At 40.8% G+C, this 288,358-nt stretch overlaps 1 protein-coding gene and 1 long non-coding RNA gene across 11 annotated transcripts; one reads left to right on the top strand and one right to left on the bottom strand.

Moving 5' to 3' along the window:
- Window positions 1-95,847: 95,847 nt before the first annotated feature.
- PCDH17 (protocadherin 17) lies at window positions 95,848-198,145 on the bottom strand. Of its 10 annotated transcripts, none has more exons than XR_005584672.1 (6): window positions 195,508-198,145; window positions 166,120-166,178; window positions 165,815-165,987; window positions 109,423-109,497; window positions 106,872-106,933; window positions 97,792-97,920 (listed from the first exon to the last, which is right to left on the bottom strand). XR_005584672.1 is itself a non-coding variant. In XM_039488450.1 (5 exons), exons 1-5 carry the CDS (start codon window positions 198,106-198,108, stop codon window positions 97,238-97,240), a joined length of 3,600 nt encoding a protein of 1,199 aa, XP_039344384.1. In that variant the 5' UTR covers window positions 198,109-198,145; the 3' UTR covers window positions 95,848-97,237. The 10 variants fall into 10 exon arrangements, 8 of the variants coding, with proteins under 8 accessions (XP_039344384.1, XP_039344403.1, XP_039344393.1 ...); XR_005584673.1 differs by having other exon boundaries at window positions 109,423-109,492; XM_039488450.1 differs by lacking the exons at window positions 106,872-106,933; window positions 109,423-109,497 and adding an exon at window positions 125,034-125,117 and having other exon boundaries at window positions 95,848-97,920.
- Window positions 198,146-201,292: 3,147 nt separating this feature from the next.
- On the top strand, window positions 201,293-287,042 carry LOC120397362. The gene is made up of 4 exons (XR_005593751.1): window positions 201,293-201,704; window positions 284,728-284,945; window positions 286,448-286,541; window positions 286,919-287,042. It is a non-coding gene; the product is annotated as an uncharacterized LOC120397362 (long non-coding RNA).
- The last annotated feature ends 1,316 nt before the right edge of the window (window positions 287,043-288,358 follow it).

Raw genomic sequence — 288,358 nt, 5'->3', positions numbered from 1 at the left:
GCACTCAGAATCCAGGATTAAGGCTTTAAACCAGATGAAATATATATATGGATTCCCAACAAGTTTTCTTTCTTTCTATAATGCAAATGTGTTCATCTTCTGATCTCAAAATGGAAACACCAAAGACAAGATGGCTATCAATAATCTGCCAAAGTACAGTTCATCTAGATCAGGCACTGAGAAAAAACTGGACACCCCCCCCCCACCACACACAAAGATAACAAAGAGAGAAATCAAAGGGTTATGTCTTCTCAATAAGTTTTTTTTTTAAATCCCTTTCATTCTAATCACAATTTGATATAATACAGTATTGTACTACTTTTAGCATTATGCCTGTTATTGACCCTATTCTGCAAAATACACTATTTATGAAACCTGCAAATAGTTGAAAGAAAATATGTTTACAATATGGTGATGAATATTGAAAAATGCTGCAGCATTTATCTGAGCTGCTAGCTGTTTATACTAAATAAATAAATTAATTAAATTAAATAGAAGCTTTCTATTCCTATCATGCTTTTCATCTATAGTTCTCAAAGTGTTTCACAAACTTGGGTACAAGTTATTCTCTGTTTCACCAAGGGGGTAACCAAAGCACAGAAACATTAAGTGACACGCTCAAAGTCAGTTACAGAGTACACTGAACAGAATTCAGGATTAAGGACTCTCAAATCTGAGTGAAGCACAGCTCGTATGACCACACACATTACTGCTATTAGATAGACCAATAATCAGGGCTGACTCCAGGCACCAGCTGAGCAAGCCTGTGCTTGGGGCAGCAGATTCTTCGGGGCGGCATTCTGCCCAATCCTAGGGCAGCACAGCCGCTTTTTTTTCTTTTTTCTTTTGTTTTGTTTTGTTCGCCAATCCAGCTGCCCTGTAGGGGGAGGTGGCGCGGAGGTGGGGAGCGCCCTGCACCCTCTGTCTGCCCCAGCCGGTGCCAGGTCTGTGGCAAGCCCGGCAGGGCAGCCCATGTCCTTCCCTGCCCGCCGACCGGAGCAGTGCGGTGGTTGGGGCTGCGTGGCGAGCGTCCCGCTGAAGCCCTGGTTGCCCCCCTTCTCTCTTTTCCCCGGCTCCCTCTCCCTTTCCCCCACTAGCTGAGGCACATCTGCAGTGCAGGGAGTCCCCCTGCACCCTGGCTCCGGCTGCCCCTGCAGCGACGAACCACAACCAGTGGGCGCCACGATCGGCCAAACCTGCAGACACGGCAGGTAAACAAACTTGCCTGGCCCGTCAGGATGCATACCCTGGTGAGCCGCATGCCAGAGGTTGCCGACCCCTATACTAGACAATAATCAGATTCAAAATTTTTGAAGCCTAAGCAAACTGTAAAAACTTGCTATCCAGATTGTACCATGCAGCCAGATGTATGTCTATAAAGATATGGGCAATTTTTTTCTCGTAATCTTGCCACTAAGAAAAAAAAAGCACTATCAGAATTTAACGTGCTGTATGATATTTGAGAATAACCCTTCAAGCTGTCAGTCTTGTTGCCAGTACCACTGTGCAAAGCATTAACCAACAGGAGCATGGACTGATTTCAAGTCCAGGTGCTGAGCAATTTGAAATGCATGAGCTCCTTGTTGAGAAACAATCATTCCCTCTGAGGCTCTTATTGTCCTCATCACTTCATGAACGGTGCACACGGTGAATGTGCATTTACTTTCTTTGCTGCTAACATTCAACATGCAAATTTCCAAGGAGAGAGAACATTTCTATCTCCTCCGTTCTTCGCAGAATGCTCTCCTTATAAAAATACAAAGTATTGTATGGCAGAGCTGCTCTGGAGGGTTCAGCAGATATGGCAGCAATGGTAAATAATAGCTAGACAACAATTAGCCTTTGACCCACAGAGTGACTGTGTCCTAGTACTCTATGAAAAATGTCATATATGCAAAGAAACACCCAATATTGACATGTTTATACTTAAAGTACTTTGGAAGTTATATTTAGGCTCATTGGAAAAAGGGATTTCTTAAACCTCACATTAGGGCTATGTTCTTTTCTCTAGGTCTTCCCCCCAGTATATATACATGAAAAATCATTACTCAGAAATAATCCCAGGCCAGTTGTTTGCCAAACATTTTTATATATAAGCTCACAAGCATTTTTAACAGCATAGTCTTTATAGGTATAGTTCCTCATATCTATGAGTCTAAAAAATTTGCAACCATTCACTTCACAACTTAAATCGTGAGAACATACCTCTGCTTTATATACATTATAATATCCTCTTTCGCATCTGGGTTAACTAAGGTCCAAGTGTTTAAACAAGATCAAACCAGCAAGTCAATGGCAAAGCCAGGAATAAAACTCCCTGCTCTAACCATTGGACAGCATACTTCCTTCTTTTGTAGAAATGGAATCATTAACAATGTAACATTGACTTCTCAGGTACTTGCAATAATAGCTTCTTATGTTTATAACAGTAGATACCAAAGTAACACAATTAATGCAGAGTGGTGAATATTGAATGTTTGATGGGACCTACTGCGAATGAAACATTTTCAGTTGGGAATTTTCAAACCTTTCCATTGGTTGGACCACATCTGCCAAAAAAGCTTGTCTCATGTACCAGAACCCAACATATTCCTGATCATACATCATCCTTGTTGCCTTTACAGCAATTGATTACATAGAAAATATGTTAGGAAAACATTTTAAAGGACACATTAATTTGAAAATTATACTTTCTCTGATTTTTTTTAAACCTACTCTATTTAGAAGTAGGGCTGATCAAAAAAATTCCATCAAACTTTCTTTTTAAGTGGAAAATTGGATTTTCATCTGCACCTGCTTCCCTCAAAAAAAATTCTATTTTTCATTGCAAAAATGTTTCAGTTTTTGATTGCTGTTGAAAAACTGAAACAAAGAAACAAGCAAAATTCTATGGAAAAACATACAAAACAAGACAAACCACACCAAACCAAGCCAATGATTTCCTGACCACCTCTAGTTCAAAGGAACACCAGACTTCAGATTGCTAAAACTGGAAGTAGTTAATAAACCCCCCAACTCTGCAAAAAAACAACAACAGGATTTTCTGGTTTATTTGCATTGGACATTTGACATCACTTTGTACATTATTATTATGGTAGTGCCTAGGGACCAGCTGAGAACACCTATTGTGCTATGCACTGTAGACAATTTCATGACCCCTTATAAACATGACCCCTTATAAACATTCACAAGGGATCATGGAAAACATCTTAAGGTATTTAACATTTTATTATATAAAGGTGAGCATGTGCATAAGTCTTGGCAAGATTGAGCCTTTGGTCACAAACCTCGAAGGGAGCAAATTTTTATTTGGAAGAATATTTGCAGAAAGCAGAAGCTTGTAGCCAATTCTCATGGTTTGATCAAGAATCTAAAACTATTTACTGTTTTTCTTAAAGCCACAAAGCTAGATTCACAAGCGGACACAGACACCGAACTTCCACTTTAGGCACCTAAGTCCAACATTTAGGCTCAGTGTCACTCACAAAACCACCACTCAGCTGCCACCAAATAATTCCCATGGTGCCTACATTTCTGCCAATATGCATGTGCAAAGCTGCCTAAGTCCTGACACCGACAAATTAATGAAAATTTCAGCCTATTATTTGCAGATAATTTGTGAAGAGAAAAAAAGGCTGAGTTCATTGGATAAATTATTCATAATGAATAATTTGACTAGCTTCAATAGGCAATCTACAGCAGATAAGAGCAATTTTAAAAATTCCAGTCCTTAGGTGGTTCAAGATAGGAGGGAAATATTTTTAGTCTCAGTGCAGGGCAACAGGAAAGATTAATCCATCACTGCTGAGACCCTTTAAGACACAACTTATCCTGGAGTGAATGTTTATGGATAATTTATAAATCCTTTAATTATAACAGCATGATTAGTGCTGCTATTATTATTACAGTCAACATGTCTTTAAGGCAAACCCAAAATGAAAAAAAAAAGTCTTTACTTTTTTTCTAAATAAGACAGTATTAGTAAAAGAATACAAAAAGACATTTTCAGTGCAAATTAGAGTTCTAGTCCTGCAGCTCTTACTCAGATCTGCCATCCCAGTGAAATTAATGGAATGACTCAACTAACTATCTAGTTAGGTACTTTGGCCTTGATCCAAAGCCCACTGAAGTCAATAAGAATTGGTTTTGGATTGAGCCATTATATTGGCCCTGTTACTGTAATATCAGAATGTCTATTGTAGTCACATGAGTAAGGAGAGTGGCACTGGGTCCCAGAGGCCACATTTTTAAAAGTGTTTAGTCACCTGAAGATACAGATAGACGCCTAATGAGATTTTCAAAAGCTCTTGAACATAAAAAGGTATTGAAATACTTTTTATAAACAAAATTCAAAATGTAACAATTAGCTTTTGTCTTCATTGCTAATGTTTTACTGAATTCTGATGCCATCAGGCCACTCCAGTCCAATTTTGCAAGGGAAAACACCTGTAAATTGTGCTGATACCATGGCGTTTGGAATAGGAGGGATTCAGAGGCCACTCGAGACAATCTGCTACCCTAAGCATGACTTCATCATGCCAACCCCCTATTCACAGGCCTGGGGCAGCAAATTTGGCCCTTCCACCCCTCTATTGTGATGGAGGGCAGCTGGGCCAAATTTCACTGAGTGGCATTGCAACCCAGTGCACTGGTTCATACCACCACTCAGATCTGGCTTAGCGTCTCTCTATCACAGGGGTTCCCAAACTTGGTTCGCGGCTTGTTCAGGGTAAGCCCCTGGTGAGCCGTGAGACGCTTTGTTTACCTGAGCATCTGCAAGTATGGCCATTTGCAGCTCCTAGTGGCGCGGTTCACCGTTCCCGGCCAATGGGAGCTGCGGGAAGTGGTGGCCTGGCCAGCGCTGGGAATGGCTGCAAATGGCGAACCACAGCCACTAGGAACTGCGAGCGTCTGTACCTGCAGATGCTTAGGTAAATAAAGCATCTCGCGGCCCACCAGGAGCTTACCCTGAACAAGCCCCAATCCAAGTTTGGGAACCCCTGCGCTATCATGATGGAGGGATGGCTGGGCCAAATCTGCCACTCAAAGCAGCTGCCAAGAAATCTACCACCCCTGGGCAGCTGCCTAATTCATTGCTAAAGTGGCCTCTGGAAGGATTTGAGTTTCTTTCCTTTCAATACTTCAGTTTTTCAAGACTCCCTGCTTTTTTCTAAGCTCCGAATGCCATCAATACTCAGCTCTTTTAGTGTCAAGATAAAGCCATGATCTGTAAAACAGTGGAGCAATGGTTGGGCCAGTTAGATCAGCCATAATATTTATGTGGCAGAACAAATATTAATAAAATGCCCAAAGAAAGGGAAATCTTTTTTTTTTAAATTCTTGTTATTTGAGTGAATACCTAGGTCTGGAGTCTGAAAAATATTCCTTTCCCTTGAGTCTAACTCAGTCTGCTAAACAGGCAGAGGCTTCCACGCCCCCGAAAGAAGTGAACCCAGTAATGAAAGTACAATATAAAGAGAAACTACACCTACACATTATATCCACTGACCAGCTGTAAGGGAAATTGATCAAACACAAATATGCATGTAATGTCAGGAGATGTATAAGGGAATTGTTAAAGGGGTTGCCATGACAATAGCTTGAAGCATCCAAAAAAACACAAATGTAAACGATTAATCATAGTAGAAAAGAAGACATAAAAAGTAGGCTGTTAGTGAAAGACTAGTAAATAAAGATTTTCAGGCTGGCAATTCCTTCCAGGCAGCACAAAGAAAACTATCAAACACAGAACATAAGATGTTAAAAAGAATCTTTCACTATAAAAGCCAAGTTCTAATCTCAAACATGTAAAGTGCATTTCAGTCTATGTTGAGAAAAAAAAAATCCCTTGCAATATTGACAGAAAAGAGGCAACATATTCTTGGTTCTGCCACAAACTTCCTGATTCATTGTTATCTTCAGTTACAGCTGTGTATTCGTCACCTTTGAAAATCAGACCCTGAATTTTAGCACCCCCAAACTAAGGCATACAAAACTACTCAGTATCAGTTTCTCCAACTACAATACAGGGAGGATATTACTTTCTTACCCCATGAGGGTTTGTGAGAGTTAATTAATTGTTGTTTGTGATGTCATGTAATGTCTATAATGTACTGACGTCCTCAGATGACAGGTACTTTACCATAGTGTTCCTAGATAGTGGAGAATCAAGCCCAAAATTCTAGGGCACTTTCACAAGAGCCCCCTATTATACCTTTATTGGTGTATTATTTAGAAAAGGTGTAGTCTGTAGGCTAATATAGGCATCCACGCAACATCTTGTGCTAGAAAGCTCTACCGTGATCCAAACACACCCTCTCTGGTAGTGTGGATCAGCCTCGGAATACCCCACTATGTCTGGGATTTAAAACTTTTGGTGCACCATCACAATCACTGTGACACCTTGCAGGGGGTTGCTTATATTACTCTTCCATTTCTAAGACCCACAAAGTAAACCTATGCAGATAACTTACTCATCCTTACACTGTAAAGTATCATTTATCTGTTTCATCCACCTGTTGTTTCCAGTCTGACCTGTGGATTGTGAGTTCTCTAGGATGGGGACTGACTTCTTCATCTTTTGTTATCTGTCAAGTGCCTACCACAATGCTTGACAGGATTCCTCCAACAACAAAATAAAAACAATAATAATTAATAATGATGTCATGATATGAAAATTGTCACTGGGAGTTGGGCACGTGTGTCTGAATGAAAAATGTGGGCTACATCCTTGTTAGAAAAGTAACTCTGCATTTATATAATATGTTTTTTTCCTCAGTATAGGTAAGTATGGCCTCTGTGTGTTTAACCCTTTCTACTGCTTATCAGCATCCACAATTAGCTTTGTGTCATTGCTTTTTAGTCTTGTTCCTCTGAGAGGTCCTAAAACCAAAGACAATTCTATTCTTACTGATCAGTTGCCCCTGACATCTTGCCTCCTCAGCTGTGTAAGCTCAGTGGTGATGGAATAGCTCAGCAACAGTTTGATGCCAAAGACGCCAATCTGGTCGTAAACCTAGGTATGGGGTGGAGGCTATCTTCATGCAATTTGTTGATGGTCTTCAGTAATGAAGCTAGACACATTCCCCAGGCTGGTGTTATTAGACCTAATAGAATTGACCATGGAACACTGCCGACTTGCCCGTGGGAGCTTTGGAGCTGAAAGCACAGGGGCTCTTTCCTTCGTCTCAGAGCTAGTGGTTAAAGTAGATCAGAATCAGACTAGGAGACAATTTTGGTGTCTGTCATTAGAGGTCTTGATGTTATGTGAAGATGGGACACAGAAAGGGGAAGAGAACAGGGAATAGGTATGTGTCTATTTTATTATACCAATCCACCACCCTCTTTCTGACAGGAGAAACAAGAAAAAAAATGTATCTGAAAAAATGTCCTGTCCCCATGCAAGCCAGTGAAACCAATGTGTGTGTGTGCATTGTATGGATGTATTTGCACACAGCCTGTAGAGCTAGGTAGTGGGCACATTCCTGGTGCTCTTCACCCCCATTCTTATAAATGCTGTTATTTAGGCTCAATGGGGAACATAAAGTAATGAAAAAAACAAAGAAAACATGTATGAGTAGCCAGGTCAAATACTCCGGTCAAATTTTCAGGAGATTTAAAGACATTCCAAATACAGCCTCAATGGAAAATCTGGTTGCACAGCTCTGGTCTTCCCCCCATCCCCCTCCCGCAACAAAAGAGGAAAGCTGGTATTGTGGTTTCTGTCACCCAAGAGCGGGAGAGGAGGAGTTAATAGATTAACATATCCTCCCTCAAAGGCAGATGAGAACCCCGAGCTTATTCATCTCTTCTCTGATCAGCTGCTGCTGCTTCTCAGTCTATGGGTGGGAAGATTAGAAGGGCCAGAAACTTCCCAGTCAGGCACAAGATTTTGATGCTACTCACATATCAGATTCCCCTGCAGGGCAAGTCCTTTCCTCCCAAGCAAGGGAGGGGGAGCTTTCCCTCTGGCTTTTAGCAGAGAAAGTGGAGCTACTCTCTTCCATATTCTTATTACTTTCCCCCTCTGTTCAGAGGCATCCCAGAGGGTAGTGTAGGACAACTGATTATCTAAGCCGAGAAGTCTTACTCGCAGGGTCTAGCAGCTTTCCATCTTGTCACCTGTCGTGTTTAATATGTGTGTGAGATTGAGAGATGCTGGGCACTACAGTATCATCAGCATGCTGAGATACTCAGCCTCTGCATTTTCTTTTCAACATATTCCAATTCTAGTGTTTCATTATGTTCACAGTATCTGGGTGAGACAGTAACCTGGACGAAAGCAAACTGGATTTGACTTACTGACAAGACAGAGTGTTGCTTGTTGATTGAGGAGAGTGTTGATCTGGAACTATGTGACTACACACATTTCTCTCAAGGTATATGTTCATCTTTAGCTAAAAGTTCCTGGAGCTCCTATTGGATCTACTGGTACTCCTAGATTATACCATAGCAGAGGTAGTTCATAATGCTTCTTAACACTTCCAGGAAGCCAACACTCATCTTTTGCTTAGGGCTACATCAGAAATGTCAGCAGTTGTCCATTTCCTGAGTGCAACAGACAACCATTAACACATACCATGCCTGGGTACATAAACCTCTGTACTGTCTTTCTACTAATTTCTGGGTGCAGTTCAGCTGCTTGTTGTTGGGTGTTTTTAAAGCACCAAATGGTCTGGGACCCACATCGATGCTTGTTATAGAACTTGAGAGTAACTGGAATGCTCTTGTTCTCAATTCCCAAGGTAAAACTCTGTGAGGCAAGGCAGGGAACTCTCTAAGGTAAGACTGGGAGCAGGACTTTTCCTCTGAGGCCTTTGAAATTTGTTCACCTTGGTGCCTCTATCACAGCCCAAGTTAGTGACACATCACGGGACAGGCCAAGACATTTATTTTGTTCAGCATTTGGTCAAGTTTTGTTAAAATTTAATTTTGCTTTTAGTTGATGCTTTTTTGGCTTTTGGGGAGGGTTAGTGTTTGGTCTACATATACACCAGACAGATGAATGTGGCTTATACCATTTATATTTTCATATTTATTGTCTTAAGCTGCCATGGTAACTCTCTCTCTCTCTCTCTCTTTCTCTCTAAACACTTATGCAATCTGCTAATCTAAATCTCCAAAGGAATTTTAGCGAATAAATTTTATGTATCAATTAGTCATGAGTTTCAGTCATCGACAGTTGCATGACCGGAATCATGCTCTGTGGAGTGTGTGCATGTGTGTAAAATTTCCTTTCAGTATTTCATTTAAATAGCTAGAGCTTAGCCTCACTCATATTTTGAGGCCCCAAACGAGTCATGCATTGCTTTATAGGTCAGATCCTGCTCTCACTAAAATCAAAAGCAACACAGCAACACACCCAGTTGATTTCAGTGTATCAGGATCACGACCTTTATGGAGACAATCTGCATTTCTATCCTTGCACAGGAACTACAATCTAGACATGAGTACACAACTGCCACTATTCCCCATCTGGCTGCTATGTTTTAAGGTTAACGGTCAAGGGGAGCAAATGTTGCCAGAGGGCTTGTCTACAATGATTTTTTTTAATGGTATAGTGGCACCAATGTACTGTACACACTGCTCTGGTTTTAAAAACTGCTTGCACCAGCCCCTGCAAACCATCTTGCCTTAGTGTGAAACTTGCGTAATCTTCACCAGTCTCATTTCATACTGCAGTGCTTCCTCATCAGAATCTAGAAATGGTGCAGCTACACTGTTATAAATAGGTCAGTGGCAAAATATCTACCATCGATAAGGCCCGACTGACAGAAATTAACCTCAACCCCATATAGAAAGGACTGTAGCTGGATTTCATATCTGAACATTGCCAAACCCTGAGAAAGCTTGGATCAATAATCTGAATCCAGATCTGAACTCTGCAGGTTGGGCCAATCACTAGACTCATAGTTAAGAAGCTGAAAGTAAAGTAGTAAGTAGGTGAAGACACTAAAAAATCACAAACTAAGCTTTATTTCTTTTCTTATTGACTCTACTGCCTCTGGCATTCCCCCTCTTAGATCAGCTTCTCTGTCGTGTATTTTATCAGAGTTGGACGACCCCAAATTATCTAAGAATGACCAGACAACTGGAGTATGAATAAAACAACACCAATGGAGAGTGTGACCATGAAGCTGAATTATACTTTAAATCATTCTGATGCTTAGTGTTTGCACCAGAGCATCCTAGAGAGATGAAAGGTGGAATTGTGTTGTCATTTGTGATACAGCATGGCCAGAGGGCAGCAGGAGAGGGTTAGAAGGGAGCCTTATTCCCTGTAAGGGGAAGAAAGTTTGCTATAGATTAACTAGAGCACCTGACGCCAATTAGAGCACCTGAAGCCAATTAGAGCACCTGAAGTCCGTCACATGATAAAAACCCATGCTTCAATCAGACAGTGTGGGAGTTGGAGCAGAGAGGAATTGGTGTTGGAGCAGAAAGAATTGGTGTTGGAGCAGAGAACAGTTTGAAGGGAAGCAGAGGACAGTTTGGAGGAGAAGTGCTGCAGTGGGCTAAGAAGTCCTAGACCCTAGGTAAAGGGCACCTGGCTTGTGCAGAGGGAGGGCAGCAAGCCCCCCACAAGCTGAAGGGCAGGAGAGGGAAGTAGCCCAGGAGAAGGAACCGTCAGTTCAAGTGGTTCACCACTATCCTCAGGGCCCCTGGGCTAGGACCTGGAGTAGAGGGCGGGCCCAGGTCCCTCCCTCTCCACTTCCCTCCTCTAGGACACTAGTGGGGCAATTAATATTCCAATTTAGGGGCAAGAAATGGTGCCCTGAACCCCCCCCCCCAAGAAGAGAAAGCGCGAGACCCATCATAATAGTTCCGGCAATTTGCCACACATTATACAGAGACTCTGTTTGCACCCATATAGTTAAGAAACTATCCAGCTTTATTATACATCTTTTTTTTTCAGATGTTCGATTCTCAGCCAGAAAAATTTACTGTGGCATACAAGAATTCAGCCAAGGATAGTTTTTCAATCTATTCCAGGTGGGCAGAACATTCGTTATGAGTATTTGCTCAAAATTTTCAATACATTTGCCTTGGCAATACTCATAATCCTTTGTGTTTTCATTTTCTGTGAACATGCATGTGATTAGATTATACTAACATTAATGCTCATTAAAAGAAATATCAAAAACTCATATACAAACATTTGTGGACATGACATTTTAAGACCACAATCCTGAAACTGGATCCATGGAACAGATCCCCTACACCCCAGCAGAGCCCCATTGAAGTAGACGTCAATGTATGCAGATCTAGTTTCCGGATCTAAACGAGCACAAATGAGTATTTATTTTGGAAGTTCTTGCATAAGCACAAGTAAAGGAAGAAATACTATGTGAGTTGTCAGTCAAATCAGGATTAGACAACATAATGTGAATGCTGAAAATAAACCAACAGTTATAGTCAACTATAACATCATGTGACACCAACTGTCACACAAAAATATAAAAAATAATTTAAAAATTTTCAAAAAATAAACAAGCACAAAGAAATCATAATAATCTGTTCATGGATATTCCACATGCAGAAAAATAAATTGGTTAAAGCATTCAATGTCAGTGTTCATTCAACTCTATATCAACTGTAGGAATCTAATAATCTAGAGATACATTAGTAAGGTTTATTTAAAAACAAACAAACCAAAAAGAAAAAGAAAAAAAAAACATTTGGATGGGATAGTGGCCTTTATGCTTGAGGGCATAAAAAAACTGACTAATCGGTGTTAGAAAGAAATTTCCTCCTATGCAGGTTATTCCATAACTGTAGGAGATGGGATACTGGACTGGGTAGCCCAATGGATGGTATGGATATTCCTATGTTTCTAATCTAATCCCGTTTAATCTAATCTGCAATTAGACAATAGTGAGATGTGTCCACAAGAGGTAGCCCCATTTTTCTCCTAGTCGGTCTCTGTTTTTAAATTAGAGGAGGGAGGGGAAAAAATGTTGGTTTTAGATGGTTTTCGCAGTCTAGTAAAACAAAAACAGTTTTAAGTGAAAATGTGACCGTTGTATCCGTCCCTAGTTCATAGTAATCACTTTGGCATTTATAAATAAAATGAACAGTGCATGCAGAATGGTTGTTTACCATCAAAAACTTCATGAGGATTTTTAATATGTAGAGTTACCCTACATGCTTGGATCAGTGTATTAAAGTCAGCCTCAGCAGGCATTGATACAACACACCATAGAAGCACTCCGAAAGCCATTGTAGTCCATCATGTCAATGATCTGTGCATGAAGGATTTCCTTAGTAGTATGTATTGGCACAATACAGCATGATGACTTTAGAACCTATGATTATGATTACAGTGAAAGAACCATAATGGTTCCATTAAGATCTCAGTGAAATTAAATGGCAGTGTCTCATGAACTACGACCAAGATCATAATAGCTCTGCAGGGTCTCTTATGATCACCATGGAAGACCTGAAGAATGATTGTCATTGAAATCAGATCAGGGCCTTTCAGTATCAGATTTTCTTTATTCTTTTTTGTGGGGTTTTCCCCGCCTCTTTTTCCACTCATGTTAAAAATAATGGGAAGGGCATTGTTAAAAATTGTAACAGGTTCTCATTTAAACCTATAAAAAAGTCAGGAAACTGAGAGATGCAGCTTTTCAGTCCATCCTTAACTCATTTTGTTGCACCTCTAGATATTACAGGGGTCTGAAAAGACTGTGTGATCTTATTGACCATATGTGCTATAATCCTCTTTAAACACAAAAGCTGTATAAAAATAATCCAACAAAAGCCAGGAACTACAGAGTTAAGGCTTCTTATTCTATCCTTAACACAATCTCACGTGTCTAGGGATTGTGTTTAATATTCTTTGGTTCTGAGCAGTCTGTTCACAAAAGTACTGAGCTAGCTCAGAACCATGGTACTTGTGATGGTTTTTCTTTTTTGTAAATGTATTATATGGACAGGTGAAATCAGCATATATACTTTCCAATGTAACTTTCATCACTGATCAGTTGTTAATTACTAAATCACAAAAAGGCCTGGATTTTCAAAGTCATTAATGACTTGAGGTGATACTGTTTTGTGTGTGCCCAACTCAAGGCATTTTTAAAGGATTCGGGTTTTCAGAAAATGCTAAACATTCACCCTCTGAAAATCAGGCCCCTTTGTGGCATCTCCTGTTGGGCACCCACAAATTAAGACACCCAAAATCACTAGTCACTTTGAAAATCTTGGCCATATATAGTTTATGGGAAGCAATAACCACCACATCAGACGTTTTTTACAGTAAACAACATATCATCCCCATCACATTCAGAACAAACACCACTACATATAATCTCTCTGTAACAATTTATGAACCTTCATACTCAGCGTTCTTCCACAGAAATTAAATTCCACAGGAATTCCACAGTTTTCCAATGACCTTTATAGGAATGCTGAATTGCATTCAGTGAGCCTGAACAAAGGAAGATGCATAGGTTACCTATGAAGTCAGTTTAGTGAAGTGTGCAGAAGCAGCAAATGAAAATCTAATGTAAACAATAGGATCATAGGTAGTGGTACGGTTTTTGTCAATGCATAAGCTGATTCCATTCAGGAATGAAATTTCATGATGTTTTATTCAGTAAAACATTAAATAGTTACCATTTTCCTTCCACTCACATAGCCTTTTCTTAGGAAATGGTTGTTTCCAAATGGTTCTCCAAGTTTCCTTTGTATGCATAGCTCATCTTTTCTCAAAATGCATAACTCTAGTTCCTTTTAGGCTTAAAGGGCCTTATTTTCTACCATCTTCTGCTTTCAGAGGTAATTTACATCTGTGCAAAGTGGGTCAAGATGTCTTCCATTTTTCTTTGGTAGCATTTCACACCCACTTTGCACAACTGTAAATGACACCCGAGGTGCAAGGCAATGGAGAATCAGGACCACAGTATTTTAAAATGCCATTTTGTTAATAGAAAATGGTAAACTTAAGCATCACAACACTGGTAAAGGCAGTGTAGCTAAGCAGAAGTATACTGTGCATACTGTGCCAGATTCCCCCATGGTGTAACTCCATTAACTTCAGTAGTTACTCTAAGGATGAATTAGGCCCAACAGTTGATACAATGGGCCATATATCTCTTGCCTCCAGACAACATGGAAGTTCCTCGGCATAACATACAGGGGACTGAAAGTTTGTTTCTACAGATTTTTGTGTGGCAGGGGGCAGTCAAGGTAGAACATCTGGATGTGAGATGTTCCCTTTTACAAAACTGTGGCTTTCCCAGAGGCAGTCCCACAGTCACCTACTCCACCTCATGATCTAGCCCATTGTGTTTTGACAACAGTGATAATTTATTTTGGATCTAACGTCTGGTTTGATCACAAGCCTTCCAAACCAATATGAAGCTGAACTTTTCAATTAAATCCTTTTGAGCGTCATCAGGCTGTATATAATTTATAGTGTTACAATCAAAATAGCATCCAGCATTTGAAAAGGTTAACCATAATCCCACAACTCAAATAAAAAGAAAGCCAATCTTTTGGTGGTGGCCTTCCCTGCTTTTTCCTAATTATAGACCCTAAATGGACCTTTCAAAGGCTGGCAATAATCTGATATAACACCCTTTGTAGAGCATTAAAAGGGATCAAAATATTATATTAAAGAATGAAAAAGATAAAAGTAGCAATTACAGTTTAATCTCCCCAGTTACAGACCTTGTATTTGCTTATTTCCACATACAGCACATATTGTCCACAACAACGCTGTTCCCCATGCTGTCAAGCTAACGATAAATAAAAAATGCATGCAGATGGCATATGGAAGTGGTTTTAAAAGACTTAAGTCTTTCAAATCTTTCATAAAAGATCTAGGGGAGAAAATGGCTCTGCACTGTTTGTGGCTCCTTAAAGAGTCCTTGACGGAAATGTAATGCAAATTTTATTCCATTTTCTGTGTCACATACTGTGCTCATAATAAGTGAACAAATTATTGATTTTCAATAGGGAAATTATTTAAAACACTTATCTTATGCTTTCTGGATCAGTATTAGCTATAAGCATGTAGAGATGACATTTATTTAAATCCTGCAGCCTGTTATGTCAGAGAAGCAACTGCTGAGTGTGCAGTACCAGCGTAGTGTCATTTAATACAGCTGCCCAAGTACATTTCCTTAATACAATCAAAGAGAAATACACCATTTTTTAATAAAAGGATATATTCATGTAGTTTTAAAATGGGTCTTTATTGTTTTTCAGGCCATTAAGTAGAGATTGTATCGCATTGAGCTGTTGTGCCTTCCTGAAGGCAGTCTTGGATCACAGTTTCACACTTTGCTGTAGTCTCCATGATCACGACCTCCCACAATAGATACATTTGTATGGAAAAACAGAGCTTTCAAACCACAAAAGAGAGGCTCATGAGCACATCAGAAAGAGCTTCCTCAATGGCTGGCTCCTAGCTCTGGAACTCATTGCTGCAATCTAGAGTGACCACAAACCTCACCACCTTCAGAATTACATATACAACTCACTCCTTCAGCCACAGTATTTATTAAAACAAACAAACAAAAAAAGTACCAACGAGAGAGAGATCCATTATTTCTAGAATCTGTAAGATGCTCATCTACCACAACTGATAAATATCATACAAATGTCTATCTTATGTAACATACTACTGACTTGTGTCCCTATTACTGCCCTCTACTGGATATGAAATGTCAAGCCTTCACATATATGCATATCCAATTTCCTTCTGATGCCTAGCCATTTAGTATCTCAGGCTATGTCTACAGTACCATGGTAAGTTGACCTATGCTACGCAACTTCAGCTCTATGTGAATAATGTCGCTGGAGTCGATGTTCCTTAGGTCAAGTTACCGTGGGGTCTACATTGCGGGGGGTCGACGGGAGAAACTCTCCCATCAACTTACCTTACTCTTCTCGTCAGGGATAGAGTACAGGAGTTGATTGGAGAGTGATCTGCTGTCAATTTAGTGGGTCTTCACTAGACCCACTAAATCGACCGCAAGTGGCTCGATCTCAGAGCGTCGATCCTGGCTGAAGTGTAGATGTAGCCTCAGGGCTACAAGCATCACCTCAGTGGCAAGTCAAAATAGAATGGAGAGATGTCTTTCACGCACACAAAGAAGTGTTTATTCTTTCTTTATTGTAGTACAGGAGCACCTAGAGGCCCCATCAGGATGAGGCCGCCATTTCCTGTGCTCTGTATGCACACATATTCATACCCAGACAGTTTACAATCTAATCCATTTATTCATTCTACCAAAAAGCCTTCAAACCTGTGGGTTTAAGACAAAGTGGTATATAACGAGGTAGACACCGTTCCTCAGTCCATTGTCCAGCCCAATACATTCCACACATGAACTATGGGACTACTCACATACTTAAAGTGAGAGACAGGGTGAATGAGGTAATATTTTTTATTGGACTAAATTCTGTTTTTGTGTGAGACAAGCTTTCAAGCTTACACAGAGCTCGTCCTCAGCTCTGGGAAAGTGAGGCAGGTGCTAAAGTATCTTGATAAAAAGGGACCAAGAATTACTTGACAGATGGGATTCCTAAAAGTACAGTCACTAGAAATAGTCCTTTGGGGATAATCTGACATTATAATTTAGCCCCAAATTAACTTGCTCCTGAAACATCACTGCTTCTGACACTTCTAAATGTACCGGTACCTGGCGTAATCATTATTTCTCTAAATTTGCTATTTGAGGTGTCTCTCTGACAAGCCAGACAGTTTGGGATTTCATTAGTTGCCACTATCTATCTTAAACTGCTTTGTGTCAATGCTACCTAATCTTTATTAAAAGGAAGTCAGGGGAATAGAAAGATATAAAGATGAAGGTAAGATACAAATGTTCAAAATAGTGGGAAGAGCAATTTTTTCCCCCCTGCTGATAATTCTTTTATTTGTTTCTGGTCCAAGTTAGTTTTTATTAAATGGAAGGAATGAGTGGAATTCGCATGTCTTTGCTTTTTTAAAAGTAGATTTTTTTTAAAGTATGCTTGCTTAAAAAACAAAACCCAACATCACACTTACAGAAGTCCCCTACTGGTGTAATAAATAAGGCATAGTGGAGTTTTCCTGGACACAATAGAATTTCTTCCTAATGATTGAATTATCATCTGTATTTCATGTTTTAAGAAATAACTTTTGTTCTTTGTTGAGTGCTCAATGTCATCTTCCCTTTTGTCAAAAAGTAAATTAAATAGCTCAAAGGGGCTTTGTGAAGAAGTGTTTGCTCCTTTATTCTGTCCCAGAATGCTGAGAATACAGATAGCCTCCTTTCTTTGCAACAGCAAGTGTTATAGCTCTAACAAGAACATAAGGCTAGTTGTGAGCAAAGACAAAATGCAAATAATATGGCTAAGGGCCCGGCTGGGAATAACTAGCACAAGTGTGATCTATTATTACCATGCATTCAAAGCTTTGTTGAAGTGATTTCAGATTCCAAGATATTTATTTTTGGGGTTGATGTGATGAAGTTGAAAAAATAAAACAAATTTTTGCTCCCTGTTTGCTACTGCAGTATTGAGCAAGTGACATATAAGCCAGCTCCTTCCTGCATTTCTCAAAGACTAATTTAAGCTGTTTATCAATAGAAACTACAAAAGAAGGGTTTATACTAATTGGATAAGACATTAATATCTTCTAACTCCACAAATAACAGGATCCTTAATTATGAAACAATTATTCATTGCGGTCTTTCTGTGTTCTCCATTTGAGAAACATGACAAGATGTAAACTCTGAAATATAAATGGGAAAGAATGCAATTTTGTGCTTCTCTACTGTTTGTTTACGATGGATCTTTGTTTTTATGTAATGACGATGGATACAATTTTTAAAAAATCTTAAGTACCATTTTCAAAGCTGTTTTGCACACTAGGGGCCAGATTTTCCAAGGCATGTAGGCACCTAGAGATAGAATTTGGCACATAGTGGTATTTTCAAAAAGCACCTAAATACCTTTGAGGATCTGGACCTTAGTGAAGCTGCTCTGTAGCTACTACCACATCTTCAGAACTGCAGTAGCTGCTCAATCCTTTACCCATGGGGATCTGGCACATGGATTTGGGGAGCTTTGAATTCACTGACTACATTTCTCACCTCCTCTCAGCCTCCCATCTCACCACTAAGGGGAATGGAATTCCTGGAGCAGCACAAAGTGGAAACGACTTCCCATAGAGGTTTTCTGCACCCTGCATTCAGCCCTGCTCAGCAGAACCAACAGATTCTGCTACCTTTCCAGCTGCATAGACTTGTGGGTGCAGCAGGTTGAAGGGAAGAAATAGTCCAATAATACCTAAATAAATATTACTCTGTAAAATATTATAGTATGAGCAATTCTAGCAGTAGCCCCACTTGCCTTAATGATATTATGAGCTGAGGGAAAAGTCATCGCTTTTGTAGGAAAAACTCTTGAAGGGAACATGGAACTGCATATTTTGACTTTCCCTAACAAACTCCCAAAGAACTGACAGAGAGCATGGCCATTCCAATGCACAAATATGCTAAGAGCCACAGATGCCTTTGCCCTATTCCCAAGACCTCCTGCTCTCCAAGGATGGCTCCCAAGCCAACTGGTCTGTGTCAATTCTTTCTTGCCCCCCATAGGCAAAAACCTTTTCTGAGCAGGGTCACTGTTGTTGTACTTGATATTGGAAGGATGGAAGGCATATAGAATAGTGTAGACAGGGTGTGCTTGGCTACGATATTTCCTCAATGAGAAATACCTGGTGTGTCACATTGATAAGTGTTTCTTCCTGTAACACTTCCAGATTTACTGAATTATGCTGACTATTATACAAACATGGCCTGGAGGACAATTAACAATGTCTAAGGGGACACATTTTAAACAAAACTATCGGAAAGAGTGTGACAAACATGGCATGACAGAACTCTGTATGGTGTCATACGGCCACTGGATGGAGAATCCACAGAATTCAGTCAAGCCTGGCTACCTTTCAGGACTAAAAAAGGTCTGATAGGTACCATCCAGTACAGTAAAGCCCTTTACTGCAATCATGGTTTAGTGAGGATGCTACATTCTGTGATCCAACCCCTCAGAACCAGTGCTATTATATATTAAGTGATGATCTAAATTATGACTGCTACCGTGATTGCTTCAAACTCTGATTACAGGTTGCACTATCAAAAATCAGTGATACAGGTGCTAAATTATCATTATAATGGGCTCTCAGTGCAGAGAGAGATAGCTCAAAATATCTTTCAGTAACTGCTGCATTTTCATAAAATTTCTGGAGATCCTTTAGTATGAATGTGTGAGATTTTTCCACCTTCACAAAAATCAGAGGCAACTGGTGACCTCCTCTCTGCATTATTCTACAGCATACCAGATATTGTTGAGATTAACCAAATAATTACCATAATAATTATAGAAATACAGAGCTGCTCACACCTTCTTCTTTTTGGAAGAAGACCATATTTAAAAAAATAAACACAGACTTACTATTGCATATTTTCCCTCTATAATTAATTAGCTGGTCCCTCAAATTCACTTAAAATATTTGTTAAATGTTGCAGAATTCTGGAATAAAATTTTGTGGAAGTTTAACAGTGCAGTCTTAGTTTCCTCTCCCCACTTACTTAAGCAGCTACCTAGAGGGATTGTTATTCACCAGGGGTTTTGATCAGAAAATGTAAGTCACAAACTCTGTTTACTCATGATAACAAACTGAGACAACAAAATAAGATGCCACATCCCCTTTTCTCTTTTGCATACTTTGATCACCAGTTAAACACATAATGATATTTACATGGCAATCATTAGGCTTCAGAGTTAACATTTCATTGCGGTAAATGGGAACAGTTTACCCCAACAAAGTTTTTGTTTTAGATTTAGGCAGACCTTACCAAATTGGCTACACCTAGTTCAAGTCTGGAAGGTTTTGTCTGCAACCATAAGGGCTACAGATTTATGTTTTTTAACTCAGTGCTTAGATTGTGAAACACAAGACGGCAGACACTGACGAAGAGTGCCACTTTATTAGGTTGCAGGAATCTGACCCAATTTAAGCCATGACAATCACTTTTGAAATATTATTTCAAACTAAACCATCAAGCTGGTTTGCTTACTGTAGCCTGAGCAGACACATAATAAGGACACTGGTAAAACTCCCATGGACTTTAACAAGACCAGGATTGGACCCCTATTTCCTATTGACTGACACTGATATTTTATCAGAGCACATATAAAATTAATATTTTCTCTTTACGTATTAGTGCTTTGCACAAATAAATCATTTAGATTTTTCAGCAAATAGAAATCAGCATGGAAACTCGATTGAAACACCTGTGCCATGGTGCTGAGGGGCCTTCACTGTAATAGTTCTTTCGTGCTAACCATGAAGCCATTTTTCTCTACTTTGTTCTCATGTAGTAGGCAATGTACAAATTGGACAGAAGCAAGCATAATAGGTTTTAATAATATTATAATAAATTTGCATGCTTGCACTGAAAGTTGCCCCGCTGCTTATTTTTAGTGGTGAAATGACAAGTCCTTGTATTAGCCCCGTGACAAGGTGGTATGAGAATGCCTCTTTCATTTTGCAGTGGGGGGCAGAAAAAATGAGGATGTTGCTCTCTGTGGAAATGTTTATCCCATTTAAGCTTGTTTTCAATGAGGTCATTTCAATTTGTTGAAATAGCTCATAATACGCAAAGCAAGACAGACTCAACAAGGGAAAGAAAGAAGATTAAGAAGAAAGAGAAGAAACGGATTACTTAAAGAGGATATTCTGTGGTGAGGAGGAAGCTTTGAGCCTTGTAAAATCTGCAGCTTGATTTACAACATTACACAGTACACTGATGTACAGCACTTGCTGATGTGAGAATATTGGCACCGTCGAGGTTATTGGCCATTGGTACTTTCTAGACCTCACAGGATGAAAACCAGTAACATTTCTCATTCGGCTCTTTTCAGAATACTAACCAAAGTAATTGAAACTTTAATTAAAGAACATTAAAATACATCTTTCCTTCTAATAGGCAGCACCTGCAACACATGAAAATGATTTGTTTGGATTGCTAGATTTTCTAATGTTACAGAAGCAATTGACTGCACCCATATGCCCATTAAACACATCTCCTGATGAACAAATACATAGGATTTGCAAGATGATTCATTCATGAAAAAGGATGAAAAATGAGTCATCCCTTGAAAAAGAAAATTGTTTGTAATATCCAACAGAGCATTATAAACACAATTTAACCATCTCTTTTGAGATATACATCATGGCTGGACAAGATAATTAGGAATGGGGATTTCATATTTTTGGCTCTTGGAATATTTAGCATAAAATTATTTTGTAAAAATTACCTTAATGACATATCTAGATTGTACTTTATCTTGAATTGAATACCATAAATCGCATTCTTCCATTTCTGTAAGGATATGGCTATGCCACAAATATCTAAAATTATTACAGCCAGCTTCTCACACCTGCAGAAATAAAATACAACGTTCACTGTTCTTATTCTGTTATAAAGAAAACTGTGGGGTGTATTCCAGGAATATAGATCTAAATCTATCTAGTGACATAAAAAATATAGCCCTTGGAAACAAGTGTTACAGTATATGCCTAAGACTGCTTCAAACATAAGGGCATGGTTAATGTTAAGGACAACATAAGACTTCAAAAAGAGAGACAAACAGAAATAATACTATGTTGCAATTTATAGAGCAACTATTATCCAAGGAGCTCAAAATGCATTACAAACAATAATTAAGCCATCCAAAACAGCTCTGTGAAGTAAAGAATTACAATTATGCCGGTTTTACAGATGAGTAAACTGAGGCACGGAGACATTAATTAATTTGCCCAAGGTCTTGCAGCAGATTAGTGGTAGATCCAGGGTAGGAATCCAGGAAATCTGACTCCCAGGCCCAGGCTCTACCAGATAATCACACTGCTTGTGAGGATTTCTGATTCCTTTCATTAAATTATGCATTGCTGGTTACAAGGTTAGTATCTTTTCTCAATTAGATTTTAAAAAAAAAATCTTCAAAGACAATTACTGTAAAATTCTATTTTTAAAAAGTTAGAGAACTATAAAACCTATTTCTAAAAAGAAATTCCACCTTACTGCTGTGCTCCCCCTGTAATAAATGACACACAATGATAAGAGTCAGAGTCTCTCACATAATTTCCATTTTTAAAAATATTTTTGTAGGTCATCCAGATACCTGATGATATCTAAGATGGCAATTTCAGTGTGTCAGTATGGTGTTGGAGAAAGATAGAAAAGGGGAGGAAAAAAAAACTATTCAGAGGAACTGACTTCTCATTGTTCACCCCCCAGCTAAGAGGCTGGTTCTCAGAATCACTGCTCAAAGAAGAGGTGTTTGTCTTTGTTCCACACAATGTTCCCTGAATGCAGGTTCGCTGTCTGTTCACAGCAAGTGGGAAAGATTAGAAACTGATCCTGTAGATCAACAACTGGTAGTCAGTTGTTGCAATAATCCCTTCAGTCTGCTGCTTTCTATGATCAGCTGGCTCACTCTTCCAAGGATAGTCATTGGACTTAGGCTGAAATGTCAGAAGGAACAGCACAGGCTAAAGTCAGATATAATGCAAGCAGGCACTGTGTAAGCTCCCAACACAAGCCTGCCAATGTGACTTACTTCTGATTTGTAAAATACCTTCAATTCCAGCTCCTCTTCTCTTGAGCAGAGATTTTCAGTCACGCTGGATTACACCACAGAAGAATCTCAACATCAAGCATAAAAATCTGTATTCAGTTTCTCGCCAATGACCTCCTGTTCCTATGAGGGTCTTAGTACTGATGTCCTTTTTGCTCACCATGATAACTTCATCACCAATGAATCTATTGCTTGTAATGGATGCTCTTGTTTGGGCTCAGGTTGAAGGACCTGATACAGTGAAGATAGAGATGTTCTTTGCCACAATCACTTCTGCTAACTAAGAACTGAACCCTGGGTAGCTTATTTATGCAGGTAGTCCAGGAGGATTATTTGTGTAAAGGCAGCAGAATCAGAGACTAAATGGGCATCAATACCAGAATATCAATGACAGTCATAACAAGCTGATATGATTACTATGCTATCTTGGTGAAATCTATCCCGGGGCCTGTATGGACACTCCACAGAAGGCGGTAATACAAGACTAATGTAGGTTGGAAGGGATGTTTAGAGCTTTTCATGGGCTCTGGGCACTTGCATGAATTTCACTGATATACGATAAGTGCAATATTTGTACATACCATGAAGAGCAAGAGCAGACTAATCTAGCTGAACATAAGTTTTGGCTTCATAAAATCAAAACGCTGCGGTTTTCCGTCTCTTGCTGGAGAGCTTGTGGATTTACAGAGCACGACATATGGTTCAAGAAATTCCATCAGCCACTGTAGCTTGCAAGTAAAAAGCACTGAAATTAATAAGAGATGTAAGGCTAGTAACAGAGCAGCCAACCTATATACTGTGCCCAGTCTTAAACTCTGGTATTGTCTGAACCCCTGTTATAAGAGAAATACATTAAAAGGAATTAATATATATGTGAAACACAAATACAGCACTGGATTTACAGGGCTGGACTCCACCCTTGGGTGCCTATGTGCAATTCTCTGTTGACTTTCATGGGGATCTGTACAGGTATAATTGAAAGAAGAATTTGGCCAAAGTACAAAAGGCCTGATCCTACATCTCTGAAGTTTTGCCGTTGACATGAATGGGTGCAGCAGCAAGTCCTAAATGGATTAACCAGAGTTATGTAAAGACTACAAAATCAACACAGCTATTGTGAATCCATTTGTACTATGCATCTAGTGAGACATCCATCTTGACTCTCACCCTGACTGCTATCTGTGTTTAAATACTACCTGTTTTCTATAAATAGGTGATTAAGTCTTTTTCTGTGATGAGCCACTCTCCCTTGACATCCATCTAATTTCATATAATCCCCACCCTCCACTTTAAAATCCTTATATTCTTTCTTTTCCAAAGATTTTTTTTCAGTATCACTACAGTTCACCCCATATTATTACCTTTCTTCTACCCCATTTCCTTTTATTATTGCACTCCTCCATCTAAACTTGTTTTATTTGTTTGCATTTTACTTTTTATTATAACATTCTTATATTTTATATTGTTTTTATGCGGACGAACAGTGTCTAAGGGCTTGGCCCAGGGGAAGGTTGCTTTCCAATGATCACTAATTAATTAATTATTACCTGCTAAAGAAATACTTTATCAGTGCACTAATGCCAGAAGCACGTAAGGTCTCTTACTGTGTCTATTGGAGAAAATGTTCCAGTTTGTCTCTCTGTACTGCTGATACTTTGTATTTCTGCAGCCAGTTTACACAGTTTTACTCTATATGAAAAATATTAATATTGCATGATTTCTAGCTCTCCACCTGCAGGAAAAATGTTACACAACAAATAGTCTGCGTCCCTCTAACAATGATATACTAGTTTACAACCCATGTCAACAAACAGCACCTAAATCCAGCACTAATGTATTCCTAAGGGCTGAATGTCAGAGCTGGAATGGAGGCCTGGTCTTCCATTCCACAAAACAAGTGTATTTAAAGCATTTCTTGCATTCTTTTTTATATATTATTTTTGTAAATAAAAGCCTGAATATTTTGTAATATTAATTAACAGTAATAGACAAGATAGCAATCCAATGATTAAAGACTGTGGTCATACTTTTGACTGGTTGATATTGTCCCTCCAATTAATACTGTGTCATGTTTCCATGCTTCATGTATCCAACTGCTGTGCAGGGTAGCCTTCATCCATTCCCCCAGTGTCTCAAATGGATTAATGATTTTGGTTTCAGTCCATTTTGGATGATAGTTTTCTAAAGTCAAAGGGCATTTTCTTCTTGGTACATTAAGTATTATTTCAGCTCTGTGTTAAGCAAGGCATGAGGGCATCTGTCATTTGACTGAAATAATATGACATTTTTGGGGGGAGGGGTGCAATTCAACAGGCAGAAAAGTCTTAAACAGATTGGAGAAATCATCAGTCTAACTTCATTTGGAGATTAGCAGGTGCACGATGTCAGGTATTGTCACCTACACATTGGTAGCTGTTTTAGTACATCTGTTAACAGTAAGTAATACTGGCTAGTGCTGATTGCCCGAGAGGGTATCACCATCTTTTGGAGCTAGAGAATTGGGGATTTGCATTAAAATATGACACCTGTCTCTCTGCCCGAGAAGTGCAGCATGCCAAAGAGTACATGGGACATTAGCGACTAGGGAATGAATTCCTACTGTGACAGGGAATGGGCTTACCGGTGGCATTACCTAGTGGTTAGGTCACTGGGCCTCTGCTCTCCCTCCCATCTCTGGTACCTCTTGCCAGCAATTCCTCCAACACCATGAAGCCCACCTCTTTGTAGTCAGCAACTTGGCCCTCCAGCTGGGTCACCAACTCAATTCACCCCCCTTCTGGGGTAACAGAGTTCAAAGACAAATATAAAGTCCCATGTCTTCACAACAGGGAAGGCCTTAAGTCTACCTCCGGACCTTTGTAGACAGATTGCCCTTGCCTCGGGGCTTTCAGTGTCTCTAATCTCTCCTTACTTCTGAGATGAGGATTGTGGAAAAGAGGTTTATGCCTCCTCTGTAACAAGGGTGGTTGGTAGGGGAGTCTGGGCCCTCGCACTCCACTGGGCTCTGACCCATGGCCCTATGAGAGGCAACAATATCAAGCACCCTGAAGTGCCTCAAGACTGCTTCCCTGGGCCATTTCCCATCATTCACCTCCCCCCAGAGTCTCACAGTCCAACATAAGAGGGCAAAATAAAAACTGAACCTTCAAACCAGCTGGGCTCAACTGGTAGCCTCTCCCTGGCAGCAAAGGCCTCTGCAGTAACCTTGTTCATGAGCTCTCAGGATAGGTCTGTCCTCCTACCCTGTCTGCCTCCTTTTGAGCTGCCTGGTTCCCTTTAAAACTCCTCCTCTGTCTAGAGCAGGCTTTGAAAGAGTGTGGGGAGCAAAGTCACCTGGGTCCAGAACTGCTCCTTAAGCCATTCAGTTCCAGTGTAGGTTTATACACCCCCTCACGAATAATAAACACTGAATTTTACAAATGTCAAAGGTATCCAGGTTCTTACACTGCCTCTCCTTGCTCTCCTTCAGACTCCTGCTTGGGTTTCCTGTCATCTCTCAGGTCTTTTACAACCTTCTGTTGATCTTCCTCATGTCTTCTCCATGACTGCTGACAATCTTGTTCCCTATCTTCATCTTGGCTCCCTCCCTACAAACCACTTGTAGTTTATAGCTCCCTCCCATCCACCCTGATGCTATTCCAGTCAAATATGTTCTCTTCAAGGAGTGAGCAACATAAGATTTGAGAAGCACCAGGGATCTCTTCACAAATACTTTCAGAAGCAAGATCCTTCCCAGCACCCTACTCTAACTGTAGAGAAGGCCACAGTGTGGTAAAGGAATAGAGGCATATGGACATCTCAGAGGCATTACAGGAATGGAGGATGAAAATCTCAGGCCTGGTTTACACTAGAAAATTAAGTCAGCTTAACTACATTGCTAAGGGGTGTGAAAAATCCACACCCCTGATTGTTGTAATTAAGATGACCTAACCCCCAGTGTAGGCAGTGCTAGGTCGACAGAAGACCTAACTACTGTTTGTCCAGGAGGTGGATTACCGACACCAACTGGCGAACCTCTCCCATCAGCGTAGATAATGTCTACATTGAAGTGTTTCAGTGGTGAAGACAAGTCATTAGGAAAGGAGTGTTGTAGTCATCAGCCAACATGAAACTAAAACTGAAGCCTTGGACTAAAACTGAATACAACCCCAAATATGAGGGCCTATATACGTCACTCTTAGCAGCCAGTAAGGAGAACACTTTTCTGGAAATGGTTTACATGGTAGCTTCCAAGGCTTAAATTCAGCCAGAGCTGTCCGGAACGGAGCTCCAGTAAATATTTTTAAACTAGTGGGGCTGAAGCCTGGAGACCTGGTGTGCTCTGCGGGGCTGAAGTCCGAGACCTCCTGCCTCGTAGCTGAAGCTTGGAGCCCCATATCAAGCAGAGGGTGTGGGGGGATTTAAACCCTGGTGCAATATAACAGTGTAATATTTTCAGTGTGTCAACTTATAATAAAATATAATCCTTTCTCAGCTGCATGAACTTTATTTAAGAAAGATAAAATGAGCACATGTTCGTTTAGTCAATCTTGCACCTATAATTGGGTTTAACATATGAATAACAGCTTAAACATATGTGCGTCTCTATTTATCATAAACTACAGTACCAGCAGTCAGAACTAGCTCAGACTGCTATACAGCAGTGAAAGATATCTTTGCATACATATATGCAAATGAACACAGCACTTACACAAATGCACTCACACTTCTATCTGCAGTGTTGTCAACTCTCACAATTTCATTGCAAGTCTTGCTACATTCCCTGGGTTTTTTATACCCACGATGCCTGGAGTATTACATTTACAAGGGATTCCCAGCTTCCATATAAAATACAAAAACATTATAGCATTCCTGGATGGAGAAAAATATCTGGAAAATGTGATCCAAGTACATCCTAAAGGCTCAGAAACCAAAAAGAAAAGAAAAGAACCCCAAATATATTATTTTTTTTAAAAAAACCTTCATGATTCCTAAGGCAATCTAATGATTTTGGGGGGCCTGACATGAATTGTGAATGTTTGGGGTTGGCAATACCATGTCTGCTTCTAGTAACTATAATATCATGCAGTTAAAAAGAAAGTTATATATTGCTTTGTTGATTTAACAGAAGAAATGGAACAGACAATAGAGTGAGCATTATCAAATGGAGGAACAACATATTTTGTCTTGCTGCAGTTCAGAAAATTCACAATAAAGGAGAAAGGCACCTGGAGGAAGGGGACAAGCAGGGGTACAGGAAGAAGAAAGACATCCGAGGGGAAAGAAACAGTGGAACAAAAACACCCAGAGGGAGAGTCTGGTCCACACAATTCTAGCCATCTCACCAAAATGAAATATCAAAGTAGACTTCTCTTTATATACTTTTGCAGCATGCACCCGACATTGCCACCTCTTAAGGTGGCACTGTCAGGATGGAAATAAAATCAGTGTATTTACATACACACACACACACACACACACACACACACACACACACACACACACACACGTTTGCTCCTGTTACCTCTTCCTGTAGCACCAGTCAGCAAACAAAGCGATCTCAGACTTTTGACTCTGGCCAACAGGGCCGTCCTTAGGATTTATGGTGCCCTAGGCGAGATTATTAAACTGGTGCCCCTGTGCCTGATCTGCTCTTAGCAACACAATATAAGCATACAGTATTGGAAAACTTGCCACATTCATGTTATTAAAACCAGTTTAACTTAATTAAGCACACTGTAATGCCGATGCACTAGCACTAAAGAAGTAGCCCTATAGAAAAAATTCTGATTTGACAGAATGATGCAAATAATATAATTTTTTTAATTTGTCAAAATTTTATTGGAAATTTATATGAAGTTATTGAAACAAAGATTTGTTTTTAATTAAAAGCAATCTTTCTGGCTTTTTTGGCTGCAAAATCAGTTTAATAAGCTGGGTTTCCAAACAGTGGGAAAATATAACCCTAGTTTTACTGCTAGGTAAAGCACAAAGTGACCAAAATGAAGTCAGCACAGAATCATCTCATCTAGATTAAGGTAGCACAGAAATGTTACAGAAGTCCTATTGTGCCTTATTTTTGTTTGGAAAGACATTGGCAATAGCAGCACATTCACATGATAAAATACATGATAAATCACTGTCTCTAAAGTTCCATCAAAAACTGACATTTTCACAGCTCTAGCATGATCTGCTGTACAGATTCTTCACAAGGAAGTGTCCCTGGCCTTTTTAACTCATATTAACTATGTATTTACTTTATGAAAGTTGGAGAAAACATTGTGAAAATGTAAAACATTGGCTGCCCAACTTCTGGGCTGGCAAAAGCTATACTGACTCACAGGAAAAAAAAAAAGCAGGAGAATCTTAGTACAACATATGGTCAGTCTATACCAGGGGTCGGCAACCTTTCAGAAGTGGTGTGCCAAGTTCACTGTAATTTAAGGTTTCTCGTGCCAGTAATACGTTTTAATGTTGTAGAAGGTCTCTCTCTATGTCTATATTATATAAATAAACTATTGTTATTATCTGAGGTCCTGCTCAGGCCACTGCCAGCTGAGTAAATGAAACCCCAGACTGGCAGCGGGCTGAGCGGGACTGGTGACTGGAACCCTAGACAAGGATCCCAGGCCCTGCTCAGCCTGCTGCTGGTCTGGGGTTCTGACCACCAACTCCTGCCACCCAGGATCCCGGCTGCCAACCCCCCTCAGCCTGCTACCAGCCTGGGATTCTGCTCACCCAGGCTGGCAGGAGGCAGAGTGGGGCCAGCAGCTGGGCTCCTGACTGGCAAGGGGCCGGCAGCCAGAACCCCGGAGTAGCAGTAGGCTGAGTGCTGCCGGCACCCCAGACTGGCAGCAGACTGAGCCACTCAACCCCCCAGCCCGCTGCCAGCTGAATGTATGGAACCCCAGGCTGACAGCAGGTTGAGTGGTTCAGCTGACCTGCTCAGCCCTCTGCCAGTCTGGGGTTCCTTGGGGGTCCCCAGGCCAGCAGCAGGTGCTGAGTGGGGCCGGCGGCTGGTATCCCAGCTGGCAATAGGGCAGCAGCTGGAACCCTAGAGCAGTGATGGGCTGAGCCGCTCAGCCTGCCACTGCATACCATCAAAAATCAGCTCAGCTGCCACCTTTGGCACGTGTGCCGTAGGTTGCCGACCCCTGCTTTATACACTAGTAAGGAAATGAGCATATTACAGTTGTTGGAGGGCTCTTATCAGGAGTAACAGGCTATAGGAAAGTCAGTCAACATTTTTTGTTTCTCTGATTAAAACTGGCCCACTCCCTGCCTCAAACCAAACCTGTCACTAATAATTGTCAACAACTTAATTTTCTGGTTTTGGCTAAGATATTAATTTTAAAAAAATATTGAAATTGGATTCAGGATTGTTAGCAAGAATTTTTGGCAAACAACGTTGTTAAATGACAATCTAAATGGCAACACAGTACTGCTTTCATGCTTGGCTCACCCCTCAGCCTGCTGGTCCAACAGCTGCAGTAGACCCCAAAATCCACCTCTTGGGGTGCAGAGTGGCAACAGCAGCAGCAAACCCTCAGGTCCAATCACATGCCAATGGGCACCACCACCAGCCTTACGGACCATGGGGAAGTTAGCACAGCATCTGATCTCAGGGACGGGGCATCCATGGAGCCACAGCAGCTCATCCTGCCCAGTGCAGCTCCCCCCGGATGAGGTGGATCCCCCCGGATGAGATGCCAGCCCGGGGGAGAGAGAGGCGCTCCCCAGCTAGGGTGACCAGATCCAGATGTCCTGATTTTATAGGGCCAGTCCCGATATTTGGGGCTTTGTCTTATATAGGCACCAATTACCCCCACCTAGAGTGACCAGACAGCAAGTGTGAAAAATCAGGACAGGGGGTGGGGGTGGGGGGTAAAAGGAGCCTATATAAGAAAAAGACCCCAAAATTGGGACTGGCCCTATAAAATAGGGATATCTGCTCATCCTACCCCAACCCCCTGTCCTGATTTTTCACACATCTGGCTAACCCCAGCCCAGCCCTGTGTGACATTCCAATCCTGGCAGAGGAAGTGAGTTACTTTCACTTTCATTCCTCAGCAGGCAGGCAGCCAGCCTCCTCCCCCCACCTATCCCCCAGCACCTCACCCAACCCAGCCCTGATGGAGGGGAGGGAGGAGAGAGAGAGGGATGCTCCTGGGGAGGAGGGAGAAAGGAGGGGGTGCTCCATGGGGCAGGGGGGGGAGAAGAATGGATGTTATGGGGGACAAGGATACTGGTTCCAGAGCCGCAGAGCCTGCCTCACCTCACTTCAGCCAGGGAGAAAGAGTCACACTCACAGGTGAGCTCCTTCCCCAACCCCAACCCCCTCCCCTTCCCAGAGACCCCAGCAGCCAATCCCCTCCCTCAGAATGTGCTGCATTCGGCTCTCTCTAGGACCCAGAAGCCTGCTCTTACATGCTCCACTGCTTCCCGTCTGTCCTGGCTCCCGGCAGAGTGGTGCCCCCAGACCTAGTGGTGCCCTAGGCGGCTGCCTATTCTGCCTATGCCTAAGGACGGCCCTGCTGGCCAAGATCAGCAATATACATATGTATTATATATATTTAGTGGTCTATAAAAGTATGGTTCTGAATCTCTTCTTACTTACACAGATGTAAAGAAAGAGTTACTCTATTTACTTCAATGGAGTTACGCTGGAGTAAAATATCAATGTGAGAGGAGAATCTGGACTTTTGTGTTTACTTTCCCCAGCCCTAATTTACAAACACAATTATCTTTCTTTATTGAAAAAATAAGCAATTGGTGGCAAGGTTTTGTTCTCTGGGATTGGATTCTGGTACGTCATTTTCCCCCATATATTTGGTAATGGAGCACATTCCTTTATATATTTATATTTCTGAACATAATAAAAACCATCTGGCAGCATTTCTTTTGAAATCAATATCAAAAGTGATCCTGCAAAAAGTCAATATATCCTAGGGAGAGGCATAAAATATGGTTGAAACTGGACTGTTATAATGCTGCTACTAACTCTTCCACATGACACAGTGCTACTGAAGTGATGGCTCCATTAGAAATCAGTAGATAAATAATATAAATTTCCTAATATGGGAACAAACACATTATACAGTATTTAAAAAAAAAGAAACAGAAAAAAGGAAATTGAGCAGGGAGCATGAGGTAAACTTTTTAGCTTGAACTGGAGGTTGTTACTATCTATATGAAAAAAAATAATGGCCCATAGCAGGGATCTTTTCTCCTCTCTTTTTATCAACTCCATTTTAGGCATCTTTGTATGGGAGTTCTATAGAGAGCAGTGCTCTTTCGTGGACTCTGAGAAGGATGAAAGGAAACTGAGGTTTTTACTGGCTTGACACAGAGACCTCGAAGAACTCAGAATAATGACAGAAATGTTGCCCACCACCAGACATAGATTTACAAAGGGCAGAATGTGATATAAATTTTGCCTCTCTGCTCACATGCAGAGGCCTGATAAAAATCTGAGTTAAAAAAATGTTGCAGCATTTACAAAACAACAAAAGCTTCCAGCTCTTAGAAATCGCTGAAACCACTATCACCTTTGCCCCTAAAGTTACGCTAGGTCTCCTCTCTGCTCCATATGTACACATCAATCCCATCACACTTGTAGAGATGTCGCTAGGTCACCTCAACCGACTCTAGGGGCATGTCTACACTACAGGGTTAAGTTGACCTAAGTTACGTCGAGTCCAGCTTTGTTATTCACGTAGCTGGAGTTGACATAGCTAAGGTCGACCTATTGTGCTGTCTACACTGTGTTGGGTCAACGGGAGAAACTCTCCCATTGCTCCCTACTTCTTGTTCCAGTGGAATACCGAAGTCGATGGGAGAGTGATCTGTGGTTGATTTAGCAAGTCTTCGCTAGACCCACTAAATCAGGGGTCGGCAACCTCTGGCAGCGTCGGCAGGTTTGGCTGATCGCGGCTCCCACTTGCCGCGGTTAACTGTGCCAGGCCAATGGGGGCTGTGAAAAGCCACGGCCAGCACATCCCTCACCCGCGCCACTTCCCGCCTCTCCCATTGGCCTGGGACAACGAACTGCGGCCGGTGGGAGCCGCGATCAGCCGAACCTGCGGATGCGGCAGGTAAACAAACTGGCCCAGGCCACCAGGGTGCTTACCCTGGCAAGCCGCATGCCAGAGGTTGCCAACCCCTGCACTAAATCGACCCCCTGTGGATCGATTGCTGCAGCATCGATCCACAGTAAGTGTAGACATACCCTAGGCTCATGCTCACCAGTGCCACCGTTTCCCCTCTTGAACTCCTCAATAATCCACAAAAGCTTTCTTGTGTTTAATAATACCCCTTCTTGTGGCCTGGTTTACATGAAGTGGAAAAGGAAACACAAAACTTCCAGATGAGGCTTTTCTTTCCACTGACTTGTTCTTTGCACTCGAGCCTTTCTAGCTGGTATAGGCTCTCTGAACTCAACAGGCATTCTCCTCTCACCTGGCTCCACAGGCCTCTGTTCCAGACCCCTGTGGCCTGATTTTAACCACATAGTCTGCCTGTCATGTGGCATTACTCATTCTCTCCACCTAGGAGGTGAGTTAAACTTGTCACAGATGGGGCTGGGACACATCTCCCTTTCAAGAGGCCAGCCACTCTTACTGGAGACAAAAATAGACTGATTGTTTTCTTCTTCTGTTCTCTTATTTTGCTTTCTCCCTATTTATTCTTTCCTGCCTCAGATGAAGGCATGACTGCAACATGACGCATGAGACTGAAACCCGCAACTCAAGAAATTTTGAGTTAAAGCTCCCACCACAACTTTAATTTTATCCTCTCAAGTGTATTAACTGGACTTTCATCACAAGATCATGTAATACTGGATAACGTAACACATTAGGATACAAACTTGTAAAGATGTATGCCTGTGCTTAGCTATGCACTGTGAGCAGCTCTATTGTTGCTAGTGGGGGAGGGGTAGCTCAGTGGTTTGAGCATTAGCCTGCTAAACCCAGGGTTGTGAATTCAATCCTTGATGGGGCTACTTAGGAATCTGGGGTAAAATCAGTACTTGGTCCTGCTAGTGAAGGGAGGGAGCTGAACTTGATAACCTTTCAGGGTCCCTTCCAGTTTTATGGGATAGGTATATCTCCATATATTATTATTATTGCAGCACCAGGGGTCTAAGGTTGCAATCTTGCAGTCGATAGCACACAAGTGGACTACTTGCACCCACCGAGTCCTGTTGACTTCAGCTAGAGCATCAGAACCTTCATTGGCAAATGCTGATTTTATAAACATGAATTAAGTATGTGGAATGATAGAAATATTTCACACTGCAGTATATTACCACCTTATACAGCAAATTGACATATGTGCACTTCCCAGAATGCTAGAAAATGAGTTGTCACATTTCACATCTATTCCAAATTGTAACTGTACATTTAATGCATCTTTCCATTTTTACTGAAGAAATTAACAAAGTCACATGAATAAGTAAACATCATCAATGCTACTTACAAATTAAAGATTTAAACATACCAGTACACTCACTAAAGCAAAAGAAAAATCAATTTAAGCTATGAATATTGGTAAACACTTAGGAAAATAAAGAATGTGGCAAATGTATTATGTAATTGAGATGAAAGTACTAAAAATCCTTATGCATTTTTCTGAAAAAGAAAAAAAATGGCTCAGATTCTCTGGTGTGCCCCATTTCTATTAGCTGCAGAAGGCCATCAGGTAGTCAACTGCAGTTCCCTTATTCTCTGATTTAGTTCTACACCAGTTGGGTGTCTGGCAGACTTTAGAGCAACCACAAGACTGCTTTAAATTTTGTCAGCTGTAATGGTCCCAAAGGGTCATATTTTTCTTAGGCCGCATCTTCTTCCTGCTATTTTCTGGCCCCAACATCACCCCAGAGCCAGGGACGTCTCTAGCTTTTTTGCCACCCCAAGCACAGCAGGCAGGCTGCCTTCAGCGGCTTGCCTGCGGGAGGTCCCTGGTCCTGCGGATTCGGTGGCTTGCCTGTGGGAGGTCCACCAGTCCCGCGGCTTTGGCATACCTCCCGCAGGCAAGCCGTCAAAGGCTGCCTGACTCCTGTCCTAGCAGGGACTGGCAGGGCACCCCCCTCCGCAGCTTGCCGTCCCAGGCACGCACTTAGAGCGCTGGTGCCTGGAGCCGTTGCTACCCACAGCTGCAATGAGGAAGGTGGTGTAGGTACTACACCAACACTATACCTGCTTGAGATCAGCAGACACCAGGAGAATCTCCAGCCAAGAAGATATTTGTGGCTTCTGCTCCATTTCTGCTACTCGAGAATCTCAAAAAGGAAGGGAATCTTGCTTTGTGCTAATAAGCATCCAAGTATTTTTTTAAAATACCTCCATTAAAAAATATTTTGTTTATTTTTAACAAGCTTTTTAGAATTTTGGAGGTCAAATCTTTTTATTTAGGTCCAAACCATCCCTTCTGCCTATGCCTTGTGGATTCCAGTTTGGAGGAGATGTGGAAGTACAGAGTGATTCCTATTCCATAATTCAGGGATTGGCAACCTTTGGCATGCAGCTCACCAGAGTAAGCACCCTGGTGGGCCGGACCAGTTTGTTTACCTGCCGCGTCTGCAGGTTCAGCCAATTGCGGCTCCCACTGGCCGCTCCAGGCCAGTGGGGGCGGCGGGAAGTGGCGGACAGCACATCCCATGCCGCTTCCCAAAGGTTGCCAATTCTTTCCTTCTCCAGACCTTATAGAAATCCTTTTCGGGATGGGGGAGCCATGTAGATGGAGGGAAGAGGCAGCATCCCTATGTTGTCCTCACACCATCCCTATATACACCACAGCCAATATTGCAGGAATCAGAATTAAGTCAGGCATGTGTGCATGCGTACACACACACACAGGCCATGTTCTAGAATCTCTACCTTCCCCAACACTCCAAGAGTTGGTTCTAATGAAGGCTTTTGCAAAGGCATTTGGGGTGGTGCAATTCCAATAAATGCTTCTGCCATGGAGCCAACAGGACACAGAGACAGCTGGAGCATGAACATTCTGTGACTTTTGGCAGATACCCCAAACTAACACGGCTACCCCTCTGATACGTTACAGGTTTTGTGAGTCAAGCCTTGGTCAGTTTTTTTCCCCTTTGGGGGAGTTGGGAGGAGCTAAAAGGGGAGATGGATAAAGACAATCTAGCCCATCCTCATAACAGATTGATTCAGAGGAAACCCCACAAGGGGAATATTGCTGTTTCCTATCTCCAACACAGGCCATCTGTGCCTTTATTTATTTATGACCATTTCTGTAGCATTCACCACTCTCTAGTATCTGAATGAATTGTTTTATGTATAGCAACAGTTCTCAAAATTTCCCATAACATAGACCACATGGTAACAGAGAGATTGTCTAAAGGACTTTTCCCCTCTCATTTTTGATTGGATAACATCTTGGGGCATCTACAGCAATTGTTTACACAGAAAAGTCACATTAGGAAAGTATTTATGTATATTTAGCTCTCTTTTGTGTAATAAGTGTGTTGTCCTTATGGAAAAAAGTTAACCATACTGACTGGTTTTGCTCATCATTTCATCTCTTCTTTCCTTCTGTTCTTTTCCTCTCACTTCCTTTGTGCCCCCTGCTCTACCTGGTCCCATTTCTTCCCTCTAATTCCTTAAACAGCTTTCTTCTCTCACCTTCTTTAGGCAGCACCCTCTAGTGGAGGAAGTAAGGCTGGCCTGCCTCCTCCTCCTCCTCCTTGAAAAGTTATCCAACAATCCAGGCACTTCTTTGCAATGAACAGCCTGGATGCCTGTATTTGAGGTAGGGAGTGACTGGGCAGCTCTCTGTGCAAATACTTTATGGACCACAGTTTCTAGACCAGTGCTCGGTAGTGTTTATGGTGCTCATCCTCATATTATCAGAGAAATGAGGGCATTGGAGGACCAAACCTGCCATCTTCACTCAAGGAAAACTCATTTTCAATGGGAATTTTAGATGTGGAGGCAGTGCAGGACCTGGCTGATGAGGAGTCAGTTTCTGCATTCAGGCACAGAGCCTATTGCGCGTGTACCAGTAGCATTGTCAACCCCCCTGAAAATGAAGAGATTAGCTTGAAAATCAGGAGATTTTAAAATAACACCTTTTCATTTTGTCTTTTTATTTCCCTTTTGGTGCTGAAGTGAGTAGGTTTTATGCTTTCAAGCTCTTCTCCACAACCTTGGAGGCAAGAAATTTAATATTTTATTTAGATAAAAGCTGAGATTCTAATGTAATAACCTGATTCCAGAAGCTAGGGCTTAAAAATATGCATCCTAACTATAACGAGAATCACAATAAAATTATGTGAGCTGGTAGAACTGTTATGTGTGAGGGTAGAACTGGGCCCTAAAAAAGAAATGTAGGGTGGTACAAAAGAATTCCTGCAACTTTGCGTCACTTAAAAGGAGTTAACATACATGTAACAAGCGGCAAGTACTATAGGAGCAGTATATAATTTTACTTAAGAACCAGAGTCTGGTATTTCTTATTCAGGCAAACTGCCCAATGACTTCAGTGGCAATTTTGCCAAATGACTGCAGGATAGGTCTTACTAACAGAGATTTAGTACCAACAGAAGAGGTCCCAGGAACTCAGGAAAAAACCCCATAAAGGAATAATAAATACATTTCACAGCTAATTAAAGAAACAAACAAACAAAAAATATGTTATAGCAGCTATTATGCAGAGATCAATATTTGCAGAATCCCTCTATTGAATGCTCACAAAGGCTGTATTTATGACTACAGATGTGCTCATAACAGCAAACCTCTATTCAAAGATTACATTTGTATTTGTATATGCTGAAAGACCTCCAGTATTCACATGGCTCTTCTCTGTTTAATTTAATTATATAAGGGGAGCCAGGGAACAATAAATTGTTGATCATTTTCATTCAAAGAGGAGCGCTTTTCCATAGTCACTGTATACCAGACTCATTTGTAGTCCTTCCCATTCATTTGGCAGAGTAATGTATTCCCATGTTCTGCAAATTGTCTATTTAGTGGCTATGATCATAGGATTGCATATGTCAGGCTGAAGTTAATGGGCCAAAATCTGTCCTCAGTTACAGTCTTGCATCTCCACTGAAGTCAAGGAGGATTCAACGATGTAAGTAAGAGAAGATTTTGATCTAATGTGTTTGTCATATTGGTCAATAACATTAAGAACTCCCTCCCACCAGCCATTTCTATTGCTTATTTCAATGTGTATAGTCTCCAGGTCAGATACTGATGCCCCTGCTGCATGTGAGTGAAGTAGGGAGGTGAGAAAGGGTACAGACAGGCTCTTTCCCCCTCTCCCTCCAGCACACCTGCTCAGGAGCCAGACACAATCCAAACCTACTTGTCACTTTAGTGATTGTCATGAGGCCTGGTTAGTACATCTGGCAGGGCTCCAGAGCCACAAGAGGGTCAGTCAGTTAGGCTTCAAATATGGCCAGGGTTTCCTTGGTGTTCCATTTGGCAGTAGGCACTGGGGACATGGATGTTATAAAATTCCAGACCAGCAATGAAGACTACTGCTTCCTGCATTGCTCCACATGAAGCTACAATCTTGCTCACCAAATGCAGTACTGTAACACACAGATAGTTCCACAAATAGCATGCATGGAGTTACAAGCCACATATGTCCTACGCACACACCATCTTGGAGTACAGACATGTAAAACAAGAAGACATCACTTGTATGGTGTATTGCAACATCAGTATTCTCTGCAACACAGGTAACTATGCTTCTTTCCCATAGGAAGAACAGAAATGGAGACTGATTATTATGATTCATTCATTCAGTCACAGATTTTAAGGCCAAAAGTCATCATCTAGTCTGACCTGCTATGTGACATAGCCTATCAAATTTCACCCAGTTACAGCCATGTTGAGCCCAATAACTTGTGTTTGGCTAAAGTCTCTCTTCCGGGAAGGTGCCAAGTATCAGAGGGGTAGCCGTGTTAGTCTGTACCCACAAAAACAACAAGGAGTCCAGTGGCACCTTAAAGACTAACAGATTTATTTGAGCATAAGCTTTTGTGGGTAAAAACCCCACTTCTTCAGATGCATGGAGTGAAAATTACAGATACGGGCATAATTATACTGACACATGAAGAGAAGGGAGTTACCTTACAAGTGGAGAACCAGTGTTAACAAAGCCAATTCAGTCAGGGTGGATGACATCTCTTCTCTTCATGTGTCAGTATGTTTATGCCCGTATCTGTAATTTTCACTCCATGCATCTGAAGAAGTGGGGTTTTTACCCACAAAAGCTTATGCCCAAATAAATCTGTTAGTTTTTAAGGTGCCATTGGACTCCTCGTCATTTTTCTTCCAGGATGGCATGCAGTGTTTATCTGACAATATTAAAAAATAAACAACTTTTAAAAAAGAGTGCACAGTATTCTCCTGAAGCCTGTGATGTGCTGACAATGGAGGAGCTGCACCAGGGATTGCCCTGTCTAGGGTGACCAGATGTCCTGATTTTATAGGGACTGTCCTGATATTTGGGGTTTGTTTTATATAGGAACCTATTACTCCCCAACCCCATCCCGATTTTTCACATTTTCTGTCTGGCCACCCTAGCCCTGTCTGACTGGTGAGGAACAGCGGGGCCTGGACACCCTGCTGTCACTGCAGGAGCTCTCTGTTACAGTACAGTAGCTCCCTACAGGCAAGGCCCCAGGTATCAACGGGTTGCCATCTGAATTCTACAAGCATTTCTGGCATCTTATTAGTCCTGACTTTTTTCTAGTGATGCTGGAATGTATCCAGAAGAAAGAGCTGGCCCTCAGTTGCTGCAGGGCAGTAATCACCCTGCTGCACAGGAAAGAAGATCTCCATGACTTATGGAATTGGAGACCTATTTCCCTTCTCTGCTCCGATAATAAGATTTTATCCAGAGCCTTAGCCAATTGGCTGAAGGACATCTGGACTCTCTGATACATCCTGAACAAACACTGTATTCCTAACTGCTGTATGATAGATCATTTGGTTTTAATTTGCAATCTTTTTACTGTTAGCAAATTTTGTAATCTGGATGTAGAGCTTGTTTCAATGGACCAGGAAGGCCGTCGATAGAGTTAACCATAGTTAACTTTTGGAACTGGAACAGTGTTCTCTTCTTCTATTTCTCTATTGGACCATAACATTTTTAGTATCCTAAAGATTAATGGAGATCTTCGCTGCTGCTTCCCAGTTCGCAGAGGCATTCATCAGGGGTGTCCCTTGTCTGGGATGCTGTATGCTTTTAGTTTAGAGTCATTCCTGCACATTCTCAGAAGCCATCTGACTGGCCTTTCTGTGCAAGGGTTGTCAGATGCTTTCCCATGTCATCTGTCGGCCTATGCAGATGATATCTCAGTTTTGATGATATCTGACAGTGATGTGTAGGCACTTTTTGCTTTTTTTCAAGTGTATTAACAGGCATTAACTGGGCTAAGCGCAATGCGATCTTACTTGGCTTTTGGGAGTGCAATGGTCCCCCTTTCTTGCCCCAGAATAATAATGCCTATAATAGGGCATTTCTGGAATTAAGGTGTTGAGGGTCTTTTTCAGATGTGAACAATATAGGTTAAAGAACTAGGAGGAGGCTGAGGAGACAGTGCAAGGCTGGCGCTGGCTCCTTCCGGGACTGTTTTCGGAGATGGGTTTTGATTGCCAATAATCCTGTGACATCAGCTCAATGGCGTGGCACCAGCTTGTGTATCATTCTGGGCCTTTTGGACAGGAGTCAGAATCATATTAACCATTTTTTAAAATAGCTAACACTGGTTGCACCCTTCTTTGCTGTTCCTGCCATTAGATGAAGGGTGACATGGCCACAATTTAGTCAGCAGAGTGTTGAACTTTCACCTCCAGTCTGTTCTGCAATTGCTGTTTTCTGACTTCCCACTGACTTGGAAATACATTGCTTTTTCTCTCCTCTGTGATGTTGCGGGGGTGAAGGGGATAAGATTTGACTTCCCTATTTTTGTTGGCACCTGATCTATTACCTCCATTCTGTAATGGTCTTTCTGATGCCTGGTGACTTCTGTGAAGTATGGGGCCAGATCAGGTGTTTTCTTGGAAGAGTCACTGTTTTTAATCCACTTTCCCTCACTGAAGCTCTCTTGTCCAGGATACTGTTTTCTGCCTTTACTAAGGCTAGGTTGACCAGGCTGTTCCACCTGATTATTCCTAACTGAAAATCATTGATTGCTCTTCAGACCAGAATCCAATCTGTGTGGTTTTTGGATAAGACCCTCGCTGAATTCCAGGCAGAGCTCTCTCAGCAGGCGGTTCAGTATTTGCAGAGATTGCTCTTCCACGGGAGACTCCTGTGTTCCCCTCACTAGCCATCTCTTCTTCTATGGCTCAGATCCTGGTGCAACCAGGTGTCCAGGAAGGGTTTGGTAAATGTTCCTTTTGAAACCATGAACAAGAAGCAGCTGTATGGTATGTATGCCAAGGTACAGCATTATGCCATCCTCTCTGATACAGCCTGGACAATGCCTCTGTCCCTTGATGACTCTGGAATCATAGAAAACAAGGGTTGGAAGGGACCTCAGGAGGACCAATCCTCAGACAGATTTTTGCCCCAGATCCCTAAATGGCCCCCTCAAGGATTGAACTCACAACCCTGTGTTTAGCAGGCCAATGTGAGGACAGAGTAAACACCTCCTTTTCCTACGGTGACTTGCAGTGAAGGGTCCTGCACAGCATCATAGCAACCAATCGTTTTGTGCACCATATTACCCTGAGGTGTGTGCTCAGTGCCTCTTCAGTTCAGTATCAGGCACAGTATTTCATTTTTTCCTACATTGCTCCCACTTGATTCCTTTTTCTGATTTTTTGCAGAATTTTTCAGTAGTTTAGGATTGGTTTTCTCCAAGCCCCTATTTGTTTTTGGAGCGAGATACGGTGCTTGCATTTGGCCAGTTTCCCGCCAGGCTCACTTTTTGCTGGGTCAAGCAAAACTAATTGTTTAGAATTGTTTTCACCATAATAGAATGGCCGGGGATAAAGAGAGTTGATGATCTAGGGCTGCTTCACACACTGATTGTGGCCTGGCTGCAGCTTGATTACTCCTTTTATAAATTGACCTGTAACCTGGACACTTTTCAGTTGACTTGGTGTGTTAACAATATTTTGAGTGAACCTGGTGATGACTGTGCTTTAGTGATCCATGCTTAATGTTCACTTAAGATGGATTTTACATGCCAAGTCTGTAGGCGTCAACTAAGCACTGATAAATTCATAGCTGGAAGCCAGACCAGCTCACCTATGTATTAGTATTGTTTAAAATAGGTGTTAGAATTTTAAGAATGTGTTAGTGTTTAGACTCTACAAAATACTTGTAAGTTGCTGCCTGCATTAACCTTATTTCTAGTGTCTGTATCCCATGATACAAGGTACATGTACGTTTGCTTTATACTTGTGAACCTAGGTTCCTCCCCCTCATCAAGAACTATCAAACCTAAATGGGCCATTTTGGGACACTTTGTTCATTGCCCCATCCACCAAAGAAGTAGTTACATGCAAGAGTGCTGGTCCCATCTGTTTGAACTCTGAGGGATGGGCACAAAGATGCTCATAAGAAGCAAAGAGATAACTATTTCTGTTTGGACTCTCACAAGGACTGAAGCTAAGAAATAAAAGTAGATATCTCCAGGGTCAATCTGGGTTAGCCCTAGAAGACATTCAGTGGACAGATTACTGTATCTCAGTCACCTTTTGGAACCATAGACTGTAACTCATTTGTGCATATACATTACCCGCTTTAACCTGTAAATAACTTATTTCTTTTCTTAGTCAATAAATCCATAGTTAGTTTTCTATAGGATTGGCTACCGGCGTTGTCTTTGGTGTGAGATGTAAGGCACAAATTGATCTGGGGTAAGTAACTGGCCTCTTGGGACTGGGAGAAACCTGAGTATTTTGTGATCTTTCATATAAGTGACCATTCATCACTAAATTCAGCGCTTGCCTAGGTGGCAAGATAGGCTAAAGGAGGACTGTCTGTGACTCCATGATAAGACTGTTACAGTGCTTCAGTTCACATTTGTTACTGGGTTGGTGAAATCTAATTACAAAACATATCACCAGTTTGGGGTGTGTGCCCTGCTTTTTTATGGTCTGCGCCGATGCTGGCACTCAGAGTTGTGAGCCACACCAGACAGTGTGACACAGATTGGAATTTTATAACATTTTAAATAGTTTTAATGTGAATAAAGGTGTTTTCATGTCATGTCTCTCTCTAATGACTTTTCAAGTATTTATCCAGTGTGCAAAAGTTTCAACAGCAGAAACTTAAAAAGCCCCACATCAGAATATCCCATGCCAAGCACTCATTTGAGAAGTGCAGATATACTTGTTCCACTCCCTTGTTTTTTCCCCTAAGGTAGAGGAGGGACTTGAACCCAGTGTCTTTCATATCCCAGGTGAGTACTCTAACCACTGTAGTAAAAATTAGGTGGGAGGTGGTCTGCCTCTGCTGGCTTTTTGGAAGAAGACCATAGGGGGCTAATTCCAGAAGAAGGTTCACAGATGAGTATTGCTAGCAGAACTAGGCATCCTCCTGCAGCTTAGATTTAGGTGCCTAGCTCTGTGAGGGGGTGGGGCTTAGTAGCCCCCTCTGGTCAGCATCTTCTATTGTCTAGCTTAGGCAGCTCCTTACCGAGCATACTAGTTTTTGTGAATCTCAATTTAAGGGACCTGTCTCTCCCCATTCACTGTTTAGGACTATACGTGCACCACTCAGGCTTTACAAACTTCAGTGGTTTCATAGAAGTTAGGTGTTGTGATGCTCAGTGTACCATACCTAAGTCCTTTTGTGCATCCAGGACTAAGCTCTTTAGGGTGGGAGCCATGTTTTCCTCTGTATGAGGGCATCACAAAACATATCACTTGCTCTATCATAATGCAAATAGAAAACAATAGTAACATGCATGCTCATTGGGAGAACTTCTTGCACTCCCCATTCACTCTGCCTTTCCAGTTATGTCAGCCTTAGTTCCTATCCTTCTTTCACACCTGTTAGTGCCTCTTTACACATTGCTCCCCATGCATGTCCCATCAATTCTAGATCACCAAGCCACCAATCCCTCTGCATTCAAGCCCTCCTGAAATTTCACCTATTCCATGATAGAATCATAGAATATCAGTGTTAGAAGGGACCTCAGGAGATCATGTAATCCAACCCCCTGCTCAAAGCAGGACCAATCTCCAGACAGATTTTTGCTCCAGACCCCTAAATGGCTCCCTCAAGGATTGAATTCACAACCCTGAGCTTAGCAGGCCAATGCTCAAACCACTGAGGTACCCCTTCCCTCTCTGCCCCCTTATGATGCTCATATGAAGTGAGAAAAACCCATAACTCAAAATGAGGTTTTTTTTCTGGGCTTCTCAATGGGTTTCTTCTTTGATTCATGTTTAAGACTGTAAGACCTCTGGGGAAGGGACTCTCCTTTCTGTCTCTTGTGCAGGGCCGCCCTGGGGGCGGGGAGGAGGGCGGGTGGGGCAATTTGCCCCAGGCCCCACAGGGGCCCCCACGATAATATAGTATACTATAGTATTGCAACTTTTTTTTATGGAAGGGGCCCCTGAAATTGCTTTGCACCAGGCCCCCTGAATCCTCTGGGCGGCCCTGCTTGTGTGGAGTGGTGAGTACATTATTGATGCATCATGTTCACCATCATAGTGTTACCAGTAAAGTATTCCCCAGTGACATGTTCAAGCACTGTTAATGGGCACTTATTGTAATCTCTGTCCTGCTTAATTCTGGCCACACCCTCCTATTACTCGAGGGGAGGGAGTCCCAGGCAGCTGATACGTGCTACATGTTCTGTCTGTCATCAGGAAGCACTGAGTAAGATTAGCGAATTTAGCGTTTGTCAGAAAATTCTGTATCTTGATGGTGAACTCAAGGGGTGCAGTTATTCAAATGCAATCATAAGGCAGTAGGTTATAACACTTCCAATGAACATTACATTGTGGAAGACAAACTGAGGGCTAATTATTAACCCTGAAATGCATTTAACCTCTCTTCATTATAACACCCGACATATTGTCTCTTCAAAATCACTCAAGGTAAGCTAAATTGCCCAGTGATTGATCACGTAATACAAGACTGTATCTAAAAGGGCAGCAGGAAAGTGGCTGTGAGCCATCCACTTTGATTTTCCAGAGCTTAAATATCAGCTTCCATTTTCTACCAACAACATATGATTTCCTTTTTTTGCACACTGGTTTATTGTCCAATTTATTTAATCATGAAAAAGATAGGGTATGTTGTTGCTTCTACCTTTCCCTTTTATGGCTCTATTAGATAGCGTTTCCTTATTGTTTCCCAACAAGAACCAGTCAGATGGCTTTACTAGACAGCACAACAGGTGTCTGGCATTTTCTCCTAGTGTAACTAGAAAACAAATGAGACAGAGGACGTTGGCAGAAGTATATCTAGATTTAAAGTAATATAATTGTAACTGAAGATAACAAAGGAAGCAAACTGATGTTAAAAATTTGCTACTGATTATCCTGGCAAAGCATTATGTGAAACTCTGAATGAAGGCAACAGCATAAGAATAAATAGATTTACTGTACCGTAGAATAGATCAACTAATCAGACAGGTCAGCATGTTAAAATGATGAAATGATAGAACGCAAAAATGTTTATAGAAAAGAAGAACATGGGAGTAATGGTTAGGTCCAGCCACCTGAACATTAATTGGAATCCATGTTAAAGCTCCAATCCAGACTTTCACATGTGCTTAACTTTCATTATGTGAATGGGCTTATTGAACTCAATGGGACTACAAACACATTTAAAGTTAAGCATGCATGTAAGTCTTTGTAGGATCAGGATGTAAGTGTAAATGTGTGGTGTGGTCCAGCAACTAGGATGCTGACTTGGGAGACTGGGGTTCAATCCCTTACTCCACTATAGACATCCTGTCCTACACTGAGCAAGTTTCTTAAGGCCAGACTTCAATGGGGATTTTAGGTGTTGCTTGGCTGAACGGAAGACCACCTAAATTCCTAGGTGGCCTGAAGCCTCGTGGAATTTTCAGCCCTGTGTTAGGCAGTTCTGGGCCACCTCAGATCCCTTATGAGTTCCTGGGGATAGTTAAGAAGCTAAACAAGGGACTTTCAGAAGCCAGCCGGGTGAGCAGTGCCAGGAAGAGGAGAGGGGTTTAGGTTGCTGACCTAACAGGCCAGAGATATACAGTTCCTTCTGTTTAGGATCCTTAGATATGAACCCTGTCCTGGAGTTAGGACTTGTCTACACAGCATGGCAATGTGCACTAGTAGGGTATGATTTCGCACACTCATGGGCCAATGTAGATGTACTGGCACATACTAAAAGGTTAACACGCAACAAGGAAATTTTAGTGCACACTAGACAGAGTTTACATGGGCCAGTTAGTGAACAACACATTGGCGTGCTTTAGAAATCTGTAAAATGGGTACAGTAATACTTCTCTACTTCTCAGGGACATTGTGAGGATAAATGTTATTATAACTCTGCTGGCTCTTTAGCTGGAATGGTGTTAATCCCCAGTGTGACATCCAGCCAACAGAGACCTCTGTAATCCCTCCAGCACAGGAAAGAGAACTGCTAATGGGAATCTGACTCAGGAGGGAGCCTGTGGGAGCAACAGCATGAGGCCAGGGGCAGCCGCTTGGGGCTGGCTGTGGAGAGGTGACTGGACTGCTTAGGAAACACTAACAGCCAGGCAGGAAAGCAGCTTGTTGCTCTCAAGGGGGCTAGTGCAGATTCTTGAAGGTGGCCGCAAACAAGGGACAGATCTGAACAAAATGACTGACTTTTGGCCATGGGATATTCTGGCCATTGTCACAGGGTGACACTGGCCCTTTAAGGAGGAAATGCATCTGTGATTCATCAGCTGCTTCCCAATTAGGGCCAAGAAAAAACACCTGGGGCATATAAATGGGAGAGCCTGGCAACAGAGAAAGAATAGGTGGGAGTTACCAGAGACCAGGATACTGTGGATAGCCACTGAGCAACAGTGCTGAAACCAAGGCTGGGGGCGGGGAGATGGCCAGCAGTCCATGCCCCCCACTTTTTATCATAGGTGTAGTTTGGGCAACAGAGAGCAACGTTGGCCCTCCCAAACTGAAAGCCTTGAGCAGGCACAGAGCGGCACCAGCAGGGGCTGCGCTTCGTGGCAGGGGAACTATCAGCTGGCACCACTACGTGCTTGCCCAAGGCTTGCAATTTGGCTGGGGCAGCGCTGCCTCCTGTCCCCCAAACTACACCCATGTTAAAAAGTGGGAGGCAGGGGCATGGCCCCCTGGCTCTCCCAGTTCTGGCACCAGTGCCCCTCCTCCCCTTTTACAAAAGTTCTCATGCCCTTGCCCTTGAGGAAAGCTGTAGGCCACTGGTTCCCAAACTTGTTCCACTGCTTGTGCAGGGAAAGCCCCTGATGGGCCGGGCCAGGTTGTTTACCTGCCGCGTATACAGGTTCAGCTAATCGCAGCTCCCAGTGGCCGCGGTTCACTGCTCCAGGCCAATGGGAGCTACTGGAAGCGGTGACCAGCACATCTCTCGGCCCGTGCTGCTTCCAAAACAGAGACCGAGGCTGAAGGCCAGAGAGCAGCAGAAAGAGTTGCTTGTGTCACCCTAAGACAGTCTTAGGGTGACCAGATGTCCTGTTTTTAAAGGGACAGTCCCATTTTTGGGGACTTTTTCTTATATAGGCACCTATTACCCACCACCCCCATTCCCTTTTTTCACAGTTGCTATCTGGTAACCCTACCCTAAGTGCCCTTCACTGCCTACTGATAAAGGGTTCTCTGTCATAACAGCAATTCCTGTCAGGTTGGACAAGTTGATTACACTTAACACACTGGTGTCCTGGTATTTATCTATAAAGAATAGGTGTAAGGTTTCAGGTTAAAACTTCGAACACACTGGTCATTAACATCATTTTGAAATGTAGGTATTAACACTGTATGAGGAATTATGGGTACTTGCTGCTATTATGCTTTAAAATCTGTAACAAAACAAAGGGAGAAATACGTGGTTTTCCAGACAGGAGGGAAAAAGTAGTTCTCCCTGTCTCTAATGTAAATTAAGCGGGTTTAGCCAAAGACATATTAAGTCAATGGGAAAAGTAAATTAACAGAGGGATGTGAAATCAGCATGGGAAAACACGGGAGTCCGAAACCCTAGGGTTCATCCTGTTTTTGGAAACAAACCCAAAAGACTTTGGAAAATACAAGGAAAAGAAAAAGAACATTTTGTTATCAATTTCACTGAGGAACATTCCTGGAGGAGGGAAATGATTCATGAAAAATTTGGATCCTTATTTAACTGAAAGTTAGCAAGCTCTGCAGACTTTGAGAATGAGAAAACTGCTTTGGCCAAAAGATTGTAGCTTGTCAAGTTTTAGTCACTAGAAAATGTGTTATACGCTTGTCTTATGTGTAACTATTTTCTGTTTCTATCGCCTTGCTTAGTATCACTTAACCCTTTTGTCTTATTATAAATTCATCTCAGGACTGTTAGATTAGATTGAGGTGTGCATCCTCAGCTGAGTCAACAGGCCGGTGTGTATATGGTCTCTTTGGAGAGAGCAAACTTAGTAATATCTGAGTGATCATTGCTTAGGGCTGGATACTGAAGGGGAATGCTCTTCAAAGTGGGCTGGAAACTGAAGAGCACCAACGTTCCTTGTAAGGCAAAGTAAGGGCTGATAGGGTCTTGAGGAGGGTCTTTGCTCGGCTGGCTAACAGAGAGCTGACACGGCAACGAATCTCTCTCGCGCGCTGAGGCAGAGGGGTAACAGAGTGACTTACAGTTCTGAATGCCCAGAGAAAACATCACAACCTGCTGACTTGAATCTGGAGAGCTGATTTTAACCTGAGAATTGGACAGTACTGAAGGCAGGGAAGCAGCAGAAGGGTTTTTGCTGGACAGCTGGATCCAAAGGGTTGGAGAGGGCTGAGGGCAAGGGAGAGTGAGGGGTGCTCTCCTGATGACATGCACTCCCAGCAGAGAGGCCCTGGGAACAGTAGGTTTGCACTCTAGGTGAATGCATTGAGGTGGCTGCCTGGCGAAAGGACAGGGGGACTGAAGAAGAGCTGGAGGGTGGAAGATGCCAGGAAGTAATAATTTGGTTGCTGGACTAAAGGATGTGGGATTTTAAGGACTATATGCATTGGGTACTAGAAATGGACTATGTTTTGGGACTTCTGTTATGGATTATATGAACTATGTTTTTGTAAAAACCTGGCCCCAAGGAGGGGTATTTTTAGGCAAAGAGTATTGTTGTTATTTGGGACTCTGAGGCAGGGAAACTGAGGCAGGCATGCCTGTTCTGCCACTGGAGGGTGCTCCAAATGGGTCACCTTATCACAAAGCTTTTCTGGGAGATGGGTGGTCTGGAGTCAGTATTCCTGGCAGTAGGCTAGAGGAGCCCTACCAATGGGCTGAATTAGGAACTGTTGATTCATGTTTTGTTTGTAACTTGCAATTCTTATTCCTAACAACCCTAATAAAGGAAGCCTTTGTTATTCATCAGACTCTGGGAGACTTTATGGGAATTCACCAAGAGCTAAAGCCAGAAAAACCTACTGCTGGAAGTGTTTACCTCAGAGTGTGGTACACTCATCTAGGGGAGTGGTGTACCACAGTATTCACAGCAACTCCCTGCAGTGGGGGAAATTACAAAACATTAAAAACTATGAGGTGCTCAGATACTACAGTAATGGGGAAGGATATCTAAATACCTTAGATTCTGCATAGGCAAGATTGTAAGTGGAGTTTGGGATGACTAATAACAAGGCAGAGCTTTAATATACAATCTAATTTAATTTTGAATTCTGCAGCATATTTTATTGTAGATGAAGTAATGTTTAGATAGTAAATGAAAGGCAAATCACTGAAATCAAAACAGTGATTTTTCTTAACATTTTACACTTCCCCGGTGCTTTTCTTCTCAGTCTGAAAGCATTTTACAAACACACATTAATTAATACACGCAAGTAAAGCTAGTTTGAAAATGTTTTGTCGATGGAAAATCTTGACTCTTTAGCAAAAACCTGAAATTTTAGCTGACAACTTTTTGGTTTAAAACAAAAATTTGATTCAGAAATATGGTGCCTCATGGGAATTTTAGTTCAGGTACCTCATTCCCCTCCATTCTCCTCTATGAGTTGGACTCTGGTCGGACTCCATCACCCATGATGCACCAGAGTTTCTCCTTTTGGAGAAACATTGTGGTGCATCCCTGGATGCAATGCATCATGGGAGATGTAATCTGGCTGGGCAACCCATATTTCCCATTTCCTGCCTATTTGCTGCTTTTACCCAGTAACATATGTACAGTTATATTGTGAGATCTCTGGGACATGGACCATGTCTCTTTTATGTGTCTATAAATTGCCTAAATGCCCTGCCAAACAATTATTAGAACGTTGTATGTTTTTACAACTAAAGTCCATGACAGATCCTTGCAGTATTAGGGCTGACTAACCCTAAGTACCTTCAGGAGAGCTTGGAATGACATTCCAGAACAATAGCTTTGACAAAGGGGGCTGTGTTTACTCCCTCTCTGCTATCACAGTTCCTTTGGCTGGTATAGCTAGCAAGAAGCAGTGCATGGCCTGCCCCCTACTGCGGAGTTCACTGCCACTGTGTATGCTAAACACCCCAGGCTCTTGTGTAACAGAAGCTCAAGGAGCAAGACTGTAGTGGCCCTTTGCCACTCATTTCAGGCTAGCCACAATCTAAAGTAATTTTCTCAAGGTCAGACAGTGTGACACAGTGTGCCAGTGACAGAGCTGGGAATAGGACACAGGAGTCCTGACTCTTAGTCTAACTACTAGAGCACACACATATTGCTACTTTCATAGTGCAAACTTTAGGACTGCTAGAATGTTTTCATTAAATTACCTGGGACAAAGCAATGGAGGGAAACAATATCAGGCAGTTGGAAAACCTTAAAATATGAATGAATGAATTAATGAATGAATGAATGCACCACCATTCTTAACATCGACTGACCAAAAATATGCTAACAGAAACCAAAAAAAGTCAATGTGGAGGACCCAGAAAGAACAAAAAGGTAATCAAGATCACACAGAGGCTAATGCAAGGTATTAAAAAAAAACAGGATAACTGAAAAGATTTTAGAATGCAGCTGAAGAACGTATAGCTTTCTGCTAAGAACAGTGAAGGTGAAAAATTAAAGGAAAATTGCAGAAGAGGGTAAGATAAATAAGATATTTTCTCAAGTACATAAGGAATGAAAGGTCATTGAAGGAGACAGTGGAATTTCTAAGAGATGGCCAAGGTAATTTACTGACTGAAGAGACAGACATTGCTAAAACACAATCAAATGAATTCTTTGCCTCTGTGCTCACATAGAAGGCTCGGGGACAGATGTCAGAAACAGACATAAATTTCCCAGGAGAGCAAGAAAAAAATATAGAAGGAAGCAAGCTTCATGCCAGAACAGGTGATCAAGAAATTAGAACATCTGAAGACTACCAAAACTCTAGGGCCAAAAGGAACCCCCCAGGAATTCTAAAGAAAGTGGCAAAAAGGGACAGGAAACATTTCCAGATGGATCTTTGGAAACAGGGAAAATCTGAATAAACTCATGGATCTATTGAATAAGGAGTAAATCCTGCCACATTCCACTCTTGTGAGTGCAAAAGGCACAACTATCAGTTGAATTAGCCTGGTTCGACTGTGCAAAGCTGGAGGCAGAATGTAAGAAGCCCTTCAGAGACTCTACATCCCCCCAGTGGGGCCACTGAAGAAAAGAACATTGAACGGGAAGACAGGAAAGAGGTGTGGCTAGTGAACTGTAACCATGAAGATCCAATGGCTGAATGCATTTTGGGGGGAAGAGAGGATACAGGACTAGGTGGGCTTCAGTTGCAATTATAGAGCTGCTCTTCTACCACTCTGAGGAACAGCCCATCATCAGCCTGCCAGTCTATTCACCTGGGATTGGTGCAAGAACCAAAAGTTGGTCTAAGAAAATTCTGCAAACTTGTAATCATTCCATTTCTATTTCTTTTTTACTAAGAGAACATGCAGTTGGAGGATTAATAAGCATTGCAAAGTATTCAGACTTGAATGTCTAAGGTTAGGGACCTAAATGTGTATGTAGGATACTTAAATAAATAGCCTGATTCAGAGACACTGTACCTTCCAGCTTCCATTGAAGTCAATTGGCCTTACTGCTTTGTGCTGTGTTTTGCATACATAAAAGGGCTATACGGCTGAAATCCACTTCAACCACATAAAGCCAGGGGTCAAATTCACCTCTTAACCTGGTGCGTAGGTGCTGGCGTGCAATTTAATGCTCCTGGCCTGGAAGTTGCTGATTATCTAATCTCTGAGCTGCAATAGTGGACACAGCCCATCTGTGACAAGAGGCTTCCAGCTAAGAAAGGTACTTCCTGTATCAGCCCAGAATTATCTGAAGCGGAATAAGCAGCTACAAAGATACACAAAAATGAGAAATTAAAGTTGGCCAAACTTGTTTAAACTTCAAACAATGTAATATTCTGGCTTGTTATGAGGGATGAGTGCAGGTTTAGCATGGTTCTTATTTTATCTGAACTAGTTCACCCATCGTTAGAGAGTCTTCTTAGAATACAACAATCAGAACAAATCCTTTGATTATGTGGTTCAAGTTAGTGTCTCTGCTCTGCTTGCAAACTCTAAAAAGACTCCTTCTGCCACACAGTAAGAGGCCCACTATCACCCCATCTAATATATGCTGGTGACCTCTAAAGGGCTTCTGCACTCCATGTCTTATCAATAGGACCCTTACCTGTGCACCCCAAACAGAACAAAACAAAACAGAATACAACAGTATTTGTTTAATGATCTCCTCTTTGACACTAGGCTGGGGAGACAATGCAAGTTTTGCCTGTCTCAGAGGAGCAACCCTGATGCAGTGTGTCAAACAGCAAGACAACTGCAGGTTGTGCATGTATTTTTTATGTCCGTACACACTACAGTATACACATTTGATTTTACCTGATGTGCCCCCAGCTGAAAGATAAATAAAAGGACAGAATCTCATACTCATATTTCACATAATATCATATGATCCTTCATATTATTTGTCTTCACTCCCACACTTAGTCTTTGCACATTTTCAGGAACACAAAATAATTGCTTATTGTTTTTTTTTTAAATTGTTCCCCTTATTTCCCTTTTCATTCCTTCTCTCAGGCAGCTGCACAGCTAGGCTTTCCTCTCTCAATATCTCCCTTCCAAAAATACCAATAAGTACAAATAAAAGCAAAAAAACCCATCCACTTTAATGTGTCCCAGTAAAATGCCACAAGAATTCAGGGACAGACTGAAATGCCCATCTTGGTCATGCAGATAAAAGTGGGAGCAGTTTCTGAACAAGCGCACCTCCTTACCACATTGAGAGCACCTTCCCCGTCAGTTACTAGTGTTCACCTTCAGAAACAAGTAGTACTGTTTTATTGCTTTTTGCTAGATGCAGAAAGGCAAATTCCTGCCCTAGGCATTGTGAAGTTTGTATGTCAGAAGGAATGAGGTAGTGCTGTAAGCCTAGGTTTTAACATATTTAGACTTCCTCAACGTCATGGTTCAAATCCTTAAAAGGTCAATATCATCCTTCTCAAGGATGGTAGATTAATGAAATTTCAAAGGTGGGAATCTTTCAGGTGAGCTCTTAAAATCCAAACTTCTGACTGCTCTGCATGGCCATTAAAGATTCCATGTAAGGTTTCACAGTGGTAGGGTCCTGATGGGTGTTCTTGGTCAAATTTCTGCTCTGGCCAATCAGCTGTGGTTTGTTGGTTGCCTGCTATCTTTCACCCTAAAAGCATGTCAGTGACGTTCTGTGTAACTAGGACCCAATCCTTTCTCATGTGGGTAATTCTTATGAATGCCATCATGTTCACAGTTTGTAAAGTGCTTCAAAGTGACAGCCATTACATAAAAAAAGTAAATTATTAAAATATCACCCCCCTTGGTACCCTGATATTCTGAGTGAAATCCTGGCTCCATTGAAGTCAATGGCACAACTTCTGTGTTGAGAGAGAAAGTCTGGAGATCATTTGACACCTCTAGTATCCGTCTCCCAAACCTCTCTGATTTAAGCATTAATTGTGATTATATATGACTGTTCTTCTATCCTTTCCTGCTTTAGAAAATGGTTCCATATCCCCTGTTGTTGACCTTATTCAATGGCCATCCTTACCTAGGCACAGCAACTAATCAGAGTCAGGTGTTCTGCACATCAAAGAGAACACATTTCTGGGTAAATGCAATAAATAAAGGTAATGGTGCAAACCTGTGAGAAAGGTCCTAACATTAGTCTTGAGGAATGCACACAGGAAAACATACTTTTAAAAATCAATACCAGGGTCTCGGCTCTCATCAGACATCTAAGAGAGCAATGCTTTAGAGAAAAAGGACATAACTTGGAAAAGTCAAAGACAGTCCCTTGGCTCTTTCAAGTGGGGGAATAATAAAAAAAACACTTTGTTTTGCTGTAAATTGTTCAAAATCCAAAGGTCTTTTTTGTTTGCAAAGCCAGGTTTACCTACTTACAGAAAATATTCACTGTATTTGGCACTCAGAAGGAGCTAGTCTGCCATCACTTTCTGTATTTTTAGCAAAGTAAGTAAATTTGAGTGATAGATTGTGCATAAAATAGACAAGAATCTTGCTGCTCTCTTGAAACATCCCTGGCCTCCTACCACCTTTGCTCTCTACTCAGTTTTGTTTTCTTCCTTGGGTTTCTTTCAGATTTTTAAAATGGTCTTTAGGTTTTACAGTCTATCAGAGCTTTACTCCCAAAGCTATTGCACCCTAGCGTTTTGCTTGAATGTCATAGCTGTATCACATATATTCTCCTTTCTGGGGTGTTTCTTTTAAGATTTAGATTTTATGTAGTTCTCTTCAGAAATACTACACAGGTTATAACATCCAAGCAGGACCAGCCCTAGACCAAATGGTGCTCCAGGCGAGGAGCATCTTCAACCGCTCCCCTCTCCCCATTTGTTAAACTTTTGAATACCTTGTTTTTTATTGCTTTTGTAGCCAAATTCACAACTCTGATGCATGATTTGCAGCATGATTTATTTCTGTCATATAAGACAATAAAATTGTATGCAAAGGTTCATTCTAGGAGGTTAGTGAAAACTGAATCCAGATATGGAGTACCTGAAACATTGTACTTCAAACATTCTATTTTCCCTTTTGTCACTAACAACATAAACAGCACCCAGAGCCCTGTGCCCGCCCCCAAGCCTGCAACTACAAACGGACATCTGGGTCGCCTGCCCCTAAATCCGGCCCTGCATTCAAGCCACTAATTGCATAGGGGTTGATCCTGCAAAGTGCTTGGCAATCGTGTGAACTTGTACTGATCGAATTGGGAAGTGCTAGCAGGAAGAGTGCCCAGCATATTGCAGAATCCATAAACAACAAGCCCTTAACAAAATTGACAGGAAACCTGCAAATTAATGAAGATGAGAAAAAGAATGATGATTTCCAAATCTATTTCATATGTGCTTATCTTAAACCATATATGAGATCATATGGCCCCCATTCCTATACCAACTGAATGCCTTACGTGTTTAATGTATTCACCCTTAACACTGATGTGAGATAGGACAGTGTTATTATACCCACTATACAGATGAAGAACTGAGGTGCAGATTCACAGTTACTTAGACACCATTTGCCACTGGCCTTCACAAAACCACTGTTTAGCTGCTGCCTAACATTACAAATGCCTAAGTCCCTAGGCACCTAAATTCGTGACAAAACAGCCCATAGGTGCCTATGTTTCCACCAGCGGGCATGCACAAAACTACCAAGGTGCTAATGCTGCCAAGGTATTCTGTGCCTTAGTTCATGGCTAAGCCCCAGGCAGTATTCTCAAACTAGGCATTTTTCACCTATCACACCTGTGGGGCCTGATCCAATAGGCATGCTTTAACCCACACAAAACACAGCTAGGCTGAGCAAGCATGTGTCCAGAATACTCAACAGCCCAGAGATTAGGGTACTCACCTGGGAGCCAGGTCTGCATCCCCCCCTCAGCCTAACTTGAACCCAGGTTTCAACTTCCAGCGGAGTGCCCTAACCACCCGACTGTTGGGTACATTGGGTAATATTCTCTCCTGGTGGAACTGTTCTACTTTGAATAAATAATTAAATATTCACTGAAACAGAGACTTGAATCTTGCTCTTCCATATCTCTGCAGTGTCCCATAACCACAGGCTGTTGGCTATAGAGGGAGAGTGTACCTGCCTATCTGATGTTGTTTTTTGTAAGATGAGGTTCATGGCTATAACTTCCAACCAGAGACAGGTGTCTCCCTTCAGCCTGTGCCTAAGTGCCGTTGTGAATCTGAGCCCTAAGCATGTATACAGGAATTATAAAATATGACTCTTACTTTTTAGAGGTGGCCCAGCCCGTGCTGCTTCCCACAGCTCTCATGGGCCGGGAACAGTGAACTGTGGCCACTGGGAGCTGTGAGTGGCTGTACCAGTGGATGCTCAGGTAAACAAAGCATCTCGCGGCCCGCCAGGGGCTTACCCTGAACAAGGCGCGAACCACGTTTGGAAACCCCTGGCTTAATTTATACCTTTCTCTGCTAGACTAAAGAGCCCATTGTTAAACGTTTGTTCCCCATGTAGGTACTTGCTGACTAATCAAGTTACCCCCTTAACCTCTTTGTTAAGCTAAATAGGTGGAGCTCTTTGAGTCTATCACTAGAAGACATGTTTTCTAATCCTTTAATCAGTCTTATGCCGCTTCTCTGAACCATGTCCAATTTATCAATATCCTTCTTGAACTGTGGACACCAGACCTGGACACAGTATTCCAGCAGCAGTTACACCATTACCAAATACAGAAGTAAAATAACCTCTATCTTCATACTCAAGATTCTCCCATTTATGCATCCCAGGATCACATTAGCACTTTAGGTCTCAGCATCAAACTGGGAGCTCATATGCGTCCGAAGAAGTGAGCTGCAGCTCAAGAAAGCTCATGCTAAAATAAATTTGTTAGTCTTTAAGGTGCCACAAGTACTCCTGTTCTTTTTGCAGATACAGACTAACACGGCTGCTACTCTGAAACCCATATTTAGCCAGTTATCCATGAAGATCCCCCAAATCCTTTTTTTCTCCAGAGTCACTATTTCCCAGGATAGAGTCTCCTCCATCATGTAAGTATGACTTAACTATATTTACATTTACAAATGTATATATGTATAATGTACATATACACATTTCCGTTTAGCCATATTAAAATGCATTTTTTGCTTGTGCACAGTTTACCAATCAATTCAGATTGCTCAATAACATGTTCACTTCATTATTTAACACTCCCACAATGTTTAGGTCATCTGCAAACTTTATTAAATGATTATTTTTTTTCCAGGTCATTGATAAAGATGCTAACTAGCATAGGGCCAAAACTGATTCCTGCAAGACCCCACTGGAATCAGACTTGCTCAGTGATGATTCACCATTTACAGTTACATTTTGAGACCTACCAGTTAGCCACTTTTTAATCTAGTCAATGTGTGTCATATTAATTTTATATTATTCTAATTTTTAAATCAAAATATTGCTTGGTACCAAATAAAACACCTTACAGAAGTCTCTCACTGCACCACTATTAACTGTATTCACTAAATTTGTAAGCTGATCAAAATATATCTAGTTTGGCAGGATCTATTTTCCATAAACCCCATGTTGATTTGCATTAATTACGTTACCTTCATTTAATCCTTTATTAATAGAGTCCTGTATCAGCCATTCCATTATCTTGCCCGGGATTGATGTCAGGCTGACCGGTTTATAATTATCTGGGTCATCCCATTTCCCCTTTTCAAAAATTGGCACATTAGCCTTCTTCCAGCCTTCTGGAACTTCCCCAGTACTCCATGTCAACTCCAAGTCAACGTTAATGGTCCAGAGAGCTCCTCTGCCATCACATTTAAAACTTTTGGATGCAAGTTATCTGATTTAAAAATGTCCAACTTCAGTAACTTCTATTTAACATCCTCTAGAGATACTACAGGAATGGAGAGAGTGTTATCACCATATGATGAGACTGTATCATCTGTTTTTCCCCCCAATACAGAACATAAATATTTATTTAACACTTCTTCCTTTTCTGCATTGTTATTGATAATTCTACCATTTCCACATAGTAATGGACCAATACCATTGTTAGGATTACTTTTGTTCCTAATACTTTTAAAATACTCCTTCTTATTGTCCTTACTTCTGCTGGCTATAGAGTCCGCCTTGTGTCCTTCAATTTATCAATTTCCTACAGTTTCATGCTCTTGAGTCCCTTGGATACTTGCACCTGCTCTGGCCCTACATTCTTTCAAGTAGACATGATCCAATTAATACCTTAAACTTCACCTGAAAATTGACTGAAAGACAATGCAGCTCATGTAACAGATGCGTAATGTGCTGAAATACCACTGAAAAGTGGACCACCGTACTTGCGTCTTGTTGCAGCTGAGGAGATCCTTCCCAGCCTCATGGCATTGTCCTTCACTTAGCTCTGAAACTTGGATTCTGGATTTCTTTCCTCATTTGCTGTATTGCCATTGGCTGCTAGTTCCCCTTCAACCTGCTCATCTCCTACTCATCTCTTTGTCATTATGCTTTTCATCCTTCTTCTCTTCCCGCGGCACTACCACCCTCCCCCTCAATTTCTCTCTTTACCTACTAAACTCCTACTTCAACAATCCCTTCTCTTTCTCCACTTCAACCCCAAATGCCCCCCCCAAAACAAACTACTGCACTCAAATACATTTGTAATAAAGAACATGAAACTAACACAATTTGTGCCTACCATCTGACCGCTTCATGTGTGTGTTGGATCACTTTCATTCATACTTCTTTGATTTGTTGACTTTTTAGATTGTACACATACATGTTTATACAATTCTTGCACAATGGCATCTTGATCCTGCAGAATGAACTTCAGAGGGGCTCTATGCAGTTCTCTTTGTTGGTTCATGATCTTGGACACTACTCCAATAAATAAAATAAAATTATAATAAAACTAGCTATCCTGGGATATTGGAGATTAGGAGCCAAATAGACCACAAAGCTGAGAATTTTAAAATAAGTGGTGTAAGTATTTTCCCCAGTCCAACAGTTAATATTGCTAATATAATTTCCACAGTTTTGGTTCTTTTCTCCAACCTTTGATCATTATCTCAATCTTATCTGGGTTGAGCCTCAGCCAACTAGCAAAGAAATCTTAAGTGAATTATCCTTGACAGATAAAACAGAATAAGAGAATACTCTCCTCTACCATAGGGTCAATTTCTGAGGTCCTTACTCAATCTTCACTCATTGAAATTTATGAGTTTAATTTCTGAGTTATGCATAGGCAGGGATTAAGTCAAAACTGAGTATTGCCAGCTGGATTAAGCACATGTGATCGGGGAAGTATATTTGACATGTCTTCTTAGTTCCAAGCAGTGTTTTTAGCTACATTTTAAAAGTATAATTCTTAATTGTAAAGTGAGCTAATTTCAAGAAACATGATGTGAGGTATGAGTATAGGGAACAGCAAGTATTGGTGGAAGTCTAATGAAATAAATTAGTTTCTAAGAGGGATCTGTACTTGATGAGGGAGCACTACTGTAATATCTTGATATTTAAGTCTGTTATAATACAGTAATCCCTGCTTTACCAATTATGCCTTTGGAAGGTGAACATGCTCTTCTGAAAAGTTCATTGTGTTTCTTACTGCTGTTAATGCACAACTACATAGGCAATAGTAATGCTATCTAAATTTTATTCAGTAGCTTAATACTTGTGTGGTGTTTAGATGTTGCTTGTATTTATTAGAACTGGGAGCACTGGCTGTTGGGAGTCTGAAAGGACAGGAAACAGGAAGGAGGGGGGAGGAGTTGAGGAGGCAGAGTGAGACTTAGAGAGGGTGCAGCAGCAGCTTTGTAAGGAGGTTTCCACTTTAAAAATAAAGTCCTGTTGAAGTTTGTTAGCATCTTGCCTGGTTGATACAACAACTTGAACAGACCTTATGCCTTAATAAGGCTGCACAAAAAAGTTTCAGGAAAGCTGAATCTGTGCTAGTTCAGGGTCTGATCCTACTCCTGTTGAATTCTATAGAAGTTTAGCCATTGACATCAATAGTAACAAGCCTGGGGCCTAAATGGGACTAAAACATTCTTTTAGCCAGTACATCTTAACTGGTCCATAATAACCTGTTGGGGTTGAAAAAGTTCAAGCCAAAAGCTGTTGATTTCCCTGGAGCCAATCAAAATGATAGATACACTGGTGCAAGATCACAGCTGACTGGGTTCAATCCTTTCTTCACTAGCTACAGATGGCATGTAATTTAGGGATGCCCATTTGGTGAAATTTACCAGTTTCTCTAGAGATCGCACATATGGGTTTGCATTTAAAAGACAATTGCACCACAAATAGCATTTTAAGCAAGAGTTGAAAGCATTGCCAGTAAAACGGTGTCCAAAAAAAGCAGAATATATCCACATAAGAAAAAGGAAAAGAGCTTGTGTTATGCTTTACAGCACTCCATGTGGCCTTTTAACTTTACAAAAAGGACAGAAAATAACTATAAAATCAATGTATACAGCACTTGCCAAACCTCCGAAATTAGATATGAGAGTCTGTCTTAACAGTTTATGGCTTTCCGGCATTTAACTTCTTTTTTCCAACTTCATATATCACAGCCACAATCTTAAATCTCCAAAGAGCACAGAAGTGAGGTTAGAAGAATTAGTAGCTGAATTGAGCTCTTTGCTTGCTTTAGAAGCTAGGTGTTGCTGGAAGAAAGCATGCAATGAGATGATTTGATAAAAATCTACCTTTAATTCAGAGAGGGTTTTTTCGCTAGTTATTAAAGATGGTTATAGTTATCAGCTATGCAGATTTCCAGCTGGATGCATGTGTAAAATAAAAAAGGAATTAATTGTGTGAAATTGCCTTATTGGTAAAGCAGATGTCAGGGTGAAATAGCAATATTGACCTAAACTAGCAATAAACAGGCAATCACATTCTCAATTACTAGCCATAGAAAACTGTGATTTGTGTAAAATACAGCACTAAAGTTTCCCAGGCAAAACAAGTATCTGATTTCCATTTTTCTATTCAAGCATAGTTATGTACATTTCTTATAGCGAAGGTGTCATCACCAATTTTTTATTCAGCAATGTAGTCGTAAATTTCTTTTCTTCACTATAACATCACATATGAAAGGGAAATATAATTAAGAGGTTAGGCTTGGACATGAGGCTTTTCAGACTGATTGCATGAAGTTCCATGCTACTGCCCCCTCCCCCTTCTGATGTAAATAGCTTGGATTGCAGCTAGACACGCAAATTGTGACATTAAAAAGCAAGATTCAGTTTTTCTGGCTGCTTATGAATGGCATCAGCTGAAAAATTGCTAGGGATGGCACTGCTTTTGTTTGTGAAGTGGAAAGCTGGGCAACTGGTGCTGTTCTAGAAAGTTGTAGAATACAAAACTGGCTCTACAAAGCAAAGGACAGATTGATATTAGTTCTGAAATATTTATAACATCATTGTGCATCTGTAGTGAGGAACTAGGGGTAAGCCATTCCATATTCTACAGTATATGTTCAAATCAGAACCAGCAGCTGTCATACATCTTCCTCCACGTTCCTATATATATTTTTACCTAGAGCGTTTCTATTTTAAGCTAGTATACTGCAAACTTGTAGCAACTTTAGAGTACTCTATTAGACAAGTTCACATGACTCCTATACTTTCCCACATAAGTTTAAAGTGTGAATACAGTTTTTATGTTGTAAGAAGAGTTTATATGGGCTCAGGGGCTTCAATAAATGTTGTTTATGACTTTACCTTGTCAGTTAAGTATTGAGTCAAAGCAGGTGTTAAGGCTACATTATATGGCTGGAAAAGATCTTGGAAAAGATATAAACTGAGGTCAGGATCACCTCCAGTCATTAGAGATGTCATGAGTAAGGTGATAGATTTAATGTTCTGAGCAACCTCTGATGTCAGTATTTCTCCTACAGTTTCATTTGGGGGGGGAGTCACTTTTCAAAAAAAGTTCTACTGAAGAAGAATGGTGTCTGTGCTCCACCCCACAGATGTCTGTCTCAATGTAGACAGAAATTATCCCTATATATAGGCCATATGTTCAGCTAGTGTGAATTGGCATAGCTCCATTTGCTTTAAGGGAAATTAATCAATCCACATGAGCTGAAGATCTGGCCTGTAGCCTCTAAAACAATTTTGGACCCTTCTAGCTCAAAAGGTTTGTATGGGGCAGGCCTATCATACCCTCGAGGGGCATAGTTTTTTGGGTGGCTAGATAATGAATAAACACTACTGGGTCATTTCTTTAGATCAGGTTTTCTTTCTGGGACTCAGAGGAGTCAGGCAAGAAGGCCACAGGGTTTCCCACTGATGACGGGATAATTATTTTCTGTTAGAATTCTTGTTCTTGTGAGTGAGGAAGTGAGCAGAAGGGTGATACCTGGGAAAGGTGTTCCATTTCTTTCTCCAGATAAGGTAGTAGCTTGAAAATCAAATTACCACAGGGCAGGTCACTAGGAACATGGGAATTTCCATATGGGATCAGATCAGTGAGCCATCTAGTCTGGATATTTCACAGGTGTCACAGAACTAGTAGAGCTCCTTCTCTGGCTGGAAACTGAGGCTGTTGTGTTTGGAGCCCACCTCAGTGGGGCCCATGTGGCCTTTAAACCTCCCAAGTCTGAACAGAGTCCAGGCACGGCCCCAGCTTGGGGTCTCTGGCCCAGATTCTCAAAGGCATTTAGGCACCTTACTCCCACTGCTTTCAACCTTTGAGGATCTGGGCATCCAGGCAATTCTTTGGGGTGCAGATCTTCTGTCTAGCATCCCTTTCTGAAAGCTGCTTAACCCCCAGGACTAGTGCTGGCCCCTCAGACTTTCCCATAGTTTAAGCACACCCTTTGGCAGAATTCAGAGGTATTTAGGATTTACAGTTTAAATTTTCAGGGGCACATGATAGGGAAAGCAAATGTACACAGAGATAGACTTTGCACAGGATCCTAACCATTGATCTTTATTTAGGACAAGAGAGATATGGATCTAGACAAAATAATAAGCACACCTATATGCATTTCCCTGCCTCAGGTTCCTCACCACTTGGGAGAGTCCTTAGGACTTGGGAGGAGTCCTCTGGGGTGTCCAGATCCTTCTCAAAATCATGGAGTCTTTTTGCCTCTGTAGGTAAGTTAGCTTTCCTTTGCCCTTGCTGCTAACAAAATTACACAGGACACCCTGGCTTCAAAAGCATGCTCCTCCCTCCTGCCCAAAGTTTCCTGTCTATCTCTTTGTATCCCTCAAGTTTATATGTCCCACACTTGGATCCTTTGTTCTGCTCCTAGAGATTTTCCATTTCCCCCTCCCTGCAGAGAACTAGCTTTTCCCATGTTCAGTTAGCCTTCTGTCCCAATGTGTTACCTCCTGTATAGGCGACCATTTAAAGTCCAACAACCAACAATTGTACGTGGTCTGGGAAGGATGGGTTACAGCCCTGGCTGACTCCATATCCACAGAGGCACTCCATGATATAACAATTTCATAATAACTTCATAGAATCAACCAGAACTCATAAATTGCACAAGAAACACTCTCTCTACAGTACTGTAGGCTGGGAATGTGCTGCTTTACTCAACGCCATAATAAATAGAGTGGGGGAAAACAGGAAATAATGGAGAGATGGAGCATAGCACCAATCCATAATACTCTGAATAACCCGGCTAACCCCTTGATGAGTACTTTACTACAGATTCCCCAAATCATCGCAACAGGATATAATAAAACCCCTTTGATGGAAAATTTTCTTACTAACACCAGGTAAATAGAGGCTGTTTTAATAAATGCCCTGAATCATAAGGGTCGATACCCTTATAAGTATTTCTTTTAGCTGTTGCAACTTTGGATATTCTTATGAAGGTTTAATCCTTTTTTGTTGTACTAAGCTCTAAGCCTCAATAATATCTTGCGACTGTGCACTCCACAGGTTAATTATTTGTTGTGTAAAGCTGTCTTTCCATTTACTATTATTATTCTGTGTTTCCAGAAGAAAACACTTTGTGTTACGAACTGAGGCCCAGATTGTTAAAGGTATTCAGACGTTGCTCTTCTCAGCATTGCAGGACATAAGGGGCCAGATTCATATGAGTATTTAGGTGCCTACTCTTGCAGATAGGCCCCTAATGGGATTTTTGAAAATTCCAGTTTATATCAGTGGGAGGTAGGTGCTTTTGAAAATACCACTAGGAGCATATCGTCATATTAGGCACCTAGATACCTTTAAAAATCTGGGCCAAAAGAAAGCAAAAAGGCAGCACTCAATTTAAAGAGTTGACAGTCTAAAAAAGACAAAACAGACAAAGACGTGGAGGGTGGGGGAAAGGAGAACAATGGGAATACTTGCAGAGCAGGAAACTATTTAGCATGAGTAGGACTGCTGGTTTGTCCCAGAGGAAAAAGAGTCACAGATACCATGATATTTTTGATTGTTTGTGACCTCTTTTCCTGTCCATGATTTTCCCAGAGGCTGTGTCACCAGTCTGGCGTGGAGGAAGGGACAGTGACCCTGCCCTGCTCTCACCCCACAGCGGTGGCTCCTGTCCCGTGGGGCTGGGCCTGAATCCCTGCTCTGGGCATTGAGTCTAATGCACTGCCACTCAGGTTTCACTCCCCTTTCTCGCTGGCATGAGGAGGGCAGCGAGGGATGTGTGTGATGAATTCCTATCAGCACTGCAATCCTGCAAAGCAGGGCACAACACCCGGAGCAGGGTGAGCCTAGCCCAGCCTGAGATAAAAGAGCTGCCACCTGCGGTAAGTGCAGGTTGGGCTTGCTCTCCAACCCTCCCCCACTCCTGGGGCCTTCCTTCCTCCCAGGCAGAATTACGGTTGTGGACGCAGGGTGCTGCTGGGGGTGGTCAGTAGCCCTTAAGCAAGGTGAGGAGGAGAGCTTTTTTAATCAAAAATAAGGGAGCAGTCATGGTAAGTGTGGTAACTCATGACTTTTACTACGTTTGCTGTGATGGCTATGTGATTTTTGAAACAATCTGCAGCTCTAAGCATGAGTAAAGTTGGCAAAATCTGGTCTACTGTATTTTAGGGAATTCTAGTCTTTCTTAGACTACACTGCCAACTCATTCAACACTGTTCCTGTGCTGTTCCCTGTCTGTTTTGAACCATAGTCCAATCTGATTGCACTCAGGCATTCTGATTAATAAATGAAGGATTATAGATGGTATTTTATTTCACTTGCACTTATGCTACCCCTTTTCATGTCATCAGCAGGGTGGGTCTTCTTAGCTTGATTTTTTTTTATTAAAATCAATATCTACCTCTAAGTGTTATCTGGCAATTATAGAGCCTTACATCTGTACCTGCTAAATTGATTGAAATGATCAGTAAAAACAGAAGAGCAAAACATGCAAGATCATGCAATGGAGCCTAATCAGGATGGTTTCTGTAGTATATTGAGGACTGTGTTGGAACTGCAAGCTATTGCTTTAAGTGTGGGGGTGGAGAGATTGCTGGTCCTGCTTGGGGGCTCTGTGGGAAAGTATGCAATCAGAGTCAGTTATGGAAATAGCCATCTTAAAACAAGAGGGGGATGAGTTGTGCCCTTCTGCCTTAGGGAGCAGCCTGTTTTCAGGTTCTTGTGTGTAATCATTCTGAATTCTACAAAATAAAGTAGTGATACACTGCAAGAATATTTATGCTTTTATCCAACTTCTCTCTGTGTGTGGCATGAACTTAATAGTTTCTGGAAAAGAAAATTGTGTCTCACTCTTCTATAAGAATTCTTTGAATAGGTCAGTAAAGTAGTGGGGAAAGGAGAACTGGTTGACCTAATTTATTTACACTTCCAAAAGGCCTTTGACAAGGTCATAGAATTCAAAGCCAAAGGAACCAGCAGATCACCTAGAAAGGTCTTACACAAAAGACTAATAAACAAGCTAAGTAGTCATGGGGTGTGTAAGCACTAGGGTTTGCCTTGCGGTTAGCACCAGGTACAAGCAGAGGGCCAGAAGCCAATTACCAAGAATCAGGATAGGTTGGAAAATCAGATCAGAATCAAGAGACAAACCAGAGGGTGGGATCAAGATTCAGTTACCAAAAGTCAGGATACCTGGAGGTCAGGATCAGAAGGCAGGAATAGGTAAACACCAGACCAGCAGTCCATGACAGGATGAAGCCCAGTTGGTCTGACAACTTCCTGTTTCCTCTTCTGGCTTAAATAGGGCTGAGGCCCAATGTGTAGTGTTGAAGCTCTCTCAGTCAGAGTGCAGGGGTGGGGCTTGTGCCTCAGTTAGGTTTCATGCTGGGATCCCAGCAGCTGTCTGTGAGCTGCCAGGTGGAGGATTGGAGTGAGCTGACTCCCACAATTCCTACAGGTTTAAGACATTGGGGCCTGATGTGAGCCTCTCCCCCAGGGGCACCCTCAAGGCACTGTGAGTCCAGGCTTGTTGAGGTGGTTCTCATGGAAGGCTTATATTAGAGTGGGAGCATGACCATTTTCCACTGGCTCCCACTTACTATCCTCAGATGATCTTGTATAAAAGTTTACCCCACCTGCATTTAGAATCCACTGTCTCATGCACGGCATATTCCTCAGTGTCTTGTACATGCACTGGCAGGGGAGGTGGTTGTGTCCTGTTTGGAAATGAATTCTTGCTATAGGGTTTCAAAAGATACATTCCAGGTGGGTCTTGAGAGAGGTGTAGTTCAATAGTGACCAGGTTAACATGTTGACAGATTTGATAAGATCCAAGGAACTGAAAATCTAACTTACATGAGGGTCTGTTTATATGGAGATGCTCCATCAGGAGCCACACTTTTTGTTCCACTGAGTACATGCAGCAGAGTTGACTGTTGGTCTACGTCAGGGGTCAGCAACCTTTGGCACGCGGCTCCCCAGGGTAAGCACCTTGGTGGGCCGAGCCGGTTTGTTCACCTCCCGCATCTGCAGGTTTGGCTGATCGCGGCTCCCACTGGCCACGGTTCACCGCTCCAGGCCAATGTGGGCTGCGAGAAGCCACGGCCAGCACATCCCTCGGACTGTGCCGCTTTCCGCCACCCCCATTGCTCTGGAGCGGCGAACCGCGGCCAGTGGGAGCCACAATTGGCCGAACCTGTGGATGCAGCGGGTAAACAAACCAGCCCGGCCCGCCAGAGTGCTTACCCTGGCGAGCCGCATGCCAGAGGTTGCTGACCCCTGGTCTACGTGTTGCTTTAAGTCAGCCTTCATTTTTTTTCAGGTGGCCCCTTACTTCTTCCTGGATTTGATGAATCCTCTGCACCAAATCTGAGGCAGTTGGATTAGGATAGGTCATCGGTGACTGTGGGTGGAATCAGGGGCAGTACTCATAGTTGGAAAAGAAGGGACCTTTTCCCCATGGAAGCATAATCTGCATTATTGTACACAAACTCCATGTAGGTTAAAAGCAAGGACCAACCATCTTGATCGTGGTTAATATAACATTATAGGTGTCACTGTAAAATCTGATTGACCATTTCCATCTGGCCATTGAACTGAGGGTGGTAGGTACAGGAGAGGAATAGCTGGACACCCAGGAGATGTGGGGCCTCGCACCAGAATCGGGCTGTAAATTGTGACCCTCAATCAGAGATGATGAGATCTCGTAGGACATGGAGATGAACCATATAGATAATCTACACCTGAGCTGACTCTTCAGCAGAAGGTAGCCCAATGCAGGGCATGAACTGGGCTATTTTAGTGAAGTGGTCTACCACCATCAAGGTAGTCACAAAGCCATTGTACTCCGAGAGCTCCACCATAAAATCAATGCAATAACTTCCCAGGATGGAGTGTCTATAGGTTGGAGTAGGTCACAGGGTTTGTAGCTCGGCATTTTGGCTCGAGCACACACATCACAGGATGCTATTAAGGCCTTTATTATTTGGCACATTTGGGGCCATCAAAAAAGATGGAACGTCAGTTGCTGAGTCTTAATGAGACCTAGTTGTCCCACCAGGTGGAAGTCCTGTCATAGCTGGAAGTTTGCTCTTGCCTTGCCTGGAGGGACATAAATGCAGTTATTCACAAACATGACCCTCTCCCCAGTGTCATGCGGTTCCCTGTTGATGGCAACTAGTTAGTCAAGTGGCATCTCCAAGGCAGAGGCAGAACACCTAGTCAGTGTGATTAGGTCCCAGCAGCATTCAGGAAGTTGCGGGGCTTGAGGATGTGGGCTGGTTCCTGGCCAGGTCCATAGGGTTCAGTGTTAAAGCTGCAGGACAGAGACATAGTTTGAGACCTGCACAGCCTGTCAGAGTGAGAGGCAAAATACTGTCATGGATCAAAAACTGGGTGGGCAAAAAAAAAACCCAAAAAACAGAGTAGGATTAAATGGTCAATTTTCATTAGAGCAAAAGATTAACAGCAGAGTTCCTCAAGGTTCTGTACTATGTCCCATATTGTTTAATATATTTATTAATTATCTGGAAAGGGGGGGCAAATAGTGAGGAAGCAAAATTTGCGGATGAAATACACTGTACAGCAGGGGTCGGCAGCCTCTGGCATGCAGCTCACCAGGGTAAGCACCCTGGTGGGCCGGGCCAGTTTGTTTACCTGCTGCATCCGCAGGTTCAGCCAATCTCAGCTCCCACTGGCCGCGGTTCACCGCTCCAGGCCAATGGGGGCTGCAGGAAGAGGCACGAGCCGAGGGATGTGCTGGCCACGGCTTCCTGCAACCCCCATTGGCCTGGAGCAGCGAACCGTGGCCAGTGGGAGCTGCGGTCGGCCAAACCTGCAGACCCGGCAGGTAAACAAACTGACCCGGCCAGGTGCTTACCCTGGCAAGCTGTGTGCCAGAGGTTGCCAACCCCTGCTGTACAGCATTCTAAATTAACCATAGCCACTCAGGCCAGGGGCCTGGGCATCATTGTGGACAGTTTAACATAAACCTCTGCTTAATATGCAGCTGCAATCAAAAAAGCTAACTAAATATTTGGTTGCATAAACAATGGTGAATAATATAAAGATGATAATACCTTTAAATAAGTCAGTGGTGTGGCCTCATCTAGAATACTGCTCACCCCCTCTCAAAAAGGATATTGCAGAACTAGAGGGGGCTCAGAGAAGGGACATGAAAAAGTCTCATATGAAGCAAGATTGAAAAGATTAGGATTGTTTGCTTAGAAAGGAGATGAATAAGATAAACTATAGAAAATAATGAATGATCTTGGAAAGGTAGACCAGGAACTTCTGTTCTCCCTCATAATCCAAGAACAAGGGAACATTCAATGAAAATTTAAAAACAACTAAAAAAATACTGTACTGTTTTCACACAATGTGTGATTAAACTGTGGAACTCAGTGCCACAGGAAGTCATTGAAGTCAAGAGTTTAAGATTAAAAAGATTGTATGGATATTAAGAATATCCAGAGTTTTCATAATTAGTGATAACAGAAATTCTGGAAGGGGTAGTAAATTTCAGGCGTCAAGGATGAAGCCAATTTCTAACTATTAGAGATCAGATTGAGACCTAATGTGAGGATCCTACATCTGCTTACTGTGTGGTTCTTACATCTCCCTCTGAAGCACTGGTGTTGGTCACTGTCTAAGTGAAAGGATATGTGACTACGTGTACCTTGGGTCTGATTCAGTACAGCAGTTCCTATGTTTTCATGTCCTAATTATAGGCGAAGTCTAGTGCAATGCCTATTATTAAGATTGCCCAAAATTTCCTTTTATAAGACATTTTTTCAGTAGTTTATAACTTTACCAAACTGTAACCACTTGGGTTGAAATTTTCCATGCCTCAGGCTGACTTATTTTGGAAAATTTCAGCCCAAATGGTTCAGCCATTTGTGAGAGTGAGGCTAGAGCAATATACATTGTTTGCCCATGTTAAGAATTTCTGATGACCTTTTCTTACCCTGGCAAGCTGCGTGCCAAAGGTTGCTGACCCCTGCTCTAGTGTGACATGCATTGGAGCAGGGATTTATAATTCAGCAATGGGGTGGGCCGTGTGTCAGGAATATGCCTTTTGCCATCCCTGTGAAAATCTGGCCAAATCTGGTGAATTTACAAGTCTTTGAAAAATCACAATTCAGGAGAACCATCAGCTTTTAGCAGCTTATTTCCTCCAAGATTCCGTCCACACTGGGCATGCTCCAGCCCAGAGCTGAGCAGAACTTTCCTTTTGATTTCAACTCTGGCTGCTGTAGGATATTCGGGGTCCAGGAACATGACTGTCTCTCTTGTGCCCTCAGTGATCTCCACCTCCATGCAGGGCCCAACCAGCATGGAGGGGGAAGCTGCCTAATTTGAATGCAAAGTGGACAAGTGCCAGCCCTGCTGAGGAGAAGGGGGTGAGAGGAATAGATTGGTACAAGAAGCCTGGGGTTAATGGGGAGAGGGAAACAGATTGGAATTGGAGTGGGAGGGAGACTGGGGCTGACTGGGCAAAGACACTTGTTCAAGAAGCCAGGGAGAAACCATGAAATTGGACAAAGAGCCCAGGGAGGGAGATTTGGACTGCGAGCCAGTGGGGATGGGGAACATGGGCGGGGGTGGAGGGTCATCTGGAGGCCAGAGTGTGGGGGGCATGACAGATTGGATTAGGAATTGGGAGATGGGGAACTCAGACTGTCTGGGCCAGGAGACTGGGACTGGAAGTGGGTATGAGACTGGGAGTCCAGAGACATAAGACTGGGATTTGCTGGGCAAGGAGACTGGGAAATCAATGGGAATGGAACACCTAAATAAGGTTGTGGATTGGGCCTCTGTTCCCCATCTGTTCCCCTATCACACCCTCACCTCACAGGGGTGTTCTGAAGATAAATTCTTTAATGTTTGTAAAGCACTCAGATACTTTAGTGATGAATTCCCTGAAATACGAGGAAATTAATAGTTCTGTCTTCAGAGCAGGGTTTGAATAATGTGCAGTAAATGAGACCTGAGGCCACCTGTTGAATGAGGAGACAACAAAATATCAGCTCCATACTGTGTACTGCATGACGCAAGGATCCTGTGGGAAAAAATAGTGAGGGATCATGAAATTTAAGGCTATATCATAATGCATATACCCAAGGGGGCAGAAATTCTGGTATTACCTAATGTTTATTTTGCAACATTCAAAATGTTATTTTAATATACCGGTAGTTTTTGTGTGTAATATAAAAGATATACTTTTGATCCAATGTCTAATATGATTTTGAATTGTATTTCCCCCACAGGGGGTATAAACCAGTTGGCATTTTATATCCTTTCCTTTCATGCTATGGTGTGGCAAAAATGCTCTGACATGTGAATCACAGCCATTGCCAATATCTGTCACACAATGCATTGGGGTGCCTTTCTTCTTTTCAATGCTTATCCCTAGGTGCTGAACAAAACATCCGGCAAATACGACCCTTATGGTTGCTGTTTCTGAACTGCTTATATTTAAAGCAAGGCATTCATATGTATGGAATTATAATGCTAAAAACAAGCCATACCTTGTTTGCTGATCGCTTTTCCTTTTGCTTTTATGGCTAGCTTATGTGTCTGACATTCTAGACCTTGTTTATTTTGCAACTCTGTTGCATCTTTCACAGCTGTCTCCGTGGAAACCACAGTCTTAATTGCACACTTTAAGGTTAAGTCTGTTTCTGTTAAAAGCTGCATCTGTGTGGGCTCATTAGTGTGCAGGATGTGCAATGAATCTCTCAAGTATCAGGGGGTAGCTGTGTTAATCTGTATCCACAAAAAACAACAAGGAGTCCGGTGGCATCTTAAAGACTAACAGATTTATTTGGGCATAAGCTTTCGTGGGTAAAAACCCTCACTTCTTCAGACGCATGGAGTGAAAGTTACAGATGCAGACATTATATAATGACACATGAAGAGAAGGGAGTACCTCACAAGTGAATCTCTCAGTGCATCACCAAACTGGCAGTGTTCAACTAGTTTCCTTAACTTTGCTATGTAGGCTGCACTGGATTCACTTTTCTGTTGACACTAGTTGTGAAAAACAGGAACAATCTGCTACACATTTTGCAGTGGTGGAATAAAGAGAGGTTTATGTTATCTCCCAGACTGGACGAACTGTTCAACTTACGACAGCGCATAGTGATTACATTTTTATTTACAGATCCACATTCTGTAGAAGTAAAAACTATGAAATAATAACATAGGACAGGAAGGGACCTCCTGGGTCATTCAGCATCATCCCCTGCTATCACAGAGAACACTGTCAGATAATCCTGTTCATAATCTTATCATCTTAAAACCAGTTAGATTTCTTGCTCCCACAAATGCAGTGTCTTGTCTGGAAACGTGGTTCTGTACAGGAGTTTTCCACACACGCACACACATGTACACACTGTTGTGGTTAAATTATTACAATTTTTTTGCAGACTCTAAAGGAAAAATAAGTGATTGAATTGAAATTCTTGCAACATTTAGGGCCAAATCCTGCTTCCAGAGGCAGAGCTGGTGAAGTCAGAAGCCAATATATGGGCAAACAGAACCAGAGTTCAGTTTTATGGGGGCTCCATGTGTAGATTTCTAGTGCAGGAGCAGGGTTAGGTTGTAGATCCACTCCTCTGTAGATCCACTGGCCATTATCCCCAGCAAAGCAGGTGCATTAGAGTTTTTGAGACCATTGCAGCTCAGATGTTGGAGAAGTGAGCCAAAGATTCATAAATTCCAAGGCCAGAAGGGACCATTTTGATCATGTAATCTGATCTCTTGTATAACTCAGGCCATAGAACTTCCCCACAATAATTCCTAGAGCAGATCTTTTAGAAAAGCATCCAGTCTTGATTTAATAATTGTCAGTGATGGAGAAGCCACCATGACCCTTGGTAAATTGTTTCAGTGGTTAATTACTCTTGCCATTTTAAATTTATGCCTTATTTCAAGTCTGAACTTGCTGGTCTTTAGCTTCCATCCACTGGCTCATTTTACACCTTTCTCTGCTACACTGAAAAACCCATTATTAAATATTTGTTCCCCAAACACTATTTATATATACCCAAGTACAGATACAGCTGTTCTGCATCCTGGAGAGAAAGCTCCTTCCTTCTCATTTTTGTTTGGATCCCTAAACCAAGTAACTGGTTTAACCCAGTTATTTTGGGCTGTGCATGGGGTCAGTGAGTGTTCATTATTATCCTTTGGAACCTGCTGCATTATGCTGAGACAACTGTAGATGAAAATTACATGACATCTTCTTTCTCAGGTAAAGAAAGACATGGACAAGAATCACCACACTACATGCTCAATGGAGTTCAGGATGTCTGAGCTTGGTCTGGTGTAATGCAGATAGCTACACATCTTCAAAAATTAAGATAACCATAGTACAGTACATTTAAAGATTGTCAGTACATCACATGAAATATGGCAGTACAAAAGCCAAGCTGGCTTTATTCAAACATTCCATATGAGCTCTGTGGGAGAGTAGGTGACTCAGCTGATTAGCAATGGTATAATTAGCCTTTCCTCTGTACAAGCTGCTGCATCAAATTTGGCTCAAATTGGGAGTGACCTAAAGTTGTTACCATCTACAGGCTACATGGTGACCTATGTAAAATGAACTGATGGTTTTAGTCAGGTTCTTCTGGACCCGTGACCACAGCATAAAAACCATTATCACAGTTGGAACTATGGAGCAGACACAGTTCCAGATGAGAGGCCAAGGACTGAACAGGCATGGACACTGAACATCCTTTTCACCTCCTAAAATGTACCCTCTAGAATGGGTTTGAGGAATACTGGTTGAGCTGTGAGGGGCAACACCTGGTGCCATCACTCTTTAAAGATACGATTCTGGCAGCCTTACTCCGGCTGAGTAGTACGATGCTCCACAAGGAGTGCCACAGGATAAGGTACTATACAACATGACTAAAAGTATAATAGAGTTCTTCAGCCTCCAAAGCTGTTTGTCTGTCAAGCCACAGAAAAACAGTTTTTGCCTCCTGGGGTAAAACTTGCAGGTGTTTACCAGAGGCTCTGTGCTAGGTACCCTGCAACTCTTTCTATTTCCCTTTCAGCACAGCTCCAAAGACACCATGTTGTCAGGACTTCATGAAATGGAGGCTGTTCCTGGGCCTCCATAAAAGAGATGGGATTCCACTGCACATCAAGGGGCCACTGGAAGGGTGACACAGCATGGAGTTGAACTGCCTCTTCAATAGTGTTGCTGCTGGCTGTTTGGAGGAGGGGACAAGATACAACTCTGGCCCATCTGTCCTATTCCCAGAAGGACTCTATGTAGTCTGAGGCAGGGAACTATGAGGGAATGGTCTGCAGAGGCAATGTGGTAGGGATGATATCCACAGGTGGAAAGGTCCTTCACCCTGGATATGTAGGGGAACAATCTCCCCCACCGTATTAAATGGCAGTAGCCCCAAATGCTTTACCCGTGTCCTCGCAAGCTACAGTATGCTCAAGGAGAATACAGCAGTAGTTTTTTGTTTTTTAATGTGAACTTTTACAAGCACTAAAATGAAGCAAATAAGCAAACTCTATGCAGGTGTTTAAATATTTTCCTTGATATCTGAGTATTTACACACACTTTGTACAACCTTAACCTGTAGAAGACAAGTATTCAAAAAACAAAATAATGCAAAAAACATGGTCCTATAAAAAAGCACACTCAATGCAAACTAATCCCCAAGGATTAATATTTTAATACTGATGCATTTGTGTTGTTTAAGCAAATATAATTAGAGAATATTTATTAACAGACTAAAAGAAATTCCATGTGGAACCTTTGTTAGAAACAAAATGACTTTAGGAAAAATGTAATCTAGCATCCTGAATATATTCACACAGGAACATGGGAATTGCCAGATCAGATCAGTGGTCTGTCTACACTGATACCTTGTCCTGACATGTCCAGGATCAGATGCTGCAGCAAAAGTTGCAATAAACCCCAAAGTAGAGAATTCTGGAGTAACCTGCCCTTAGGGGAAGTTTCTTCCTAACTCCCATCATTAGAAGCAGTCTCCACCCTGAAGTAGGAGAATTTCATAGATTTTAAGGCCAGATGGTATGACTGTGATCTAGTCTGAACTCCTGCATAGCACAGGCCACAAAATTTTACCCAGTGATTCCTGTCTCGCTCTCATAAATATGCTTTCCTGACCATTAATGTAATCCTGGGGTGGAGTAGAAAGATTATTTTAGCTCTATATTTGGCACTGGTATGAAGTCTACTGGAGTACTGTGTCCAGTTCAAGTTCCACAATTCAAGAAGGATGTTGATAAATTGGAGACGGTTCAGAGAAGAGTCACAAGATTTATTAAAAGATTATTAAACATGCCTTATAATGATAGACAGTAGTGCTGGCACATTTTTAATAGTGGGAGTGCTGAAAGCCAACCCCCTTACCCGTTCACTCCCTTCCCCCAGAGCTGAGGCCAGGACCAAAGCCCCGGGTGCAGGCCGGCAGCCAATATCCCAGGCACGGTGCGGCATCTGGGACCCAAGGGGTGGAGCGGCAGCAGAGCCCTGAGCATGCGCCTGGCAGCCGGGAGCCTGGGGATGGTGAAGCATCCTCCGTACTCCTAGTTCCCGCACCTACGATGATAGACTCAAGGAACTCAACCTATTCAATTTAACAAAGAGAAGGTTAAGGGGTAACTTGATTACAGTCTATAAGTATCTACTTGGGGAATAAATATTTAATAATTGGCTCTTCAGTCTAGCAGAGAAAATTATAACATGATCTAATGGCTGGAATTCATAGCTAGACAAATTCAGACTGGAAATAAGGCACACATTTTTAATGGTGAAAGCAACTGACCACTGGAACAATTTACCAAGGGTTGTGGTGGATTCTCGATTGGATGTTTTAAAGAAAGATATGCTCTAAGAATTATTTTGGGGGAGTTCTATGTTATACAGGTCAGACAAGATGATCACAATGGTCCCTTTGGAATCTATGAATCTGTATATAAGATGTCTCAAATTGAGCACTCAAAAATTAAGCCACCCAAATCATTAGCTATTTTTTTAAATCTTTGTGATCCCTCTGTCACAAAAGCCTTACAATCTAAAGGACCAATCCTGCAGTCAGATCTGCCTGGGTGGGTCTTCCCATGGGCATGAGGTGCAGTCATGAATCCAATTGGAGGATCAGAGTCAAAGAGCCTGCTTCAGTTCTCATTGAAGCCTGTGATAAATTCTATTTACTTCAATGAAAGCAGGACTAGGCCCCCAAACCATCAGGTGAAATAATATAAAAATATCTAACACTCCCACTAGCTAGCTGGAGGTCCAGATTGAAAACGGATGTAAATTTGGTGGTTGTATCTGGGTTACTGTTTTGTTTGCAGTGAATTTGTTTCTATGGTGGATTATCACAGAAAGGAAGGGTGCAATTCACCTCAGTGCAGAGAGGTCATACAGATTGTATGCACTACTTAAGCTTCATGTGAAGTGGTCCAAAGGGTCTTGTATGGGCCCCTTTCAGTGGGATGAATTTCAGCTTGTGTGAGGTTGTTGAGCCTTGTAGGAGGTATATTCTGTGTCCAGTCCCCAGTCTGGAGGTGGCTTAGTCAAGGGCGGCTCTAGGAATTTGGCCGCCCCAAGCAGGGCGGCATGCAGCAAGGGGTGCGCTGCTGGTCCTGCGGCTCCGGGGGACCTCTTGCAGACGCGCCTGCGGAGGGTGCGCTGGGAGGGCAGCAGGCGGCTCCGGTGGACCTTCCGCAGTCATGCCTGCAGGAGGACCACCCGAGCCGCGGGACCAGTGAACCCTCCGCAGTCATGCCTGCGGTAGATCCGCTGGTCCCGCGGCTCCAGTGGACCTCCCGCAGGCATGACTGCAGAAGATCCGCCGGAGCCGCCTGCCGCCCTGCCGGCAAAATGCCGCCCCAAGCGCATCGCTTGGTGCACTGGGGTCTGGAGCCGGCCCTGGGCTTAGTAAGCTGCAAAGAAGAAAAGTTTTATCCCATGGGGATGAGGAAGTGGACATTTTATTTCATGATGGCTACTCTGCTTCCTGCCACAGCCAAATCAACAAAACCTTCCTTTTAAGAGCAAAATACAAGATTAAAAAAAAATCCAGCAAAAAATCTGAAAGGCTGAGGACAAGTTGCTGAAGGTTCTTTGTGACTTATGTCTAGAGAAAAAAGAAATTATATGCAAATGAAGCAAACAGACTGTAGTTGTTATCCTCCTAAGAACTTCAACCCATTGCTTGGGTTCTAGATGGGAGCTTAACTGCACAACTGAATAGGGCCTTCTTCATAATTAATATAAAGATGTATTTGTGAAAAAAGTCCTTTCCTTTTCTCTTTTTTGAAAGAAATAACTTATTCTCTGGAAAAAGTCTGTCATCCTGGAGCATTTCTTTCAATGTAGTGCTAGCACATCTTCTTGACAGTTTATTAAAGTTTCAAACAGGACTCATGCAGATTAGTATAAATATCTTATTTTGCCTTAGCACCAGATTTCTGTTGAAACAGAACAAATCACTATATTCATTCATCATCATTTGGCTGTGAGGTTGCAGCATGCCAAAAATAGTAAACACTTGTGGAATCTACAGTAATTGAGAGCAACAGTAAATTACATTTTAAGTGCTCATCAAGGTGAGAATGAGGCACTTCAATGCCTCTTCTTACATCCTTGTTAGGAATTTTGCCAAACTAGAAGAACATGCAGGTTCATAGAAGATGCCATCTCTAACCCTTCTTTGTTTCCTTTGTAGTTCAAATAAGACAAAATGTTGTTTTTAACTGTGGTTTGCTAGATGTATCATCATAGTGTGATCTGCTTAGTTCACAGCATCTCTTCCCCATCAGTCCCCCTCCTCCCCCCACCAACATTCACACACAATTCAAGGAGCTGAAAAAGTTTGTTTTTCCATTAACAAGATGTAAACAGTTCTTTATCATACAATAGTTGCATTGCAAACAATATAATTTATGTTATTACATGATTACTATATTTTATAGCTGCCTTTCAAAATTGCCATTAACATTTACCATTGTAGGTACAAAAGCCACTCGTTTTACCTTTGACATGATAACTGATGATGAAAAAAACCTAATAATATTTTACTCATCCATCACAACAATAGCAAAATTGCATACCTAGGATGAGCAAGGAAATCAAATTTCACAATGCTACATATTTTATTATATTATTTCCATCACCATGGTATCTGGAAACACCTTTCATCCCAAAATATAGAGACAGTGTTTCACCATCCCAATATTTATGCCACAGGATACAATACACCATACAATAGTTTCAGACAGAGGCTTTGTCTATACTAGAGTATTCTGTATCTCTTTTTCCATCACAGCAGATGTACTAAAAATGGTGACAGTACTTGGGTACATAAGCATTTTCATCATTGCTTCATGACCCTGTGCTGGAAGTATCTGACCCCTATCTACACTAGCACTTACACTGTTATTAGCACCAGTGCAACTGTACCATTGCTGGAAAAGAGCCTTGTTTTTTTTTTTTTACTGCAGATGTACAGGGAATATAGCAAAAATAATTTAATTTCCCAAACTGAAATTTGGTCAGAATAACAGAGTTAAAACCCATCATCTTACAGAAAGTGCCATGGAGTCATTAATGATACCATGTATTTAGTAGCTCAGTTTTACAACTCATCCAAACCCAGTACTTCTGACAACACACAGGGCCGGCTCCAGGTTTTTTGCTGCCCCAAGCAGCGAAAAAAAAAAAGATAAAGCCACGATCGGTGGCACTTCGGCGGCAGCTCTACCACACCGCTTCATTCTTCAGCGGCAATTCAGCAGCTGGTCCTTCCCTCTGAGAGGGACTGAGGGACCTGCCGCTGAAGACCTGGGCGTGCCGCCCTTTCCATTGGCCGCCCCAAGCACCTGCTTCCTGCGCGGTGCCTGGATCCGGCCCTGACAGCACATTATCTCTATTTCCCCTATCACCAGGCTGGCCTTTGGTTAACTGACATTTGGTTTACTTAGGAAGAAGAGTACAGTACCATCTGGTAAATAATCAAGCTCATTTACTAGAACACTTTATGTTTTTCTTAGAGGTCTCTCTTCCAAGAGTTCATAGAATCATGGAAAATAGGGCTGGAAGGGACCTTGAGAAGTCATCAAGTCCAGGCCCCTGCACTGGGACAGGACCAAATAAACCAAGATCATCCCTGACAGGTGTTTGTCCAACCTGTTTTTAAAAACTTTCAGTGATGGGAATTCTACAACTTCCCTTGGAATTCCAGAGCTTAATTACCATTATGGTTAGAAAACTTCTCTTAATATCTTCCTGGTTACAGATTAAGTCATTTACTTCTTTTCCTACCTCTCACTGTTACTTCTCAGTCTTCTTTTCTCAAGACTAAACGTGCCCAGGTTTTTTAACCTTTCCTCATAAGACAGGGTTTTTTTTTTCTTTTCTCTGGAGTCTCTCCAGTTAATCCATGTTTTTCTTAAAATGTGGCACCCAACTCTGGACACCGTAGTGCTGAGTAGAGCAGGATAATTACCTCCCGTGTCTTACATATAACAACCCTGGTAATGCACATCAGACTGATATTAGCCTTTGTTACAGCTGCATCACATTGTTGATGCAAATCCTTTTCAGCAGTATGACTGTCTAGTCAGTTAGTCCCCATTTTGTATTTGTGCATTTGTTTTTCCTTCCTAAATGAAGTACTTTCACTTGTCTTTATTGAATTTCATTTTGTTACATTCAGACCAATTTTCAATTTGTCAAGGTCATATTGAATTCTAAACCTATCCTCCGTAGTGCTTGCAATCCTTCCCAGCTTGGTTGCATCTGCAAAGTTTATAAGCATACTCTCCACTCCATTATCCAAATCATTAATGAAAATACTGATTAGTACCAGACCATGACTGACCCTGGACCCCACTAGATACACCAGTTTGACAGCGAACCCTGGATAACTACTCTTTCAACCAGTTGTGCACCCACCTTATAGTAATTTCATCTAGACCACATTTCTCCAGTTTGCTTGACTAGGGCGACCTCTGCTTATCTTATTGAATCTGCCACAAAAACATGCTGTGGTAATATGGCTGCAGTAAAATGGCCGTTCTATCTCATGAAATGTGAGGACATATCAAGGGTGTCAGGACACCGAGGCCATGCATAGTTTCTAAACTTTTGATACTGAGCACCAAAGAAGTTACAATGGCTTAAAACTTGTATTTCACAAACCTTTGGAAAATGGCAGGGACGTTATTGACAAAGGCCTAGATCAGGGATCGGCAGCCTTTCAGAAGTGCTGTGCCGAATCTTCATTTATTCACTCTAATTTAAGGTTTCGCGTGCCAGTAATACATTTTAATGTTTTTAGAAGGTCTCTTTCTATAAGTCTATAATATATAACTAAACTAGTGTTGTATGTAAAGTATATAAGGCTTTTAAAATGTTTAAGAAGCTTCATTTAAAATTAAATTAAAATGCAGAGCCCCCCGGACTGGTGGCCAGGAGCTGGGCAGCGTTAGTGCCACTGAAAATCAGCTCGTGTATCACCTTCGGCACCCGTGCCATAGGTTGCCTACCCCTGGCCTAGATCCACAAAGGCACTTGGGCAGAAAGTTAGTCTCTAGTGAACTCTTTCAGTGAAAATTTAGGCAGCAAGTGAGTTTAGGCACCTAGAGGGTTAGGCAGTGGCTGAGCAGGGATTTTGTGGATTGCAACAGTGACTAAAACTGGGACTTGGGCACCTAAACATGGGCTTTAGATGCCTGCATCCCTTTGTGGACCTGGGCCAAAGTAACTTGTGATTAAGTGAAATATGTAATGTGAAAAATGAATTGTCATGGAGCAATGCTGGTTTAAATCAAAATTTTAGATTTGGTTCAGATGAGCACATACTATTTGAATGCTTATCCAGACTCTAAAGGAACCTCTTGAATTTCAAAAAATTTTGCAAGAAATACCACAAGAAACGTTTTTCTAATGTTATTTCAACATTTCCTCTTTTAATGGGACCAGCCAGAAATAGAAATGGCAGAGGTACATGAAAATGAAAAAAAATGTTTCAGTAGCCACCTTTGTGGTAAAATAGTATTATTCCTTAGCTTCAAACTTATACATTTGAATCAGATGATAGTTTATCTGAACCGGTTGGTTCATTTTTAATACATTTACTTTCCCATGATTTTTTCCCTGGTGGTTTTTAAAAAATTCATTTTAACATTCCACTAGAGAACATTCAATATAGTTTGCTAACGATAGCCCTTTTCTCTTTTGCATAGACCTTGAGAGAGAGAAAAGGGACCATATATCTCTACTATTATTTTAAAGTGCTTAAAAAGAACTTGGCTAAGTCCTTCTATCTTCTCAGAAATAATTGCACCGTCACACTCATTCACATTTTGCTATAACTGTCAGGTGCTGGTTTTGATATGTAGCACAAAGCAGAAATCAAGCATAATCAAGTGCTTATTGCAGCTTTTTCTGTACAACACAATTATAAATGATTTTGAGTATCATCTGAGGAAAGGTCAATTCATTATCTTAAATCAGGTCTAGTGGTTGGGGTGATATAGTAAGCATTTATCTAAAATTCCATTAAAACAATATTCTTTCTGCCAGATGATTTGACTTTGAAAAATCCATAGTTTAAACGACTATCTGAATCACATAACAAGACTCAATTACACCAGGTGGTATTGACTGATGTATTTAATAATGCAATAAAGATGCCATCTCTGACAGAATTTGTTAGTTTGAAAATAGGGCAAAATGCCATTTTACTACAAAGTTGGCTAATGAAAAATATTGCTTACAAAGTGATGAGACCTGTCAAGCAAATTTACAGAATGCAATATTTATAAGCTCTCATATATTTCAACAGAGTCTGGCGGCAGGGGCATACAATAGCAGACAATATGATTATGGTCACTGTGCAGAATAAACAAGCTAAAAAGGTGCAATAGGTGAAGTTCAGATTGCTAAACAGTCCACAGTAATCAATGAATGAAAAACTTCAGGGTTGGAAAATAGCTCCCAGCTTCCTAAACTGAGTTTGCTATTCCTTGTGCTTATACAGGCAATGCCACAATTTTACTGCCACCTGGATGTTTCACAGGCCCCACAATTCAAACAGATTCTGCTTGTGAGGGATTAAAGGTTGTGAGTTGGATTTAGTGAATCCAAATCCCAGAAGTTTGGCAGAGGACTCAGTTGGTTCCTGGGATGCCAGCATTAATGGCTGAGGGCCAGATTCTAATCTCAGATGCATGGCACGCGTCACCTCCCATCTCGATTAAGCCACGTCTGCGGCGAGCACAAGTCATGCACAGCAGCAGTTTTTATGAAACACTTGGTGATACCACTGCTGAGCATCTGAGATTAAAATCTGATCCTGAAGATATAAAGATGCATTAAATACACGAGCTTTAATAATTTTGAAGGAGTTGGGGAAAAATGTCTGCCTTTACTTCATTTTACCTTTAACCTTCCACATGCCTTACCCCCAAATGGGGATCTAGTGATTCAAAAAATATATCACAGTAGAGAGAAAAGAGCAAGTTAGGCTGACATGTAAAGAAATCAAATTAGTAGTAGAGGCATCACAGGAAGATTATTTCCCTCACCCTCTAACTTTCTCAGATATATGTTGGCCATAAAAGGATTTCATAAACTCACAAGTATTTATTCTTTAAGTAATTCCACAGTGTTGTAAAACAACATGCAAACTGCAGGCTAGAGAGAAATAAGAGTGTCAGCATAGCAAAACTTGATTAGAAAGTTTGATTTGATTATCTGTACCTTTTTTGCATCACAGTGCTGCTTTACTCAGAAGTACCTGACTAGAATATTTTCATTGCAGCCTGAGCAGGGAAGCTGGGGTTCTTGACAGAATACTAGGCAGCAGGAAGCATGACATTTTATGCTGGAACTTTCCAGCATACTAATTGCTGCTTTGGAAATTATACTCGCTTGATCTTGTCTATCGGTTCAAATGGAAGATATCCAGAAAAATGTGGTTGATATTGGAGATAAAAAAACCCAGGGGTTTGAGGAGCTGAAAGGTACTGAACAAGTAGATTGATGCAATGTCTTAATGTACTGGCCTTGAACTACAGGAACTTGATGGTGAATCCAGCCAGATTACGGAGACTGAGAATCAATCAGTTTCTGATGGTTGTAAAAGTCACAATAAAACAGAAGATGATTGTATATTTATTGTCAGAGAGCTACACACCAGACTCTCTTCTGCAGTAATAATTAAAAAAAAGTCAACTAAAGAGGTTAGCTTGAAAAGCAAGGAACAAAAACGCCTGACCTTTTTGTTCTGAGAAGAAAGCCCATTAGTTGAATGATTGATTTTGTGCTTAACTTCTTTTTTCTTCTCAGCATTTATTTCCCCCCTTGTTCTCATTCTGTATGTTACATGAAATACCACAAAGCATTTAGTAGCCACTGGATACTTGTCCCCCCCCCATACACACACACCCACTTTGCTCCTCCCCCACAAAAAATAGGATACTAAATTAAAAGCTCTTGTAGTATTGGATTTCATTCTTGCTGAGCAACTTTAACCTTCAGTTCTAACAGGTTAGTCATGAGAAATCATACAGTATTTTTTTCAAGGAAAAGGAGGATCTGTGCAAATTGTGTGCCTTCTTTTTATCCTATCGTTTCATTTGTCTTTCACCTGTGTTCACTAAAAAGTATTAAAAGGTGCAGCAAAATTAAGCCTCCTGCTTCGAAATGCAGTAAAGGAGGATTCTGTTTACATTCACTATTGGTTTGACTTTGAGTGGACTGAGCCTACATTGTGCGCACTAGGTTCATATATAATGTAGATGAGGTTGGTAAGGCCAGAAATCTTAATTTATTCATTGTACTAGAGTAATGCCAGCCACCTCCTGTTTTCATTATACCAATCGAATGCCAGCCATTTCCTGTTTTCATTAGACCATTGTAATGCTAGCCTCCTACTGTTCTCATTAGTGCAGGACTGTGAAATGGCAGCCACCTCATGTTTTCATTATAACAGAACTATATGGTGCCAGCTGCCACTTGTCTTACTTTACAGAATAGCATTTGACCACGGAATGTATTGTTTCCATGAGATGGGACACAGACAAGTCAGAGGCCTTAGAAATTCCTGTTGAGATACTGGAAACTCAGTGCAGTAGGACTAAGTTGATGCCACAATGATGAAAGGAAAAGCACGTAAAAGAGATAAGCACTCGGAAAAGTGGTAAACACTCATGGAATACAGATATATTCTAGTAAACATATCAGAACCCTATTTTTTGCCCCATAATCTATCTCACCCTCTGAGGGTAAGCAGAAGGATGGTGTTATGGTTAAGGTATAGAACTAAGCCCCTCGAGAGCTATGCCCATCTCCATCCCAGATTTCCTGTGTGAGCTACGGAAAGCAACAGTTTCTCTGTGCCTCAATTCTCCATCTGTGAAATGGAGATAATAATACTTCATTTCTCCCACCCTCTGTCTACATTTCTTCTGTGATCTTGTGAAGGCAGGGAATGTCTTCTACTGTGTTTGTACCATGCCTAACGCAATGTAGCCCTGGTCTTGGTTGGGTGCTACTGTAATACTACTATTAGAACTAATAAGGGTCTGATCCTGCAAAGACTTACACAAGTAAGCCTGTAGAAGGCAATAGGAGATGTACAGTTTATAATACTAGATGCTGCAATTATATCTAACCCCTGTAGTTACCTTCTCGTTATGGGACTTTTGTGCTAGGCACTGGAATCAAAAAGTATAATGTTCAAAGTAATTGAAGTGTGATGCATTCACTATGAAAATAAGTGGGTATTAATAAGTATTTTACCTAAGCACTTAACTTGCTGGTGATATTAGTTAGTGGTAATAACAGATATCAAACCAAAGCATAATTGCTCTTTGCACATTGAATGATTTCAGTATATTTATTATAAAATGTCATTGCAATGAAACTAGTAGTCTGAGGAGGGGGTTGCAGGCTCAGGCCCTAATATAACAAGGAGCTGGGTTTGGGGCATGAGGCAGACCAAGAGCATATATTGGTATGTATATTCCTGGTATCTTGGCCTCCAAAGTCCTAGGCCTGTGAAATATTCAACATCAGGACTTGAAAAAGTGCCATAGTGGAAACCTCTCTTCAGCACCTGGGCAAAATTATCAGTTCTAAACAATGACTTCGTTTTTAATTATTCATGTGGTTCTATCTTGTCATGTTTTATCTGCTCTACTTTTTAATGATTTATGGTTTTAATGTTGGTTGTGAGGCGCCAAAGAAGGCTACGCAGACAGATCCCTTAAAAATAAAATTCACTGCTATTACAAATAGTGGCACTTCTCATCATTGCTTGGGAGGAAAAGAACTCTTCCGAAGAATTTTTGTTCTGCTTTCTATGGAAAAGCTGTAGTTTCATGAAAAAAAAAATAAAAAAAATCTTTTGTCATCCTCAGCTTGCTGTGTTATTAACATTACTAAATAATTGACAGATGTATATAAGTTTTGTTCAAATGATTAAAAGCTCATGAAAATCTTAACCTGTTAGTGTTCCCTGGGAAACAAAGACCTACCCATCTGTTAAAGGATTCTGTAAAATCTGTAACGAGTTATCTTTAAAATGACAGCTGTCACCCCAGGTTTTGAGCCTTGAAGAAAGAGTAAAAATACAATGAAGTAAATATGCACTGTTAACCAAAACCAAAGCAACAAAAACCCTCTTAACTTGTTGTTATTGTGATCACCCTACAGTGGGCTGAGGAATCCCTTGTAATGTACCTGTGATCTGCAGTGTTTAGACAGGGTCCAAGTCAATAACAGGGTAGTTATCCTAGAGTGATGTTACGGCTTGATAATACAATGTATGTCTGCATATATCTTCACACTTGTCTGACACATTCTTCAAAATGAATAACATTTTACAGGGATGGTGGCGTGTGATAGCATCACATGAAAATTACTTCTTCTGAATTACAGAAGGCAAAGAAATCTGAGAATGAGGGCATGAACACATTCCCTTTTTATTTTTGGTACATAGGTTGTGCCTTTATCCCCCTTGTTCTCCTCCCCCTTCCCCTTTTACCTCAGTTGTGGGAGACTTTGATAAAGGTAGCAAATTTCTAACTTCTTTTCTGGTGCCTTTCCATCTCCCCATTCTGGTATGTTGTCTGAAGTAGGGCAGGTGGAGTCATAACATTATTTGTGAAATAAAATGCAAATTCTGCTATGCAAATGGACCATTAAGAAGTAAATTAGATTGAACAGCAGTGGTAAATCAGCAATTATATTGTTTTTTATATAGCAAGATTCCAGCACAAATAAAATCCAACAAGTTTGCAACACATGTTGTGGATGGTAATGCGAGTCACCACTGGAACAGCAACCCTAAGGCTGATGATGTGCTTTACTAAATCTGGTGCACATTTTACTGCCACTTTGATGCAGTCTTTAAAGCAGTGAATGCTGAGCAAAGTGCTTTTAGTCTGCTGGTAATACAGTGTATTAATTACTGTTTATAATAACTTCCATTTTTACATAACTGTTGCATATTTGTGCATGTTATGCCAACTAAAATCCTCAGTGTGGACTACTGATTATGATTAATATTTATATTGTAGTTAAATTGTGCCTGTTTTAGCAAAAGAAGCCTGTCATCCTAGATTCTTTTTTGAAACACCTCCCCGAATCCAGGCAAACAAAAAAACAGGTGGTTTTTCAAATACAAGCCAATGTGAATTTTAACTGACTGCCGCATTCAGAAACTGTGTCTGCTGCATAAAACAATATGCACATGTCCAAAAGGCTGGTCTTTCTTTGGTCCACCCTGTAAGCTTAGAAATGTAGCTTAGTACTCGCTGGTATTCCTTCAAAATAATTAGGATGGATTAAACAAAGAATCATGAATGAGGACGGCTGTAAAACACTTCAGAAGGAGCTGTGAGTTAGTTTCAAGATTTAGTTGCAGCCTCTGGTGGCTCCTTGCTGCCTAGATTTGTCATTGCCTGTAAATGCTTGGATTTCATCCAGGCAAGAGGTGATGTGAACACCACCTTGGACTAAAAGAATCACTAGTTATCAACAGAGCTGTCTCAGCTTTACATTCCTGATCCCACATTAAGCTTGGCCAGGCTCCAGCAAAGTTCTTCAAGCATGAGAGCCTAATTCAGATGTCCTAGAGCCTTCCTGTCTCTCCTCCAACTGCAATGGTATGGCATGTCCCTGGCACTTCACTTCCTTTCCAGAGGTGTTAAGGAACTAACACCTTCTCCACCTCCAAACCATCTGTTTCTCTCTTCCTCCACCTGCTCTACCTCCACCATCACCACACATACCCGTCCCAAAGAGTTTTAGCCTTTTAGTTGTTTTAAAATTCACCAGTTTGGTAGATATTGCTTTTAAGCTTAAGGGTCAAGGAACAGGTCTTTTAAGAAAGGTGATTCAACTGGAAACCAAATGATATATAAAATCTTCAGCACAATATTGTAGGTCTTTTGTTTGCTTTATAGCCAAGTTCCTTGATCTTATATTCCCCTCTTCTCTTTTAGCTAAAGTGGAGCTGCTGTATTCATAGGTGCTGAAACTAGGGTGATGTGGGTGTTGCAGCCCCTAGCTTGAAGTGTTTTCCATCATATAAGGGTTTACAGTTTGGTTCAATGACTCTCAGCACTCCCACTATAAAAATTGTTCCAGCACCACTTGCTATCATTAGAAGAAGTCAGGGCTGTCCTCATAATCAGCATCCGTGCTAGTCATCTGTGGTAGATAGCTGTGGACAGTGATGTGGTTTCCATTTCTTTTTTGCTTTACCTCAGAGATATGATTACCGTGTGCTTTTATTGCTCTGGGATCTCTATAGGTTAATTTTTTAACCCTTTTAGGCTTCCATAAACTAATGTTCTTTTTTGAACTACTTCCACAATGGTGTATGTGTATGTATACATACATATATATATATATATATATATATATATATATATATATATATATATATATATATATATATAAACTGTAACCAAGACATCATTAGTTGGGGGCGGTAAGACAGCATTACACAATAAGGTAGAAGGCATTCAAAACATATTAGAGGCTTGATTCATCCATGCTGATGCATGTTACAGGGTATGGTGGGAGTGTAATATATGACCATACACTGGAAGGCTGCCTGGCTCTTCTCTCAAGCCAAGGTCAAGAAACCAGTCAGGAGGGGCAAGGAGGGATTGGGGGGCAGGTATAAAACACAAATAAATGCCTGACCCTGACAGTAGCACAACCTCACTCCTCACCCCTACTATCAGATACAAAAGAGGTGGGATAAAGACCCTAGACTCATGACCCTCCAAAATCTAACTTGATCATAAATTGGGACCGAGAGTGTGCATTACAGATATATTTGGGGCCTGCTAAGGAGGAAGTGGGAAATGGGAATGGGAATGGGGAGGGAGGAATGGAGAACGGGGACAGAGGCAAGGCAAGAGCTGGGAAGAGGGGAGATGGGGTAAACTCTCTGCAGCATCAGAGCTGGGAATGGGATGCTGGGAAATGAGGCTCTGTGGCATCAGAGTTATGGAATACATGCTTGCTGGAAACTAACCCCAATAAACATCGCATTGTCTGCACTTTGGACTTCTGGTTTTCTGCTTTCTGTCTGCGTGACAAGAACCCGGGGAGAGAGTGAAGGGAAAGACCTCTCACAGTGCATGGAGGTGCAAACTGCATCATGGAGGTATTCCCCAACTTCTGGGCATTTTGCCTGGGGTGATGGCAATCTCCAGGGTTCCATAAGGCCCTCTGCCAAAGTCTAAGATGTTTTCCACTGGCACAGAATCTGGAGTAAGTGAAAGCTTAGATGTTTTTCAGAAGCCTATCTTGTGGCCAAAGATAAAGGTATATTATCAGTTGTTTATCTACCTTCTAAACACCTAATAAAACAGTTTGTTAAAATAATAATACGAGTTATTCAAATAATTTCACATTTGGACTATTCTTGTTCTATACCCTTATATTCTTTTCTTGATGTACTATAGTGAGTCCTTATCAAATGATATGGGGCCTGATTCTCAACACCCTAGCAACTTGTGCCAAGTGGATGCTAAATGCTACCAAATCAGAATAGTAGTGGTTTACACACACTGTGCACTTGGCTGGCACAAGATGTAAGGCAGTAAAGAATCAGTCCTGTTGGGGAATGTCTATTTTTAAGGCCCAAAACTCGACACCCCTCAAAATGCAACACAAGGAAAATTAACAAGTGTTACTTTTTTGGGGTAATGATTCACAAATATAAGTGGACTTTGAGTGGAAAAAGGTCTTTGAAAACCCATGTATAATACACACATACAGCATTATGATACTGGAATATAAAAGTGAAGAATTGCAAAATAGTAAGATTAAGAGCTTTGTTAGTTATACCATGATAATTTTTAATAACAATGAATGAGTTTAGATATGGTCACTCTTAGGTCAGTGCCTTGCTAGCATGATTGTGGTTTTGTCAATTCTTCTCCCTTTACATAGATTTGTTGATTTGCTTAAAATAATGTTGTTGCTGATAGGACAACGGTGATGTGCTGGAGGATTTTAGGTAAAAAGTACACAAACCTGTAATGACAAGAAGTCACAGGAGCAGGGTGACACAGAAACAGAATGACATGGAAATTGTATAAACAGAAAAAGTTGTGTAAATTGAAGCTTGTGCATGCATATTGTATGGGTCACATAAAACAAATGCATAATATGCTAAACACTGATTAGAAAAATGTTAATTAATATGTAAAGTGGAAATGAATAAAAACACCCAAGTGAATAAGGCCCAAATCAGAGAAAACCTGGACCACAAACTGAAGGAACGAGTCTGAAGGATTAGACCAGGAATCAGAAGCAATGATGACCATCATGACATACAGGAGAACTTCCCTGTGCCTGGGAATGTGGTAACTTGTGCCCCGTACTAATTCCATCTTATGTTTATCGTCTGTCACAAACTTATGTTCAAACACTATAAGAGACAATACTTCTGTCTGATATTGTATAAATAAAGGCAAAAATTGATTAAGCCTAAATTGGGTGGACTTGTGACTCAGTTTCCCACCTTACACTCCCAACAGTCCCCTTGGTAAATATTAATTTAAGTCATTTTAAACTCAAATAGGACTTCAGAGATATTGTAATTTATCACTGTGTCAGTATTCATTATATAGCCATGAACGATAATACATTAAATATATATTAAAGAAATATATTAACTATACAAAACATGCACACTAAATAGTTTGACTATTTCCCATGTTTTTTAATAGAAAACACTAAAAAGGTATAATCTAGGTTATGGATGAACTATATACATAATTTCTTGTTAAAGCAATATCTCTATTTAGAGCTGTCTTATCAACTAAGACAAGAGCACAATTCTGCTTTTGTTCTGTATCAGGAGCTCCCATCAGACCCCGTAGCAGTTTTCAGTAACAAAGAATGTAGGATTTGGCTGTAAAAGGGCAAAAAAAAGTGTTTGAAATTGGTGAAGTGCAATATTTTTTTATAATCTAGGATCTTAAAAAATTTATAATGGATATGACCATAAATCTTCTATTTTATTAAATAAAAGTATTTTAAGTGTATCCTTTGTTTTACATTTTTAAGTAAAATTTTATAATAAAGAGAAACACTATGGGGCTGCTAAAGAGTAGCTGGAGAGCAAATGAGTATGTGATGTAGAAGTTATCTTCTGTAAAACTGTTTCCTTATACTATATGAACATTAAATGAAAACTTACACTGAAAACCATTGTTACAAATAATAGTGGCTACTTGCAACTCTGCTGAGGACCCTAGTAGCAGGCGTGGGCAAAAGGCCTTTTTACATGAGGCGAAAGGGGTGATGTTTTCTTTTGGATGCAGATCTCAGCCTGGTTGGATCAGCAGATCCATGTCTATGTCACCTTCAGACTGGACTGCTGCAAAGAATTCTACACGTGACTATTTCTTAAGACCACTTAGGGCTTGTCTACATGGTTCATTAGTCCACAAAAGAGGGTTATAAATTCTAGTGTGTTAGCACTAACTTGCTCCTGTGGATCCTGCTGATGTGCAATAAAAGTTCCCTAGTGTGCTAATGTAGTTCCATTTCAAACAGGACTACATTAATGCACACTATGGATGCGTTCCACTAGGGTCCACGTAGGCCAGTTAGTACGCAACATGCTAGTGCATCCTAGAAGTTACACCCTTCTGGTGCAGACTAATACAACATGTAGATAAGCCTTTAGAAACTGCAGCTAGCACAGAATGTGACAGGATTCGTTAAGGAATGTTTCTTCTTGAAAGCATGTTAAAAACATGCTTCATCTGCACTGGCTTCCAATTAATTTCCAGGTGCAAATTATGCTGCTGGTTTTAACCTAGAAAGCTTGGATAAGTCAGAGATTGCCTCTCTCCTTGTGATACAGTGGCAGCAGGTTTCAGAGGGGTAGCCATGTTAGTCTGGATCAGTAAAAACAACGAGGAGTCCTTGTGGCACCTTAGAGCCTAACACATTTATTTGGGCATAAGCTTTTGTGGGATATAACCCACTTCATCAGATGCCTGAGTGGCAACAGAGGCACTTTAGCTGATAATCTCCTTGTTAAATAGTGAGGGTCCTTGACTGCTCCCTTTCTCCACAGGTTAGCAAGAGCCCAAATTTGTTGACTGCCAGGCCGTGCTGTAAGATCTACCTGTGGTTCGTGTCCTTATCAGGGAAAATAGAAAAGTCTTTGTGGACATATTACATTTTTGTGTGAATAAAAAAAAAACACCCAATCATATCTGCTCTAAAATACCTGTAGAAAAGATGCATCCCTATAAGCAGTATTTTTATTTTAAAACTAAAACAGACTTCACAGATTGATTCCAGCATCTATTAAGAAAGAAAGCAAACACTATCTCCTAACCATTAAGGGAAACATTTCTCTTAATCTTGAATTTAACATATAGTGAGCGGGGTCATGTTAGTAAACAGAAGCAATGAACAAAGGGCAATATTGTGCTCCCTATGTATCCCTCTGACACCACAAGCATCCTGGAAAATGTGACTCAAAAGGCTTAAAGATGGCTCATTAACTTCCTGATCCATTTCTGTGTGCACTACTGATACTAAGCTGACCTTTTACAAGTCAGGCTACACATGTACTGCATAGGGCCATCTCCCCATTACTGTCAGTGAAATTCTGCCTGTAGGGACATATAACTAAGTGAAGAAATATACTTTCAGCTGCTTTCTTGTCTCAGACATATAAGGGTTGAGAACAGGATATTTGTCCCATGAGTGAACACCTGGAAGCAGCTATATGTGATTGGCCTAGTGGAGATCTAACAATTTTTATGCAACAGACTGGCCACTTTCCAAATGAGAAATCAATGACACTGTATTCTGGGGTAAAGGGAAGCTAGGATGGTTTATTCCTCTTTGTTCTATATACAGTGTGTACCCAGCCAAGCTCTGAATTACGCAGACAGAGTTCATGACAGCAAGACAGCAAACATCCCCATGTCAAACAAGGACTTCAGGAGCATAAGGTACATTCTGGCATAAGGTACATTCTGCATAGACAGGGCTTGCTGGATTTTGGAATGTAGCCTGTGGGAAGACAAACATATGCAGCAGAAAGCAGAGAAGAAAACAATAGGGGTTTTCTGTGTCCAGGGTAGTCAGCTAATTAGATGCAGGATGGTTTTGTTTCTGCGTAATAGAGTTATAGAAGATATGGAATGAGTGAATAGCCATCTTGCCTGTAGGACTGTAAAGATCAGCCTCTGGTAATACAGAACCGAAAAGGACAAAAGACCATGCTAGAATAACCATGAGCTAGAAGTCGAGGATTTACAAATATCTCCCTAATACCTGCAGTATCCTGAATGATCTAAATATGAATCTGTCAAAAACAAACACTATTCTCTTGTTGGTTGAAAATTCGTGGAAGAAACTCCCCCAGAGCTCCACATATATCAACCTATTATCATTATGCCACATGGGTAACCACAGAAGACATCAAATTAGAGCACTTAAAAAAAGCCCTTTGGCATATCATGTGGTGAATTCATCTTGATGCAAAAACTGAATAAGTTACAGGCTAGTTAGGATTGTATATTTTGTCAACAACTCAGGCAGCCAGATTTAATACTTAGTAACATTTTCCCCCATTGCTTTGTCATGTTGCTTACAGCAGAATATGAACAGAGATTACTTACCTCTGTTACCCAGGACATTGAGAAAGATTAACCCTCCCACACTTCTCCAAACCCCACATCTTTTGGATTATTTTCCACATGTACACTTGAGCAGTGATTTGATCTTTCTCGCGAGGCTGACAGCCTTTGAGAACTGAGACCCTCATTTATAATACTTCTGGTGAGTTCACTTCAGTATAGTAAACCAGTATAGTAAAGTCCTATTACTGAAGCTCTATACTGTTGTAATAATAGCCTGTAGGGCTTCATCACATCAGCTGCTTAAAAGATAACCCTACTCAGCTTGATGAAAAGTCTTCACCACTTTCCTGTTGAGAGAAAACGGTTACACATTTCTAATAAATGAAGCAGGAACTGTCATTTTTTTGGCAAACTGTTAACTAGCTGTAACAGCCACATTGCCACAAGTTGCTTTTCCAAAGTAATTACCATCAGGCTCCCTGTGGTATGCAGTGTTTAACACATTTCTTTTCTATTAATGAATGCAAGAGCAGGCAACACCACTATTAGTAATTGCTTTTTATTCGTAGTCCTCATTTTCCAGATAGGTCACATTAAACACAGCCATTAAACAATAGCGGTTGAGATAATCCATACAATGTATGCTGCTTTTGTTTGTTTTTTTTTAGTGTTGTTCACCAGTCACTTGGTGCAGCTCTTAGCCATATGGGGAGACAAGGGTTGATAAATGTGAACTGCCAACCTGTGGAACAATGGGGCCAGAGAAGTCAAGACCTTAATCAGATTTCATTCAATTACACTTCAAATCAACAAATCTTGATAGCCAAAACTCCCATTTGAATTAATGCACTGATAAATGCTGCCTGATGTCAAAAGAATGTAATTAGACAATAATGAGTGGGTGTATAATATGCCAGACTTCAGACTACATGTTGACCTCAGCATTTCTACTCCATTAGGCAACAAACAGCTGGAAAGCTAGTTTGAATAAAGCATTGAGCTCCATCACTAGCATCTGCATGACTTTTTAATGGTCATATTTCTAAATGGACAATCTCATGTGTGCACTAATGGCAAATCACATTTCAAGAGAAGTTCTCTTCTGCTGGACAGGCCTAAAAAAAGTAAATTTTCTAACTGATTTTGAATTCAGCTGTTTATGATTTGGTTGGTCAACATTTTCTGAAATCACAGGAAATGTTACTCTATTATTTGCTTAGGTTAATATACAAGTGGCATAGACAGCCATTCCTCTCCACTCATATTTCATGCATCTTTATTAGTTGTTTAATGGATTTCCCCTTGTAACAATAATTATTTTACAACTGTCTGGTGGAAGTTTTCATTTAGTATTAAAAGTCACTTTTAAAATCTGCCTTATGTATGCAAAAAATGCAAGAAATAATCCCTAGGCTTTAGTTTTAATTGCTGGGTTGTTTCCAGTTGTTTGCAGGGAGGTTGAGGGATAGACAGTTATATTTTACTTCTCCCATGTGTGGTATTTCCTTCACTTAATCACACAGATGCTAACTTAACCCTCAAAACCTCCCCCCATATAAACTTTATCAGTTGATCATGATGTATCAAGAGCAGTGGCAGGTGACTCCTAAATTATGAAGCAGATATTATATTCCGGGATAGCCTCATTGGAAGCAATATGCTAGAGTTCTGCAACACAAGGCAGTAGTTGCTGGACAAATTAAATAAAAGCAAGATTTGCTAAAGTCAGCTATAAAGCTGTGAGTCATGAATTCCGAATTACCTCAGACTGGTAAATAAATAATCACTACTAAATACAGATAATGTGTTAAACAGCTCAAGCTAGTAAATCACCAGTGACAGAGAGCCTTAAGGTAAATTTCTTTTACACTGGCACGGCCCTTTCTCAGAATGTTGTGTTTTTATGTCTTCAGACACATACAATGAATTGTACAATTGGTTTCTGAATGTTAAAATTGTTTATAAAATACAGAAGCCTCCGTCACTTGACTACATTTACATACTGATTTAGGTTTAGCTGAATAATGGATCTCACTGGCTAAACTAAAAACTTGGTGCTCATAAACTTAAGTGATGGGCACCATGGAAATAAGGATAAAACACAGACAAAACAAAAAGGGATCCTCTCTGGAATTTTAGCTATCAAGCAAAATCAACTTTGAATCTCCTGGCAAAATAATACTGTAGAACACAGACAACAACACATTTTAGATACACAAATTGTCCAAAATATGGAGAGTAGCTTGATAAAACATGTACAATATCTTTTGTTTACATATGATTGTAGACTTTCTGTACAATGGAAGCTGAGAGCAAACTTTTGGATTGGCTGGTTTTCAAGAACCAAAGACAATTCATTGTAGGACTGACTAGATGAGAACACCTTTTTCACGGAATACACAACATCACAGCCAGGTGTTGGTCAACTTTGTTTCTTGAACTGATTAATATTGTTTAAGTATGGCCTTGTGGGATCTGAAATGGCCAATCTGAATTAAATTCACTCTTTTAAATACATGTAAAGATATGACAGTTTAAGTGTAATCCAGATCCACAGTTTTCTGTAACTGTGTTTCATGGTGCTATGTCATAGAGAGTATTTAAAATACCCAGAGGAAAATGTTAGTCTAAACTTTTCCTCTGCTGCTTCTTGTGCTTGTTTCATTTTAAGCAATTATTTAAATGTGTATTTTTTTCAACTTTCATCTAGAAGCAATTTTGAAGTTTGCCAAACACTGTAAAAAAGGTTGAAGTTAAATACAGGAATGGGGGTTGGGGGGGGAGAGAGAGAGCGAGAGAGATTCTCTTGCAAATTATTCCAACAAGACGATAACAAAGCAACTTAAAATAATAGTTAAAAAAACAAATAAAAAATAAGCAGTCCGCACCCTGAACCTTTGTAAACCATAGCACTTTCCAAGAAACCAGAAAAAACAGTGCTTGTACCACACAGGCTCTGACACATTTTTATACTCTATGAACTTAACAGTAGCATAAAACATTAAATATTAGGATCAGTTGTGATTTCAACCAAGAATGTGTTACCTAAACAGACTGTCTGCATATGTGCTTGGAAAAAAACAAGGAGGTTTCAGGTGTTGGTTCAAGTGTAATTTTTGTTATTAAACATGGGTTTGCAATAGAAGGACTTGCACATAACCATGACTGATAGTTGTATTTGTAGGCCGTTCAGTTAGCTCCATCAGCTCACTCAAACACATTCTGAACAGATTATGTACTGAAGTACTTTGTAGACCATACATTAAACAAGAGACTTTGCTCTGAGGCACTGCTTCCCACACTCCATGGGGAAAAGGAAGCAGGAGAAAACAAAACTCATAGAGTTCGACAGCTACTGAGGCAACACTTGCCATTTACAATATAAGCCCAAATATTTTTGCAACACAACTATATATTAATTTAATAAAATACACAATATAGCTCTTATACACTCAACAATTTGGCTCATATGCACTGAATCTGCAATAAATCAATAAAAAATATGTCATTTGATGTAAACACATTGAATCTTCTTACATTTGCACATTTAAATGGTCATGTAATTTGTGTAGATGTCTAAGACATTTTCACTTTCCTGAGCTATTTTAGTGTCCACAAATTAATAAAAAAGTGTTAATAATGTTATTTTGTTTCATGTATTACCCTTCAAAGGTAACTATTTTTGCAAACTTATATTATACCACAGGTTTGTTTCTAACTTAGTGCTAACTATTTATATTTTTGTTGGACACTAAAATGCTAAATAGGCATTAAAACCTTTTTTTTTCTTTTTATCAAGTGAATTAGCTTATGTGTGTGCAGGACAAAATGGACTATAACATTTTACATTTAACTTTAATATGATATGAGTTGTGTTACTAATGACCAGGATATGTTTTGTTGAATAATGATCTGGAATGATTTTTGTTTGTGTTTTTGTTTCATTTTTTGTGGCAGATAACTTTATACAGAAATGTTTACCACAAATGAATGTTAATGTTTGGTGTAGCTTGGACTACTACAAAATCTTTTTTAGGACTTTCAGTAGAAGTCTGTGGTGACTGCTGGAAATCCACCACAGATCAGAATGATTCAACCCTGCTTTTCATGGGGTTTATAGGTAAACAGTAAAGTCAGCATCAACTATTGAGGACAGTCTTAAAATATCAGACATAGTTCTAGTCCTCATTTCTCATACCTTCCTATCAGATTGTCAAAATGGCACTGTCTTTCCTTCTTTCTCTTGGTTCTTAATGTACTTCACACTGTCCTAATGAAAGTTTGGTCAAAATGAAACCAGTATTTTATGTGAAAAAGAAAGAGCAGTGAAAAGAACATACTTGTGGGCACTTCAGACGTTCACTAAAAGCCTTAAAGCAGCATTGGTCTTCCTTCATCCCTGTAAAACTGTTATAACCAGGGGCGATCTTTTATTTTTCTCCAAATAAGCAGAAGAGGCAAGTAAGTGCCAGCCTACACTTTTTTTTCACTTCCTCACAGCTACAGGGTCATTTCCACGACAGTCCTGTAAAAGCTTGTCAATTTCTCTCACAACTTCCTCTGCATCCACTGACTCTCTCCCTAAATCCCGATTTGAACGGTCTAACTGCTCCAGAACAGAGTCCATCTCACTTGAGTCTCGGCTCACTCGGGAATGTACATCTGCAAAGACCCTAGCCATCTGATCTGATGCAATGAATGGAGCGTCTCTTGACTGTTTACTAGGTGATAGATACTGACTGTCAGTTGACAAGTACTGGCTGCTTGGTTCAGCCAAGGCTCCTGATTTCACTTCACAACCATCCAGTGGTCCTTTTGTTGAGGTGCAAGGCTCAATGCATGTCTTGGTTGGGCTGCTCGATGCTGAGGGAACCTCCTGAAGAAGAGGACTCAGGGCACGTTTGGCTTTTAAATAAGGTTTAACATTGGCAATGAGAATAGTGTGCTCTCGCTTGTCTTTCCCAAATGTACAAAAAGTCTTTTTCCCGGTGGGATTCACAGTTTCGTAAGTCTCAGTCTCAACGTTAGCTTCAACTGTGGGTACAAAGAGATTTGTGCGATAATCTGCATTTTCAGCCTGATTGGTTGTAGGGAACTGTGGCATCCAACACCTGTCAGAATGACCGAGCACTCTGCATTCATCTGTGCAATTAACACACTCTTCTTGTTCTGTAAAGCAAATGAGAAAAACAACAACTCATGTTATTAGGGGTTCCTTTAAACTAATACAGAGGCTATGATCAGCTCTCAGTTTGGCTTGCCTGACCTCTGATTTCTTAATTATGGAAAAAAAAGGAATAATTAAAACATTTCAGGAGGACTGCATAAACTAACTGGTTGAGACAATATATTTACTTAACTCTATTTCTCTCACTATTAAAGCATTCACATAGCCCAAAGGAAATAAAAAGGGGTCATTAGAGAATCATTCTCAGTAGAATTGAGCTTCATCTGTAAACTAATCTGCTGTAGAAATCTTTTAGTCTTTGTTCTGTAGAACTCATCCTAGAAAAATAGTGAACAGTACTTAAGGAACTCAAAAGGCATTATCAGGATTAATTTTTCAAATCAAATAACTGAGCAATGACTGGCTCTCTGGAAGTACAAACACTTCATAGAAATCAGCTAGCTGAGTTTTCATTTTTGTCACCTCCATTTTGTTTGTAATTGCTATGCTGGGTGACAGTCATGAAATAAAAAGATTTTCTTAAAAAGCCAGCTTTTCCTGCTGAGAATAGAGAACTGGAATTTTCCATCTGTATGGTTCAGTATAAGCTTGTCAAAAATGCATACTGCTATTTTATTAGACATGAGAATGGATCATGTAATCAGTTTCCTCCTTTTTTGTTTTGGTGAAAGTATGTGAAAATGGATTTGCTCAATACATACAATTTGGAAGAATGATAAGCCTTGACACACTATTTGAATTGATAATGCTTTCAGTCAGGATTTTTATATTTCTATTTTATCAAAGAGATAATGGAATATAGCTAAATAAAGCATTTTTGTTCACTGCATCTTTAAAGACTAAATGTGGAAATTTCTGGTCCTACAATTCAATTCAAAGGGATACATAAGAACTTTGAGCTAGATTAATGGAGGGACTAACATGTTACCACACCTAACTTTTAGGCACCTTACTGCTCAGAGGAATCCACAGTCCCAAGTTAGGCACCTAGGCTCCCTGTACAGTGCATAGGTAAAAGAGAAATAGGTGCTGGTTCTGGTCCCCTTATATCTTTCAGCCCACTGGTTAGAGCACTTAACCAGGATGTGAGAGACCCACATTCAATTTTCCCCACTGCCTGATGCAAATAAGGAACTTGGATCTTCCCCATCTCAGGAGATTACCTTAACCATTGGATTTATTCTGGGGCAGGTTTCCTTCAGTCTCTCCTGTTGAGCTGTGTATAATTACTTAAATATACATTGGGAGAGACAGTGAGAGAGAGAGAATGACTCTATAGTCCAGTGGTTATGGCACTCACCTAGGAGGTAGGAGACCCAGTCCCTGTTCTCCAATGCCTAGTTAATTATACCAAGCAGCACAGATCCAACAGGACAGACTGAGAGAAGCCTACCTCAGACTACACCCTAACGCAATGGCTAGGGCACTCTATTGGAAGATGGAAGAACTATGTTGAGATCCCTTCTCCATATAAGGCAGAATGAAGAAATGAATTGGATCTACCACATCCCAGTTGAATGTTCTAACCAGTGGGCTAAAAGTTAAAGGGCACCACCAGCAGCTGTTGTGTGTGGGTTTAGGTGTTCTCTGAGAATGCCTACTGGATTGGATTCCACAGGCAAGATAAGCAGGGGAACACCTAGTTTGAGCATCCTGCTGGGGCTTCGGCATGAAATAGGTGTCTAGAATGGGACAGCTGTGTGCAAGCTCCCTGGCAGAAATGTAGGTGTCCTAGGGGACTGTAATGATGGAAATTCAGTGGGCGGCAGGTGAGCGGTAGTTTTGAGTATCTCAATGGTGACTAAATGTCAGACTTAGACCCAAGCTGCGGCCTGCATGCGGTCCAAAATTGGCACACTGCTACGGGCCAGGTGTGTGCTAAACGCTGCCGGGCCCATGCGACAAGATCTGGGGATCTTGCTCCGCTCCTGGCCCCACTCTGTGGAGAGGTCTCTAGGTGGGAGGCACTGGGTTTGTAGGGGGGCGTTGAGGTGGAGGGAGAGCGCTGTGGTTCTCAACCTGTGGCCCAGGTAACACATTGTGGGCCGCATGAAAAATAGGTTGAAAACCACTGCCCTAAATCCTCTGGAGAACCTATCCCATTCTGCTTAAAAAAAGGTATTTTGGCTGGTCATCTTGAGTCAAACCAATTATTTCTGGACTGTAGTTCTTCATCCCCGAACTCCACTGTGTGAATGACTCCAGCTCTATGTCAGGAGGCTAGAAAATTTCAGAAATACCCTTTGAATCCCTTATTAAGGGGTTCTTGATTGTAAGGGGAACTACTGCCCATATTCTCAGTACTCTCCAGCTAGTACTGAGAGAGTAAATCTCAGATGTCTTGAGTCCCGGGTTTTCTGTACACTGTTCCTCAGCTGCTAAGAATTTCCACCCACTAAAGTAGCAGACAGGCCTCCAAATCATTATGTTTTTTTTAAAGAATATGGTAGCCATATAAATGTTTAGACCTGGAATTCCAGCTGAACTAAAAAGATTGAGATCCTGATATATGTATGCGCGCGCACACACACGTATTCCACACACACACACACACACACACACGGTCTTGATCCTGAAAAATGCTGAGCACCTGTAACTCTTACTGACTTAATGTCAAAGTGTATTGCAGGTGAACTGCACCTATCAGGATCAGACAATAACTATTTAATAATCTTAGAACACACATCTCTATGTATTAAATATATACACACAAACTACACAAATCCACGCACAGATAAAAACACAGAGAGGCATCTAGCAGAATCGAATACTATAAAACAGCATTAATCATTTTCACTTCAAAAAAAATCAGACATATGACTGAAGCTTGAGCTAAGTTTAATTAATGCTGTGCTAAATCACTTTATAGTGAAGTAATTTAATTCATGGTGAGAGAGTTAACCTAGATATATTATTAATAATCATTTACAGAGTACTGCGAATTCATGCAGTGCTCTACACATGTTCCTGACCCCAAAGAGCTTAAAATCTAAGACTGACAAAAGAAACAAAAGAAACAAATATGAGACAGAGTAAACTGCTATAGGGGGAAAAGAGTGTGGAGAAATTCTTGAGGAACAGAACATAGCAGGAAGGATTTATGGAAAAAATTAGTAGAGGATCTCTGGAGAACAAGAAGTTGGACACTCTTCTTAGTGTATGGGGAATGGCGTAAAGTAAAGATGGTTAAAAGCAGGGAGTTTAAGAAGAAAATGAAGAGAGCATACCAAGAAAGGGCTGGGAAGAGCTTAAAGACTGGGGTTGAAGTTTGTGATGCCTGTTTTTACCATGTATTAATGAGATGGCACTAGTGCCCATATGTGGTGACAATTGCTTGGTGATAACAATGCGGAGCCACACAGATAAATTATATTTCTCTTACACCTGCATTTCACCAATTAGTCTATCTCTATCAGAACTGCTTGAAAATTTCAACCCCCTTAGCAGCTTCAAAAGAACCAAATGAAAAATAAATGGCTGGCCAAAAAAAGAGAAAAAATCCCAAAACAAACCAAACAAAATAAAACTTCCATCAACCTGCTAGAGCATCGTTTCTCAAACTGGGGTCCGCGGACCCATGGGGATCAGCAAGGGTCCTCCAGAGGGTCCGCCAGCCCCACTGATCAACACCTCCCCCTCCCTCCCTCAATTCTTCCCCTTCCAGCTGTTCAATGTCATGTAGGAGGTGCTGGGAAGGAGCAGAGATGGGGCACGCTGGGGGAAGGGGCGGAATTATGTCTGGGGCTGCCAGCCTCACTGATCAACTCCTCCTCCTCCCTCTCTCAATTTGTCTCCACCCTCCCAGTGCTTCCTGTACGCCTCAGAACAGCTGTTCAGCAGTGTGTAGGAGGCGCTGGGAAGGAGGTGGAGGAGCGGGGACGGGGTGCGCTCAGGGGAGGAGGCGGAATCATGTCCAGGGCCTGCCCCTGCTGATCAACTCCTCCTCCACCCTCCCAGTGCCTCCTGCATGCCAGGGAACAGCTGTTCAGCAGCGTACAGGAGGCTCTGGGAAGGAGGGGGAGAAGCAGGGACCGGGTGCGCTAGGGGGTGGTGAAGAAGAGGGGTAGGGGTGGAGTGGGGGTGGGAAAAGGTGGAGCAGGGGTGAGGCTTTGGGAGAAGGAGTGGAATGGGGGGGTCAAGCCTGAGATGAGCAGGGGTCATGGGATCTGCAAAAAAAAAATCAAAATAGGGGTTTCGGGTTGCTAAAGTCTGAGAACCACTGTGCTAGAGAATATTCTTTTATTTTTCATCCCAAACAATGGCATATGCCTCTCCAAATGATGCCAGTCAGGGTTAGACCAGTAACAGATAGAATGACATGTGTGAATCATCAATATTTTTGGTTTGCTGGCCAAACTGAAAACAAAAACAAAAAACATGTTTCAAGTTGAAACAAAAGCTATTTGGTTTTCGGGTGAAACAAAAAACCCTGAAAACAAAATAAAAAAAATCATTTTGTGTTGAATTAAATGTTTTGTTCAAAGTCAAAGAAAAATCTGAGCTGTGGGAAACCTTGCTTCAAGTCTTTACTCTGTCCCATCTGGTAGGGATTTGAACTTGTTAGACTGTCCCTTCCCCAATTACAGGTGAATGCTCCAATTACCAGGATATTCTAGAGTTGGCCTCCCTTATTCTCTTCTATTAGCACTGTTTTATTTTGTATAAAAAAAAATAAATATTTAGTAGAGGAGGGAGTGAAACCCAAGTATCCAACCCACCCCCCATCACAGCTGAATCAGCTAATCACAAGGTTAGGGTATGTCTACACTACGGGATTATTCCGATTTTACAGAAACCGGTTTTTTAAAATAGATTGTATAAAGTCGAGTGAACGCGGCCACACTAAGCACATTAATTTGGCGGTGTGCGTCCATGTACCGAGGCTAGCTACGGGGGGAGTGGAAGAGTGTAAATTGACGACATACACCCTGAAACACCCGGGAAAATGTTTTTGACCCTTCAGGCATTTGGAGCTCAGCCAAGAATGCAAACGCTTTTCGGAGACTGCGGGGCTGTGGGATAGCTGGAGTCCTCGGTACCCCCTCCCTCCCTCCGTGAGTGTACGCTTCTCACGCAGCACTGTGCTGAATCCCTGCTGTGGCCTCTGTCTATCATAGTCTGGAGATTTTTTCAAATGCTTTGTCATTTCGTCTTCTGTAACGGAGCTCTGATACAACAGATTTGTCTCCCCATACAGCGATCAGATCCAGTATCTCCCGTACGGTCCATGCTGGAGCTCTTTTTGGATTTGGGACTGCATCGCCACCCGTGCTGATCAGAGCTCCACGCTGGGCAAACAGGAAATGAAATTCAAAACTTAGCGGGGCTTTTCCTGTCTACCTGGCCAGTGCATCCGAGTTCAGATTGCTTTCCAGAGCGGTCACAATGGTGCACTGTGGGATACCGCCCGGAGGCCAATACCATCGATTTGCGGCCACACTAACCCTAATCCAACACCGCAATACCGATTTCAGCGCTACTCCTCTCGTCGGGGAGGAGTACAGAAATCGGTTTAAAGAGCCCTTTATATCGATATAAAGGGCCTCATTGTGTGGATGGGTGGAGGGTTAAATCAGTTTAACGCTGCTAAATTCGGTTTAAACGCGTAGTGTAGACCAGGCCTTAGAGTCATTCTAACTCTCTTTCTGGCTTTAAAGGCAGAGCACTATGAAAAGTATAATAGCTTTCTTTTTAAAATCTATCTAAAACATTTCTAAATTTTTCTTGCTAAATATGTGGAATACACAGATGCATGACAGTGTGGTACAGAGGTTTTTATGGCCATTTTAAGGGATTTCCTGCACAAGTCATTCATTTCATGACTTCTCAGTGTTTCACACTGCAACCTTAATATTCTTTTAATGTAGTTTCTCATCTTAAAAAAGCCTGGCAAATTCCATACAAAAAATCACCATCCTATGCAATATTTGCTAGGCAGCTAGGGCAGAATGCTCTCTACCACACAATCAAAGATGCAGGAGTTCTTTACACTTTCCTATGTACCTTCAATCATTCTATCAAAGCAGGTAGGTCCTATGTCCCTTCTTACACACTTTCACTCATATGGAAAAAGGCAGCTCTCCCTCTGAACTTCTTAACATATGAACATGTGCACAGAGACCATAGAAGACTGGCAGACACTGATAGTAGGTCATATTTTAAAAATCAGTGCATATTTGCCAACTATTTTAAGACACTTATAACTTTAACATATCACAGCCAACTTTTGTGAAACCACTAAAATGCATATCTACAAAGAAGAAATTATATTCCTGCTAAATTTCAAGTTTTTAACAACTAAAATGCTCACAGCAAGACCTAAAGTTAAGGCTATGTTTTAGTCACGGGTATTTTTAGTAAAAATCATGGACAGGTCATGGGCAGTAAACAAAAATTCACAGCCTGTGACCTGTCCACGACTTGTACTATATACCTCTTACTAAATCTTGCTGTGTGGAGGGGCAGCCTGGGACCCCCGCTGGTGCTGGAGAGAGTGGCCTGGGACCCCCACTGGTGTGGGGGGTAGGCGATGGCACGCAGCCCGGGACCCCCACTGGTGCTGGGAGGCGCAGTTGGAAGGGACAGTTGACAGGGCTCGCAGGCTCTATACCTGGCTCCATGCCTCCCTGGAAGCAGCGACATCCCCTCCCTCATCTCCTAGGTGGAGGCATGGCTAGGCAGCTCTACACGCTGCCTCCACCGAGAGTGCCAGCTCCACATCTCCCATTGGCTGGGAACAGTGGCCAATGTGAGCTGCGGGGGTGGTACCTGCAGGCAGAGATAGTGTGCAGAGTCCCTTGGCCACGCCTCCACTTAGGAGCCAAGACAGGGGGATGTTGCCACTTCCGGGAAGCCCACAGGTAAGCACTGCCCAGAGCCCTCACCCCATACCGCACCCCAAATTCCAGCCCTGAGCACCTTCCCACACTCAAACTCTTGCTGCTGCTGGAAGGCGTGGAGGCCCTAGATTTCCCCAGCAGCAGTTGGTGAGGCTGGCCTTGGGGCAGCCTCAGCTGCTTGGGCAGCCCTGGGGTCAGCCACACCAGCCGCTGGAGAAGTCACGGAGGTCACGGAAAGTCACGGAATCCATGACTTCTGTGATCTCGATGACAACCTCACAGCCTTATCTATAATTAATATAGATAATTAATTCATTAAACAATATTTTCAATCTTCTTATTTTTTTGCTCTTTTAACTCTTGGGCTGAAATCTGGCTGTTTTGTTCTGTCTAGGGATTACTTTTTTTTAAAAAAAAAAGCAATAATATTTCAGTCATTTTTGAGAATGAGAATTGATAATTTTCATATATGGAAGTTGTATTTTTTTCTCATTGCCTTCCATTTTCAAAAATGGCTGAACCAGTTGTACTTATTTTTTTAAAAACAGTAGTCCTTGGACTAAGAACAATCCATTCAAAGATAAAAGACCAAATATATAATAAGACTGAAAATAAAATGGAACACTTATGAAATGTTAACTATAGGTCTTGCTGTGCATTCTGTTAACTATAGGTCCCACTGTACACTCTGTCTGTAACTAGAGCCCTGCAAATTCATGGATATGCACTTTATATCTGCAGATATTCGCATCCGCAGACGCGAACCATTTTTGCTGATTAGGGATGGATGCGGATCCAAATTTTATATCTAAATCCCTACAAATTTTGTATCCATACAGGGCTCTATCTATAACGTATAGAAAAGAACCCTGTGGTTGAGATTTTCAAAGCCGACTAGTGGACTTTACATAACTCCCATTAACTTCAATATGAGTTATGTGGCTAAGATCCCTAGTCAACTTTGAAATTGTCAATCTTTATGAATATATGTGTGTGCATACATATAAGTGTTTACATACATATATGTGTAACTATTACACACTATTTGTCCCTCATCAATAACTTCAGAAAGAAAAATCTATGATCCATTAGACTTGGCGATTCCTTTAACTAAAATGAATACTTATCTTTATATATCATATTTATCTTTCCCCTCTAGTTTCCTGAATTGGCTAAAGCTGTTTTTATACTTGCATTCATATTTGCAGTATTGACTAACCTTCCATTTCTGTTCCCTGGACATCCTAGCACTGACTGAATTAAATATGAAGCAAAAAAAGGAGAGAACAGTTTTGTGAGGAAAAAAATACAAGTTGACCTTGAAGGGAAAACCACCAGCAGTGCATGAGCTTTTGCATTACATTGCTGAAAATCTGTAGCTTTTTACTTCACTCTTTTATGTCACATCATAGGAAGCAGATTTGGACTATTGATTATCATACATTATAAGCTGCTCACCTCACCATTAGCCTGTAATTTTGACTGCTGTTGCTAGCAGACAGTGAAGAAAATCGAACAGCCACTTTTGTACTAGCAGCAGAAACTATAAACACAAAGTGAACTATCACCACCAAGGGCCAAATTAGTATTTATGAGAAAACAGAATCAATTTAAAGGTAAAAATAAATATATAAAATAGGTCATATGCAGCATTGTACAGCAAGATGCACTGGAAGGGGGATATGCACCATTGGTCTTTATCTCTACTCGTCTACCTCCTGTTGAAAATAAACCCTTAACAGTCCAAGTGTGTACAATAAACAGCAGCAGCCTGGAGACTTTCCTCAATCTCTGGAGCTTTAAGGGTAAACAATCAGAAGTGCTGTATGCACTTTAGGGAGAACAAATCCTAAAATAACCCGCTAAATTATCAACCATAGAAAGAAAAGGAAACAAGCTACCTGGCAAATGATAGTCACCTAGATTGGAAATCTGTAGTAGAAAGAGAGCTAAGATAGCCCAGGATGAAGTCATGCTGTCAAAATGTAGACTGTACAATACTAGATATATATTTGAGCAAAAATATGCTACATCTGATATACTGTTTTAAGCTACAGCAAAAGCCAATGCAAAAAATGGTCATTTGAGCTAACCTTAAAATGAAAGATGAACTTCTGTGGTTCTTTCTCTAATTCCTTACTCTTTCCTCACAGTCCTTATAAAAGAGAATAAAATAAAAACAGTGCCATAGTTCTCTTTACATCACAAATACACTGCACTACAATGATAACTAATTAGTGGGTTCATATTGCTGACTTCTTTCATACGGCTAAAAAATGGGAAATTATAATTTGACTCATTAATTCTTAAGTGTCTTCTTTATTATCTGAAGGTGAATTTAATATAATTAAAGTTTTTTGCTTCTAACAATGATTCAGTATAGCTAACCTAACTTCACAAATACTGTTTCACTTTAATTGGCTCTTACGTGTCTATTTTAAATTACTTTAAAAATAAAAGACCAAACATAAAAAAAAACAACTGCCAAGAAACATCTTATATGCTATGTTTATAATCTCCAGGTCACTACAGTTTGTGTCAAATTACTGAACATAATGTAATAGTGTATGCTCATGTTTGTGTGTTTGTGTGTGTACGCTGACTTCACTTACATATGAGAAATTATAGAAAACCAAACAAAACAAAACCACAATACCCAAAACCACACTTGAGTGAGGCAAACAGGGTTTGGCCCATTATGCCTTATATTGGCTGACTTGGTAAATGATAGCTCATGTGCATTCTTTGCCTAAAATTTCACTCTCGTGGCATTTAGCATGTGTAGCTATGCATCACCGTATAGGCATGTAGCAGGACTACAAAATAGATAAATATATTTTGTAACACTACATATTACATTTACATATTGGATAAGTAAAGGAAGAACACTTACTTTTCTACCATTTATGGGCAGTGAATTAAGATGTCAATAATTTTGTTATATATATGTTTTTACAGTCTTGGTGGATACTAGCATATGCTCATCAGTCTTACATATTAATATGCTTTATTCTTTTTCTTCTTCTTTCAAATAACAGTTGATCTCCTGGATAGCTGGAGGGAAAACCTGGCTCCATGAAAATCAATGAAAGTTTTGCCATTGACTTTCATAGAGGCAAAATTTCACCCGTTTCCTATCCTCTCTGGATACTGCCACACTCTAATCTACCTGTTTTACCTTGTTTACCTTTATAATGCTAAAGGTAAAAAAAAGATCCAATCCTACAAATCCTTAATGGTATGCACAGTCCAGCTGAAGTCAATGATACTGCTCTTGTGAGCAGGGTTATTCAAATGAAAAAGGGTTTACAGGACTGGGCCCAAAAGTTTATATCTACCTGTTCTTAAAGCATGATAATGCTATTACAGTCCACCTCTTGCTCGTGAAATGTTCTCTTTTCTACTGCATTACATAGTGAACAACAAGAATGTGTTTTCTGAGCTTTATTACATATTAAGGGGGGAAAAGATTTGCCCTTTGGGTGCATGCACAAAGTTCACATTGACTTTCCTGGAAGCTGAACTCATTTGACCCTTGGTTTTGCATATTCATTACTGAAAATAGTTATATATAGAACTCAAAAATGAAATAACTACAGGACTCTTGAAATCACACATATTTTCAGTCTAGTTGCATACAAAATTATGCAAAGTGAAAAATCAGCATTTACTTTAGACCAATAGAACGCAATAACTTTTATATACTATTTTAATATTTTGATTAAAATATTAAACATTGAATGCCTATATTTATGTATACATATGTATAAATGGCTGTACACTTAACTGTATATATTTTCCAAAAAGAGATATCAGTAACTCTCTCTTAAGAACTACAGCTAGTAATTCCTGTAATCTGATCAGAAAACCTTCTAGAATTAATATGAAATTGTGTCCCACTTTTAATTTGAGGGAAACAATTACCTTTACTCAAAAATGTTGTCACCTGAAAGAACTATTTATCAATAGGCATCTATTAGAGACAAAAAATAATGGCTTCTGTGACATGCCCTAAACATTAGGGTTATATGACACTTCTGATGAGAACAATCAACTAAAGTACTACTTCTGAGGTTGGATTCCTGTTTAATTACAATTGCTTTTGACATAAATAAGCAGAGGTAAACAAATAGTTCTCTGCACATGCTTGCATTTATTAAACAGAGCTGTTTGCAATCTGCATATTTATATTGGCTTGTCTGTTTAAAGGCTTCTTTCAGTTAGGCAAAGCAATTTGCTTAGATTAGAATGATGATTGACAGTAGAACCAAAATGGATTCCCATTTTTTAAACCTCTTAACTCTTGTGGGCTTTTCTTCTGATATTACAACTATCAACACCTGAGGATTATTACCCTTATACAGAGTTTCCCTCGAGTTTTCAAGGAAACAGGGTAAGGGAAGGATATTTCTAACACTGATATGGCATAAAATATTAGAAAGACAATTAAAAGGTGATGGGCCAGTAGATTTAGTCCTACTTTATCACTGCTGTGTTAGTCCATAAACATTTCAAAAATATTGCAGGGCTGAGAGGATTATTATATACAGTACATTAAAATATGCTTTGAAATCTATGAAAGAGTTAGTGTCAGTCTTACATATTTTTAGAGGCAGTGCAAAAATAAGAAAATGTACTTGTTACCTGAAAATTTTCCTTCCTCACAGCGGGCTGGTCCACAGATCCCAACAATGGGTCTTTGGCCTCTGCCTTGCTGTTCTGGAGGCAAACCAGATCTGTGAGTCACAGACAGAGATAGGCTCCACTTCCCCAAAGCCCACCAATGTGAACACTTCCTCAGTAGAAAAATACTATCTAAACCTGAGGGGGGTAAAACATGTGGTCCTGGCACCACTTGTGGCCCCTGAGACTCTAAACTGTGCTCCCTTGAGGGTGACGGCATTAATAAGAATATTTATAGTTGACTGTGAATTGATAATGTGTTCCCTGAGACATATCCTGTGTAATTTGTCAGTTGACGAGCTTAAATCAGCCCTCCCACTCTGCAGTGGGGGCAAGGGGATCAGTTTCTCATATAGCCCCAGGAACAGCTCTGATAGCTGGCCACCTGCTGCATCAGAGGGAAGGGAAGAGAGAGTCTTTTTGGATGCTCCATGGTACCTGCTTCCCTACCAGGGTTTGGGAGCCCCAAGTGAGCAGGATAGGAGGTCAAGTGGTTCTGTCTCTTTCACACAGGACAGCTGAAGAAAGGGAAAAAAAGAAGTAGAAAACCAGCAACCAATTTTTGCTCCCTAGTTCGCTGCCCCTGTACCAACCCTGAGAGGGGCTAGAATCTGCTTTAATTTGCTCACCAAGGGACCAAATGCCAGCTGCGGATAGACAGAGCACACTCTGGCTCTCCCCAATCCCACCACCAAAATACTCCCTGAGCCAGGGCTGCAGGGAGGAAGACATAAGAGCCAGCTATGCCAGCTCTATGCTTGCTGAGGAATTGCCCACGCTAAGGAAATCCCCAGCAGGAGACTTGCTGGTGGTTTACATTGCCTAAACAATTGGCCTAAACTGATAAACTATTAGCATTTAAACTGTGAATATAGTGACTCCTTGTTGTAAAGCCCAAGAGCTGTTTCCTGGAAAAGAAGAGAAATATGACTGCAGTAATTAATAGGACAGATCTGTGGATCTGTTAGAAAGGACATTTTCAGACTAACACATTTTCCTATTCTTTGTCAAAGAATACAATGGGATTTTATCAACATTATTCCAATGAGATGGGATTGCTCTAGTTCAGAAATTTAATTGAATTTGTATAATTATTTACCAATAATTCATAAAATTCAAATGATCTTTTATGTTGTGTTCATATCTATTGTGGTAGTCTTTAGGAGCCCAGTCAAGATCAAGGCCCCATTGTGCTGGACACCATACAAACAAATAGTAAAAGCCAGTCCCTGATCCAAAGAATTTACAACTTAGTTAGAGTGAAGAGGCAACAAGTGACTATGAGAAATAAAAGCAAAGAATGAGGGAGGACAGACAAAGGTAATGAAAACATGATCATCCTTCCCAAACTAATATTTTTTTAAAATAAATAAACATTGCTATCTCTGACTGACATACAACCAAGCACCAGTGGTTAGCTTTATATTACTACATTAACTATTTTTCATAAACTATCAATTAACTTAATATACAGTCTTTACAGTGATAGCCAGAAGAGGAGCCTTTTGCTTTGTAAGCTGAGATACACCATCTTAAAAGTTTGGGGATGGCAGATATTTTTAAAGGACATGTCTGACTGCTATGTGGCGTTGCTGACACGGTGGCTTTCTGAAGGATTCTCTCTTGTTTATATACCTGTTTCAACAGCCCTGCTGTCATTCAGAGTATGTCATCACTTCTCTTCAATTGTGATAGACTGAAGTCAGTAGGGTTCTGTGAGGGAGAATGGGTTTGCCTATTGCAGGATCAATGCATTAAAGTTTATCAATAGGTACTCAATCTTTTATACATGGTAGACTATGACAAGGAGGCGTGGCCTCCCTGAGAGATTGACAAGGAGGGACCACAACCCGCCCCTTGGGTTGCAGAGCCAGGAAGGTCATGCCTGCCCTGCCAGAAGCTGAGGGGTGGGACAAGAAGCGGAAGTATAAAAGGCAGGTCCTGCAGCTCAGTTGGGCTGGAGCCACTGAGGGAGGCAGATATGTGCATTCCGCTTCCTGCTGGAGCCTGAAGAGGACCCTGGCCATAACAAAGACTTTCCAGAGCTGCCAGTTGACCAATATGAAGAGGAGCTGCTGGGAATGCTGCTGGCCACCTACTGCAGGGAGATGGAGAACACCCATAGAATGGAGGTACACATCAAGGGGAATGTAGGAAGTAGCCCATGAGAAATAGATGACAGTCTGGTTGGGCTTTGGCCTGATACTAGGTCAGCATGTTGCGGGAAGAGACCCACTGACCTAGTGGTGGACCACTTCACCACTGTTAGGGCCCTGGGCTGGGACCCGGGCCCCCCATCCCCTGCTAACCCAACCCTGGGGCAGCAGCCTCCACACTGTAGGCCACATGGCCTGCATTTGTCTGAAGTCTGCCAAAGTCAGGATGCCTGACTGTTGCTGCTCTGCCCTGACTGCAGGCCAGAGCCCCTCACTTGGTGGTGCCCCACCCTGACAAAGGGCTTGGGCACCTAGACTCGGTGCTGCTTGGCCCAGCTCAGGTGGCCTTAGTTTTAAAGACACCTAATTCCCCTCTGAGTGAGTGCTGCAACAAGGGCATGACTGTGAGGAGGCATGGCCTCCCTCAGAGATTGACAAAGAGGGTTTGCCACGCACCCTTACATAGACACAAGTACAAGCTGAATCCAGGACATATATCCTAATTTTGGCCACCTTTGGACCACCATCCTACCAAATGTGAAAAAAATTACCATTTCTCTCACACTTTTGCCATCAAGCACTAATGTTACATTTAAAAACTCTTTCCCTGCTAGGGCAAGATCATGTCTGTTCTCTACTGATAGGGGAAACCCCCTGAATATCACTTTCTGTTTCCAAAGGTTGATATTATGCTATGGTCATACACCTTAATCCTTGTGGGAGGCAGAATGTTTTCCCATTCCTTCTGAAGGCCATCATTACTACTTTCGCTTGCCAAGATTCAGCTATCAGATCACCACAAACCTCTCTCTTGCCACATAGTAGGCTGGAGATCTCTGAGGAAATCTAACTTTGTATATGGGTTTAGAGATGTTTTTGTAGGAAGGTGGGAAAAAAAGGAAATGCCTCATGTGAGATCTGCCCTAGGTCAGGATAACCAGCAGGGGACATTACTGTTTGACTAAATGGCACCAAGGACTATGATTTTGCCAATTGCTGACTTTATGTTTTATTTGTATTATTAGTGCCTTCAAGTCAGAGATTTCCTGGATGGAGTTTTCACTTATCCCAATTTATGAGGAATCCACATTCTTCTATGATTTTGAGTGTCACAAGAATATCATCCTTGCCTTTCTGCCTGGATGATGCTCCATTACAAGTTAATTCAAGAGAGAATACATAAAGATGCCCCTTTGTCTGAAAGCTGCCGCTCTAACTATGAGAACTTTGGCATAGACTATTGGGAACACAGAGAGATGCAGTTAGATTTTTTTCAGGTTCACAGTCAATAATAATTAAAAAAAAATCTCTAAGATATTCTGTTTGAAGATGACTTTTAGAGTCTTCATGCTGAACTTTAATTTCTCCAGATGCCTAATCAGGAGTTTCAAGTTCCAGATTGTGCTGTTGTTTTTTAATACTTTGAGGATCATAATTAGAATAGAATATAGACATTAACAATTCTCTGTTGGAGGAACTTTCTCTGTTCCTCTGATTTGCATGTGTTGAAATAAGCAGCTGAGTCACCTTGGTATCCATTACCTTTGAACTTGTTGCATCCTCATCTTGTACAGAGATCTGTTTGAGTACTATGCCATAACACAGAGGTCGGCAACCTCTGGCATGCGGCTCGCCAGCGTAAGCACATTGGCGGACCGGGCCAGTTTGTTTATCTGCTGCGTCGGCAAGTTTGGCAGACCGTGGCTCCCACTGGCCACGGTTCGCCGTCCCAGGCCAATGGGGGCAGCAGGAAGCTGCAGCCAATACGTCCCTCGGCGCTTCCCGTAGCCCCCATTGGCCTGGGACGGCAAACTGCGGCCAGTGGGAACCACGGTCTGCTGAACCTGCTGACGCGGCAGATAAACAAACTGGCCCAGACCGCCAGGGTGCTTACTCTGGCGAGCTGCATGCCAGAGGTTGCCGACCCCTGCCATAACAAAATGTCTGTCTGTTCTATAGCATGACCTGTAGTCTCTTTGGGTTTTTTCCCCAAATATTTTGCCATTACTTTTCCACAGGTTTCCTAAATAACCTCCCTGCATATAGTTAGAAGTTACTTTGCCTGGCCATTAGCTTCCCACAATCTGAATCATATTCCTTTGAGAAACTGCACTACATACTACAGAACTGGACAAGAAGCCAAAGGGCATCCACAGGCACAATCAAAATGGAAGATGCTGTTAGTGCAAACTTTCTGAGAGATGCTCTCTATTACTTTATCTTCATGTTTTATTAAGGAGGAGCTACAGTAAGACATTCCACAGTCTAAAAAAACAGCTCAGGCAAAGCAGGTAGATGCTACTGCTGCCCTTAAGACTACTGAGGAAGCCTCATCATTTCTCTTAAAGATAAATCATACAATATGTCTGTCCATGGATTCCTTGGGAGAAAATCTCCATTCTGTAAATGATAGAGCCTTTCATTAAGGCAGACATGGGTGCAGATATTTAGAAAGATGACTAATCTTGTTGTAGACATATAAACATTATGAACTATCTTGGGCTATTCAGAGAGCCATTTTGGTTTCCTGAAGCCTTTCACTCTGATATAATTAATACAGAACTTCATATATGCTTTCTACTAAACCTTGATTTGCTTTTGTTTTATATTAGACATCTGCTCTTAGTCTTTCTGTGTGCATGGAAAGAAAAGGTAAAGGACTTCTGTGAGGGTTTTTGGCTTGGCTGTCTGAATGAAAAATAACAGGGATCTGAAACAACGGATCCCCAAAGGTTGTCTGATGGTCCCAAAAGTGACCAGTGGACTTCTGAATAAGACATTGATTTGCTTTATTTTTCTTGTAAAGAAAAATGTTGCTTTGACCATTAAGGGGTCAAAATGGATAAGTAGCACCACATGTAACTGCACCGTTTGTTGTTCTTTAGGAAAAACTGCATAAGGAGTTAAGGATATAAAAAATTGTTCTTAAGAGAAAGAGAACTCAATTTTTTTTTCTTCGTGCTACCTGCTACTGTACAGGTACATTACACACCATGTTTTGTAGGTTTCAGACATGTAATTTAGCTAAAATGATACAATGGCAGAGCTTTAAACTTATTTGTCAGGGTCTCAAGTGACTCTGTGTAGTTCCAGCTGAAGATGTATTCCCTCCCTTAGCTCAAAATTGTCTAGTGTCTGAGGAGCCCAAATATTTGTAAAGCTGATATCATGCATATGCTTCCAGTGTAACTGCTACACATATACGCTTGGCATCCACCTCTATGTAAAAACAGACTTAATTGTCCCTGGTATGATTATGTGAAAATCTCTGTTTTTGGATATTTAATACAAAATAAATAAGTAAAAGGACAAATGTGATGTTGGAGAATTACTGTTATATTACTGGCAAGGTTTGCAGACAGAATGTGCACTGCATCATGGCTATCAACAAAATAGTTTATTTCTGCCTTCTAAATATCTCTAAATAGAAACAGTGGTCTTTTTGTAGTATGACATTTGGTACTTCTCACAGACGTTTAATCAAATTCAGAGCTGTTTCCATTAGGAAATGCTTGAACTGGAACTTCATTTCCCATTTGTTCTCATTTTTCTTTTTCGATTGCCATTCCTCCCTTCTTCATCCATATTAACTTTCCTAGAACCTAATCGACTGGCATGGCAGGTGAGCAGTCATTTTTGAAGCTATGCCCATTAATGTTTTTGGGTGAGCTGCAGTGGTACTCTACAGTTTAGTGTAATTTTCAGTTCGCTAATGGCAAAAAAGTGCATTACCTAGGCAAAGCACCTGATCTCACATTTTTCAACATTTTGAAAAATTCCAAGCCTATGGCCTCTGGTCTGGCAGTTCATGCAGAATAGCGGTCCATTAAAATACCGATACAATTGCACAAAACTAAAGCAAACGAACAAACAAGAGGAATGCCTAATCTGAAATTATCTGAATCTCCGTGCTAATGTTTGCATCAGAGGAAATGGTGACATTAGCAATTATCTTAATTCCAGATGAAAAATTTGTGTATAACTTTAATAAAAATGAATTCTTCTTGCGAAGGAGCACAACAATCTGTAACATGCTAGAAATCTGACATCCCTCATGAATTATAACAACAAACATTATAACTGCTCAAGGTCTTTATTTTTGTAATGCTTATGATTATCCATTTTCCTCCACACGTTTATAGGCTCAAGTGTTCCTTCTGGTGGAAAAAAAGTCACTTTGTAAAATGACACCTTGGTGGTACATATACATATTCACAATATGACTTCTGTGTCATATTTACGCAGCATACTAATCAAAACAAGATTTCACCTATTCTTCCACATAGTTATTTCCATACAAAAATAAAGGTGCATTTCTCCTTCTTCTCTATCTACCTACAGAACTGTGGTAGACACTATCAGAAGTATACAATTTAACTTTTGTTTTCTATAGAGTAAGTCTTAACCCATATTTATTTACAGGTTTTTCCATGACTGTCTGCCTGTCCTGGTATTGTATAATCACTGGCTTTGGATTTTGAACTTCGACTTTAAGTAAGCCAGGCTCACCACCAGTAAATAATAGCTGGGCCGGAGAGAGATATGTTATATGAAGCTTTTCTATTTTCTAACAGAAAAATACAGAAGAAAGTTTACTTGACTAAAACAATGTACCTGTAATATTCATTGTGATATATCACTGTTCCCCTCTTGGTATTGCTAGAAATGCATTCTGAGCCAGAAATTCCTATTTCAAAGCCTCAAGAGGCCTGACCTCTTTCTTTCCATTAGGTCTGTGGCTTCTGAACACTAACTCAAAATATCATTTATGTAAATACATTAGCAGTTTAACTATTTGATTCAATAAGAGTACTTCTTAGGGAGCCAGAGTGGGGTGATAAACAAAGGTTTCCATATTGTCAATAAACCTCATTGTAATATATAAGCCTCTGCCCTTCTGACAAATTGACATCACATATTTATCAGCTAATTTCTTAAAACACAATCAAGTGGAAAACAGTGACAGCAATCCTGTAGAGTGCACCTGGATTACAAAATACTCCTATGATATATTATTACGGATACTTTCGTACACTAGAACCTACTGGTTTTACATCATGTTCAAGTGAATTCAGTGGCAGCTAGATGCTCCGATCTGCCTCCAACATTTGCAGCCACAGTTCAATGCACCTGCACACCTTCAGGGAATGTTTCAGAGGCTTACTGACCCTCTGGACAGAGTACTGAGACTAACATCTACAGTATCTTCGGGGCTATGTATTGGCAGTCTGTAGAATGAGAAATCGGAAGGAAAATTAAAAAAAGATAAGCACTGAAGTAAAAGGACATAAGAAAAGAAATATGAAAATAGCCAGTAGAAATGAATAAAGAAAAGGTAACTCTTTAACCAATTAACTGTTCTCCAGTAAAAAAGTGACTTTAGGTATTCTGAACTTCAAAGTGGAAAACAGAGCGGGGAGAGGAAATTATATATGAAATCTAAAATGTCTTCTCTAATATTTAATAGAAATAGGCAATCGAAACTCATTTCCTATAGACTGTTCATATTCAGTCTCTTTTTCCAAGAAAATCTGAGCTGTAGCATCTAATAAGTGAAAGATATACAAAATCATGTTTCATTTTATTTTTCTCATTGGTAGCATATCTTTTATAAAACAATCAGCAAATGTTGCATTTGAGTATAGTGGGCTCTTCAATCCCAAACTACAAATCTAATGAGGACAAAAGCGGAGAATAAAGTATTTCAGACAGAGAGGATTATTAACTACACTATGTGTATTTCTGTTGCTTTGTATTTTCTGATTTTAAAGGGGAAAAGCACAGTTTTCTAAATGCTTTCAGTGTCACTGCTAGCCAACTCTAGCTCTGATGATAACATGCATCTTTGATGACATGGATGAACACATCTAAAATTCAAGTCTTCCTTCTAGCAAAGCTGTAATCCTGTACAGAAGGTCAAGGAAAATACGCCTATTAAACCCAACCAGTTATAAGCTGTAAGCAACATCTTCCTATTAGGATTTCTCTCTCTGCTTTGCTATCTGATTTCTACAGGGATATGCACCTGTTTACCATGCTAAATCCTGTTGTTCATATTTTGCTTCTAACATATTTCCTTTGTTAATTTCCTAGTGGTAGACAAACAGAATTGGTGTTATTGGTAGCATTCTCCAAAGCCACAGTCAGTGCAGTTGCAGCTAATCCTCTACTGCTTATTATTCAACAATCAGTGCCTGCCAGTAGGATTTGGGAGTCCCAAAAGACTGTGTTAAAAGGAAAGGGTTAAATTCAGCTTGCTTAATGACATTCTCTGCTCTTGAGACTATTCATCATATTCATGGAACCAATTCCATGGAGGGAGCTAAAGTTGCCAGTTAAGTTAAATTAAGCTAGATGGATAGGAATCCAAGTGAAGGAGATCACTGTCAGGATCTAAAGAAGTGTTCTTTTAAGGGTGGAAAGCAATTTGAGCAAATATGGTTCTTTTAATCAGATTTCTAGTCCCAGATATGCCTTGTAAAAAGTTCCATTTAGTAGATATCACCTGTAGAGCTACACTACCTAAAAAAATTATCATATGAAAAGTAACGTTCTGGGTTACGTAAGTCAAAACATTAAAGTGACCTTATTCACTTTCTCTGTCCCTCCCTCCAAAACACCCAAAAATTAAAATAAAAAACCCCCCCACAACTATTAAGTGACAATTTTTGAGAGACAAATTGAATCATGAAGGGCTACAGTGGGGAACCTGAGGTCTTTGAGGATATATTTATACATAGAGTTAAAATCCTTCTGAAATGCCAAATGAAGATCTTCAAACACAGTAATGGGCTAGGAGCTGAAATGCCCGATTTGTCAACCTAGGATTTAGAATTTTTTTTGGTCAGCCCAATACCTAGGCCCATCCACCAAAATCACAGAAAGGATCAAGAGTTTGGGACAGAGCAAAGAAAGACAATAAACATCTTTAGCTGATTATTGTGTATTCTTTCAGTGCTCACAAGCCATGCTGGGAGCTCTCTGAGCAATTCCCTTCGACTTTGTTGTACAGCTACACATGAAGCTTACTTTTGTCTTTCCTCATTTACGGCTTTCTAAAAGGGAAGCAAATTTCTATCTTGACTTCATTGAGAATACTTATATGCTTAAAAGAAGGCATGTGATTAAGTACCTTGCTGAATTGGGGCCTATAATAGTGACATTTTACATACAGAAAAGCTGTTACTGGTACAGAGCTGAATCTTGCCTATCACAGTTTGGGCAAAGGTGAGTTTTGGGAAGGAGGAAATTTCTGTTTGACGGGTTGACTTAAAATAATGATGGCTGTTAGAAAGGCTTGCAGGGCTGGACTGTTAGAATAAGTCCTCGGGAAAGGGACTAGTTGCAGAGGGTAGGTCAGGCAGGCAAAGGTAAAAGATAAAGTCAATTTATCACATCTCCTTGCAATTTATCATATTGAGATCAGCTTCACATATGTATATGTTAAACTCACAAGGATATTAGGGATATATATTATGGGGACAAAACTGTCATCCTACAAATGGATGAAAAAGATTTAATTATGCTATTACTATACTGTAATTCTAAAATCACAAAAAAGCCATATCAATATTGGGAGTATGGGAATAAAGCTCACAACACTTGCATGACAGAACATAAGATACAAGGCTTGCTTTGACCCTGTATGCCTCCCACGCTGCAATCAAGTGCACTGACAACAAGCCAGAGGTGTTCACTGCATGAGCAGGTGAAAAAGGTGATTGTAAGAAGTGTGAAGATAATTCTGTATCCATAATACATTCATCCCAATGTGCAAGGACATCTGTTAAAATGCTTTCTCTTAACAAGCACCTTTAGAGATCCCTATGACAGCAGCTGAAGAAACATAAACAGAGGATAAATTAACAAGGAGCTATGAGGTGGCACAATGAAAGTGGAGAACATCTATTGTGAGAACCACAGACCATGAATAAAAGTGGTGATAATTATAAGTAGCAAATAAATACTTTGAAGACCAGCTGTTACTCTTTGTTACATAGAACAAAATCTGCTTGAAGAGTTTCCAAACCTCTGATAGGATTTGCTGTGTTTTCCTTCTGCCTTAAGGGAGGCCTCTTAGTGGAATGTAGGAGCCATGGCTCTGTGGGGTGCAGGTAGGAGCAGAGAAGGTAATGAGCAGAAGAGGGTAATGAGTATGCAGCCCTTTCTCTCTAGCATGGTCCTCTCAGTGCAAATCTACCTGGGAGTCACCCACCAAAATCACAGAAAGGGCCAAGAGTTTGGGACAGGAAAAAAAGTACCCCTCCGCACCATTTATTTCACATACTCTTTCAATGCTCACAAACCAAAATTTTAATTCAGGCCCTCATATTCTGCAGGTACTAGTTGTCTTGTTTGCAATTTGATTTGATCGCCTCACTACTCCCTTCAAATCTTGACCACACCTTTGTCAGCTTCTTGCACAAATGCCTCTGCCTTCTTCTATGCCCCCCTCCCATGACCTCCTTGAACTCATCTGAAAGACCACTACTCTGTTCACATTTAATTCTCTCTTGAAGACCTACATCTACTATACTGTCTACATTTCTTAGTTGACTATATATATAGATCTATATCTATATCTATATATCCCTCTTGCATATATAAATACAAATAAATCAGCGGTGTATTATTGCCTAGGCCAACAAAGCCTAGGCCTAGGGCGGCAAATTTGAAGGGGCGGCAAATTTGAGCACCCACAGAGAAGCTCTCCTGCTCCAGCTCGCCTCCTCTGCGAGCGTGCCCCAACGTCCTGTTCTGTGGATCTGACAGCAAACAAACCAGAGTATACACATAAGGCCCAATCCTACAATCTTGACTGGGGCAACAGTACCATTGACAGTAATGGGAGCTTTGTCTGAATCGGGACTGAAATTCCAACTCCTCATTCTCTAGAATGCAAGACCCACTGGTTCATAAACCTTGACTCACCAGTAATTTAGGTGCTATTTTTAAAATATAATTTTAAGTGACAAAAAGGATTTGTTTATAAAAGGAAAGCACACTCATGAATGGAGCCCTTTAGGTAAGAACTTCAATGTGGGACAAATGTCAAGGAAAGGCAAACTTTATACTTAACCTTGATTATGCTTTTTTTTTTACATAAATAGTAAACACCGTTCACTAAAAAAGTTATTTATTCAGAGGTCATTCTGAAAAAATAAAGGCAAAAACCCTAACAAAAAACATTTACACATGCACACACAGTATACACGAACACACGGAGGCAGTAAATAGGATGTCTGACATACACCTGCCTTACTTAAGGGCAAAATTTAAAAAAAAAAAAACTAAACACAACTCTGCCCAAACATTTAGTGGTTATAGAAAACGCCAAATCCACCATTTGAGTAAGTAGCTGCCTTTCCCGCCGTTCAATCACAAATCCCTGCAAGATCAGCTTATTGCTTTGATAAATGTCTGTGGTTAAGCACAGGTGGATTTTTAAAACTGACATGAAGCAAAAATAAAAGAAAATCCTATGCAGTGCAAAGGCTAACTGTAAGGGTGTGGACCTGCTGCCTTTGCCTACCCCGGCCGCCCTCTGCAACCCCCAGTACCTATTTGCCTTCTGCTAGGCTGCAGCCTGGGGCTTTCCAGGCTGGAGCGCCCCAGCTCCTCTGCCTTTCCCCAGCCCTGCTTCACTCAGGTACCCCGTCTCTAGCTCCCTGCAGCCAGGCCCATCTCCCTCTACAAACAGAGAGCGACTCTTGAGCTCCTGGCTCCCAGCCTCTTATATAGGGTCAGCTGAGGCCTGATTGGGGAAGAAGCGGCAGCTGGACCACGCCCCAATCAGCCTAGCAGCTTTTTCCCCTGCCACAGCCCTCTCCCAGGGCTGTCTTTAAACCTCGCAGCGCCTCCTGGCCTGGCCCAGTCGCGCATGCGCCTCTAGAACCGCCCGCTTCTTTTCTGACCTCTCCAGCCAGTTCTGTAAGCGTGTCCCGTCCTCAACAACAGCTGCACATTCATTCACGAGGTCCAAGTCCCTCACTTTGGCATTGCAGCGGGCCCGCTCTGCAGCCTCCAGCTGTGCGTGTAGGCCAGACTCCCCCGGGCCCTCTTCCCTGAGGGTCTGGGTCCCCACTGTTACATGGGTTCCCCCCACTTGAGTCTCGGCCTCCCGCTGGGCCCATGTGGTCTGGGTCTCGTAGTCGGTGACTGACCCCCTTGACGGACTGGGTTCCTACCTCCTGCAGGGATCCCTCCATCCCAGTTGCTCCCTCTGTCTGTTTTGGCCCTTTCGGGCTGCACAGGCACCTCCTCCGGCCTCTCCTCAGTTCCCCTGAGGGGGCAGTGCCTCTTTATATGCCCGAGTGCCTGGCAGCCCCAGCAGGCATTCCGCCTCCGTGCTGACCCAGGACTCAGCAGCTTTCTTTCATCCTTCTCTGGGCCAACCCTCCCTGGGTTGCCCTGGGCTGTGTTCCTGGGGCGGGGCACTCCCGCTCTAAGTGTCCTCGTTGCCCACAGGCCCAACACGCCCACAGCTGCCTGGGTCCCCTCACCCAGCAGCCTTCTTGAGGGATTGGGTGTTGTCCCGTTTCAGGGTGAGGTACCCTGCCTCCAGCCCCGTAGGGACAGTCCCGTCTTATGTGTCCTGTCCGACCACAGGCGTAGCAAGCCCTTGCCAAGGGCCTCCTGGCCCTGGCGCTCCGCAGCCCACGCCCTCCATGGTCCCTTTTAAACTCCCACCCAAGGAGTCCCTGCAGGGCCCGCTGCTCCCTCACCAGATGATCAACCTGCTCTTGGAGGGCCCACAGCATCTCCCACAGTCCCTGTTGGGTCCCCCAGAGTCCCTGCAGTTCTTCTATCCCTTTCTGCTGGGCGGCTGTCCCTGGGGCCCACCCAGGGATGACACCTGAGGCCTCCGCATAGTATACCCCAGTGTACCCAGGATCCATCATCCACTGTATCACTCCCTTCAGTGTCCGGGCAATAGTCCCGCTGTCCTTGCTCTGGCCCCTTGTGTCAGGGGTGGACCTGCCCACATTCTCCACCACTTGTAAGGGTGTGGACCTGCTGCCTTTGCCTACCCCTGGGCTGCCCTCTGCAACCCCCAGTAACTATTGGCCTTCTGCTAGGCCGCAGCCTGGGGCTTTCCAGGCTGGACCTCCCCACCTCTTCTGCCTTTCCCCAGCCCTGTTTCACTCAGGTACCCTGTCTCTAGCTCCCTGCAGCCAGGCCTATCTCCCTCTAAAAACAGAGAGAGACTCTCGAGCTCCTGGCTCCCAGCCTCTTATATAGGTCCAGCTGAGGCCTGAGGACTTCTCCAGTCAGCCTAGCAGCATTTTCCCCTGCCACAGCCCTCTCCCAGGGCTGTCTTTAAACTCTGCAGGGCAGGAGCGGGTGACCACCCCGCTACACTAACAAAGAATGTTTCATTTCCAATAAAAGCTAAACAACAATGCATATCAGCACAACTTCCCCCACATTTAGCTTTATCAAAAAAAACAAGCAGGTATTTTTTCTCCATGTAGCTTCATCAATAATAAATATTTAAAGCAAATACCGCATGTTAAATTCTGTCTCATAAAACTGGGAGTAAATCTACCTTGAGAAAATGAATGGGCTGAATTTTCAGAGGTACTGAGGAACTACAATTCTCTTAGACCCCCTCAAAGTTGTAGTTGCTCTGAACCTCTCAAGAACTGGCTCAATGGGAGTTTTGCATGGGTAAAGAGAGCAGGATTTGGCTTCTATTGTCCAGGGCATCTGCACGCCTAGAAAAAATTATAAATGAGGAACATGGAAAACAACTACAAAAGAGAAGGTAGTTTCTACTAGGTATAAGCTGATGATGACAAATGCTGTTATTTGTTAAAAATAATTTACTTTGTTTTCTTTTTCATTCCACTGTTTTACAACCTATTTTCAGATTCAGAAAAAAAAATGATGTGATGTGCTTTTGTTAGATGACATAGGTATAATAACAAAATGATATACTGATTTCTATAGAGGTAACCCTTTTAATTAATTACTGGAAACCCCCAAACCAGAAGAATATTCATCAAACATGGCAAAACCTGAACAGTTATTCTTTAGTTATGTTACTCTGCATGTGATCATCACTTCCACTCTTTTCTTCTTTAATAACATTTAATAAATCAAAATTATTTCTAACCACCATAATGTGACATCAGGTGTGACAGTGAGTTGGTATATACATGTCAATCTCTTTCTCTCTCTCTCTCACACACACTAAATGGAAGAATAATGTTTCAAGCCCAATAGTTTTGGTCAGATGCAGAAATCTCCACAGACAGACAGTGATTTGAGTGACTATCTTAGGTAATAATAATAAAGGTAATAATTGGAGACATACCAATCTCCTAGAACTGGAAGGGACCTTGAAAGGTCATTGAGTCCAGCCCCCTGCCTTCACTAGCAGGACCAATTTTTGCCCCAGATCCCTAAGTGGCCCCCTCAAGGATTGAACTCACAACCCTAGGTTTAGCAGGCCAATGCTCAAACCACTGAGCTATCCCTCCCCCCTTTTTTCTCTGAGCTGCTGGAGAAGCCTCTCCAGCTGATTTCTGGGTCTTGCAGTAAAGCAGATAATGACTAGATAAAGTATTTGATGTACTTTAGCAAAAACTGCCTTTTCAATAAATTTACACTAGGCAGTAATGAGCTATATTGTGTGGTGGTTAATCTGCTCTAAAAAAAGTAGGAAGAAATTCTTCTGCCCGGCTCTCAGGTATTAAGTCCGTACATCTTTTATGTTGACAGTTCAGCTCCAGGCTATAAAACAGAAGAACCTGTTCTACATCTACTGTTTAAAACAAGTGCAGAAAACCCAAACCCCCATCAATCTGCTGTCTTAGTTTTACGACTTATCTGTGGCAAAAATGAATCATAAGAAAGATTTGTCCTGATTCCACAGACAGATCCATCAACCTGTTGGTGCTTGTGAACCATACGATTCCTTCAGAGATTGGTGGTAGTGGTAGACTTGCAGTATAAAATGTGTTAAAGTGTTGAACTACGGATATTCACGTCTGATAAATTTCAGTGAAAGTCTGCAGTAGGAGCATGCCCAGAAAACGTACACACACACAGAGAGAAAAAATTTCATTTCTTTCATACCTCTACAATCTCTGCATTGCATACCATCTTTTATAAAGCTCTGTCAGGACTAATGCAAATATAATAAGGCAGGGTGATTTAACTTTGAATATTAGTCAGATGAAATTTTGCTTCAACTCTTCTGGAATATAAAATGCATACAAATCTGCAGTCTCCCGCTTCATCATGTTACTTGTAAGCCCTTTAAGAAATAATACAGTCTTATCAAGTTCTGAGCCATAGCCTTAAAAAAAACAAAAAACAAAACAAAAAAAAACCTAGGAAGATTTATAATCTTACATGTAAAATTCTGATCACAAGAGAAGACAGCTAGCAGATGAAGTATTTGCTCACCTGGCAGAAGCAGATCAACAGACTGAAGTCTACTTGTGATGGTGTGTAGGGTGAGGATAGCAAAGGAAAGCAAAGTCGGGAATGCTTGAAAAATAAAATATTTTTAGTTAACAAGTAGAAAAATAAAATGTTGGGAAAAGGGTCCGTTTCAATTCTGAATCCCTCTTCCCAAATGGTCTCTGCTTTTGTATAAAACAACCTTTTTGAATGACCATCTCTAAGAGTAGGGCAGCAGCGTCACAGAAATGCATGAGGACTAATGGCCAATCCTGTGTAGGACCTACTCAGGAAAAACTCCTATTGAAGTCAATGGGTAAATTATTCTATGTGCTAATGATAGTGGGAATGTCATAGTGGTGATGCAAATAGTTTCAGATAATACTGTGTTGGCTTTGTATGTGTCTTTCAGCACTCCATTTTGGCTATACCATGGCTCACTATTGACAGTAACTTCAAAGTAGTAATCTACTAATAGTCAAAGCCAGAAATTATCCGCTAATGAGAGGAAAAAAATGGGTCCCACTCTCTCAAGTAAAAGGTGGTTTATTGCCTTTGCTCTAATGTCTGAGGCGTGTGGGGGATGTCTGAAAGGTGACATTAAGAAAAAAAAAAACTTTGAGTATAGTTTAATGGCATTTATCCCACAAAGATTGGGAACAACTGTCCAATCTATTGATTATTTAAATATTTGTACAGAAAGTAAAAACAATTAATTATATAAGCTAATAGAAAAAAAACTCATGCAAAGTAATTGCAGTTTTTTTGACCTGATATCAAATTCATTTAATCTACTTTATGAAATTGCTTGAGGAAACATTCAGCTGTTTTCTGAAAGATTGACTTGGGGATTACTGAAGCTGTATAATTGTTCAAATGATCAGACTCAAAAAGAAACACTTTGTTTTACATTAATCTTACTGAAATGGGCCATGAATTTGAGAAATAGATTGCTGTCTAAAATCTTGCCAAAAAATGTCTAGCTGAGAGCAACTGTAGCTCCTTTTTAATTTTTTTTATTTTAAACAATCTCATTTTCTTACTTTCAATCTTTATTCAACATCTGTTGTTTCCCCCTCCTCTGTAACATAATTATGCAGAATTCCAGCGTAAAACAGGTTGAGTAGTTAATAACAGCCAGCTTAAACATTTTTTTGCACTGTTGCCCTGCAGATGTTTCCTTCGTTTTTTAGTTTGTTTCTTTCCTTTTTTTTTTTTTTTGGCTTCATGTTTAATTTGTGTCTGTTTCTGTCCTGCTCTTAAAGTGTGCTCTCACAACATATGGACGTACCTGAAAGTAAGTCTGGGATATGCACATGTTTATAAGGCTACTATTATGATATTCAGCACATCAAAGAGCAGAGTGAAAGGCATGTTATTTGTTTTGTTCAAGCAAAAGCAATTAATCTATGAGTCATCTTGTTACCACACTCAAATTGATACTCCAGTGAGTTTTCCAGAGCTTTTAAAGAGATTCTTTATGTAGGTCCACAGTCTTTCAGTATTCATAAATGGTCTCTTTTCTCCAAACAGGCTTATTTTTGCCTTCCTAAATTTGACATAAAACCACTATATATCTTAAAAGTAGTCATGCTCCTATGATAAATACTTCTCATTTTGTAATACTTCATTTCAGTAAGTAGCACTTGACATTCAACCTAAAAAAAAAGTGGAAAATGTTACACTGACAAATGTATGCTCTGTCTAAAAAGGCCCTCTGAAACACACAGCTCCTCCATGCAAACAGAGAGTGCTGTAACATGCTCCGTTTTCCATGAATTTTCTAAGCAATCATTTATTAGGATGAATAAGGGGTCCTAATTCCAATGCACAAGTGAAAAATATGTTGTGACAAGTACGAGCTAACGAAGAAAAACAACAAAATGGTCTAATTAATCTTCACTTTATCCATATTAGAATAAAAGGGAAAAACAATGAAGGAGTGATTGAAGTCATATTCAAAAGAAGATACTAGATAGAAATAGTTAAGGGATCTCATCTTACATATGATGGATCACAAGTGAATAAAACGCAGCAGATTCTGGGAAAATGTGTGCTAGAGCATACTCCTATCTTCAGTTCTTAGTAAATATCTCAACTGAGGTTATCCAGTGAATACTAAATTATTGTAAACAAGATGGATCCAAATCATTCTTAATAATTTAAAATAGAATATTTTAGCCACAGGGTTATGAATTAATAGTTCATCAAGTTTGTGTTCTCAGGACTGAGAAAGGCTTTTTATGTTGTAATAGGTTGGTTTTTTTTAAATATTATCACAGTTTGTTATACAGTATGTGTGGACACCTTTGTGTATTCTCTCCATATTTCTTGGCAGGCTGTTATACAAAATGTTGATTTTAATCTTTTTTCCAGTTTGCTCTGCAGTGTGCAATTTTTATTCCTATGTTGAGTTCCACTGACCGTTTATGTTACAGTGGGAAGAGATACTATCCTTTATTAATAGAACAGAATATCATTTGCAGGCCCCTTTCTGTTTTTTCACAGAAGATTGCCTTATAATTTTTAGTGCTGAAGACAAAACTTAATTTCCTAGTATTCCTAGTTAGCATCTGCTCTTTAAAGAAGGTCATAAAATAGTGTGCAGCTCCTAACCTTCAGGCTTTTCAGTAAAAGAGAAATCATGATATTCCACTAGCAGAGTCAGATGCAGATGAATAAAAGAATGCTTTTGAACTAAATATGAACAGAAAATGTTTCAGAAAGCTTAATATCTTTTCTTTGGGCAAAATTACATTTAGGAGACAGAGTTACAGATTATCAGATTATTCTCCCCTCCCCCCTTTTTTTTGTTCTCCTGAAAGACGTCTGTTTTTTTTTCCCCAAGCAGAAGGTTAAAAATTATTTTTAAATGAAACACTTCAGATTTTAAATCTCTTTTTGTGATAAGGTAAGGAGATGCATTTGATTTTTTTTTAAATGGCACCTAGTTCTAGAAGCTGCTCTAATAATGAAAGATGATGTGTGTAGTTTTTGTAAATGTGGCCTGTAAAGTTAGTCATAAATATGTGCATGTTTAACATGAAATTTCTTTTGTAATGTAAAATTTTACTTTGGAAAAAATACTATTTCTGTGCAGAGGTTCTTCTGCATATGCTTGAGATAAATCTCTTTACAGTTTTGCTTTTAATTTTTGTAGTTACAAAAAACCCGTTTGTTCCACACCATCCTCACCTGCTCTCAACAAAAGAATCAAAGCAGAAGAGGCAGTTTAGAAACGGAGAGAAAATGCCACAAAATGTTAAAAGAAACTAAAAGACAACACCCCACATCTGGCACATCCTGCAACTACCTGAGAAGACTGTGAAGGAAGACTAGTTTGTACTAACTGCCACATATCAGTGTATTGTTAGTTATTGTGCACTCATGTGTGCATAGAAAATTGGGACTCTTGAACTGATCCAGCCAGGTTGTAAGTTGCAGCAAGACTTTTTAACCTAACAGTGTGTAAAAAACGACAGCAACATTTTCAATACTAATACAAGAAACTATTTTATATGAGATTGCTACAACTGTGATATTGTTTATAGGAAAATCTTTCTGCCACATTATTACAGTTTCCTTGGATGAAAAAGAAATGCATACTATGCTGTAGCACTGCAAATTACACCCTGCGCACTTAGCTTCAAACAACCTTTTCACCAAACCATACAAACATCTTAGGTTTCAGTGTTTCCTGGTGGGAATTCTACAGAACTAAACAGATTTCTACAGGGAATTATGTTGTGATTTAATTAAATTTTTCATAACATTTAGCCCATAACCTACTATGTTGATCTGAAAAAAGATGCAGAATTATATTTTAAATTATTATTATCAGAATCATGATCAAAGAAAAGAAGAATGATATACAATAGCATTATGGACACATTATCTGCTGCACATTTGAGCAGATTATGTCATTTCTTTAAAAAAAAAATACATAAAAAAGCCATATATATAATCATCATTATCTTTGAATATGGCTACAAAAAAGGGGGAAAATAATTTAAACCTTTTCCTTTCAGTGTTAAAATAAAATGGCACACTGACAGTACACGCTGGATTGTGATTAATCACCTTGTCTTCTCAGATTTTATATATGAATTCAGAGGACAGTTATTTCTGAGTTATAGAAGAAAATCTTACATATAAATTTAATCCAAGGATTTGTGTTTTTTTTTTTCTTTCACCAAAAAATACAGACCTTGTAAGTGCCACTCATGTCTGCGCATTCCCGCCACATGCACTACAGTGCAACGTCACCTTCTGAGTTCTACCAAGATATGATAGCTGTCAGATGAAAGTACCACACATTCTTTTGCAGGGAATGAATTTGCTGGGTTTTTTAAAATGACATCACCAAGCTGATAAGCCTGAAATCAGACCTACCAGCATTTGTGAGTATGTATGCACATTGCCAACCTGCCGATCTGTTCTATTCTTGTGAGAAGTTGAAGAAGATCTAAGATAGTGGTTTCCATCCTTTTTTGCTGAAGCCTCTATTTGTTGTGGATTAGTAGATGGCCACTCAACAGTCCCTCACACTATTTCCTCCTGCCACAGATACCACTGACAGACCTCAGACAGAGACCAGCACCTACAAGATTTTCACCAAGCATTCTCAAAACTACAATACCCGCACGAGGAAACAAGGAAACAAATCAACAGAGCCAGACTTGTACCCAGAAGCCTCCTGCTGCAAGACAAACCCAAGAAAGAAACCAACAGAACTCCACTGGCCATCATCTACAGTCCTCAGCTTAAACCTCTCCAACACATCATCAGTGATCTACAACCCATACTGGACAATGATCCCTCGCTTTCACAGACCTTGGGAGGCAGGCCAGTCCTCGCCCACAGACAACCCACTAACCTGAAGCATATTCTCACCAGCAACCACACACTGCACCATAGCAACTCTAACTCAGGAACCAATCCATGCAACAAACCTTGATGCCAACTCTGTCCACATATCTACACCAGCAACACCATCACAGGACCTAACCAGATCAGCTACAACATCACCGGTTCATTCACCTGCATATCCACTAATGTTATATACACCATCATATGCCAGCAATGCCCCTCTGCTATGTATATTGGGCAAACTGGACAGTCCCTACGTAAAAGGATAAATGGACACAAGTCAGATATTAGGAATGGCAATATTCAAAAACCTGTAGGAGAACACTTCAACCTTCCTGGCCACACAATAGCAGATTTTAAGGTAGCCATCCTACAGCAAAAAAACTTCAGGACCAGACTTCAAAGAGAAACTGCTAAGCTTCAGTTCGTTTGCAAATTTGACACCATCAGCTCAGGATTAAACAAAGACTGTGAATGGCTAGCCAACTACAAAAGCAGTTTCTCCTCCCTTGGTGTTCATACTTCAACTGCTAGAAGAGGGCCTCATCCTCCCTGATTGAACTAACTTCGTTATTACCAGACTGATTCTTGCCTGCATATTTATACCTGCCTCTGGAAATTTCCATTACATGCATCTGACGAAGTGAGTATCCCCCCTCGAAAGCTTATGCTCCAATACATCTGTTAGTCTATAAGGTGCCACAGGACGCTTTGTTGCTTTTTACAGATCCAGACTAATACAGCTACCCCTCTGATACAAGATAGCACTAACTTTCTTTTCTCTCTCTCCTCTCTCTTCTCCTTTTCTGTCTTCTCTTTTCCTGCTTGCCATTCTCTTCCTTCCACCATTTTATTTTCTTAGGGCTTGTTTGCACTTACCAGGGGTTCAATGCTTGGTGACAGATGCATCGGATGGCGATTTAGCAGGTCTAGTGAAGACCCGCTAATCGACCACTGATTGCTCTTCCGTCGATTCCTGTACTCCACCTGAACAAGAAGCGCAAGGGGAGTCAACGGGAGAGTGTCTTCATTCGACGTCACATAGTGTGAACCCCATGATAAGTAGATCTAAGTAAATTGACTTCAGCTATATTATTCACGTAGCTGAAGTTGCCTAACTTAGATCAATTTCCTCCCATAGTGTAGACAAGGCCTCAGTCTTTACAACATTTCTACATGTTTTGTCTGATTCACCTGCCGTTGCTAATCTCCTGCTGTCTGGGAGGTGTGAGCCCTCTCTCAATTCCTTCACTCACACATAGACTATATGCTGCTGGAAGAGCATTATCTATTTGTGCAACAGGGGCAAAAAAAAAAGTTTGACTTGTGGGATGCTGCCTGAGCCTGCAATCTTGTATACATGCTATTGCATCAGCTATTGCAATCAACTACATTAAGGATCACAAGGAACAGGCGCAGAGAAGGAGGATTCTGGCTTTCAGAGAGCCACCTGCTTCTTTTACCACAGACACAGCAGCATGTTTGCAATGTGTGCATGTGAATTTGCAAACCTATGGCTTTTCTGATCCAAAGTGATCATACTTATCTAGTCCTTTATCTTGGACCCACATAACTAGTCTGGTTCCCAAAAGACGGACATGCCCCTCACCCCCAGGTATTAAAGCTTGTTGTAAAACTGGGGTTCTTGTAGGTTTCAATACTTTGCCTCCCTAAGTGAACAAAAAGAGAGCACTAAGCAAAAGGATGAGGTAACATCTGCATATGATTAAAATTATCAAAAACGGAGTTTGTTTTGTTTGATGGTAGTGGATCAGATACCATGAGGATGAGTGCAGTATAAAGACTAATATATAACAGAGAGATTGAGAGAAAGATCACATTGTGGAGAAGCTGATATTTTGTTCTGTATTAGCATAGGATAATAGGCCAATGGAGGCTAAGATTCCCCTGGTACAGTGGCTGCCAACCCGCCGCCAGATGCCTGGGCCATAGTGGCCCCATCTGCACTCTGCCTCTTCCTGTCCCTGCTCCACCCCTTCCCTGAGGCCCCCACCCAACTCTGCCTGGCTGAGTTCCTCCTCTCCTCCACTCCACCCCTTCCCCTTTCTGGAGGTCCCCGCCACTTGGCACATCCTCTCCTCCACCCCCCACCCCACAAGGTCCCTACTGCCCACTGCATCCCTCCTCTCCTCCACAGTCCCTCTTCCCCCGCAGAGACTTAGTGAACTGTGGGCAGAGGCCTTGAGGGGGGATGGAGAAGAGGAGGGACGTGGTGAGTGTAAGCAGAGGGGGCCTTGGGGGAAGGTGGTGTGTGGAAAAGAGGAGGGACAGAGGGAATGGTGGGTGGTGGTGGCCTTGTGAGAGAGGGGGTGGAGAGGAGGGATGTGGGGAGTGGTGGGGGAGGGGACCAAGCGGGATAGGGAGATGGAGGTGAGGAGGGATGCGGCGAGTGGCCGTGGTGGTGGGAGGGCAAGAGCGGACCATGGGTGGGGTCTGGGGCATAGTGTGGGTGGAGTATTGGAGGGGCCCTGGGAGGAATGGGTGGGGCCAAAGCAGAAAGAGGCAGGACAGGGACCCGTGAATATCAGACTGTTTTTTTTTCGAAAAGTACATTTCAAAAAATCAGGAATTTTTTTAGAGTAGGCACAATTTGGGCTCATCAACCTTGACACTGCTTTCTTTGCTCTAAGCAAATTGTGAACCAGTAAGCCACCAGTGTTCGCTGAGGGTTGAGAAGAAAATATGAAATGTGTTTCGCTTATGAACCTATCTTTTTGTTAAATGCACCCACTTCATCACTGACATATGCTCTTTTCCAGTGGTCATTAAGAGTAAATGCAATCACTCAAATGTGAAAACTCCATATTAAAGTTTTTCTCAGTTATTTATTCCAGTAATTGTAGAATGTGCCCAACATGATCAGGTAAACTTCTTTTAAACACAGTGCCCTAATCTATTAAATATTGCCTAGAAGTTGCCATTTACGTTAAGTCTTTTAAAAGAAAGACTACATAGGATATCAAAGCTATAAACAAAGACAAAATAGTGTATACAATTCATGTTAAAAACAGAAAATAAGATTAGAGATATTGTTTCTGATCAGAGACAAAGTAACAGAACAAGATTAGCTAAAAAAAGAGAAACTGGGGACCCAGCATGTGGGGAAAAGTGGGGGAAAGATTAAAAAGACAGACTTTATGTACAATAGGCAGAAAGTGATCAAAAGGTAAAAAGTCAATGATAAGATCAGAGTAAGAAGCAATGTCATAATTAATGGGTATTAAGAGGCAGTCAGAAAAAGAATGAAATGAGAAAGTACAAAACAGCATGTGATTAGCAGGGATGATCATAAAGAACTAAACAAGAAACATAAGAAGGGTAGTAGTGCAAGAAAAAAATATGCAAGAACATTGAAAAAGATTGAGAGAGAGAGAGAGCATTAAAAGTAAAAATGCCAGAGCCTGAGGAGAAATGTAATGTAATGATTGGATCAAAGGTGTGTGGTGGAATCACATGAGCGTTACTAAAAATGATTAAGAGTAATAATAATGATGAAGATGACTGAGCCTTTAAAAGAAAAAATCTGGAGCCTGAGAACCTTTTCATTCTTTTATATGGAAACTAAAGCAGTTCACATAAAAGAGCAGTTTGAACCACTTGAAAACGCCACTGACATCAGTGCAATCTGACTAAATGTATACTTCCTAATGCATATTTTAGTGCCTATCAACAGTACATAAGGTATTACACAGAAATGCACGCATAATAATAATACAAGCCTAAACCATTCAGCTGTATCACAAATAATAATTATCTGGGACACTAAAAGATCATGGCAAAAGCTAATCTAATAAGTCTTCCATTATCCTTTAATACTTTAAATCTGTGCCGTGAGCTAAACAGTTGTCAAAATTGAGTTCAGTTTACAGCGAGCTGAATAACAGTGAAATAAACAGAGATCACTGCTGAGCTCTAATTACAAAAACAAATTGTTCTCTCTGTAATCGAGCTGAAAAGGTTAGCTCCTTCCCACCCACCCCCACCCCACCTTACTTTATGCGTGCAGTAGGTATAAAGGCAGATGAAAAATCATAGGTCATCAGTTGTGGAGACAGGAATTGTAAGAGACAATATATAATAGAAAGACCCACCAGATATCCCCTATTAGCAGCTGGCTTGCAGGGATGAGGTCACAGAGAACACAGTGGCTATTTTATACCAGATATGGTATTTCAATATAACTCAGTTAATGGCATACTCTTCTCTCTCCAGAGCAGGGTGACTGAAGTGATGCCTACCAGCTGTCTTCATCATGAATAGAAATTACATATGCAAACATGCAGTGAAGCCTTCCGCTCAGCTCACGATGGAACACTGTAAACTACACTCTCTAGTCTCCATGATCCATACATCCATGTTCAAAATTATGGCTGCATCTTCTCCATTTAATGCAAATTAGGTGCAGCCTATTGGCTACCTGAAAGTTGACAACGTAGTCAGGAGGAGGTAAAGTTTTGGTAATCAGGACTTATACCTTATGCTGTAAGTGTCCAACATTAGGGAGGCTCTGTTGGATGGTTGGACAGTTCCTTGTACTCAATATTATCTTATGTTCTGATTTTTTTATTTATGGTTCTTGATGAAAGATCACATGGCATTTATTGAACACAATAAAGACAATCAAGTCTAGACATTGAGAAGAGAACCTTGCCATTCTAAACATCCCAACCTTGCCAACATTCTCTCTTATATCACAACCACAGGTTAATTCACATCTGGCACCAATACAAATGTTCACAGCTGAAGACAAAATGTTATTGAGTGCATAATAAGAGCCATGGTTGCATGCAAACAATCACTACTCTACGGGTATATAATTCATTTCTTCAGAGAAATGTTATTATAATGCAACTAAATTTAACAGTTCCTCAGCAGGTACCACTGGGGTGAGAATAGCCCACCACAGTCAGACTGTAAAAAACTGTTTTACACAAACCAGTCTCTGCTTGTTCACTACCAGAGATAGTTCATTTTGTATCATCATGTAAGCTATTCTCCTTATGTGGCATCATATTTACAATCTATATTTCTCAGCTCTGCACCCCAGGGACCAAAACTATTGAAGTAAAAGTAAAGCAAGTAGTCTGAAAAAGGGTAGTTCCAATTCATTGTGTGAAGAGACAACTAGAGTCACCTTAGATTTCCAACACTCTTATACTCTTATATAAGAAGGCCTCTAAATTACTATTCTAAACACTACCAGTCTACGTACACAATTTTTATTTTATGAATAACTGGTACAACATGCATATGCTCATTATAGAACTAGTGGAAAGGTACTACCTCAGTATAAATAGTACACAGTTATTCATTTAAAGAAAACAAATGTATGCTGTTCAAATCAGGGGAAAAGGACCACTGAAAATCCAGACTAAGTGCTACAATGGCCTAGAGTATTGTTTCTGTGAATAGTGAATAAAAATACCCAACAGGCAATTAAACTTACTTAATTTCCAGTTCTTACAAATCTACATCAGAAATCCTAAAAATTTAAGGCTCATTTAAAACACACCAAGTGGGCAATTAACAGCTTGTTGAGTATGTCAATCAACTGGAGATGTGGAAGGAATTTAAGCAGATATAAGTACTGCCAGTCCTGATGTTTGATGCCTTTATTTTTCTTCTACTAAATGAGAAAAACTTCAGTCAATTTACTTCCCTAACAGAACTAAAAGCTTTCTTAGACTGTAGAATTTCTATTAATAATTCTTTGGCAAGGCATCGTTTTTAACACCAGAGATGTGAAAAAGTCTTACACTTTGGAAGCGGAATGACTACCTTCTTTATCCAGGGTAATTGATAAAACATAAATTTAAACCTCACTACTTACTGCCATGAAATTTCTAATATATTTATCTAGATACAATGTATATGCACTTACATGAGGTTTGCAAAGTCTGATTTCTATAAATGTTAGGATCTTAACATCGTGTTCAACAATACTTTAAATGCTTTTAAGTTGCTTTGTTTGTCTACAGTACAACTCTTGAGCTTTTTACTAGGAAAGTAATCACTTCACAGCACCCATTCATGATTTGAAAAGAGAGCTATTATCCCTGGATATCCTTTTCTATAATTTTTCTCTTTAAGATGGAAGGGCATAAAGTCATTATTCTAAACATAAACAATATCTGAAAAGAAGACTACACCTATTGTCCTCAGTTTAGCATTATGAAAGTTCACATTTGTTTGCACAGTTTCTTGTACAATGGGCAATTCATCTGATTAAGACTGTGACAGAAACATAAAGTAATTAATAAATAATAGCAACACATTTTCCAAGGTCTTACCTGTAAAAAATACTTTAAATTTTCAAATTTACAATATAATCCTACTTCACTGCATACAGACATATCAGTTCAATATCTGATGTCTCATATCACATACAGGAACAATTTTGATCCTACTTTAATTCTGGTTTAACAATCAGGAAAATTTGTCTACTGCTTAAACATTAAGGGCCAATTTTTCAGTAGAACAAAACAGAAGCAACTCTTAAAATGTGTCTGCACTCACTGAACACAAACCGAGTAGTTCAGGTAACTGCACAATTTTGCAGGCACACTCATTATGCCCTGCTTAGAAATTGTGGCCCTAAATTCAAACATTCATAGTGGAAACATGCCAGCTCCGTACAGGCTATGAAAAAAAACCCAAATTTTTTTCTGCTCCAGCAGTGTTGAAATCACAGTTAATAGAACTGTTCAGTGCAGTCAACTGCCTAATCACCCCGGACAGTATAACCTAAACATCTGGCCAAAGCACTGATCACTGCAAAATTTGTCAATAATTAAATTTTAACAAAAAAAATTAAACAAAAATATTGCCAATTTTTTCCATTTTTCAGCCAGTTTACTAAGCAGGTCCTTATCCTCCAGGATAGCAAACAAAAGCAAAGAGCAATTAGGCCTACCACTGAATGCAATTATCAATGCCTCCTTCACCAAAGACAGTTTACCAGCCTTCTTGAAGATTGTGACAGTCCACTTTCTCCTTAAGAAACCAACATTTGATATGGATAGTCTCTCCCACTATTACCCTGTCCCCCACCATCTCTTCAAATTTCAGCAGCATGTGGCATCTTCCAACATCCCAAATCCCACACACATTCAAGCTTCAGGCCAAGGCTGGACATGGAGATGACTCTGATCCACTGATGGATGACTTCCCAAAGGGAAAATGACTGATATCAAACCTCAGTGCTTATAGCATTCAACCTATTTTAAGCAATAGCCATAGTGAGTCACAAGCTGTTGCTGACCTACTTATGAGACCTAGCCAGAGAGGACTGTGCAGCACTATGGTGACTCAATTATTTCTTTCAAATAGTATACAACATGTAATGTGCAGCTGCTCTAACATTAAGTTCTGTAGATATCAGTACTGTTCCCCCTCCTCTTCAATTTCTATTGGAGACTGCTTCGAAATGATGAGACATAAAGGAGCCCCACTGCTGATGGACCCTGTTTTATATCACCTTCTAAACAGATGTCATCACCAAGATGCCATATTACCGACAAGAGATTAGTATCTGGATGAAAAGCAGCCGGCTTCAACTGAAACAAAGCAAAACTGAAGTGATGATGGTGGAAAAAGAATAGTTTGAGAAAATAATCAGGACACTAACTTTTCTCACCACCTGAGACATATGCACTATGTTTATCTAGGAAGTACAAAGTCTCAAGATCTTACTATATTCATCACCAATCCTGAATAATAGGTAGAAACAATAGTGAGAAATGCCTTATTTAACTTCCATCTTTAGAACATAAGAATGGCCATACTGGGTCAGAATAAATGTCCATCTAGCCCAGTATCGTGTCTTCCGACAATGACCAATGCCGGTGCCCCAGAGGGGATGAACAGAACAGGTAATCATCAAATGATCCATCCCCTGTTGCCCATCTTTCCAGAAAATTATAACCATTTCTTTTGGTCCTGGTTCTGACCACAGTAATCAATGCATTAGTCACTTCTAAACAGGGACTGATCACTGTGGCCAGATGCAGGAGCAAAAGACATTTCTCACTATTATTGCTACTGCTATTGTTGGCATTGGAAGTAAATGGGGAGCCAATGGGGCATGTGGACAATGTTGCTTCCACCCTCAATGACACATAAACACTCCAACTTGTACAGAATGCTGACGCTTGGTTCTTCAGAAGGAAAAACTATCAATAACATATCACATCCATTTCTGCATTCTCCACTGGCTCCCATTTTACTTCCAATACCAATGCAAGACCCTGATCAAAATATTTAAAGCCTTTAATAGATAGAATATATCTGAGAACACTTCTCCATTCATTAGACACTGAGACAGCAATTGTTTTCTATGCCAATATATATAACAGTATTCCATGTGAAACTCTAAAGAACAGAGACAAAATGCTCTTAGTTGATGGCTGACATCTGTGGAAAAACCTACCAGAGACATAAGGAGGGATCAAGCCAGAACTTTTCAGACCACATTGCAATCTTAATAGCACACAAAAATCAAAGTCCAAAAATTACAAAAACATAAAACAAACCAGAGTAAGCAAAATCAGCCAAACCTGTGAAAGGTGAAGAACAGACTCAATAATGTGTATCTGAATTGCTAGGTTTAGCAACACGATACTATATAGACCAGGGATCAGCAACCTTTGGCATGCGTCTTGCCAGGGTAAGCACCCTGGCGGGCCGGGCTGATTTGTTTACCTGCTGCGTCCCCAGGTTTGGCCAATCGCGGCTCCCACTGGCTGTGGTTTGCCGCTCCAGGCCAATGGGGGCGGCGGGAAGCGGTGGCCAGCACATCCCTCGGCCCACGCCACTTCCCGCCGCCCCCATTGGCCTGGGACATCAAATCGCAGCCAGTAGGAGCTGAGATTGGCCGAACCTGTGGACGCGGCAGGTAAACAAACCGGCCTGGCCCGAAAGGGTGCTTACCCTGGCGAGCCGCGTGCCAAAGGTTGCCGATCCCTGCTATAGACAGACAGACAGGCCAGCAGCATATGAACTTTCAAAGCTCATATGTACAAGGAAGGCTAATGACACATGGGAAAAGGAGATTGTAAAAGATTTATCTGACTTTAATTTGTTTTTAGAAGGCAACAATGGACTCTTTATTTTTGTTTCTCTTCATATTCCATCACTGTCCATTTTTATATTAATTTGTCCACAATACCCCAAAGTCACCATTTTGGCATTCTAATTCTTCACAAGAGGTGGAGAGAGCAACTTTGGGACCAATATCAGTTCTACTGCATAGAACAAATGGCAGGATATCATCTAAGAATTACATGGTTGACAGTCACAGCAGAGAATAAGTCATGTTAGTTCTCAGCGTGCATCAGAGTGGAACTCAAGCTTAGTTACACAGAGTTTCAAGTATCCTTGTCCACTTTTGAGCCGATCAGTCTGACAGTGTAGTGTACCATGGCTTTGAATTCAAACCTGAATTGTTCTTTTTAGATTTGGAAACCCCTGAATATGGGATTGATGGAACTGCTTGACTGAATCAACCAATCTAGTAGGGGGACACTGTCAGGCCAAATATGACACAAATTTCAGGCTTTGTAAAAAACGTATTTTAGCTATAGTTATAGGAATAGAAATATTTCAATTTTTAAGGTTCTAATAGAATATTTTAAAATAAATATAAATTGCAAACCAAACATTACATTAGTGAATGAGAACCTATAAGTGAAACAGATTAGGAACTGGCCACTCCCTCACAAAGCAACTGCCATAAAACAACCACTCCAAGACACAAATTTGGTCTGGTGGGACAAATTCTGGAACTGATACTGGACTTATTCAATGCCAGCTTAGTCGAGTGGGCCTGATGTGCCACCTCTATCAGGAGGTGTATCTGAGCCAGCCCAACCAACTCCTGCAGGTCCCAATAGAGCCCAGGCAGTACAGGTATCTCATTTTTTCTTTTTAAAGAAAAATGTGAGTAACTGAAAAACTAACTATCAACAAAAAATTGCTTCAAATAGGCATAAGAAGAAAGAGAGAAAGCTAAAGAACCAACAAGGAAAGTATTAAGGACACTGTGCAATCCAAGTTAAGAAATAATTTAAAAATATGGGGTGATTGGGGCCATTCCCTGTTTTATACCCTCAGAATCATCCAAAAGGGGGAGGGAGAAAGGGGAGAGGCATGTGGCCCTAATGGACACTGCTTTCCAGAAGGTTGCAGAAGCTCATGGTTCAGGTGCTTTGATTCTACAAATGGGAATATGCGGATGCTACTCAAAGAAAAAAACGGTCATTCCCCCACAGAGCAACTACCGCATTCCTACCCCCCTTTGATATGCTGCGTAGCGAGGCACTGTGAAGCAGATCTCAAGTTGGATACGTAGATTCTTCGTCTGTGGCTTCTCCATAGCCTTGTCCTCCCCTGGAGTAGGGCATGGTGATTTCACTACTTTTGAGCTCTGAGCATCTGTGGGTGTCATGACTCATCCCTGATCTAAACCCTTTACATGCTCTGTCTTTTCCTGAGTCCTGCCACCTCCCTTAAGCTAGGATGCAGCAGGCAGTGTGAAACAACATCAGTTTGTGTTAGGTGGCAGAGTAACTGGCATGGAGCCCCAAATAGCTCCATACAAGAACCTGTAACAGCAGTGGATGTAAAGTGGGCTGGTAGCTTAAAGTGTTGTTCTAACAGAATATTATTTTAACACAATACAGTATGTGAAATCTAGAATATCAAATGTTGAGATTTTATACATTTGGTTACAAAACACTATGTAAAAGAAAAAAAATCCAATAATCTTCAAACAAAATAATGAGATTACAAAACATTACTTACTTCATTTAACAAAAAATGACAAAGGAAAGGCTCTTTGAAAAATAAAAGAAGATACTTCATAAAAATACTTCATAAGCATTTGACTTAGGTCAAATTACAAAGGATGAATATAAACAAATAACACAAGTATGTAGGGACAAAATTAGAAAGGCCAAGGCACAAAACAAGATCAAACTAGCTGGAGACATAAAGGGTGACAAGAAAACATTCTACTGATACATTAGAAGCCAGAGGAAGACCAAAGACAGGGTAGGCCTGTTACTCAATGAGTGGTGGGGGGGAGAGAAACAGTAACAGAAAATGTAGAAATGACAAAGGTGCTTAATGACTTCTTTGTTTCCGTTTTCACCAAGAAGATTAGTGGTGATCAGAAGTCTAACATTGTGAATGCCAGTAAAAATGAGGTAGGATCAGAGGCTAAATTAGGGAACGAACAAGTTAAAAATTACGTGGACAAGTTAGATGTCTTCAAGTCACCAGGGACCGATGAAATAGATCCTAGAATACACAAGGAGATGACTGAGGAGATATCTGAGCCATTAGTGATTATCTTTGAAAGCCATAGAAGACGGGAGAGATTCCAGGAGACCGGAAAAGGGAAAATATAGTGCCAATCTATAAAAAGGGAAATAAGGACAACCCAGGAATTACAGACCAGTCAGTTTACCTTCTGTACCCAGAAAGATATTTGTCCGGGTTCCCTCCACAGTCTGAACTCTGGGGTACAGATGTGGGGATCCACATGAAAGACCTCCTAAAATTATTCCTACCAGCTTAGGTTAAAAACTTCCCCAAGGCCAAATCCTTTCCTTATCCTTGGACGGTACTGTTGCCACCACCAAGTGATTTAGACAAACATTCAGGAAAAGGGTCACTTGGAGTCCCTATTCCCCAAAAATATTCCCCCAAGCCCCATCACCCCCTTTCCTGGGGTGGCTTGAGAATAATATATGAACCAATTGCCTTTAATGCAAGTACAAACCAGACCCTTTATCTTTAGGACACTACAATCAATCAGGTTCTTAAAAGAAGAACTTTATTATAAAGAAAAAGTAAGAGAATCACACCTGAAGAATCAGGATGGAAGGTAACTTTATAGGGTAATAAAAAGATTTAAAACACAGAAAATTCCCCTCTAGGCTCAGCTTCAAAGTTACAAAAAAACTGGAATAAAACTCCCTCTTAGCACAGGGAAAATTCACAAGCGAAAACAAAAGATAATCTAATGCATTTCCTTGCCTTACTTACAACTTTGGTAATCTTATATTAATCATGTCATGTATGTTTTCAGGAGATGTTGTACCTGCCTGATCTCTCTCTCCGTCCAGAGAGGGAACAAACAAAGAGAGCACAAACAAAACCTTCACAAACCCCTCCCCTCAGATTTGAAAGTATCTTCTTTCCTTATTGGTTCTTTTGGTCAGGTGCCAACCAGGTTATCTGAGCTTCTAAACCCTTTACAGGTAAAGATTCAGTACAGTTACCCAGGAATGATTTTATGCTACCCTTATCCGTATGTATATGACAATATTGGAGCAAATAATTAAGCAATCAATTTGCAAACATCTAGAAGATAATGAGGTGATAAGTAACAGTCAGCATAGATTTGTAAAGAACAAATCCCGTCAAACCAATCTCATAGCTTTCTTTGACAGGATAACAAGCCTTGTGGATGGGGGGGGGAAGTGGTAGACATGGTATATCTTGACTTTAGTAAAGCTTTTGATACTGTCTTGCATGATCTTCTCATAAACAAACTAGGGAAATACAACCAAGATGGAGCTACTATAAGATGGGTGCATAACTGGTTGGAAAACTCTTCCCACAGAGTAGTTATCAGTGGTTCAAAGTCATGCTAGAAGGGCATAACAAGTGGGGTCCAGTGGGGATCAGTTCTGTTCAATATCTTCATCAGTGATTTAGATAATGGCATAGAGAGTAAACTTACAAAGTTTGCAGATGATACCTAGCTGGGAGGGGTTGCAAGTGCTTTGGAGGATAGGATTATAATTCAAAATTATCTGGACAAACTGGAGAAATGGTCTGAAGTAAATAGGATGAAATTCAGTAAGGACAAATAAAAGGTACTCCACTTAGGAAGGAACAATCAGTTACACACATACAAAATAGGGAATGACTGCCTAGGAAGGAGTACCGCAGAAAGGGATCTGGGGTTTATAGTAGACCACAAGCTAAATATGAGTCAACAGTGTAACACTGTGGCAAAAAAAGCAAACATCATTCTGGAACGTATTACCAGGAATGTTGTAAGCAAGACATGAGAATTAATTCTTGTGCTCTACTCCGGGCTAATTAGGCCTCAACTGGAGTATTGTGTCCAGTTCTGGGCACCACATTTCAGGAAAGATGTGGACAAATTGGAGAAAGTCCAGAGAAGAGCAACAAAAATGAATAAAGGTCTAGAAAACATGATCTATGAGGGAAGATTGAAAAAATTGTGTTTGTTTAGTCTGGAAAAGAGTAGACTGTAGGGGACGTGATAACAGTTTTCAATTATGTAAAAGGTTGTTACAAGGAGGAGGGAGAAAAAAAATTATTCTTAACTGCTGAGGATAGGACAAGAAGCAATGAGCCTAAATTGAAGCAAGGGAGGTTTAGGTTAGACATCAACAAAAACTTCCTAACTGTCAGGGTGGCTAAACACTGGAATAAATTGCCTAGGGAGATTGTGGAATCTTCATCACTGGAGATTTTTAAGAGCAGGTTAGACAAAGACCTGTCAAGGATGGTCTAGATAATACTTAGTCTTGCCAGGAAAGCAGGAGACTGGACTAGATGACTTCTCGAGGTCCCTCCAGTCCTATGATTCTATGAAATTATAAAGGAAACTAGATGCACATTTTGTGGCAATCTGAATTGCAAACCAAATTGGAACGGTAGCTGATGTATTTGGAAGCATATGTGCTGTATCCATCATGGGAAATGCAGCTGTATGTGTGTCAAAGTCACAGAGAGGTGTCTTGGTTTGAGAAAAAATATTAACTGCTGAAAGTTATATTCCTGAGTGGAGATTTGCAAAGATAATCCCTGGAAGAGCTCTCTGAAATAACCAAGCAGGCCAATGGTGATGTAGGAGGCAAAAACATGGCACAGCACAAAGAACAGAACTAATGTATGTATTTAGAAACTTGTATAATAAATGAACCAATAATAATCTTATTCAAAAGTACTTTCATTGAGATGTACCTTTGTCTATACACTAATCAAAAGCAGATATAATCACTAAATATAACTTATGATAATTTTCCACTCTTGAAGGCAAAGCTCCCAAGAAGGATAAACACAAGCAAGGAATTGGTAGCTTTTACTGAGGGTATGTCTACACTACGGGATTATTCCGATTTTACATAAACCAGTTTTGTAAAACAGATTGTATAAAGTCGAGTGCACGCAGCCACACTAAGCACATTAATTCGGCAGTGTGCGTCCATGTACTGAGGCTAGCGTCGATTTCCGGAGCGTTGCACTGTGGGTAGCTATCCCGTAGCTATCCCATAGTTCCCGCAGTCTCCCCTGCCCATTGGAATTCTGGGTTGAGATCCCAATGCAAAAACAGTGTCGCGGGTGATTCTGGGTAAATGTCATCACTCAATCCTTCCTCCGTGAAAGCAACGGCAGACAATCATTTCACGCCCTTTTTCTCTGGATTGCCCTGGCAGACGCCATAGCATGGCAATCATGGAGCCCATTTTGCCTTTTGTCACTGTCACCATATGTGTACTGGATGCTGCTGACAGACGCAGTACTGCACTGCTACACAGCAGCATTCATTTGCCTTTGCAAGATAGCAGAGATGGTTACCAGTCATATTGTGCCGTCTACCGTGCCATTGTAAATTGGCGATGAGATGACGGTTATCAGTCATTCTGTACCGTCTGCTGCTATCACGGGTGCTCCTGGCTGGCCTCGCTGAGGTCGGCCGGGGGCGCATAGGCAAAAATGTTTTGTTTTGTCTAAAAATAGAGTCAGTCCTGCCTAGAATATGGGGCAAGTGTACAAGAGAACCAGAGAGCACAGCCGCTCCGTGTCAGAGCCCCAGAGATCCCGCAGAAATGATGAGCTGCATGCCATTCTAGGGGGTGCCCCTGCAACAACCCCACCCGTTGCTTCCCTCCTCCCCCAACCCTTCTGGGCTACCGTGGCAGTGTCCCTCCATTTGTGTGATGAAGTAATAAAGAATGCAGGAATAAGAAACACTGACTTTTTAGTGAGATAAAATGAGGGGGAGGAAGCCTCCAGCTGCTATGATAGCCCAGGCAGGACATTAAAGGGTAGGGGGGGAGAGGAGACCAGCCTTCTGCTGCTATGATAGTCCAGGCAGTACAGAATCTTTTCTTTAGACATGACGGGGGGGGGAGCTGATGGAGCTCAGCCCCCAGTTGCTATGATGAGGACGGTTACCAGCCGTTCTGTACCATCTGCTGGGAATGACCAGGAGTCATTCCTATTTTTACCCAGGCGCCCCCGGCCGACCTCACCGAGGCCAGCCAGGAGCACTCACGGGCTGATGACGAGAACAGATACCAGTCCTTCTGTACTGTACCGTCTCCACTGGGGAGGGGAGGGGAGAGGATGCTGCTGTTTAGCTCTCCAGCACCCCGTCTACCAGCAGCATGCAGTAGACATAGGGTGACATTGAAAAAAGGCGAGAAACAATTTTTTTCCCTTTTCTTTCGGGGGGGGGGGGGTGAAGGGTGTAAATTGACGACATACACCCGAAACACCCGGGAAAATGTTTTTGACCCTTCAGGCACTTGGAGCCCAGCCAAGAATGCAAATGTTTTTCGGAGACTGCAGGGACTGTGGGATAAGCTGGAGTCCTCAGTACCCCCTCCCTCCCTCCATGAGCGTTCATTTGATTCTCTGGCTTTCCGTTACGCTTCTCACGCAGCACTGTGCTGAGTCCCTGCTATGGCCTCTGTCTATCATAGTCTGGAGATTTTTTCAAATGCTTTGTCATTTCGTCTTCTGGAACGGAGCTCTGATAGAACAGATTTGTCTCCCCATACAGCGATCAGATCCAGTATCTCCCGTACAGTCCATGCTGGAGCTCTTTTTGGATTTGGGACTGCATCGCCACCCGTGCTGATCGGAGCTCCACGCTGGGCAAACAGGAAATGAAATTCAAAAGTTAGCGGGGCTTTTCCTGTCTACCTGGCCAGTGCATCCGAGTTCAGATGGCTTTCCAGAGCGGTCACAATGGTGCACTGTGGGATAGCTCCCGGAGGCCAATACCGTCGATTTGCGGCCACACTAACCCTAATCCGACACGGCAATACCGATTTCAGCGCTACTCCTCTTGTCGGGGAGGAGTACAGAAACTGGTTTAAAGAGCCCTTTATATCGATATAAAGGGCCTCGTCTGGACGGGTGCAGGGTTAAATCGGTATAATGCTGCTAAATTCGGTTTAAACGCGTAGTGTAGACCAGGCCTGAGTACTAACACTATTAGGATATTCCAGAGAGAACAAAACTAAATATCAGACCTTTCATAAGGCATATAGTAGAGACAGACACATCTGCCTGACCCTTCAGTAACAGACATGACAATGGGAGATCATTTTCATAAAGAGGTGCTGATAAAGTCAGTTGGGTCACAAGGAAGGCTAAAATCTGAGAAAATGACACACTGATTATTATTCAACTAATTTTAGATAACAGTTTTGCTGCCATGCTCTTCTGTACTAAGCAGGATTTGAAGATGACATCACGCTTCAGATTTCCTCATAGCTTCAACCACTATTGCCTGATTTAGACACACTTTATAGACAGCCTGTGTGTACATACACTTTTTAATTCACACAGATGTAGATTTTACATGCTAAATTTTTGAATTAGTGTCATCGTTACTGAATCAGTGTTCACATGCACCTTGATGACAATTTTTATTACACTTGCTTTCATACCATTATTCTAAATGTGAGTGAGCTATTTTAAGTACCAGCTTAGTTCTGCTTAAAACAGGTTTTAAAATATCTACATTAGAAAAAAATTAAAGCAGTTTAGCTTAATTTATGTTGGTGAAACCAGATGCTTACCCACCCGACTGCTTATCAACATTCAACAAAAAATGTCTGAAAGATATTGATACAATATGTCCCTTTAAGAAAAACACGGTGCAGTCTTCTTTACTACAGTGCCAAACAAAATATGGGCATGCCCTCGATGATGAGGAATCATGTCAGAAACAGGCTTAAAAATCCCATAAGTCCAGAGAAAATAAGATTCTAGATATCCTTTCAATAGCTTCACATGACAATTATTATTATATATCACACGATATAATAATTTAAACCTAAAACTCCTTTTCTTTTTATTAATTTGATTGATAGTGCTGCTTCCTACCCTTACTGATAATGACAATACTTAGGTCTTATGTTTATTAAAATGTAATTTTACAATGTATTTTCTGTAAAAATGAATGAATAATTTAATGAATTTTCAAAATACAAGAGATCTGGGGCCAAGTTCAGAAGGGACTGATAAGTTAGTCTCCCTAACAACCACTGGACACATTCTAACTGATGTAGAAGAGAGTCTAAGAGAGCATAGAGAAGCCATGTGAAGCTGTACAGTGTGGTAAATTTAAATACGGTGGAGCAGGGGTCGGCTACCTCTGGCACGTGACTCGCCAAGGTAAGCACCCTAGCGGGCCGGGCCAGTTTGTTTACCTGCCACGTCGGCAGGTTCGGCTGATCGCAGCTCCCACAGGCTGCGGTTCGCCGCTCCAGGCCAATGGGGGCTGCAGGAAGCGGCGCATGCTGAGGGACGTGCTGACCCGTAGCTTCCCGCTGCTCTCATTGGCCTGGAGCGGCGAACCGTGGCCAGTGGGAGCCGCGATTGGCCAAACCTGCGGACGGGGCAGGTAAACAAACTGGCCCAGCCCACCAGGGTGCTTACCCTGGCGAGCTGCATGCCAGAGGTTGACGACCCCTGGGGTAGAGACTACTTTAACTTACACCTGGTTCTGATTCCTTTGTGTGTAAGTTATACACACATGGAATCTTTTATTCATCAGCAGAGTGAATTGAAGTGTGTGTAAGGGAACCTAAATTAGTGTAATGGGATCTAACTTACAAAATTATAACAAAAGAAAACTAATGTTAACATCTCCAGGTCAAGAGGTTTTGACTGGTGTACAACACAGCCAGATTTGTTCTGTAGGAAGTTTTTTGATGTACACCCAGAGGGCTAAACATTTGATAATGAGGCAACTTTGAAGATGGGAATTTATGCAACATGATTTTTTTCTTGGGAAGTCTTGTTCTATTTGCCAAATGTTCAGCCCCCTAGTGTATCCTTACATATGTGGGCCTTTTTAGAAGGCAGGATGTTCACTGTTAATAATGTTGATGGTGAGCAGTATTTTGTGATTCTAGTGCAAATAATGATACATGATGAGCTATGATAAATATAATAGGGCAGGATAGGGCCCCAAGTGTCTTAAATACATATTTATTTAGATTTAATAAGACTGTTTCTGTATGTTTATTAAATGCTGACTGATTCTTAAACATATTTGTCAAGGATTAACAGCTGTTTAAGAATTTAATGAACATACAAGAACTGTCTTAGATTTAATAAGGTTAGATTTAATATTATTGTGAATTATTTCAAACCTCCAAATGATACATTAATTACTAAAGATTAACGCTATGTAAAATATAGATATCATACACTGAAGTTAATCCCTAAATTAATGTTTGTAATCATTCATTGGTATTTAATTAACATAACTTTTAACAGCTCAAGTGGTCAGATAAACATGCTAATGATTTTGACTTTTAGTTTGAGTCCCATATACGCTTGGCTACTAGTGAACATTTTCTGTCAATCACTTGAGCAGAGTATTTCAGTACAATCTGGGTTTTTAGAGCAAAGCTACAACTTGACCTCAGATTCTAATTTTAAATATTAAATGCACTATTTTTATAGCTTTTGGCACCAGAGATACAAGCCCAGAAGGATTCCAGAGCTAAACAGATGAATATTTAACTATAGCATCAAGAATTAAGGGCCCTATGCTGGTCTCCACTTTTGCAAGTGAAGAATAGAAGAACTTAAGTGTGGGAGCATGGAATTAGGGGAGCAGGCTCTGTTACAGGATGCCTCTTCTCCATAACCTTGTAGAGGCCCTTCCATGGGTAGGTATGCCACAGGTATTACAATTCTTATGTGGAGCAAACAATCACTGTCTCTGGCATCATCCCCCCACTAATTTAGAAAAGATCTGAAGAATAAATTAATGCTTCCACTTCCAACAACAATTTCTGCCAGACCCCTGAATGGCCAGTGTGCAAGTCTATGGTAACATAACTCTTGAAGAAACTTTGCTTCTATATTTAGGGGACTGGAAGGCAGAGGACCTCCAGGGCCACTGGCAGATGCTGGGGCAAACTGCAAATTTTGGAGGCTGAATGTGATTTAGAAGAGCAAACCAAGGAAACTCTCTGAGTCTTAACTCTTTCAATTTCCATGTCTCTACAGATGAATAACCCACCTAGGGGAGAATCTGGGCCTAAGTTTTCATTAGCTTAATTAGTGGAAAAGTTTAACTTTATTCAACTAAACATTCTTTTAAAATTGATCTCTTTCTTGGGTAACTTAAATTTCCCGGATTTCATTAACAATGTGATGGATATTTTTCTCTCCCTTTTAAAATTAATAATAAATGTTTATTAAGATCTGGACATACTGACAAATAAGTTATTTTACTTTCTTCTCCAATTTTTCATTATGTTTACTTATCAACTTCTTCCAATAATTTCTACTAAATGTAAATATTAAACAGTTGCATAACCCACACACACAAAAATGCTGCTATGCCTCTTTTACTAATCTGTTTCCCTTTTAACACATAAAATCTCACACAAACAGAGGAGACATCTGGCAGAGAAAACAAAGTTAAATTATGCTAAATCGATTTACAGCAGTAAGTAAGGATTATATTGTATTGATCCAAAACAGGAAAGGGCGGGTCTGCTCTGCCTACCCTGATTAGTCTCTACAGCACACAACAAAGTGCACTTACACCATGGTAAACCTCACTACAACTTAAGTTTATTTAACTGCTCCCAATCTTCAGGATGACTAAATAGATTTCTGCTTTCTTCTTAATTCTTAACAGGAAATTAAAAAATACCACATTCACCAGAAGACCACACTATGCTGCTTTATGCGTAGGGCAGCCTCTGGTTATTTTTAAGGAATCTAAATGTGTCATGGTTATTTGCCTTTTTCTCTTTGGTATTACATACTATATTCCTACTAAGAACAGGAGTACCTGTGGCACCTTCGTGGCTGCAGCCCACGAAAGCTTATGCTCAAATAAATTTGTTAGTCTCTAAGGTGCCACAAGTACTCCTGTTCTTTTTACGGTTACAGACTAACACGGCTGCTACTCTGAAACCTACATTCCTACCCAGTAGGAGTCGCGATCGGCCAGACCTGTGGACAGGGCAAGTAAACACACCCTGGTTTAGGGAGACTTTGCATCATCACAGCAGTGCAAAATATAGTGTATACACCAGTTTCCGCCTCCAAAATCTCATTCATTCCTATACACCCATGCACCCTCTCCCTAAATTTTACCCTCCTTTCTTAACCACCTACATTCCTCCATACATGCAAACACCCGTCTTCCTCCACCCACCTACTCTTCTGCACCCCTACATTCCTCCAAACACATCTTCCCTAGTTTGCACCCTACCCAGTTGCCTGTCCTCCTTGTTGAGTAGGCTTGATAGTTTTAAAAAAAGAAATACTTAGGAGTATGTACAATAGAACAAACACTATCTTTCATTACTGAAAATGTGTCTGTCAGTGGAAGCTGAAGAATAAAATCTCTTTCAGAGAACCCAAAAATCATTGTTTTTTTTCAAAATGGCCACCATCTTCCACTGTTCTCAATGAGGCTATGGCCAGAGGCTTGCCCTCAGTGAGGATGTCCTCTTACAAAATAGCCATTGTTTCTCAAAAGGGAATAAAGCCAACATGCCTTCAGGGAAGATGGTAACCCTCTATGTCTGTCAGAGGTGAATGGAGACAGTGTCCGTCTCTGCTCAGGGCATCCTCTGGCCTCAATCCTATTGAGAACAATGGGAGATGGCAGCCAACTGAACCCAGTTTTTCCTGGAATTCTCTGAAATAGAATATTATTCTTCTGCCTCTGCTGAAGAAGAAACATTCAGGTATGAAGAATAACACCAAAACATGACAATTATTCCTAAATAAACAATTTTCAAATTAGACTGAACTATTGCAATGTTAAGGGTTTTAGATCAAGAATTCAAAAGCTAAGAAATTCTAAAAGTTAATGTTGCAACATTAACTCTGCCATGTTGCACATATAATATGGAACAATTTTCATTAATAATAAATACAGTAGAACCTCAAGAGTTATGAACACCAGAGTTATGAACTTATCAGTCACCCACACACCTCATTTGGAACCAGAAGTACACAATCAGGCAGCAGTAGAGACAAAAACAATAAAATAAGAAAGCAAATACAGTAAGTACAGTACTATGTTAAATGCAAACTACTAGAAAAATAAAGGGAAAGTTTAAAAAAAGATTTGCAAAGATAAGGAAACTGCTTCTGTGCTTGTTTCATTTAAATTAAGATGGTTAAAAGTATCATTTTTCTTCTGCATAGCAAAGTTTCAAAGCTGTATTAAGTCAATGTTCAGTTGTAAACTTTTGAAAGAACAACCATAACATTTTGTTCAGAGTTACAAACATTTCTGAGTTATCAAAAACTTCCATTCCCAAGGTGTTTGGAACTCTGAGGTTCTACTGTGGCAATGTTTTGCACCAAAAAACTGAGAGAGCAGAAAAAAATGATGTATGCAATGTTGCCAATTGACGGTGCTCAAAGCAATTTTAACTTTTCTTTGCTAGAGGTCACAATCTCAAAGCCTTGCCTAAAGAAGTTTAGCCAGAATTTTTTTTTAATGGAAAAAGCATTTTTTTCACCCCTTTCAGAATCAAAACAGCTGAAGGGAATTAGTTAAAACTTTCTGAACTTTCTTTGGACAGATAGCAAGTATTTAAAAAAATCAGTCCAAAGCATAGGAATTTAACCAAAATTGTTTTGCAACTATTCTCATAGCCAATCCTCTCTAAAACTGTTAGAACCATATCCTAAGAATATACTGTTAATCACGCATGCAGATTTTACACTATCAATGGAATATTGCTGGAAAAGAGATGGGAGGCTGGCATTTTATGACATAATTATTGCAAAGATGCAGCAGACAATTTTCAAAGTTACACAGCAAATAAAAAGATATTCCTTCTTCAGATTAGAAAAAAATATTGATAATATTATAAATTTACAGACCAAAGGCCAAATTCTAGAAATGGAGCCTTTAATGTGGGCTTTGCTCACATCAACAAAAAAGTCACAGGGCTAAAGGTCAGAATCCTCAACATCAACAGCCCACAGACCCTAGGAATGGAGCAGTAGAAACAACACATGCTTTTCCTATATGTGGGGTTTAGGAACAGTGGATTTGTATAGTGCAGGGGTTGGCAAACTCTGGCACGTGGCTCACCAGGGTAAGCACCCTGGCGGGCTGGGCCAGTTTGTTTACGTGCCGCGGTTCGCCATCCCAGGCCAATGGGGGCAGCAGGAAGCGGCGCAGGCGAGGGATTTACTTACCCTGGCGAGCCGTCTGCCAGAGGTTGCGACCCCTGGTATAGTGGCCACTTTTTGTGGCCACTCACATTGCAGAGATTGTCACAGAGATTTTCTTCACAGTATGAAAGGCGATGCTGTCCTTCTGCTGCACCTGGCCTGCACAGCTTTTAAGAATGTTTGAACCTTATTTGGGCAGGTGAGGCATCCAAGGATTTGGCCCAATGAGACTGCCAAACTTCAGTTTTTACATAAAAACTGGTTTGAGTTATGCAAGCTCACAATAACCCACAAGGAGGAGGGCTGAAGTTAAATATTCTGTTAAAACAGCCAAGTCTTCCTATATTAGGTTTTTCTAAGGTGCCCATTAATGCACAATTTAAAAAAAACAACTAACATTTTAAATCTTTCCTCTTATAAAACACTCTCTCACTTTGGTAGGGTAGAGATACTGTACACTAAGTTTTAGCCAGCAGCAGTTTTTCCCCTAGAATTATTAAACTTCACAAACACGAAGGTTAACTAACTGCCCTGGCATAAGAGCACACTTGCAAACTGCATTCACTTTTAGAGTCTGGGAACAGGTATAAGAAATGTACAAGTTTGAATTTTTCACACTGCTCCTATACTTCAAAATAAACTGGGATTTTTTAAATAATCAACTTTCAGAAACTGTTCGTTAATAACATACTATTAAAGAAAAAGTTAACATCTGAAATATTAGGAGTTGTGGGTTATATGTTGCTTGACTGCCTTGATTTCAATGCGACTATTCATGTGATTAAGGCTAGCAGAATTTGGTCCTAAATTTGTACAACACATTTACAGATTTAAATAAAGATTTTCTGATGTCACAGCATAACTTTGTTACATTGGGCATATGCTCCCCTCCATTCTGTGTAGCACAGGGGAGCAGATGGAATTAAATGTAGATTGGCATGCTGCACAGGGGCTGCTATTCAGGATCACCCCCTAGTAACATGTAGCCACTATCAGCTCCTTTAGAGAAAACAGACAGCAGAGCAGCAACATAAAAAAAGGGCATGTCACCTTCAGGAAAGGGTAGTAGTCAGGGAACATCTGTTATACATGGAGTGTTCTCAGTGTAAAGAACTGTAACATGATGAAATATGCACCAGAAGTTTCTGCTGCTCTCAGGAGCAATAAGTCTCTTTCACAACATATGAAGCCCACTCGGGGCAGGGAGGTTATATCAGTACAGCTGCTGGGATGAAGGGGAAGTGGTAGCAGGACATGGAAGCCAGCTCAGCTGCCATTTTGGATTTTGGGGTAGCTGATAAGTGCATTGAGTACATATACATACACATTGAGTACATATACATCAGCATCTCTGGGGTGTAAACCCAACTTGTAATTAGTATTAATCAGTTAATGTTGTTACAGCACTGTGTCTAAGCAAAGCCCTTTATAAATGCTAAGTATTATTATTATATTCCATGGATTCTTGCCTCGGAGCACTCAGCAGTCCACACCTCCTGCCAGTTCTGCACCACAGCCAGCCATGTGTCATAGAGGAGAGGATGCTCACTGACAAAAAGCCTTGGGATTATTCAATGCAAATTTTCCCCTTCTGTGCATTTTAATGAAGGAAGGGAGGATATGGCCATCATCACATTTAATTATGTATATGCTCTAATTATGTAATTTAAATAACTGGATACATACACAGACATAGACATGTACTTTTAAATAAAACTGAATTCCATACAAGAAACTATAATAAAGTAAGGGAAAGTTATAATATAAGCCCACCAAACCAAGAACTTTCTCAGAAAAAGAGTAAAGGGTACAATCATGTCACAAGAATATGGGTTTTATAAAGTCACCATGAATTTACGTGTGTATGCCTAAAATTTCTATTCACAAAAGTAAGCACAACAGAATAGCTGTTTACTACACAGAAAAATATATAAAACCTAAAACAATAAGAACTGTCTCTTTTTTGGTTGCCTTGTTCCAAAGTTGTTGATCTCTCAATGCCCCCACTTTTCTTTCCATTTACAGAAAGAATCTGAAAGAACATTGTTAGCTCAAGATAATAATTTTGACACAGAAGTGCTTCATCTTACTGAGCACTGTGAGCCTTTTCTCTGCTTTTCTTGCAGTAAAAAAGCACAAAGCTCTACTATGTGAAATACTTATGAATTCCAAGACTTCGAAGAACAAATCACAGTACTATGACTTTGTTCCTGACTACAGCTAAGGTGGTTTCAAAATAAGGATTACAGAAAAAGGTATAGAGGCTTCTGGGGGTGAGGGTATTAAGGAGTGAGTGGAGGGGGGGGAAGGGAGATGACTTCTGCATTTCTAGCTTTCAGAAATACATACAGAAATGAGCATCTACAGTATAGTTCCCAAACCTTACCCTTTACACCCAGAGTTCAAACACAAGACCTGTTGTTAAACAGTTGTGAGCTTGAAAAATATCCTAGGTACTGATGTGCAAACAAGCACACCAAGCAAACAGCATTTGAAATGGAGTAATATTTATCCAGGTCAGGTTTCAATCCCTTTCCCTTTAAGAATTCATCAGCATCATATAGCAAATTAATCTGGTGCTGAAACTTTGTCTATAAAATAAAAACATAAAGATATAGAAGCAAAAATATGGAAATCATTTCACAACTGACCCTTCAAATATCAGGGCTGGGAGCCAGTCCCACAGGACAAGTCTTATTTCCCACAGTCAATTGGGAGAAAGTCCCTAGAGGAGAGGAGCAGACTGGCAGGCTTGGAGTAGAACTGGGAAAGTACAGCTGTCTGGCCTGGCTTACCTCCAGTTAAAAAGAAAGGTGAATTGTTGGGAGAAAAAACAAAGTGGCCTGTAAAATGCTGTCTGACAAAGTGGCATAACATAGCAAACGGTGCACATACAGTGCCCTGCTGTCTGATTATCCCCTTTGTATTGCAAAGACACATTTCTATTTCCAGACAGATACACAAATACTTTTTGGTATGTTTTGAAAGTCAGTCATAGAGAGTGACTTTATTTAGTTTATTTAGTTTCTCCCATATACTTAAGTACACTGCCAATACACCAGGATATCCTAGTGGTGATCCCAAACAAAATGAAACATGCCCTTGGTTGAAAATCTGGTCTGGATGAACCCAACTTCAACTAAAATGCAGCTTGTGGTAATAGTAGATAAAGGTATTCTCATGCAAAGTGTGCTGCTCACTGACTCTTCAACTCCTGTAACATCTGCCTAAATTTATCTGTTTTATATATAAGGGCAGTAAATAGATAGAGACGCTAACCTGACCCCTTCTCCCATCAGAGGGTCAACACTTCATATAATTTTTCTGCCCATTTTTAGTATAGCATCCTTTTCCTCATCCCACTCCCCCTTTATTCTCACTGCTAGAACTCCCAAAAGCTTCAAAGACTCGAGGGGAGCATATTGGTGGAGGGAGGCAGCATGCGGGAATTCTCTTTTCTTTATGGCAGAAACCCAGCATAGTGGCTTGGACCCTGCTTCTCAGCAGCTGTTATTATCTCCTGGCCTGACATCACAAAATGCCATCCGAAAAACTACACTCAATACGGAATTGAGATTGAAAATGAAGAATTTCAATCTAAAAATTAACTGGTAGACTCGAGTTTAAAACAAAACATGCAAACAAAAAGGGGATTCATTATTAAAGGACTTTTAAAGGGATGGCACAAAAAACCAAAAACAAACCTTTCCTCTTGCAATATAATAAACACACTGTACATCCTCCAGTTCAGTAAATACAAGCTGGATGTCAGACGGGCTCAGGCTTAGTTTTGTTCAAAATATAATTTGGGGGTAGGTTCTCCCATCATATAACATACAGAAATAGATACTTCTCAGAATCATACATTTTAGATGTTACGATCATCTGGTCTGACCTCCTGCATAACAAAGGCCACACAGTTTCATCCAATAATTCTTGCATCTAGCCCAACAACTTGTAGCTGAACTTTGCTAAAGCATATCTTTTATGCTCATTGGCCTTACAGGAGAGGCCACTATGAAATATTAGTGGGGCAGTACATTTACAGAGACTAGTTCAGATCTATATTTTTGGTCAGAAAGTCTTGGTTTTGGCTTGTGCTACCTTTCAAATCCTTGAACAAGTATTTAGTGCTATAAGCATTCAAAATGGATAGCTTAAAAGATTCAACAGGAGAACTTTTTAAGCAAAAGTGGACTTCAGCAAAGCCATTTGAGTATTATTATTACCAAAAATGCTAGATGATTGTCTCAAAAGCAGTATTACACCAATTGAAAGTCACAATGTTCAGTCTGTTCATTGCACCTAGGACTTTCATGAGGAGGACACGGCCAGTGGTACAGTTGATCAGACTTGCAAGCTTAGAAGTGCTGTTTTCTTGAACAATCTACTTATAAGAACATAAGAATGGCCATACTGGGTCAGACCAATGATCCATCTAGACCAGTATCCTGTCTTCTTACAGTGGCCAATGACAGATATTTCAGAGGGAATGAACAGAACAGGAAATCATCAAATTATCTATCCCCTATCTCCCACTCTCAGCTTCTGGCAAACAGAGGCTAGGGACACTTCAGAGCATGGTTTTGCATCTGTGTCCATCCTGGATAATGGCCATTGATGGACCTACCCTCCATAAACCTATCTAGTTCTTTTTTGAATCCTGTTATAGTCTTGGCCTTCACAAAATCCCCTGGAAAGGAATCCCACAGGTTGACTGTGCATTGTGTGAATAAATACTTCCTTTTATTTGTTTTAAACCTGCTGCCTATTAATTTCATTTGGTGACCCCTAGTTCTTGTGTTATGAGGAGTAAATAACACTTTCTTATTTATTTTCTCCACACCAGTCATGATTTTATAGACCTCTATCATATTCCTCCTAAGTCATCTCTTTTCCAAGCTAAAAAGTCCTCGACTTATCTCTTCTCATATGGAACGTGACCCATACCCCTAATAATTTTTTTTGCCCTTTTCTGTACCTTTTCCAATTCCAATATATCTTTTTTGAGATGGGGAGACCACATCTGCACACAGTATTCAAGATGTGGACATACCATGGGTTTATATAGAGGCAATATGATATATGCTGTCTTATTATCTATCCCTTTCTTAATAATTTCCAACATTTTGTTAGCTTTTTTAACTGTTGCTGCACACTGAGTGTATGTTGTCAGAGAACTATCCACAATGACTGAAAGATCTCTTTCTTGAGTGGTAACAGCTAATTAAGACCCCATCATTTTATAAAAGCAGCAAAGAGTCCTGTGGCACCTTATAGACTAACAGACGTATTGGAGCATGAGCTTTCGTGGGTGAATACCCACTTTGTCGGTGGGTATGCTTTTACAGATCCAGACTTACACGGCTACCCCTCTGATACTTGACATCATTTTATATGTATCATTGGGATTATGTTTTCCAATGTGCATTACTTTGCATTTATCAACACTGAATTTCATCTGCCATTTTGTTGCCCAGTCATCCAGTTTTGTGAGATCCCTTTGTAATTCTTCATAGTCTGCTTTGGACTCAACTATCTTGAGTAGTTCTGTATCATCTGCAAATTTTGCCACCTTACTTTTTACCCCTTTTTCCAGATCGTGGATGAATATGTTGGACAGTACTGGTCCCAGTACAGACCTTTGGGGGACATCAATATTTGACGCTCTCCATTCTGAAAACTGACAATTTATTCCTATCCTTTGTTTCCTATCGTTTAACCAGTTAATGATCCATGAGAGGACCTTCCCATGACAGCTTACTTTGCTTAAGAGCCTTTGGTGAGGGACCTTGTCAAAGGCTTTATGAAAATCTAAGTACACTATATCCACTGGATCACCCTTGTCCATATGCTTGTTGACCCCCTCAAAGAATTCTAGTAGATTGGTGAGTCATGATTTCTCTTTACAAAAACCATGTTTACTTCCCCAATAAATCATGTTAATCTATGTGGCTGATAATTCTGTTCTTTACTATAGTTTCAACCAATTTGCCTGGTACTGAAGTTAGGCTTACCAGCCTGTATTTGTCAGAATTGCCTCTGGAGCCTTTTTTCAAAATTGGTATCACATTAGCTACCCTCCAGTCATCTTGTACAGAAGCTGATTTAAACGATAGGTTATATACTACAGTTAGTAGTGCTGAAATTTCACATTTGAGTTCCTTCAGAATTCTTGGGTGAATACCATTATTACTGTTTAATTTATCAATTTGTTCCAAAACCCTCCTCTAATGGCACATCAATCGGGACAGTTCCTCAGATTTGTCATCTAAAAAGAATGACTCAGGTTTGGAAATCTCCCTCACATCCTCAGCCATGAAGACCTTATCTTCTTTGAGTGCTCCTTTAGCATCTCGATCATCCAGTGGCCCCACTGGTTGTTTAGCAGGCTTCCTGCTTCTGATGTACTTTTTTTCTGTTATTTTTTGAGTCTTTGTCTAGCTTTTCTTCCAAATTCTTTTTCAGCCTTCCTAGGTATATTTTTATACTTCACTTGCCAGAGTTTATGCTCCTTTATATTTTCTCAATGGGATTTAAGTTCCACTTTTTAAAGGATTCCTTTTTGTCTCTATCTGCTTCTTTTACTTCATTGTTTAGCCATGTTGGCATTTATTTGGTCCTCTTACTATGTTTTTTTAATTTGGGGTATACATTTAAATTGAGCCTCTATTATGGTATCTTTAAAAAGTTTCCTTGCAGCTTGCAGGGATTTCAGTTTTGGCACTGTACCTTTTAATTTCTGTTTAATTAACTTCCTCATTTTTGTGTAGCTGCCCTTTCTGAAATTAAATGGTACCAGGCTGGGCTGCTTTGGTTTTTCTCCCTCCCCCACACAGGGATGTTAAATTTTATTATGCTATGGTCACTATCACCAAGCGGTTCAGCTATGTTAACCTCTTGGACAAGATCCTGTGCTCCACTTAAGACTAAATCAAGAATTGCCTCTCCTCTTGTGGGTTCCAAGTCATTAAGGTGTCAAGAAACTGTATCTCTGCCTCCCATCCTGATGTGACATGTATCCACTCAGATAATTGAAACCCCCATTATTACTGAGTTTTTTAAAAAAATGTATAACCTTTCTAATCTCCCTGAGCACTTCACAGTCACTATCACCATCCTGGTCAGATGGTCAGTAGTATATCCCTACTGCTATATTCTTATTATTCAAGTATGGACTTACTATCCATAGAGATTCTATGGTACAGTTTGGTTCATTTAAGATTTTTACTTCATTTGACTCTATGCTTTCTTTCCTATATAGCACCATTCCCCCACCAGTACGACCTATTCTGTCCTTCTGATATATTTTGCACCCTGGTATTACTGTGTTACATTAGTTATGCTCATTCCATCAAGTTTCTGTGATGCCTATTATGTCAATACCCTCATTTAGTAAGAGCCCTCAAGTTCACCCACCTTAGACTTCTAGTATTTGTATATAAGTGCTTTAAAAAAATCACTTTTTAGCTGTGTGCCATTATGTAATGTAATTGAATGGGACTTTCATTTGACTGTTTCTCATCAGATCCTACTCACTGCAGAAAATTAAGAAACCTTTGGAGCTGATCATAAAAGCCATAAATAAATAATAAAAGTCACAATGGGTTCTGAGTCTTAAACTAAAATCCCCATTGTTAAAATGATACTGCATTACCCAAATATCTCATGGGGTGTTGGTAACTGATTTGGTCAGAGACAGCTGGCTAGATAGGTCATTTCATTGATACAGCAGCTTTGTTGCTAGCATTTCCCATGGTAAATGCTTACATAAAACTACAGATGTGCTTGCTTAAAACACAGAAGTCAGAAAAGGAGTGGGAATACCAGGGAATGTATGGTAAGGAACAAATCTGATAGGGATACAACCCCATTTCTTTTGGGCACTATCAAATAGTTTTTATACTCTATAGTTCTAGAAACTGATACTTCTAAATCAGAATGAGAAAAGTCTCTGGGACATCAAAAGGTAAGAGACTCTATGTATAAACAAGCTGGCATTGCTCTGGGTCTGGATAACACTGAATCTGATGAAAGTGAAGAATGGGTATTGCGTGCAAGTCCTGACATACAACAGCAAGGTAGTCTCTTACCTGACCATGTTAGGGGTAACCAAGTTGGAGTGGATGATACTCTTGGACATAAAGATTCTTAGGTGGCGTCAGAACAAGTAGTGCAGTCTGACAGCTATTCACATTCTGGGCACAGAGAGAATGTGATAGAAGATGTTCTGTCCGGGGGGAAAAACCTATGGGAGGAAGCAATGTTGAACAAAATATTTCACAGGTTGTGTCAGTTTTTGGGGGACTCCCAACCTGAATTAGTTTCTCAGCAGAGGCAATCATCAAACTGTGAAAAGGAATTTCTCCACAATCTTCTTGTTTGGATATCTCATTAAATTAACGCACTTGTACAACAACCCATCATTCCAAATGGCACAAAAAGCATTGGTGATGGTGTCAGAGAGCAGAACAGAATTGGGCCTGATCTTTCCTCACTGACCATCAAGGGCTGATTTTCAGTCAATTAAATAGATCCCAATGGCTTTTAATTATCCTGGGGACCTCAGGAATCGTGACAAGGCTGTCAAGGGGGAGATCAGAAAAATTCTTGGTTAAAAATTCTTATAATCTCATGCTTACTATTGGGGAATCAATGCAAAGTACTGGATTTTAAGAACAAATTATCACACTCTTGCTCAAAGAGTGGAAAAAATCAACAAACAAGCTGCAACAGACTTTAAGGGACTTTGTTCTATGGACAAACTCAAGAGTTCAGAATATTCTTTCAGATGTTAAAACACTGATAATGTTTTTGTTATAAGATTGTTGCAGGTAGGCCTACTTCAGTTAAGATGCATATGTATTTTTGTTGTAAGAAGAAAGAAGTATTATATTTTGCAGTTGATGCTTTAGTATCTCTTATTTTTCTTGGGTGTTCATTTTGCCCCTTTTATACTGGTTAGCTGTGTTGTGTAAAACTGTACCCTCTTGCAGAGAAACCTGGTAAACAGATTATTGGGTTTAAAGGAGTCTCTGACATGAATCTTGAAGAATTTCCTTCTAATCTTCCTCTCAGGAGGCTCCTCTGTCCTTTCTTTTCTCTCAAGAATAAAGTTATTGTTAACTAGGCAACAGCATTTATGCAAACTCTTCCTGTGAAGTGTGGATGAAAAGCAAACTTTGATACCATATATTTGAAATTCTGATACCACACTTTGTGTCACAGCAAATATTGAACAAGACTATCAGATTCAGAGAGACTTGATCTCAAAAGTAATTTTGACAATACGATAAAAAAATAGTTTTATGTAGGAAAAAGTAGGGAAAACAGAGGATGTAAACCAAAATAGAAATGAAATAGAAATCCTGCAGCATTCTAACCAGGAAAAGGATTTAGGGGTTATTAGAAAAAAATCCAGCTTTGTGGATAGCTGAAAGAAATGGAAAATAGATTTCTAGGATGCACTAACAGAAGGATGGAATACAAATTATTTTGCTATTGTACTAGCCATTTTCTAGATACCATTTAGAATATGATTTTCAGTTCTGGTCACCTTTTCCAGGAAAATATATTATTGCCCTTATGTTTAAACCATAGGCATCCAAAAGGATGATTCCAGTATTTAAAAAATACTATTGAAAACAAAAATACTATGAGCTATTTCAGTTGGAGCAGCAAAAAGAGTTTCAAGGTAACTTAACAGGAACTATCCAAAACTGTTAAAAGTGTTTAACAAAGGGAATGAGTTCAAACTGTCCTGAAAGGGTTTAAATAACTCAGGGATACAACCTAAAAATGAGGCATAAACAAAAAATTCTGGCAAAACCATAAGCATATTGAATAAGTTGCTTAGTAAGAATAGTGAATCAGATAGTGTAAATAAGTTTAAAAGACAGCTAGACATTTTTATAGAAAGAGAGGACTGAAGTATACAGCAGGATGGTTTCACTGGAATAACTGAATGGAGACATGCTTGTTTGGTACACAAGACTTATTGTTCCAGTGACTTTTTAAAAAGTGTGTGGGTTTTTTTTTCCATTGAGGCTAAATATCTAGTTTTGATAAAAATTCCCTCATTTGCAGTTTCTCCCATATTTAATAGTATTTAGGCCAGCGCAAAACAAAAAGTGCCATCTGTAGACTTCCCCTTCAAAATCAAACTTTCTCAACAGCAGACGTATTGGAGCTTTGCTTGCCACTGTTTCTTTCCTTTGGTGGAAGCTGAAAAGTGAGCTGGGTTGCACAGATCCCCATATCCAGCCAGAAGCTATTTCTACCCTAGACATTTTTTTCATAAAATTTCCCATTTTGCTACCACTGTGTGGCTGTACAGGTGGTAGCATAAGTGTAAATCAACCAGTGACATTTAACCGCCCTATCATTTAGACCTGCTCTGAGCCAGGTTAGATGACACAGTTGTTAACATATCAGTAACCAGTTCACACTAAGCAACAGAGAGTCCTGTGGCACCTTTAAGACTAACAGATCTGGGGCAAAAATTGGTCCTGCTAGTGAAGGCAGGGGGCTGGACTCAATGACCTTTCAAGGTCCCTTCCAGTTCTAGGAGATTGGTATATCTCCAATTATTACCTTTTATTACCTTTTATATGTATTGGAGCATAAGCTTTCGTGGGTGAATAGCTTATACTCCAATAAATCTGTTAGTCTTAAAGGTGCCACAGGACTCTCTGTTGCTTTTTACAGATCCAGACTAACATGGCTACCCCTCTGATATTCAGTTCACACTAGTGTTCCCGCTGCTGTTACCATGGCTGGGCCTGGAGCTACACTTCAGACAGGAATGCTTGGAAATTATATACAAAAGTTTGCAGACACAAACTCAGGCCAAGAGTTTCAAAACCCTAACATTAGGTTCCTGAATCCATTAAAGCACTATCTGATATTAAAAAGTGCTGAACACCTAATAATTCTAATTGACCTCAGATCAACAAAAGCAACAGCATTTTAAATCTATTTAAACAAACACCACCAGGCTAAAATTTTTGTTACAAATTGATGGTTTTCCATCCTTCAATGCAAACTAGAATGATGACAGAGCCAGTAATTCTGCTACCACTTGGAGTTCTGGTTTCTACAGCTGGTTTTTGGTCACTCTTCCATTTCCTTTACCCTGGAAGTCAATTTTTCTTTATGGAAAACAAGACCATTTTCTTTCACTATCTTACTTGTCATATGTCGTCCTCCCACAAACTAGCCTTTTCATTCAAAAAACAAAACCTATTTTGTGAAGAGAAAGAATACACTGGTGCAGGTACAATTACTGAGCCCAATACTGCTTGCATTAAAATCAACAGTAAAACAATCACTGACTCGGTAGGAACAGAATTGGGCTTCTGGGCTTCATTCCTGCAACGATCTCTGCATGGATGAACCTCTGTGTCCATATGAAGTTCAGTGAAGGTTTGGCACCTTAGTCTACATAACTCTACCATCCATTTTGTGACTGAAGAACTCACAGGAAACAACAAATGAATAGCATTACCCTTTTAAATTACATTTGAAAAATAGCTCCCTTTGCCATCTCTATGTTTACATTTAATTTGTTGTGCAACCCTCCCCCCCCCCCAAAAAAAACAGATTTACCTAAATGTTTTCTGATGATATTCAGCAACAGATTGCACTTAACATTCATAGTTCAATTTCTGGATAAAAAGAAACTGAGGAAGTAATATGAGCCAACTGCATGAGTAGTTTTTTGATTAATAGGACCCCTCATCCAGATATGATGACAAATGCAAACTTCTGAATAGCTCTTTGCATGATTACAAAAATAAGCAATACGAATGGTTGAATAAATTTGCTTACTAGTCTTTTTGTAATCTGACCTGTACCTGGGTTGATGTGTATAACATGTTGCTGCACAAAATGCAATAATACAAACTCTGTCTTTTAACCCTTTTCTAAAAATGCACCTGTTTTGTTTAGATTATTAAAACATAACTTTCCTAATTCCACTTTTTTTTTAGTCTTTTGGAATTCCATTGTACTTTCAGGTTACCTGTTATGTTGAAGCCTGGAGACCCTGTCCTCTGTTTTCTATACAAAAACTGAGAAACTTAGATCCATGTTCAAACAATTTCTTTTTTTTTTTTTAAAGTCCAGCACTGCATCTTTATACAGATCAATGTCCAATTATAAGCAGAGTCACTGTGGTAAAAGGTCAGGAAAAAAAATAATCTTTCTGGCATTTATTACTTGGAAAACAAGGCCTTGTATGAGGTCAACCCTCCAATACACACAGAATAAATTATACTGCAGCATTATAAATATTGTACACAACAAAAATTATATTGCAATCTCAACATGATCAGAAAAATGAAGTAGAGTGTGTATTTGCTGATGAATGTGCTACAAATCAGACTGTGCTAGAGGCAAAAATCTAGTTCCAATTAATAAAAAGCTTATAATGTATTTCTGCTTAATTATAAATATAGCTTCTCATTAAGAATGACTTAATTAATCAATTTTTAAATATCCTTAACACTGTGAATCACTTTCCACACAACAGACTAAAATGACTAACAGATATGTGACAGTAAATTCAAAAGAATTCATTTGTTCATTTCCTCATTACTTTTGAGACTACAAACAAAACACACAAACACACATGATGCTGGAGCATTCAGTTTGGCTGACATTGTTAGGAAATGTCATATTTCTTTTGAAATAGAAGATATAATTAGTGAAAAGGCATAAAAAAATGAATTGGACACAGACTTTTAGGCAATAAACATGCTTATTTATCAGAATGCATACTTATAGAGCATTGCCGCTGTCCTAGTATAAATCATTGTAGCAGCTTCACAGACACTTATCTGCGTCTTTCTTAGGGTGTGAATGAAATGATTATACTGAAAATCATATGATGCCATTATTTGACACTTCGCTTCTTATATTGAAATGAATAGTGAAGTCAACGTTACAAATAGGAAAATATAGCCATGAACTGAAAATTTCTTCTGATCCAGTTTTTTTTTTCCCTGATATCCCAGGTCTTTTCTTAAACCTCACTCCAAACTATGTAAAGAATGGAAATAACTCGATGTTATTTTGTCTGTTGTTGTAATCATATCTAATTTCAATTTTCAAGGCATGCCTAGGCAGAAAGAGTGTACACTATACATTTATGGAAATGTCCATGCAAACAAAGTATACTCTAATAGTTTTGGAAAAATACTAATTTTTAATTATTTTTTTAAATCTTCTTTGGAATAAAAAAAAGGCTATTGCAGTTTCATGTTTATACTTAAAGATATTGAACATTCTTTGCTCTCGGCCAAGATTTACTGTTTCAGCTGATAGTATTATCAATGGGCTATTCCACCATGATAAACTCCAACTGTAGCACTAATAGGTTTATAATGATTGCTTAAGCTTTACACTTTGTAGGCATTGGAAGATTCACTCACCTTGCTCAAGTGGCTGGCTTTTAGTTGAAGTAGTTTTCATCTTGAGTGCCTCCCTAACAGACATGTCACAGCAGGAGCCTTTGTTAGTGTCTTGGTCACTGTCAGCCTGATCACTGTCCCCATGCCCGCTGTCCCTCAAGCTGGCTCTTTCTGGGTCCTTGAACGTGGAGCTACTGAAATACATATTTTAAAAAAAGGAGAGAGAGTTGTATTTACTTGTTCCAATTTGAATTGTACTCTCTGGCAAAGCAATTTTGACAAGAATGCAAATGGGGAAGCCGAGAAAGTTATTTAATAGGCCTTACCTTTGAACAAACTGCTGCCTGCTGCCCATGTAATTGGGCTCTGCGGGAAAATTGTCTGTCTGTGAAAGAGAAGGAAAAAAATACGTATAGTTGTACACTGGACAAATCTCCTGCAGAGTAACAAGATTTCCTAGAGGAGAAATGATTAATAATTCAAAAAAATCCCTTAATCTTCAGATTTGTACATTTTAATTAAATTGGAAAATGCTGGCATGTAATTATGTACTCAGAACAATTAAATGATTCCGGTCCACAAATTACCTGCTAAAGTAAACAATGAGGCTCCAATAAGTGGTATTCTCTGTCAGTAACCTGACAGATGACACTGTTTATGTTTTTTTCATTAGTTAGATATTAAGACTGATGGTTATTAGAGAGGAAAGAAAAAAATTACCCAATTTGCATATTACAAAAGTGAATTATTCAATAATACTCATTTTTAACATAGTTACATCATTCTGATGCCTTTATTGCTGAATACAATTTCATTTAAACTAGCACATTGCTTTTGAATTGCAAAAAAAATAGTTTAAGAATCTTTGTGTTTGTGGTTTATGGGTCTTTTCTTTTAAATATTACTAGAAACAAATGCAAGCATTATGCATATATTTGATTTTGTCTCTCTAATTAATTCTCATCAGTATTAATAGCTGTTTCTGAACAATCGGGAATGCATGCACACAATAACATTAAATGATTGTTGTTGCAAAACATTTTTTAAAAAGAAGATATTTTATAAAGTCCGTGACTAGTGTATTTTTAGCAGTATGAGCTAAGTAACTGTAGAACAGGAGTATTTACAGCATCCAGACTGACATGGAGTTCTGCCAAAGGGAACTGAATTCCCCTTGTATCATCAGCTAGAGTTCTTTGGGAGAAAGAGAGAGAAAGAGACTATATCTTTCATAAAACACCATATACTATACATTCATACATGTCACTTCTACTTGCAGCTGACTTAGCGACAAAGCTTCCACTGTTTTCTGAAACACTTCATATCACGCCATTATGCTCCGCAGCAATGAGTTCTGGAACAGCATCTAGCGCATAAGTATCAGTAACACAGGGAGCACTCAATTAACGAAGCAGAAGGCCCAAGGTAAGGTTTAATGTTGCGGGACAAGTGTTTACATAAATGACTAGTCTCTTAAATATTTGTTTTCCCTATTCACTCCCAACTTAATTTCTTAGGTTTGTTTATTGTTATATGCAACTGATGAAGATCCACTGTAATAAGAATGATTTGCTGCCATTTGTAGGTTGCATGGGAAGTTTGGGAGAATGTGACCCTGCATCTGAAATCTACTCTTCTAAGTTGCTTGCTGCAACCAACTATCAAACATCCATCAGTCTCCCAGTATATGCAAAATAAACTTAGCTATATAACTTGTGGTGGGTATTTTTAAACTACAGATTATTTTGGGGGAAAACTACATTCTCTCACCCACTAGTTAAAGAAGAGTATTTATTCTGTGGTCCCCCCCCCACCCTCTTACTGCTTATTAACTCTTTGGCACAGACAGCTGGTACAGTATTACCAGGCATTTTGTATTAACATTTGAAGCAGTTTCAAATTTCAGATTTGAAATGCACCACACTGTGTATGTTGATTTAAAAATAATCTGATTTTGCACATGTGAGAGTTTTCTTTTAAGAGGCGTAGCAATGCAAATCATATGTCTGACAACAGAATCAGACTTTTACTCCTCTTTTTTCAAAACAAAATGTTTTAGATTTATGGCTTCAATTCATTGTTGTAGCCTCAAATCTTCACAGTGCTTTTCAAATATAGGGGTTTATATATGCATATAGCAACTGATTTTATTGAGATGTTAGAAGGTAAAAGGGAACTCTGTTGTGGGAAACATCATATTCTTAGGTATAACCTAAGAAAACGTAGTCTAGTGAAATGGAACTTTGGAGTTACGGGTTCTAATCCCAGCTCTTTCATTGGCTTTTTATGTGACCTTAGGCAAGTCTCTTAGAACCAGATTTTCAGAAGTGCTCAATTCTCACTATTGAGGCTAGATTTTGAAAAGTGCTCACAGTAGGAGCTGTAGGGAGCTGAGCACTTTTGAAAATCCAGCCACTTCATTTAGATGCCTAAACAGAAGCAGTTTGGTGCTTGGCCCTTTTGAAACCTGATCCTTAATATCTACTATAATAAAAAAAGCCTCTGTTAGCTTTCTATTTATATTAAGCTTGCTACTTAACATGTAGGCTGTAATGTACATATATCAATGAATATTACAGTTTTAAAAATTAGTTATTTAAAGGAATTAAAATAACAATAATGGAATGGGAGAAGGAAGATAACTGTAAGAACAGACTCATAGACTTCAAGGTCAGAAGGGACCATTATGATCATCTAGTCTGACCTCCGGCACAACGCAGGCCATAGAATCTCACCCACCCACTCCTGTAACAAACCCCTAACCTATGTCTGAGTTACTGAAGTCCTCAAACCATGGTTTAAAGACCTCAAGGTGCAGAGAGGTCCTCCAGCAAATGACCTGTGCACCTTGCTGCAGAGGAAGGCAAAAAACCTCCAGGGCCTCTGCCAATCTGCCCTGGAGGAAAATTCCTTCCTGATCCCAAATATGGCAATCAGTTAAACCCTGAGCATGTGAGCAAGACTCACCATCCAGCACCCAGGAAAGAATTCTCTGTAGTAACTCAGATCCCACCCCATCTAACATCCCATCACAGACCATTGGGCATATTTACCTGCTAATAACACTGGTCTACAATTTTTGAGAAGTCGTCTGCTTCAGAGAGAAAATGTGCTATTTATTATGTATTTTGATGTGCTGAATTCAAATATGACAATTAAAACAACTGATTGGCTACTGTTTCTAAGTTATTTAAGTTTTTACATTTTATGTCTATGTATATTGTGTAGATAGTAGAGTTTTAATCATAAATTGTAAACCTAGGTCTTTTCATGTGTTTATGGTTGCTTTACATGATAATATTTCACCTGTCCTGTTTATGTAACACTTTAAAAATCAGCAAAAGGGTTATATAAATAAAATTTATTATGAAACAAAAGGCAAAAAACTATTATGTACATAGTTTAGTCCTATTCAGTGTCTACTCGGCGCTTCTTGGCTTGTCTCTTGTATTCATTAAATGGAGCATCTCTTGCCACTGTCCAGCAATAGTCTGCAAGCATTGATGGGCTCCATTTGCCCTGATAGCGTTTCTCCATTGTTGCAATGTCCTGGTGAAATCGCTCGCCGTGCTCGTCGCTCACTGCTCCGCAATTCGGTGGAAAAAAATCTAGATGAGAGTGCAAAAAAATGTATCTTTAGTGACATGTTGCAACCAAGGCTTTTGTATGCCTTGAGGAGGTTTTCCACCAACAACCTGTAGTTGTCTGCCTTGTTGTTGCCGAGAAAATGTATTGCCACCAACTGGAAGGCTTTCCATGCCGTCTTTTCCTTGCCACGCAGTACATGGTCAAATGCATCATCTCGAAGAAGTTCACGAATCTGAGGACCAACAAAGACACCTTCCTTTATCTTAGCTTCACTTAACCTTGGAAATTTTCCACGGAGGTACTTGAAAGCTGCTTGTGTTTTGTCATTGGCCTTGACAAAGTTCTTCATCAGAGCCAGCTTGATGTGTAAGGGTGGTAACAAAATCTTCCTTGATTCAACAAGTGGTGGATGCTGTACACTTTTCCTCCCAGGCTCCAATGACTGTCGGAGTGGACAATCTTTCTTGATGTAGTGGGAATCTCTTGCACGACTATCCCATTCACAGAGAAAACAGCAGTACTTTGTGTATCCAGTCTGCAGACCAAGCAAGAGAGCAACAACCTTCAAATCGCCACAAAGCTGCCACTGATGTTGGTCATAGTTTATGCACCTCAAAAGTTGTTTCATGTTGTCATAGGTTTCCTTCATATGGACTGCATGACCAACTGGAATTGATGGCAAAACATTGCCATTATGCAGTAAAACAGCTTTAAGACTCATCTTCGATGAATCAATGAACAGTCTCCACTCATCTGGATCGTGAACAATGTTGAGGGCTGCCATCACACCATCGATGTTGTTGCAGGCTACAAGATCACCTTCCATGAAGAAGAATGGGACAAGATCCTTTTGATGGTCACGGAACATGGAAACCCTAACATCACCTGCCAGGAGATTCCACTGGTGTAGTCTGGAGCCCAACAGCTCTGCCTTACTCTTGGGTAGCTCCAAATCCCTGACAAGGTCATTCAGTTCACCTTGTGTTCTGAGGTGTGGTTCAGAGGAGGATGATGGGAGAAAATGTGGGTCCTGTGACATTGATGGTTCAGGACCAGAAGTTTCATCCTCTTCCTCTTCCTCGTCTGACTCAAGTGAGAATGATTCTGGTGCATCAGGAACCGGCAGTCCTTCGCCGTGGGGTACTGGGTGTATAGCTGATGGAATGTTTGGATAATGCACAGTCCACTTTTTCTTCTTTGACACATCTTTCCCAACTGGAGGCACCATGCAGAAGTAACAATTGCTGGTATGATCTGTTGGCTCTCTCCAAATCATTGTCACTGCAAAAGGCATAGATTTCCTTTTCCTGTTCAACCACTGGCGAAGATTTGTTGCACAAGTGTTGCAGCATATGTGTGGGGCCCACCTCTTGTCCTGATCTCCAATTTTGCAGCCAAAATAAAGGTGATAGGCTTTCTTAACCATAGCAGTTATACTGCGCTTTTGTGATGCAAAAGTCACTTCACCACAAACATAGCAGAAGTTATCTGCACTGTTCACACAAGTACGAGGCATCTCTGCTCACTTTGGCTAAACAGAAATGTGTCCCTTTGCAAAATCAAACACTGACAAATAAGAGAGCACGACACTGTATGATTTCTAGAGCTGATATAGGGCAATTTGTTCAGCAGAGTGATGTAAGCTTCGTTATGATTGCATCATCCATGACTTCTAGGAATAACATGATGCAATTCATATCATGTATGACGCAATACCAGCTTCAGATTGCATCATTCATTGTTTTGCCTAAAAAGCAAGTACTGTCCAAACCCAGTCATAGATTTATTCATAGATCCTGTCAAAGATGTATTTTAGTCATTTCTGGTTTAAATTGAGATCCCTTTCCTTTATAACTCACTTATCCTCCGCTATTCCCAAGTCAAGGGTCGTATATACTGACCCAATAGCATAACTTGAAAACTAGAGCCAATCAACAATTTTAAGCATCATTTTCATTCTCAGTGACCCAGAATTAGTAAAGTTTGACTACATTTATTTCAGAAGCATTTTGGCTGTAGAGCAGTGATCAAAGATCAATTAATTGCCAAAATTAGGCTATCCCATCATACCAGCCCCACCATAAACTTATCAAGCTTAGTCTTGAAGTCAGATATGTCTTTTGCCCCCACTACTCCGCTTGGAAGGCTGTTCCAGAACTTCACTCCTCTAATGGTTAGAAACCTTCATCTAATTTCAAGTCTAAACTTCCTAGTTTCCAGTTTATATTTATTTGCTTGTGTCCACATTGGTACTAAGCTTAAATAATTCCTCTCTTTCCCTGATATTTCTCCCTCTGATATATTTATAAAGAGGAATCATATCTCCCCTCAGCCTTCTTTTGGTTAGGCTATGTTCTCTCTTAAATGTTTACATGTTAAATATCACATAACATATCCCCAAAACAACCTTAACTCTGCCCCTGTATTCTGTTCAATCTCAGCCTATAGACCAGAAATGCTCTTATAATCACCCAACCTACACTATATATATTCTGAAAACAGTCTACCATTGCTCACAAATCACAGATCATCCCACCCAGCATACTGGTTATAGCCAATAGAACCAACCACAGACCATTTTCCAGATCCCATTCATCTTAACTATTATTGGCCAGAGATACCAACCTCTTGCTCTTATCTTCATTAATCAGACATTCACCTCTTCCTAATCCCAATGATGTGTTATGTTCAAGAGACCACCCAGAATCAACACTGTTCCCATCTATCATTCTACTATGAGGCAAAAAGCCAAAGTTACCTCATCCGGTATATTTATATAGACTGGATAGCTCAATATAATTTCCTTTTTTATCTTCCTACAGTCAAAGATGCTATCTTACAGATACAGGCCAGATATTAAATTTAGCTCAATCCACCTTACATCTATGCCCATGCCTTGTAATACTCTGTTCAAACTTTCTATCTAGATTCTTGGAACTGCACCAATCATCATACCATCTGTATCATACATCATACCTATCCTCCCAAGGAATAATAACCAAATCATAACAGGCCATTTCTGCAAACTTCTCACCCTCTTTCCTCCGAGGCACACAGGGTTATGATGTTTAAAAATAATAAATAATAATAATTATTTCCTTTCCTTCACCAAGGCTTGCACATTACTTACTTATATAAAGGAAGAGAGATAGAGTAGGTCTAGAATATATTATTACACTTTCATTTGTAATCCATGGGCCAGTGCCAATAGTATACCTGGGGAAAGGGTGTAGATGGCTTTTCTCCATCTTTCCCTTCCAATCTTGGGATCATCTCAATGTATTTGATCACTGGTGCAAGAAAGAGCAAGCCATGTTACACTGTTTTGTACTTGCCCCATAGCAGTACTGTATTGCCAGTATTCTCGGAGCAATGTGTGTTGTGGCCACACCCCCTTCAGTCTCCAGTACCAAGGGGGATAGGAACAAGGTGCATACAGTAGGCTATACCAGATTTGTATCACCTGGGGATTTGCCTACTTAAGGGGAAACCCAGTTGACTGAGTGAGCAAGCTGTCTGCTTTCCACTGCCAGAGAAGCACAGAGGAGCTGGGGGGGAGGGTGGCGAAAAGATTTAGAACTAAGAGTTATAAAATGTCTAATGATGTAGGTGTTATGGTGTAAGCATAACCCTGCTAGATGGATGACAGTTTGGTATACGGCAGCAGAGTTAAAGTTGTTTTTTGAATATTAGATGTGACATTTTATGAACAAACATTTATTCAAGAGGTTGTATGGAATGAGTATTTGATTATTTACTTCCCATTTCCATTATTTTAAATTTTTTTTGTATAAACTAACATTCTTTGGCATACATACATTTTAATTTAAATGTTAAAGTGAATTTTAGCTGAAAATACTTTTTCTATGCCAAGTTACAAGAGATAAAAAAAACAGGGTTCATAATGGAACCCTAATTGCAATCTTAACTATGGAGCTGCTACCATGAAGCTCCATATTCAAAGTAAAGGTTAATGACCTGTAACTCAATAATAATTTGACTGATTTTCTTCATATTATACTTAGCAGAAAAACAAACAGTTGGGTGCCATCCTACAATAAGTCCATTGTTACAAAAGAACACACACAATTACTAGATAATCTATGTATTGTTGCAGAACTAAGTGTAAAATCCTACTCCTTCAACTCCAGAAACATAGACTTTTTACCACTTAAGCTTGGAGACTCCCTACTAATGATGAGCTACAGCAGGGCTCTCTAAGCGAGAGGACAAAATCCTTACATATACTATCCTTACATACACTGTAGCCACTGATAATAAATACTAAACATTAAGCTTTGAGGCGGAGATTTTCAAAGGTGCTTAAGGGAGTCAGGTTCACAACTCACACTGATTTAAATTATTTGGGTGCCTAACTCGCATGGGTTGTATTGACAATCCCAGCCTAAATGAGCAGACATTAAAAAACAATTTTTAAATGTAATACTGATGAAAGTTGATACAAAACATTTTCATCAAACTTCATCTTAAATATTTTCAGCAGACGTATTAGTCGTACCGCTTTATACCACACAGCTGCAATTCTAAGCAATGTATGGCTTTTGAAAAACCTAGCACCAGCAAAAAGCATTTTGTTGCACTCTGACTACCAAAAACCTTTCCATGTTATTAGCTGCAGATATTGTTAGTGGTACACTGTATGCCCATATTCCTTGCTAACTTTTGAACTCATTTACATGTAACACAATCATTTATAGGAGTTTTATTGACTGTAATGGGATTTTAATTACTTGAGTAAGGACTATAGGATAAGACCTCAAGTACCACTGGTATCACACAACCAAAGTAACAGAGTCAAACTTTAAGACTTAGTGGCATTACAACAGCAGAGAATTCAGTCTTTTGTGTTTGGAGGAGAAGGAAGATAAAAGGGCATGCAAATTACACCTCTATTAAACACTATTTATTATTGTAAATGTTGCAATCTAAGCAGTTCTCTTAATAATTTTAATTTTTAGGAAATAATTAATTGGTCAGCTTTTGTCTGAACTAGATGTTGAATGGGTATTCAAGAATCAGAACTGAACTGCCATTTATAATTATTAGAACTGTCCACAGAACCATTGCATAGTAGGGCCTAGCTGGGGCAGCCACGCTGGCTGCTAGGCAGGTGTTTTCTACACCAGATTCAAATATATTTGGGCAGAGAGGTGACGGCACTTTACATGTATTCAGTGATCAGGAATCCCCATATAAGGGGTGCAGGGCAACAGCTACTAATCTGAAGCCTGGAGCAGCCCATCCAAGGGGCTACACTAATGCACCCTGGTCTGCTTCCCAATTGAACAGGCAGATAGCATTACCTACCTTCCCACCAAAACCCCAGAAAGGACAGCTTTTATAGCATCAGATTTTGGAGATTTTATTTGGAATTCAAGATGTTCACTGAGTAAAATTAACTAACACAGTGCATTAGACAGGGATCAAGCATGGTGATAATAAAGTACTGATGAAGAACACACATACAAATACTGCTATTAGTCATAAGAAATGCTGGCCGGATGGAATTTGAAATTGCATGCTGTGGTACACACCTACCTATCCACATTCTGTGATACCAGCTGGGATCTGTGAACTCAGAAGAAATACATTTCAGTACACAAACACTGTAGTTGCTTATTCCTTACACATGGGGAACTTAGAATTCTCAATTTCCAAATTCACAACCATGTGACCCAGAAATTTGCATGTCCACTGGTTAGGCTCTACTATTTAATTTTACAATAGTTACTACTTGCAAAAAAATTAATTTAAGAGAAAGGAAAGGAGGAAATTGAGATAAAAATAGGCTGAATATTAGGAACAGCTTCCTAATGAGATCCACTAGAATGGGATAGTCTCCTATAGAAAGATATGAAAGCCCCACCATTTGAAACATTTTAAACAAGACTGGATACAGCACTAGATGATGTTGTATTACAGTGAACATTCCTCTAGTGGCAGGGGAGGATAGCCTGGCAGAGCTAACAGGTCTCTCCTATTTCTAATTTCTGTGAATCCATGCAAGGGAGGAATGTGGGCACTGATCTATATTGGTTGAAATGAAATGTTTTTGATGTTTTGTAAATTAAGATTATTTCCACAATGGCTCTAGAGGTTTTGTTCTTTTGGGAAGATTCTCAGGAGAACGGTACACTCTCTGGGATCCACCAAGTTTGCACACATGCCACTATTTCCCAATGGGACAACATAGGGCAACTTCATGATACCTGTGGAGATTTTCTCCTCCAGAGTCATCTCCCTTGGGTATTATGACAGAAGAATATGATCTGGATCCATGTTGGAAACATAAGTACGTCCCTTACATGAGTATTTAATTTCCAAAGGGGCCTGAACCTTGCCTCTTAATATTTGTGTACACAAAATCCCACAATGGTGAATGCAAAGGTTTTTACTGGCACAAATTTGGGTGTTTGTGCATGTGTAGAGCTTCCAAAATCATAGGTGCAAATTTAAAAGCTGTTTTACAAAATTAGGCCACTATTACACTGTAATTCTCCAGACTGAAATCCACTATTGGTACATTTCTAATTAGCTTGTATAAAATTATTAGAAAATAAGACAGAAAATTCAAGATTGCAACTTAACAGCTCCCTCCCTTGTAAAAATAAACGTCTAAAAACAACACAAATCCAGAAAATTTTAGAGAAACATGGTATTCAAGTATTCTTGACAAATTGTACCCAGAAATAACTGTCATATTAGAAGAAGATTTATTCTAATATCTACAAAAGAAGACAAACATTAATCAGATTTATGAATATTAGGCAACTAGAATATTCATAATCTTTCTCAGAATTACAAGAACAAGCATGACATCTGCAAAATGTGTGATTCAATGCAAGTCTATTTTATGTAGATGTTCATACCTGAAACTACAATAAAGCAAAATATCTTTGCTGACTCTAACATCTTTTTAATTAAACATTAGCAGAAAATGAAATGGAACATCACTCCCCTTTATCAGACTGCCACTTAATATCTAATTCAAGCATCTTCCAATTCTTTTCTTGAAAACCTTAATTCCAAGTATTTTCCTCCCAGTGAAACAGAGCTCTTACATACTGGCAATCACTTCGCAAGACAAAAGAACTGTTTTCTGCCAAATCTAGTTTTGAGAGAACAGACAATTGTCTTGATTTTGTTAGAAACTGTGTATGTTCTACATGGTACAATTTTCCACAAAGAGAAAGAATAATTTCTTGGTAAATCTGCTGCTGAGTGTGTTTACTTGGCCGGAAGACTTAGTTTTTTATTTCGGTATAAAAACCTTAAACCTCAGACCTTTACCATTAACAAAAGGTATTGTCCCAATAGCGAACAAGGAGTTGTACATAAATCAGCAATGAAGAATTTTAGCTATTTGGAGGATAGAATTAAAAAGTGAAACCATTCTAGAGAAATCTAGGAACAACTGTCCTCTTATGTGCTGTGCTCTCATTTCCTTCTGGAATTGCACCATTGAGGCATATTTTATATTACATATATATATGGCTGGGAAGCTTCACACTTGTAAACTGTGGGTTTCCATATTAGAAAATGTTTAGTGTACTTATATGATTTTTCCAATATGATAACATATGATATTGTGCAAAAACACATTTTCATTAAGAAAACACATGACACCAAAAATAAACAAGGGCACGTGTGAAGATGTGTACCACTGGCCTCTGCTGTAGGGATACTGATCGCAGGTTGCTGGTAGCATGCATTTATTTTGCCCAAAGGAAGTAGGATTCTTGTGGGAAGGCCATGGATTGCACATTCAAGCCCATATACACACCTACCCCGGAAAGCAGAGAACAAAAGAATCAGCGATATTCACCACTCTCTCCATCTGATATAATAAACTGGAGCATCTCAGATTATCCTAGCCAAATCAGTCCCCAATCCATGTATTATTATTTATTTGCCAAGTTCTGCCAATGGTGTACTTGGCAATTCATCAGACACAAAAGACGCAAGAATACTTTCCAAATTTTCCCCTAGCCCTTGTAAAAAGGAAAAGTGAAAGATAGATGGGAAAGGGGATGGACAGATCCTGGCCAAATTTGCATCTGAAATAAAAGACGTAAGAGAGAATGCAATCTCTTCATGATCAATTCTTCCCCTCCTCAGAGGGAAAACTCTTTCAGACTAACACATCCCTTTTTCTCTCCATCACTTCAAGAGGAGATGCAAGAGACACCTAGCAGCCAAATCTCTCTCTGTGAAAATGAGGAGAACTGGGGAAGGGGTGACAGCCTCATTCAGTCCATGACTCCTCTCCTACTAAAATGGGAATCAGAGAGAAGGCTTTGAAGGCCCAACTCTTACTTCCTTTGCTGCATAATGGATTTTTTTTTCACTAGGAGATCTTTGAGCCTCATTCATATGAGATGTGAACACCTGATGAGAACATAAACAAGGTGAAGGAAAAGTAGTAAAAAAATATGTTTAATGGTAATATGACTTTTTAAAACAAACTATTTTTTGGAGAAGGCACAAGAAATTCATATAGAAAGATGTGCCAAATACCACACTGTATAAAGAGCTCTGGCTGAAAATACAATAGCTCTGCCTCTGCTATCACAGAGCAGAATCAATAAATAAACATAATGAAATTCATGACACATTATTACATTACTCTGTATTGCCTCTATTCATTTAAAAAAAAAGATGAGCACATTTAAAATAATTCACAACATGTCAAATGCCTGTGAGCATTGCAGCTGAGACTGATGCTTTAAGAGGTATTTGTGAAGTTCTTATGAGGGGACTTGATATGACTTATATCAAAGTTAAGATGGCAGTATGGGAAACCAGAACAATAACTACTTCACTCTAGCCTACTAGTATAGTTGTATCCAATATATTTTCACTGTTGACCAACGATATGTACTTACTAGAGCCGCACTGTCAATAAAAACCACATTAAGAACCTTTTGAAAGAGCTTCCCTGTCAATTAGGCTGCAGATGCATCCTATCGTTCTAGTTTTCCTGACAATTTAATATACTGGATCATATTAACAGCACTGACTTGTCAATAATGTAGACCTGAATCCTATTAATGGAGTTATGCTACCAATATAATCGGCTTTCTATTTATCGAGCTCCCCAGTATTTGGAAAAGCTGTGAAATGGGATTACAAGGTTATGTTATGTACATCTGTCTCTACACTATATAAAATATTTCAGGAATTTGATCCCACCAGCTGAAGAAACACCTGTCTAATCATTTTCTTCCATCACATGAACTTCAGACAACAGAATAGCATACCATCACTGAGAGGACATTAAATCACGCTCACTTATCACAACATGTTTCCTGCTTGTTCTAAGTAACCCTGTAATTTTACAAGAAACTCTACCTGTGTGCCACACATGTAGGAGAAGTGCTAGGGGACTGTGTGTACTATCCCCCCTGTATGAGACAGCATCTGTGCCAGGAAAAATACAAGGAAGGCTATGAAACTAAGCATGCTTTCGGAATGAATACCTGAAGTGCTATGTAATTTCAGTTCTTATTTAGCCTCTGTGTCATGCTGTGTCATGGTGTGATTGGAGCTTGTAAGTATAATTTTAGTGTAACATGGACCCCTGGAAATAATTAATAAGAGGTAGTAGTTCGTGAATAAAATAACAGTAAAAAGTTCAGCAAGCCTCCTATTTAACAGAAGCCTTAATGAAGTTGAACATTAGTTGCTTTTAAGCACATAAAGTATTAAATAACTACTTTGGATTAGCAGAATATACAACAGACCATTAAAACCTGATTATATTTTTTGTTAAAATTGCGCAAAAAATAATTGCATTAAAATGTAGTGGGCATTGCTCTTACCAAATTAACTCTGACTTGAAAATATGGATTTTAAAACCATACTCCAAAATGACAGTTAAAGGTCAATGAATCAAGTTTCCAATTATATTTTCTGGTAGCAGATGGGTGCAATGAAACCTAATGATTGAATCTGAAATGCTTTAATGCATCTTTTATCTATGGTTCTCACCGTGTTGAATCTACCTTAGTATTCCAAACAAGATGTTATGTTTACTACAATTAACTGACTCAACTACAATTAAATGACTAGATGATATCTCCACCACCTTATCACTGTATCAGCTTGCTCTAGGACTTGTGAATCACAAGCAAAAAGAGATAATACATCTTTGATATCAACTTTGATACCAATGTCATCCTGATTTACTTATTAAATGTTAATACTGAAAGTTAAACCAATTAAAATTACATACAAGCTGACAAAAGCAAGGATATTAAAAGTTAAGGAGACAGTCCAAGTATTTTTGCATAATTAAAAAAAATATTCTCCTTCCTCTCCTTCTGTTTGCAACTCTCCCTTGAAAGTATGAAAACAATCTCTTTATCTTCTTACATTTTTCTTTCTATCATGCACATTGGTTTTACAATGCTCGTGAATGCTGATCTGCGGGCATTTTATTTTTAATTTTGAATGAAATCCAAAAGTTCTTACTCAAACTTCCACTCAAGCAAGTAAATACTTCAGGATTTGTCCTATTCTTACTACTATTGTTTTCCATTTTTTAAGAGCACTGAAACATGTTTTCTAGGGGAAAAATATAAAAGTAACAATATATGGTAGGGAGGTAGATCAAAATGTGTCCTTTTATTGGTATACTATCCTGAACTCACAGTATACTGATGAGAGACATTCTGTGTTGAATGTCTTAGCTTTATTTAGTTTGTATCAACACCTTAATATACTGTTTATATAGTCTGGGGCTGCTCCCTCTCCCTCTAAAGAAAATGGCGAAACTCACACCAAGCCTTATCCAAAGCCCAGTGAAATAAACTGATGCTTTTTTCCACTGTCTTCAATATGCTTTGGATCAGCCCTTTACTTCAGCTGGAGCAGAACTGAGTCCTTACATAGGGGTTTATATTCCCACATACATATACACTGAATGCTGCAGAAAGCTGCAAAGGTGCAGGAAAAAGATTACAATGGGCTCTTAACAGGTGAAATGATGGGTGAAGGAATTCATGTACAGTACGTTCCACCTCCCCATACACACTTGCAGATGCCCTTCTACACAGACACATGGTTGGGGTTCAGTAGGTTTTTGAGGGTGATGATAGGGAATGGTGAATGACCAAGAGAGCAGACCCTGTATGTGACATGTTCTACTCCAAACCCAGCAGATTTCCAAATGTAAATCTGCACAGATGTTAGTACTCTGACTCCATGCTCTTGTCTCCAGGGAAAATCTAAGATATAGTACAGTTTTAGAGGAGGGGTTGGCAACCTCTGGCACGCGGCTCGCCCGGATAAGCACCCTGGCGGGCCGGGCCAGTTTGTTTACCTGCTGCGTCCGCAGGTGCGGCCGATTGCGGCTCCCACTGGCTGCAGTTCGCGCTCCAGACCAATGAGGGCTGCGGGAAGCAGCATGGGATGAGGGATTTGCTGGCCGCGGCTTCCTGCTGCCCCCATTGGCCTAGAGTGGCGAACCTTGGCCATTGGGAGCTGCAATCGACCGAACCTGCAGACACGGCAGGTAAACAAACTGGCTCAGCCCGCCAGGGTGCTTACCCTGGCGAGTCGCATGCCAGAGGTTGCTGACCCGTTTTAGAGCTATCCTGCTAGGGACAGAGGACACAAATGAGCAGGGCATTGGACCTGCCTGTCAGTGCGTACTTATGAAATATACAGAGGCAGATCTGCATTTTCCCACTGTTTTTTTCAGTTGCCCTTTTCTTTAAATTGGTGCCCTTCACCTGCTTCTGGTACTTTAGGAATTGTAAAGGAGCATTCAGAATATTTTCCTCCCTTGAAGATTTTCTCAGAGCCAGTCAGAAATTAAGCCTTTCATTTTATTTAATTCTTCACTGAAGGCCATCTACATGATTTACATCTACATTATTTACTTCTGTCCAGGTTACTATTTATTTAGGTTCATGTAACTATTTATTTCAACATTTTAAAGTTGTTATTCATGTACTTTGGTTCATGGATATGATGGTCTATTCTAACGTAGATATAATAACCATGAACTAGCACTAGTTAGAGTCACATCCTCTGTATATGGAAACACCTGCAGAACTGAAAACTGAACCCACAATGAAGGAACACCAAATTATCGAATCTGATGGCATCACATGCCTGTGTGACGTACATCTGCAGTTGTAAAATTTTGTGATGTTGCTTTATCATCTATGACATAAGATAAATAATTTAGGCCTGCACAAACTTAACAAGAGGTTATTTCCTTAAATAAATGTTAGAACCATAACAGTTATGTATCTTCACATAAGCACTTTGTAAAATATAAGGTTTGGATCCAATGTATCATTAATATAGTAGTGGTGGTAAAGAAGGCATTTCACCATCTATGCCTGCCCAGAAAAGTATGGCCTTAATTTCTGGATGCAGATCTTTCCTCCATAATAAATGCCTTTATGACTTCAAGATTAACCTATTGCAGTACACTGATAAGAACAGATAGTAGATAATGTTTTCACCCCTCTTAGCCAGAAGGCCGAGAGGAGCTGTACATGAAACTGGAACTAGCACCAGGCAGCAACTAGCTTGATAAATGGTGTATTTATACATAAGACATCTTATGACACCTATGTTCTGGAACCTGCACTGGTTTTCTGTGAGCTTCCATAGATTTTAAGGTGATGGATTGGACCTGTAAAACCCTAAATAGTTTGGGATCAGCCCACCTCAGACTGCCTCTCTCCTGTGATAGATTACCATAGTTGTGGAGGCTTTGAAGCTAGAGCCGCTTGGTAAAGTAGAGAGAGGACAGCTGGAAAGGTATTCTCTGTAAGGAGCCTGGGATTCTGGAATTCCCTCCTGCCCCATTCCAAAAGAGCATAGATTTTTGTCAACTTTCAGGGCAGAGCTGCTGGGCCCATTTTTTTCACCTGGGGATGGGAGACTGATGTATAGGCCAATATACGTGATTGTTAACATTTGATTATAAGCAGCTGCTTGGTAGGAGGGTGAGTTGACTGAATTGGTGGTTTGATTTTATAATCTTATTTAAATGGCAAGGCACTCAGAGCTATCATACGGATGCTTTAATCAAGAATAAATAAATCAATTGATATTGTGGTGTGATGTATAAACCTATTTTTTCCCATGGATTTTCAATTAATGGGCTGTAAAGGCTCTAAGGAAGCCATTCCAACCTGCTGTGTTTGTGACAATGCCCAAGTCAGAAAAATGCCATAAAACCAGTTGAGTGTAGTGAAACAAATAATTCTTCTGACTTTAAAAAAAATCCCAAATCACAACAGCAATAAAAAAAAATTACACACACACAACAGGTGAATGTAAAGAAAATGGACACATTAAGGTTCCTTAAATTGCTTTCTTTGAACACTCATAAGGCACTAATCCCTAACACAGGCTAATGCTGCTCCCTGCAGGTGGACTCATGAGCCCATGTGCAGCCACACTGACTTCAACAAGGGCTCCATTTGGAGGCAGGAGTTCATCTGCGCAAAGCTGTTTACAGGCTATGAGCCTAAGCACACAATCTTGAAAATACCTATGCACACAAGTAACTTTGCTCAGGTAAGTAAAATTCATTAGGACTTAAATAAAACTACCCCACATGAGTAATTCAAGTGGATGTTTCAGGATCTGGGCTTGATGGCCCACGGACATTCCATTCTAAAGAAACATGGTAGTCCATGTGCCATTGTGGACAAAACAAAAGATCCTAAAGGCAATATGTGGCCCTTCAGTTCACGCACTATTTCATCAGTGTCACTATATGACCCTAAGAACGATCCAGTTATTGTACTAAACTTTTTTTTTTTTAAATCTGGTCAGGGATAAAATAACAACATATATCCCAATTCTCTTTCTACTGAAGTAAACTCTACTGGCAAAACTCCTATCAGTTTCCCATGCAAGCAGAGCTGAATTCTCACTCCTTGCCTGAGACCTTGTGTGTCAAGTTTCAGTTTGGAGAGAATTTTTATGGCAGTGCTATAGAACCTTATTTCTAGAGACTTACAATGGAAGTGCTGACTTAACTTTAGCCACAACATTACAAACAGTACCAGTGTAAATAGACTAAACCAAACCACTAGCAACCCTAAAAATTCACAAGGAACAGACAGACCCTGGCAGGAATTAATCTGCCATTTTCACATATCTGCCCAAGGGAGGTATTGTAATTGCAAAAATTTACTCTTAGACTGCTGAGACTCATAGTAATTATGTTTCTTTTTTTTAATAGAAATAGCCACAGGTGGTAACAAATTGGGTTTTGAGATAGGGAACTGGGCATGTATTCTAACCTAAATTACTATGTAATTGTCTTGATTATAAAATACCGTAGAAAACCTATTGCTCAAAATTTAAATCAGAACAAAAAGTCTCCTTTAAATGTATTCTCTCCTCCTCTTGCTACTCAGCATGGATACCCATTTCTTCATTTATTGGTATCAGCAAGACTAACGCAACTACAAGCAATCCATAAAAGATCTTTGCCAATACCAGCCAAAATTCCTGCAGCTTGCATTTGTTTAACCGTAGCAGTTTCCTCTTGTTTTAACTTCATTCAAGGATAAACAGTAGCCTCACAGAGCAGGTCAAGATCTGGAAAGCTAGACACTAATTATTAGGACTGTTCTGCCAAAAATCAAAATGCAGGGGATGCGGGGAAGATGGTGGTGTATAATTTTGAAATGAGCTGAGCTTAAAAGTTCTATCCAAGATTCAGGAAGCAGAAACACACAGGCATTTAAAATTGCTTACTTTACTTCTGAAGAAATCTTTATTTCATGACAATCACATTATTGTGTTAATTAGATGTATACTCTTGAAGAGACTTCATATATAATGGTGGTCAATGAATAAATAATAAAACAAATCCATCAAGTTAATTTTATCACTATTCAATATTCTATTCTGCCAGGCCTGAAAAGAAGTTACAGGTGGCTTAAACAGATAGAATACATTTATGGACTTACATAAAGAAAGGACTATACTTCAAAAGAAACATCATAAAACATTTTGTTTTCCCCCTTTTCTACCCACTGCCTACATAGTTGACTGATTTGTTCCTTACCTTGAAGCTACAGGGATGCAAATTATCGTGTGTTTTTAATACCTAATACTGTTAATAAAACTGATTGAGTGCTGATTATTTCACATTCACATGATTTATACCGCCTCTTCATCATTATTCTCGGTATTGAAGGTTGATAGTTGAATACACTGTTTTAAGCAGGATGTTTAACTGCAACTATGCAGTAGAAAGGGAGGCCATTCCTTCACTACACTTTTGCCCCAGGAAAACATGACAACAGAATCTGCCTCTAAACCTGATGCTTTCTCATTTGTTGCAAGAGGGTACAGACTGACAACATCTTCTCCAGGACAGCTTAACAGTTCTTTACAGGTCATGTAATACATACAAAAAAGCCATTAAAGGTGCATTGTTAACTCACATTCTTTTCCATTCAACCTGTAGATATCTCTTTTTGAAACACATTGCATCCTCTTCTCCACCACACACACACACATTTTGTTTGAAGTGTGGGTTAGATATTGAAACAGTTTCTAGGGTTTTCTTGATTGCCATTTTTAAAGCTTTTAAATCCACTATTTCCCAAGCACTCTAAAATCCACTATATTCTTATTGTCATCTGATCCAGTGAAATGATGATGAGATCAGTAAAGAACACACTGGGTACTTTACAGCTGTGGCTGGATAATCTTGCTCATGATCATCAAAGCAAGATTGTTTTTATGATCTTCAAATCTGCATATCAAATTGCACAAGTGTATGCAAAATAGCAAAAACTATCAAATATTCAGTCATCAGGATCATCTCAATAGAGTATTACAGAATGCAGTTTGAGGGTAAGTGAAATGAACAGCTTTTGCAGCTTGGATTCAATTTTGGGAGATGCCACAGGGAGGGATGCTGATAATAAAGAATCACAAATTCTGGGCCCAATTCTACAAATATTTACACATGAGCAATTTCACTCACAAGTGATCCCATTTAATTCAATGGATCTATTGCAATGGTGGGAAACCTGCGGCCCACAGGCCACACGCAGCCCATCAGGGTAATCCGCTGGTGGGCTGCCAGACAGTTTGTTTATATTTGCACGGCCTCCTGCAGCTCCAAGGGGCTGTGGTTCGCCATTCCCGGCCAATGGGAGCTGCGGGAAGTGGTGCAGGCCACAGGGACGTGTTGGCCGCCGCTTCCCGCAGCTCCCATTGGCCGGGAACGGCGAACCACGGCCACTGGGAGCTGGGGGCAGCTGTGCAAATGTAAACAAACTACCTGGCGGCCCACCAGCAGATTACCCTGACGGGCTGCATGCGATCAGCGGGCCGCAGGTTGCCCATCACTGATCTATTCTCATAAGTTAAAACACTTTGCTGAATAAGTATTTGCAGAAACAGGCCTTTTGACCTGTAATGCCAGTGAAGTTCTATCTAAGGAGTTGTTATATCTAAGGAGGTTAGTTTTCACAGGTCTTAGAGTTAATCATAAACAGATTAAGGGCATGATCCTGATCCACTAAATTAATAAAAAAACTCTCATAACGTTGTGCAAGTAAGATCCAAGTGCTGTATTTGGGGTGCAGTAAGAAAGCTATAAAAGACCATTTAAGTTAAGAATCTTTGTGTTTTAGAGTTCTATAGCAACTCTCTTCCAAATTAAATGACCTTTGCAGTTTTATACAATTAAACTTCTGGCAGTTATGACAGTTCCTAATGCAATTTTGTGTACTCTTGCTCAGTTTTTATTGAATTGTAGCCACAACAATTCTATCCATAAGTGGTTGCTTAGCAATCAGTAATGATCCAGGCAGAAATTCAGTAAGTAAAGATATTGACTGACATTCTCTGTGCTTGAGTCATGATGTTCATTAAAACACAAAAAACACCACGAATGAAAGATGAAAACTAAATGTATAAATAAAAGTAAGTATTATTGTCTTTAGGAACAAATTATTCATTTAAAAACTACAAATTGTGATTCACGTCAGTTATATATAAAGATCCTTAGCTATTATTAAAAATACATTAAAATCCTTCAAAATTTTGATGAAGCCATTATTTACCTTTTGTTTTTAATTCAATTGTCAAGTGTACTCTGAATGGTTTTAAAAACAGTATATATCTACAAAGCAAGGAAGAGTTTATAGCTTTGAAGACTTGAAATTGATTTTTAATGCACCAGCTTTCAAACACTACAAAGGCTGCTCTTCGCTGATAAAGACAGTAAACAAGAAATACTCCTTTAAATGTTCCCTTTAATGTTTTTCTTTAATTAAAAATCAATCAAAAACATTGCAAGTTTTTAAAAATGCTTCAGGTTTTTGACACACAATGTGTTCAAAATAAAATGGAAACTTATGATTTGTTACTTTTGTTTACCTGTGCTATTTTATATTTTCTTTGCATTGTAAGCATTGGTGATCAAGAAATTTAAAAAAAAACACATAAAAGTAGTTTATCACTGAACACAGCTATTTTTATTGAATAGAAACATAACAAAAATAAGATAAAATAAAACTAGATGTTATAAAGCTACTGAAGCAAAATACTTTTTAATACCTTTAAATTATTTTAATGTATTCCTTTCCTCTAATCAGACCAAAGACTATTTATGTAGATTAGTTACATCTAGAGTCTCATTTATCCAACCTGTATTTATCCTTTGATCACAAAGCTTGTTAACTTAAATGGTCTTTTATTGTTATGATTCGTTTTCCCATAATTATGCAGTTTAACTGCCTGATTTTTTTCGAATAAATATATGCAAACGCGCCAATCATATTCAGCAGTGTTATGCTAGATGCTCAATGAACTGTAAGAGTCATTTCAATACAATAAAACTGTCTGGAAGTGTTCCAGGACAAGGATTGCAAATACCAGTAATCATAGTGTCACTAGGATTAGAACAAGCAAATGTAAGTGTGTCATACATATATCAATACATTGTCTAAAACACTGTCTGAAACTAATTTCACATGTCTATCACTGAAAGAACTTACAATGAATCGATAAGTTGTGCCATCCACACAGCTGAAATTCTGCATTTATATTTTCTAACAATTCTCTCTTTTTACACTTAGAAGTCTGCTGTCCCATGCATTGGAGACTGTAGCACTCAGTCACACAGCACACTGATGTCATTAAAGCCTTTTTTATTAAAGCTAATTTATTTTAAGTAATCAAAGGACATCTCCTTTACTGCAATAAGCTGACAGTACATCAGCATAGGACTGATTAACTTTAGAGCTGTAAAAAAAGACATCCTGAAAGTAACTGAGAGATGAACTGATCTTTATACTGTCCTTCTGCATAGCACCACTAACTGGTTGAAGCAATTCAGTAACAGAATTAGATGCTTCTGTTGTGACCTTAATAAAGCATGAACTGTATGCTGCAGCCTCTGGGATTTATCTATAAAATATATTAGTGTTTGGGAAGGTTATATAAAGCAATAGCTAATATCTAATTAACAGGTGTATATGTACAAATTTGCTTACTCTTCAGTGTAGTACTTAACAGTGGAAATTGTATACAAAATGCTTAATACTGTCAGAATGTGTGCAATACTGAGTTCCATCATTTCAGAACCATCAGAAAGCCAGACCTACTAGCTTCTCCCTCTTCCCCAATAAAAAACAAAATGTTCCTTACTCTCAAAAAATATATTTTCCCCAAAAAAGATGTTGCCAGGCTCTCTCTGGAGCATTTTCATCTCCATGTAAGAATCTGCATTCCCATGAGAGGCAGATTTCACTCATTCCCTACCTTTTGGTACCCTCTCATCATGAATTTTGCACTTCTGTTTGTACAATGTAAGCACTGATATGACTGAAAATAAAAGTCCTCAAGCTACTTTCTGAAAAAAAAAATATGTCCAAAATATTTTCTTCTGACCTCCTGACACCAAAATACTGCTTCTCTGCTAGTAGAGATAAAAAATGAGCTGTGTTTCTGCTCTGGTCAACAAATCATTGTTTAAAGATCCTTTCACTGAAATTCTTAACTGTTGCACAATATTTTTTTCCTTTCATCTAATATAGACAGACACTCCTCAAACTTGAAGAGTTTGTTACCTCCAAATAGCAACACTGCTACAGGTATTCTTTTGTTTATTTTAAAGCCTTCTGACAAGTGAAATACACTGACATGGATTTGTGTAATACTGACTGAAAGGAGAGAAAGTGGCTGTAAAGAGAAACTGGAGCTTCTTCATATTAAAAAAAAACACTCAAGAACTGATTTAGGGTCCACTTTTGCAATCCTTAATCAGGTAAAACTCCATTCATTTTCATGAACTTTTTGCGTGAGTAGCAACTGCAATATTTGGTCTATACTTGATTATTTGTAAGTAAGAGCTGCAAATACTTTAAATTTACATAGTGACAATTTTCCACAAAGCTATATTTGCCATGTTTTTTATATAATAGTACATTGTATATATGGTTTTAAACAAATACAAATATTTGTTTTGATAATATAAAAGCAAAAAATGTTCTTTATGAATAGTTGAAAGGAGTCTTAGATATCTCTGACCTTTATATCACTATAATTATTAAATAATAATTATGTTATTATATTATTTCAAACTCTAAACATAAATTTGGACACTTAAATTATATAAAAAAAAAAAGATTGAATCTCCCCAATTCTTCATTAGAAAAAGATTCTGCACCATCGTGCACAGGCTGTTCCCATTATATATATATGAGCAACTTTCCACATCTGCTATGACAGACGATTTTTATGGCTGAGTTCTAAATATAAAGACCAGATTCTGTCACCTTTACTCACATTCCATAGAAACCTTAGTAGGAGGCTTGATCTTGCATCACTGAAGTCAATGGGAGTTATATTATTGACTAAAATGGGAAATAGATCCCTTGTTGTGAGGTTTGACTGAATTCAATAGGATTATTTGTAGAGTAAGACAGTACTTAATGTAAGGGTGGCAGAATCTGGGCCAAAGTTATTGCTAAACCAAAAGTTAACTCTTCAAGGGCTCAGTTGTACAAACCTTATTCATACTGGTAATCACTTATACACCTGAGTACTTCCACTGAAATCAAAGAGACTACTCGTATAAGTGGTCACCAACATGAGTAAAGCTTCAACAACTGTGCAGCACATAACAGTCAATGGGCATTTTACCCAAATAAGGATTGCAGGATCTGTCCCTTAGTCACTTATTTTAACTGCACTAACTTTTTTCAGCTCTTATATGTCTCTTTTAACAGAAAATAAGTCATACAGGGCCCTTCATCGTCTTAACCATGTGGTTAGTGAGGATTTTTATTTTGGAGGCATTGTTCTTTTTCCCTACTCCCGATATCTGCGTTTTCTCCTCCTTACTCTTAATTTGTCTCTCCCTTTGCTATTTTGTATTGTTTAACTCTGTAATGTTTAACCCCACAAACCATTTTGGAATATAGGGCCTTAGATTAATCTCACTTACACCTGCATAGATCAGGTTTAACTACAGTGAAATCAATGGAGTAACACTTTTGTAAAATGTAGGCAGAAGAAAGATCAGAATCAGGCCCAAAGGGTCTATGATAGACATGGTACAAAAGAGGAGGAGCCTGATCCTGCAGCCATTACCCACATTAGTAATCCCAGTGGATACTACTGTGGGATATGGTTGCAAGATCAGGCCATAAAGTACATGTGCTTTATGTAACAGTGTTATATTCAAACAGAGTAGCAGTTGGGCAATATTTATTGTTGTGCAAATATAAAGAAAACGTTCAATCCTGCAGGTCTTACGCTGGCAATACTTGCATTGACTTTAACACACAATGAAAAATAGGCCTAGAACAGGGGTCGGCAACCTCTGGCACGCGGCTCACCAGGGTAAGCACCCTGGCAGGCCAGGCCAGTTTGTTTACCTATCGCGTCCACAGGTTCGGCCGATTGCAGCTCCCAGTGGCCGCGGTTCGCCACTCCAAGCCAATGGGGGTGGCGGGAAGCTGCGGCCAGCACATCCCTTGGCCTGCGCCACTTCCCGCAGCCCCCATTAGCCTGGAGCAGCGAACCGCAGCCTGTGGGAGCCGCGATCGACCGAACCTGTGGACGTGGCAGGTAAACAAACTGGCCCAGCCCGCCAGGGTGCTTACCCTGGCGAGTCGCGTGTCAGAGGTTGCCGATCCCTGGCCTAGAAGCTATAGAAATGTGTATAGTGTAATTATACCCAGTGCAATATATATTTATAAATCTCAAACATTTAATAGAGCTATTTTGCATTACATCTAATCTAAACATACACATTATAAAAACTATCATAATAACTCTCAGCCAGATAGCTCTGACATGAGATCAGATGTTAGTCTGGTAGTTTTTTATCTGAGCTTAGAAAATACTGTTGGTAAATCCAAATGCCTGGGAGATATAATGTCCAAACTGCAAGCCTGCAATTGTGCAGAATTTCCACTGACTTCCATATTTTCCTCTCAATACATGTCCTAAACTTCCACTAGCTCTATTAGAAAAATTAGCTTCTGCATCAGAAGAAGAATATTCCCCCTTTGCAAAGGATATAAAAACAAACATAATGTGAGTCTTCTGAGATTGGAGTTCTGAATTCTGGGAATGAATGCAATTTGTTTTTTAATTATTTCAGTTCTCCTGATATTGCAGTGTCAGCACGTTTCATTCTGCAACACTGCACTCTGAAGTTTCTTAAAGAAAACAATAATATATTTGAACACATAACAGCATGAATACAGCTTATGGGGTTTTTTCCCCCTTGAAGTCTATATCTTCTGAGATACTACTAGACACCTGGTGATGAGGCTGCATTGAGACTTAACAGTAATCTGTTGACACATCGTAAACATCAGGTGCCTGGAAGTATTAAGAATGATCTGCACTTTATCTTAAAATGTTACAGGACTGCCTACTGCAGCAACTGTGGTGACTCTCAGCTTGATAGTTCCTTGTAAAATGGTCTCTTTCTTTTCTTCTTCTTTTTTTTTTCTATTCAATAAAATCTGTGACCACAGTTTCCCCATTCTGTCTCACTTGATATATTTACAAATCTCTCCACACTGCATCACAAGTATAATAATAAATATTCTCTATGATCATCAACACTCCTTGCATATGTAGATAGTTTTCTACACTACTGTCATGTCACTTTAAAGAACCTATTTCTGCTGGTTTCCCTTTATCCATCCACTCTTTCATCTACTGGAAACTTGAAGAAAAAGAAATTGTGGCTTGTTTGCCAGCAGAACTATTTGCCTGTTTCCTGTTAGCATGAATTGCTTACACACTTAACTATAGAAGTTTTTGATAGGGCTGAATATGAATGCATGTACTTGTAGAATACAGAGCAAAGTCCCGTTTGTTACAAGATTAAGGGTTTGGATGCAAGTTCGATTTAATCTGGCCATGAAATTAATACCTTTTGTCCTCTCTGTGAGCCATTTAAAATTTTGGTTTGTAAATAAATTTTGTTTGTGTATATAAACACATAATAGTACATTTATGTCTAAACATATTTATGCTAAATTATTCTTTAAAACCATTATTCTTAGAGGATGTATACAATGTGCTGGTTGAATTGTTAAATAACAGTAAGATGTGTTTGTCCACAGTAGGTGTCCTAACTATGTATGACTAGTAAAGTAATAGTCTTTATATGTCATCCTATCAACTGATTAATAAACGTGGCCTGATTTTCAGAGTTGCTGAACACCTGCAACTCTCATAGAAATCAATGAGTGCTGAGTTCTCAGTGCTGCTGAATATCCATCCAACATTTTACACATACATAATACAGGAAATTTGAAGATGTTCATAATTATGGTACAAAACCCCACTAATTCACATCAGTTACTTATAAACCTGCAAATACTGAAATTTACTCACAAATTAGTGAGTAAATGAACAGTTAAAATATAAAGCTAATGCACTGCAAAATGTACTTAATTCGGAAGAAAATTATGCCACCTCATTCATACTGAGCAGTACTTTACTTGGCAAGTATTCTCATTGGGCCAGATTCTAAGTAGCACCTTTTTCCACCTATCCATTAACTATAGGTGAGATACGATGCTATGCACATGGATAAGGATATCACAGTCTTACCTATTGACTTTAGTCTGGGAGTAACTCCAGAGTAAAAAGGGTAAGAATGGGAAAATCTGGCCCTTATTGATTACAAAACTGTAGTCTTGATTTAATTATTTATAAATTTTTGGTAGTGTACTAGTTAATGTGGTGTAATGCAATGTAGTATATAGTCTGTAAATATAAAAAATCTTAGTAGAACCTCACTAGAGAACTCTACCATTAAATCCTTGCTAAGAAACAGGAAGAGAAAGAAATAGAGAGCCTGATCCTGCACTCTTTGGTCATGAAAAACTCCCACTGACTCCAATGAGAGCTTCAATGAAGTGCAGAATCGGACTCAAAGTCGCATGTGCTTTCTGATTTTAAGTGCAGAGTTTATATATAATATCTAATTTGGGGATGGGGAGAGAAAGAAGGCAAGAAAATATAAAATTTCATTTCATGTAGCCTGTGGTGAAGATATGCAATTTTTCCACATAGTTCTCCTAATACAAACTCCTGATACTATAAACGTGGACCTATCCTGAACAGGGCCCAACAACTATGTCAATCTGCGTATTTGTTTTATGATTATGTTGTGACAATTAAATTCAGGTCCACTTGTCACCTAAACTAAATTTGATCCAGCTTTCCATAAATGAAAGATGAGTGTTTCTTAACTCACTAATTGCACCACCTTGCTCCAAAACACTGTGTGCAGATATTCAGGAAAACTGAAAGTTAAATATTAGGTATACAGGTTCATGTTATCAGGAATTACGGTTAAATTTTTTCACAGTCATCGCAGCAAAACTTTCACAGAAACCACAACACACCTTTTTTTAAGGGAGGAAATTCCTCTTTCAGTTTTATATAAATTTCAAAAAAAATCATGACTGATATGATACAGTGAACACTGTAAAAAAGGAATAATATTTACGACTGAGATTTTACACTACAGTTGAATCTTTACTATTTAGTAGTATCAATACATGTATTAATTGCTTTATATAGACATTACATGGTTGCAAGAGAATATAATTTTCTATGTTTTAGTAACTATTACACTTATCACTTGGGAAAAAAAAGTATTTTTGTATTCTGACAACTTCACTTTATATTAAAAATATTACATGACTTAAACAAGAGTCACTGAAAGTTGTTTGTCTTTTAAAGCATGAATTATAAATTGAATTATTTTCGGTATTGCCCTAACCTAATATTCTTCCTGAAGTGTCACTTTTTGTTAAAATCAATTTCTGATTTTGAATATTGCTCAACCACCTAATTGATAGCAAGTATAAAATGACACAACTCAATAGTGGGTTGAGGAATAGTTTGCAGTGACCTTGTACACAGGGCATTTTTTCTGCAGTTATTAAAATATACAGCTATAGTAGATCAATTATTGGCCACATCTCTTGAGAATATTAGATGCCACTGGAAACTAAGTAAATTTGGTGTTCACAAAACTGCATCATATGAAGCCTCAAATGCATTACGAATTTCCTTTTGATACATCAAGTGTCTACAGTGCAACTTTTTCTCATTAGCTGGCAACACAAAATGAGCCTGTGTCACTTTTGATACACTCAGCTCATTCCCTTATGACTCAGAACAGCATATTAGGAGAACCACAGGACAAAACAGATATGACACTTCAGATATATTTAATAATCATTACCCAGAGCCTGCATTTGATGAAAGCTCTAAAAATTGCTTTGGAGCATACCTGTAACATTAAGCCACAGTAATTAAGGAATACTTTAAATTAGAGCAATTAGGGCCAGATTCTGCCCTCAGTTTTATGGTATGAGCCCACTGCTTCAGAACACATCTTCTGTGTTTGAACTTCAAATTACACACTATGTATTAAGTTGTTATTTTAATTAAATATTAAACTCAATCCAATGGCCCAAATTCTGCCATCACTGACATACATGAAAGTCAATTGGTGATGGGTGTTACTGAAGGGAGAATGTGGCCCCACTACTGTATTTTTCAAAAATAAGCTTTAATCAAAAAAAAAAAAAACAGCATGTAAGTCTTTCACTATAAAACAATAGTCAATATTGATTCAGGCTACTGGAAATCTGGCTAGTCATTCTGTCGATTTACAATAGGATTTGAGTTTTGTTAACATGGGAGGGAGGCTATCGCATACATTTTAATCTAGTTAACTAAGCAAACTTTCCAAGACTGAAAGTTTTATTGTTTTCAGGGAAGAAAAGGAAGTAATGGGGCCCCAAATTATACTGTTCTGTGTCAAAGATAAAAAATATATGTATATATGTTATAAAAAGGAAATTAAAATTAAAAGCATACATCTTGGAAATAGCTCATATTACATACATACAGGATTGGAAGGCTATAAACACTGTTGCAATAGATTTCCTCTGGGGGAAAAAAAAGTGTGTCCTTAGTGTGTACAGTTTCTGCAATGTCCTGTTGGTTACAGAAGCAGACATAACTTCTTCAAATATCCCCACCCCCTGTCCACCACAAACAAAAGTACAGTGAAACCTGTGGAAGAGACCACCTTTTGTTTGTTTGCAGTGTTGTTGTAGCCATGTTGGTCCCAGATTATGAGAGAGACAAGGTGGGTGAGTTTGCCTTTCCCAGACTTGAAGAAGAGCTTTGTGTAGCTTGAAAGATTGTCTTCTTCACCCACAGAAGCTGGTCCAATATAAGATATTACCTCACCTACCTGGTCTCTCTCACCTTTCTTAGGCAATTCCCATTTTAGGAGACTACCCCAAAGTATCCCAAACATATTAGGCTTGACTGTGTTCTCACATACACCAGCTTTACACTGGTGTAACTCCATTTATGTCAGTGGAATAACTTTTGATTTAAAACTGGTGACACCAGCATGAGAACAGAATCAGATCCCTCAAGTATGATCTGCATACCTTTATTTTAATAAGTCCACCTCCCTGAGGTGACTGATTTTTGTTGGTGCCTTACAACAGGTTTCACTGCAGACAAAATGTAACATTTAAACCAGCGTCTAAAGTGAGGTCCAGGTTATTCTAAAAGTCTCCTACCTGAATAATGGACATCCGGCTCGGGGGAGCCTCGCTGGCGTTAGTCCCTTGCCCTGTGAAGCTGGTGTGGCAGCCCACATGTCCCTGGGGCACAGTCAGGTTGTTGGAGGCGGGTTTCAGATACATCACCTCGGACCTGGGTGAGCTGAGGGGCAGACGGGTCTGATAGTCAAAGTACATGGGTGAGGTGGCCAAGGATGGGCTGCTCACTACGTTCATGACATTGAGGGGGCCCCTGCTGTCCTCGCCCTCACTGGGCACCAGCATGATGTCATTCTTGCTGATCTTCTTCTTCTTGCCCTTGCCCCCGCCACTGCCACCTCCTCCTCCTCCCCCGCTGCTGCTGCCTCCTCCTCCCAGCTGGGGATGGCTGTACTCTGCGATGCGGCAATTGTAGGTTCGGATCTCCTTGTTCTCCCGCTTGCACTTCACGGCAATGGTGATCATGGCAGCTAGTAGGATGATGGAGACAGTACTCAAGGTCACAATCAAGGGCAGCGACAGGTCCCAATGTGGTCGCCGATGCTGCTCACCATTCACCTGTGGCTCGCCGGCTTCAGGCAGTGGTCCCGCCAAGGCCCTGACAATCAGCTTGGCCACGGCTGAGAGGCTGGGCTTGCCGTGGTCACTGACTTTGACCACCAATTCAGCCACGGGACTGAGTTCTTCCCAGTATGGGTGCAAAGTGCGTATCTCGCCACTGGTGGGGTCCATCTCAAAGAGGTGCTCCTCATTGCCTTCAACGATCTCATACGTGAGGCGCCCGCTCTCCCCAAAATCACTGTCCAGGGCATGCACGGTGCCCACGGGGTAGCCCACACCAGCGTTGCGTGGCACCTGGAGCTCTGCAGTGTCATTGATGAGGGCAGGCAGAACGATGAGGGGTGCGTTGTCATTGACGTCGAGCACCGTGACACGCACAGTGGCGTTGCTCTCGCGGTGGGGCGAGCCCGAGTCCTTGGCCAGCACGCGGAACTCAAAGTGCTTGGTTTGCTCGTAGTTGAAGCTCCGCAGGGCGTAGATGGCGCCATTGGTGGGGTTGACGGAGACGTAGGTGTAGATGGAGACGTCGCCCACGTGCCCGGGCAAGATGGAGTAGGACACTGTCCCATTCTGGCCCAGGTCTGGGTCCTGGGCCAGCACGGAGCCTAGGTACTCGCCAGGGATGTTGTTCTCAGGCACCTGCAGCACGTAGAGGCTCTTGCTGAAGCGGGGCGGGTTGTCGTTCTCGTCCAGGATCCGCACGGAGAAGGACTTGGTGGAGTTGAGCGGGGGGCTGCCCCCGTCCCGGGCCAGGATGGTCACGTTGTACTCGTCCTGCGCCTCGCGGTCCAGCGGCCGGTCGGTCACCACCGTGTAGAAGTTGTCGTAGTTCTCCTCCAGGGCGAAGGGCACCGCGCCCGCCCCGCCGCCGCCCAGCACCCGGCACTGCAGCTGCCCGTTCTTGCCGGAGTCGCGGTCGGTGACCCGCACCAGGGCGATGACGGTGCCCGGCGGGGCGGCCTCGCTGAGCGCCCCCTGGCGGACGGAGACGAAGCCGATGGCGGGCGCGTTGTCGTTGCGGTCGATGAGGCGCACGGTCACCTTGCAGTGGGCCGGGATGGGGTTGGGCCCCAGGTCGCGGGCCTGCACGTCGATCTCGATGAGGCCGCTCTCCTCGTAGTCCAGGTTGCTCTTGACGCGGATGAGGCCGCTCTGCGGGTCGATGCTGAAGAGGTCGCGGACGCGCTCGGGCGCGTAGCCGCTGAAGGAGTACAGCACCTCGCCGTTGGTGCCCTCGTCCGCGTCGGTGGCGTTCAGGTCGATGACGGCGGTGCCCAGCGGCGCGTTCTCCGGCAGCTCCACCACGTACGAGGCCGCCTCGAAGACGGGGCTGTTGTCGTTGGAGTCGATGAGGCGCACGTTGAGCTGCACCGTGCCCGAGCGGGGCGGGTCGCCGCCGTCCAGCGCCGTCAGCACCAGCGTGTGGTGGCTCTGCTCCTCGCGGTCCAGCGGCTTCTGGATCACCAGCTCCGGGAACTTGGTGCCGTCGCCCCGCGACTTGACGTCGAGCGAGAAGAGGCCGTAGTCGTCGCGGGTGAGGAGGTAAGTGCGCAGCCCGTTGTCGCCGGCGTCCGGGTCGTGGGCGCTGGTGAGGGGGAAGCGGGTGCCCGGCGCCGCGTTCTCCGAGATGTCCATGTCCACCTGGTCGGAGGGGAAGGCGGGCGCGTTGTCGTTCAGGTCCTGGATCTCCACCTTGATCATGCAGATCTCCTGGTCGTTGGCGAAGACCTCGAGCGAGAGCTGGCACTTGGCGCTGCGCCGGCACAGCGCCTCGCGGTCGATGCGCTGCTTGGTGTAGAGCAGCCCGCTCTCGCCGTCCACGTCCAGCAGGTGCGGCGCCGAGTTCTCCAGCACGCGGAAAGTGGATTTGGTCCCCCGGCCGCCTCCCCGCTCCGCCGGCGGCGGCGGCCCGCCCGCCCCCGCCTGCAGCCGGGCATCCCTGCCGATGTTCCCGATCACCGTGCCCGCCCCCTGCTCCTCCGGCACCGAGTAATTCAGGTTCTTCAGAGTCAGGGCAGGAGCCCAGCAGAAGAAGAAGCAACAAATGGAAAGGTACATCCCCGAGCCGGGGGGGGTGGCAGCTGCGGCAGCACCAGGGTGGCCCCTGCCCCCTCTTCCTCCTCCGCGGCCGCCTTATTCCCTCTCCCTTCTTCTGTCCCCGCGCCCTACCCCTGTGTTTTAAGTTGCTGAACCTGTTGCTCTAAAACATCTGCAGAGACACAGGATGCGGGGCAGCAAATGGAGCATGTAGCTCGCAGGGAGGGGCGAGAGGGCGAGAGAAAAGCCGCCTCAAATCAAGCGCTTCTGCTGCCACACAATCCCCGCACAGTTATTTAGGCTGTCCAACTTCAGCTGGAGGAAGAGGAGGAGAATAAAAAATATAGCTTCTTCTTTAAACAACCATTCGGAATCCGTCTAATTTTTTTTCTTTAATATCCGCCGATTTACAAAGAATATAAAAAATGATCGGTGGTGGTGGTGGTTTTCCAGATCAGTCCAAGAAATTTAAAATAGATATATAGAAAAGGGAGCTGGCTGTTGGGAAGCAGGACCGTAAACAGAAAACGCTTATTTGCTACTCATTGCTTGTGATGCGACTAATGGAGTGGAGGGCGGTTAGGAGGGGGAGACAGCGGAGGAGGGAGGTAAAAAGAGTCTCTCGCCTGTGTAGAAGCCCGCTCCGTGTGCAGTGAGAGGCAGTGAAATGTCTGATTGCACCGCGGGGTTGTTGGTTTTCAGGGAGTGTTTTGCTGCATTTAGAGATCTAATCTTGCATTGCTTGCGGCGGCGAACTGCATCTCGCTGCCATCGGTATTTCCCCCTCGCCGGCTCCTCCACGCTCACTCTTTCCTTTCCAAACAACAAAAAGAAGGGAGGGAAATTGCAGTGTGAAAACTAGTGTCCGGATTTGTAGTTTCCTTTCTCTCCCGCGCCACCAGCCTCCCTCTCTTCCTTTTCTTGGGGGGTGGGAGGGGGGATTAAGAAACCCACCAGCTGCTCGTCATCACTAGCGATAGATGTGTGTTAAAAAAAAAAATCACAGGCTGTGCTCAATCAAATGCACACTTGGGTTTCTTTAAGACAGGCCAGTAGCCGCCGCCACCACCACATCCTCTCTCACAAACAGTGTGTGTGTGCGTGTGTGTGTCTGTGGAGCAGCACTTTTCTCGATGCAGTTTAATTCCAGTTTGCTTTTCTCTCTAGTCGAGAGGAAATCAACAGGCAACCCATGGCTGGACGCACAGATTAAAAAAAGAGAGCGAGAGAGAGAAAAAAAAGCAACCCACCACACACACTCTCTCTTAGTCTCTCGCTAAAAGGGAAACAGTCTCTGCATTCACAAGGCTGGGCTGTCAAGTGCCTCTCTTTTCTTTCTATTCAGCATCTCCTTCCAATGACACTGCCTCCTAGTCCTCTTCATTTAGGGGAGGGGGAATCTTGGCGATGAATAAAAAGAGGCAAATATTTTGATCGACAATTCTTTTAGAATAAAAACAAATACAATTCAGTGTTTGGTGTGATGCATTTTGCAGTCTTTTCAAGCTGTAATAGTCTTTCTGGGCATCTTGATGTATGGGGAAAGAGCGGCTGCAATGCCAGATGCGTTCACCCGGGATGATTTACCTCCCCAGTGATATTATGTATAGGTATATATGGGGGGGGTGTTAAATTTTATTTCAGGTTCTTTTAACAGCCGAAAAGAAATGATTGACACATCCAGAAATGCAGGTGTTTCAATCTGCTGGATGAGTCAGATCCAGCGGAACAAATCACATTCACTATCGCCTCATGTTCCTCCCTTCACAGACATTAGTTGCAGCTTCTTCCTAACGCTTTTCTGACTCACGCTATAGACACAAAAATCAGATTCATGTTTTGGAGGAAAAAAAGAGAGAGGGGAAGAAAGAGGAGGGTGTCGGATCCAGCTGCACTTTTACTATACCTCTTTCTCCGGGAGACTGGGAATCAGGAAAACAAGGCTGTTATCCACTCACGGGCACAGAGGCGCGTCTGTCTCCTGCTTTGCTGAGTGTTTTTAGCCACCTTTCCTCAGAGTTATGTGTGAAGACCCAGAGATCTTGCACATTAACGGGGGGGAAAAGCACAGGTTCCCATTGAAATGCTCACAGCTCTAGTTCCAAGTCTCAGTTCTGTGTTGTTTTTTTAGTCCTTTATTTGAGTCCGGAGCCACCGTACATAGTTAATTCTGCAGTCTGTTGTAGAGGGATTTTTAAAAATTCTTCTCCCGGTCTCATTGATGGGTGGCACCTCTCAAACAGGCATTAGCCAACGTTAACTAGACCATATGCAAAAGAGATGTCGATTTCAGAGGAAACAGATCCACAGTATAAGCCGTCCGTAGGTAAGTGGAGATTTGCGAAAATTCAACAGTTGGAGCACTGTCTCTTATAGCTCCCCCTCCCTTACTGCAGCATTTGCTGGGTTCCCAGCCCCATCGCTCTCTCCCAGTGCCTCTTGCCGACTGACTCTATTCACCTCACGCCGCTGCTTAAACATTGATACTGATTCCCTGCCAGCCAATCCGTGCTGAGGAAAGGAACCTGCCTCCGAACCTAGCCTCCAATGAGAATCAGCGGAAAGGCTTGGGGAGGCGGTGCTAGAATCCCCAGTGCTTTGGTGTCATTGATTAGATCAGTTAGATTGGAGACTAACAATGTGAGAAGGGCTTGTTGCTTGTAAATTGCAGTCTCTCATTTCTACACACTGCAGCGTCTCTCTGGCATTTTTTTTTGGTAGAAATAATAAGGAGTCTTCGGTGATCGCTGAAAATAGAGAAAAATTAGGATCAATACTTCCCATATGTCAGACATTAAACAAACTGTAGTAGCCGCGTATGACGGGATACAATTTGCATACATGACATAGATCCCAGATTCCCAACAGGTTCTCCACGTAAATCCCTGAGTACGGTTAGAATGCTTCTCTGTGGGAATGGGAGAATGTGCCTCCGTGTGATCCAGCTGCCGGTCCTATATGTCATCTGTGATACCGGTGGGTAGGCAGCGATCTTCACCCAGTTCCCCCTGCCTTCGGTAAAATATTTGAGTTGCCACTCGATAAACAATTATTTGAAACGCACTAATATAGTAATGCAGTAATGCATGACAGATACCCCGAATATTATAATTTTTCCAGCACATACTGATCAATAAGTGTCTCAAGAGGGGATAATCAAATATCTCCGCCCTCTCCTCAAGTCCGTTAAACATTTCATTAGAAATTGGGCCCCACCCTAACCACAGTTTGCAGGTTTCACAAGATGACCAAAATATAAATCTTATCAAACACAAAGAAACCTTTGTCCGAATGCTGTGTGGTACCTATGGAAGCAACTCCGGTGGTAAACAACTTGAATAGGCAATTTCAGCACTTTTGCAAACGATTCTGGTCCACAAGAAGCTTTTTTGCATCCAAGTATTACCAATATTTAGAAGCACCTGGCGTGCTCTCTCACCTCTTTCTTTTCCTGGATTAATGTTTTAGTACCGAAACTATGACTACTATCTCTACACATGTATTCCCTCATAAAGCAGCCACTGGGAGAGCGCTATAAACTTCGACTGCTGTTCAGACATCCCAGGCGAAAGTTGGGGAAGGAGGAGGGGAGAAGCATGATGTATTGAAATAGAAAGGTGAGTGTTTTGATTGCTAATGTATTGATCTCAATTCATAAATACTAAAGTTAAGTTGCCATTTATAAATTGTGAATGACGAATGTGTAAGTGAGTAACATAAATCATTTAGGAAGTAAAGAAAATAAAATCTAGAGCAATTACAAGATGCTTCTGGAAATTATTTTAGAGCAGGTTGTTAAAAAATCAGGTGAGAGAGGATTTTTTTTTGCCTGAGTCAATGAAAATTACAGTCAGGCTTTTTTTAGTTATGTCCATCAATATCATTCAACTAGGAGTACATCTTTTACATTTATATATTCAAATCAGTGTTCTTGCTAGAGCTTCCCAATCCTAAAATCCCTTTGTAACTTTAAAATGGATAGTTTGCCATGCAGAATGATTCTGCTTCTAACCATTATGAAACTAATGCTGTGTAAAATCTTATCTATCTATCTATCTATTGTTAGTTACAGTGTGGAATCACTAAACTGAAATGTACACATAGTCTGTGTGCCAAAGAGAGACCTATAATGGGATATTTATAAAATGGGCTTTCTGAAAGGAGGATTCTGACTGGCTGATGAAAGCTCAGTGTGTGTGGCTGTCTGCTACAACTCCTCTGTTTTTATTTACCAAAATAAGACATGAACCAACAACACATTTTATAATATGGAACATTGATACAAAGATACTCTGTTCTCTCAGCAGGTTTGTATTACCCATCCTTGGGTCTTATGTTATTATTATATAGTTAAGCAACTGTTGCCAAATTAAATACCGCATGATATCTAAATATGTGACATAAATGCTCTGTGAATATGAAAAAATGTCTCATTGCATTTATGTACTAGCTCCCTCTAGTGTACTGAGCCATTACTACTGCATTTGGGGCATCTTGTGGGTGAGTGGGTGGGTACCCGTTTGTGTACATATGTTGTCTCTAGTTTGCCTTTCTGTTAGAGATCAGTGGAGTTCCAACATGCCAAAATAGTCACTTCACTTTTAGTATGGAACATGATGAGTAATATGCATCAAAGGATTTCTTTCTAATTTTTATGTTCAGTTGAAATAAGATGCATTTGGGGATTTGTTCTCTCTTTTTTTCCCCCAATTCAGCAGTTGCCTCTTTCCATTTGATATAATTAAGTATTCAACTTTATATGCTAAACAGTTCTCAACACACCCTGAAGTCAATGAAGGTGAGAGCACTCAGCATCTCATAGGATACGCCTCCAGGGCCTTGAAACAAGGGGCAAACTATATAGCACATACTCAGTCAAATCTTCTATTCAAATCAGTGGAAGTTTTGCCTGCAAAATTTGCTGGGAAGATTTGTCTAAAAGCACCAAAGAGCTACATACCATTTACACTAAGTACACATGTAGAATATTTGGAAAAGAAATATCAAAATGTGAGTGCCTAAAGTTAGGCCCCTAAATCCATATCTGAACACTGACATAAGTGGTGTGAGGTGAAATCCATCTCACTTCAAGGTGTGTGTGTGTGTGTGTAGTATTTCACCCCTTGTTTTCAGAAACATTGACTGTATGTGGTTCCTATTGATTTCATAGACTTAGGTGCTCAGCATCTCTAAAACATATGTCTCCCTTTCTGGTGTTTGTTTTGCCAGGCAATTTATAGCCATGAAAAGCCATTTATCGATTTCAATCCACATGTGCACATAGTACCATTTTTGTTTGTTTAACAACTCTCAGATATTTCTAAAATATTTATTTCTGTCACATATGTAGCATATATTAAATGATGGTGTAGAGTGTTATAAAGGTTTTATCTGCATTAATTTGTAATAGGTACATTACTCATGTGTGGAAAAGCCACAAGAGAGTTGTGAAGGTCATTGCAAATGAGTGCCAATAACACCTTTGTAGTGCACCACACCATCATGTATTCTGCATATGCCACATGTTTAGTGGGGGGAAAAAAACGATTAGAAATATTTTGTGAGATAAAATTTCTAAATAGAGAGGACTATACAAAGATAAACTATATGCATATAACTCTCAGGACATAAGAATACAAATATACTAGGAGGATTATACTAACCAGCCTCCTGATCCAAAAAAATATATTGAGTGTTGAGGATGATCAACAAGAGAACTGAGTCCAATAAAATAGCAATAATAAATTATTTCAATTACCTGCATATGAACTGGTCAAATGGCACAAGTGGACAAGATTTAGAAAATCAATTTCTTGAAACCTGAAATGATTGCTTTTTGGAGCTGCTAGCTCTAGAACAAACAAGAGCAGGACTATTCTCAACTTTGTGTTAAGGTACACAGCAGTTGCTTCAAGAAGTAACTTTAATTGAACTGTTAAATAATAGTGACCACAATATAACAAAGTTCAAAATATTTGGAGTAAGGATTCATCCCAAACACTAGGTCTTGGTGACCCTATCCTGAGAAAGAAGGATTTATTTTATTTCAATTTAAAAAGAGAGGAAACTAGTCAAAAGGACCTTAAATCAAAAGTATTGAAATTAAAATCCTTAGTCTCTGGGTGGGGGCCACTTAAACATATCATAACAGTGATAGAAGACATTCATATCCCTAAACTAAAAAAGAAAGTAGGATGGAAAGAGAAAATCAATATGGTTAAATGGCAAGGTTCAAGATTTAGGTTATTTCAGTCTAAAAGGTATCGTTCAGAAAGCAGAAATCCAATCATAGTGAAACTAACAGAAAAGAACATAAACTACAGCAGGTAAAGTGGAAATTAGGAGGCCTAAGAGGGAATTTGAGGAGCAAAGTACCTGTAGATAATTGAACAGAAATAGCCAAACACTTACAAACAAATACATTATTAAGTATACCAAAATCAGAAAGCCTGTGAGAAAATTGGTGGGTCTGCTGGATTACCAGGTAGCAAATGGAACAATTAAAGAACATCAAGACATTGTAGAGAAATTAAATGATTTATTTGCAGCAGTCTTTACAGGAAATGTTGGGGAGATATCTACCCCAGACCTACTCTTTTCATGCAACAAAGATGAGGTACTACATAGAATGTGGTGTCGACAGAGCAATTGATGAACTAAAGATCAAAAAGTCACCTGGACAGGATGATAGACATCAAGAATTCTGAAAGAATCTAAAAATTAAATGACTGAGCTGCTATAAAATATGCACTCATTAAAATCAGCTACTATATCAGAGGATTAGAGGGTAGTAAATGCACTTATCTTTAAAAAAGGCTGTAAGGGTGATCCAGGAATTATAGTCTAGTGAGCCTTACTTCAATATCAGGAAATTAGTTGAAATTACAATTAAAAATAGAATTATAAAACACCTAGATTAACATGATGTAAGACCCGTTCCAAAGCCCACTGAAGTCTTTCCATTCAGTGGGCTTTGGATCAGCATGTAAGGACAAACTAGCACAGCTTCTGTAAAGTAAAATGGTGCTTCTGTAGTCTATTAGAATTCTTTGAGTGTGTTAACAAAATAATGTCTAAAGTTCACATAATATATTTAAATTTCTAATTTTACTTTATTTTAATGAAGTGTCTTGCAAGAAGTTATCCAAGGCCTGGTCTACGCACACAGAAGTTAACTAAGTCAAACCCATGTCATTTTGCATGTGGACATTTTTATGTCAGTTTAAACCTCGATAGATAGATGAAGAGGGTCAGGAACTGAAGCACTTGGGGGAGGGCAGGGAGCAGATAGTTGCAGCAGAAGAGGAAATTGAACCTGGGTCATCTCAGGCAAGTGCAATAATCACCCAGCTAAGAGGTTTTTTTTTTTTTTTCAGTTTGATTCTTTATTGAGAAGCATTTAAGCATACTTCTTGGTAAGAATGACTTTAGACAATTAGGTACGTTTTTAGGATCATTTAGTTTTATACCACACCCGAATATTAACCCCTTTTCACAATGTTCATGCAGCAAAAGATGAAGCAGACAAATGTCCAGCTATTTAAGGCAGGCACCTCCACCTCTATTGTGTGGTCAAAGATAGGTGCCTAACTCATTCTTACAAGAAACACTTTAGGTGCCTCATCTATCTGACTACAGGTGTCTGGTTCCCATTTGTAGATTGCTAAGCAGAGATAGACAGCTCTATGCTGCCTGGTTTTAGGTGCCTATATCTGAAAGAGAGAGAGGATTTAGGACAAACCCCTCTCATCACCATCTCCCAATGGCTAGCTCAGGCAGCTTACTATCTAGCACGCTGGCTTTGTGGATTCTAAGATGCTTATCTCTCTCTATGCATTGTATAGGGAACCTAGGCACCTAACTTGGTTTTGCAGATTGTAGTGGTGTTCCTGTGATTTTCTAGATACCTCAAAGGTGCTATGCAGGAGCAGTGTGGGCGAGGGATGTGCTGGCCGTGGCTTCCCGCTACCCCCATTGGCCTGGAAGGGTGAACCGCAGCCAGTGGGAGCTGTGATCAGCCAAACCTGCCGACCCAGCAGGTAAACAAACTAGCCCGGGTGCTTACCCTGGTGATCCGTGTGCCAGAGGTTGCCGACCCCTGTCATAATGCATACGCATGAGGGGGCTGAATTAGCATTGCTTGCGTAATCTTAATTTTGGCACTTCTTAATTGAGTGCTTGACTTTGCCACAGCAACATTCTTTCCAAAATAGCTTTTAATATAATAATATATAAATACATACATGCAGTATACTCATATGTATATACATTTATAATATTGTATTACAATGAGTACACTTATTAGTTATATCAATGGATTTTGATATAATGTTTGTCCCTTAAAATTAAGTCCACTATTAAATCTAGAATCTGTAGTAGGTAGTCACAAAAATTCTTCCTTATATTTTTACTCTGTGATTAAAACAATAAGGTGTTTCCATAGTTTAGTTTAGTGGTTTCAGTTTTGGCGTCTGAATGTGTATTTCCATCAAACTACATGTTTCAGATGGTGATTTGCATGTGTTGCTGACTCTTGTAAAATTGAATTTTACTAATAGTGATTATTAAATACTGTACCAGTCAATGGTGTAAGCCTGGTTTTAGTCTAAATTGCTAAAACCACAAACAGAAACTTTCAGTATTTCTCAGATGAATTCATATCTACAGAGACAACTAGCTAGCAAAGTTAATCATAAGCTCCTGATGACATGTAAAAAGAGTAATTTTCTCTTTTGATCATACAATGCCAGAAAGAAGACACGGACACAAGAAACATGGTGAAAGCAGTGGTTCCAGATTTTATTATCTAGAATCTGTGAATTAATAGGGTTAGCAAGCAATCAACTTATCAGACAGTTAGTACAGTGTAATATACAATGAAGTCAAGGAAGTCAGTCACAGATAGGGAATGCTACCCATAGCTGATTCTTAAGCCATTTCATCCTTAGAGTACAGGTGCTGAGATTTTGTTGTGAGGAAGTCATTAGAGACTTTGTCGAGAGAAGTTTCAATAGAGTATAGAGCGGTGAAGCCATATTAGAGAGTGCTTAGGATGAAACTGAAAGAAAGGATCCCCACACAATGAATGTAGAAGCCATGTTTTGTGAGTTTGGATATAAAAGGGAGATGGAGTGGTATTTGGAAAAGCAGATAAAATTATGGAATTTTTTTTTGTCTGGCCATCATCTCAATTATTTTCATATACATTTTCCTTAGTTAACAAGTACAATTTTTTTCTCTTCTATCTGTAAGCCTTAGAAACTCCTTTAGGAGTCACACTTGATTCTTTCTTTCCTATGCATCTTGCACTAAAAGTTCTACAGACAAAATTAGGCTTTTGGTTATACCCTGTGCAACCCTATTGTCTTCAATTTCAAAATATTCCTTTACTGATTCCAACCGTATGGCTTTAGCAGATTTGCACAGGTATAACTGAGTGCAATATTGTAAACAATTCAGTGGCTAATCCTCAGGAAGGAATAAAATCTTATTTACTCTTTCCTAGCTGCTGCGGTAACATGAGAGACAAAAAGCAGTAAGACATCTTATTTTTGTCACTAAAATCAACAGATAGAATGGTGAATAAAAACAAGGAATAGAGCTGTTGAGTAAAAATGAACCGTTTTTATAGTCATTTTTTCCAAGCACAGCAGTATTTTAGCACTTTTACATCGTTGAAAACCATTCTCTAGTAGTATGCACATTTATTTGAACCATTTAGGTGATAGTTTTGTTTCTGTGGACTTTTTTCATTTGTATACTCCTGTGCGAGGTCCAGCATAAAGCTGGTAAACAGCATACAGTAGATAAGCTTTCAAAATGTTATGTGGCATTTTATCCACGTATCTGTCAAGTAAAAGGTTAGGATTCTCACTTTTTAAAGAAAAACATACCAATTAGCAAAAATGCAAGGCTGTCTAGAGCATGAGGTTTGGAAAAAGTTTAACATTTGTAGCTGCAATACAGTCCATTTATGTGCATGAGGCTTCACTTAATCTTGTTATGGGGATAAGAAGGGGCCCAAACCTCCAGTCAGTTGATATTGCTTAGCTCTTGCAAGATCATGTCCTTTGTCCAATATGGCCCCATCAGGGTAACTGTATATAAGATAACTGATTAATTTGGCTATTTGTATGCTAATCGAGGCCTCAACATTGCTCTTAATTGTGTGATCATCAATTAAATTGATGCCCTTAAACAGTGTGCAGGAGAGTAAGGTGGCTTAAGACAGGGCCGGCTCCATATTTTCTGCTGCCCCAAGCAGCACCAAAAAAAAAAAAAAAAAAAAAGCTGCGGCAGTGCATTCGCGCCGCTCCACTCTTTGGTGGCAATTCACTCGGAGAGGGACTGAGGGACCCGCCACCAAATTGCCGCTGAAGACCCAGATGCGCCACCCCAATAGTGGCTGGAGTGCCATCCCTTGGTATTGGCCTCCCCAAGCACCTGCTTCTTTAGCTGGTGCCTGGTGCTGGCCCTGGCTCAAGAGCTCACTCCTTTGCATTGGCTCCCTGCATCCTGGGTTCCAGCAGAGGCTGCTAAGCCACCTCTGTGGCCTTGGCCAAGGAACAGCAGGAGCTTTGGTTCTACCCCCTCCACATGTTGGCCAGCTGGGGTGAACGGATCTGAGATGGAGTGGGGAGGTATCTGCTACTTGTGCAGAACAATAGGAGTCAGGGGGGGATTATGTCTCTACAAGTCTTGCCCAATGTAATCCTAGAGTGGTGCTGCTATGCACCACCCCTTACTCCAGGAAAACTGTTATGATACAAACTTGTCATAAATGATTAGACTACAGTAGTGAAAATCAGCACCAAATGAACAACCAAGGTGAAACAGCCTTTTAAAAAGTAACTCTTACTGTAAGTTTTAAAGGAAAATATACCCCAAAATTAAGGCCAAGATTTTCAAAAGTGTCTAGTGATTTTAGATGTCTTAATTTTCGACTGCCTAAAATAAGACACTTTAAAAGGGCCCAATTTTCAGAAATTGCCTAGCACCCTTGTTCTGAAAATCAGGTCCACTTAAGATGTCTTATGTTGGATACCCAAAATGCGAGGCATCGAAATCACTAGTCACTTCTGAAAATCATGCTCTTAAATGCTATCTTATTTTATGCTTTAAACTAAACAAGAGTAAATTAACAATAACCAAATAGCAATGTTGTTTTTAGAAAAGAGAAAAAGAGAAAACATGCACCTATTTTCACTAGTTAGTATTCCTATCACTAGTTATTATTTATTAAGTACCAAAATAGTGTTTGGTTCTGCCCAAGAAAAAGAAGAATTCATGGCTGCTGCCCCTAGATGTTTATAATTTAAAGAAATTAATATAAATGAACTGCTATATTGCTTCATTTTATTATAATATCTTAAAATGTTAGCAGAAATAACATCTTAACATGCATTCCAAGTTAAGATTTGCATTGCAAATAAAATCAGTCTGAAAATGTATAGTGTGCACTTGGTTTTAATGTATTGTGTATAACTGTTTAGGTATTCTAACTTTCAGCAATTCACTGATATGCATATTCAAGAAATGTCTCCGTTTCAGTGTAAAGAAGAAAAGTACAGTGTAATAAAAAGGGGTAACATTTTAAATTAAGGTTCTGTTTAAATTATAGAAGTTTAATTTGGATGTAATAAGTCACTGTATATTCATAAATTAGAGTAGTTATTTTATACATGTATTCAGATTTAAGGACTGTGTAATTAGTTTGTATCTATCCTTAAATGTCTGTGTTTCTTAATAACTAGTTCATAGTTACCATTCAATAACTGTGTTATTAACTCTAAATTAAATGTATATTTGTGAAGTTGACTTTAAAGTGTTACTCAAGAAGGTTAGTTAATTTAACTTCAAAATGCAACTTCACCACCTCCGGCTGGTTAGGAGACTTGATCCCATCCTGGGAATTAAAGGCACTATTCATGCCTTGCCACCCCTTGGCGGGACTAAAGCACAGCAATATACCTGGGCATGAAGCCTTCAGTGCTTAGGAAATTCCAACGAGTACAGAACACTGGAGTGTGTCTTGGCAGCTCTGGCTTCTGAGAATCCATCAGAGCTGTCCTACACTCTCTACACTGGCTTCCCATAGAATTTCAAATCAAGTTCAAGGTCTCAGTTCTTATCTTGAAGGCATTCAATTACTTGTACCCAGGGTATCTAAAAGATCACCTAACACCCTGGGATGTAGACTGGTTGACAACTTCACTCCTCTGGCACAATGGAATTGTTTGCACTAAGGGTAAAGCTCATCTGTTCAGGAGATGGAATTTTCTCAGGGGCCAGTCCAAGACTGCAGAATAACATGCCCAGAAACTAAGGACCATCACAAACTTCACCACCTTTCACTTTAAGTGCAAGGTGCATTATTTGACCTGCAACATAGCAATGTGTGTGTTTATATATTTAAAAATAAATCCCAAACAAAATATTACTGTGCACATACTTCTTCCCCTGTGGAGAGAACAGATGTTAGATTGTTTAATGCATTACTGGAAGCCGCTCACATATGACAGTGATGACCATGGTATAAGAGCCTATATAGAATAGAATTGATATAAGGCCACAACACTGATGCGAACACCTCTGATGTCTAGTGTTCAGGGACTGAAATGTTTGAAGTACATTTAGGTCACAAGAAAGATTGAATGCAGATGTTATTGAACTCTTAATGCAAAGCTTAATCATGTAGGAAACTGTTGAGTAAGCACATTTGAAGTTACTCTGCATTGTCTTCCCTAAGGAGGGTGACCATCTTGACCATTATCTCTGTTCTTTAAGGTCTCTATTATGTAATATGAGAGTTCAATACTTTACAGGGTGGAGACCTAAATTGTAACTATGGGGACGTGCTCACAGTCCTTACTCAGGTAAAACTCCCTTTGATAGCAGTGGAAACTTTTCCCGAGTAACTATTGCAGGTTTCAGAGTAGCAGCCGTGTTAGTCTGTATCCGCAAAAACAACAGGAGTACTTGTGGCACCTTATGCTCAAATAAATTTCTTAGTCTCTAAGGTGCCACAAGTACTCCTGTTCTTATTGCAGGTTTGGGTCCTATCTGTCTGGAGCCAAATTAAATTATTCAGCTATTTGACAACCTTGCCACTAGGTAACCAACATAATGTAACTACTGTAGAGCCTTGCAGTCAATTGAAATCATACCAAGACACATTTAATTAACGTATACAGTGCCTTAATGTGTTGAAGGCATTTCACAGAATGATTACAAAGTTATAAGGGGACCTCCTGTCCCACTGAAGTCAATGGAAAGATTCCCATTGACTTCAGTTGAGGCTAAGATTTCACCCATAGTCCCTATCCCAAAGAGTTTGCAATCTAATTAAATAAGAAATATTAAAATTTGCAGCAGTGATGCTTATGCAATAAATATTCACATACTCACATGCTTAATGCTCAAGTTAAGTTGATTGTATTAGCATTAGTAGTCCAGAAAATTTCATAATTAATATATTAAGATTAGTTCTCTATTTGTTTTGTCCATTTTTTCTTTAGAATGGAATTTGGAAACCCTCTGACAGATTCTGCTATATGCATTCTCTAGTGAGTCAATGGAAAATGACAGGGATATAACAGGAACAGCTAGCATTCAAATCCTGATCACAAAAAGATGATGATTAATTGACAGAGTGAGCCAAATCGCTCCACTGTGTTGGGCTTGCAGTCATGTGTGATTGACATTCATCTCAAATGGGTTAACTGGCTACAAGCTCTGCTACAATCTCATTAAGGGCCCAATTCTGTTGCCATTGAAATGAGGGGCAAAATTCCCATTAGCTTTTATAGGAACAGGATGGGAGCCTTTGCTGGCAACATCTTTTTACAGGTTTAATTGAATTAGAAGATACTCATGGTTTAAAAAATGCTTTTGTGTAGGGTAAATTGTGATTGTCAAGGTTAAGCTCATCAAAGCAAACATTCCTTCCTATCCACAGACCTGGAACTTTATTCAGCTATGTGCAAAATATACATCCTCACAATGTATCAAGCTAAACTATCTGAACCCTGACCCAGAGTGTCTACCTTCACTTTGGCTGTAGCTAAACAAGGACTTAGGTTTACTCAGTCTTTCTTAATTCCAGAGCAAGGAAAACCAAACAGTGTCAAATTTTGAAATATAGAATGTTGCTCATAAATGAATGAGCTGAGACCTCCTGAGTGGATTCTGAACTGTGGCTCCAAAGATAAAAAGTCAGCCACCATATAAACAATAAATAAATCAAAGATTAAATAATCTTATTTTATCGTTGATACTGTCCATGCTACACTGTGTGAAAAAGCATAAATGATTATTCATTTCCAGTTGTATGTTGTATTATTTACAGTCAAGTAAATAATTTAGAGTCGTTTTCATTAAATAAATGTGTGCAGCTTATTATCACACAAAATCTTGGGATATCCTAAGCTGTCAACATGGGGAATTATCTTCCTCTCTTTGAAATCAGTGGGAGTTTTGTCACTGATTTCCATGGCAGCAGGAACAGGCATGTTGACTTTGAAAATACATGTTTGTTTGTTTTTAAGTTAGTATAGGCAAATAAAACACTAATAAAGTCTGCAGTCAATAAATTATAAGATCTCTAACATATCAACCAGAGTAAAACATTACATAGAGTAAAACTATCTCAGTAAAAGGTAAATTATTTAAAATTAAGTATGTACATATATTTTGTTGTCATATTTGCTGAAATATTACTCTAATTTGATTCAGAAATACACTGAAAAAGAAAGAGCAGAATGTTCTAGCGGATTATGAATTGTCTTTCAAATAAGAGACTTTCAATCAAAATATTTAGACTTTGCTCACTATCCACACTGACTCACTAGCTCCACAAAGTGGAGAGCAGAGTCACTGATAACTTTTTTTTAAAGTATCAGTGCACTAAAGCTAACAGGTGTTCATTGAATTTAACAGGTTAAAAAAAGTGTGCTAGTCAATTTTAGGTGTCAAAATATTTCTGGATTTGAGACTATATGTTTAAAAGAGAGAATGCTAAACATTTTCTGCTAGTACTTTTAGATAGACTACAAGTAGGTATATACATTAAAGAAAGTCCAGGTCTTTAAATGCATGTGGTGTAAGACACAAATCATGTTAATGCATATTTGAATTTAGGTAAATAGTGATCAATAGATAATGATATGTTAAACATTTGAGGGGATTTAAGTTTTGTATCATTTTATGATCTACCATTTCTCCATGTTTAATATTTCTCCAATCATCATTATAAAATTGCTTCAGCATTTTTTCTTTGAACTTATGTACAGTAGCATCAGATCTACAAATTTTAGTGACCTGCGTTACTCATATAAGTCATCTACATAACTGACATGATACAACAGTTTGAGGAGTGTTATTGTTAATTAATCAAGTTCCTAATTATATTTCCAGAGGCAAAACTAGTGTCACTAGGCATTTTAATTTCTTCTGGTTGGTTATCATGATTTCTAAATTAAAAAGAATGAATCAAATGCCACATTTTTATTAGCAGAAGAATTTACTGATTTGCTGCTGCAAGGTTTTGCTTTTACTTCCCATTGCTTTTGTCAATGAAACTGAAAGCAGTTGCCCTTTGATGCTTCGGATATTATAATATTGTCAGTGATAAAGATTCACAGACATTAATTTAACTGACAATAGATTAGAGAATCCAGATGCTTAATAACTGAGTCACAGGATTGATTTGTGAGATAAAGAGGCTCATCTAAAAGAACTCAAAAGAATAAAGGGTTTTGTTGTTGTTTTGGTTCCTTTCTTATTATTTTTCCTTCCCCAAAGTTCCTTTCTACTTTGAGAGAAAGCAGGTTGAACTGATGGCACAAACTCTCAATTAATCTCCCCCATTGCTGTTCTTTCTCACCATACACCCTTTTTTTTCCTTTCCTTTAAATGTATCTGCTTCTCTGCACCAGTAGCTGTGTTTGGTTGACAAACACTCCAGAATAAGCCCATTTTCCAGAAAAAAAAGCCCCTCCTAGAGAAGGGGCTAAGCCAGAAGGGGGATAAGGAATGGGGTCCTTAACTGAGAACGCTTTGGAACTGGTAGCTGGCTATCTGGTGCCTTGTCTTTACCAGGATCAAAGGTGCATTTTTAATATATGGTAATTAATACCTATTGAATCCTAATATAGACAAGGCAAATTATAGTTGTAGTTTTAAAATGTGTTGGCTGATTAAGGTAAACCTTATTGGATGAGGGTGGTGGGAGGGAACGCCTAGCATTTATCTTGACCAGCTAAGGTTTAAAAACTGTAACTTGCCTTGCCTGTACTAGACCTTTAAAATATGTTAGTTATCACACCTTAAGTTACAAGTTAAAACACTTTTTCCTCCTAGTTTAGTTGGGGCCAAGGTTAATTCTGGAGGAAAGGGAATCTGGACAGATCTTGGTTGTTTACTTCCCTTAGACTGATCCAAACCACATTTGAGTATGTTACTCATAGACTAAGACACTATACAATGTGACAAAAGCTAGCAGAATCAGGTCCATAATTATTATTTATACAGTGTCATTGACATGATTGATGCTTTACAGACATGTAAGAATACAAGATTCTTGTCCCAAAGCACTCACAATATAAATCTCATCAAATACAAACAAATTGGACAGGGGAGGAAGGATGCACCATAAAAGCAAAATGGCTGAGCAGTGTATTCAATATGTGTCTTTTTACTTCTAAAGGTTTCTTTATTTTTTTATACTTTCCTCACAACCCAATATAAATGAAAAAATTATGAGGTGAGCGGAAGGTGTTTAATAATTAATTTCTAGGAGTGACTTCAAGGAGGAAAGTATTATTGCTTGGCACACTGGAAGGTGTTCCAGCTGCAGGGAACTGTGTGGAAAAAACAGGGAGTCCTGAGTGGGAGACGAGTGTACAGAAGAGGCAGGGCATTGTGTATGGGCAAAGATATAGCAGCACCTGAGAGCCAAGATGTAAGCAGGAGTGGCCCCATGCACAGCCTTGAAAGTGAGGAAGGATGAGACCTAGGGCATGTCTACACTACGAAATTAAGTCGATTTTATAGAAGTCGATCTTTAGAAATTGATTTTATTCAGTTGATTGTGTACCTCTCCACTAAGCGGATTAAGTCGGTGGAGTGTGCCCTCAATACCATGGCTAGCATTCTCACGGATCGGTGCACTGTGGGTAGCTATCCCACAGTTCTCACAGTCTCCACTGCCCATTGGAATTCTGGGTTAAGCTCCCAGTGCCTGATGAGGCAAAAACATTGTCGCGGGTGGTTTGGGGTACATGTCGTCCATCTCCCCTCCCTCCCATCCTCCCTGAAAGCAACGGCAGACAAACATTTCATGACTTTTTTCCTGGGTTACCCATGCAGACGCCATAGCATGGCAAGCATGGAGCCTGCTCAGCTCACCACTGCTGTTGTGAGCATTGTAAATACCTTGTGCATTATCCTGCAGTATGTGCAGAACTTGGCTAAGAGACACCAGAACGAGGACGATTGTGATGAGGACATGGACATAGAAGTTCCTGAAAGTACGGGCTGTGGCAATTGGGATATCATGGTGGCAGTGGGGCTGGTTGATACAGTGGAATGCTGATTCTGGGCCCAGCAAACAAGCATAGACTGGTGGGACCACATAGTTTTGCAGGTATGGGATGGTTCACAGTGGCTGCAAAACTTTTGCATGCGTAAGGCCATTTTCCTTGAACTTTGTGAGTCGCTTTCTCCCACCCTGATGCGCAGGATGAGAGCTGCCCTGACAGTTTAGAAGCGAGTGGCGATAGCCCTGTGGAAGCTTGCAATGCCTGACTGCTACTGGTAAGTCGGGAATCAATTTGGAGTGGGTAAATCTACTGTGGCGACTGCTATGATCCAAGTAGCCAATGCAATCAGTGGCATTCTGTTATCAAGGGTAGTGACTATGGGAAATGTGCAGGTCATACTGGATGGCTTTGCTGCAATGGGGTTCCCTACCTGTGGTGGGGCGATAGAACACATATCCCTATCTTGGCACTGGACCACCTTGCCAACCAGTATGTAAACTGCAAGGGGTACTTCTCAATGGTGCTGCAAGCACTGATGGATCACAAGGGATGTTTCACCAACTTCAACATGGTATGGCCGGAAAAGATGCTTGACGCTCACATCTTTAGGAACTCCAGGCTGTTCGAGCAGCTGCAAGAAGGGACTTACTTCCCAGACCAGAAAATTACCGTTGGGGATGTTGAAATGCCAATAGCTATCCTTGGGGGACCCAGCCTACCCCTTGCTCCCATGGCTTATGAAGCCATACACAGGCAGCCTGGACAGTAGTAAGGAGCAGTTCAACTATAGGCTGAGCAAGTGCAGAATGGTGATAGAATATGCCTTTGGATGTTTAAAAGTTCACTGGCACTCTTTGCTGACTAGGTTAGACCTCAGTACAACCAACATTCCTATTGTTATTACCGCTTTCTGTGTGCTCCATAATATCTGTGAGAGTAAGGGGGAGACATTTGTGGCAGAGTGAGAGGTTGAGGCAAATAGCCTCTTGGCTGATCTTGAGCAGCCAGACACCAGGGTGATTAGAAGGGCACAGCTAGGTGAACTGCGCATCAGAGAAGCTTTGAAAACCAGTTTCATGACTGGCCAGGCTATGGTGTGACAGTTGTGTGTGCAAACCCACCCCCTTTGTTGATTTTAATTCCCTGTAAGCCAACCACCCTCTCCCCTTCAATCACAACTGGCAAAGGAAATAAAGTAACTATTGTTTTGAAACCATGCATTATTAATTTTTTAAAAAAAGTGAGATAACTGACAAGGTAGCCTGGGTGAGGTGGGGTGGGGGAGGAGGGAAGGACAAGGCCACTTTGCTTATTGTAGCCACACTACAAATCAAAACTGTTTGAATGACAGCCTTCTGTTGCTTGGATGATCCTCTGGAGTGGAGTGGCTGGGTGCCTGGAGCCTCCTGCCCCCGCGTTCCTGGGTGTCTGGGTGAGGAGGATATGGAACTTGGGGAGGAGGGCAGGTGGTTATACAGTGGATGCAGGGGGCGGGTCTGTGCTCTTGTTGGATTTTCTGCAGCTCCACCAGATGCCTCATCATGTCCGTTTGCTCCCCCATTAGCCTCAGAATCGCCTCCTGCCTCTGCTCATTGCGCTCACTTAATGATTTCCCGGACTCTGCCACTGAATGCCTCCATGCACATAGGCGGCAGGTTTGTATAATTTTTGGTGGGGCCCAAAATGGTGGTGCCCCCCCGCTCCCGCCCTGTAAGCCGATATAAAATGAAGCTACAACGTGTCAGTGCCACAAGATTACAAGGGTCAATTAAAAGTGGAAAGTCAGAAGCAGCACTTGCCTACTTCAATATACAGTATTATATTTTGTTGCATCTGTTGTGATGAAGTGGGAATGTTCTTAATATTTTCTCTGAATACTGTGTGGATGCCTCAGTTTCCCCTGCAAGATGCCAACTGAAGGTGTGGGGGACAAAGAGATCAGGTGGCCTCCTTGTCCAGAAGAGATACAGAGGCCAGAGGAGGGAGTGTCAGTTTGTAGCTGGCTGGGGAAATTGGGAGAGACCCAGAACTTGGTTCTGGGCTCCCCACCCCCCAAGATGGACCTGACAGAGGGGTTCTGTTTTCTGTACCAACAAGCTCTGTTTAAACTGTGTTCCCGTCATCTAATAAACCTTCTGTTTTACTGTCTGGCTGAGAGTCACATCTGACTGCAGAGTTGGGGTGCAGCGACCTCTGGTTGCCCCAGGACCAGCCTGGGCAGACTCACTTTGGAAAGTGCATGACGTGGAAGGGCATGCTGAATGCTCCGAGGTCAGACCCAGGAAGGTGTAAGCTTCTTGCCCTGGAGACAGTATGCTCCGAGAGAGGAGGCTCCCCCAGAGTCCTGACTGGCTTTGTATGGAGATGTTCCAAAGCATCACAGCATTCCCTTCCACACCGTGCACTTCCCAGAAGTCCGCACAGGCACTGACACTCCCTCCTCCAGCCTTTGTCTCTTTTCCAGGCATTAGGAGGCCACCTGATCTCTCTGTTCTCCAACTGCTCTTCAGTTAGCACCTTGCAGGGGAAACTGATTTGGGAGAAATGAGGTAAAAGCTGCCCAAACCGAGCTTGAGCACTCCTGAATTTTGAGGTGTTCAAATTTGGAAGGCAGGTGTGGGGGTGGGAGAGGGCTGTGGGCTCCATGGGGGAGCATGGCAGCAACTGTCTGGAGCTGCATGGAGCCAGATACGCTGGTCTGAGTGACACAGTAAGCGGTTTGGGGGTTGGAGAAGAGGTAGGGAGTTCCGGGGGGCAGTCAAGGGACAAGGAGCAGGGGGAGTTGGATGGGGCAGAGGTTCGAAGGGGCAGTCGGGACAGGCAGCAATTGGATAGGCATGGGAGTCTAAGAGGTTTATCAGGGGACAGGTAGGGGGTGCGGTCCTGGGGAAGTTGGGTGGGGTCTCAGGAGGGGGCAGTTGGGGACAAGGAGAAGGGAGGCTTAGATAGGGGCTGAGGTCCCAAGGGGCAGTTAGGGGCAGGGGTCTCGGGAGGGGGTAATCGGGGAACAAGGACCAGTGGGGCTTAGATAGGGGGTGGAGGTTCTGGGGGGCAGTGGGGGCAGAGGTCTGGGGAGGGGGCAATCAGCGGACAGAGGCTGGGATTCAAAGGGTTCTGGGCTGCTGGCAGCCGCGGGGATCCCAGAGCCCTTTAAATCCCAGCCCCGGCTGGGAGTCAGAGGACTCTGGGCTGCCTGCAACCGCGGGGAGCCCAGAGCCTTTTAAATCCCAGCCGGGGCCGGGAACCAGAGAGCTCTGGGCTGCCCGCCGCGGCGGGGAGCTCAGAGCCTTTTAAATCCCAGCCGCGGCCGGGAATCAGAGGGCTCTACGCTGCCTGCTGCGGCGGGGAGCTCGCAGCCCTTAAAAACTCAGCCGCGGCAGGGATTTAAAGGGCTCAGGGCTGCCTGCAACCGCGGGGAGCGCAGAGCCTTTTAAATCCCAGCCGCGGCCGGGAATCAGAGGGCTCTGGGCTCCCCGCTGCGGCGGGGAGCCCAGAGCCCTTTAAATCACAGCCGCGGCTGGGATTTAAAGGACTCTGGGCTGCCGGCAGCGCACAGCAGGGGAGAAACCTAGCTCCAAATATTGCTGGAGCAGAGCCCCTGTCTGTGAATATTCCTGGGGCTAAAGCCCCAGGAGCCCATATAAGTCGGCACCCATGTCCATGCATTAAGCTGTGCCCTATCAGTGTGGGAGGACTGCATGAGCTCAGAAAACATGTCATCGTGAATGCATTTTTTTCACTTTTTAATCTGCGATAACCTCAGGGACGGAGATGATAGGGGCAGCATAGAAACATTTGCACCTGTGGAGGGATAAGAAGGGAGAGTAAAATTTATGATACATTTCTGAGAACAAAAAGGAGACTCTTTCACAGTGAATCAAGCAATTCACAGCAGACAGCACATGTGCTTTAGGTACAAGGTCGCATTTTGTCTTTTATATTGCGTGCCTGCCGGTATGGTAACACATCACAGATGGCTGGGCAACAGAATTCGGTTTCCAGGCATCCATGGTAAGCCAATAGGTATGCGGGTTGGCTTCTTATGCCTTCATAACATGTGTGAATGGTTTCAAACTGCAGCGCCCTTCTTTCCCATAGCAAGCAATACTGGTTGGGTTTCACATTTAAAAGGAGGGGCTGCAGTTTTCAGGTGGATGTGCAGCACACCCCTCCCCATGGTTATTCTCTGAGATGATCCCTTCACCTGCCCCCCTATTGTGTGGCTATTCTCCAGGATGATCCCTTTTAGCCAAGCGCAAACAGCTTGGCTAAACAGGGTCCTTTTATTGTTCCCTTACAGAAATTCCCTTATTTCAACCAGGTGACCATGAATGATATCACTCTCCTGAGGCTAACACAGAAAGATATAGACCAAATGTTGCTTGAATGTGACCAAAACCCAGGACCATTTGCTGCCATGCTTTGTGCTGCAATGATTCCAGACTATTTGCTACTGGCTTGGTGTGGTAAAGTGTCCTACCATGGAGGATGAAATAAGGCAGCCCTCTCCAGAAACCTTCTGCAAAGGTTTTCAGAGTTCCTCCAGGAGCACTTCATGGAGATGTCCCTGTAGGATTCCCAATCCATCCCCAGACACGTTAACAGACTTTTCCAGTAGTTCTACTGGCCACAAATGCATCCCAAGTCTTCAGGGCAAATCAAACATTAAACACTATTACTTTTAAACTCTGTACTGTAGCTACAAATGTGCACTCACCAGAGGTGCCTTCTCCGGCTTCAGGGTCGGGGATCCCGCCTTGGGAGGATATTGGCTCCAGGGTGATGAAAAGGTCCTTGCTGCTGGGGAGAATGGATTTACCACTTGCCTGCTCGCATTCTCTTCCTCTTCCTCTTCCTCCTCCCTGTTGCATGAGACTCCCCATTGTAGGTGTTCACAGACTGTGGTGGGGTAGTGGTAGGGTCCCCCCATAGAATGCCATGCAGCTGATCATAGAACCCTATACATGCCGCTTCTGACCTGGAGTAACCATTTGCCTCCTTTGTCTTCTGGTAGGCTTGCCTGAGCTCCTTAACTTTCACACGGTACTGATGTGTGTCCCTGTTGTAGCCTCTGTCCACCATGCCCTGTGCAATTTTGGCATGTATATTAGCATTTCTTCTTTTTAATGGGAGTTTGACCTGCACAGATTCTTCTCCCCATACAGCAATCAGATCCAGTGTCTCCCTTTTGGTCCATGCTGGAGTTGGTTTGCAATTCTGGGGGAACTGCATGGTCACCTGTGCTGCTGAGCTTGCCACGCTGACCAAACAGGAAATTAAGTTCAAAATTTCCCAGGGCTTTTCCTGTGTACCTGGCTAGTGCATCGGGGTTCAAAGTGCTGTGCAGAACGGTCACATTGGAGCACTCTGGGATAGCTCCTAGAGGCCAATACCGTCAAATTGTGTCTGCACTACCCTGAATTTGACCCAGCAAGGGGAGGAGTGCAGAAATCAGTTTTAAGAGCCCTTTAGGTTGATGAAACGGGGTTGGTTGTGTAGACACTTTCATTTTAAAATCAACCTAATGCAGCTAAATTTGACCTAACCCCATAGTGTAGACCAGGGCCTAGTGTAATGAGATGGAAAACCAGCAGAGATGCTCAAGCCATGGGGTGATATGATCAGAGCTGTGACCAGGAAAGATAACCTTGGCAGAAATGTGTTGAGTGAATTGGAAATGAAGATCAGAGTGAAGAATGTTAGAGAAGCCAAAAACAGGTCACAGTAGGTGAGAAATAATGAGGGCCTGAGACAGAGGTTCAACAGTGGAGAAAAATAGGAAGTAGTGAATGCTGAGGATGTTGTAGAGAGAGAAACAACAGGCTTTGGCCAGACCTGGTATGTAGGAAATATAAAAGTTAGAGACCCCAAAGTTAGAAGTTTGACTGCCTGGGAGGAGAGATTATCTACTTTAGGGTCTTGTTGTTTTTATTCACTTTCTCACTTGCATGCTACAGCCACCTTGTTTGTAATAAAAATCACAAAAGCAATATATATAAATAAAAAGGAGATGGAAATGTGGGTTCTGTTGTTGGCTCTAGCATGGATTTGCCCTATGACCTTGGACAAGTCACTTCCTCATGCTGTGTTTGAATTTCTGCATCTGTAAAATGGGGATACTGATACTTATGTCCCTTTGTATAATGCTTTGATAATGACAAATTAAAAAAAAATCTGTAGAAGAGCTAAATTTTATTATATGGCATCCAAAGTCTAGATGTAGGTGTGATAATGCATAATCACCCCACTCCAGGAATTATGACAATGCATCATCTACTATATTATTTAAGGTACATGTATGTTCCAGATATTAAGACTGAGGCAAACTATGTTTAAGATTGATAGAAAGTTTAAAATGATTGTTCCCAAGGAAGTAGACTTGGAGGTGGAGGTGACAAAAATCTCCTGTGTGAGAGAATATAAAAAAATATTCAAAGATGTTATAGGACAAACTTCACCTTGTATGAGGCCTGTTTAATTATGCATGACTCTAGAGTGAATGCCATCAAAAACAATGGAGGCAAACTTCCCTGGAGTGCTCCACTCAACACATCAAAGGGTTTTTTTAATTATTTGTGTAAGAAGTAGATACCACTTGCATCTTTTTCCTGCAATCCCTATGCAGGCAAAATTCTCATTGACTTCAATGGGAGTTTTGGCTGTGGTGCGGCTGGAGGATCATGCCCATGTGTATATGGCTTTGTAAAAAAGTGGTAAACTTCTAGTGCAGGCCTGCACAACATACGGCCCGTGGGCCGCATGCAGCCCACGAAGCCTCACTGTGCGGCCTGGGGGGGGGATTCTAAATCCCCCGCACACGGCGCTAGGCGGGCAGCCCAGAGCCCTTTGAATCCCGGCCGTGGCAGGGAATCAAAGGGCTCTGGGCTGCCTGCAGGGGCAGGGAGCCCAGAGCCCTTTAAATCTCAGCCGCGGCCGGGAATCAAGGGGCTTTGGGCTGCCGTCTGCCGCGGGGAGCCCAGAGCCCTTTAAATCTCAGCCGCAGCCGGGAATCAGAGGGCTTTGGGCTGCCCGCAGCCGCGGGGAGCCCAGAACCCTTCAAATCTCAGCCGCAGCCGGGAATCAGAGGGCTTTGGGCTGCCCGCAGAGATTCCCAGCCGCGGCTGGGATTTAAAGGGCTCAGGGCTCCCTGCAGCTGCCGGCAGCCCAGAGCCCTTTGAATCCCAGCCTGCAGCCGCTGATTGCCCCCTCCCTGGACCCCTGCCCCAACTTCCCCCCAGGACCCCCACCCCCTATCTAAGCACCGCTGGTCCTTGTCCCCTGATACCCGTCTCCCGAGACCCCTGCCCCTAACTGCCCCTTGGGACCCCAGCCCCTATCTAAGCCTCCCTTCTCCTTGTCCCCAACTGCCCCCTCCTGAGACCCTCCCAACTTCCCTCCAGGACCCCACCCCCTACCTGTCCCCTGATAAACCTCTGGGACTCCCATGCCTATCCAATTGCTGCCTGTCCCCTGACTGCCCCTCTGAACCTCTGCCCCATCCAATCCCCCCTGCTCCCTGTCCCTTGACTGCCCCCCGGAACTCCCTACCCCTTCTCCAACCCCCAGCCCGCTTACCGTGCCACTCAGACCAGCGTGTCTGGCTCCGTGCAGCTCCAGACAGTTGCTGCCATGCTCCCCGTGGAGCCCACAGCACCTCCCCACCCAGCACCTGCCTTCCAAGTTTGAACACCTCAAAATTCAGGAGTGCTCAAGCTCAGTTTGGGCAGCTTTTACTTCATTTCTCCCAAATCAAATATACTGATCCACTGTAACTTGCTGTAGAAAAAGTAGGATAAAATTGAGTAAGAAATGCTTATTAGGACTGGAATTGCTATTTTCAACAGCCATTGCCTTTTTGTTTGTTTGAAAGGAAGACAGTGATATTGGATTGGCAAATTCCCCATAGAAAGAAAAAGTGAAACAAAAGAATAATGAAGGCACCTCAACTTTTCCTCATTTATGGAGGACAGTCTTATAATATGCATCCAGATATCCTCCAATCACACAAGCTGAAAATTGTTCCACTTTACTGCAGCTCTGTAATCATATGGGAACCAATCCTGTCTGTGTTTTGTGCACATCCAAAATTCCTGCTGAATGACCCACCCTGGGAGCGAGTTACCAGTGACCCAGGGCTGGGGCAGCAGCAGGGTGGAGGGAGGGCACTGGTGGGGAGGAAATGGGGAAGCCAAGCGCTGGGGCGGCAGGGAGTGTGTGTGGGTGGGGGGAGAGCCCAGGACTGGGGCAGCAGGAGGGTACAGGGGGGAGCCCAGGGCTGGGAAGGGGGGCAGCCACATTTTTTTTTCTTGGGGCAGCAAAAAACCTAGAGCCAGCCCTGCCGGGTTCCCCCAGCCGCTGGAGCCCCGGGCCCTTTAATTTGACCCTGAGGGCTCCCAGCCACCTCTTTAGCTGGGAGCCCCTGGTTGATTTAAAATAAAGTATCACCTCCCCACCCCCAACCTTCCTTTTTGGCCCACAGCTGTTTTGGTGGGGCGGCGCTGGGGAAGGAGGGTTTGTTTCTGCAGGGCTGGGCGGCCCTGGGGCGGGGTGTTTCCGTGGGGCCGGGAGGTTTCGGCCCTCAGCTGTTTTCTTTGGAGGAATGTGGCCCTCGCCACTTTACGAGTTGTGCAGGCCTGTTCTAGTGCATAAGAACTGGAATTAGGAAATAATCTTGACTGGCTAGAGAAGAATCTAGTAGATTGACCTGAGGTCCTGAACCATGAACTCATGAGTGCTAAACCCAGCTCTGATAATGAATCGTTAGCAAACCAGAGGCTAAGTCAGGGATCTGCAACCTTCGGCCCACAGCCCGCCAGGGTAAGCACCCTGGCGGGCCAAGCCAGTTTGTTTACCTGCCGTGTGCGCAGGTTTGGCTGATCAAGGCTCCCAGTGGGGGCTGCAGGAAGCAGCTTGGACCAAGAGGTCTGCTGGCCACCGCTTCCTGCTGCCCCCATTGGCCTGGAGCGGCAAACCACGGCCAGTGGGAGCCGCGATCGGCGGAATCGGTGGATGTGGCAGGTAAACAAACTGGCCCGGCCCACCAGGGTGCTTACCCTGGCGGACCGCGTGCCAAAGGTTGCTGATCCCTGCGCTAAGTTTTACTATGGTGCACGGAGGAGGAGATGGGAGACAAGGCACCTCCGTCTCCATATGCATTCCTGGGGTGGATTCCTGACCCCACTGAAGTAAGTGAAAGGTTTGCCGTTAATTTCAATCAGGTGAGCATTTCACTCCGGGCAATAATCCTGTTGAGAAGCTCCAGGTTAGTGCTACTCCCAGTGGCGCTAACTTCACAAATTTGAGAGGCACAGAGGGGATTATATATTTTATACTGTCAAAGGGATTTGAAGCTGCCAATTCCCCTCAGGAGGAATTCTGTTAGAGTTAGCCAGAATTCTTGCTGAGGCCACTGCTGCAATCCTTACCCTTTCACTGCAGGCAATGCCATTAGAAACACACCTACTAAGGGTATTCTGAGGCTTAGTTAATGTTCACAAAATCCTTTAGAAATGAAAGCACTAAGTAAATTGTGAAATATGAATAAAGCTGTGGATTGATACATTTTATATTACCTGTTTCTTTTTTGTTCTGTGTTTGTACAGCACCTAGCACTGTGTGGTCCTGGTCTATGGCTGGTGTTCCTAGGGGCTATTATAATTCAAATAATAAAACCAGGATCTCATTACAACCTGCACGTAAGCAGGATCTCCTCCATATCCTCTCTGCCATTAATGTGAAAGTCAAACTTAAAATACACATTTTAACTTTTTAAATGAAACCGCTGCTAACTTCTGCTGAGACAATTAGCAGGTGTCAGTTAGGCGACACAATAGACTATGTCCCCAATTACTTTCTCTTTTCAGACGACAGTTTGCAATCACAAGAGCATGTGATGAGGCTTAATCAAAGATCAGAACTTTTTAATTAAATAGGGCCTTTTGTGACTCATCATTTGACATTAATTACTGTTTTAGTTGGATTCCTTTTGATTTGTAAAGGGCCATGAGCACTGCAAAAATTATATCACATCATAGAAATTGCTGATTATTAAAACAAAAAGTTGTTTTTCATCAGTCCCGTCACACACCCTTGTAAAGAAAACATAATTTCAAATGTTAAATAGCTGCCTTAGATAAACAGACCTGTGAGTTTTAAAAGCAAAATAGCAGCTGGCACTTCAGCTGACTTGCCTTAGAATGGGCAGTCATAAAGCACTTAATTGTAATGATTGATAAGGTCTTCTGTCAGTCTCAGCAAAACTTTCAGGAGGCTAAACAGCTGGCATGAGGTGCATTTGGAGTTTTAACTAGTCGACTAGCCTTTGGGGGGGTCTTAAAGCTAACTAGCATCACTGGTATTAATAGAGGACATCAATCAAAATGAAACATTGAAGCAGAAACTGATCGGAGTCTTCAAGTAATATTTTAATTTGTCAGCCCACAGAGAGTAGGATAAATGTTAACAGCATTCTTGTGTCATGGCTTTAAAATTCAAATCCAGCAGTGGCAGCAATGTTAGCAAGTCATTCTTTTGTGAGTTTTGCTTTTTCATACACTCCGGTTATTCATAATAAAGTGGGTACAGGGACAATGAAAACCCTTATCTGAATAGACTACGGAAAGGAAGAAAATGAGAAAGGTGTACAAGTAGCAGGAGTAATTCGTAAGCCATAGGAAATGTAGGGGTGAAGTACACACAGGCATATGCCCAGAGTAAATGTGCTTTTTGTGGTGAATTTTGGAGGGGCTTGAGGAGGTTGTGTGTGAACAGAGGATTAAAGAAAACAGAATTAACTCCCAAACATTGCGCAGCAACGCAATCCTCACAAATCTGAACAGATCCTGGACCTCCTCCCTGGACCTCCCCTGATGGCTACATTTGTGTGAGCCTATGTTGGCCTATACAGGGGTCCTTCGCGGTGAACAGGGGATTGCTTATCCATGCAATATTTATGTTGTGAAGAAAGTCTTATGTGGTGTCACTGCACCTAGATGAGCTTCATTCTCAGGGCATGTTGAATTAATATCAGTCTGGATTTTAGAAATGCCAAGCACCCGCAGCTCCCAATGAAATCTGAAAACTGGGCCCCAAATTCTCTGCTCTGTGGCAAGCTAGTTGGAGTAGTAATTTATACTTCAGCAAATCAATTAAAAACCTGTTTTCCATCACAAACTACACAAAATGCCTTAAGATGAGAGTCAGATATGGGCAGGGGTATTGACAGAGAATTCATTTCCCCCCCCCCCCAATTAATATCTGATTTACTTACCCAAACTGGGGTCAATCTCAGGCCATCAATATAACAGATTAATCTGTAGTTTTAGTAACAACTAAATGGAGGCGAGTTGCTTGAGAGAAAAGATGGTCTCCTGGTTAAAGCACTGAAGGGGGACATAAGGGATCTGGGTACAATTCCTCACTCTGATGCATCTTTCCTCTGCAAGCCTGGAAAAGTCACTTAATCTCTGTTCCTCACCTATAAAATATGAATACAATTTTTTTGTTGACTATATACATTATAAACACTTCAGGAAAGAAGCTGTCGCTTATCAGTTGTTGTACAGTGCCTGTTATAATGGATCCTGTAGGTACCACTGTTATTTAAATAAGTAATACTTCTTGCATATGTGGTAAGATGAGGCCCTGAAACATAAACCCTTGTATCAGAGGCCTGGTATGAGACCTAAGGCCTGAGCTAAAGTAATAGTCAAGATTTTGCTAACATAAAGCAAAGTTAAGCTGTGAGCCAGAGGCAGGCCTTGCTCACAGAAGATGGCAAGAAGCAGGCTGCTACTTGCAAGTATATACATAGTTTATCTAGTACTAATAGGATAAATATGGGCCAGGATGACACCAGAACAGTCCGGTACGAGCACATTCCACAGAGATAATGAGGAACAGACTGATCCATCCTAGAAGACAGGGTCAAAAGGATAATATGATGGATAGACTTGTTTGTTCGAACCAACATGTACCAGGAGAGAGGCAGCACCCCAACATGCAGAGGGCTTGTACCTTGATACGTCAGGAGTGATGTGTAACTTGTTTGTACCTGTGTATAAGAATACATCCCTGAGGGGATGTCTTTGTCCAGCCTAGGGGGCAGTGGAGAGTCCCCCCACTGACTGAGCTGCGTCCATTGTCAGGGGGCACAAATTCATAGTATGTCCTGTAGCGTCTGCTGGAAACTATTACTGTGCTTCGTTTGGCAATACACCTGGCCGAGTGCCTTCATACTTTATCAGAGTCTGTGGTCATTGAGGGTTCTCTCGGGGTCTGCTGTGTCAGATATCTGCACAGAGCCGGGGCAGCATACAGCATACATGCACGCAGCCGACTGTTAACAACATTGGATAGAGTAGAGCACCACACCCGTGGCATCTGACGACAGCATAAATTATATTTAGTCATTTTTTTCACAATGTAGTTACTAGCTTGTTAGAGCCTGAAAATCACTATAGAAACCATGGTAGCAAATTAAGTAGTTAGCAACCAGCTTTCAACCAATTAAAGATACGGTGGCTATGTTAATTCTATTCCTAAAAAAGACTAAATTACAATATATCTCCTATAGTATGATGCCTTCTGAAATGGACAAAGACATTATCATTCACATAAACAGTTTTCCTTTTTAATTAAGAAAGTTAGTATTTGTTTATGAAGACAAAAATGTTTGAGAGAATTTTAAACCTAGACTGAATGCAAAAAAGTGTGTTTTATTATTGAAAATGTATTGTTTTTCAAGGAAATACACTGAGTAAGAACACAAAATTAACATAGTATTTTGTATTCTTTGCATCAGTTATTTCCCAAAGAAAGCCTATCAGTTAAAATGATGAATTTTAACCTTTTCCAAATCTTCTAGAGAACATTCAATTTATATTCTTCAGACTCTTTGCTACTTGTTCACCATACAAATGCAAAAATTATTGTTTTTGTAATATTTATAAAGATCTAGTTACAAGTTTTCAAGGACAGATTTCACATTTCTTTCAAATGTGAACCCTCTAGCATAATTTAAGAAAAAAATGAAACAAAGTAGCTACATATGGCCTGGTTATGTGATTTAATACATTAATATTGAAATATAGTGTTATATTGAATATGATTCTTATGGTCAATAGAAAATACAAAGGTCATGTTATCAGAGAATACAGAAAGCTTAAAGACTTGAATACCAATGGATTAACATTTCTGTGCAATCCCTTTTTTGCTCTTGTGAGTTCCAGAAATGTCCTTATAAAATTGGTAGCTTCAAAACCACTTCACAAAAATAACCCTGTCAATATTACTGGAGACAACTAAATCCAGATAAATCCAAGTTTAAATGTAGGTTTAAATTTCAGGTTAGGAAAAATCTGAATTTCCATATTTGTGAAATCAAACCGTTTCTATAGCCTTGAAGACAATCCTAGTCAAAGAACTCTAAACTTCCAGTACTCAGAGAAAGACACAAAGACCCCATTTAATTGTGATTAAAAATTCCCTGGTGTCTATTATCCCCTAAATTACACCTGTGCAAACTCCATGAAGTCAGAGAGGTTGAACAGATATAACAGAGGGCAAAATTTATCCCATTATTGGATTGTGGCTCTACCTTTTTCATCTAGCAGTTCCTAGAGTTAAATTTTCTAAATAATGGCCTTATGAGCATGCTATCAGTTGTGTTCACAAATGGCAGAGTTCATGAGAACAGGTCGGTTTCCATATTTAAATCCAGCAACAATAGGTTTGTATATATTCCTTCTATCACAGTCTATGGTGTTCTAGAACTGAATGCGCAGGTGTTTGTGTGCAGTCAAGTGGAAATCAGGTTGATTAGGTGTGGCCCTGGGAGCCCCTTAAAACAAACTGGCAGAGGGACCCCATACTGTAACTCACTCAGGCCTGACAGTCATTGTCTCAACAAACTGTTGTCATAATATATATCCCAAAGATGTTATGTAAAGTATCATATGTAAACTGTTGACACAATGGTCCCTAAAAGCACTTTGTGATGTAGGCAAGTGTTGTGTATAATGAGTTATAGGTATGTGCTAGAAATATGTTCTTAAAATGTGTTTGGGAGGCAAAGCATAAGACCAGCCTACACTAGACAAAGGAATGTGTATTCATTTGTCCACCCAGTTTGGTTACAGGCAGAAAACAATGAAAGCTTCTTTACATAAAAGGTAAGAAATCCGTCAAGCGAAACGAACAGGGTAGAAGACTGTTCAACAGTCATGCTGGGGGACAGAATCTGACCCTAAGAAGCCTTTCTGGCTTTTCACATGGAGACAATGGACTATGAGTAATATAAGGGGAGTAAAAAAGACATTTGAGTTATCCATCACTTAGGGGACAGCACTCTTTGAGCCTGTGAAACCTGGATCCTCTTGGCTTGAAAGGCAAGAGTACTAGAAACTTGATGTAAGTGTGAAACTTGCTTAGATAAAGATTGTACCTTGTTAAAATTAAATTGTAGTAAGTAGGAAGCATGTTTTGTTTTATTTTGTTTTATCTATAGCCACACCTATCTCATTGATTCTTGCTTGGTATCACTTAAACACCTGCTCTTTATTAATAAACTCATTCTTGTTTTATTACAAGACCACTGTTGTGGTATCAGCTCCACTGTTGTGTATCAGCTAACCTAACAGGCTGGTGTGTATGTCTTTGGAGGCAGAAAACGTGTTCACTTCTGTGCATATCCAGTGAAAGGGACTGGACCGTGCAGTGTTTTGCTGAATTGGGACCTATATTAAGTGTCTGGGGAACTCGGAAATTCAGGCTCACTGACTGTTACCTGCAAGGCAAGATTTGGACTGACAGTCCTGAAGAGTTTCCGGGCAAACTAGACAAGCTAGTGTGTCAGGAAACTGACACACAGCTTAGCAGCAGCAAAACTCAGTCCTGCTGAAGCAGAGTGGTAGCACAGTTTTGCATGTCCTCAGCAAGACACTTTTTAGGATTGGCTTCTCATGTTCAGAAGGCCTGTAGGGATGGGGCAGTTATAGTATATCCTGCCAGCACTTTTAGAACTGTTTTGTTGCCATATTTGGAATTGAGTATTCTGTAGTACAGGAATCAGCAACCTTTGGCATGCAGCTCTCCAGGGTAAGCAGCCTGGCGGGCCAGGCTGGTTTGTTTACCTGCCATGTCTGCAGGTTCAGCCGATCGTGGCTCCCACTGGCTGCAGTTCACCGTTCCAGGCCAATAGGGGCGGTGGGAAGTGGCGGCCAGCCATCCCTCCTCCTGCTCCACTTCCTGCAGCCCCCATTAGCCTGGGACAGTGAATCATGGCCAGTGGGAGCCACGATCGGCCAAACCTGTGGACGCGGCAGGTAAACAAACCATCCCAGCCCGCCAGGGTGCTGTCCGAAATAGATTGCGGTCCGTTAAGCTTGATATTGAGTGAGGAAAAACAGGCAGGACCAGAATAACAGTGAAAAGCCAAGTGGCTGCGTTTATTTGGGGGATAATTACAACTTGGGCTGGGGGAGCAGGCAACTTTGGCTGGGATGGTATCAAAATTACAAACACACCCCAAAACACAGTAATAATACACTTTATACTGCTCACCACACCACACCAAATAGGCAGACACACCAATCACACAAGATGGGAATCGGGTTCGTCAGGGCAGTGCCCGGTGCAACACAGAGAAAGAGACCTACGGGCCACTGCCTCAGCCACCCTTGCTTTCACACTCAGGGTAACCCAGAGTGTGGTGCGGCTGCAGCTGGGCAGATTCCACTCACTCAGACCGCGGGGACGGGAACCCCTTGGTCTGCTAATCTCCAGGTGGAGACAGCTCCCAGATTCATTCACTCTGGACAAAGACAGAGCAGTGATTCACACACATAAAACAGTTTGCAATTAACAATTTACTAACAACTAGAACAATTATACAAGCTAGCTAAGCAATTGTGTAATTCTGAGCTCATTAATACAATCCTGATATCCTGAGTAGATACTTGGTACTGAGTTAGGGAGGGGAAAAACAAGAGGCTAGATAAGCTAACTGTCAGACATCAAAAAGCAAATACCGCACTCCAGGCGCAGCTGACCAGCAGAACAGACACCAGAAGCATGACGAGCTGACAGGGGTCGGGTCCAAACGACAACGAATCCAAACAATACGACACGAGCGCGCTTTACCGGGAGGAGACCCTGGCCGAAAGGGTGATCAGGTCCTTCAGCTAACACGCGGATGCTCCACACAAATTTTGGGGGGAAACCTAGTTTTATTGAGAGGTCTCACTCCCTCGTGTCGGTATCTGATTGGCTCCCTGGTCCCTCCTCCCTCCAGGCTTCGAGCTGTTGCCACCCCACGTCAGCAGGATTTGCACATGGCACACTGGAGTTGACAAGTAAACAAACTTGACCCTTAGATGACTGGGTCCAAAAAGAGCGGGAAAGTGAGTCGCTCGGCAGGATTAACCTGACCTCCAGACGACCAGCCCAAAAAAAACCAGGTTGCCGTGCAGAATCAGGCCTTCACACACAGAACTAGACTGACCTTTAGATGGCCCAGCAGGAGAGAGAAAAAACAAAAACAGGAGAACATACACAGTCAGTGTTGCTGGGCAGGATTGAGTCTCTGCCCTCTCCTATATACAAGAACCTGGTCCAAGATGGAGGCAGTCCCGTCCTCTTAACAGGACAAGATGGCCGTGGACTGACAATTGGCCATTCAAAGCCATAACTTCGTATCGGATTGCGACAGGTGCTTACCCTGGCGAGCCGCGTGCCAAACGTTGCTGATCCCTGTACTACAGAATACTCAATATTCGGGCTGTAGTATGCCCGAAAATAATTCTCCATACACCCAGAGGGACACATTCTGCCCCCCTTTCTCTCAGTGAGCAAACTTTATGAGTAGTTGCACTGATTTCAGTTGGACTATTTACAAAGTAAGAGTACTGCTGTATTAATTTAAATGGAATAAATGGGCCAAAGGTGTTAACATAACCCAGTCACTGTCCACCATCAAACAGTGTTAAACAAGGTATGGTGTTTGGTATACAGAGACCTCAGTCTGCTTAGTACCATGGCAAACATACCATTAAAATCCTTTTAATCTTTTATTTAAGATAAAGAAAGGAAGGAAAAAACAGTTAAAGCATTTGAAATGTAAAGTATTAAATACAACTTTCATTTTCATTTCATTTCATTGTTCCCTTTCCAGTTAGCTGGGAAGAGTTTTTAGAAGGAAAACTCCCATGTTTGACAGTCTCTTAGATGGTATCAAAGATGGTAATAACTGTCTTTTTGGGCAGGGGGAAGAGAAGAAGTTAGTTAAGATAGACTGGAGCTGTTGTTGTTAAAGTCCAATTCCATTTCATCCAAGGTGGTGGTTGGGATTCAGATGGAACTGGTAGAGGTGGTGATGTTATCTGGGTGCCTCTATCTGGCCTGATTTGGTCAGGACATCTCTCAAGATTAGGATGAAGAAGGCAAGGGGTCCCAGGAGATGGTGAGGCTGGTAGTAAGGACAGTGAAGCTTGCTTCAGTAGCCTCCATCTGTTCTTTCTATATTTCTTTAAGGACCCATAAAAGGGAAAGATGGAAGTGATGGAATAGTCCATCTCTTCATTATTTTTTCCACCACTTAGGCTTAGTTTCTGACACACCAGTTTTGGTTTGCTGATTTCCAGACCCACACTTTCTTGTTTACTAAGCGTGATCTTAACCCAGTCCTTAAGTTATATCAGTAGGCCTTTTTGTTTAGACTAATTCAGTATTTCTGTCCTCTTTTCGTACCTTTTCCCCATCAACATTTGTTACTGTCACATTTTATGAACTTTCACATACTTTTTACAGTTGAGCAACCGTTAGAGTAAATCTGTAGGCCCTATTATCACAACGTTACTACTCAGAATAAGGGTATCAGAATCTGCCTCAAACAGAATAGAAGGAAATAAATTTGCTGGAGACCTAGGGCCAAGTAAGAACCTTCTTCTCCTTCACTGAAGAACAGAGAAATTCTGAGAGTGAAGGAATACTTACATTAGATATCCATGACTTCCAAAGCAAGTTCTATGTCTATGACAGAGTACTCACGCATGTGGTTAAGTTTTTCTGAAGTCAAGACTTAACTTTAAGTATGTACTTCATTGTTTTGCTGAACTAGGAAGTGTTGAGAATCTGAGTTAAAACTAACAGCAGCTGATTTAAATACCAAACGTAGGTTAAAAAGCAATGATATATTATTTACTTATTATTTGTCATTTTTATCTCTGTGCAATGTCAAAAGTAATCAACAACAAAAAGCATATAGGTGCATCATAAGCATGACCAACTGGCACCATTTATATCCTGCATCTGAAAATAGATATCCAGCATATTAGCCATCCACATTAAAAATGAACACGCAAATAAAATAAAAAATTCCCGTGTATTCTTAAGAAAAGGTTTCCTTTTGACAGAGGGGATGTGACTATAAGAATGTTACATTGAACATGGTGATTTTCTACTGCATTTACCTCAGGCAATAGTACAGTGAAATTTAAACAAGATAGTAATTATATCAAAGGTGTCAAATAAAAAACCTTCAAAATTCAGATTTACACACGTCCCTCTGAAAAGAGAGAAATCAGTTAGCTCGCATACCTTATTATATAAGTTTCCAATACAAATCCAAAGACAATTCTCTTTTCAGGATGTCATAAGAGTGGTGGGTGTAACTTGAATATACACTGGAAGAAACGAGGAGTTCTGAACTGTTGGTTGGCAAAATAAAAAAAAAATAAAAAATTGTTGGTTTGATGCACTTTGCTACACATCAAACTCAAAATGAATCACTTTTTATCTCTGAAAAGATATTCTTTCCAAATTGTCTCAATCACTTGGCTGTGGAACTGTGAAGAGATTCCACCCCACCACCACCATCTAGTGACCTGACCACACATCAAGTGGTTGAGGCTGCTGTCTGGCTTGTTGGAAAAGGTGTGTGCCCCTTTAAGGGCTAGAGAGCCTGGAATCGACTTTCTGCTGCAGCTGCAGACCAAGTCAGCCCCCGGTGACTGGAGGAGAGGGGGTACTATATAGGTCCATGCCGGTGCAGGAAAGGCCCTCTTTTAATTTTAACTAGAGTCATTAGATTAGCAGGTTAAAAATGAACACAATAATTCCCTTCTCAGTACATTTTTTTTCAGCTGCATACAGCTTGGACTCTGTGATTACTGCTGGTGTTTTAGCTACATCAGAAAAATAAATTTTTAATCATGGGCCAAATCTCAGGTGGTGTAAATCATACCTCCATTGAATTCAATGGAAACACTTTTTCTTTTTCTGTTCCACCTTAAAAATATCCGGGTGGCTATTGATGGAACAGTCACAGGTCCCAATACTGAAAGATTCTGAGCAGTCCCTGAGTTATCCCAATAACACCGCTGGGGAGAGGAATGGACATAGCACCCTGAGAGGGGATGCTGAGCCCATTGTAGGGTTGGCTTATGGTAATATGCTTGTCCCTCAAATCATTTGATAAATCTACACCTATTCTAAAACTCTAACCCAGGGGTTGGCAACCTGTGGCACACGGCTCGCCAGGGTAAGCACTTACCTGGGGTCGGCAGGTTTGGCGGACTGCGGCGCCAACTGAGTGCGGTTTGCTGTCCTAGGCCAATGGGGGTGGTGGGAAGCCACGGCAAGCACATCCCTCAGCCTGCACCACTTCCTGCCGCCCCCATTGGCCTGGGACGATGAACCATGGTCAGTGGGAGCTGCGATCCTCTGAACCTGCTGACGCAGTAGGTAAACAAACTGGCCCAGACCGCTAGGGTGCTTACCCTGGCAAGCCGCATGCCAGAGGTTGCCGACCCCTGCTCTACCCTCTGTTAATACCAGATCTAGGTCTTTCAACAAAATATTAGGCTCTCCCTGTATCATCGGTTCTCCTGCTGTGGTCTACTATCAGTTTGTGGGACCCTTGCTGTGTCTGCTGGCTGGTTACATGGTGCTGGCTCCTCCTTTTTTCCCATCTGCTAAATTGTTTAAAAGACAACTAAGTATAAATTAAATACTTCACTAATATTACTCTGCCATGTAAGTAATTGTTGTAAGTGCCACATAGATATTGTGTGATTATGAATTTGAAGAGAATTGGTCTACAAACCACACTATGAAAAAAATCTCAGGTCTCAGTCCCACGGCTACTCTCAACATTTTTTTTTCAAAAAGCTTTCAATATCACTCCCTTGAATTCTGACAGGTAGACCCAGACCCAGATTTTAAATTTTTAGAATCTATTTCATTCTCTAAGAATTTCCAGTTAAACTGTAAAATGTTTTTATGTTGCAGGTTGTTAGCAGCTGACAGCAAATGTGCCTTTTATCTATGGGCAATCAGATACCTTGGTGAAACTGAAGGGTGTGCTAGCTACACTTCAGTCTGGCTAAATGGGAGAAGCAGTTATTCCTTTATTGAATAAGATAACTGAAAAAAATAAAAGCCACTACCCAAAGCACTGGTGATATAGCAGGCCTAAGAATTAACTCATGGATAATAAGAGGGGTGTCCTTAGGAACTAATTGCAAACACAAGGGCTGGGGCATTGATTAGACTGCAGTTGAGTATGCTTGTGTATGTCAGAAGTTATCACCCAGAAAAGTGAGAAGAAAGCCGGAGAAGCTTTGGATGAATATGACCCTGAGAGGGAGCCAAGAGAGAAAGCTTCTTTGGGCAGAGTGCTCTCTGGAAAGAGGCTTGTAAACCAGGGGTTGGCAAGCTCTGCCAAGCGGCTCACCAGGGTAAGCACCCTGGCAGGACGGGCCAGTTTATTTACATGCTGCGTCGGCAGGTTTGGCTGATCGCGGCTCCCACTGGCTGCAGTTCACCGTGCCAGGCCAATGGAGGTGGCAGGAAGTGGCGCGGGCCAAGAGATGTGCTGGCCGCAGTTTCACGCCTCCCCCATTGGCCTGGGACGGCAAACTACGGCCAGTGGGAGCTGTGATTGGCCAAACCTGCCGAGGTGGCAGATAAACAAACTGGTCCGGCCTGCCAGGGTGCTTACCCTGGCGAGCCGTGTGCCAGAGGTTGCCGACCCCTATTGTAAACAGTGAGCAAGTAAATTGCATCCTGTCCTACTGTGTTTGGGGAAACAGGGCTGTTGTGTGGTGAACTGTGGCTATGAAGTTTGTACAGGCTAGGGGTGTATTTCCAACAAGGCCTTGTCTACGGGTACGTCTACACTACGGGACTATTCCGAATTTGCATAAACCGGTTTTGTAAAACAGATTTTATAAAATCGAGTGCGCGCGGCCACACTAAACACATTAAATCGGTGGTGTGCGTCCATGGTCCGAGGCTAGCATCGATTTCTGGAGCGTTGCACTGTGGGTAGCTATCCCGTAGCTATCCCATAGTTCCCGCAGCCTCCCCCGCCCCTTGGCATTTCCGGGTTGAGATCCCAGTGCCTGATGGGGCAAAAATCATTGTCGCGGGTGGTTCTGGGTACAGCCTCACCCCTCCCTCCCTGAGCAGCAGACAACCGTTTAGCGCCTTTTTTTGCTTGGTGAACTGTGCAGACGCCATAGCACAGCAAGCACAGCAAGCATGGACCCTGCTCAGCTCCATACCGCAATCATGAATGTTTTAAACACCTCGCGCACTCTCGTGCAGTCTATGGTGAACCAGGACCTTGAATCCGAGGCGAGGAGGAGGCGGATACGGCAGCGCGGCGATGACAGTGATGAGGACGTAGACACAGAATTCTCTCAAACCGCGGGCCCCTGCGCTTTGGAGATCCTGATGGTAATGGGGCAGATTCTATCCATTGAACGCCGATTTTGGGCCCGGGAAACAAGCACTGACTGGTGGGACCGCATTGTGTTGCAGGTATGGGACGATTCCCAGTGGCTGCGAAACTTTCGCATGCGTAAGGGCACTTTCATGGAACTTTGTGACTTGCTTGCCCCTGCCCTGAAACGCCATAATACCAAGATGAGAGCAGCCCTCACAGTAGAGAAGCGAGTGGCGATAGCATTGTGGAAGCTTGCAATGCCAGACAGCTACCGGTCAGTCGGGAATCAATTTGGAGTTGGAAAATCTACTGTGGGGGCTGCTGTGATGCAAGTAGCCAAAGCAATCACTAAGCTGCTGCTATGAAAGGTTGTGACTCTGGGAAACGTGCAGGCCATAGTGGATGGCTTTGCTGCACTGGGATTCCCTAACTGTGGGGGGGCAATAGATGGAACCCATATCCCTATCTTGGCACCGCAGCGCCAGGGCACCCAGTACGTAAACCAGAAGGGGTACTTTTCAATGGTGCTGCAAGGGACGTTCAATAGATCACAAGGGACGTTTCACAAACATCCACGTGGGATGGCCAGGGAGGGTTCATGACGCTCGCGTATTCAGAAGCACTACTCTGTTTAAACGGCTGCAGCAAGGGAATTACTTCCCAGACCAGAAAATAACAGTTGGGGATGTTGAAATGCCTGTCGTTATCCTGGGGGACCCAGCCTACCCCTTGATGCCATGGCTCATGAAGCCATACACAGGCAGCCTGGACAGTGGTCAGGATCTGTTCAATTACAGGCTGAGCAAGTGCAGAATGGTGGTGGAATGTGCATTTGGCCGTTTAAAGGCACGCTGGCGCACATTACTGACTCGCTCAGACCTCAGCCAAACCAATGTCCCCTATGTTATTACTGCTTGCTGTATTCTCCACAATTTCTGTGAGAGTAAGGGGGAGACCTTTATGGCGGGGTGGGAGGCTGAGGCAAATCACCTGGCCGCTGATTACGCGCAGCCAGACACCAGGGAGATTAGAAGAGCACACCAGGAAGCGGTGCGCATCAGAGAAGCTTTGAAAACGAGCTTCATCAATGGCCAGGGTACAGTGTGACTGCTGTGTTTGTTGATGAACACCCAACCCCCTTGATTGACTCAGTCCCTGTAAGCAACTCCCCCTCCCCCTTCGAGTACAGCTTACTTATGCAAACAAAGTCACTCTCATTTAAAAAGCATGAATTCTTTATTGGTTCATTATAAAAAGAGGGAGAGAAGTAAGGGTGTGGTTTGGGAGGAGGATAGGAGGGATGGAGAAGGCCATTAAAAAAAAATTCAGAGTAACGACATCCTTCTGGTTGGGCTGTCCACGGGGGTGGAGTGGGCGGGTGCACGGAGCCTCCCCCCACGCGTTCTTACACGTCTGGGTGAGGAGGATGTGAAACATGGTGAGGGTTGAGGGTGGTTATACAGGTGCTGCAGCGGCACTCTGTGATCTGCTGCCGTTCCTGAAGCTCCACAAGACGCCGGAGCATGTCAGTTTGATCACGCAGCAGCCGCAGAGTTGCATCCCGCCACCGCTGATCTTCCTGCCGCCACCGCTGATTTTCCTGCCGGTCTTCCTGCCGCCACCTCTCATCTCGGTTGTCCCTCCTGTCCTCACGTTCATCCCTCCTGTCCTCATGTTCACTGGCCTCTTTCCTGTAATTTGAAACCATGTCCTTCCACTCATTCAGATGAGCTCTTTCATTGCGTGTAACTTCCATAATATCCGAGAACATCTCATCTCGCGTCTTCTTTTTCCTCCGCCTTATCTGTGCTAGCCTTTGGGATGGAGGAGGGATGGTTGAAAAATTTGCAGCTGCATGAGGGAGATAAATATTTAGAAAGATACATTTTACAGAACAATGGTTATACTCTTTCACAGTGAACAGCACTATTCACCTAGCACATGTGATTTCCCTACAAGGTCGCATTTTTCATCTTAATAGTGAGTGCTTGCAGCTCTGGAGTTACAGATCTCACAGACACAGGTCCAGGCATCAGAATTCAGCTTGCATGCGGCCATGGTAAGCCACTGTCTCAGTGATTTACCCCTCCCCCCCAACGCATGGCTAATACCACGCTAGCTCCCTGCTAATCAACAACCTTCCTCCCCACCCACTGCATGTCTGGTAGCTTGGGAAGATGGCCGGTGACCAAACACAAAAGATCATCGGCATTTCACTCCTCCTCCCCGCCCGCTACGTGCAGGAAAGTGTTTTTTTTTAAGCTGCTGCATTCCACGAACCCAGTAGAAAAATGGCCACCCCCCTTACTTAAATTCCTGATTTTTAACCAGGTTATCCTGAACGATATCACTTTGCTGAGGATAACAGAACAAGATAAAGAGCGGATGCTTCTTGAATGCCAGCAGTCACCGGGACCATACGCTGCTATGCTTTGCCACGCAATGATACCTGATTACTTGCTACATGCATGGCATGGTAAAGTGTCCTACCATGGTGGGCGGAACAAGGCTGCCTTGCCCAGAAACCTTCTGCAAAGGCTTCTGGAGTAACTACAGGAGCGCTTCATCGAGATGTCCCTGGAGGATTTCCTCTCAATCCCCGGACATGTTAACAAACTTTTCTAAGTAACTATACTGTCTGCAAATGCATCCCAAGACCTCAGGGCAAATCAATCATTAAAAAAGGCTTGCTTAAAAAACAATGTTTGCTATTTGCAAAGGTACACTCACCAGAGCTCCCTTCCATGGTGTCATTGTCTGGGATAGTGGCTTGTGAGGGCTGGGAGGACGGTAATTCCGTCATGGTGATAAAAAGCTCCTGGCTGCTGGGGCTCACGGAGTGCTGTGTGCTCTCTGCTAGGTCTTCCTCCTCTTCTTCATCTTCATCTTCCCCGTCTGCATAATCCTCAGCCATGGCAGAGATTACAACCCCCACCTCGGAATCCACGATCAGGGGTGGGGTACTTGTGGCGCAGCCCCCTAAAATTGCATGCAGCTCAGCATAGAAGCGGCATGTTTTTCGACCTGCCCCGGACCTTCCGTTTGCTTCTTTGGTTTTCTGGTAGCCTTGTCTGAGCTCCTTAACTTTCACTCTGCACTGCACTGAGTCCCTGCTGTGGCCTTTATCCGTCATAGCCTTAGAAATTCTTTCAAATACTTTTTCATTTCGTCTTTTGGAACGCAGTTCTGTTAGCACTGAATCCTCTTCCCAGATAGCGATCAGATCCAGTACCTCCCCGTGCAGTCCATGCTGGGGCTCTTTTACGATTCTCATGAGATTGCATTGTTAACTGTGCTGATGAGCTGTGCGTGGTCACCTGTGATGATGAGCTCTCCACGCTGGGGAAGCAGGAAATGAATTTCAAAAGTTCGCGGGGCTTTTCCTGTCTACCTGGCCAGTGCATCCGAGTTCAGAATGCTGTCCAGAGCGGTCACTGGTGCACTGTGGGATACTGCCCGGAGGCCAATATCGTCGATCAGCGGCCACACTAACCCTAATCCGATATGGTAATACCGATACTAGCGTTACTCCTCTCGTTAGGGAGGAGTACAGAAACCGGTTTAAAGAGCCATTAAAATCGATATAAGGTGCCTCCTAGTGTGGACGGTTGTGGCGTTAAATCGGTTTTACGCTCCTAAAACCGATTTAAACGCCTAGTGTAGACCAGGCTTACATTAACACATTTAGTGGCTGCAATTCATCACTGGGGCTCCCTTCATGCATTGGTGTCTTTTCTCAGTAACTGCCTATCTAGCATTTATCCACTATCAGGAAGTTACTTTGTGTAACCTGAGTCAGTCATTTTCTGTAGAGAGTCTAAAAGCAAGACTAGTCATTAACTAGGACACATTTTGTTATCAGCCTGAGCTGTTCGTATATCATGACCCAGAACTCTCGAATATATCTACCTGGGGTATATCTAGCTTATAGGATAGAAATTTCTCAACTCCTCCCATTCTCTGTCACATAGTCACTGACATGCTTGTTTGGCAGAGCCCTGCATTGGGGTGGTGCAGAATCTCACTGTCATGGAAGAGGCACCAGGGTCATCTTTTACAAGAAGCTTTCCATTGCACTGATGGGAGTAGGAACTGCTTACCCTTCTAAAGGGCATAGCATAATTTTCCCCATGTGAACAGCCAGATCCTCCTCCTCTCTGATCCTCCTCAGACTCCTAGACTTTAAGGCCAGAAGGGACCATCATGATCATCTGGTCTGACCTCCTCCGCATTGCAGGCCACAGAACCTCACCCACCCACACCAGTTGGAGGCCCATAACCTCTGGCTGAGCTATTGAAGCTCTCCTTTGGAACTATACTTCTCATTCACTTACTCTCTAATCCACCTCCTCACTTTTCGGTACCATACTTCCTCAGGGGAACATATTAGTAACAGCCCCAATTCAGGGACTGTTATTCTACTTGGATTTTATCCAGACTGTGCAAGTTGGTGGAGAGATTCTTTAATTCTTCCCTCACAACTGCCAACCCACAAAGGGCCAGGCAGATTCTAGCCCCAATGATCTATAGATTGTGGGGATGTGTCTCACTGGAACCATACACCATTGGTATGAAAGTCTGAAGTAAGTTTCACTGCTAACATTGTGAATGGATGATATATGGCCCATATTCTATTCTGGAACCATTTGGACTTTCGTTTCTCTTTTGTACTATCACCCTTTCCCATAAAGTCTAGTTTGACCTTCGCCTCTCCCAGAATAAAAACTTTATATGGTTGGCCGTAGAAGACTAGCTTATAACCATAATTAGAAATACTCTATGTAAATAGTCTATAATCAAACAAACAATTTTCACTTTTAATATGGTATGAAATATATCTACTTATGCTACATTTTCTTAAACTTCTTACAAAATTAATTAAAATTTGTATTTGGGGCTTAAACTATGGGGCAGTGTTGCTTTAAGAGGATCTACACATTTTAATTCGGTCAAATACATTCTAAAATATCTAACTCTTAATATGAAATTATTGAAATTAAAATAGGATTATCAGAAATTATTTATTATTTTTATTATTAAACATAAAAAGTGCCTAGAGGCCCTAACCTGGGTTTGGGGCCCATTGCACTGTATACACATAACAAGAAGTCAGGCCTTGCCCCAAAGAATTTACAAGTAGGAAAACAACTTTAATTACAAACTAAGTAAACCATCTTACAGTGTTTTTCATGAAAATTGAAGGAAAGCATGATGGTTCTTTGTGTTGCTGTTCTTCCACTGTCCTACATGTAAAAAGATAGTAATCATTACTCGATAATCTTTCATGTATTTTCAAGTACTAGTAAGACAAGCTGCACTCCAGGACTTTTAGTGTGCTGTAGAAATGTCCACACTGGCCTAGTGGATGTGGGGAAGCTGTAGACATGATATATCTTGATTTTAGTAAAGCTTTTTGACATGACATTCTCATAAGCACACTAGGGAAATGTCTAAATGAAATTACTATAACGTGGGTGCAAAACTGGTTGAAAGATCATATTCATAGAGTGATTAATCATAGAATCATAGAACTTAAGATCAGAAGGGACCATTATGATCATCTAGTCTGACCTCCCGCAAGATGCAGGCCACAAAAGCTGACCCACCCACTCCTGAAATAATTCTCTCCCTTGACTCAGCTGTTGAAGTCCCCAAATCATGATTTAAAGACTTCAAGTAGCAGATAATCCTCCAGCAAGCGACCCCTGCCCCATGCTGCGGAGGAAGGCGAAAAACCTCCAGGGCCACTGCCAATCTACCCTGGAGGAAAATTCCTTCTCGACCCCAAATATGGCGATCAGCTGAACCCTGAGCATGTGAGCAAGACTCTCCAGCCAGACACTCAGGAAAAAGACTTTCAATATCCCAACATTGACCCTTGGTACTAATTACCAGTGGTGGCACATTATTGACCTATTGACTAAATCACGTTATCCTATCAAACCATTCCCTCTATAAACTTATCAAGCTTAATCTTAAAGCCAGAGTGGTCCTTCGCCCCCACTGTTTCCCTCGGTAGGCTGTTCCAGAATTTCACTCCCCTGATGGTTAGCAACCTTCGTCTAATTATCAATGGTCTACTATCAAACTAGGAGAGGGAGCTGTGGGGTCCCTCAGGGGTCTGTCCTGGGTCTGGTACTAATCAATGTTTTCATTAATGACTTGGATAATGGAGTAGGGAGTATGCTTATAAAATTTGCAAATGACACCAACGAGGGAGGAGTTGCCAGCACCTTGAAGGACAGGATTAGTATTCAATATGACCTTGACAAATTGGAGAATTGGTCTGAAATCAACAAGATGAAATTCAATAAAGCCAAGTGCCAAGTACTACAATTATGAAGGAAAATCAAATGCACAACTACAAAAAGAGAAATAACTGGCTAGGCAGTAGGGCTGCTGAAAAGGATCGGGGAGTGATAGTGGATCACAAATTGAATACGAGTCAACCATGTGATGCAGTTGAGAAAAAGGCTAATATTCTAGAGTGTATTACCAGGACCATCATGTGTAAGACATGAGAGGTAATTGTCCCACTTTTCTCAGCACTGCTGAGGCCTCAGCTGGAATACGGTGTCCAAATTTGAGCACCACACTTTGTGAAAGATGTGGGCAAACTAGACAGAGTCCAGAGGAAAGCAACAAAAAATGATAGGTTTAGAAAATCTGATCTGTGCGGAAAGGCCAAAGAAATTGGGCATGTTTAGTCTTAAGAAAAGAAGACTAGGGGGACCCGATTCTATGGGCTGTTATAAAGTGGACTGTGATCAATTGTTTTCCGTGTCCACTGAAGGTAGGATCTGCAGCTGAATCTGCAGCAAGGGAAATTTTGATATCAGAGAAAACTTTTAAACTATAAAGATAGTTGAGACTGGAATAGGCTTCCTAGAGAGGTTGTGGGATCCCTGTCATTTGAGGTTTTTAAGATCAGGTCAGACAAACACCTGTCAGGGACAGTCTAATTATACTTAGTCCTGCCTCAGCTCAGAAGGTTGGACAACATGCAGGGCCGGTGCAAGGATGTTTCGCGCCCTAGGCAAAACTTCCACCTTGCGCCCTCCCCTGTCCCTGAGCCCCTGCCCTGAGGCGCCCCTCCTGCCCCAGCTCACCCCTGCTCTGCCTCCTCCCCAAGCATGCCGTTGTCGCTTCACTTCTCCCACCTCCCAGGCTTGCGGCGCCTATTGTATGCTGTTGTAGGCACAGGGCTGGTGCAACCATTTAGGCAACCTAGGCAGTTGCCTAGGGTGCTAAAATTTGGGGGGCGGCATTTTCTTCGGCAGCGACTGCAGCGGCAGGATCTTCGGCCGCCCCGGTCGCCGCCAGTATTTAGGTGGAGGGAGCTGGGGCACGGGAGAGCGGGGAGGGCCACCTGCAACAAGTAAGGGGGGGGCGGCAAGCAGGGGAACTCCCCAACCCAGCTCATCCCTGCCCCGCCTCCTCCCCGTGCACGCCGTCGCTGCTTCACTTCTCCCGCCTCCCAGGCTTGCAGGGCCAATCAGCTTAGGCCGCCGTGGTCACTGCCGAAGAAAATGCCGGCCCCCAAATCTTAGTGCCCTAGGCGACCGCCTAGGTCACCTAAATGGTTGCACTGGCCCTGACAACATGACTACTAAAGGTCCCTTCCATCCCTACATTTCTATGATTCTATTACTATGCAGTAAGCTGATGCAGTGTTACTCTGACTTGCCATGCATTAACTTGCTGTGTAGACAAGCTCTAAGTGATGGAGTAAATATTGTCTTTCATTAAGAACAAAACTTAAAAAACAATGCAGTGGCTGTGTCATGGAGTGGAGGCTTCTGAATGAGCAGACAGGGGTGCAGGAATATTTTTTGCTCAGTGGGGGTGCTGACAGCAATTGGAACAAACTTTAAATAATGTATATAAAAGAAACCTCTTCAAGCCAGGGAGTGCTGCCTGCACCTATGGGAGCAGGCACTGAGGTTCCTCCACCTACCTTGTTCACTTGGATCTTGCTCCTATGAAGACTTATTCACATCCTGTTGAATGGGACTATTCACATGCTGTTAAGCACATGCTTCAGTCTTCTCAGGATTGCAGAGCTGCTAACTCTCCCCACTTTGTCATGAGTCTCATGGCATTTGTTGTTTTTCTTAACATCTCCACTCTGGAATCAGGAGACCCCAGGAAAATCTCAGCTTTTATATTTTTTTTAATGTAGCCCTCATAGTTGTAGAGAACACCTTGAAAATATGGCTTGAGTGCACTCTCTATTTCCCCAAAAGGGAAATAGAGAACCTCAAATGTTTCTATATATAATATATATAATATATCATTTAAAGCCAATCTTATGATATTTTGGGGCCTAATCATGATTTTTGAATGTTTGAAGTTGGCAATACTTGGCTGTGCCAACGTTGTGTAGAATAGCATGGAGGATGATAAATGGGAAAGGAGTGGGGCCAGGTGGCATTGTGAAGGTAGATTTCACTCCACTTGCCCTGTACCTGCAGAAAGCCAGACTGTTTGGGCATTATGAAGAAACAAATGAATTTCACCCTTCATGAAGCCTGCAGGGTCACCTGTCTACCCAGTGTGTATGCTTTCTAGCAATATTAGGTCATTGTTGACATAACAATTTCCTTTTTACTAAGAACATAGTGTTATGGTTCTATAAATAAATGCTGTTTTCTGCCTAGGGTTTTGACTAGAATGCATTCAGAAACAGTATTTCTCCATGAAAATCATTTGTGGTGATTTATATATAATTTTTTTTAGTAATCCCCTAATTCATCAGGAGCAGTATCTTCTGTCACCAGATTACTATGTAAATCTATGTGCATAAATCTATGGAAATTAACTTTTCAAAGGACAGACACCATATTTTTAGTAGCAATCAGGATGTTCCATTTGTAATATTGTTTCTTGTCATGCTAAATCCAGGTGTGAATTCAGAAGATATGCTTGCATTGGACAATTTAATAATTTAGGCTTCGATGCTGCAATGAGCTCCAGGTGGGCACAGGGGTTTGCCAGTGCAGAGCTCATTGCAGGATCAGGGCCTTAAAACCTAAATTATTAAGGTCTAACTATTTTTATTCACTAGTGTTCAAATGGATTGGTTAAAATACCTATAAATGCTTCATCTAGACAGCAGGGCACCATTTCAGGAACTGATTGCCTATTATAGTGCTGACAATGAAAGAGGAAAATACCTCAAAGGAGTGGGAGCATGGCCTATGACTTTCCCATTGAACTCATTGTAAAACTTATAATTTCCTGCCCCCAATTTGCAGGATGCTTCAGTTTTGGTGGCCATTACACTATGCTTCTAAGCTGCTTTCCAAATAAAGCTGTAATGAGTGGAAAGCCATGCGAAGACATCAGTACTGCATTTTTCGGAGTCCCACTAAAATAAAGATTTATTTCATATATGTACAAGAGTATTCTCCTGTTCTTTGTTTTGGTTTTCTTACCTCCCTCATGGAATTAATCAACTACAAATATCTTTAGCATGATTTATTTTACAGTCCCTGATCTAGGTCGTGAAAATGCACTCTCCCTCATAATAAATACACCCCTTTTAAGGATTCCAACAATAATACTTAAGAAAGGAAAAACACACACACAAATAATCCAAACAGTCACCATTTTCCATGGCAGAGGTTTGCACAGAGATCAGACACAATATGCAAACTCCAGCTCATGTTGTGCCTCCTCTGGTAGAGAGCATCTGTCTGGTTAATGTGAAGGGATAAGGAAGGATGTTAACCAAGGAGAGAGGGAATTGGGGAGGGATGCAGGAGACTGGGTGCTAATTGAAGCAAAGTGTTCTATTAATCTAGAGTGCTGGCTCCAAGCATGCCTAAAATCTAAATAATGATTCTAAACTCTAAAGACCTTATCCTGCATTCCTTGTGCACTCAGTACTCCCATTTAAATCAATGGGGCTTTTATGGACATGAGAAACACAGGATCAGATCATAAGCAAATAAGTTGTCAGAACTAACAGTTAAAATCTCACAATGTTTACAAGAAAATTTGCTGATTTGGTAAGTTCCCTCCCATCTAATAATAAATATATGGAAGGTACAGTCAGACCAAAGGCACCATTCTGCTCACTCTGACACTCTGGAGGCGCATCTAACCCACTGAATTTCCTTTGGGCTTTTTGATGCTTTCCAAATGATCCCTCCTGTCATTTAGTCCTACATCCATTGGACAGTTTGTGTACATTGCTCTTCAAAGGCTTATAGAGAATTTGACTGCTAGGTTGTGTAGCTTCTTAGGATATGCTTAGGGATTTGCCTTGTGCATTCTCAAACTATCTGTTGTTTCAATGTCTTTGCATATTGGAATATGTTAATGTTATGTAAACATTAATTACTTGATGGTTGTGCAGTGCTTTGAAGCTGTACAGTGCTTTAAATATGATAAATATTATATGTACTATTAATTTTTTCCCAAAACACAAAGGGCAGTTGATCCTCTTCCTTAAGAGCATTCACCTATGTAGAGCCATGGGGCTCCATCCTGTCTCCATTCCTATTCAATGTGCATATTGGACTCCAAGAGGAGAGTATAAGACACTAAAATCTTGGGTGTGGTCATTGGAGACTGGGGTCAAGGCATTTTCAGAAACAGGAGCATGGTGTGGAAGACTATCTCACAGGGAGACAGAAGGAACTTGGGAATTAACACCTTCAGATCCCACAAAAAGGATCATCTTTTTACACTTGCCTTCCTGTAATGAAACTACCAGAACGATAGGCCATCTTTCCCCCTGAAGATAACTCCTTTTTTTTTTTCCAGGGTAATCCTCTGGCAAACTGCAAGACAGTTTGTTTACATTGACCATCCACAGGCATGGCTGCTTGCAGCTCCCAATGGCTGCGGTTCTCCGTTCCCGGCCAATGGGAGCTGTGGGATTACCCTGGCAGGCTGCGTGTGGCCCACAGGTAGCCTACCACTGCACTAGAGTGATGGATTTAGAATATAAATCCTTTGGACTGAATTTTGCTTTGTAATTCTGTTAGTGCCCAGATAGATTATGGTTGCTACATAAAGGTTTAGGTAAAACTGATAAATGATATGAACAAGTCCATCTAACACATTATAGTTATCAGATTATAATAATGATAGTAAATAAAACCTAGCTCTTATATAGCATTTTTCATTAGTAGATCTCAAAATGCTTTACAAAGGAGGTCAACATAATCATCCCCATTCTACAGAATCATTTTTAATTGTTCTAAATCTTACTGTACAGTACAGTTACCAATTAAACCCTATGCCATGTATGGACTTGCTAGCACTCGGACACAGCCCTTTGGATTTTGGAGGAAATACCCGTCCCCATATTCATATATTGTTTCAATGTCTGAGAAGGACATCCTCTCTGAGGATGTTTTAGAAGAGTCTAAGATTTTGTTACGTCTTGCTTACTGCAGTAAAAACAAGTAAAGTTATTAACATTGAGCTAAAATCACCTAGGTTGATTTGAATTTGTAAAATACCCTGGCAGATTCTTCTCTCATCCCTACCTTTCTTTAGTGAAATTTCGCTACCCAACTAAAGTCTCCACTTAAGATATTAACCACAAAAGCTGGTTGAAATTTTTGACTGAAAAAGTTTCCTGTGGTTTCATCAAAATTATCTGTGGGAAATGTCTGTTTTAATTAATTTTTTGTCTTTGCTAATCAGAAATTTTAAAACACAAAATTTAATTTAAAAACTAAACAAAATAAGATAATTAATTTTGTTAATTTAGAAAACATGAAACTTTTTGGTAATTTTTTTTAAAAAGGGATTTTAAATATGAAATTTTCCATGGGAATTTTTTTTCTGATCAGCTCTAATTAACACTGAGTTGTTTCACTGCTAAAAGCAACTACCTTCTCCCTAAATTTACCATTACTGGTAGAAGGTTTAATTATAGCAACTTTTCCCAATTCCTTTTTCTTCAGTATTCCCATAATAGCCTAACTTGCAATTACACCTTCCCTCCATAGGGGGCTCATCTACAAAGTAATTTGTGACTTTTCTGACTCCTCAGCAATAGGGTTCAGAAATTCATCTTCTCTTTTCTTCATGTTTCAATGGCCTTTCAAATGCCATATCAGAAGCTGGGAAGTAGAAAGATTCTCTTGCCTTTGCCCTCTGCTTGGTTAGATAAAAGAGCAGCTATCAGCCGAACTACATGAGTCTGGTCATTGCACAGAAGAACAGAGTAAGGAGCAGACTACATGCTCACCAAAAAAATAAGACTTTTAACCAAGAGAGCAGGCACGTACAATGAGTAAATTGCTGTCATGCTAATTTGCTAAAGCTTTTCTTCAAAAAATGTTAAGGGGCACTTCTTATAATGAAATAAATAACCTGATGAAGACAGTAGGTTTGACTAGTGACAATTAGATAGCTGATGGTGATAGTGTATAGTACACAAACTTAAGCCCAGACATTGAAAAGACTTATTTACATGCATAAGTTTACACACTTAAGTAGTTTCATGAAGACAGAGAGACTAGCCGTATGTGTAAAGTTATTCATACACTTAAGGGTATGCCTGCACTACCCGCCAGATTGGCGGGCAGTGCTCGATCCAGCGGGGATTGATTTATTGCATCTAGTCTAGATGCGATAAATTGACCCCCGAGCATTCTCCCATCGACTTCTGTACTCCAGCGCCACGACAGGCACAGGCAGAGTCGACGGGGGAGTGTCAGCAGTCAACTCACCGTGGTGAAGACACCACAGTAAGTTGATCTATTATTCACGTAGCTGAAGTTGTGTAACTTAGATTGAACCCCCTCTCCCCCAGTGTAGACCAGGGCTAAGTCTTTGCAGAATCAACACCATATTTAATTTAAAAAGTCAGCTCTCTTTTTTTCTTGCAGTGATTTTTCTACCTCTGATGACCACTTGCTGTCTGTATGCTGCAGTAAAGAGGAGGAGGAAGGGAACAAAAGATCAGTACAATATGATCTGCACAGAAGACAGCAGGGAGAGCTACCACCACTCATGCAAGCAACTGGTGAAGCCAAAATATTCAGCAACATAATATATACCCAGGTGGAGGTGAAACTGTGGTACAGAGAAAGGAAGTGCCTGTGTGGGTAAATCAAAGAATATTGTGATACTAGGGAGGAAGAGTTGCCTGGGTGATTATGCCTGGGAGATGAGAGGAGACTGTGGTACTGGGATGATAGAGGTGGCCTGTAATCGAATGCTAAACTATTCAGCCACTAGGTGGCACTGTTTATAAAATACCTTAATTAAACAAACCTCACATCTGGTGTGTATAAGCAAGATCTTTAGCCAGCCCACATCTGTAAAAGGAACATGACGTGCCCTGCATGGTTGATTTGCGGGGACGGAGGAGATTTTGATGTGACGAGGTGAGGACAGATGTTGGATTTGTTAGAGGGAATGTCCAATATTAGGTGATATGGAGATGGAGGAACCAGTTGTTCCAGGGTGGGTGAAATGGTGAATGATTGTGCTGTTGGGGCGGGGTGATGAAGATTGTGTGTCTTGGTTGGAAAGTGTTCATGACAATTTTGAAAGGCCAGTGGGGATTTGTGCATGCAATGTGCATAATGCTGTTATTAGATTGAAAGGGTGGAGGGTGGGTAGGGAATCAGCATATTGCACTGTCCCATTTTATTGAAATTTCACTGGGTTTTGCTAATATTTGTTTATGTGTACTAACACAGCAAATGTGTTGCAAAATAATCATTACTTCAATTATGATATCTAATAGAAAGTTAGTAAAAGATTTTTGAAATGCCATTTTTATGTTAGTATTTAGGTGTACAGAAGTAATACTTTTTCCAGTTAGTTTTTGCTAAATCATAATGCAAGGATAACTAATTGATTGTGCTCTTCTACGTTAGTCCACATTAGTCTCCACATTTGATTTCTGGTCCTGGTCTCTCACTCCGCAGAACTGCCAGAAAAAAGGCTGCTCCAATGGCAGTTTTCGGAAAATGGGAGAAGAAAACTAGTTTTAATCAATATTGGCCCCCTCTAGCTCTGATTGATGAGCAATGTTATTGGGCTCTGAGGAGAATCCCATACAGTCCTCCTCCGCCAGGAGGATGAGTGATAGATGCAAAACAGGCTTAGTGAGTGAAGAAAGCATTGAACCAGGGAAAATGTGGAGAGTGCCTTCAGCTTTCCATCTGAATGCAAAGAATTCCCTTTTCTTCCACTCAGAGGACAAAGATAACTAACCCAGTCATTTTTATGAGCTTCTAATAACGTAAGTGTGTTACAGAAATTCATCAAAAAACTGCTGTTTTGCCCAACATTTTATATTTTCTCCTTATTCAATTGATCAATAAATAGCTGCTAGACATAGCCAACAGAAGCTTCATGTTGGTTGTGCAGTCATGAGGGATAATAGGCCTGTTATGTCTAGTAATTAGAGCACAAGGCTTGGAGTGAGAACTCAGGGCTCATTTGCTTCTATTTCTGACTTGCTACTGACTCAGTGGGAAACTTTGGGTAACATTTGGTCAACATTTATTAATGGATATCTAAAATTAAGCATCTACAATTCATAATTAGGCACTAGTATATAACTGGCCTGAATTTCAGAGGTGCTTAAAGTCAGGCCACTTATTCTGGTGCCAAAGTATGTATTTTGGTGCCAACTTTAAGCATCCAAATTTAAAAATCTTGGCCATTACACTTTTCTATGCCTTAGTCTATCTGTAAAATGTTTATGATCATACTAACCATGCAGAGTTACCAGGAGGCATAATTAATGAATGTTTCTGAGGTACACTCAGCTCCTCAGATGACTGGTGCTATAGTAAAGGTATTTATTTAAGCATTTCTGCTTTCTCTGGCTTGGAGGAAGAAGAGCACATTTTTCCACAGCATGTTACTGAAGTATATAAAAGACGAGACGGGAGAAATATGGAGCATTCACAAGTCATTTAACAGATTATTCATTTTGCTGGCCAGGTAAAAAGCCGATTGCCCCAGGTTCAATAAAGGTCTAGAAATCTGGAAAAAATTTCAAATTGAATAAAATAATTCCTTTATTCAGAACAGGTAAATGTTCCTTGCCCTTGTTTACAGTAATGCTACATCATGATGGCTTGATCTAACCAAAAGCAGACTACATTTGCTAATAGAAACAAAACTTCAAACTAGGTTACTCAGAATCACCCGACAGGAGGTAATTGCAAAATCATGCATGATAAACAGGAACATTTGTATATTATGTTTAAAAGTTTTAAACATATAAATATTGTGCAAAGTCATCATGAATATTTTATATGCAGTGAGCTACATAATGCTACTAAATTGAGCTATTCAACTTAAATTACATGAAAGTGCCCAATCCAAGAATAATATTTCAGTTATTTTACATTACTATACAACATTCATATTTAAACTCGTTTCAGTGTCTTTGCTCCATTTTATTGTTAGGCCGGTCTTTTACAGCAACCCTGCCAGTCTAGTTGGTAAACACATTTGTCTCATTTTCACAAGACACTCGAATAAAAACAGATTTTAATTCTAACTTGCATTGAACTAATATGAGTCTTTGTTAAACAACTGAGCTGGGATTACATAGTTCTTTTGCTGTCGCTTGTGACATCAATGGTTAACATTTTCATTCTTTCTTTCCCCTTTTAATTCTTTTCTCTCTAGAAATGCTTATTGATAATATTGCAAAGCAATAATAAGGGCAAAAACCTTCTTGCTTGATTCATACCTTATTCATTTCATTTGTCCCAAAATGATACTAAGGAGAATTGTGTGGCCTGACACATGACTATGTGTTATCCACCGCTCTCCAATATTTAACAATGTAATCCAATTAGCTCTGGGTGATATGGTAATAAGTGGTGGTAAGTGGTGAAATCTGTTTCACCTCTCCCAAGCTCTGCTCCATTCTTTAAATTATTTTGTTTTACCTCTCTTCTACTTTGTTTTGTTTCTGACCTTCACCCTTATTGCAACTTTTCTTGTTTTGCTCTTCCAACTGCTCATCAGAAAAAATAAGCACAGAACCATTTGAGCAGTAACATTATTTACCTCCCCATTAAGAACTTTCTGCTGGTTGTGCCTGCTGTAGTTAAAGTTGCAAAATGTTTCCAGAATGCCCCCCTCCATCCTCCATTTAAAACATATTAGCATTTTCTGAAGCATTAATCTTTTGGACTATAATTATCCATATCCAAAGATCATGATATAGTCATAGCTGAACATTAACGCTCATAGGTCAAATCTCAGAGATTATCAAACAAACCAAGCTCTTATTGAAGATCTAGAGAAAAGCATCTTTCCAATGACATTTGGTATGATATCTAAACCAGAATATATTCTATGAGTTTGTGTCTCAATCTTCATCTAAAAAACACATTCAAATGAACACAGAGAATCACCATAGTATAAGAAGACATCTATCAACCAAACTAAATTCATATTTCCTTGTGGTTACATTTTGTTTGACATATCTTTCCTCTCCACCCAGAGATACCCTCATACTACAACTTCGATGTAACCAGAAGCTAGCATAAGACCAGTTAATACATGTTTGGCTCACTTTCTATAGAACAAACATTTTTATTATGATAATCGTATTACTTAAGTATTTTAAATTCATGGTAAACTGAACACTAGGTCACATAGATGGGAGAAAAAATGTAGATAGCAACATCCTGGTACTTCAATGCTCTTGCTATATATAATGAATTTTATACATCTCCAGTTCATCCACTGCAATACTTTTTACATTGTGTTAATCGTGTACGTATTAAATAGTAAACATATTAAAACAACATAGCAACATTATTTAGTATTTCCATTAAAATTACAATTAAAGAATTTTATAGCTTGATCATTTCCAAAAACACTAACCGAAACTTTTCAATGCTTTGCATACTTTTCATTTTTTAACCAAAAAAAAGGTTAATTTTTTTTTGCATCTAAAGCAATCAATCATATTTTTGGTTATTCAGATTAAAATTAAAACATGAATTTCAGAAAAAGTAGATGGCTGCCTGATGGAAGACTCTATAGAAACTGCAAGATCAAGTAGCACAAGAGAGGCAAGTATAGTTACCACAAAGGTAAGTGATTTATTAGTAAAACTGATCAGAAAAAAAGAAAAACACATTAAAATGTTCTAAAAATGTTTTCTTTTCATCATCAATATTTTCTGACCAGCTCTGTTTATTAGTAATACTCTGGAAGAAACATAGTGAATCAACACTACATCTCATTGCAATTAAATATACAGTTTTAATACATTGTCTAGTAGATCTCACTTTTATTCACTTTAAAAACATCCTGCTCTCTTCTGCTTGACTTCAAACTTGCCTTTTTTTTCTTTTCTTTGGGTCCAGATTTATTTATTTTTCTTCTCTTTGTCTTTCTGTTCCTTGCTTTCCACAGCCTCTAGCTCATGATTCCACTGAGTAGCCAAATCATAATTCATAGTTTCACAATCAGTGACAAAAGAAACCATCTTCTTACACATTATCAGATTTGTGAATGGCAAATGTACAACTGTCATTACAATCTCTACCATATATTACGTGGGGTCTGGGCCTGTGTAAAAGGAAACTCATTCTTCCTGTATTTCACAACAACAGTCTGCAAGTTCTCCAGTGAACTAGACTTTTTAAAATTCAAAGTGGGACTAAAATCTTTGGTGATAGCCTGCATTTTGTGTCCAGCCTCAGAAATTTAAATGGAAGTTTCCACTATATTTTTTGCCAATTTCTTATACCATAAATCTGTCACATACTGCTATTTAAGTTCCAATCCCTCAACGGAAAATTAATATAAAATATGTAAACGAAACAGAGGATCCTAGATGGTGAAAGCCATGGAAATTCTGAGCTAAGGCGTGCATGTTATTCTAACATAACTCCACTGTATATAGTCACTGAAGACTGTGTGATCTCAGAATAGAGGGTTACATGTATTGTACTATACTGATATGTACTCCAAAGTTTAGGCATGATGGACATAACTAAGAGATACTGTCATCATATTTTGCTTCTGTCCTTGGTTTAAACTTTTAACAAATTAATAACAAAGGAATTTTCATTTCTATTCTGCCTTTAATTTTGAGCATGAAACAACATACCAAAGGATGGAAACTAGCCTTAGTTGTGAGACTATATCTATTACCCCATACAGAAAACATTTTCCATGAATTGCAATTCTAATTCAAAAAGTGACTTTCTATAAATTGCGTTGTAGAGTTCCATATTTATTGTGTTGCAGTGGTTTCCAGATCCAATATGCTCAGTGTACAAGGTATTCTGTTTTCTTATTAGATCTTTTTTTTATAATTGGAGATATACCAATCTCCTAGAACTGGAAGGGACCTTGAAAGGTCATCAAGTCCAGCCCCCTGCCTTCACTAGCAGGATCAATTTTTGCCCCAGATCACTAAGTGACCCCCTCAAGGATTGAACTCACAATCCTGGGTTTAGTAGGCCAATGCTCAAACCACTGAGCTATCCCTCCCCCCAAAACTATCTAAACCTCCAACTGGGATCCAAAAGTCAAATTGTATCTTTTCTTGCTTCTAGATCATAATCAGTAACATTTTCCGCAGGTTAAATTTTGCCTTCAGTTACAGTTTCATTGTCTTCAGATTTTGCCCTCACTATACTTGTCCAACTCAAAAGAAGACAGTGGAGGGGCACAGAGGTAAATGAGGCAAATTTGGCCTTGAAACAGAAACTTAGTTCACAGTTTCACTGATGACATGTGAGCCACAATAAAATCCATGTCCTTTATCCATAACTGTACTGGCTCTGCAATGGTATCAGAAGCAGACAATAGTAGACTATTTGTGGCATTAAAGTAAGCTGACCTGAATACACAAAGGGAGTTGATCTTTTGATTAAGAAGTGGCCATTTTTGTACAGTCTCTTTGCAGTGGAAGTGCACTTTAATGTTACATTAACAAACTTTGTTTTTACTTGTTATACTGAACCATATGATATCAGTTGTAACTCCATTTAGGTTAGTAAACAACTGTTGGATGCATTTGATGCTAGAAAGTAATATTATTTTCACTGATAATCCCTGTATCGAGTGATGCTCACTGAAAAAATCATGTGTCTCCTCGAATCAAGTGGGGAAAAAAAGCCCTTACTTTTGCCCTGGGGATGGGGGGGACTTCTTTTTTTCAAAAAGTAGCACTCTGTACCTATAGTGTTGTCTCTAATGTGTACTTCTGAAGATAGTGCAAATGTTTTCACCCAGTAGGAGTACACAAGCTTTGCAATTGCATGTCTGTTGCATTGTCAAGTGACATTTTGCATCATTTACTTTTTGGCTGCCATTTCCCTGTCTTGCATAATACATTTTTCTTACATTAAAAACTGAAGCATAGGGAAATTTTAAAGTTTGAGTGCACCTGTGGGATGACAGCATGATAGACATCTTTGAAATAAATGCAGACTTATTGTGAGCAGGATCAGCAGCAACCCCATAAAGTGACATTTTAGGATATGGCTGGCTTAAATTTTATAATGCTGAACAATTACAGAAAAACATTTCATCATGTAAAACTGGAGTATGAGGGAAAAAAAGACAGCAGTGTTTAGAGCTGCAGCTGATCCTGCTTGCCATATGGCATGTCACTCATAGTAATAGCACTTGCATTTCTTCAGGAAGTGCACTTAAATATCAGTTAGTGAACAAGGCAGTACACATATTTTAATAGAAATTTGCAGTCATATGCACTATGATCTTTGTATAGTCAATGTATCCACTTAAATCTGAATGGCATTTTAAAAGTTCTTTTATTTAAGATTATTCTAAATGCTGCATTTTAAAAATCATAATTATTGTGCATTTGGTTCATAGCAATTCTTATTAAAACAAAATAAAACATAAAACCCAAACTCATGAACAAATAGTTAACATAGCTTCCTGCTTGCATGGAGTACAATGATTTTCATATAAAAGCAGCACCTTATAGACTAACAGTCTTGTGGCACCTTATAGACTAACAGATGTTTTGGAGCATGAGCTTTCGTGGGTGAATACCCACTTTGTCGGATCTTCATATGTTACTTTTATAACTTTACCAAACTGGCTGTAGTGTTTTCTGAGGTCCTGATGGAAAGCCAATTGAAATCAATGGAAAAGTTTCCATTAATTTGAATGAGTTTTGCATAAGTCTGAGGGGCCTACTAGTTTAGTGCTGTTTTCCAATGCATGCAGACAGTTAATGAAATGTATATGAAGCCTCTTTCCTGTGGAGTAGTCCAAACTTGGTCTGCCAAAAATTCAATGATCATGTAGACAGAAACCAAGACTTGCAAGGATCAGCTATTCCCTCTTGTTGATATGGGTGAGCTTTAAGAGTTAACGCTTTGGTGTCATAGTGGATAGTCAGTGGAACATGAGCTTTCCGGGCGGTGCTATGGCTAAATGGGATAATGTGTCCTTGGATATATGAACAGGGAGATTATATTACCTCTGTATTGGCATTGCTGAGAATGCTACTGGAATACCGTGTCTAGTTCTGGTGTCCACACATCAAGAAGGATGATGAAAATTGGCTAGGGTTCAGAATGATTGAAGTACTGGAAAACATGTCTCATAGTGAAAGACTGAAGGAGCTCGATCTCTTTTAACTTATAAGAGAAAAAGTCTGATCACAGTCTGTAAGTGTGTATGTGGGGAAGAGAAGTTTTATAATGGAGGGCTCTTTAATTTAGCAAAGATAGAATAAGATCCAATGTCTGGAAGTTGAAGCTAGACAAATTCAGACTAGAAGTAAGGTGTATTAAGTGAGGGTAATTAGCCATTGCAACAACTTAACCAGTGAATTTGATGGATTTGCCACCACTGGCAATTTTAAAATCCATATTGGGTGTTTTTCTAAAAGATATATGCTCTAGTTCAAACACAGGTATTGGGCTTGAAACAGGAACAAATATAGGGAAGTTCTAAAGCAGGGATCGGCAACCTTCGGCATGCGGCCTACCAGGGTAAGCCTCCTGGCAGGCCGGGCTGGTTTGTTTACCTGCTGCATCCACAGGTTCGTCCAATCGCGGCTCCCACTGGCTACAGTTCACTGTTCCAGGCCAATGCAGGCTGTGAGAAGCCATGGCCAGTCCATTCCTTGGCCCACGCCACTTCCCACAGCCCCCGTTGGCCTGGAACGGCTAACTGCAGCCAGTGAGAACCACAATCATCCAAACCTGTGGACACAGCAGGTAAACAAACCATCCTGGCCCACCAGCAGGCTTACCTGGGCGTGCCGTGTGCCGAAGGTTGACGATCCCCGTTCTATAGACTGTTATACAGGAGGTCACACTGGATGATCACAATACTCCTTTCTGGCCTTAAAAATATCCCCCAAATAAATCTAAATTTATAAATCAAGTCACTTTTTATTTTGGTATATCTATAGCTGTTGATGGAGTCCCTTATAATTTTCAGGGATTATTTTGATGTTCACTGTTTGATACTGATGTTTTCTGATCTATCCTGTAGCTTATTTGTTCTGTCTAACTACTCCTGTCTTACAATATCCTAGTCAGATGGCCAGGAATAGTATTTGTTTTGCAGTTTGCAATTTCCCAGAGCTTTTTTCCTGCTAGGAGAGTAAGTGTTTTTTCCATCAGTCACTCTGCTAGAAGTCAGCTAGTCATTCTTAAACTTATAGATGATGGTCTTGCAGTCCTACCTCAGGCAAAAATCCCATTGGTTTCAATGCATTAGTGAATTGGGCTTTATCTATAAAATTCTTTGTCAACAGCAATTTAAAACCAGCTTGGCAAATCACTAGAAAACATACTAAAGGGAAAAATCCCATAGTGACAGGAAAAAGGAGTACATGACCAAACAGATCTTTTCCATTTCTAAACTCTATTGACCTGATTATCATTGAAACTGGTGTAAATCAGGAGTAACTACTGAAGTTACAATAATGTAAAACCCATGGAAATGAGGGGAAAATCAGTGTCTGATATTATAATGTAAACGAGTTGAGCAAACAGCACTCTGCTTAAGAGTTTTTCTTCACAGCATGTTACTACTGAGATTTCTCTTTTCATTTTCAGTGGCAGAGGTTCTTTTTCAGCAACAGGCAGAATTTGCATCCTGACAAACATTGGACAGCAACATAGGGATATTGATGAAACTTCTCTTTAGTTTCCCCACATTTTCCCCTTATTCTGCTTAATCTGCAGAATATTGCCTTTTGTCTGCTTTGTCCACTGAACGGCAGACCACGCTCGCTTGTGTGAAAATTCTCTCTTACATAACAAATCTCCCATTTTTTGCTACTCAAGCTCTTCATGCTCCTGCCCAGTGTGTGCCAACTCATTATCTTATTGGAACTTTGCTCATTTCAACTTTCTCTCTCCTACCTTCTCATCACTCCTCAAGGTTCTCTCTGACCAGCTTGTAGAATTTCATTTTTCTCCAAGCTATTTCCTCTAAAACAATTGGTCTTTTCTTCCAGTATTTTATCATCAAAGATAACATGCAGGTGAAAACACCTTTAATTTTTCTTGTTGTCCTAGTCCAGCACCATATCAACTGTGTCTATTTCTGTTCTTCTGCAGTACTGTACTGGATGGGCCAGAGCAGGTGAAACTGGATAGCTTCATTTTCTGTGCCTGCAGACCTGCACACTGCCTTTTGAGTCATGATACTTGTAGTTGTAGGATATCTTAGGATCAGGGTTTTTACAGTTGATGAGACTAGTTTACCATCTCTTCTTGATTTCCTGGTAATTTCTCAGGAGCTGACAAGGGTGAGCTTCAAGTACATTTTCTTCTGCTGTAATGTTGGAAGAAAATTTTAGTGAGAACAAGCAGATTATCTAAACAGAGCCTGATGAGTCTGTGTCCCGGCTCATTGATCTTTCCTAATCCATGTTTGTTTAATTCATTCTGATCCATGACCTTTGCTCCCACTTTAGCTTTGGAATGTCCCATATTCAGCAGCACATCAGGTCTTGGCACCATGTCAGTGAGTTAGAACTCTTGAATTTCATCATCCTTGGCTGCTGAGGAAGAAGAGAGGCCTGAATGAGGCTCAGGTTAATTGGACTTTCTTTAAAAGAAATAAGATAGGCTTTGGAAGGATTATATCCCATTAGGGCTGGGATTTTATCCTTATTTAGAACAAGTACCAACATGTTCTCATTTTTAAAATTTAATCTTTATTTTTTAAAAAATATGGATAGATGCAGATGCCAGCTCACTTGCTGCATTCCAGTGTCATTTAGTACTTGGTGATCAGCATTCGTCATAATGGAGACTTTAGAACAGTAGGTTATTAATAGAAGAACTGGTTGATGTATACCAGTGGTTCTCAAACTTTTGCATTGGTGACCTCTTTCAAACAGCAAACTTCTGAGTGTGACCCCCCCTCATAAATTAAAAATATATTTTTATATTTAACACTAGTATAAATAGTGGAGGCAAAGCGGGATTTCAGGGGTGGAGGCTAACAGCTCACAACCCCTCATGTAATAACCTCACGACCCCCTGAGGGGTCACAACCCCTAGTTTGAGAACCCCTGAGTATACAATATAAGATTGGGTGTTTTTACACCATGAGAGCACAGATTTTTCTGAGTACTGTATGAAAGGGAGAGACAGCTCTAAATAATTTTCTGGTTCTAGCCATTTAGCATAAAGTAACTTTTCCATTACAAGGCTTTCCCATATTAGGATATAACAGTGAAACATTGAGAGAATACTACATAAAAGCTTTTCAGTTCACCTTTAACCTTGGAAGTGCAGATCATTTTCATTCCAGAGTATCATTATGAGTCAGGATGTATAGCCCATTAGAAAATAGAAAGGTTTTCTCTTTTTTCATTTGGTGGACATGCTCTGTATGCTTTAACATGCATTTGAGATAGGTTCCCTGGAGCCGTATTTATGAACGGTATGCCTATGTTAAATTGCATGTAAAGTATAGTATTCAGAAAGATTGCATCGCTTTGTACCGCTCATGTGTGTTTTAAACATGTACTAATATATGCCTCCTGATGTATAGTGAAACTCTTGTTTGGTATGAGACTAAGCCAACATAGATTGAATTGGGGGAATTAGAAGAGACAAAAGATAGAACTGGCACATAGGAGCTATGAACATGGATAAAAATGTTAAACAAAAATGTTCTGAAAAGTTAGATACATCAACTATACTAGCCCTAGGGTAGTTCTACTGCAACTTGAACACCTGGCTCTTATATAGCAAATACAAACTGACACTTGCCAGAATCTGACCTTGACAGAATTATATCATATTTCTAGCATGATTGAACAATGTATTTTAGGCACTCAGAGGTTTTCTATGAATATTAGGCAGGCATGTCTTTTATTGTATCCTTTGTTTCTGTAAAATCATTTGTGTGTGTGTGTGTGTGTGTGTGTGTGTGTGTGTGTGTGTGTGTGTGTGTGTGTGTGTGGCCAAAGCATGAGAAATCCCACTCTATTTAGTTTTGAATCTCCTTTTTTTAATATCTAGGTGTTTATATAGCCCTCCTGACTATAGTGTCTTAGTACCATACAAACATTAACTAATTCAGTCCCACTTCTGTGAGGTAAGGAAACACAGTTACTCTCTCTAAAAGAAAACAAAACACCTAAATGCCAAAAACAGATAGAGAACTGAGGCACAGAGAAACTAGAGATTAGTCCCAAAAGATTTAGGTGCCTAAGTCCAAAATTTGCATCTTCAAAACCCCCACTCAGTTGCTGCTTAACCCTGAAGGCATTTAAATTCCACAGGCATGTAAGTCTCCACTGGTAAAGTCCCCAAATTTCTGCTGGTGGGCATGCACAAACCTGGCTAAGACCTGACACCTAGCTCATGTCTAAGCCTCAGTGTGATGCTCAAACTAGGTATTTCCTCCCCCAACCCATATCTCACCTCTGGGACCCAATCTGGTACGTACTGTCAGAAGCTGCCTAAGAGCATGCCTAACAGACTGGGCCCAGCACAAAATACAGGAGGTGGTAGTGCCTCCTTTTTACCATATAGCCCAGTGGTTAGAGTACACACCCAGGATGTGGGAGACTCAGGTTTGATTGCCTATTCTGGCTGATGGGCAGCCAGGACTAGAATCCAGGTCTCTTATCCACTAGTTGAGTGCCCTAACTACTGGGCTGTAAGGTATGCTAGAACAGCACTGTCTCAGTCTCTCCTGTTGAAGCTGTTCCACTTTGTCTGAAACACAGTCATTGGAGAAGGGACTGGGACCTGGATCACCGAAGAAAATGTGCTAACAACTAGGCTATGGAGTTATTCTCTCTTTTTCTCTCACCCATTTGTGAATTGTATCCTTATATCACTTAACTTTCCCCATGCATTGTATAGGGTGCATGGGCACCTAATTTGGGGTGGTAGATTCCACAGGGTGGCAACAGGATCCTTAAGGTTAGGTGTTGCTGAGCCTATGACTAAGTCCCCTTTGTGGATCTACCTTAAGTGACTTACCCAAGAATTTTTGTTAGGACCAGGAATTGAACAAGGTTCTCTGAATCTCAAGCAAGTGCTATGTGAGCTGTCTCTTTGAACACAGTGGGATTATTTACGTGAAAAGGATTGTTCTCTCTGTTATAAAACCTCCTGTTCTCTATACATTAACAAAGCAATTTCCTATCTTGATACATATGGTATATGTACTATATTTTATATTTATATATGTATGCTACTGCCCACATTAAGGCCTAGATCCTGCAAATGCATCTGCATGGCTGGATTTCTACAGAGCCCCAGTGACTTTGGTGTAGCTATATGTAGACAGAGTTGCAATTTCTCTGTGTGGATGATGTTGCAGGATCAGAGCTTAAAATACATTCATTTGTATCACAGTTCACCTTGTACTCAAAAGTAGAGGTTCTGTGTTCTCTTCTCTGAGATTCTTGTCTTTGTTGTCCAACCAGATTTTGTTGACATACCGGTATGTTGCCATGTAATTTGGAATTTCTAGTTGAGGCAGAGAGTTCATCTATCTGGCTGTATAGCAAAGAGAAAGTCATGGAAGAAAATAGGGAGAAGAAAACTGAGTGCTGGAAGTGAAGAGCAATGATGCTTGGAAAGAGAAAGTTAAGGCCAAAGTGTTCTATCATTGATGGCCCAGGGACTGCATGTTCTACCTAGGGGGTTGAACATCTTAACAGTTTGTTATATAAATAGGAGGAGAATTGTAATTATTCTGATTACTGTCACTGATTGTCTACCAATTGTGCTCACAGCTATTTAATACTAAAACACCCTATTATTATTGTCAGCCTATCCTCTGCCCCCTCTCCTCTCCCAACCCACTTATTTGTTCCATCCGCTTGTTATGTCTTGTCTTTTAGATTGTAAATGGATAGGGGACCTGGATTGTCATTTATTATATGTTTGTAGAATGCCAAGTACAATGGGGTTCCAAATCTGTTTGGGGCCCGGTCGCATAACCACAAAAATAACTAGTTTATATTTCTTAATTAAACAAACTGAACATGAATTTAGTGTAAAGTGTTTATATTGCATAATGTATAATTTCTTTTTGAAAAAATGTGTTATCAAAACAATGGCAGTAAAGCCAGATTATACATTTTTTCAACATCTCAGAGGAGAATGTGTGTCATGATTCATTGTGCACACTCTAATTCTAACTAGTTTCCTTAAAAAGATCTTTATGTAAACAGAATATTAATCCTTTTATACATGGAGGGAAATCTAACTTATTTTTATTGGATTTCTTTTGAACATACATATAACGTGACTTTAACTCTCTTCCACATTTTAAGAGAGAGAGAGAGAGAGAGAGAACACAAATGTAGGCAAATAATGAAATTGGCAAGAGAGCTAAAAATATGAGATACCTCCTCTGCCTGCACATCCCTTCTGAAAGTATTGGCTAATTATATTTAACATGGAATGAGAACATAATTTCCACTGTTTTGACAAGCAACAAATTGCACATTAGCTCCTTGTAAATAATATTATTAAAAACAGTTGTCCTTGTCTGTAGTTTCTTCTTTGTAAGAATAAAATTAATTTAAGGTCCATCATTCACAAGATAAGCATTATAATATCAAAACAGCAGTTATAAGACATCGGAAACTGAAGATCCTGAATACCCAGTGAATACTAGGATAAATTTGGTGTTGCGATAAGAAGATAAAGGGAGAAGATATGTGAAGTCTATGATAGCAGCATGGTGCTTGTTGTAATCAGATTTTCAGTCATGATTCATTTGACTCAGTTATTCTACTAATAATATTATCCTGACTATAATCTAAACAGAATATTGGTTTCCACTGAGAAATGTAAATTACAGATTGTTAAGCATTTTTACTATTTTTTTTCCTAATTGACTAAGTAAACTGAGATGTCGGCTTTTTTCTCAAAGATGCAATGTATAGGTGAATTTTAATATTACTTTACATTTATAGATCACCTTTCATCCAAAGAGCAAAAGGTGATTTACAATACAAATATTAATTAAATAGGCCTTGCAGCTACATCGTGATGTACATCCCTAATTGTTATTATAATACTCATTTTAGACTCAAGAGCTGATCCTGCAATGGCATTTGCTAGCATGGACTTCTGCACCTCTGCAGAATCCTTATAGAACCATGGGACTTCCCTATGGCACCAGGGTCCACACAAACTAGAATCACAGAAATGTCCCCTGCACCGAGGCAGGACTTAGTATTATCTAGACCATCCCAGTCAGTTGTTTGGCTAACCTATTCTTGAAAACCTCCAATGATGGTGATTCCACAACCTCTCTAAGCAATTTATTCCAGTTTTTCACTGCCCTGACAGTTAGGAAGTTTCTCCAAAGGTCTAATTTAGATCCCTCTTGCTGCAATTTAAGCCCATTACTTCTTTTATTGTCCTCAGTGGATAAGGAGAATAGTTTATCACCCTCCCCTTTATAACAACCTTTTAGGTACTTGAAGACTGTTATGTCTGTTATGAAGACCCTCAGTCTTCTCTTCTCCAGACTAAACAACCCATTTTTTTCAATCTTCCTTGGTAGGTCATATTTTTTTAGATCTTTAGTAATTTTTGTTGCTCTTCTCTGGACCTTCTCCAGTTTGTCCACATCTTTCCAGAAGTGTGGTGCTGAGAACTAGGCACAATACTCCAGTTGAGGCCTTATTGGTGCTGAATAGAGTGGAAGAATTACTTCTTGTGTCTTATTTACAGAACTTCTGTTATTACATCCCAGAATGAAGCTCACTTTTTTTGCAACAGTGTTACACTGTTGACTCATATTTAGTTTGTGATTCATTACAACCCCCTGATTCTTTTCAGCAGTGCTCCTCCCTAGGCAGTCATTTCCCATTTTGTATTTGTCCAGTTGATTATTCCTTCCTAAGTGCATTTGGCCTTATTTAATTTCTCCCTATTATTTTAGACTATTTCTCCAGTTTGTCAAGATAATTTTGAATTCTAATCATGTCCTCCAAAATGCTTGTAACCCCTCCCAGCTTGGTATCATCTGCAAACTGTATAAGTGTACTCTGTGCCATTAGCCAAATAATTTATCAAGCTACTGAATGGAACTAGACCTAGGAGAGATTCCTGTGGGATTCCACTCAATATGCCCTCCCAGCTTGACTGTGAACCATTGATAACTACTCTCTGAGTATGGTTTTTCACCCACCTTATAGCAGGTTTGTCCAAGCTATATTTCTTTAGTTTGCTTATGAAAAGGTCACGTGAGACAGTATCAAAAGTCTTACTGAAGTCGAAAAATATTACATCTATTGCTCCCCCCACCCATGCACAAAGCTTGCTACTCTGTCAAAGAAGCATATTAAGTTGGTTTGACATGATATGTTCTTGACAAATCCATGTTGACTGTTACTTATCATCTTATAATCTTCTAGATGCTTTCAAACTGATTGTTTGATTATTTTCTCCAATAATTTTCAGGATACTGAAGTTAAGATGATTGGTCTATAATTCCCTAGGTTGTCCTTATTCCCCTTTTTATAGATAGGTACTATATTTGCCCTTTTCCAGTCCTCTGGAATCTCTCCATCTTCCATGGCTACTCAAAGATAATTGCCAATGGCTCAGATATCTCTTCAGCCAGTTCCTTAAGTATTCTAGGATGTATTTCACCATATTCTGTAGACATGAAGAAATCTAACCGGTCTAAGTAATTCTTATCTCAATGTTTCCCTACTTTAGCCTCAGATCTTACCCCATTTTACAATGATGTTCACTATATTAGTCATCCAATCACTGTTAAACTTTTTAGTGAAAACTAAAACAAAAAAAGGATTTAATACTTTGAGCATTGCTGCATTTTCTGTTATTGTCTTTCCCTCCTCATTGAATAATGGGCTGACCCTGTCCTTGGTCTTCCTGTTGCCTCTAATGTATTTGTAAAATATTTCTTATTGCACTTTATGTCCCTAGCTAGCTTAATCTCATTTTGTGACTTGATAGACCTTGAGGAACAGAGCCCATATTAAGTCTCACATGGTGAAATCTTGACCCTATTAAAAGTCACTGGGAGTTTTATCATTAACTTCAATGGGACTGAGACTTCATCCATAGTACTTAAGTCCAGGATCACACATGGAGTCAGTGGTACAGCCAGGAAAAGAACACAGGAGTCATAGTTGTCAGCCCTAGCTACCAAATTAAGCTCCCTGGAGTGCAATATTTCCCCCCGTGTAAATAAACTGTATATTTAGAGACAGATTTCTGTTAAAAAACTAAGGGCTAATTTCTATTCTTGTTCCCATGAGGTGCAAAACCAGAGTGACTCTATTGACTTCAGTTGAATTACTGCAGTTGAGTTACTCCAGATTTATACTAGGGTAAATTAGACCAGAATTAGGTCCTAATTGTTAAATATATGTCTTAACTGGTCATGACTGACAGTGGAAAACCAAATTAAGCCATATATGACTTTATGAATGCTAAATTAATTATTTGTAATAGGGGTTTCTCTGATACATTCATAGTGACAGCACATGTCAAATAAAATAAAGTTTCAGTAAAAAGGAATACTTACTTGGGCCATGGTTCTGGGATGTGCTGCATGCCTTGGGTGTTACTTTGGTCTCTCCTACTGAAATGAATGGGAGATAGGTTCTCAGCAAGTTACATGATTGGGCCAATTATGCTAACATGCAGTGGAACATCCATACAAATGCATGTAACATCTGCACAAAATTGCATTGTGCTATTATTATGCTGAAAATAAAATGCATCATATAAATGGAACACTTATATACTGTTATCAGTGGAACAATTGTTATGTATTGAGCAACCAGAAGTACCCACTTGCAAATCCTTAACAAAATGCTTAACATTTAATAAATAGAATTTCCAGTGAACTTAGAGATCAATACAGCAGTATAGTCACTTTTCAGAGACTGCTCTTCACAGATTTGTCTTTAGCCTTACTGAAGTAAACACATATTCAGCAGAGAACGTTAGTTTCAACCGTGCATCCCATTTTACAGTTCCCTGGCACTTCAGACTAAAAAGTAACACATGCGGCACCTAAGCCTAGATCCTCAGAGATATTTGTGGGAGTTAGGCACCTAAATACTTTAGAGGATATGAATCCCGGTATTCTACTTAATCTAAATGCAACCAAACTCTAACTTTCACCTTTTCTTCCTGGTTTAAGAGATCGGGTTCTAACAGTCCTCATTTGTAAGGGGTATCATGTAGGTGTCTATCTGAGTTATTAAAAATAATAGGTTTTGCTTCTCCATGAATGAATGTTAATTCTACTGCTCCCATCCTAGAAGAGTATTATTTAGACTATTTTGAGTGTATGTAATTAAGGGAGAGATCAATAGGTGTGTAGTACCTTCTGTTGCAGATAGGGCGTCTCAAAGAAGTGAGATTTGCAGTTATTCTAAAAGCGAAGATACTGTACATGGACTTATCTTGATCTCTGATAGCAGCTTATTGCACAGTCAGAGAACTTTTTCTAATATAGTCTTACTCTTGCATTGAAGATATTTATCCTGGGCTCGGTGACTCTGGGGATCACAATATTCTTTAGGCTTCCATAGAAAGGGGCTGTATCTGAGTTTATTAGTTCCTAGCCCAAAGAGAGCTTTGTAGAGCAAGATCAGGACCTTACAGTGAATCTAGAATTTAATATACATCTACTGCATGGAACCAATGTGATATTCTCTCAGAAAGGTATCCTGTCAGGAGATGAGCTACAGCATGCTGAAGCTTTCCATGATTTTCTCAATTAGCCTCAAATACACAGGTCTTATATGGTCATAAAATAGAAATCCCCATAATCAGGTTAGAAATTGCTGGTGTTTTATGTATTCACCAAATATACCTGTAAACAAGCATGAAAGTTGGAATACAGTGAAAATTGTGCATTTATTGATTGGAATATGCAGAAGAAAGAAATTAAGCCCTCAAGACCAGAAATAAGCACCTTTATATAGAAAGAGGATTCCTCATTATTTAACAACGGAAGGAGAATAAAACAAACAATGCATATTCTTCTGGCTATTCTGTGAGAACATTCTTGCTATGCTTATTAGTAATGTGTGGACGCTGCTTGACATAGTACATGAATATTCCTGTTACTGTAGTGCCCAGAGACCTCAGTCAGACTAGCAATCCCATTGATCAAGATGCTAGATATCATTCTTGCAACAGGATTTCACAGATAGTGGCCCAGATCCACAACTGGTATTAGTCAACATAGCTCCATGAGGATCTGACTGCACAAGTCTTTTTAAGAGATCAAGGCTCTAGGGCCCTAATGCAACATATGTATATACAGAAATGACTAATAGAGAGGTGAGATAATATTGACCACAAGGTGATGTCTCCTCCTGGTGGAGCCAGACGTGTGGTGATCGATATAAATCATCCTACAAATTGGATGTGTGCTGAAGGTGAGATCAGGAGGAACACAAGACATACACCTCTGTGCCTGAGGAGAACATATTACTGAAAGCCAGTCAACCAATGAGAACCAGAAGAGGGTGCTAGACTAAACCACACAGCCATGAGGAAAACTCAGAAAACCCATTTTAAACAAAGAGGGGGAAGTCCTTGGGGAGATGTAATTATTGTCCTTTTTTAGTGTTCGATACCTGGCAAACATTGAATCAGGGCAACTTTGAAAATTAGTTGATGGTGGTAAGAGTCTTAGCACTAAGACCCTATTAGATCTCTTGCAGTTTTGAGAGCCAACAGTGTGCTGAAGGTTTGGGTGAAGGGCAAGATTATTCTGCCCAAAGAGGACAGTCAAGAATGCCTGCCTCCTGAAGCACTGGGGAAATATGCTCAAAGTGGTGACTACTACACCCTGTAAAATAGTGTAGCATCACACTCCCTTCAGCGTTGGCCTCAGTCTTGCAGCAAATGTGCAGGGTGTGCAGGACCAAGACAAAGCCCATAGTCCTCTCCAGAAAAGTAGAAACCTGTCACACACCATTTTACCTTCTCTTAAACTGAGACAGCACAAGCACTGGCCTTGTGACTCCCTTTTTCAAGGAAGGACAGGGCAGAAAGTGCGTTCTGCATCATTTACCCCCTCCTTGTATATCTGCCCTAAAGCAGCTCTAGTTGAGCCCGATCTGGGAAGTGGAAATAAATACATAGACAAATTAGATATTTTCAAAGTGTTTTTTCAAATAAAGAAGAAATTATTTTGTATCTGGAGGATGTAAGAGCTAGTATATCAAGTATTCATGTACCCACGGGGTCCTACTTCCACTGCAAAATTTAACAGCTGACAAAATTTGGCCAAAGCTGCAGGGGACCTGCAACTACAGCAAAAACTCTTCAGCTGACAAATTGCTATATACTACAAAATATGCAAAGGATATAGGTAGGAAGCTTGAATTGAAATGGGAGTGTGGGGTAACTAACTCCAAAACTCTCATTGGATGAAGATGGCCTTGAATTGCTGTTAGAAATTACCCAGAGGAATACCAGTATGAATGGATAATGAACTTTTCCTTTCCATTGTCCACAATAAGTTTGTTACATTTTGAAAAAGACTTGAAAAGAGAAGTTCTTCACTTTGAAGATAAACAAAACCTTTTTCCCATCTAATTCTGCACACTGCAGAAACTGTTCAGGAACAATTCATCCGTGTGAGAATCTGACCCTTGTAATGCTGCCAAGGTGAGAGAGGCTTAGGACAATCTGCTACGTAAGGGCTGATTGCACAAGTTAAAGCTGCCTGAGGGCTGCTTTAACGTATGCTCCCTATTTTTCTAAAGCTCCTGGAGAGAGAATATTGTGTGCCATACTTTACTCTTTCCTACCTCTCTTAATCTTTCTACCTCTTTTGGACAATCATCAACCAGACTCTCTAGTTGGCTGATAAGTAGCCTAAGTGCTACTTCAGATGCCATGAAAGATTTCCAGAGTGTATGATTTATATAAGCTACATGTTAGTGAAATGTCTGCAGAGAGACTGCAGAAATGTGTAACACAGTTAAGAGTAGAAGAGGTCCGATCGGTTGAGTTTGGTTAATGCATTAATGCCTCCATGTGGGAGATCTCCATTTTGAGTTCTTGCTTTGGAGTCATAGTGCAGTGAGGAAAGAAAAGGATTGTGGGAGTCAATTTACATGCTCCACACAGTAACTGATCTCTAGTTTTGTAATCTAAAGGAAAGAATTGTCTTTAAAATCCACAAGCAGATGGTAGGGAATTTAATGCAAGGTAATGGTAGCTGAAAATAAATATAGGAGTAAATATAGGTGTAACTTTACAAGCCTTTCTTCAGCTCACGGAAATAATGAGTCAGTAATGAGAATAGTTTAGCATCTGAAATCCAGCAGAAGAAAAGAACTCTAGTATTTATGTGTAGGATTTACAGCTAACAATGCAAACCAAAAAAAAACCAAAAAACTAAGAAAATATCATGTGTACATCACTCAGTTATTCATATAATAGTTGTAAGATTAAAAACTACTGATAGCAGGTAATATTAATTAGGAATCTACTATATAGTTATAAAGTTATATTAATTTACACATTCTTTAAAACCTACTCTTTTTATGCTCACATGCCTTTTTATTGTATTTTACACTTCATGCATTTGGTATAGATAATTCAATCCCTGAAAAAACCTTGGACATCTCTATTCAATCTGGCAAACTGATTTGAACACATTTAATGAAGAAATTCTCAATTTAAAATGTACTTTATAAAATTGGTATTTTGGCCTACACTATATAATACTTAAAAGGAAATGCACCTTTACTCTTTTATCTGATTAGTATGAATGATTTAATAAAAAAATCTTAAATTCATAGAAACTGGTGATCATATATCCTACCCTGATGTCACTGAGGTTTATAAGTACACAAGCAACCACTCACATCTGTTCTTTTATTTTCTTTTTCGATTTAAGAGGGAAATTGACCTTACAATCTTTAACGTGACTTCAGGTCATTGTTATTAGTGATGAGAAAATACTGTGTTCTCCTTCTGACTAAGCCTGGCAAACCTCCCAGATATTTTACAATCACAGTATAAAAAAACCTCTGAAATGCTTTTTATTTTTCAGGTTTAGACACTTGTTGTAGTACTCTATACATCTGGCAAACAGAAAAACTTTTTGCCAGAGAATGTGTGCTCTTTTCACATGAATAGTGTTTCTTTTCTGAAGCACTATACCTTTAGAATATATTCTTCACTAGACCTTTCTTAAGGTCTTAAGATTAGTCATTTTAATTTTGGGGCGAGGGGTTTCATGATTTTAAGTGTTAGCTGAAGAGAGTGTGAAACATCTGAGTTGTATTCAGGTTCACCTGTGGCCGGCCTAATTTAAATGTGCCGCATGCGGGGTTTCGGATGGAGGCTGACAGCTCATGACCCCCCATTTAAGAAGCTTGTGACCCCCTCAAGGGTCCCGCCCCCCAGTTTGAGAACCCCTGGCTTAGAGGGCTGGAATTCTCTCCTCCCTCTTTAGGGAAAAAGGGGAAAATCCTGCTTTTGCCAGCTTCATTTACATTAATTATAATCAATGTTCATAGTCATGTTTTGTTTGCTTACTTTTTTCTCAAATAAAAAAGATACTTGTGGTTCCAACATTCCCAAGGACTCTTGAGTACTTGTGAGTGGGGAAAACCACCAACAAAGGAAGGTTTTAATTTAATTTCCCAAGGGTAGAAGTATAACTATGCTTGGCAGAATTTGATTTTTATATTTTGATTGATAATATCAATGTAATTTTTAAACTTTTTTATTTTAAGGGACTTAATTTTTTGCAGTTGTAGGAAGCTATGTGGGGAGGTCAGACAATAATTATGTAATGATAGTAGAGGTTGCAATTCAAAAGTTAAAGCTTCATGACAGTCAAAACACAAATTGCCAGCATCACGTCAAAACATACAAAGTAAATATCTCCAAATCACACTGTAGTTCTCAAGCAGTATTTTTCTTATTCTGCCTATCTGCAGATTTCCATTTTCATTTTTCATCAGTTTGTGTGTGTACTGTAAAATAGATGTTCACCGACATTTACCAATAAAAATCTAATCCTTCCAAGTCTAAATATAACTCTAGGTAGGGACTTGAGCCATGCATTCATTACATTTATTTATTTTTAGAAGAGGACCCCCAAGTCAGATTGAACTTTGCCCCTATTGCTGCCATTGGCACCTGACTGAACCATTACAGTAGTTCGTAGAACCCTTGGTCGGTACAACATAATTTTATAGCATATACTCATTGTTCAAACACAACTGCCACAATACTGAACAATATAGTAAACTATTTCTGTTGTTTGTAAGCTCTTGGAGGAAGGGACTTCAGATTCTGCTTGTAAAATGAGCCCAAGGGGGTGTGGCCAGAATGATAACCCCTTGGGGCTGTTGCAAAACAGGATAGTTTAGAACAGTACTAAGGCTGCTCTAAACTATGACGGGGCTCGGGACACAGAAAAACAGTTATAAAATGAAGGAGCCGCAAATGGCTCGTTTGTAACTCTGCATTTGAGATGTAGGTAGTGCTCACTGAGCACAGCGAAGGAATATGTGCATAATTTTCTTATCAGTATATTTTTACTATTGTAGATGCTATGTACATCATAGGCACTGTCAAAATAACTAATAAGAAATAATAAGAAATCAAAGTACATGGGACAAGCAGGGCCGGCCCTAGACCAAATGGTGCCCCTGCATTTGTTAAACTTTTGAATACCCTATTTTTTATTGCATTTGTAGCCCATGTCACGACTTAGATGCACAATTTGCATGCATGATTTATGCCTGTCATATAAGACAATACATTTGCACGCTAGGATCTGTAAATCTGTATTTATTCATGCCATATATGAGCAAATTAAAAAAAAATGGTTTCCTCTAAGCTTATAGAAACTTTTTAATTTTAAGAATAAAATGAAATGTACTAACATCAAGAAATTGAACTGCGCCCCAACAGTTCAATTTGGACCAATATTAAATATTGTTACAGTAGGTGACAACTTTAGAATATTAACTGTAGTCCTTTAGTTGAAAAGGTTGCTTTTTCCCCTTGTACCTTGTGAACAGAAGAATAGCATCAGAGAGATCCAAAGACTGGCCAATGGCATTTTCAAGTGATATAATAGCAAGCGATGTCAGTCTCTCATCTGCCATTGTTGATTGAAGATACGTTTTAATAAGCCTGAGCTTCAAAAAGCTGCACTCACCACTCGTGACTATGACCGGCACCCTGAGAAGAATCCTCAAATCTATTCACACATTAGGAAAAGTGTCCTTCAACTCTGCATCATGAATGAATTAAAGAACTTGGTGTGGAGAATTCTTCCCATGTTGCAAATGTGATGGATGTTATCCAATTTGACATAGGTGTCTTTATCATTGACATCTGAACATTCTCCATGTGTCAGTGTCCAGTGAAGGTCTGTACAATTGTTCAGCAGTGTTTTACTGTCCACTAGCAGCTTACTAAGGTCATACAAAAAAACTCAGTTATTTTTGTGAAGCTTCATTTGTCCAGACCTTTTTTTGATGGACACTCAAGGAGTGTCAAGGAGTGAGCAAAAAACTCCCTCTTGAATTTTTTTCCAAGATTTGAATCATCTTGTCTCTGCCTTGTAACCAAGCTGTCACTTCTTCCGATTAATTTGAGTTTCCTTGAAGACAGGCTCAACTCCTAAGTTTTTGGTTGTTTCTTTGGCAGCAGGGATGGCATCTTCAAATCCGTTGTCTCTGTAGTTGACAACAAAATCAAGGCAGCTTCTCATCAAAATAGTAGTGATTGTGATGTCCCTCAACTGAGTTTGTAATGCCTTGCTTACAACATATCCTTGGAACAGGATATTGTGCCAAAACACAGTTGAGACCAGTGATCTGGTTTGCCAGGCTTTGTCCGTCATGTTGGATTCCAACCTCGGCTTTATTTGACAATGCCAATTCCATCAGGGCATTGTAAACCTCATTCACTTGGTACCTCAATGGCCTTTTGCTGTCAATGCAGCACTCCCAGTGAAGGTCACTTAGTGGCTTCATGGTCAGATTTGTAACATTGTCCGTGAGGATCTTCCACTTGATAGTTTATCTGAAAACAGAACATATATCCTTTGGCAATTTCCCCCCTTTGTCGCTAACAACAAAAACAGCACCCTAAGCCTGGCAGCCCCCCCAAGCCTGGCACCCTAGGTGTTTCTTGGGTCACCTGCCCCTAAATACAGCCCTGGGGATAGGAGACTAGGAGAGCTGTGAAGTGCTGGTAATAGTAAGCATAGACATAGGGGATTGATCAAAAGATCGCTGGCTCTAGACTGTGTAGAAGAGATATATCCTGAGCTGCAGATTTGGCACACACATGGAATCAGTGAGGCAGAGGAACATGGGTAAGCTGTTTTTCCATGTGCAGAATAAAATCTACTTCATGAGGGTGTCATGTGGTGTAACTGATTAGTGTCTGAAAAGCATTTTGAGTTCCTCAGATAAACTGCAGTTATGTAGCATCATTCATCACTGCAGAAAGGAAGATGAAAAGGACATATCCAAACTCCAGGTTTGGATATGAGCAACTTTGAAAAGCCATAGAGGAGGAAGCTGAGGTAACCAAGGCATTGAAGGCTAGATTCACAAAGGTACTTTGCCACCTAAAGAGACAGGTGAATAAGTCTAATATTTAGGCACCATTGGCATTCACAAAACCATTGCTCATCTGCCACCTAAACATGTAGGTACCTACATTTGTGCCAGTAGGCATATGCAAAGTGACCTCAATCTTGATGGCAAATTGGAGTGCTACCTCATGCCTAATCCCTGGCAGAATTCTCAAACTAGGTGTTCCGCTGCCTATCTGGCCTGTGGGGCCCAGTCGGATAGGTGTGTCTGAGTGCCTACAAGATCTGGCTTCACTCAAAAAACAACAGTGTGTGTTTGTACATGCTCCAGCATACCCAACAGTCTATTGATTAGGAGACTCACCTAGGATATGAGAGACCCAGGTTTCAATCCCCACTCTGCCCAATTTGGAGCATTTGAACCCACGTCTCCCACATGAGTGCCTTAACCAATGGGTATAATGGTATGGGCTCTCTCTGTTTTTTGTGAGAAAGAACATGGGATACCTAGGGCATGAGATACCTAGGACACTTACTCCAGATCATACACTTAACTCTTGTTAGTCCCAGCAGACATCTCAGGTGGTAAGCAGGGGTTTTCTCATGACTGGCACCCCTTTTGTCCTGCTCCACCCCCTTTTATAGCTTTGGCACAAGGCAGGAATATTTTGTTTGTGCTTGTCCCACCCCCACCTCACCAATGGAAAAGTACAAGGATTAAGATGGATTCCAGTATCATGTGACATGGTCACATTTCACTATAAGATCCCTTGTCTCCATTCTTCCTTGGTTGGCCCACACGTACACAGGAAGGTTTTCAATTAACTAAGGCCATTTACAATTGATTGTTTCTGGAGCACCCTTAATAGCCTCCATTTAATATGTTTACATTAGTGATACAAGTTTATATCTTATTCTCCTACCTCCAGATATAGAAATAATACATGCAAACATACAGGATGAACACAATTAGTAGATTACAAGCTTTCTAATGACACCATCCAAGGGGTATTTAGCGTAAAGCATATTCCAGTTATGTCATATTCACCAGCATATTTCCATAAAGAATATGGAGTGCAACATCACACCTATCTCTGACCTGTGAGTCCAGGTCCTAAAGTCCAAATCAGTGGGAATTAAACGCTTAAGTATCTTTGTGAATCTGAATCTTAAGTCCCACCGTTTCCCCCTGCATTTCACTCCTGACTACCTCAGGTGGCTCTCCGATCAGCTTGAATCCCTTACTTAGGTGCATAACTACCTCTGGACTGTATGGGGAACCTGAGTGCCTAACTTGGGTCAGAGAATTCCACTAAGTGCACCTAGCGGTTAGGCATTGCAATTCCCAAGTCTTTGTGTATTTAGACCTGAATGCCTTGCTACTAGCAGAATGAGGAAGCTGGAGGCAGAGTCTTCTAAAAGGTAGACCCAAAGCTCTGTAACGCCGTCCCTAAAGAAATCAGCAAAAGTCAACCCTTACCACCATCTGATGTGACCTCTCTTAATCTCTCCTGTTGAAATGGTTCCACTTTGTATAAAAAGTCATTGGAGCAAGAATAAGAAACTGGATCTCCCATCTCTGGGCCCCAACCCCCAGACTATAGAGTCAGTCTCACTTTCTCGCTGGCCCAATGACTATTCACTGTTATTCATAATCTCTTTTTCAATACTGGCAGCCAATCTAAGTCATTTATTTGCCCAGCTCTAATGAACAAATGCAAATACTGTTCCTGACCTCATTACATGAGCAAAGCCAATCAAGTGATCTGAATGGATGGATAGCTTATGTGCTTCATAATATTCTGCAATTTTGTTCCCTGGGCAAGTAGAAAGAAGTTAAACTGTGCTATTGTTTAGACAGCAACAGTGAATTTTAGGACTGTGAGTCTTAAAAATAGACCTGAAGTTTTATTGCCAGTGAGAAAGTAAAGACTATATTTGTTTCTTGTTCACAGGGCAATATGGTTTTTGTGTTGAAATATTTAAATCAGTACAGAAAATAATAGAATAGAAACTTCAGAAAGCAAAAAAGAGAAGCCAGCTTTAAAAATCCTCCTCCTCCTCATCATCAATTTGTCTACACTGGTTACCCTTTAAAGCTTGCCAATTACCCCAGTATTTGCAGAAATTCCACACTATTCCCTATAGTAAGTATACTAAAGTGGCCGTATGTATTTACCTATGGAAAATTCGCAAGTTTTAACAGGCATTCTCTCAGACGATTGCCCCTCAAAACCTGGATAAACGGATATACCTTGTAGCATGCCTTGACGATCAACAAACCTGCTTCTGCCAGACTGAGGGGGTAGCAAGATCAAGGTCCTCCACTGAGAATGCTCTGCTGTCCTGTCAGATCAAGCATCCAATTGTTCTCAAATATTAAGGGTAAAGTACAGAAAGAGAGGCTGTCACCAAGACATACATGTGTCTATTTACATGTGATTATGTCTATTTACATGTGTCATGTCTATTTACACTGTGGTTATCAGCTTGTGCGGGCATATTTTTATACAGTTATTTACCTGGAGTGTTTTACTGTAATTTTAAAGTTACTGAAACAATTTATAAGTGTAGATAGCTTCTTAAAACCCTAGAATTGGCTCTTATTTTTCCAAATGAACCAGAGATGTTTTTCAGAACCCCAGAGTATGCTCTATTGGCTTCGCTTATTACATTTTCCATCATTAGCTTTTATTTAATAAATCCAAGTAACAAAAAACATAGACAAGGGTCTGACTTAAACTCACAAAGGCCAGAACATTCAGAGTTCAGGCTTTTCATTCCTTCTTTAAATCAGGTCTTTGTGTCTTGATACTGCAGGGATCTGGGACCCATAAGCAAGCTCCTCTAGGCACATGCTATAGTATATAGTATTATATGTGCAGCAAGACACCTAGCGATATTAGAGAATTAGGGAGGAAATGTTATAAGAACCAGAATGATGGTACTTCAGATCATCTTCATCATAATACTATTATTCAGGATGCCTTCTTTTTATGTGCTTAAGTGCTATTGAACTACTGGTTAAGTTTGAAGGGAATAGCTGTGAAATATTGCCCTTAATTCCACTCATTATTTTAACTTTTTATAGTAATTGCTTAAGAAGCAATGGAGGAAACAGCACAACATGTGACATATCAGTGGAATTATTTTATTTTCATGGATTTGAAGAATTTAGATTTCTAACAAATGGATAATAAAGGCTGATAATGTGGTCAAGACATCAGACTGGGTTTCAGGCAAACTGGATTTAATACACGGTTCTGTCATGAACTAGCTATGTGACCTTGGACATGTCTCTCTGTGCCCATCTGAAAAACTGTGATAATAATACTTATTTTCTCCCACTTCTTTGTCTGTCTTATCTGTTTAGATTGTAAGCTTCTAGCAGGGACTTTCTCAGACTATGCATTTGTACAACCCCTATCATAATGGAGCTCCAGTCTTTGTTGGGGCCTCTACTGTAAGAGCAGAGTAGGAGCTACTGTAACACATACTCAATAAGTACCTGTACCAATAGACCAAATGCCTCTGGAGCCAGGACTAGAACCTGGTCCAACTCTAAAACATAATTCATTTGAAGACAATCCATTTTTTTTTCCGTTGGTTGACCACATTTGAGCTGATCACAATAACTTAAAAATATCAGTGTGTGAGTTCATGTTGCTCATTAGGAGTATCGTTGTAATTGAGAGATAATTAATATCTACTTTTTATTTCCAAAAAGGAAAACAAATGTATTATGTTCAATGGAACTAGTGTGAAGGATCCATCATGAAGTAAATGGAGGTTACTGAGACATTTTCATTATGTATGGATCATTAGTACAGTACACCATAATGGCCTCTCAAGAGCCATTATGGTGCATCCTGTGAGTACATAGTGACATAGCCTGAAATACATGAATAACTAACATTCTACAGCAAAATAATTTAATTTAGTACCAGTAAATCATCTTAGTAGATCTACAGCTAGGTCAAAATGCAGCTGCCCACTTTTCAAGTGTATTGAGATGCTGTGAGAATGAATTTTGAGAATCTGTGCTTTGTGCTTGGCATTGGCTACTACTGGTGGGAGACAATGATAAAAATGTTTCCAAGAAAATGTTAGATTTATTTTTCGCTTTTTTTGAATTTTACAGCATATAATTCTCAATGACTGTAATCAGAGTAGCTGCACTGAAGTCAATGGAGTTATGTTGATTGCTGAGGATCGGCTCCAAGATTTTTTTCCTGCTATATATTAGCTTGTGAAATGCATTTTGGTGTAAAAGTTCATATCTGTGAAATTAGCCTCAGCCACTCTAATGACTGCCTATAGCTTCTCCAAAATACTGTTAGCCATGAGATTCTTCTTAAGGCTACATGTGCATAGTGTGGCAAGATGCTGAATGCTGTTATTGCTTCTGCTGCTATCAAAGCTGTTCCACTCTGCTGTAATGCATATATAAATAGTGGCTTTCCCATAGGTCCAAATGTACCTACTACAGTGGACCTTTCCACCTGGCCAAAATATGGCAATTCACATTTACTGCTATGTAAAGCTTGAGCAGAGCTATTATGCTGGGAATGGAATAGCCCAAATCAACAGGCCTGCACCTGCCACTGAAGGGATCCAACATCCATCAATTTTCAGAAGCCCTGTCTTTCCACATATGAGAAGAGAAGATCTACTGACTTAGCAAGGAGTAAATCTATATCTACTGTCTATGGCTCGGTCTTCGGTCTTCTAATTCTGATATTCAAACAGTCACCTTTGTTCTCTCCCCATGCAGTCCATCACTTTTGGGAAAAGTGCCGTGTAAACATCAATTCAAGTCATGCATTATCCTCCTTCAAACTCTCCTTTGTCATGTATCCTACAAAATTTTTTGACAACAGTTAGTTGCTGTAGGAAGTCCACTTCCTATCATGGTCACAAATACTGCTTCCTTGTACTCCCCTGTCTGTATCCATGTGTTGTCTTTTGTCTTATAATTAGATTGTAAGCTTGTTGAGCAGGGGTTGTTTTTTGTTGTTTGCATAGCGTCTATTATAATAGGGTCCTGGACCATGTCTACAGATCCTTGGTGCTATAATAATACATGGTGCTAAAAGAGCTTCTGGTCTCCTTTCTCCTTGGAGTTACTTCCCTTGACACAACGTACTGGCATGGAAGACGCTCCCCTGAACCCACATTCTATTCCTCACTTGATACAGTTTACAGCATTATATTCTTAATATGGGTACTAGGACTCCCACTGAGGGCTGCCCAGAGGATTCAGGGGGCCTGGGGTCTTCGGCAGCTGGGGGACTCCCACCACCAAATTGCCGCTTAAGACCTGGCACTTTGGCGGTGGGTCCCAGGGCGGAAGGACCCCCCGTCGCGGGTTGTCAAGGTTCCTTCCCTACTCTGAACTTTAGGGTACAGATGTGGGGGACTTGCATGAGAAGCTCTAAGCTTAACTACCAGCTTAGATCTGGTCTTGCTGCTACCATCCAGATTTCTCAGTGTCTGGAACACCCTCTTTCCCCCCAAAACCTCCCCCTCCCTGGGTAGCCTTGAGAGACTTCACCAATTTCCTGATGAACACAGATCCAAACCCCTTGGATCTTAAAACAAGGAGAAATTAACCATCCCCCCTCCTTTCTCCCACCAACTCCTGGTGGATCCAGATCCAACTGCCTTGGATCTAAAAACAAGGGAAAAAATCAATCAGGTATTAAGAAAAAGGCTTTTAATTAAAGAAAAGAAAGGTAAAAGAAAACCCTCTGGGAGAGATTAGCATACCAGCTACTCTCTCAGACAACAGATTCAAAACACAGAGGATGTTCCCCTGGGCAAAAACTTAGTTACACAAAAAATACCCAAATGCCCAATTTGATTCTTCCTCTAATTGCACAAGACAGGTTACAAAGAAATAAACATAAACCGATTTATCCCTTTCTAAAACTTACTACTCTGATAAGAGGCTGGTTCCTTGATCTTTTTCACTCCGACTGAAACTTGACTCTAAACAAAGGAAACTTCCCTCCTTCTTTTTGAAACATCTTGTTCCCCCTTTGGTTCCTCTGGTCAGGTGTCAGCTAGGCTAGGTGAACTTCTTAACCCTTTACAGGTAAAAGAGGCATTAACCCTTAACTATCTGTTTATGACACGGGTCTTCGGGGCACTTCGGCAGCAGGTCCCGAAGCGAAAAGACCCCCCACCGCGGAATTGCTGCTGAAGACCCAGAGTAGAAGCAGCTCCGGGGGCCCAAGTCCTGCGAGAGTTTTCTGGGGCCCTTGGAGCGAGTGAAGGACCTGCTCCAGGGGCCCCAAAAAACTCTCGTGGGGGCCTGGGGCAAATTGTCCCACTTGCCCCCCCCCGGGTGGCCCTGCTCCCACTCTTGTTTCTCATTTCGCTCTTTATAAACCCATCGGTCTGCTTTGACTTGTTTACAGGAATGCACTTAGTTCTGCTACTACTTCTTTGTGGGAATTGAGGAGAAAGAGCCTGGGAATCACCATCACCACTATCCCTCCTGCTCACTGGAGAGGTACTGGGTAGGCTAGATGGATTTCGGAGGCAAAGTGTTTGGAAATATTGGATGGGAAAAGGATGGATATTTTTGAATGGAGGAAATGTTATAGTCAGGGAATGTCATTTATAGCTCTCAGCTGCAAAGATTTTTGGGAGCCCCTTATGGTTTTGGCCAGACATCCTCACATTGTGCTATTATAATAATGCCACTGTTTGTTTGTCTCCCTGCATGGACTGGAGTCCGGGAGCGCTCCTCTCTTTCCTACAGCTTTTCATTTGTTTGGTAACTTTTCTTCACAGATGCTGAAGAGGAAACACTCCACATTTGTGGAATTGCTTTTATTCTCAACGTTTGCTGTTGACAGATTGTGGTTGGGCTTGCCCGCCCATGCAAGGTAGTAAAAGCCCCCTTCTTAACTTGTGACAGCTACCAGTTACCACCACATGCAATGCAGGAGGAGAAGCAGACTCCACAGAGTTACTTATATGCCCCACTTGGAAGCAGGAAGGATGGGACAGTGAATGGGTAGAATCTTGGATACACTACCATATTAGCAAAATATACATTGCACCATGTATAGACCCAGGGCAGTTTACTCTCTCCCTGGAGCAGGGAGATGGGTTCTGCTTGAGGGCAGTGTAACAACATGCTTCCTCGTGCAGAGGACAGATACTCAGCCATGATCTAGACCTTCATCTTTTTTATTCAATGCTTTACTAAGCTTGTACTTTATTATTGTTGCATCTCGTATTTTTGTCCAAAGACTGCCATTGGTAAAGTTGACACCAGCCCAATATGAACTGCTGTCAGGCCTGCTAAAGGGATGAGGTTTGTTTCTGCTGGGCTTTAATGACTATTTAGCTTGGCAGCTGCTCTCTGAGACATGGTTCTCTTCAGGGGATCTCTCCATTTCAACAACCACCCTATAGGTTTCCCTTCTGGTACTGAGCGTCAGACATCTGCTTTTCTCCTCTCTTTCTTTCCCAGTCCTCCCCATATCTGACACTGTGCTCTGTGGACAGCAGAGTCCCTTGTTCCTCATGTTTGTAACAAACAGGAGCTTGTTCTTGCGCGAGCCTACTATGCTCAGGAGCACCATAGCTATTCCTGAAAATGTGGAGAATTACCTGTGAGCTGCTCTTTGTCTCTTCTGCTGCATACCTCACAATGATCTCATTGTGCCTGGGGTGTTTTTGAAAATGCCATAGGCACCATCAGCTGGCACAGGGAAGAAAGAGCTCTCCACTCCTTGCAGCACTTTCTTTTGCACCCCACATGCCTAGAGGTGCAGTTTCAGGCAGGTTCAGTTATTTATTTTCAAGTAGATTTGATTCCTCCCCTCCCTTTCTTTTTTAAGAATGGAAACTGGGACACCTGATTGAGTTTAATTTGCATTTTTTGAAAATTTAGTCCATTGCACCTAATGCCCAGGGACATTATCAAGGTTGAAAAGCCCTGATCTTGACTTACTCCACCACCACCCCTTTTATGTCTGTTTGTATTTAGGCATCTCTGCCTGCTCAAGTCCTTTATTACTTTTTTTAAAAAAAAGTAATTTCGGTAACATAAGTCTTGCTCTCCTGTGTGAACCTGTAATAAGCATCTTTGTCTTACACGGAGAGAAACTGATGTAGGTGGAAGTACAGATTTTCATTTCAGGCTTCCAAAGGAATGATTGCAATTACACATATTAACACCATCCTTTTTGCACAAGTTAGTTATCAGAGTACTTTATAAGAGAATACAATATTGGCTCCTAATGAATGTTCTCATTTTGGGACTTGTATTATTATATGAGAATCCATTATCTCCTATTAGCAAGGTGAACTCTGCCCTCTACTACTAAGTATGTTCAGGGCTAAAATGAGGTTGGCTGGCAGTAGCCCAGCAAATTGATACTTCTTTTGAAGCCTGTCATCTTTGAAGGCTCAATCATCTGAGCTTTCATTTAAAAAAAAAAAAAAAGCAAGCAGACTTTCAGAACCCAAGCACTCTGCTGCTTTACTGGTAAATAAGTGCATTTACATAGAGTTTGAGTAGGAGTTTTTAGATAGTTAAGTGCCTGTCTGTTCTGAAAATCCAGTCACAGTTATCCCCACAGATACTGGGGTGAGGTATTGAACAGATGGGGAAATAGTATGTTTACTTAAGTGGGGTATTCAGAAAGGGATTTGGAAATACTTTGTGGACTTTGAGTTGATGTGTGAATAGTTGAGTGGTCCATTGGCTCATTGTTTGTTGAAGTTTCAGACTCTGCTGCTGGATGCTGAACAAATAGCAATACCCTTTTGTATTTTGTACCTACTTTGTCATGATATTAGTATGTGGCTACAGATGACTTCAAATTTAATATGCTACCTAAACATTTAGTGAGAAGTTCGTCTGAGTCTTCTCCAAAAGTATTTCACATATCTTAGGGGAGAACTGCAAAAAGGACTCCCTTGCAGGAGGATCAGATTTTGCTGGGTAATGGTGAGATATTATATAATAATGAATTTGTATGTATTCACACTGTAAAACAAATGTATTAACACAGTGGTTTGCAAACTTGTTCCATTTTGTGACCATTTTCCCCTTAATTGAAGGAACTACTCTGGGATCCCCCTCCCATCCAACTAGCAAATAGCTAAGACCCCCTATCATTTAGTAATATGGGAAAGATAGGTTGACATGCCCTTGATACCTGTGTGTGATCTACAGGTAGAGAACACCTATTTTAGTAGATGGGGAGGGGGGAAGGCATATTTCCCTGCAGGCTAGCCAGATGGTTGAAATCCCTTTTGCTAGTTATTCACCTTGCCATCACCACTTTTTGCTTTGGCACAATAAAGATGCTCGTCCTATGTATTAATTCTGCAAATTTATTTCAGAACTGATCAAAAGAATGATATACCCAGATGTTATCACCAGCTGAAGAAAAACTGTAACGTGGTGGGAAAGACAGTCACTACCAGGGAAGGATTGCACTCTTCAGGAGTTTTGTTCCATGGGGAAAAAAATGATTCCCTAGGTGGAGAAAAAAAAATAGGATCAATGGCTATTTGAGATAGATAAACCACAAGAAAAAGAAGTCCACTCTGCTGCTGAGGTATTTTTCACCTTCTCATCTCTCTTTCAGGCATCCATTCTTTTCCCAATATGGCATGTAAAATAGAGATTTCACTGATGCAAGTGGTTGGAACTACTTTACACAACTGCTTGTACTAAACTTGTCGAGAGACAAATACTAAATTATATCAGTCCAATAAAAACCTAAAGTGCCTTTGTGGAACAGTACATTGAAGGATCCCCTCCTGTCTGTCTGGGAACATGGACTGATGGCTAGGGGAAGGTTCCCCTATATCTGCTGAAGAAAAAATGTCCATAAAGGGTCAAATTGTAGGAGAAATCTGTGTTGAAATTTACAAGACAGATTAGGTGTAAACTCCACATACAGTGACATGCTGGATGAACAAGTTAAGGGACACACATTTACTATCACAGTTGGTTTGTCTGAACTATCTTATCTGGCACACAGTTGGGATAACTCCTGGCACAGGCTCAGCTCAGCAAGCCTACGTTCCTGAGCTGATAAATCCAAATTCAACACTTACTTGTAAGAGACAGGCTGTGAAGCTACTGACTCTGAGAGGATCTTATCTTGGTTTAGAGATAGATGATGCTGAAGAGAGTAGAAACAGACTGACAGCCTCAAAAACAGGAGAAGGTGGTCTTGTGGAAAACACACTGATCATGGATATAAGATAAATAATTGGTCCCAAACAGTGGTAATTTTAAAATACTCTTCTAAGCATATACAGTACATGTAGTAGACAGACACCATCCAATATAGCCACTTCAGGTGCTCCATTATGAGCTTGTGCAAGATATCCACCAATCCTGGCTGATGCAGGGAGGTGGGGGGAGTACATATGGATGTGTGTTATGATACAGATTGTGATACGCATCCAATCACTAGTGGGATTTTCAAAAGTGAAACTCATGGTTTGCTAGTCGTATAGGATGAAGCCATGGGTCCAATCCATGCTCTAAGTCATGTACATATTATAATGAGCTGTTAGCATGTGTTCAGAACATTTCCTCACCCAACCCAGAATTTTAAAAGCAGATGAGTTTGACAAGGTAGATGCTGTGGGAGGCTCTGGGAGAGTTGACATATACTGAGGCAGTGATGGTGTCCTACAATCAGGAGGTCCTGCCGGAATTACAAAGAATGAGATGGGAACATGAAAATCGGGCCAAAGAATAGCTGGCATTTACCAGAGAGATCATGCATTTGGCTTTCTTGAGTACAGAGAATCAGAGTGGAATGCTTAGCTCACTATGTATTGGAACAGATTCTTTGAGGAAGTGTGTAAGAGAACTGATTTCCTTAACATTAGAGTCAGACAGATGGTTACCTAGAACCAGATGTGCTCATTCTACTTATGAGGTCACTCAGTCATAATGACTCTGCAACTCCCCATCATAGTTTGATGTTGGTACTCCAACCCCCACTTGCCTGTTCTTATAGAATTGCAACCTCCCCACAACCTGCCATGTCCACAAACATGCCTGTCACCATTACAAATGGTTTCCTTGTTTTCATAGCCTGTTTCCAAGAAATCCCTGACATATCTGCAAACCCAGTGAATCGGAGAAGCCACATAGTGGACCATCAGGGGTTCAAACAGGAAGCCATGAGGTAGAAGATAAACTCTTGCCCTTTTTGGCTTTTTTAAATTTAAGCTTAGATGTGTCCAGTTCCTTTCCCACTTCTCTTTTCCTTTCTATACCTGTAGCCTGCCAACCCTCAGGTTTACCCTTTTGCAAGATAAAAGTAACTTTATAGTCATCTTTTGCTTGTGTTTTCTTGGCTTAATCTTCTATCTTCATTCTGTAAGCAGTTGTTGCTATGAAAATTGCTGTGCCATGAATATCTCTGTCTCTGTACCACTGCTGACAGGACCTGCAACAGTTACACACTACTTAACTTTAATGACTGCACTTTGATTGGTTTATAGATATGCTAAAGAGGATGCTTAAGTCAGGTAATTAGTTCTCTCCAACTTCTTTCTACAGGAGACTGAGGGAGTGGAAAGTTACCAGCCAGAACAAAGATAACCAATTAGAGCCTTTAAAACTCAGAGGCCAGGCAGGTCTGGGAAAAACAGAACCATAAAAGAATTTTGAGAAAGGGATTGACCAACCAACATAAGAATAGGTAAACTTGGAGAAAGAAAACCATATACTGCAACAGAAGAATTTTGGATGGTCCCAAATAACCTTAATCCCAGACTAAAGAATGCTATAGAGTGGTGAATTGAGACAGGGAAATGCATATTGGTTTTTTACTTTTGTATAAGTCTGTGTAGACGGGCAGACTCACCCCTGCGGCGCCTTCTGGGAATTAGCTCTTTTTCCAGACAGGAGCACCCTCTGCAGGCCAGTGATCTGCCTGTTCTCTGGCCCCTGTGTTCCTCCCTGGGACCCCAGTTCCCCTTTAACTGGGGTGCTGCCCCCTGGCAATACCCCACCAATCTGGGTCTCCCCTCCCTGGGGAACCCCCAACCCACTATCCCCACTTTGCCTCAGTTTTGGCTACTGCTCAGTGTCTATGGGCTAGTCTACACTTACGAGCCGGGTCGACGCGGTGAGTTCGACTTCTCGGAGTTCGAACTATTGCGTCTAATCTGGACGCGATAGTTCGAACTCTGGAAGCGATAGTTTGAACTCCGGTACTCCACCACTGCAAAAGGCGGTGGCGGAGTCGACCTTGGAGCCGCGGACTTTGATTCCGCGGCGTCTGGACGGGTGAGTAGTTCGAACTAGGGTACTTCGAATTCAGCTACGCTATTCACGTAGCTGAATTTGCGTACCCTAGTTCGACCCCGCTTCTTAGTGTGGACCAGCCCTATCTAGCCCCCGTTCACTGGGGCAGACTGCAGTATCAGCCACTTGTCATAGGCAAAGGGGTTTGGACCTGCTGCCTTTGCCTACCCCTTGGGCTGCCCCCTGCATCCCCCAGTACCTCTTGGCCTTATGCTAGGCTGCAGCCTGGGGCTTTCCAGGCAGGAGCTCCCCAGCTCCTCTGCCTTTCCCCAGCCCTGCTCCACTCAGGTACCCTGTGTCTAACTCCCTGCAGCCAGGCCCATCTCCATCTACAGACAGAGGAAGACTGTCTGAACTCCTGGCTCACAGCCTTTTATAGGGGCCAGCTGGGCCTGATTGGGGCATGGCCACAGCTGAGCCTACTTTCCCTCAATCATCCCAGACTTTTAGCGCTGCAGCCCTCTGCAGGGCTGCTTTCAAACCCCTCAGGGCAGGATCAGGGTAACCACCTCCCTACCGGGAGCGCATCCGCCTCCTTCGGGAGATGGATCGCGGCTCCCGCTTCTTCTATGCCCTGGAGAAATGGAGGGGGGCCAAGAAGCACGTCACCTGCCTTCTGGCAGAGGACGGCACCCCCCTCACAGATCCGGCAGAGATGTGCGAGAGGGCCAGGACCTTCTACGCGCACCT

Source organism: Mauremys reevesii, linkage group 1 (assembly GCF_016161935.1).
Source record: "Mauremys reevesii isolate NIE-2019 linkage group 1, ASM1616193v1, whole genome shotgun sequence".
NCBI classification, from domain to species: Eukaryota; Metazoa; Chordata; order Testudines; family Geoemydidae; genus Mauremys; species Mauremys reevesii.
The sequence above is the reverse complement of the archived record's forward strand: the minus strand, read 5'-3'. Positions and strand labels throughout refer to the sequence as shown.

Bases quoted from the DNA above. Each gene is read 5' to 3' on its own strand.
- PCDH17 (XM_039488450.1), bottom strand. From the start codon at position 198,108: ATGTACCTTTCCATTTGTTGCTTCTTCTTCTGCTGGGCTCCTGCCCTG. The intron at 166,179-195,507 runs GTAGGAGACTTT...TCTCTTTCACAG, and splicing joins GCCGGATGTCCATTATTCAG to ACAGACAATTTTCCCGCAGA. The intron at 97,921-125,033 runs GTGAGCAAATAC...TTTGCTTTACAG, and splicing joins TGTTGATCTGCTTCTGCCAG to AACAAGAAGAGTGTGTTAAT.